This window comes from Drosophila yakuba, chromosome 2L, assembly GCF_016746365.2.
Source record: "Drosophila yakuba strain Tai18E2 chromosome 2L, Prin_Dyak_Tai18E2_2.1, whole genome shotgun sequence".
In the NCBI taxonomy this organism is placed as follows: Eukaryota; Metazoa; Arthropoda; class Insecta; order Diptera; family Drosophilidae; genus Drosophila; species Drosophila yakuba.
Window position 1 is genome coordinate 11,282,048 of NC_052527.2, and position 287,655 is coordinate 11,569,702.

Genomic DNA, 287,655 nt, shown 5'->3' on the forward strand with positions numbered 1-287,655 from the left:
GTGCCGCTGGCTGTGTCCATGTCCATTGTAACTGCGATTTCGGGACGCCGCCGCCGCAGACGAGGAGGTGGAGGGGCCCAGGTATAGTTCGCCGGCGGCTACTGTCAGTGCGGAAACACTGGACGCTGGCGAGGCTGTGCGGGGATGGGGGCCAATGGCCACAGGAGCCGCCGTAGCGGCGCTCAGACTTTTTGGCAGTGGCGGCAGACCCGTCAAGTGCGGCTGGGCATCGTTGCTGCTGTTCTCCATCATTTGATAAAGCTTACTATGTCTCTACGGTTTCTTCTTACTGCTGATCCTCACGGGTATTTAGTAACTAGAGCTATAACACGGGCTTAATGCACGTTGAACTTCCAGCTCTGGCGGCACATGGGACACTGTTTGTTCAACGGTTGCAGGTTCAGCCACTTAACGATGCAGTGCATGTGGAAGCAATGGGAGCAGACACCCCACACCAGCGGGCAGTCGTCACCGGGCAGAGCGCACTCCGGGCAGGTGCTCTCGAAGGACATGCGACAGATACCGCAGTTCTCGTCATTCGCTATCCAACGCCAAGTTGCAACTCCCGTCCATGACTTGATTGTCACTTTCATTTTGCGCACATTTGTCTCACACTGCAATTGTCTGGTTTGTACCCGCTATGCGTTGCATGGAATACGAGTGCTCTGGCTAATGAAGCGGATGTTTTTCGACCGTTTCCGAATGTTTTTTGCAAAATATTGCCTTTTTTCTTTAGTTAGGCTGCTGAAAATAGGTCGATAGGTCCGGATATCGATGGCCCGATTGGTCGTAGTGATGCGCGTAGTGTACACTGAGTTAAGCTGTCGGTCAAGCAGTGCCACTTGGGATGGCCAATTGTGCTAAACGATATATTTTTTATATATAGTTTATTTTGGTATGGAGTTGTTTAATAAATAGGAAATTTGCATATTTTTTTTTTTTTTTGAGTATTGTAACAATGTACATTTGATGTGCATTTAGTGCTATTTATTCATTTTAAAGTCGCTTTGGGGCAGTTACAAGCAGTTAATAGAAATATCGATATTATATACAAATCTATCTGACTGTGAAGTGTTATCGGTCCTTGGCGGAAAGTATTCAAACTCTATGCTGTGCGGAAAGAAATCATCGATAAAGTACAATTTAAAATTAATTAATGTGGTTAATTAAATATATTATTTTCAATATCAAGGCCACGTTCTCGGAGCCGCAGGGCCATCAATTACAATTTTCGACAATGACGGGTCGGAGCACAGGTCAGATCTATAATCAGCAATGCGAACGGCGGCGAATCGTGTGTCTGAAACAACTTCCGAAAGCTTATGCTCATGCTCCATCGGATTTTGATTTGATGGGGCTCTGGGGTTGCCTTGTGTTGTTTCTGTTGTTGTTGTTGTTGTTGTTGTTGCTGTGGCTGTCGGGGGCCGGTGGAGTTGTTGTCTCCGGTTTATTCGCAGTCAGTCAGCCGACGATTGTTGAACCCGACAGACGTGCGCGCACTACATATGTAGCCAGTCAGCTCGATCGGCGAGCTTACCCGTTTTTCCCACTGTGTTTTTTTTCGACAATTTCGCGTGCAAAGCGTTGATCACTGCCAAAAATTGCTTTGTCTTCCTGCCCCCCATGTGTGACGCAGTCTTCAACAAAGGTTCTGTGGAACTGCAAACGGGATAAGCAAACCGAAACCCTTGTGAGTGAAAAGAAAGTGCCTACGAAAAGGAGTTGATTAAAAGTTGAATACTAATTGAAAAGGAGCCGCCGCCTGCAAAGTGAACGATCCGTGTGAGTGTGAGAGTGGAATTAAATCAAAACACAATAAGTGAAGTACAACAACACGGCGTTGTTTAAGAACCTGTAATTGAAAACGCACTTGAATACACCCATACAGGCAAGAATAATATGTACAAAAAATAAGCCCAATAATGCGCCATACAACACGTTGTTGACCCTGAGCCAGAGCCTCGTGATTTTCCAAGAACAAGTAGAACCCCATACCCCCCCTTCAATTCCCCCTGCCCATAGATGATGGCAATTAGTTAGCATAAGAATTTATGTTGCAGTTTATTGCACTCTTTCTGCCTCCCGTTTCTGGAAAAAACCGTTTGCGCCTTGCAGGGAGCTGAGATTCTGCCACTTAACTTGGTCTTGGTCTTGGTGTTCCGGTTTTTGGTCACGCCCGGGTTTTTCTCGAATTCTGCGAATCCACTTACGTGCATCCCATAAGGCATCTCCATAAAAAACATGGTGTGCTCATCAGTTTTCATTGCAAATGCAATGCGACAATTCAGTTCGATATTTGCGATTTATTTCGCTTTGATTTGTCTTGCCTTGTCATGTGTCTCGTCCATAAAATGTTGCTAATAAACAAACAATTATAAAATGCCGATTTTTACCTCTTCAGCGCCTTAGATACGAGTCCAAATAAACAATTTACAACCATACAAAGCTTTGAAGCTGTGAATTTGTTTATGACTCATTGAATTATGGCTCTTGGTACGCGCACATTTAATCCTTAAATAGATTGATTCGTACTTCAGCAAAATAAGTGACTAATAACATCAAAAGATTTATACATTATATATTAAAAACTTCACATATTAATTTGTCTGCTAACTAAACGAGAACACTTATTTGAAATACTACATGCGTTTAGGAACTACCAAGTATATACAATGGCCACAACCGCTTCTGATTATCATGCCTTTCGACACAATTTTGATTGATTGTATATATCCCAGCGATTAGTTTTTTGGCCGCTAGCATTCCCAAACTCTTCCTTTCGTCATGTCATATCTAATCAATAATCGTAGACAACCGAAAAAGTGCTGCTATCGTGTTAAAGCCATACGCTTCAAATCAAAGTTACTTAGTCAACCGCCTTTTGAAATCGAGCGTTGCATTTGCAGTGCAAACTGTGTGGTGAGGAGAACTTGCATTATCGTCAGACGAAATAGCTACTATAATGTATATGGTCATGAACAATCAAGTGATTACTGATAAAAAATTGAAGCTTGAGGACTGACAAACAAAATACTTGGCAAGCAGATTTGGCCGAGATAAGTGCCCATACACATACATATACTCGAAATGTATTTTAAGGAAGAATCTTGGCGGAGGGACGTGTGCTGAGTGAATGATTCAAGTAAAAATTACTTATGAGACACCTGTGACTCACTCGCCTGAGATACAAAATCGCGGAACTGAAAAGATCACAATGAAACGACGGGGTTTGCCTACATAAATTGCATTCATTCATAAAAATATACAATAAAATACAATACAATTCTAGCCGCATTTAGAAGGGGAATGTAATGTCATGGGATTTCGTATTCTGGAGAACCGATTCATATTCGCGTAAAGTATTTCCCGTTTACGCTGGAATTACTTTTATATTCAGGGTCTTTTTTCTCCCGTCAATTAATGGGCAAACAATTTAGAGAACCTTTGCTGTTAATCGGAGCTTTATCTCTGTGAAAAAGAATACAAATTCCATTTTGTTTTAGTGTATTAATTGATTACGGTAAGAGTTGTGGAGCAACAAGGTGAAATGTATTTCTCAATGGGAAATTGATGGCATTATCTTAAAATCGTTCTGGTTTCCATGTCTGAAAAGTATTTAGAAGAGTAAAGGTGTATGAACATACACTTCCGAGTTCGACTGATTTAATATCCTTAAATTATCTCTTATTCTGTCATATTAAATAATGATTTTTATGAAGCTGACTTATTTTTATACATTTAATTCCGGTTTCATTCAGTAAATAAAGCTGTGGTCGGAATAACTTCAATACTTCCCTTCTTAAATTATCTGGTAGCTTAATGCAAAGTATATTTCAATTTCACGTTGTTGTTCGTTCAGTAAAAGGTATAAATGCCAACGAAATGGTTATAAAGGCAGAAAGTTGAGCCGACAGACACGAATCGAAAATATTTGTGAGCTCCATTACGCTTGAGTTTGAGTTACTAATTTATAAGATCAACAGAGACTACTGCGCGTGCTCCAAAAACTTAAATATATAGAAAAAACATTCGAGAATCGATCTGCAGTTGCGAAAACGACTGGGTGCGGAAACTTTTCAGTTGCCAAGTGAAACTCGACGGCAGTGCAGTAAATGCAGCTCCAACTCGATCGCAATACAAGTCAGGCTCTGATGTCGCATTTCTGTTGTCTGATGTCTGATGCCTGTCAAAGCCTAAAAACTGAAACGAGGCCAATGCACGCCACTTGTCGTCTGAGGGGTTTTTAGTTTACCATGAACCGATTGAGGCACTACATATGTACATATATATATATATATATATTTATATTCAAGCTGCAAGTCGGGCTGCGGTTAATGACACCTGGATTCGATCTTTCTGGGCAGTTATAGAGTCTGATGCCGAGATGCCCGATGCGTGTGAACGATTTCATTTGACGGGCTATTGTAATTTACACTTTGCATTTAATCCAAAAGTCAATAGCAACAGCAAAAAGGCATCTGTTGATTTTCGGAGACGGAAAAGCGTTGTAAATCACATTGAGATATTAATATTCGAAGTGATAATAAAAGTTGTTATTATGGAACTCCGCTTTACACCTTTCTTGGCTGGGAAAGTTTTCAACACTCTTTAAACTTTAAAACTTGTTAGGGAATTGCAAATGTTTATTTTTTTACAGTCATTGATACCCTTATAAGTTATAATACCTACATATATGTATGTACATACATACATATGTGCATTCTTAGCCTCGCAAATATCTCAAACAATGCCAAGCTCAATTAAATGAAGTGGGAGCTCGATTTGAATTTCTACTTAGCAAACTAACGATAGAAATGGAATAATGAATAATATAATAGATCATGTTGATTAAAATACACGTTTCTCTCCGGTAATGCAAAAAATAAAAAATAGTAATAATAAACCAACGTTTTTTACGCTTTTGAACTTTTCGGTGATTTTCCAGTGGGAGATTCTAGATAATGTTCATTTCGTCGTTTATTATATTGTATATGGGCATGTACATATATATTTTTTACTGCCACAGAACTCGTTTTGTCGTAAAATGTTTTAATGATTAAAGAGAGGGGCTGAAGTTGTGAGAGGATGTCCGACAGGCGTATAAAAAGTTAATTAAGTAAAGTGCATTAGATGCTAAATGCAACTTACTAATCAATTTTTCAAATTGAAACCGCTTAGCTAAAGACTTGCTCCTTCAAAAGTGCAATCAAAGCCCAGAAATAATTTTGCTTGCTAATCCGACTCGTGGAAATGGGTTATGCATATGAATTTCAGTTTCGTTTTTATTAAAATGTTGTTTGAAAGAATTCAGCGCATTGCATGCATCGCTCGAGTGACTCGTGAAATTGTACATTGTAGTTCGATTGTTATTGTTCGCAGTTCGCAGTTTTGGTGCTGAATTTGTTTTGCACTCTGTGCGGAAGTTATTCGCTCGCAAATTTTTACCTGTGTCATGCGATTTTTTCTCTCAAATTACCAAAACAATTCAGTTTCGACCCAGTTCAAAGGTCAGGGTAAAAAAATAAAGAACGAAAAATCCACATCCAAATGCTGTTTGCTTTGTCGGGTTTACTTAACGAGATATGAATCGCAAACTTTTCACAGCCCATTAAAAATACAAGAGACAACTTAAATGATTTTTGCTGAATGCTTTTTAATTGTTTACCCCAATTAATGACTCGGAAAAGGGTTGCTATATGGCAAATCGAAGCTGACTAAGTGGCTAAGCTTTTGTACACAAATTATGATTTTTACACTTAGCTTCAGCAAAAGTTGTTTGACTCGTTTCAAGGTAATGCAAATTTATGTCAAAATAATTTATAATTACAATTTAGGTTTTATTTATAGAGATTTTAAATAGGCACACTTTATGCAAAACCTATTTGTGTACATATTTATTGAAAAATTGTAGAAGTGGGTTGTAAAAAATCAAAATTTTTGATATTCAAAGACTGAATTTAATGCAATGGCAATGGTTATATACACTATATAATACACTATATATTATATAGAATTTCACTTGTTTCTGAACCATAAGCTTACCAAAGTCCAATATTTCTCAAACGCCCCTCGTGGTGTATTGTATAACGCCTTTCGAGTTGGCATGAGTTTCACGCACAAAACGTGTAGACATCAACAAATTGCATTACACGGCTTAAAGTAACAGTGGCAACGGAAAGGTAGCAACTAAATGACTGCTATTCATTTCAGCGCCGCTGATTGACATTCAATTACCAAATAGCCCCGCCCCCTTTCCCCTTTCTCGTCATCGCAGGAACTTTAATGAGTGTTGAGCGCTTTTCCACTCAACTGTCGCCGAATGCTTCGAATACTATGAATATAGCTACGGCTTTATCAAAAGACAATCAATTGATCGATTGTCGCAGCTGGGTCTCACATGATTCGCTGTGGTCTGTGAACTCTGGAGAAGCTTACTTGTTTTTTCTTTCGGTGTTAAACATATCTTTACAACCAACAAACAATTGTCTTGGTTCTTGACACCTTAAAGTCAAGTGAAATCGGGTAGTTACCTTATCTGCACTCAGAGATTAGCTTCTTAGAATGAACTTGGAGATAAACCAAAAAATGGGATCTAAACAACCAAAATTTGTCAAGTAGGTGCAATGAAAGTAGCTATCGACAATGTAACTGCAATTTGAAGCTATAAAATATTATAAAACAATTCTCAGTTCAGTTTGTTGAACTTTGTTTCGGAGTTGCCGTTATCAACTCGTTTAAATTCAATTAGCAATCTTTCGATAAGAGCTTACAAAACTGAATTAGTAATCTATTGATATGACTTTACAAAACTGAATTTGCAATCTATTGATAAGATTGTAGACAACAGAAAACGCCGATAACATGGAGGTGAAGTTACACAGCTAAACTGGGTGAAAAAGCAGTACAAGAGATTTTCCGTCAGCCTAAAAGTATGCTTATTGGGGAACGATGGGTGGATCCGCGCCTCCCACCGCCCAACGCAATGCCTCCCCCCTGGGCGCCCACCCACCTGTGCAGAGAATGTGGCCTCAATTTGCAGAAACGCTTATCGTTCAAAGCGTTAAGTAAACTCAGGCAGGCAAACACGAGTACATGTGTAGCGAGGTTATCTTCGTGTTGGCGCGGTGCAAGTTTAAAAAGTTTCAATTACTCCACCAACACCGACACCAACACACGCCCACACACACACATGCAAGCACACACGCGGACAGAAGTGCAAGGCTTGAGCAGGTGTCACAATACAGCAACAGGTTACAGTGGGACGAGACTAGGTCATAGTGAACACAATTAGTCCACGCTTGTATTTCACTCATTCATTTAACTTCACGGATGTTGTATTTTTTATTTTTGTTGCTTTTTAACTGTTGAATCCAAATATTAAAAAGTCAAATTTTGTATGCTTTTATATATAAATATTATAGAAGTAAACACTGTGTACAACCTGCGCATTAAGCTACTTGAATGTCTGCGAAATAATGACAACGAAATTGAAACTGAACGGCACAGAATGCGATAACGCATGGTCATAAATTTAAAATATTCTTGCACATTCAATCTGATAATGTTGGGGACGCGCCTCGCCACCTGACCCACGGTGCAAAAAGAGAGCAAAAGAGAGAGTTGGCGATGTTCAGTCGGGAGAGAAGAAGAGCGCCAAAAAATTATCATAGTTAAAAATTGTCGCAAAATCATCACTCTCTGGCAGTAATCTATCATGCGCGATCGATCAATGGGGCTCCAAAACTGCTTCTGCCCACCACCCCCTCCCGCGGCTCCACTTCCACAGAGAGAGTTTATAAAGTGGGTGAAGCAGAGAGAGAGAGAGAGCCTTCTCCAGTAGCTCCTCTCACATCCACTCACTTTTATCACACACACGTACACTCAACAAAATAACAGCCACTAACAAAATATTCTCAGTAAAAAATTAATTATTCCGATACAATATATTACTTAACGAATAACAAAGTGAGAAATATTACAATAAATTAGGCATGGTTGGGAATGTACTACATTTGGTTCTGGTTCTACATGGTATACGTGTCGTATGAGCAATATTTTGGTGAAACGAGACTATTGCACTTCGCCTCAATTCAGATAAATAAATACCAATTTCCTAATAGCATAGACCAAAATATATATTTTTATGTATGTATTTTCAAGAATATATTTTTATTCAAAAACAAACTTTTCGGTATATACAAAATATACTGCAAATCCAAAACTAATTTTTTGAAACTTAGTAGACTGTTTCCCTCAGTGTAGAATGGAGAGCGGGTGGAGAGCGCCATCAGAGCGCGATTTGGGTTTGGGGCCACTTCATGTGCCGATAAAAGCTGTCTCCACACGCTCACCGTTCGCCACTGAAAAAAAATTTCTGGAACGAGTCACACGCACCGCACGTTCCTCCGCGGAGCAACAATAACAACAATAACAACATAACTCGTCGTCGTCGCACAAATCTGAATTTAATTTATTATTCCCAAACAGCAATCATAAATTAATCAAAGCATTACGTTACAACACAAAAAACGATTTTCGGACTCGGATTCTCTTCACTTTTTTTTCCGAGCGGAGAGTAAAAACAAAAAAAAAAGTCAAGAAAGCAAGAGGAAGAGGAAGAGCAGGAGGGAGCCAACAACAAAATGTGCCGCTGCTGTCAAAAGTGAGTAAACGCTATGAATTTCCCCCAATCCTCCCCACCTCTCGCTTGACCAACTTGCTCCGCATTCGAGCCAACAATTCACTTGGCTAACACATTCCGAATCGTTTTATTTTCGCATTTTCATTTGTAGCTGCTGGGAAGATTTCTACTGGAATTGCTTCGAGGAGCGTTTCTGCTACGACGAATCCATCGGTGAGTTTTTCAGCTACTTTGATTGTGGCAGTTGACGGATACGCGCTGGTCGCGATTACCTGAACTGAACTGCCACTCAGATACAGATACAGATACAGATACACACTCTCTTCGCGCGCAACACACACACACACACACGAGAAACTAATAAGATCTTGAAACGCACAATGCTACGGCGATTTTGCGCGAATTCGCGCGATTTAACGTGTTTGGCATTTGGAATCGAGTACGAGTACGTAAAAGGAAAAAAAACATTGGCAGATAAATCAGTTTTATGGCAGTTTTGGCCAAACTTGCATATATAGAGGGTGTCTTCAAAAGTTTCGCTTTAGTAAGCTGCGCAGAGTTTTGTTTACATAAATATATTAACATACATATGCGGAATGGGAAGAAATACTTTGTTATTTAACAAGAAAAAAATTAAAAATAATATTGTTACCAAATTAAATTTTAACGCGTGAATGGTAGAGTTTGGTTTATAATTTCGATCAAATTCGGTTTCCGTAGAAGACTCACTTTCTGTTTGGAAATGAAATTTAAGAGGAGAGGACTGGGAAGTTTCTAGAACAAATTTGTTTATAACATGATTTGTTTATATCACTTACTAATTTCGCCACCTCCTTGTCCCTTAGCCAACTACAATCCCGAGGAGGACGAGGACTACCTGGCATCCAGAAAGAATGGCCAGATTATTGGACGCATACAGCCGACATCGGCGGATAATAATAATTCGCTGACGGTGCCCCAGCCGATTTGCGATCAGCCGCAAATGAGGCAGGGCAACTCGAGCCTGGGCCTGAGCCTAATGAGGTACTAATTGATAGATCAAATCCCGCTCCAGAGATCGCATTTCGCACTTTGTTTGGAAGGCTGGCGGTTAGCGAGTAATTGGCATGCTCGTGTTCGCTTACTGTTGGCAATAACAATTGGCATATGTATATATAATCAATGTCTACTTTCTTTTGTGGCCCTTTTAGCGCCAAGATCCACGAGGAGGACTATCGCCGCGAGACGCAGATCAATGTGCCCAACTTGGGGCCAGAGATACTGGCGGTGTTTGCCAACTCGCAGATCTTCCAGGACCATCAGCCCACCAAGCTGAACCGGATCAGCACCAAGACCTATCTGGCCGGGATCCATTCGCCGAATCGCGAGATGCCGACAACACCGCGTCTCAGTGATCAGGATCGTTTGCTGCGGCGACTGGAAGGTAATGATGGCCCCAGTGGTGCACACACCCCACTTTTGGGTGGTGCTGGTAATGGTAAAAGCAGCGGCAAGAGCACCCGCAGCAGCAGCATCGTCTCCAGCGGTGTGCCCAAGGTCAAGTTCTATCTGAACTGAGACCCGATGACATTTATGGCATCGATGGGCTTTGGGGTTCAATGGGTACTAGCAGTATTTGTGCCAAAGATTGAGCAACTCTCGCAATGCGGATATAATCGATGGGAGAGTGATCAATATCGCCAAAATGTGACTTAATATTATTAACTAATTAGCTGTAAGTGTTGCCAATATCGCATACGACGAGTATACCACAACGCCAAGAAATATTTGAAAGAGACAGCAAGGCCCAGTGTGGCTGGCATTTAGTATTATCTATACTCATAAGTAGGCTAACTTAAGTTAACTTAAACGTTTACCATTTAAGTCTTAATTGTTGGACCTTGTAATTGTTTAGTCCTAAGTGACAAATAGCAAACAGTATGATTTTCATAAAGTTTTTAAACAAAAATTTCGCTTGGGTTTCACTTTTACGCTCCACATCTTAAATATCGGTGTTACACATTCTGAAATGTTTTAGCCAATTTAATTGACTGACTTTATATTTAGAGAAAAGTTCGGTTGAATACATCATCTTGCCTTTAAATCGTGTTTTCCATCATTTCAGCTAATTATTTTGTGCACTTTGAACAATTGCTTTGTTCGTCAAGTTGGCATTACTCAACAGCTTTTACTAATTGCTTGGGACTGGGATCGCTTAGTCAAACATATTCACATTCAAAGCGTTCAGCTTGTAGAGAGATTTCTCAGAAGTGGTTAAAACAATTTCACTGAGAAACTTCGAAATCAATCCTTAAAAAAATCTGAGCTTCTAATCAAATTCAAAACAAAAAGGGAAACTAAAAAACGTAGAAATAATATTTAAACGAGTTTTCATGACAATGTAAAAAGCATATGTCATATTTGCCCAAACAATTATTATAATTTGACAGTCAAAATTTTTCCGCAGGCATGACTCACAATCCATTAACTCCATTTAGCTTCAAAAATATTCATTCATTCATTCGAGCCTCCAACAAGGAAAAGGGGAGAGGAACAAATCTGGATCTGAAGCCAGATTTAATTAACAATTTTATTTCTCAGTGACGCAGACAGCACCTTAAAGTGCCGGTTTCATCTGGAGATAAGAGCAGAAAAATATCTTGCTGTACGTCACACATTTGATATCATATTTGGGAAGAGAGATAAAAGCATAGCCAATTGGAGATGATTTAATGGACTATTAGGCCTGCCAATGATTTATCGCAATATTCGCAAATTGGTTAATCACTGCGCCCAACTTATTCCACCAAGCCCATCATTGCACCATTCCATCAGCAAAACGAAGCGAACCCAATTAGTCAAATTTCGATTTTCTTATCGAGACCATAAAAGTGTGTTAACAGCAAATAAACACACAGGCAATATGAATATTTTCGCCCATTTATGTATATTGTCCAAAATACTCGTTTGGGTATATTTTTTATAGATAAGAGACTCGAGGTGGTAATCAGTTTTTGCATGCTAACGATCGATTCCTCAGCTTTTCCTCAGCTGATAAAAGTAAAGGTGCACAGAAACCGTCAAGTTTGTAGATGTGTGGTGCTTGTCATTTCAGTCTAAAGAAACTCATTTATAAACTCCGACAAAAGTTGATTATTTATATGTATCATCGTTTCTGGTATAGTTTAATTAAAAAAGAAGCAACCACTCAACATGGGTACCTCTATAGAAAATAAACTCAACGTTAATATTTTGTATACTTAATGGCTTAGATTTGTATTTACCTCAATACATTAATGATCGTCTCCATTTCAAAGAGAGTAGGCATAAATATTTAAACAACAGGTGCTGTATGTATCAATATTTAACAAATCGCGTTTAATTATTTATATGTTCGGATAATCTCAGGTTTCATTTCGCAATTTAGCAAAACATTAACAACGATCAATACGAAATTGAACAATAAACAATTAATACCCCAGTTTCGCAGAATTGTCATGCATGTTTAATGCCCTGGACTATTTTATTTATACTTGTAAATTATATTGTTATACGTGTGTATGATATCTTAACTACATTCACGTAGTCATCACGTTCTGTGGCCTATGTGGAATGACTTTTCCGATTCGCCAGTCGAGGGCTCCTGTACATTTATAGCCGTTTTGCTTTAGGTATTTCCCCATCTACATCATATAATTTCGTCAGCACCTTTTACCCTATAAAGCTGACGTTCATTGTCGGGGGCTAGACGATAATTAAATCGTTAATAATTAAATACGTCATCTTGTATCGCTTAACTCATTTCGCTTTCTCGAAATAGGATCTAATTAGTTTCCGATTAAGAATTATTAAAGACTAATTTAAACTAATATGTAGGTATCTCCTTTGCTACATAAGATAATTAGTTTAATCTTTACTTGCAGCTAAATTTCGTACTTTTAATTTATTTTCACAAATAAATAAGAAAGCTGAATTTAATAAGTTGGTATTTGACAATGGCATGCCTTCAAAGCGCATTCTAGTTATCCAAATAAGAAAAATTGTTTGCATTGCAAATATTGACTGAATCAGAATGATTACTACATTCAATACTGATAAGAAAATCGTGCGACTTTATTCATTTGATGCTTGCATGTATCCGTTAAGTTGATATATTTTCTGTGAAAAAGACCTTTAAAGTCAACTTAAATGCACACATTTTGAAAGTACAGTTAAGTTAAAAAATGGCAAGTAAGAAAAAAAACGTAGTTATTCTATAATTGTAACATTCTAGTGATTTCCGACTCTAAAACTTCCATTTTAGCCATAGTCGAGGGCTGCTTATTATCTGCAAATATCTTTCCTATCTGCCATGAACTCAACCCTTATCTTGTTTGCCAACCTTTTATGCGTCTTACTTGTCATCTACTTTTCCAACTCTTCCCGCCAACTTGATGTTACTGAGGTCTTACAAAGTTAATATTGTCATTTCCGAGAGTTGGCTAATTTGGGTACATTAAAATCACAACTATATCTCTAAATTATAAGGTTTTAGTTACTTTAGTTAACACCTTTTAAGATGAGTATGCCTTCTCTTTGCAGGAGATGCCACTGATGCGAGAACAGGATCGGCTGAGAAGCGAATCACCTTCACATTGGCTCCCAGCTCCGCCGAATGCTCGCCCTCGGGTAGCCAAACGACCCTTACTCCCAAAAAATTCGAGGCCATTGCCGAGGAGGAGAAGGAGGATGACAAGGCCGATGATGATGAGGAGGAGGAGGAGGTCATGGAGGAGGTGGTGCTGCGACCTCGCCTCATCGACCGGCATCCCCATCTGCTGTCCAATCCCAGTGGCCTGACCACCACGCCCAAACGGATCCTGCGATCCGCCAAGAGCGTTCCACACATGCATGTCCGCTCGTCGGCCAGTGAGACGGATATATTCTCCATAAGCGGTACGATGACCGGAAGCAGCCAGATCAGCATGACGCCGGAGGTACCATCGATCTCGTTCAGTAATCTGCCGAAGAACTACGAGGACACTCCCACCATCGAGAAGTACAGGGTGTCGCAGAGTCTGTATTCCATTCAGACGGCAAATGCTGCACGGGCCACGCAAGATGATTACTCCATGCCGCGCTACTTCCGTCGATCTGCCATGCTATTGACCCAGAGCTCTGAGGTCCTGCCCGGCGCCAGTTCACTGGCCTCCATGTCGCCATCGATCGCCTCGTCCTCTGCCTCGCCCGGTTCCTCCAAGGATGAGCTGCGTCGCCCAGAGAAGGAGAAAAGCAAACGACTCCAGATGTTGCGCGGAAATCTACCGCCCTTACTTATCCATTCCGTGTCCTTCAAAAGAAATCGCGACGAGGGCAAGCAGGTTGACTAATCGCCCTCCAGATATATATATATATATATATATACATTTATATAATTGTTAACCACTTTGTCCATGTTTTTAATGTCTAAAATGTATTAGCCGTTAGTACCTGCTTATGCGATTTCTGTATTATCTTCTAAGCAATGACCTTGTCCAAACAATTCTTCAGTATTCGGATGTACTTCAATTTGAGTTAATGATTGATATTACAAAATAAATTGTATTTTATCCAAAAAAAAAAAACAATAACAGATTTAAAATAAATACACTTATAAAAATATTTGTATTTAGCTATTTATTTATTTAGTATTTATGATTATATTGAAAATATAATATAATTATAAAAAAGTAATCTACATCTCTCCCCGACGGGGAATTGAACCCCGGTCTCCCGCGTGACAGGCGGGGATACTAACCACTATACTATCGAGGATGTTGAACAACAAGTGTCAAACTCACTTTTTGGGCTTACGCAGTATGAATGATTGTTTCAATTTCGATCGTTTCACATTTTTACAGTGAAGGCAGAGTGCTATGTCTACATGGTTGTCTGACAAAGCACAAACAACATCCTCGATAGTATAGTGGTTAGTATCCCCGCCTGTCACGCGGGAGACCGGGGTTCAATTCCCCGTCGGGGAGAGACGTAAATAATTTTTACGTTTTTTTTATATTATTTATATACAAATGCCATTTATTATTTATTTGTACTCAATAAACAAAAACTTTAACTATCTTTTACAAATTTGTACTGCCATTTTCGTAATATGTAATAAATTACAAGTTTTAGAAAAACAGTTCTATATAATGCTACACCATATAAGGATAATAAATCTTGGTAAAACAATACTAATATAAAACAATACTAATATTACTCATTACGAATAAATAATTTTTTTTACGGGGTAACTGAAGCCCGAACAAATTCAGGTTAGCACCCAGCATGGCAGCGCTGGTTGTAGAAAATCCCACTGGCAACGCTAGTCGTCCACCAGTTTTCAGTCCTATTGGTGTGTGTTTGTACAACAAAACATTCTGGTTGTTTTATTTGTAAGGTGCTTTTTTAAAAACATACTAAATAAATAAAAAAGTTACCTATATTTTATTTAAGTTGTGAATAAAATAAATATAAACAAAAGCTTGTGCAAGTGAATTAGTTAAATTGTAAATTATAAATAAAGCAATACATATAAATGGCCGGCAAAACAGAGAGCGCGACTTTTAAGAGATAGAGAGAGAGCCAAATAGGAAAAGATTAGAGTTGCCAGGTTCCAGTTAGGTACCAAACTGAAAACCGGTACACCTCTGATGTTATGTTTTAAAATATTATATGGCTTACAGCAAAGCCTTTAAATTATTTGTCAAGCTTTGAAACTATCATTTTTCTGAAATCATAAGTGTTAATTTTTTATTTTATTTTTATTATTTTTTTGTGCACGTGCCCCCAGTTTGTTGCTATTAAAAATTCGTACACAAACGCCCTTGACACGCGCAGTCGCACCCGCCCACTGAGAGGGGAACGATGGAACTTTTATAAACACTATTTTTGTTTTAAGTAAAATGCTATCAAGAAACTATGTATTTTCATTAGTATTTCACTTTTAAAATATTTATGATTTCCATAAATAAATAACATCATTATTTTAAGCACTGCGAGAGAGAACTAAAACTTTTGGTTGCCGATTTTTGTGAGGGGGAGTTTAGGTTTATGAGGCAAAAGAAAGTGAGAGGAGAGAGTTTATTGGAGAGAGCCATTCATTTAGAAAATTCTCTTAAGCTTTGTTCGCAATAAAGGACACAAAAACCACGATTTTTGTTTTTATACATTATAGTTCAGCAATATTAAACGAAATAATGTCTACTTGGAATTTTAAATCATATGTTCTTAAAAATTTTTTAAAACTCTTTGTTGTATATTTAGGTCAATTTAATAATTTCCTAATTGTGTGTGTTTTTTTAATTTATATATTTGTTTGTTGACCAGCTGTTAAGAGAAGAGCAGAGTGAGAACAAAAGAGAGTGGACATGTTTGACGTCGAACCAAAAAAGTGACCGTTCGCGACATCGCAGTGACCGCTAGAAAACGCACTAACGCGCGCAAATGCACTAGCGCCAGAGAAAGTGCCATCTCTCTTTCGTGCCAGTTCTCTTTTCATTCGAAAATTTAACGCCCGCGCTGCTGCAGCGCGTTGCTCCGGTTGGAAAATATCTGAAAACAGCATTAATAAATAAACAAAAATATTGGATAAATCGCCGGAAAAACGCAGCAAAAAACGAAATTTGGTTTCTTGTAAAAATATTGTTTTTCAAGATATTTTCTTGTTTATTTCCGTAAATTCGACGAGGATATATCTCAATCTTTCGCGTTGATAAACAAATTCCAGCACCGCAACCTTTGTGTAGGGGGCAATTGTGAAAAGTGATTTGTCCATTGTGTACATTAATTAATAAATTGGTAATTGCTCAATTGAGAAACATGTGCAATCGAGTGCTAGTGTGAGTGCGTGTGTGCAACAATAATAAAGCCGAAAATTGCCCAATTGCAATTGGCAATCGCAATAAAAATTGAAATATTATGGCACATTAGAAAAAGAAAATTACGAAAACTGTGTTTCCCCCAAAGTTTAGGCCGCAACGCAGCAAATCCAAAAAAAATACAATTTCGGCAATTTTTCCCCATATTTTTCATTGATTTTTCGCCTGGCGCGCACCCATCCTGTGGGAGGGAGCGAGAGGGCGACAGAGTTGGAAGGAGAGCCAGGCTTTTGTATTCTGTTTTGTGTACGTTTTGGCAATGGAACAGTACTGGCACTCTCTCGCTCTCTCTAACCCACCCTTCCTGGCTGGATTATCCTTTTTATATTTTGTTTATTTCTCTATTTTCCTGGCCACGTTTTGTGCCCACCATTCGTTTCGCTGCATTTCATTCTCGCGGCGTTTCAAATTGGCCACATACCGACTCAGAGAGAGTGCGAGAGAGAGAGCAGCTCTCTCTTATTTCTCTTCCCCACACACACCCACCCCCCGCATAATGTTTTTCGGCTCTGCTTTGTGCCCCCCATTCGCATCTCTCTGCAGTCGTTGTCCTTTGTCCGCAGCGCGTTGCCAACCGACAAAAAAAAAACTAAAGTGCTGTTGTCATAATAAGAAATTAATCTGGGAAAATAGCAGAAGTTGTAAATTCCATGGGATTTTAAAAAGGTTTTTTATTAATTAAAAGGGTTTGGATTGATATTTCTCAACGCCCTTTTATTAGTTAAAAAGATTACAAAATTTTTAAAAATACTGATTTCAATTCAAAATTGTTAACATAATATGTTGTTCTGTGCCAGAAATTAATGTTCAGGATTAGCTCCGCCTGCGGCCATAACTTTGGATTAAGAAACTGAAATCTAATCCAGTTTTTCTGCTCCCATCCCCACAGTATTTAAGCCAGAAACAAAGTGAATAAGGCAAAATTGAATAAAGCAAACGAAGAAACCAAGGAAATATGCTCAGAAAACGCATTCATAGCCTACTTATTGCATGAAGAACCGGTACCGTTAACGGATAATCGCCGTCGCGTTAATTCGACCGTATCGCCTCGCCCCCCCTTCGCCGTTTCGCCCGTTCATATAGCAGATATAACCGTTATCGCGCCCGTGCATCTGCGCCTGCATCTGTGTGCGTGAGTCCTTGTATCCTCTGTACATATGTACAATATTTGTCGTCGTCGTCGTCGTGCATCGTTGTTGTTGTTCTTGCTGTTATCCTATTATTCATCGTCGTCCGCTGGCATTAATCTGCGTATAAAGTAAATATAACAAATTTGTGTTCTTCGGTGTTGTCTCGTGTAAGTGTCTATAATTTGTTTAAGTACGACAAGCGATCGGTGCGAATCAAAAAATTCCAATTCACCAGTCGTCGTCGTCAGTGTGTGCAAATCGATAATCGAGCTCTCAGAACAACCACAACAACAACAAAAACCCAATCAATCGATCAATGTCAGCAAACAAACGATAAACAGGACTCGCTGGGACTAATCAATTGCGTAATCTTCCGAATATTTTGGATCCCAACGTGCAAGGAGTTTCAACTTTTGAACAAAAATCCATTCTATTGGACAGTTCTTGGAAAGGTAAGCTCGAAAGGAAATATCCTAATAGTTAAGGAAACCCAAGTGCCTCATGTTCCTTAATCAATTAAGATTTTTCTCAGTGTGTGAATGTGTTTTTTATAAATGTAAAAAAAGACAACTTTAAAGTTTAAATGTTTTCATACTGAAAACAAATATATGCTAATGATTTTCAATTGAAGGAAATTAAGTGTCAATTAAGACGAATCGTTTAATTTTCCGGAAAATCAGAAACTATTTAAACAACATACATTGGCATGTTAGAAATTCCATCAACACTGGTCTCGTTATCTCCAGCTCCCAAAAATCTAGTTTTGTCCATGGGATAAGTGAATGCACATCGGTCGTGCCGGGGAATATCTATATTTAGCGCACGTATTGTCCTTTGGCCACGTTCTAGGATAAGGAAGGACATACCTTGGTAGGGGTCAACAAAAGTCGTTTTCGATATTTGCGTACGCCGCACACACGACTGCATGAGTGCCAAGGGTGTGGATTTGAGTATGGGACGAGACTCATTAGGACGAACAGAAAATGGTTGAAATGCACTTTTGCAGACAGACTCAGATACATTCGGACACTACACACAGCAGGAGATATCGGAGCTCAGACAGAGATACAAAACGGAGCGATTTCCATTTGAAATGTAAACAAAGCACACTGATACCCGCACAGTGGAGCAGATGATTGGGCAGACGGCGAAACAAAGGCGAACCGAACACTTAAGATACGGCTACAGTAGAAACCACACAAAAGGGACAAACTGGTAAACTGGTAAAGTGGTGATTTGAAAATGCTGATAAGAATGTGGTAGCTATTTAGGGAAATCTTAAGGATACCAGTTTCAACAAGTTCTTAGGTTGTGTTCAAATAAAACCTTAAAATTATTGGTATTTTAAGTTATGTTATTTAAGAGCTTGTTCTTGTTATTGGTTTCGATAAATTGAAATTATAAAAAACGGAATTATTTTATATGGAGTATCTTTTATGTGCTCAATCCCTTAAGCGTCTACTCATTGACACGCAAGCAGAAAAAACAGAACAACGTGTTTTCGCCTCGGAATCTGATTTAGTTCTGCTCCACACCCGCATTTATGTCTGCATTAGTTAACCGATTTTCCAGCTGTAATCTGTGCTTTTCCTATCCGTGATTCCCTCTTCTTTACTCTCGTTGTGCCATACATTTTCGATTGAAGAAATGGTCTTCGACATCGCTTTTGATAGCTTTAATCTTTTAATCGCTTGCATATTTAGAAATTTAACAGACAGCCATCTACGCTAATCCGCCGAGATTACCCTAATGGGATTTTGTTTCTCCAGTTGTGTTTCCCCATAATCTTTCATTTTTGTAAATGGTCACTTCTTGAAATGTTATTCCAAGTTCTTATGGTAATTTGATGCCCTCTCTTTTGGTAAACGACATATCTGTATCTGATAAGAGCCGAGATACAATTGATGATGATGCTTTGTTGAATTTGTAGTTTAGGCACGGTTTTCCTTATTACATTTTTCACGCATTAATTAATTAAATATTTTTTAATACATTTGATTTGCTTCCCATTGTGCAGTGGCTGGTGAGCTTAGTCTGTGGTTAAGATGACTGTGGACTTTTGGCTTTTAACCTCCTTCGCGACTCCAAGACCCATTTCACATTCTTCCAGCCAAGTATCTAATCTATGTATCTAAGTATAACCAAAGAAGCCCGTATGTTTTGTATTATGTTACACAAATATTTAAGCTGCCTTAAGTAGATACAACGAAACGCGTTCAAGATACACAAATATGTGTAGAAAGAAAGACCCAAGGAAAAGCGCAACAACAACAGCGCCTCGGAAGGAAAAGTTACATTTCAGTTAAATGTGCGGGTGCTGAGCGCAGTGGGTGGTGGAAATCCCCCATCTCCACAACAAACCAAACTAGAAAAGCCAAAGTCGTGCAGTAAGTTATCACTACCAAAGAAATTGAATGAGCAGACCAACATATAGATGGATTAACAGGCAAATTCAAACTGAGTTGGCACGCAAAAGTGCTAAGGAAATAGCCAGAAACACAGATAATTATATACTTTGTGGCGAAAAGTAAACAAATTTACAAAAATTAAATACTTTAGTTTTGCAATTAGAAACATAACTATATGATTATTATGAAGCAATTCAAAATTAAACCTAATTTGTTTGTTTATTGAAGTATATATTTAAGTGGACTGCATATTTATTCAACTGCTGATCATTTTTTGGGTAACTTAAATGTAAATGAAAATAGACGTCAACCAAATAATCATCACTGACTGAACTCGGTTTCTGTTCGTCTAGCTAACTGGTTCTCAGTTGGTTGTTTTGGTAGCACTTGGACTGTTTTTCTTCTTTTGCCATGCTTGCTATTTGTATAAGTTGTCTACTGATGCTATGCTGTTGTCTACCGATACAATTTTTCCTCGTTTTGTTATCCATTGATACGCATATCGTTTGCCATTTGTCATTTGCTATTTGCCCTCAACTTCGAAGCGATTCAATTCAATTTCTACGATTTCATCTCGACCAGACTGCAAGTTGGCAATAAGAGCAAAAAAAATGTAGCGTCGCATCCATGAGATACTTTTTCTAGACATTCCAACCAGCAATGCTCCCCATGCTTATGCTAATAAATTTCAATAAATTCATGAATTATTTTACGGCCTAAATCTCGCTCGTTGGTTCTATGCATTTGTATCTGTATCTGGTGATGTTTTTCCTATTTTGTTGCCTCCGTAATCTGACTAATACGCAATGCAGCTGGAGTTGCTTTTACCAGAATTTATAGCCAACAACCCAGAAAGGGATAAATAAGGAAAAAAAAACTGAATTCGTTTCGTTTTTCCAGATCTGCGCTGTGGGCGTTTTGTACTAATCAAGATACACGAGTCTAAAATGTTATTTTAACTCTTTTTCTCTCCATGCCCTACAATCCACTCGTTTCTTCTATTTTTTCCAATTTGGCTGGAATCATGATTTATTCTCCATTGGCAAGAAAACAGCATACAGTTCTTAATAAAATGTGCAAGCGGATTGGTGGCAATATTTATCGACATGATTTAATTATGAAAACCAAGAATGTAAGATAATATTGCAAAGAAAATAAATTACTTACATTAATTACAAATGCAATCAATATCGGCACAATATCAATGCTTGTTATTTACCAAACGAAGAAAATTCGGTAAAGAATTTCGTCATTTATTTGATTATAATCATTTTTCTTTGTCAGCCCTGCAAAAATGAAATGTGGGTAACAAAAAAGTCGAAGAATTTTTGGGCAAACAGGAAAGCAAAGTAAACACTTATAAATAAAAGGACAGAGAAAAACAAATAGCGAAGCCAAGGTAAGAAAATAAAATATTCCTCGGCTGGCGTGTTGACCAAATTAAGACCGCAAGTGGCTGGCTGGCTGGCCAAAATGATTGATTTACTGACGGTATCATTGACACTCAATTCGAGCTGCTATCTCGGCCACACCTACCGTAGATTTGGGTAAAATCGGCAGATGGCAGGGACAAATGGATTTCGCTTAATTAAATCCAAAAAAATAGAAAAACACAAAGTTAATCTATTGATTTTCGCCGTAAAACAACATGAAAGTCATGTTTATTGATAACAAATTGTATACTTTGTGTAAGTTTCACTTTATATAAACGTAATCTCGGCAAACATGAATGGCAACTTGTGTGTTCTAATATAGCATATGCAATGTAATACTTTGCCCGCATAAAAAATTATTGGGTGCACAAATTGGAATTTGTTAGGGGGACAATAAAATCGCAATTAAAATTTCCACTTAATCTAAAATCACTGGCACAATACAAAAACCCATGAATATATAATTAATTTATTAATTAAAATATAATTAAAGCTTTTGCTTTAAAGAACCTCTGCCTTGGCCCTAATCCCCCCCTTCTCCCCTCTCCAGCGACACTTTTCAATGGCCATTCGCGTGTGAAAAGTTAATTGCAAAAAAAAAAGTAAACAACAAAAGCGGCTATAGTTCTTTTTATGGCACACTTTTTAATGAACCTATTGAATTATATCAGTATGCTTCCGTTCAAAAATGTTTTAATAACATTCTTTGTTTATGACTTTATGGCAAACATTTTTGCTGTTAAATAAAAAAGCTTGAGGGCCATGTTTACTACCAAATAAAAGCATTATTGTTGCTGGCACTAAAATATTTATATTATATGTTATGTGTTTGCAAATGCACTAGTTTTTAGGTAAATCAAAAACAAATGGTAAAATAGCTGGTACACAATTCTAAAAATATATATGTCCATTGAATTGCTAATTAAGCTGAATAACTCTCACAATACTAAATTAATTTGACAAATTACCTCGGTGTACAGAAAAAGAGTTACATTCACACTAAAAACCACATCAAGTCGAAATTTAAATTTGTTTATGGGTTTGGTTAATTTAATTTTCCTCTTTGGATAAATGCATGTTCGAATGTTATGTCATTAAATATTTATTTACTTTTACAAGGACTGAACGATAAACGAAAACTTGTGTGCTGTAATGACATTGTATCAATTGTATATATTTATTATTAATAATACTATTTGTATTTGCTTACAACATGCTCTTAAACACGCCTAAAAATTTTGATTAAGGTGCAAATAGTGTTGTTAGTCTGATTACTATTTACTTTTGACTCACAAACTACAGGGAAATCAAAAAAAATATATACTCTCTTCAAATTTTTTTATTTGAACGTTCATGGAAAGTTTAACGTGAACAATTTAGTTATTATCATGAAAATGGCAAATACGTATAAATTTTGAATGAGAAGAAAAACGATAATTGTGGAAAAAAGAGTTTCGAGTGAAAAGCAGTTAATAATTTGAATGGCTGAAGTGGGTGGCGTTGGGTGAACCTGGGAAAACTGCTATAAAAAGGCTCAAAATAAATAAACGCAAATGCACAAACACAAGCAGACATACAGAAATTCGCGATAAAACCATAAAAACCAGCAAAAACACAAATTTCCAGCAATTAAAAATTCAATGTTTGCCATTTTTTCCAGCATTCATTTATTTGTACATGCAACACGCATAGAGATACATGCATACATACATATGTATATATGTATATATGGATGCCTATTTTTTGGGATTTCTCCTACATTTGCATACAATTTTAATGGCATTTGTTTTATACTTGGTTATTATTTTTAGTCAGCGATTTTCCCTCCGCTTTATTGATATTATAAATTATGGTTTGCGCGAATTATGAAAAATCCTTCTACCCATTTTTTTTCAACATTTCTCGCTCGGTTTATGCAGCGTTGAATTTTATTTTTACGATGATACTAGCAGCTATCCTGCTGTTTATAATGTTTTTAATCTCAGCTAATAACTGAAATATGATAGTGTTTTTTGTTATTTGCTACGCGGTTGGTTTGAAATAGAAGGAACAGCTTTTTATGAAACTTAAAAATACACTTTATTTAACTATATAAATATAAAAGTTGTATAATTTAAACCCTAAAAAGAATTTCCAGCCAACATTTTTTCGTCTATAAAAACCTATTAAACCAGAACTTGGTACTTAAAATTAAATTTCAAGTTCGAAATAACAAAATGTTCAAATGAGCAAAGCAAATATTATATGTTGTAGAGCCCTTGGCGAACGGGAAACGAGAGGATGAAGGATTCATTCGCCATTTGGCACAAGCATCATTAACAACAAACCTTTTACCAAAAAAAGGGGTCTAACCCTCTAAAATAATATATTTCGGTAATGCATACGCGCATTTGCATTCCAAATTGGAGAATCAACCCCCGAAAAAATGGAAAGTCTGGTTTGGGTTCACTCCGGTTAAAGTGCACTCAACGCCGAAAGTTGCGACAGCTGCAAATTGAACTTTTTGGTATCGTTGCATGGAATTCTTATTCAACAATTTTTTTTTTGCCGTTCTGCCCGAGGCAACGCCACCGCATTTAACCCATGAGCGTTCGTTGCGCTTAGTAATTTGAGCGTAATTGGGTTAAGGCTGAAGAGAAAAGCGCCAAGATGGAAAATTGTGTGCATAATACAATGTGGGGGGCGAGGAAGTTCGGCTTCATTTGGTCTATTTCATCTCAATTAAAATTGAAATTCAAATTTAAATTGAAAATGTAAATTCTCCTCTTTCTCCCTCTGCCAAGCGGCAAGCTATCCTTTTGGCCTTCCAGCTTGCGAAATCCAGCTGGTCCAGCAAGGCGTTGTGGTAGTTTGGTAGTTTTTCCTTCTTGGCTCATCCAAGGGAAGCACAATTTGTTGAGCAAAAGTTATAAAATTAACACTTAAATGCTTCCAGATGTTGGTGCTCCCAACTCTTCGAAACTCTGGGTGTGTGTGTGTGTGTGTGTGGCATGAATGGGCTGATGGATCTGGATGTGACACATGTTGTGCCAATGTACGAACCATTAGGGTTACCAAATGTTGCCTAGGCGAAATCTAATAACAATAAATTGAGCTCGGCCAATTTGGCAGGCCAGCACGTGTGTTAAGTTCTCAACCGTTGCCTTTTATTTAATCGAAGTTTTGCAATCTGATATGCCAATCAAAGTTGTTTAAAACAAATGTATTTGATTGATTTAATAATAAAAAAAGAGTTGTTGATCTGTTTAAAACATAATCACTCAATTAAAATGAAAATTTATGCAAAGTTCTATCTTCATTTTAAGGCCTAAACTTGTGCAAACTCAGTTTAATCCCTACGAAAAGAAAAATAAAAGCCGCTCAGCTGAAAACTTTTTGCTATCCTTGTTAAAAATATCGATAACCCACGTAATTCTTTATCGTTCGATATTGAAAAGTCATAAAAGTGCCTTCTTTGTGAGAAAAAAGTATTAAATAACTTAACAAATTGTACACAAAGTCCCACAACATTTTTTGGGCTAGCTACTTAAGGACAAAAAAAAAAGAAAAACAAAAAAAAACCAGCTGCATTGAAAGGTAGGGGTGGAAAATCGGAAAAGCAGAGACGAAGCCAAAGGAAAAGACGACAAGTCTCGGCGAGTGGGAAACTTTTCTTTTAAAAAGTTACGTACACTGGATGACACTTCTGCTGGTGGTGACGAGGGGGGAGGAGAAGGGGGCGGTGGGCAGTGGAAGTCTTGGCCAGATGTTGCCAGGAAAACATTAAAAGTGCAACGCCGGCGAAAACTTATTTACTTTTTCACATTTCGCAGCACTTGACTGCCCCGCCTGCTTGGACGATGGATGCGGGATGCGGCTTTTCAAGTTGGAGTCCAAAAAAAAACCCCACCCTACCCCTTCAATGCGTTCTACGTTGTCTCATTTTGAAAGAACGCTACACAGAAAGAAATAAGCTTAGTTTTCAATAGTCTCACATGTCCTCGTAAGGGTTTCCTCGAGTTTTGTTTATCCACAATCCCTTTTTTGTGTTTTATCTTGGCGGAAATCAAAGAGATGCATTATCAAATATTCCCCCTTTCTCTCAGTGCAGCCTGGGAATGATTCTGATAGCGGGCGGTGGCTGCTTGACAAGTTTGAAATTTCAATTAAATTCATTTGAACTGCGGCCGGACTTCTTGGGTTCGGTCTCTGGTAATGAGCAGGCCAGACCAGCGTAATGGCATCTTAGCTGATGGAGCCAACTGATTGCAATGCGTGAGTGCCAGTTGTTGTCAAAGTTCTGTTGTTAGGTTTGCGGGTCGAAAGGTAAAGCAGGGCGCCGAAAACCAATTGTCCACAGTGGAGCAAAAGTGCAAACCATTCGAGCACTAAAACAGTCATAGGCAGCCATTATCTATCAAGCTTAATACGAATATTATACATTTAAAACCAAACTTACTGTCTATAACTAAACTGGATTTTTTATGTTGCTTGCACATATGAGAGATAGTAAAGTTTTGGTGACAGTTTGCTATAGTTGAACCCACTGTTTCCGCAAGTCCGACCAAACCATTCGAGGCTTAAAGCCATTGGACAGTGGAGATGAGGTCAACGGCGTTGACAACCCCACTGGCGACTGGAGGTTTCTGTCCAAAGGGGATGTGGGAATGAATGAATGGATGGGGACATCCCCGCCCAAATTGCGGGGGTGATGCCGCATACCACGATGGTGGTCCAATGGTCAAGTGCAGTTCGGTGTTGTTGCATTTCTCTGGCGAGGATCGCCGACCAGAGCGTGGGCCAAGCGAAATGGTGCCGTTGTCGTCGTCGTTGTCGACCAAACGGAAAATGTCTTCATCTTCATCAATCAAAGCCCTGGCATCTGACACTCAAGTCACTCATGCAGTCACTCAGCTCAATTCAATTCCCAGAGACAATGCTGCCCCGCCCCCTTATTTCAGTGGGTTGTCGTCTTGTTGCTAAATTTCAATTACAAGTGCAACAACTAAGTGCATCAAGTCAACTTTCCTGCCACATAAATGAACTTTCCGCAGCAACCATCATTCAAAGTGTTTCCATTCATTTTGTGTTTCGTTGACATCTAGAAAGTTAACGAAAAGTGCGATGGGAGTTCGAGATACAAAACGTACGAGTACAAGTATGCTAGCATGTTTGTAAGTTACTATGTTTTTAAAACAGATAAAAACTAAATATCTATAACTTGAATAGGAGCTTAGGCAATAAACTATATAGCTTGTTTATTACTTGGATCTTTGTAAAGATTGGCAAATAAGTATAGTTTCCTATCATACACGTTTGCATCTTTTTTGTTTGTCCCATTCATCGGAGATAACTTTATGTTTTCCCCCATAGTTTTCAACCCCAGATTCGCCGGCATTTGCCTCTGTCAGCAGCTGATATGGTGCGGTTGGAGCCACACCCCCACTTTGGACGCTCTCGTCTCCTGCTGTTTCAGCTCAGCTTGGGGTCTGCAATATACTAAATATACAACATAGTGTATGCATATTGGGTCGTGTGTGCGACCACCAGCCGCATTTCCGCTGAGATACTGAGATATTCCCTCCATTATCTTCCCCCTGACAGTTGGCTGTCATTTGGCTCTGGGTTGGAGTTTCGGGTTTTGGGTTCTCGAGCGGCTGCTTAATTATTACAGCATAAATTATCGGGGTCTTGAGATGTGCTGCCAGCGGAGCGCCGAGTATGATTCACTCACTTAATGTAACCCAAAGTCTCGATTTGCATACTAAGAGGCTTTTGTCGTTGGTCAAATCCCCACGAACACCGCCCCACTCCCACACTTAACCCATCGTCGCAGTGCCTTAACCCGCGACTGGTGCAGATAACACTCGCGTACACACGAACAAGAACACATAATTCCCGGCTTTGTGTTTGGCCGGAATTTATTGAAATTGATTTCGTTCGGCTCTTTTCTTTATCGACACCGAGTCTCTGGGACATTACATTCGATCATTTGGGCAGGCGGCATTCGATTCCGGTTTTTATTCTTCCCCTTTTTTTCCTTGTGATTTATTGATTTCTTCCCAATGTTGTTGGCGTAACACTAATGGCTGTAGGTTGAGTTAGGTTCAGGAGATATACAATGGCATTTAAAAAGTACAGTGGTTAACAAAAACATGTTTATAACTATCTAAGAAAAATCAGAAGCAGCTTAAATTTGGATTCTGGGCCAAAATGTGCCATCGTTTGAAGGAAATTCAATTAGGGTTTGCATAAATGAGAGCTCGACCAATTTCGTTTCCCTCAATCGAAACCCATATTATGGTTCTCAGTTAGCGAGGGGCCACTGTGTTTGCGATTGGCTTTGGTTAGGTGGGTTCGATTCACTTCGGTTTCGATGGGGTGTCGGCTTTCATTTTGATGGTTTGATGAGTGAGTTAGACACATTCGCCTCGTCCTGAGGGTGTCCCTCTTGTGTTTTTCAGTTTTTCAGTCAGTCAGGATGAGTTTGCCGTGGGAATTCGTAATTTCGTATGCAAGATGTGTGCGACAAGAGGCGAGGCTTTGTGATGGATTTTTCGCTTCTTTCTTTCGTTTTTCCTTTTTTTTTGCGCTCACCCCATATCCTAAGTAAATATGATGGGTAATTTCTTTTTAAAGGTTCTGCGTGGGCCATTAGGGGAATTGCAATATCACTGATGTTTAGGCCGCCAGTCGCAAAATGAAATTAAATTGAAAATGCTTTCTTTTTGTTCCTCCTTTTATTGCGTATTCCCACGAGTTGAGCTTTATTTAATTTGGCCTTATACTTTTGTTCTCTCGTTACAGGTAATAATTTTGGGCTCACCAGAAAGTGGCTATTCATAAAAAAAGGATTCAGGCAAACTTGGTTTACGCTATTGTTATAACTGATTGCTTCTCGAAATTGGGACGATTAAAATAAACTTTTATTGGTATTTATTCCTACACTATGCAAATATTTTTCGATTACTCTTGGAAGTGCCAAAAAAAAAAAAATTATTACTTTCTGTGACAACAAATTTACGGCAAATTCCTGGTGGATTCCCATCTTATTTGGCTTGCTAAGGTTTACTTTTCAATTATTTAGTGAATGACACATGATTTTGTGAGACTCAAACTTGCGTTGCCTGCCTGTCTGCCAAAAGTCAGTATCTTTGATTGGGCCAAAATAAGAAAAAAGAAATGGAAACAAGGACGAGAACTTGTGAGCTATTTGAGAAGATGCAAGGAAAAGTCAAGCATTCAAGAAATGACAACAGAAATGTTGCACCCCTACCCTGCATCAAATACTGCCGCCCTTATTTCGTAGTCAGATTTTTGCAAAAATAACAGCAAACAGAATTCCCATGGCACGCGCTGGCGACACTTTCGAGGGGCAAACATTTTTGCAGGGTGCTGGGCGTGTGTGTTTGTGGGTGGTGGGTGGTTGGGTGGTGGGGAAAAGCCAAGGGCACGCGCTTCTTGCATGTTGTGAATTTTCCTTTTTTGTTTGCTACAAAATGCGGCGGGGAAAGCGGGAAACGTGAGAAAAGCGAGGACACCGACTTGCCCACAAGGAGGGGTAGTAAAAGCGTACAGCGTTATACAAACATTACATAAAAATATTAAATTTATGATGCAATAAAAAAAACGGTGTTAACAGCAGGGAATAGAGAGAGAGCGGGAGAGGGGGCGGGAAAAGCGTGGGCGTGGCATGCGTGTGTGCGTGCCTGGAGCGCCTTGAAAATCGACCAACCCGGTGGGAAAATAGAAAAGGAATTAATAACCAAACACAAGGAAAGTGGCAACTCCTTGTGGTAGTCGTGCAATAAAAAGTTATGCAACTTTCATTTATTCACAAACTAAAACCTTATTTAAATAGTTTCAAATGACACTGCTAACACATACCTAGTTCTTTGTAGACCACTTTTATAACGTATATATTCCAAAAGGGAGAAACTAATAAATTCTTTGCGAATAAGAGTTGCACATTAGATATCTGCTGGAAAATGTTGATTGTGCTGTCTTTTAGAAACTCGATGGAGAACGCTGTATATATTTTTTACGGTTTATAATTTTGACCCACGAACGCCGCTATTCTTTTCCTAATGAGATCATCCTAACAATTTATACTCGACACTCACACATGAAGTCAAGCGCACCGAACTGGCCAACTGAACCGGGCCAACCGGTTTCTGTAAAAACGGTTATGACAGCGACCAACGCCAAACAACCCCCTCCTGGAAATGATCCTTAGAGCGGAAAATGAAAAAGGAAAACTTCTATCGATGTCAACTGTGTGCAAAGCCCTCGAGTCAAACGAGATTAAAGGGATGCTGCATGGCCGAGAAAGGGGCGATGTTGCTGTGGGGAGGCAATCGGCGGTGTCACGTACCTCAAACCTTTTGGGTTTTATTTATTTTGCACTCATCTTCTATTTTGCCGTCTGTCGGCTTACTTTGACTTTTGACAGCCCGCCGCCCCAATGAAAAAAGTTGTGGAAATTCATGTTGCTGCTGTTCGTTCGCTTCGAGTTTTCGTGCGCCGAAAGGATCAGACAGGACAGGACGTACGGGAATATCACTCAAAATGTGCGCACGTGCCAGCCTTCAAAGCGAATGTCCTTTCGCTGGGCAGCAAAAGAGTTATCGCTGTTTGTATATTGCTTCTTATCGAGGTCAGCAGGATCTTGAATATGGAATCAATTTAACGTTGTCCGCCAAGTTGCTTAAACATTAGATAAAAATTAATGAATGTTCTCTCTTGTTCTTTTAAAGCTAGTAGTGTACTGCAGCAAATGTTTTTGAAATCACCTTGAAACTAAATCCCCCCTTAACAATGGCACCCCTTTCACTCATCGCACTTGGCAAATGGGGTGCAGACTATCAGCATGCATTCACCATCCATCAATTTGCATTTTCCTCATCGCCAGGGTGGTTCGTTCCTTCACGGATTGCCAATTTGCATTCCGTATGATGAAGGGAACTACAACTATTATGCAATCTCATGTTGGTCGCTGGATGGAGATGTGTGGTTTTTGGTTTTGGGGTTGAAAGTTAGTAAATAATCCCAAACAAGCGACGACTGGCAGCGCCAACAATAATAATTCTCATTCGAAATCTCGTAAATCAATTTTTTTTTTCTTCTACATTCTAATTATGTGATTAAGTGATTTATGAGTTTTTGACCAAGTTGAAATGGGGGGTGTGGTGGCGCCACCTCATATTCGTCCTCGTTGGCGAATTTCATTGACCCTGCTCAACATTTTTGCTCCTGCTCGTTTTTATTATTTGTTTGTTGCTGTTTTGAACTCTTCAAGAGCGAATATAAAAATTTATGGCCGCACTAAACCGAAAAAAAGGAGAGGTACAAAATGTGTCCGTGACATTTATGATGTGCCACATTGTGTACCTCAACCTCTTCTAGTTACCTTTCATATATTTTTTACTGATTCTTTATCCTCATCAAAAAGTATTAAATAAATTTTTTACTTTTTGAATATTCTGTGGCTTACTTAAATTTTGTTTGTTTGCTTTTCTAAGCGCAATTTTTTTAAGTCAGCATTCTTTACTTTCTCTCTTTGCTCTTCAAATTATGAATTTTATTGCCCCTAATTGATGACCTCCCATTGATAACCACAAAGTGTTTCCGCAATATGCTACTTCTCCACCAAATTGATTGAGCAGATCGTAAATACATTTAGTACGTTTCCTGAATTTTCAAGTACTGCCACCTCCATTCTCACACGGCCTTTTCAATGCTCCTTCGTTCAGGTTAAGTACTCCACTAATTTGTGACAAACATCGAAATGATGTACATAAGTTCACATCGCCGCTTCTCCTCCAAAAGTTGATTTTGGTTCTGGGAATTTCATTAATATTTTATGACTCGCTCTTTTAGTGCTCTCGTTTGTCTCGTGGTTTTATTTGATAAGGTCGACCTAACCATACAAATGGGGATGATTGATTGTGCTTTTCTGGTTTTGTTAATGGTTAACTTTTCATCGCTTTGTAAATGTCAACTTTGTTTAATGGGAGGGTTCTAAAATCGTTTTTTAGTCACGTTTTGTTTGAAGAGATCTTTTCTTATGCATGGAAATTTAACTGTATTTTGTGGAACTGGAGTCATTTGCATTACAGTTGAAAAAATCACAAATATTGCTTTGATTGTCTTAAGTTTTATAAATCTGTATATCAATATCAACGACTTTTGGGGGATTACCAGTCAGTCTAAGCTTCATTATTTATGAGAGAGTTTAAGCCCAGAGTAAACATGCGGCCAAAAAGGCCAAGTCGAAAGGTCCATCAGTGGCATTGGGCATACGCAAAATTTCAGGGGATTATCAAATGCAAAAGAGCTGAGAGTGCGCTGCCCCTTCTTGTGGCCCATAAATCATGGAATCAAAGTGCCACATTTTTGACTGAGTTTCTGGGACGGGGTATGCGTTAAGCCCTTTGGCCGAGGTCTAACACGTACTAAATGCTTGTCAACAGAAATCCGGAGATGGGGGAATCCGGACGGAACGGGCAACGTGTGACAGTGCGCAGACGTGACGTGGAAAGTATTTATGGGAAAATATTTGTTCACAAATTTCTTACTGATTGTATTGGATAGACGACGGGCAACGAACGGAAATGGAAATGTGAATTGATTTTCCAGCGATGAATAAATATGAGTACATTTTCCAATGTCAATGTTATTACAGATTTCGTACAGAATACGGCGGGAACTTAAGTGTTTTAAATAATTTCACATTGGAATTTCACAACAGACCTCTGGTTCCATGGACATTTTCAAAACTTGTTTCCTTTTGTCAAGGTATTTGTGCAATTCATTCTATCAATTCTACGAATTTATGCAACTAAACTCCACTTGTCCACTCAAAATGAAGGACTTTTGCTTAACTATACTTTCGCTTTACATCGCGTTCGTTCCATCATCAAATTACAAATTGGTTTTCATGCAGTTTTGCATAAAATGCCAAGGACTCTGGCGGCGTGAAACTTTCGCCCTCTGGAAAATTGCTAGCTGAGAGCATCAATTTGCATGTTTGCAAAGTGTGAGCTGCAAAAACGAAATTAATAATGAATCGACTAGAGGAATCAGCATCAAACTTATCCATAACAAGCGGGAAAACAAACAAGCAAGTACATCGGAGTGCAAAATGCATACTACAACGAAAATTCGGCTGCACAAAGTGTTGCCAAAAATGGGAAATGGAAACTGGGAGGAAAGGACGCTCCAAGTTGCGAAAACTTGAGCAACCACAAAAGAATGAAATTCAAGTTGCTGGGGCAACATTAACTGAGCGCCAACAATGAGAGCTGGCAACAAGAAAAGTACAACAATAAATAGCATTATGCTAATCCAGGCCAAACAGAATGCGGCAAAAGTAAGGAAAGCTTTTTGGACTAGTCTCCCTGCCATCCTTAGCCTCCTCCACCCAGAATCAGAAAAAAAAACGAAAAGGAAAAGGAGAAGGAAGCATTAGCTCCTGTCGGAACTCGGGCAGCAGCTGGCAGAGAGACTGAAGAACGGGACTCTCGGAGTCCGGAATCCGTATAATAATTACGAGGGAAAACAGCGTCAGCAGCACCCGTCCCAACTAGCTAACTAGTATTTACTAAAAAATAAGTCACAACAACCACAGCCCAGCCGCACAAGTTTTCACGCAAGCCTCACAAGCAAAGACGAAAAAAAAAATTCCGAGAACGTGTCATGGCATAAGAAATAAGAATTAAATCCCCTCGAAGCACTGAGCACCAGCTTTTTCCGCAGGACAATAAACTCCCAGCTTCCAAATGAGCTTTGAATTCTGCAGAGCAGATAAATTAGCAGATGAGATTGGGATCCTGATAAGATAATGCTAATAGACACGACTTGCAGGAGCAAACTTACCAATGAGTTGAAAGGGTGGCTGAACTTGGTTGTAATTAGGAAAATGCCAAAGAACTATAAAATGCGTTTGTGTTAAATTCGATGAAAATCAACTAGAACGCATATAAAAAGGACCTAAACATATTTAAACATCGATTTGTCATTAAAAAGCTCATAAATCAATTGAGTTTAAAGAAGAGTGGTTGACCATTTTATTATTTATAGAACTTATTTATAAATGCTTCAAATTTCAGGAGATTTGTGTAAGTGCTTCTATATCATTTCAAAATGCATTTTAAATTTTCAAAACCCTAAATTTATATCACTTAGATTTTGATCCCATTATTCACAGTTAGGCTCGAGGCTGAACGAAGACAAGTTTGTACACCCCACATGCGAGCAACATGTTAAATTGTCATAAGCCTTAAAAATTCCATTATGATTATTTACTCTAGTGCCGAAACACACACACCCATGGAAGATGAACATAAAACACGAAACACAAACAAAGACACATGGACCAAGATAAGGATACAAAGTTTTCTAAGCGAATAAATCTGTTTGTCTTGGTGCCAGGACACAAACACGCAACACACACACACATATAGACACACTCACACACGTGGAATCTGGTAAAAATTGTAAAATATTTTCAAACAGATACAGACATAAGCAAGGCTAATAAATGAGAACTTTTGCGCGACAACAAGGGCAAATCCCATTTTTACAAGGATTTGAAGGAGCTCAGGAGGCACTGCAGGCCAAAAAAGGAGGAAAATACAACAAATCGCTGCAGGATATGCAGACAAGACAAACAAGTCACGAGCCGAAACCAAAGGGAAAAAAGCGATAAAGCACAACTGAAAATGAAGAAAAACTCGTCGGGCCGCACAAGATTTGCAACATAAATATTTTCCATGGCAGACAAACGATATAAAAAACACATTCACACAACACACACACACAAATGGAAAACAAAACGCGAATTGCGGCATTTATTTGTATATTAAGAGCTGATTTTTTGCTCCCAACTCTTGTGTTCGCAATGGCGGCGCGGCCATTTTGCAAAAGGCTGCAACAAAATGGCGGCCGCAAAAAACAAATTGCATCGCCTGATGAGTGTTAAGTGAGTGGGTGGTGTGAGTTGAGTGGGTGGTGTGTGTTGAGTGGGTGTTGGGTGAGTGTGTGTGCAAACTGATGCCGCTACCGCTTTATATGCTTGACAATTGCGGGGGAAACCCATGACACACTGACGAGCTAAAGGATGCACCATTTTTCGTAAAATTTAAAAAAAAAATGTTTCTTTAAGGAACCATTTTTCTCATTTCTATGGATAGGTCTAAAAATATTAGCTGAATGTGCAAGTTTTAATATTTATATAATTGTAAGCTAAAAAATGCTTTTACAAAAGTGTAGTTCTTGCTAAGCAAATGGTTTCATTTAATTAAAATAACCAAATTTTAATACTATCTATAAAATATTAAAAAAATATTAACATTTAAATAGTTAACTTCAGCCAGTGTATTTTTTTTATCACCATGGCACAAAAGCCAACTTCGCTTGGATTTATTATTGTTTTTATTTTTTGAGCAGACATTATTTTTGAGTAATATGCGCCATGCATCAGGCTCAGACGCAGGATCTGGACTATTCAGTTTTTCTTACTGCCAGCCATTCGCTATATTTGTTGTTTAAACAAACACACTCTCCAGCACACTCACCCGCACACAATCTGACACACACACACATTTGACATATTCGTGCTGTCTGCAGAGATTCGAGGCATTTAATTTTTGGTAGCCATTTACAGACCCCAGTGCCCTAAGTCCTTGCACAACGGAAAATTCAGTTTTTCAGTTTTCCGTGCGGCGACTACAGTGCAAAATGCAGTTAAAAAGGCCGCCAAAACCCGGCCAACCCCCAGCCAGTGGGCGTGGCACTGCCTCATTTTCCGTTAGCCAGTTCTTGTGGGTTGCCCTCTGCATGAAAAATAATTGTATATGCCCGGCAAAACGTCTCTCTTTTGATGGTTTTCCCCAAAAATGTTTTATGTTTGCACTTTGTAAGCGGGTTACGAGTTGAAATAGTAGATGGCTTCCAAATGCTTAGCTCTAAATTATTCCTAAACATTGAAACTTGTGTGTTGGAAATGCTGCAATTGCAGCTTAATGGTAAACACAGTTAGGTTTTGAGTTATGAAAATGGTTGGGGCAAGTGTGCTATTATATTTTGTGCGAGTTGAAATCATATCAGCATAGTTAAATGTTTTTAATTGGATAAATGTTTTCAACTTGGAGTTGCATTAGTATTTGAAATTTGTGTGTTTTCAAACCATTTGAAAATATTCAACTATTTTGTATTATATTTTGTGCTTTGTAAATATTATATTTCATTTCCTGTTCCCTCGCACTGTAAGCAGTTAATACCTTGACAAGCTCATATGTCCTTTTTGTGTGCCCCTCAAACAGCCAATCGACTGCTCTCGATAGTTTATGGCTTACTGTTCAGTGACAGCGTTTTTAGTTAAATTTTGCGTGAACACTTACAGGCACTTGGCAAACACATGGCCACTTATACTGCCCTCAAACATATTCACATCCCAACCGGCAAGTGTGTCTGTCTGCTTTTTATCCAAACTAACAATCGGCAGAGTGTTCACAGCTACAACAGCAAAACAGCACAGGAGCTGCAAAGTGGATACTCCACTCGCATGTATGTGTGTGCATATCCTGCTGCCCTTTCACCTCCAGCTCGTTTTGGGTCATTCTGGTAATGGGTGCGTTGGACACTGCAGGGTATATGAAGTTCCGGTTGGAATAATGTAGTTCTGCTCCAGCGTTTAATTTAAGTTCTATATTCTACATACAGGCAACCATATATTGTGAATACATAAGACATTCTTTTGTTTCATATACCTTTTCACTTTAAAACCTAAGTATTTATTACATTTTATTTATAATATATAAATGATTTTATACGCCTGTAAAAATGTCATGTTATGCAAAAACATGGTTCTTATTTCTCTTTTTTAATGTTTTGAAAAGACCGTCAGTATTTGTTAATTAAATTATCTAACTGTAGTTTTCACAGCACTGACTCTTTATTGCCCATATAAACTAAGTCTTTAAACAAGTTTTCAGTTAAATTAGCGGGTATTTTGCAGTCTTCTTCGTGCATTCTCGTTCACTTTTGGTTGGCACCTCGGCGCTGCGTTGACGTCATAATTAGAACGAAGCCGACACAGATGCACATGACTTGGAAAAACAAATTGCACTGCACTCTGGCCACCCAGCCACCCAACCCACTAACCACCCAACCAACCAGCCACACCCACCTCAAAGTTCACCTGGGGCAGATTTATGACACCGAGTAACCCCATTCCGCCTTCATTCGGCGCACCTTGTCAACCCCTTCGTGTTCTAGATTTGTACATTTTCGTGCCACATTTTAATTTCTCTGCATTTCTCCTCTACTTGGGGGCTGGGTGGGTGGTTTTGATGGGTGGTGGGAGTCCGGGGGATGTGCTGAAAAACTCATTAACTGCGCACGCTACTTGGCACCTTTTCTCTTCTCACCCACTCTTTGCTCGCTTTCTTCATCCGCCTTTTGCCCATTTTACCCATTACTCGCTGCCTTTCAAATTCTTTTCGCCTCGCCTCGCCTTGTTCTTGCTTTCTTCATTTATTTTATTTTTATGTTTTTTTTTATATTTCTTGTATTATTTTGTTTTCCACTTCTTATAGTTTTCCATTTGTGGGCTAAGGTCGCTAAAATTATCTGCATGGGGCGGGGGAAAAAAAAAACAATTTCTGCGACTTCCCATAAGAGGGCGTGGTCATGTGCGTGTGTGTGTGTGGTATTTGTTTGCGCGGGTGTGCACACACACGATTGCACAATAAGCCCATTTAAGCGCAGAGGGTAAACGAGACCTACATTAAATCGAGCACAAAATGTATGCATGCGAAATTGAAAAAAATGCTAAAACAAGGGTTGGAAGACAATATATATTGGGTTCGATTATTCAAAAAGTGTCTTCTCGAGCCAAAGCATATGGTTACGCAGAAAGCTTTAAAATTGCACATACGACCAGTGTGCCGAGTATTCATTGTTTTTAAACCAAACTAATACCTTACGATTTTTTCTCTCGTTACAGAAATGACTGAACTTTCATCCCTCAATCCATTTGTTCGCCTATGAAACCCAGAGACAATTTAAGCCCTGTTATGAAAAGTTGTTGAACAAAAAATGAAACAATATATATTTTGAAATAATTTAAAATCAATTTAAAGTAAAAAGTAAATTCAGCTGCAATAACTTTGAAACACGCACAACCAAGCCAAACAAACAGAAAATCAAATCCATTTAACTGCAATATAGTTAAAGGCAAGGCACACACAGAAAATCAACAATAATAGATGTTGCAAATTTAATCAATCCAACTGAAATTTAACTAAATTTTATGCAAAATAGAAATGTTAAATTCACACAACACAAACCACAATAACAACAGCGGCAGCGGCAGCAACAACAACTATAACAAAGGCCACAAAATGCATTTGAAGGGTGCAACGGCAAAAGCCACAATAATGAAACATAAGTTAAGCAAATTTTACGGATACGGTTGGATGCAAGTCTTCCTACTACTTACAGTCCTCGTGATTGGTAATCAAAGTGCCTGGCAGGAGAATATACGACCAAAACTCTACGTGGAATTAGGTGAGTTTAGTTCTAAGGAAGTCATAAAAGTATTCTGGTATTTATTTTACACAAAACATAATTGAATGGTGAAAGTTAGACATCAATTTATAGAATGTCCACAGCAAGGTTTAAATTTTGTGTGCTAAAAGTTTCTTTAATTTAGTCCAATCGTGGTTACAATATTTGTTTATTTATATAACATTTTATATGTTCAAGAAGTACATACAATTTGCATATTTATTGGAACTTTTCCACTCCCATAATCAAATTTATATGTCATATTTCAATGTCAGTCAAAGAGTAAACATCTCAAGAGAATTTCCAATGTCACTGTGCAGAGTCACAGTCATTGTAACCAAATTAAGACAAAAGCAAATGCCAATTTGAATTATGACCAATAAAAGATGCAGAGTCGGAGTTGGAATGTAAGGCAACGAAACGAAAAAGCAACGAATCGAAGTCAGCTGCCAAAAAACTTTAATGACAACATTTTTATGAGCTACAAAATGTAATTTGACTGCCAGACTTTCATGCGATGGCAATGACAGGAAGCCGGAAGATAGTTGCAGATATTTCGTTAAAGTCTGACAACCAAAAAACTCGTCCTAACTCCCAACTCATCAGGAAACCTTTTTGCCATCCTTCGAAAGTATCTACTTTTGGCAGGTGAAGAAGTTTGCTCAAGAAATGAAGCAATAACTTGGACAAAGCGTGTGTGCGAGCAGGAGACATAGAGCTACTAATGCACACACTTTTTGAGATATATCCAGACATCCACACGTTTTGCTATCTTAACTATAAATAACAAAAATTCCTGGAAGACATTATTTGCATAAAAGTGGCGAAGCTTTCAGTGCTGAAATGAGTGGGGATGGGGATAGTCGGGTGGTGCTGGGCTGATGTGTAGTGGATGGAAGAGGATGGATAGAGGATGGTGTGGATGGTGTGGATGGTTTGGAATGGCTCGGATGGGTTGGTTGGTTAGCTGTTGCCAGCAGCTATTTCTGGTGTCCTGTGAATGTCCTCAATGTGCGACATCATCATCCTGCTCATCATCGTTGCCGTCATGATCGTCGTCAGGAGTTACGTTGCATATGCAAATTTTGTTCCTTACCCACTTCTTTTTTTTCTTTTTTTTTTTTTTGGCCAAAAAGTTGGGCGACTTCTTCATCGTGCTCACGTAGGTTGGAGACAGATATATGGTACATATACCAATATACATAGTATGTATATGCATGTATATTTATACGGCGTTCTATGTACATAGTTCTGCTTATATATGTATTTCTGCACCGCTTTTTGTTTGTGCAAGATGAAGCAGAAAAGTTGCCGGCAGCAGATGGAGAAAAAGTCGAGGCGATGCTGGAGTTTTTGGCGCAGAAGAACTAAATTCTAAAAATATCTTGTGCACGCTTCAGAAATTACGTTATTAAATGTGCATTTGGCACACTCTGAAATGGGAACAGGAGAGGGCAAAAACCAGACTGCCAATGAAAATGTTGCATTCTTGAAGACAATTTCAGCAGCCAAGATATGGAGTCGCATCGTTCTACTAGGTTTCGCTAAAGATTCCTTTCCCTGTATACCCGGAAGTTGTTCAACCGAATGGGTTTTGGAAATGCTTCTTACCTATGAATTTGAATTGGAAATCACATTTGGGAAAATTCGTAAAGTAGAATAGCTAAAAGTACATTTCTGGATCAGGAAATGAGTTTGGTTGCAGAAATTGAAGATTGTAATGAAAAGGTTTCTCAATATGCTTTTAGGAAACATAATAGATAAAGTTATTAACCGATTGCATATACTTGTATTGGTATTTTGCAATACTTTAAGTATTGAGTAAAATCTTCTTACGAACGCCAGACAATTTGCCATTTCTACATGCTCAATATCTCATTAGGAAAGTCTTCTCTCTGCGCCAACTGCTGTTGCCAACTGGAATGAACATTTTTTGTTATTAGTTTAGCTGTAAAATCAACTCAAGGATAATCTGTGAAGCGAACCTGTTCGGTCGGTCGGTCCCCTTCGACCATTCCCACTCGCGCAGTGCTAAACCAATTACTTAGCTCTGGTCCCCTTCATTTCGCACTGTCAGGGGACATTGCACGTGTTAAAGTTCATTTAAAATCCATCAGGGAGCAGGAGAGTGGGCACGGAAAGGCGTCATTTCCAGTGGGTGGCTGGGTGACAATTTATTCTTCTTCTTTACGCTGTTTGGGGCACTCGTGCATAACAGGAAAATAGGGTTAATGGGGAAATTATGAATGCGCCCAAGGAGGCGCAGGCCAAATGAGCAAGGCTGTTTGGGTGAATGTGTGAGTGGGGCCATGCATTCATATGCCATTGTTGGTCAAAAGAGCGAAAAAGAAAGTGGATACACTTTCTGCCTAGCGTACCGACTATCAAGTACCTGGTACCCAAAATGCTTTTACAGCTTACGACTATCATTCTTAATCAGTAAATGTTACATATGTGTTATAATACCAAAACAAGTACTGTTCGTTTTTACTATTCACCTCGAGAGTATACCCGCATTTACTGGGTATAATAAAAAGCAAACACCCCTTCTTTTCCGGCACTTGCTCTTGCCATTGCTGTTTCTCCACCATTGGACCACTTGGACCATAAAATATTACAACCCTGCGTGGCCAGAGTTGCATTTGACAGCCGCAAGTGGTTGTCATTAGGAGCTGCGACAAAACGGTCATTTAAATGCACTCTTCTTCTTCTGGCTCCTTCCACAACTTGTACGCCAAAGTGGGCGCAACATTTGTGGTAAAATTACGTATATCAAGTGGGCGGCAAGGGGAGCCAGCTAATGCTGATCGTTTTGGGGCACTATCGCGTCGCATTCTTCCCAGTGCAAGTGCGAACCCCTCATTCTTTCTTCGCTAAATTTTGTGGACACTTTGCAAAATGTTTCTTTTGCTTATATTTTGGTACGTGCGAAGATTTCATGATTGCCACAAAGCCAATTTCTAGAAAAGAGGATAAAACGAACAATATAAATTGCATGCAAATGAACCATCTTGGTAAATAAGAAACGATTTTTCTATTCCTTGTATAAATTTGATATCTGAACATTCACTATTTAAGGCACTAATATTTTCCGATGTCAAAGCTGTAAAATAATTTTCGAGAAGGTGTCATAATTTAATTAGTGTTTCTCCATCTGACTGTGGCTGTTAAATTGATATTTTCCGCTCAATTGAACCTGTGGAAGTTTAAGACATCCAGATGCTGACCAAAGTTGCCATCATTGACTTTAAATGACACGAACTTCCGTTGGCAGCCAATTAGGCGAGCGAAAACTGCATTACTCAGGTTCCGCACTGAGAAAAAAAAGGCACCCACTAGTGCCACATATTTGGTAAAATTCGTGTTCGACCTAAAAACAAAAACAGTAGAACAAAGAATGTAAACTGCTTAATTTTGTTTAATATTTGATTAACGTTGAAACTTTGTTTTCATTTATTTCCGAACTTGACTATTAAAGTCATAGCAAAGGAGCATAAATATAACGTCACACGAATAAAAGTCATAATTTAATCATTTCCGTGTAGAGACAGGCTCCCCAGAACCTTAACTTCCTGTTTGAAGTCTCCGTTTGGCAGCGGGTGTCTGCGGCCTTTGCTCGAAGTCGAAGTCGCCGTCGTCGTCGCCGTCGCCCAAAAATAGTTCTGTAGTTCTGTTCTGTTCTTCTGGCCGTCATTAAAACTGTCTGCAACGTGTCAGAACAGCAAACATAACTGTTAATTGCCATTTGTGCGCGAAGTCGGAATTCCGTGCCGAAACCCAACCCCCCCTCTTCATTTTCCGGTTTCCCTTGGCTCTGCCGGCACTTCGGTCTCATTTTCATATTTCGCCGCATGCGCCTCATTACAATTTAATTCACAATGTAATTGCAAGCGTTGAGTGGGATGCGGAATGGTAATGAAATGGGCGTTATGTGTGCATGTCTGTGTATGAGTATAGAAATGAGGATTTTTGTGGAGGGAGGAAGTGGGAGGAAGGCAACTAAGCAGGGGGATTGCAACCACCGACTTGGCGAAAAGTTTTCTTGCAGTTTTGCGCCACTTGACACGCGCCTCGCATAATTTCCACACGTCTTATGTATGCAGTCTTCCACAATTCTCAACCCGGCACTTTCATTTCCTTGCCATATGCATTTTTGGCAGTCGTCGAATGTCGAAAAGGGCGGAAATGCGACAACTACAAAAAGGCCACCCATTTGCCCAACTTCGTTTGGATTTTCTGTCTGGCTTTGTTTCCTCTCCACTTGTCCATATTTACATCCATTTATCCATACATTTAAATTGATGATAGACAAAAAGATAGAAGACAAAAAAAAAATTCAAAAACGTGACGATGTTATCAAAGTTATCATCACAGAAAAATCAAGTCGGATGGGCTTTTTAATTTTCTATCAATTCAAAATAAAAAAAATTAATATTTAATTTTAAGTCTGTATAGCAAAAAAGAAAATGTTAGTCATAAAATATTTCGTTACTTAAAAGGAAAGTTTTAAAGATATTCTGTGCTTAAAGTTTATATTCCTGCTCATCAGTTTGTGATATAAATTTCTCTCATTTGACTATGCTACCATTTAAATTGAGCACATTTCGGTCATGTAATTTGAATTGGGAATTACAAATCACTGGCTTGTGCTTTAAACACAAAGAGCAAAAAATAAAAAAAATAAAATAGAAATGTGAGGAAAAACGAAGCGGAAGAGCAAATCCGAAAGGCACACCCAATCAATTATATAGACAGCAATTTTACAGCCCCCACCGGGCAGTGTCGTTCCATCCTTTACCATAACCTATACCATATCCAAACCCGCCCCATGAATTCGTGTCCAGCCTCCCAATGCTGCACTTGCTCGTGCTTGTGTGTCTGTGCAATTGGAACATTTCATGGATTAAACGTTTTCTTAATTGAGTGCCTCATTTTCCGGTTAGGAAGTTTTTCATGCCGAGAAAATAAATTACACACATGAGTGCAATTTGGTAGCGGCAGTCGCTCCAGGACGCAGGATGCAGTCGCCAGGAACGAGCCTTAACGGTCTTAACCCGTCCCATCTTTATTCCTGCCGGCCTGAACTGAACAATCACCTCATAATGGCGTTAATCAAAAAGTTGCCGTGGCAACACTGTTGATGCAGCAAGTTGCACTCGAACGATTGAACGTTTAATGGCGTAACTTATAGATACACATTAAAAAAGAATGTAATGCTAGTGCCGGTTTTTGTCCTTAAAATATATAGGTGACTTTTTATGAAATTTATTCATTTTAGGCTCTGGCTAAAAGTACACTTTAAAATTATTTTTCATCTAAAACCATTATAAAAGTCTAAAAATCAATTTTTTTTGGCCCATGCATTGGTATATTGAATCCTGTAGATCTTGTTTGTATCAGTGCACGAATGTGAGAGGTTCAATGGCTTGCTCTTGGTCACCAGGGAAATTAGTAATACGACAAGTGCAGCAGCATTACCACCCCGCCCCCTTTTGCCATTTACCCCACTTTAACCGTTCACCGCCCCCTTTTCCACTGCATCTGTGGACAAATGAGCTCGATGGCGGTGCCGACGTTGTCGTCGCCATTCCCTTCACCATTTTTACACATTTTTCTTATTCCCTTTGTTCTTCTGGTTGTCCTAGCTTTTTGTCTCTATAAATTTGCCACTGATCGTCCTGGTCCTGCCATGGACATCGTGCGTCGTGTGTCCTTTTCTGGCTCGTCCTGGCACTTGGCCAGTAATTGAAATGGCGTAACGACTAAAAATTGAAGCGAATTCCGCTCACAACTCTAATGAAAAAGTTAAAGAGTCTTAGCTCCGGTATACGACACACATTCGAGGTGGTCTAAAATGAGAAAAAAGTGTGGCTGACTGTAGAAAAGTTAGTGAAAAGTTAATATTGATAAATTGATTAAAAGTTTAATAATTCAACTTTTTAGACAAGACCAAAGAGCAGTAAGGGAAAAATGGTAGCGATTGGAATCAGCAAACTTAAAGTTATTCAAGCAAGGCATGAAACGGGGAAAAAATTATATATTAATTGCAAAAGCTAATTTAATACTTGGTCTTGATTAATGCTGTTTTCACATTTACTTTTAGCCACTTGACTGTAGCGTGTGTATTGATTTTTATTTGAGAGATTATATCCGAATCTGAATTACCTTTTTACTCTCTAGTAACGGGTTTAAAAAAGTAAAATAGTCATACACGGATTAAATTAAAAAGTTTTTATTTAAGTACTCCAATCAGAATAAATAGGAAGTTTGTTGATGCGCTGTTGGCCAATATATTCATCTGCTGTAACGTTGCAATACCATCACCACCTATGCCGTCGATGATGACATCGTCGGTACTTATAGTAGTAGCTAGATAACGACATTTTTTTTATCAATGACATAACAAATTAATAAAAAATTTTTGTCGGCAACACTAACCTATTGTCCTTTATCAGAATGATGCAGTTGTAGCAATCTCCATTGATAATGACGTCGGGTTCGGGTGCCAGTGGATTTGCTAAGTAAAGACATTTTGTTATTAAGGACATAATAAATTGAAAAATATAATTTTTTGTGGGCAACGCATACCTATGGACAGAGCCAAAAGGCCGAGCAGGAAGGCAACCAAAAGGAATTTCATCTTCGAAGTAGCTAGACTAGATTTGCAAACTGAACTGATGCTATTTTCCGTCTGACCCAGTATATATGCTCTGACGTCAATCCGATGCGAGCATCTGTTATCAGGGCTTTTGCTTTTTCGGATCAGAATTTTTTATTTAGTTGTGGTATTGCCCAATGCTAAATGTGAAATTCCAAACTTTTCGGATTTTTGTCTACTTAATTTTAATATAAAATTATGTCACTTTATTTGAACTTACCGAAAACAACTAAAAAAAAAACCAGAGAGAATGCTATAGGGAAGATCCCCGACTATCAGATACGTGTTACTTAACTATTAGAAGCGCGAACAAAAAATTTTCATATTTTTCAGGCATATTGATACAAATAGGATAATCGTGAATTAAATGAACAAGATTTTCTAATGTTTCAAAAGTGTGGGCGTGCCAAAAAGTTGTTTGGCAAATCGATAAATATTCAAGACTACTAATAAATAGAAAAAAATATCAACATATTTTTCAAAACTGTTGGCGTGGCAGCCTGGGCTGATTATGGGCGTAGCAATCAAACGGACAGACGGACATGGCCATATCAACTTCCCTCAACTATTTATTTATCAACTATTTACGGTCTGTGCTTTTTAGATCTCCACTATCGTTATGCGGTTTTGTACTCTTGAGTATCTGAGCGATAAGAACTAGCCCTAGCACTCATAACAATCTTGACCCTAGCCCTGACGGTTCTAATAGCTGTGCCTTGTAGCTTCTATTGAGCTTTTATCGCCGCACGCTCAAGTGCCGAAATAGCTCAGTTGGGAGAGCGTTAGACTGAAGATCTAAAGGTCCCCGGTTCAATCCCGGGTTTCGGCAAGCCGATTTCTTTTTTGTGTTATTTTTTTAATTCTTTTACTTTAAGTAAATTCAGTATTTTCATTATCTATTGTAATGCGGAACCATTTTGTAATTTCTCGCCGTATTTCCCTTCATGAACTTTCGACATTCTTTGGTGTCTCTATGGAGGACACATCCGTACTGTGAGTGTGCTCATTACAGAATGAAGTCGCGCCGCGTCAAGGATTAAGGATGAAGGCTGGCTGGCTGATGAATTCCGACAACAATCTCGCCCACTGCGCACAAATCACAATGCGAACGAACTTTTGCCAAAACTTTTACCCCAAACAAATGCAGAAAATGCCGAGGCCCCGCCATGCGAAAGTGGGAGCACAAAAATCAGCATGACAATTATAATGATAATGAGGGGGTTTTCGGGTCTGCGGGCGGGATCGGCGGTGGAGCCTTGATGAAAATGTCATTAAATGATGGCCAGGAATGCGCCCAACTACTACTACCAACTACATTCAGCCAAGTTGCCAACGTCATCAGTGCCATCTTCTGTCTCTGTTCAACGCCTTATAGTCGCTTTATCCTTGTTGTAGTTGGCAGCTACATTGAATGCAATTAAAAAAGTTTAACTTGGCTCCCATCGTTTTTATACGTGTATGGTACGCTTTCTCCCCGCTCGCTGTGCTCTAATTAATTTAATTAACAGGAAAATGAGTTGCTCAACAGTTGGCAACACGGTAAGTGAAAGATTTTAGCATGTGCAAGTGCAGCTTATCCGACATTTAGGTGTCGAATCTGGCAATGAGAAACGAATATGGTTCGGCTACTTAAAAATTTATATTTTTCAATAGAATGGGGTTACTTAACCTACTATTGATCTAGTTTTATTGTAATTTTTATCATTGCTTTCCACTGCAACATGGCCAATAGGTAATTATAAAATCAACTAAAATTAATTGTTTTGCCTGGGAAGCAAAAAGTTTTGGACCCTTGTGATTGCCCAGATCCTAATTACCTATTTGGGCTTTCGCAGTAAAATAATAAACACTTTTTCCGAAAGTAAGTTGTTATTTTTTATTTTTTGCCTCCTGAATTATGCGCCATAAAACATAAATCAAACTTTTGTCTTGGCCATAAACTTTTTCAAGTTGAGGCCACGCTGTCGCGGCCGTTTTTGTTTTGCTTTCTGTAGTCGTTGGCCTGTCAGCAGCAGAGTCGCAAAGTTTTTATATGTTTTTTTATTTTAGTTTGTAAAAGAAGTAATCGTTTAGCCCGCATGGGGACGCCTGTCGTCGTTCGTGTCACTCTCCCAGTTTTCTTCACCTTGCCCACTTTTCCCGCCACGCTAATGATCCTCGCCACTGGCGCCCACGTAACAACCTCAACTTTAGCCAGCACCGTATGCCTATTTCCCTAGGACTTTCCTCTTTCACAGCTGGATTGCAAAGTGCTCACGTGACGTCCATTTGGCTGCATTCGGTCTGGAGATGCAAAACTTACGATAGCCAATAACAAATCGCTGTTTTCTTATTGATGACTTGCTTGGTTGGCTGGGCTCTTTGTCATCAGATGTGCGATGATGTCTGCGAGGTGTATATGTGTTGAAGCCTTTAAAAACTTAGGGTTAGGATTGGTGCCCAATCGTCAAAAACCCTATAACCCCTTTCTATAATCGTCTCCTAAGAAATCTGTTCATAATTGAAACATCTGTTTTGTACTGCACATCATCCATCATTCCCAAAGACGTTATTAAACCACTTCGGTCAACCCTTAAGGCTTCCATTATAACTCATTACACGGGTCTCATACGCTTATGAGCAATTGTGCGACCAACCCTCGTTGCGATGACGTCTTCGGGAGGACCATCCAATCCCATTTCCTTATACGCATCATCATCGCCGGCGACAGGAGTTGACATCCCACGCAGCCGCTGTACAATTTGTTGTCATCAGGCGGGCTACCGCTAGAGGAAACCCCCTTCGCCATCGAGTGTCAAACCCAGCCGATCCCGGCCTAAAACAAATGCCTTCCGTCGTGCCAGCTTTCGATTTGCACTAGAAAAAACTAGAATTTCTTAAATATTTGGTATAAGAGCCAGGAAAGCAAGCAATATGTGGTTTGTAAAAGAGAGAAACCCACAGAATTCCATACTCATCATTTGGAAATGTTATGAATAAACAAATCCACTCTTTATCTATATAAACTTTGATTGTATTTTAGGTAAAGCTCGCCTTTTCTCGCAGTGTCTTTCAGCAACCACCTTCCGCCGTCTTAACTAGAGTAAATCCGCTGTAGACTTTTTCTTGTGCGGCTCTGTACGTTTCCTTTTGGCGAGATTTATCGCATTTTATACATCATTGTCACACCAAGGAGTCGGCCTGAGAGATTGGGGCTGGGTCCCAGTGTTTTTTTTTTTGCTCGATTTTTCTGCGGTGACAACGTGCAACCGCGTCAACGCAATTTGCCGCCATGTCGGGGATCGAAGTTTAGCCTAGGGAGTCTGTGGGGGAAATCTTTTCGTGACGCCTTTCGGCCTTCGTGATGAATTATTGAGACGCATGTCGTTGTGACAATCGGCAAATCAGCCAGGAATCCACCGCAAGTGTGTGCCCCACAATCAGTGTTTCGTATTTGCCTGCTGTATCTGTATCTGTATCTCATGTCTGTATCTGTATCTTTAGGCATTTGTCCCCTTTCTTGACTGATGATTTGTTGCGGCAACATCCGCTGTGTAGTTGGTTAAGTATCTGTCTTTCTGCATCTCAAGGTTTGGATTTAGAGGTCATTTGCGAGTTTTAAACTAAGCTCCTTAAGTGTTTATCAATCAAATGTTCGAAGCACTTGAGCAATTTTCTTTACAATTAAACTAATTGGTAGTATTAATGATAGAAAGGAGTGGAATAACAATCGCAGAAATTGATTTAGTGTACTTTCGGTTTGTTTAACTTCGGATTTAATAATTACATAATTTAAGATATTTTCATTTAATTTGTATAAAATTGTTTAATCTTTTTCCATTACATGATCAATGAACCATTTTGTGGGCAGTATTGTTTGTAAACATGTGTCCTTGGAGCGTATTTACATTCAGCCCACTCAAATTTATAGCTCAATTTAAGCAGGGTACAATCTCTGAATAAAAACTGCAGTAATATGAAGCAGCAAAGAGTTTGCTTTTTTCATAGTTTACAGCTCGTTAGCTCTTTATAGTTGGCTGATTCTCGCCTTATATATTTTATAGTCGGACAGCGAGGCAGAAACTGCTGACAGCTTTTCACTTTTCACCGCGGTCAAGGCTGTCGTTTCAGATGCTTGAGCTGTCATCATTTGCAGCGGAGTCCTTTGTGGTTCACCTCCGATTCTTCTGCCTGGCAACCATGGCATCTGCGGCAAATGCTCGGCCGCTCCTTGCAGTTAACGTAATGGCATTCGGCCACTTTGAAGCTCCACCAATGCACCGTGGATCGAAAGTGGTCTTAATTGTTAAAAAGTAGATGTATCTAACAAACTTAACTCAAATTTCAAAATAAAAGAGTTTTAACGAGACATATTGGCAAGATTCATTTAATTGATTCGAATAAGATTATTTTCTTAAGATAGTTGCTGTTCCATTGAATCTATAGCTTTATGTCCAAGCCACAGTTCGTTTTTTAAGAGGTACCTCAAAACATAGGGTATCTAAACGCCTTCTACCTTATATCGCAGCAACTCTTTTGGCTGCTCCGTGTTTGGGTTATGTCTTTCCTCGCCTGTCGCTCCGTGTTTCTGCAGCTTATGGTGCGGTAGGCTGGACAAAAACATTTTAGAATTTTAAATGTGCCGCCTTCTGCCTTTTATGGCAAAGCCCACAATCGTCGTCAGCGGGAACAGGAACGGGAACGGGAAAGTAAACGGAAGCAGCAGCAGCTGCCAAACTGCCCGACCGCAGGCCCAAAAGATGGGAACGGGAGCCAGCCTGGTCGGAACGCACTCCAAAATATATATTTTCCAGTGCCTCTGCTTTCGGTCTGTTAACATGCACATGACATTTGTCTTTAGACGTTAATCTCATTAAATAAGCAATGTGGCGCAGACCAGGCGCCCTCTTACAATTACACCAGCCTCTTCCACTTGCCACTTCCCACTGTAGCTCCACCACTTCACTCCACATGTGCATTGTGAATTGTGAGCTGTTTCGGCTGGACCGTGGTTCAAATGTTAATTATTCTTTAGTTTAAGCTGAATGCATAACGTATAGTAAAAGTATTATTTCACATCACTGCATCTTTTATGAATGTTTAACATTATTACTTTATTAATTAAACAAAGAAAATAAATACCTCTGAAATGCATCATTCATTATTCCTAAAATACATATATGAAGCTTGCAATATGAAATGCATTATTATTAAAGATTTATAGCTATTACGTTGCTTCAATGTCCGCGCATCTTTGCACCACTGTGCCGTGTGATTTGCAAGCCCGACTATTTGGTTCTGTTTGCCCGTCCGCCTGACAGTTTCTGCTCGGACCGCTTTTAATGCAAATGCAGGGCCAAATGGGCATTAGGACCGGCCCAAACCGAAGCTGGCCGCAAAGTAAGCTGCCGGAGGAGGAGAATGGACGAGGAGTTGAGCTGCACTGGGAGCCAGCGGGTGGAGTTAAATGCCGTAGATACTCTGCATACTATGAGATACAATGTGCATCTTTTATGAGATGGCAACGACACTGCACCGACTGTGTGCCTATGGGCCTGGAGTTTTGGGGTTCTCAGTTTGCATTAGGCTCGCTTTGTGTCTGGGCAAATGTTTCGCCATCGATTAGTTTGGTTGCCGAATGGCCAAAAGCCGCACATTGCCAGAGTATCGAGCATTGGTGGGGTAAGAGCTTAGAACAGCAGATCCCAATATTGAAATCTTTTTGGGGCCTCGCATTTGCATTTTGTGGGCTGACGACTGTCGACTGTGGAATGGTAATTGGTAATTCTATAAAGGCGCAGTTTAATTGATGAATTACAGCTGCACTCCGGCATCGCTGAAAACCAAATGGTTTGAATGCATCATTGCCATGCCCATTGTATGGCTATGTGTTCGTATATATGGATCTTTTGCGGTCTGGTCGCTCTGCTGGCAAATTTCGTGTGTTCGTGTCCACAAAAGATAATTCACACAGCTGACGAGGCAATCAGACGTGTGTGCATCTGAATCATCACATTATCATATTACGTTTTCCATTCGTACCGCCACATTGTGCAGATACATCTTAAGTACAAGATTTGCAGTTGTGAAACTCTGATTCTGAAAGCAAATGCATCCTGACTGTCCTGGGAGAACACTAGGCATTGTTAGATTGCATACCAAATTATGCTTAAATAAAATTATTAATGACAAGTCTAAGGCAATCGGAAATAGGTACCTTAACTAGATTGCTGTAGATAGTCTGTGTATTTCCTATAACTTACATTCTGCTATGCTTTGCACATTTTACAATTAGTTGCTTATTAGAATTAATAGGAGAATTAAAACTACTATGCATATTCCTTCGCTTAGACAAAGGACATTTTTGACGAACTCAATTTTCAGATGACCTTAATTAGTAGGAACAACTTTACTTGGGAATTCTGAAGCTTGCTCGGATTCAGTGAGTCCAGTTTTGCAATTTGAAAGTTTTATAATTTCAACTTGAATCTGTCGAGTGCAAAATCTTAATTCTGGAGCTGTTTGGGCGGGGGGCTTAATCTTGATGGGGTCACTTGAAGCTGCCAACGGATGCGCAACTAAATCGTCCATGTCATCGCACACAGATACACACACACACACTCACAACCCCACACACACACACTGTAAGCCGGGGAAAGTTTTCCCTGACCCCTTGCAAAGCAACTCAGACACCCAGCATTTCCCTTCGACCCCTGCACTCTCATTCACATTCGCATTCACATTGCATTTTGCTATCCGTCTACACTGTTGACTTATTTGCTTTGAGATAAACGCCAAGTTGATTTATACAACCCACCGACAATTCATTCAGCCATTTGCACCACTCACCCACCCAGTCATTCAGTCACTCACTCACTCGCTCACTCACTCACTCATTCATTCATTCATTCATTCGCTCATGCAGACATGCAGTCAAGCGTACGAAATTCTTGTTTGTTTGTTTCTTTATTCATTGGACAAGCGGGCTACTTCCTTGCCGGGAACTTGGACACGGGCTAGTCGAGCTAGCAAACAATAAGTGAGGAGCGGTCAGGCCAGGATTGGTAATCGGGCATCTGGTGGCCGGGGGTCGGAGTGTGGCAGGATCTCGAATGGCTCTACGTAGCCACTTGGCTGGCCACGTCACTCGACAATCAATCCCCATCGAGGCGGCGTCGGAAATGGTTTTCACTCGCATTTGCATTTCAATATTCAGCGATTGCAGCTGCAACTTTAGACTGGCTTTGGTGCCCAGAAACGGAAAATATGAGAGATCTGATAATCAATATTTTATTTTCAATAGAAAATCCTTAATTTATAAAGAAGGTTTTAACCCCATTTTGGAGAGTATTAATAATGCAATTGTTTAAGTTTAGATGAATGTAATCTGAAAGTAAATGTGAATCTTTTCGCAAAGTTTTCCGTAAACGCTGCTTTCCACCCGGACATTTATGTGGACCTAAACCTAAACCATAGAGACTAACAACCCTGCTGAAGCCCCGCTGTTGGCCATGTATATTTAGGCCTTTATGTGAGGGCGGCTGAATAATGGCGGCTTGTATGCTTAGCGGCAATTAATCAGCGGAACTGTCCGCACCCAAACATGCGTGAATACCCACCGCCCACCATAAAACCCGTGCTCCGTGTCAGAAAGAGATGGATGGATGGATATGAAAGAGAAAGGGAGTGTGGCGGGCCACCCAGAGAATGTTTTGCTGTAATTAACTTAGATAAACAAAGACGCCAAGGGGACATTCGCCTGCAAGTGCGACTATGTCCTTCAAGGACCACCAACACTGCCATCCCGAAACGAAAGGGAGGGAAGATGTGCCAGAGAGAGAAAAAGAGAGTGAGTGAGAGAGAGGAGGGCAAGAAAAGTTGAAGAAGCAGTGTGGCATGGCCTAGAAGTCGACAGACTTCCGTTCTCGTCTATATCTATGTATATACTTGAACATTTGCCGGCAGTTGAGAAAAATGATTGCTCCAATAAATCATAATTAGCCATGTAAACATTTAGCAGATGCAAGTGTGTGTTTAGGTTGAAGACAAAGCGATGCCATAAATCGTACATTGAGTCCAGTTTCTGGGAATAAAAACTCGCTTCTATGCTACTTACTTTCTACAATTGCCTGACATCGCCAGCCATGAAACTTGTACAAATTTATTGCCGCTAAAAATTAGTACGCAAGTCTGCATTTGAATTGTGTTCGATAAATCACACGCTAAGCATTTCATTTACATTATTGAGTTGCATAAATCTGCAACAGATTTTTGCTCACTTATGGGTCTACAAATAATTGAATCTAAATCTAAACATCTTAAGATAGATTTTAATGAGCAAAACGTTTGGAAATATGAGAACAGAATGAAGTGATATACATATAATCTTCAGCCATTTACCTGTTTAATTGCTTGTTTAAATCGATAATTTGGCTTAGTCATGATATCAAGAATAAAAGCCCACTTATCCTGTGGCCATTGGGTCATCTGGTCATCATCAGAAGTTTATAGCCCCGCACATTGACCGCTCGTAAATTTCATAGAATTAATTACTGCATCTGTTGGCTGTTGTCGCTGGCATTGTTCTTGTTGTTCTTGTTATTATTATTATTGCTATTATTGTTATTATTGTTTAACAGGCATTTGTTGTGTGTTTGTGTTTGTGGGGCCCTTTTAATTTCTGCGCCAGCTTAATGATCCATGAATTGCTGGATCGTGGGCGTTTCCAATTCCAAAGGGTCGAGGTCACAATTGCTCATGCTGCATGTCATTCCCGCTCTGCGGTTCATTGACTGATGTGGCCGTGTCTGCTGGATGTTAACAATTGATTTCTTACCTCTTTGCCGAACTCGTTGAGAAAAGGGCAACGTATGTATACTCGTAATTACTGCTGACATCTGTGAGTACCTGACCTGTCTGTGCTCTGGTAAATGATTCAGTTTACGAGTTCCCTGGGCATCTTTAATTGGTTGCTCGTGAGTGGGAGATCTATTTAATTTTTCTGGGATAGGGATTGATTTAAAAGGTTTTTTATCTCACTTGGATTATTTGGATCTCGAAATGGAGGCACTTCTTGCTTAAAGGGGTTAAGTACTTAGCACTTTAACGGGTTCAGTTGAAGCTAATACGTGATTGATTTTATAGTTTCACGTGCCTTATATTAGTTACCTTGGAAGAACTTAAGATTTCTGTACTCTCATTAGTATATATACCTATTAAGCTACTGATAAAATTGCTAATATATGTTCCTTTTCTATCGTTTCAGGTATGTACACCAAACACAGCGGACCAAAGAAGTTAAAAGTAGTAGGTAGTAGTGGTCTCTTTTGTACTTCATATATACTTTCCACTTTCAACTGAAGGACTTTTTTAAATGACCCTTACATTTGGAAGTTTACCTTTTGAGTTGTGCCCCCTCTGGTTTTATTGCAACAGCTTAGCAAATTTAAGTTTGGTGGGATTTCTGATGGCAGCGTGAAAGCTTAACCTTGCCAACCCAGCCACCCGGGGATTAATTTTCTCCCATTTTTTGCTAAGCGTCTGAATGTTGTCGCCATTTGCGTTGAATGCCACGGCAGCAGCAACAATGGCAACAACCGCGCTGGGTAATAGAGTCGGTTAGTTGCCACCCTGCCTCCCATATACTCGTATACATATATATGTATACAAACCTATATATTTATCGAAGGACAGCGGGGAGGGGGCTGCCCACCAAATTGGCTCCAGGCTGAGTGGGGTGAATTAAGTCTTTTCAGGGAGTAGTCAGCACACAACAATGGAATGTCGTGCTATCTCCCTGCTGCACAATGTTAGAGTTGCACTTAACTTCAGACACAGGAAAGCCGAGCTGCACAATAAGCACAAGGACAACCGAAGAGTAGCTAAGCAGGATGCTGAATGCTGAATGGTCACCCTCTCCACTTCATTCCACTGCACTCCACTCCACTGCATTCAACCAAACCCCTCACCCCACACACTTTTTTTTGCTCAGAGTCTGTGGGTGTGTGGGCGTCCTGACAAAAACAAAAGTCACATGAAAGTTGCATGAAATTGCTGCAGCTTGGCTGTTGCTGCCGGCAAAGTCAAGTGCCGGGCGATTTTTCTTACACAATAATACACTTTTCCCATTTCGCTGACAGGGCTCCACTTTAATATCCTCTAGCTAAATGCTCGCAAGGTATGATAATTGTAGTGCAAATGCAACGCAATTTAACATCTAAAAGTTTTGCATTGGGAAAGTTCTGCAAAAATAAAATATATCCTTTGAGAAAAGCTATGATAACAGATCAGTAATAATATAAACATTTATAGTACCATATGATAGGTCATCAAAAAGTCGAGTACTAAGCACACACGAACTTTCATTTCATCTGTAACTCCACTCAGCTGAAGCATTTCTTGCACATGCAGCCCGTGACGTCACTTAGCTCAGACATCTGTGATAATGATAAAATTAGATTATAGATGCTTTCCATTTTTCACACCCAACTCGCAGCAGCAGTTCTCCCCATTGCCAGAGTTTCAATTTATAGCTGCCTCCCATGTGGGAATTCCATGCGGGTGTTGTGCTGGAAAATAATTACCATCAAAGTTTTATATTACACATATTTATTACGAGGAGAATAGAGGAGCTTGAACGTTGAGTGCTGGAACCATATCCATACGATATGGATACACACAGCAGTCAAGTGGAATGAAGCAAAAAGGTTCAACGGAAAATGACAGTTTTCTTAAGCTCATTTGTTGGCAACAACTGCCACTGACTTTTGTGCGAAAAAGATACGGATAAAAATGTATCTCTATTTGTTAACCCAATCGAATGCAACAGTTGCAGCTCAACACACATGTGGCGATTATAAAAGAAGTCTCGTCTTTGCGCCTCCCTTTCAGTTGCTCTGCACCAATTTCAATTGAGAAGTCGAAGAAAATTATTTCTATATTTGTCTTTGCCCGTTTGTCTGTGCTGAATTCGACACAGTTTCGTTAAGTAATTGAATTCAATTGTATCTTCAGTAACCATCATCGACTTCTGCTCGAGTTTAAATGAAATGCCAAATGTCGATTGAACTCTGCTGCTGCTAAATTGAAATCGAAATCGATACTCTTGATGGGAAAATGGAATAAGTTGGAATAACACGAAGAATATGTAGAGACAGCTTCTTGTATTAATTGGAGTGAAAACGTATTTCAAGTTGTACTAAAATGTAAGAAAACAAAAGTCTCGTATAATAGGACTTGTTTAAACTTTATATCTATCACTATTCTAAATGGTAAATTATTTTTTCAAAAAGTATCTTTTTGTGTCATAAAAAAGACCACAACACTCTATGTAATAATGACAACAAAAACCGCAAAGTGCAATATAAATTTGTTGAATTGTAATCCGTTTGTAAATGCCATTAAACATCCATTCTGATAATAAATAATCCATTTAAATTATATTGATACTCATGGCTCTTAATCGGAATTCCATGTGTTTGAATTTTGCCTGCCAAAGTAATTATTTCCATAACGTTTGACCAGCCATTTATAATAAAACAAATTGACTGAAGAGATTCGCTTAAATTTGAAATTATTTCAATCAAAATCTTCAACACTTCTACTCCGCTGCCCGCAACCACTGGCAACAAAATGTATTTTCACAACAATTATTTTCCCATTATGGTGATTTTACCTCCTGACCGACGCTCCAAAAATTAACGTGAAAACAAAGACCAAAAAATTAAACATGCCAAACCATCAAATTAGTGTTAGCCGCAAAGGATTTTCAAAACTATTCAAACACAGTCCACCCTTTCGCCCCTCAAACAAAAAAAAAAATCCAAAATAGAAGAGAAAAACTACAAGTGGGAAAATGGGAAAACCCTGAAAAACGAGAACATGCCATAGAAAAGACTAATTACACTCCACTAAAAACTTTAACGAATGGGCGCCGGTAATCTTGACGAGAGTACGAGATTCTGGCCCGGGGATTTGGAATTCGGGATCCGGGATTTGGGAGGTGGTCCCAACTCGACCCGGCAACCGCAGTGCTATAAACGAAGAAATATTTGAGTGTAAACACAGCTTGCATTCAGTGTGCAAAGTGTTTTCAGGGGCGTTGCATGCCACACACACGCAACAGCCGCATCCCCCAGATACATTTGTATCTTTTCAGCTCCGCTAGCCGGGGCGAGGCGCATCCATGCCACACCGAAATGTAAATGTCTGTCTGGTGAATCTTGCGTTGGTCTGAGGCGCCACCGCCTGCAAATGCATTTGAGTTGAACGTGTAGAAAGTAAGCTGCAGTTGCTGGTGACAAAATCGCGCCTCGCTACGTGATCTGGCTTGGCTATAGCTACACCATGCCTCTTAAACTTGCCGCCGATAATATATACATACACATGTATGGTCGTGGACTGACAGGAAGAACTATTTGTCACGACATTCCTTCGGCGACAGGATTAAGTTCTCCCCAACCCAGCAGCCGCCTTTGTCCCGACTTTTGTTGCAGATATTCCCCAGACGGAGTGGAAAAATGCTGGCAATAAAAGTGCCAAAACGGGCGAGCTGCTCAGCTCAATGCACCTGCTTGGAAATCCTTGTAAAATAGCTCTGCCACAAACAAAGCGGCCAATTAGTGAGATATTTTATTTGAAATGAATAACATCTCAACTAAAATTTCTTACACTTCATAAGTCTAAAGTTGCAAATCCAATATTACGTATCCAATAGTTTTATTTATAAATAGGAAATTAAAGATCAATTCTATTTATAAAAGTCGCTGCAACAACCTGCGTTTATCTTAGACACGAAACGGCGAGGCTAAAAAATGTGAACCAAAAGAAATAGGTACTGTGATACAAATAAAAATGTTGAGAATGTTTCTAAAACTACGGTCAAATAAAAAACCAATAATTGGTTTAAAAACCCAAAGCTTGCCCACATAAATATGTATAATTACTGCATCTCATAATAATAGTATTCAAAGGAAATGAGTGCTGTATTTCTTAAGGAAGACAAATAAATGGAAAAAATAAAAACAACTTCTGTACGAAATCGGAGTGTGCCGTTCTAATATGTAGAACACGCCCCTTTAGTGCCACGCCCACTGTCCTCGGGGCTAGCTCAATGGAAAAGAACTGAAGTAAGAGAAATGGAAACATGTGTCTACTTTCGCATCGGCGCCAAAAGGAAACTTCACACAAGTGAGGCAAGCCAGCATGCATTAAAAATCCACGCTTCCGGCAAAAGTTTACCCCCCAAAAGGCAACAACCAACATGCATGTCCAACTCCAACCCCCCCCCCCAAAAAAAAAAAACAAAAAAATAAAAAAACACCCCACCATGCAGGGTTTCGATAAAAAGATACACAGCACACATAAATAAGGGAAGAGCCAAATCTGGGGAATGGCAAATGCATTTGGAGTGTTTGCGGCAAATGCCAAAATGAAATACTTATTACTTAGTAACAAAAGGAAAGCACAACTGCTGCCATCTATGGTCTCGACTACATGGTACTCTGTATTAAGTTGATGTTTTTTTTTACATGAACAATCATATATATTGATAAAATACACTTCGTTAAGAGATACTTAAAAAAATAGCTTCCAAATTTGTTGAAAGCTTTACAAATACTGTATAATGCGAGGTATAAATGATCACATGCGTTTAGCGTACATATATACCCTTCGAAGCCCAGTTTAATAGGTGCACAAACAAAAAGGGAAGGAAGTTTTATTTTATTTTGCTGAGTTGCATTTTTGTTTAGCCAGAGGATGGAGCACATAGCGATATGTATATATCATGACCGATTTAGCAGAGCGAAGTTGTCCCTTTTTTCTGCATTTTTTTTGTTGTTAAAAAATTTAATATTGCTGCAGGGCATTTTTCATGTTCGGTTGGATGTGACAGCGATGGCTGCAGGGCTTTTGGCGGTGTTTTGTAATCCGCTTTCACAATAATGACAGAACCAATTGAAAAAAACTCATTTTAAAACCTGTGCATTGCCGAAATTCCGCCACATTTGTTTGATGCAAATCTATCCATCCGAATCTATGCATGAATGGATGGATGATTTGGCGGCTTTCCTGTAAGCACAGCTTTCATTCAATCCAGTTGAAAACTTTTAAAGCAGCCCAAACTTTTCACTCCGATTCGCCCACAGTCTCAGTCAGATCCTGATCCCTTTGGTTTGCTGGGCAGTGAGTTCGCCTGAAACAATAAATCTTGTGCAGCGAATCAATAAAACTTGCTAATTTTCCGCTCCAATTAGCTGAGTATATACTACGTTCTCAACAAATCTCGGCAAATGACGAGGGATAAAGGAAATAAGTTTGCACAATGGCGAAACAACTTCGAGAGCAGCAGAAAATAGCACAACTGGAAATAAGGATTCTAGTCGTTTTTTCCCATTTTATCCGTTTTTCTTTTCGTGCGAGCTAAGTAAGGTTCTGTTTTCAACTCTACAAAAACAAACTGAACAATGAAGGAGACGTCTTACTGCTAAATATTTAAAACATGTATGTTTTTAATGACCAATTCTAGTTTTGCTTCAAATAGAAATACAGCTAGCATATGAAAATAAATTCTATTATGTGAATAGATAGGAAATGTAGGCTTTTCTCTTGAAAATTCCCTACTGGAATGTGGAATATCTAACGTTTTGCTTTATAATTTACCAAATCAAATGAAACTATCATATAAACATAGCATTTGCAGTGCCCCGAAATAGCAACTTATAAACAAGATAGCAAATTTAATTTAAAGATCAATCGGAATTCTGTTGAACGAGTGAAACAATATTTATCCAAGCAGATATCGCCCGTTTGTTGCAGCACTGCAACCATTTGGTGGCACACCACCACCACCAGAAATAGCTGCAACTTTATGGCTGATTTGTAGCATGCAGCAGGCATAATTCAATGTTCTATGGCTGGATGAGGCATGGAGTCGTGATGGCGGGCAGGAGACAAAAGCCTTCATAGCTGGGATATTCCAACACCTTCGACAATGTCGCTGTCAATGGAGGGCGTCGGGTGTCGGGGATCGGGAGTTGCGAGCTGTGTATGGGGGGCGTGGCAGGGCAGGCGCCGCTTGCTTGCCACCGCCTGCTTGCAACTGCAATCTGTCTGGCCTGCCAATCTGCCCCTGCCGCCATTCGGTCCTCAGGTCTGCCAACCCTCTTTCTGCAAGGATTCAGCACATGGGGATTATCAGGGGGCAAGGAGTCAAACCAGTGCCACATCTCTTCCTTCTCTCCTCCACAAATGCAACAGCAATCGGTTGCACCTTTGAAGCGTGTCTGTGTTGTGTTGCACCACCAACAGCGTCAACAAAAACAAATTTGCATAGTCAGCTGCATTGCAATTAGAGATGGTAAGCGAATAAAATGCCTAAGCGATATATTTAACAAACTCATTACTGGACAGATTACCCCAATATAAGCACATAAAACGTTGAAAGCAATAGTATTTTTTAAATTCGAAAAAATATCGTTAAATCGGAAAATTATTTATTTCAAGATCACAGTGCCGTCGTTAACACTCTGCGCGATACAAATGAATATGCATTGCTTTTCTATATTTGTAAGCAGATGATCTGCCCTCCCCGAATGTTTCACTGTTGCATTTGGGTGTTTATTTATTTTTCTTTTGCCTTTGCTCTTGGCAACACTGCAATTTGTTTTGCATACCACCGTGCCACCAGATTTTTCACTTCCATCAACCGTTTGCCACCCCGTGTGGCACTCCCCGTTTCGCTTTGACTGTGAAAAGTTCCTTCAACTTCACCTTGTGTTGCATTTGCGTTTTGTCATTGCCATTATAATTGATAGCAATATAATTTTGTGCTGTCGCTGTAGCTGTCGCAGTCTATCTCGTTCTGGATTTGCATCTGTATCTGTATCTGTCTCTGTCTACCTTCTGGATTTTATGTAAATTTTTCGTGCAAATTGCTTTTAATGCATTTTGAATGCAATTTGTGTTTTGTATGCTGGAACCGGAGTGGTGCACACAAAAACTCGTAATTGAAACTGAAAGATTTTAATTTAATTTGAGTTTCTGTTTCTCTTATCGCCGTCTGACTCTGTTATTGTGTTTGCCTTTCGAGGGGCGGATGAGGGTTCCGTTTTCCGTTTGCCGTTTGCCGTACTCTGTATTCTGTATTCTGTATTCCGTATTTTGTATTCCTGAATTCCGGATTGCCAGCTCCCAACTTGGAGTTCTGTGTATTTTTAGCACTCTGTTTGCCGGCATCATCCAGAAATCCATGCGGGATGCTACTTCCTTCTGCCTGTCTGCATCTGCATCTGGTTGCCTGCATTTGGATGGAGCTTTCGTTGAATTGATTTAGATAAAATCACCGTGTGTCTGGGTCGTGTGTGTTATACATTTTTGTTGATTGCGTAACGCCCTGGCGAATGCAACTTCATTATGCCGCCCAAAATGCACCACCGATTGGCGGGCATGTGAATGAATGGTTCGCCGGTGTGCCGCCGGCTCATCATTGGATACATTGAGGTGTTCTGTGGCTTGGCCTCCGTCTCCTCCCCGAAGACTTGAGGTTGACATCAAACGAGCATGTAAGTGTGCTGCGCCTGGGATCGAGATTTATGGCATGCACTCACTCCATGAGGCATATAAATCTCAATCTGGCACCGTAAATTGGGTGGCTTGGGGGCGACGAGGTGGTTGGCGATAAGACTTTAATGAGATTTGGGCGGCTTTATTCCGTCTAGGAATCAAGTAATTAGGAGGTATTGTTATTAATTTCTGTGTTATGATACCAGAAACCATACACTAAATAGCTTTCACCATTATTAATGATTATTATTTGCATTACTCAGCTTTAAGGAATTTATATATCAAGTCAACATTAAAAATACTTTTTTCTATTAAACTTTAACTTTTAAGTAATTTTGTTAAACGCTTCTTATGATGTGAAACATAAAATGTAATTTTTTAGCAAAATAAAAAGCAATCAAATTATATCCTTCCTGCTTTTGTTTCCATCTAAAATAGAACATTGTGAAAATCCTTGAAGAATTTCTGTTAATGTAATTATTATAAACTTTCTAAGCCGCCTAACCTAGCAGTAATTATGTTGATTTTTTGAGTGAAATCAGAAACTTTTACTAGCCAATCCAGGGAATTTTTGTTGAATGGCTACCGAATAGTGGGCAGCAGAGGTTGCAAGGACCCCACACAAAAGGATATTCCATTAAGCCATGAATGTGATTTTTTAATCCCGCCCTTTCAAACACACATAAGAGTTGACATTTGGGCAGCCAAAAGCGACCTTTTATAACCTTCAAATGAACAGGCAGTTTTAGGGCCATATTCCTCAGCCAAATAACAATTTAATTATGAACATACTCAGCCCTCCACATCCACCTTCAAAAACCACTCTTATTTTGGATCCCTCTCCAGAACTCAAGGACAAATTATAGCCATAAAGCTTGTGTGGCCAGGGGACTGCAGAGCCTTTTCGCCTGTGGGATAAGCCGAGAGCTCATTAATGTCACATTCATGGCAACTCCGGAAAGAGCATAAAATGAGCAAAAATTCTATCAGAGTATCCCCTGAGCTGGGACGAAACTCCATTTAAATTGAGTGCACACAACAATTTGTTGGGTCTAAGTGTGTATATGTGTGTGTGTGCGTTTAAGCCAGTTTGTGGGCCTGTAAGGCAATTAACGTGGGACTCCACACCCAAAGTGCTGCAGTAAAATAATCAAAATTAGCCAAAAAAGCCACCATCGTTTTGGGTATTCTGGGCTGCAATTAATTTTCGGGCAATATCTTTGCTTCTCGCCCATTACCGTACTAAACGATTATTTTTATTTAATAGTGTGGTGCGTTTATTAGTGGGTGGTAAACGAATTCAGTTCACAAGCTTTGGTTTATATATACACCGAAATTAAATTGCATTCCCTTAAAAGTACTTATTACTTATACATATATAAATATTACTAGTGCCTTTAAAAATATATATTTAGTTCTTTAACCATATAGTTTTAAGTGAAAGGCAATCGATTGTAATTAAACGTCATATTCAGCGAAACGAATTCATTTTTGTTTGGTGCTTAGCAAGTTTGTAGGTGTGTGCACTCAATATAATGCTAGATTTCCTGCTAAAAGCTCTAAGCTGCCTTTGAAGTCTGGTCATTGCGGGCTACGTGTTCCTCTGGATGAATTTATGTTTACCAGTCGCACTAATTAAATTTAATATGCATATTGCCAAGGCATTTGAAGTGGCCAGACACGGGCTCTAATTTCAAAGGGGAAAGAGAAAGAGACGACTAGATGGCGAGTGAAAGAGACGGAGAGAGAGTAAGGGCCATGGCTTGCGGTTGGTATGCCAGTATATGGGTAATAAATTTGATTAGTAGGATTTACGGGCTGGGCCAACGTTCAAATGCCGCTTGGTGCAGTAAATTTTATGCTAAGCAGCAAAAAAGGAGGGTTGCGATGTGGTTTTCCCGAGTTTTCCCTGCTCCTGTTTGTTTTGTCGTTTTTGGTGTTTTGTCTTTAACGTTCAACGAGTTGTTACAATAACACTTTGATAGCATACTCTGGGTGGTCTTCTCATACACTTGGCGATATGCAATGAGGAGTTCTACGTAAGCAAAAATCCATAAGCACAAATACAAACCTCCTTTGAGTCGGCCACCATCCACTTTACACTGGCTGCCAAAAAGTATGCAACACATAAGCGAACCCATCATTAACGTCATTATCGGGCCATGGAGTTCCACGGAAACCAGAAGAAAAATCACCAAAATGATGCCAAGGCCCAGGGACCGAGATTATGCGATAAAGCACACCGACAACCCTCACACCCTCACACACACACACACACTCCATTGGCAGTGAAGTTGAGATGGCCAAGCTATATCCCCCGATTCCGAACATCCTTCCCACTTCGCAGACCTGCGCCTTTCTGCGGCTTTCAGCCACACAGCATGCTGCCATTTTGCTGGCTGTCGAAAACTCAAAATGAAATGCAGTCAACGCCCTAACTTCTGACACTCCCACAACCGCACAGCGCACTGAGAAAAAATAGCAAAACATTATGTAATATAATCAGAGCAAAGACAAAGGTTAGCAAAGTTGAGCAGCTTTCAGTTTTTACGATCGGAAAGGATTGAATTTATTATACATTTTTTATTTTTATATAAAATAATATAGGAATACATATCAACTAAATTGACTGTATTTCTACAAGAACTTAAGTAACGCATTATTGGGTTTATAAAACAAGCCACATTTTTAGTAGTCACAAAGAAAAATTCGTAAAAATGTTCATTTCCATCAGTGCACGTCGGCTCGTCAGTTAAATTATGCGCATTGGGCTTCTTTGGGTACTGAAATTATTTCGCTCTCTAGCTCATGTTGGTTGATGATGATTCCCCCATCATCAGGACTTCCTTTGTGAGTCTGTTTGTGAGAAAAGTGAAAAGAAATTTTTGTGTGCTTGCCAAAAGACCAAAAACGAGCGCCAAAAAATGCATTTTGATTATTGGCGCTGCTGGGACATAAATCTGCATCTGCAATTGCAGAGTGAATCAATTTTAACTGCATGCAAAACTCGAAAAGTTAAAGAGGACAAAATGTTAAAATTTCTATTCTATTCCAATATCTATATCTACTTAATATCTTTCACTAATACATTACTCTTTCTATTTTCGCTTAAAATGCCTGTTTTGAATGGCCCAAATTATCTGAACATTATCGAATTACAATTTTCGATAATGTCCAAATTAAAACCAATAAGATTATCGTGGGCGTAGAGTTTTTAATGAGAATATTATATTCATCATTATCAATTTTCAAAATGTATTAAATAATGTGTAGCAAAAGGTAAACGACAACTTTTATGAGCGCCATATTTTCAGCGCTGGGAAAATGCTAATAAATCAATGCAAATGCCAAAAGCGGACATCAATGGCAGTAAAAATAGGTGTTCTCAGTCGCGCATTAACATAGCAGTTATGTGCATATTAAGTGAACATTATGTTCCTTAATCCAGACAATAAAGGGCTCAACAATGCGCCAACAGCAAATAAATGAATTTATGCAACAACTTTACAACAAATCAATTAACTGCATTACCAGCCCGCGTTTTAAACCAAATCAGCCAACCATTTGGGCCTTGCATATAAATGCGGTAATGCCAAACGGTTTCAGGCAATAATGAAATGAGATGTTAATGCCAAACGACATGTGTTCGATTAAGTGTGTATACTCATACACGGAATTGGGTCAGAGAGATTAAATCAAAACCTGAAGAGATTAGTAAGTGAGTTTTTATTTCAGTGGTCCAATTAGAATTAGGAGAAAGTTGGTGGATCCGGTGTTGACGAATATATATATGTGCCGACTTCCACCCAGTCGAGTGAATCGTGTAATAAGATGCTTTCATGATTTCCGATTCTTGTTTCAGAGGGACTCCGATAAGTAGCTAAATAAATAACATTATGTTATTAAAGACATAATAAATTGAAAAATACAATTTTTTGTGGCCAACACATACCCCTGGTCAGGGCCAAAAGGCCGAGCAGGAAGGTAACCAAAAGGAATTTCATCTTCGAAGTAGCTAGAACAGAAGTGCAAACTAAACTGATGCTATTGTCCGTCTGATCCATTATTTATGCTGTGCCGTTAATTTGAGGCGATAATCTGTTATCAGCGTTTTTGTTTTTGCGAATTTTTAATTTTACGTGTGCTCTATTACCCTGCGATGATTAAAATTTCCAACTTCTCCGCCCTATGGCTACCCAATTTCAGCAACCCAGTATTTATATAGAAATTCGCGTTTTGATATGAATATACGTTACTTTATTTGCTTTTGTAAAAACAATTGTTACAAACCGAAACAAGCAAACAAATAAAAAAGGAAGAACACCTAATATAATCTAATCATCTTTACTGCTTTGCAAACTTTTGATGAATAGAATAAATAAATAACTAAATTACCCTTTGAAAGGGTAAAAATCTTTTCAAATATTTTGTTTCTTTTCGTTTTTATTTAAAGCATTTTTTCCATTCGTCTTCGTTATCACTCAAAAATAATTACAGCAACATATGAACTTGTTTTTATAGCATTTTCTGTATGATTAAATTAAAGTTACCCTTTGAAAGGGTAAAAATCTTTTCGCATATTTTGTTTCTTTTAAGCTAAATCGTTTTTATTTAAAGCATTTTTTCCATTCATCTTCGTTATCACTCAAAAATAATTACAGCAACATATGAACTTGTTTTTATAGCATTTTCTGTATGATTAAATTAAAGTTGAGACAGACACATTTTACGTTGTCTGTATTTTCAAATTTATTTGTATATAAAATATATTTCAATCAAAAAATATGATTAGTTCGGGATTCCAAATGTATTTTAAGAAATGTTTTCTGTATAGTAGGTCCTCGTGTTTTCGTGTTTAACATTTTTTATCTCCATCGAAAAGTGCGGGCTAGAAAAAGCGATAAAATTGAAACTACGATTAGCACATCAAAAATGTATTATTTTTTCTAATTTTAAAGTATAAATTGAAATCATCAATTTGTTTCATATTACAATTTAAGAATCACTAGTAATCGGATTTAAGCTTTAACGATTTTAAAGTATTATAGGTACCATTCTTGAGGTTCACCCTCCGGTTCCAAAACGATTAATAAAAGAAAAAAGAAAAGTAATTTTAAGAAGTTAACTGTGAAGACCTTCATGTTGAACTCCTTTGACTGCTGGACACTTTTGAACTGAGCACAATTTGAGTTGGATATGCAATATATGCCATTCGATAAGAACCATTTATTGCTACATAAATTCCCCTGAGAATCTACACTTCATCTACTTCTTATCAACTGACGGCAGACGGAAACACTGGGTTACAGAACCTATTGACAATATTTTTCCCTTGCTTTAAGCTGTGAGTCTGTGAGTCATACACTATTTTTATCGTAATTTATTGAAGTCCCTAAAGATCAACAGGAGTTCTTGAAAATAACTGAAATTGCGGGAAATTCCATTATAGTATTCGTAGTAATCCAAGATTCACACTTGACTCACACTTTATTCATATTTAAACATTTTCGAAATCTTTAAGTTTAAATTCTCCCATTGCTCTCAAAAAATATATTGATGAAAAAGATGTTCATATTTAATAACATTTTCAATTGAATATTTTGTAGGATTTCTGCTTATATTTTCACATCTTAGCTTGTTCCCAATATAATTTTTATTTCTATCTTAATGCAGCTATGCAAAATTTCTGACAATCAATCGGCGAAAATGCAAAGCTCTGGCCAAATTAATGCAAAAAGAACTTAAATTGCATTACCAACATCGAAATCAACTATGGAATATTATTTGCCATCTATACACAACGTTTTTCCATTTTTTCTTAAGCTCAGTTTCAGTTTAAGCTCAGAGAAACTCGCAAAGCACGGCGAAAAGTGCAAACTGCATTTTCGTTGAATATTCTTATTTTCATTCTTTCGGTTCAAGTGCTAGGGTTATTGCTCTTTATTTTTTGTTCTGTAATGCACATCAGTTTAAAGAATACTGATTTTCGATATTTAAACAGTTTATATGAAGAAAAAAATAATATCGGATTTTTTAATAATACAACCTGTTATTAACAGTAATAAATTAGTATTGTATCCAAAATATTACATTCTTCTTGTGCTAAAACTACAATAAAAACCAATAAAGCATTCGTTTTAGGCAGCTTAATTAGCAAATGAATTTAGTTATTGCTCGGACGTCTTTCTCAGATGACTTTAGAGTCCATTAGCACTAGTCTATGAATTTAAGTTTGACAGGCTTAAAGTTTGCGATTTAAAAATGCGACCAAAAATGATAAATGCATCCATCAAATTGATGGAGCCATCTGAAACGTTTCTTAGAATTTATGTGCGTGCATATAGGCATTTGTGTGCGAGTATATGGGAAACGCTGCCAGAGCTGTTTAATCAAATTACGAACGGGGCAGCCCCAGACAATAAAGTTAATTAATTTACTGTGCATGGACTTGGTCTTGGTTGTCGTTCGGCTCTGGCAGGAGCTTTGACAGATGCACTGGATGAGGTCCTGTCAGGATTCCGGAGACGAGGTGGGCTGGCAGTAAATTAAATTTAATGGAAACTGTTTGACGGCCACTCCGACAAAGTGCAGTTAATAATTTTGGGCACAGCCTTTACGAGAGATTGTTTAAATGCCACGCCATCTGCTTAAGGACATGCCGAGCATGCAAATCACGAACGAAATTCGATTATAAAATATTAATCTATTCATTTGTATTCCGCCCACCCAATGGAAGGCAGTCGGTGCCTGTGTCATCTATAAATCAAAGCCAAAACTGTTAATGTACAATTGTGATAAGGGGCCAAGCTCAAACATTCGTTCGACACTTCACATTCACATTCACATTCACATTCACATTGTTTGAGTAATCAAAGGCCATTCTCTAGTGTCGATTTTCGTGCCGCAATTTATGCTAATTTAGTTATAACCTTTCTTGAACCCAGAATCCTTACACATACATATGCACAGTAAAAAGAACTCCATCCATTAGTGGGTTACTAACGATACCCGGCCTCCATTTTGTGTAATAACGGCAAATCAATGTCCTGACATGTGAAAAATGGCTGCCAAAACGGGGTTCCTTTTGTTGTATGTCTATTATAATATTGGCGTATTATTTTATGCATGCAACTGTGTCCATGGGGCACACACTCACACCCATGCAATCACACACACACAAGCACAAACTCCTTGTGATTGTGTCTGCATTTTCGTAATCAAGCTCATGATAAATCGTTTGCGCAAAATTTATTGAGTTTTTGCATGACACCACCAAAACGACAGCAGCTGCAGCCTGGAACACAAAATCCATAATAAGAGTGATGCCATACAAGTGCTCTTTGGGTGTCTATCTGCATTTATCTATTTTATTTGCTACATTTTTGGCCACCACGCACCACGAGCTTTCTAGCAATGATTTTTCAATACTGAGTATTGAGAAAACTTAATAATACCGATTTTTTGTACTCTCTTGATTTGCAGAAAACGTTTAGTTTCCTTTTCGAGAATGCAAATCCGAGAAAATTTAACCCGTCTGTCAATTTACTGAGAACAAAAGATAAAAATCAATTTACGACTCTATTTTATACAATCGAATGTAAATTGCAAAATTGAATATTCTTAGCCCATGTTCTGCATCAATATGTGTGCGTAAATTGTTTTTACTATTTTTCGGAATTTCTCGACTTGCGTGCAACGAATCGAATGGTGGCCAATTCTTATCATGTTTGTCCAGCTGCTGCATCAAATGCTTTCTACAAAAAATGAGCCGAAAATGTCTTTGTGAAAATTTCTCATGGAATTTCATACATATAAAACGAAATTTACATGTATTCCCACCCCAGCAGGCGAAGGAAATAGGCAAGGACATACATACATATGTATCCCTGCAGCCTGCACTTGCATATTTTATTCAGTCGCCTACCAAAATGATTGATGACCAAAAAGATTCCATTTGAGTTGCCTTATTTTTACCATATTCACAAATAGGCAATCAAGTATTTAGGTTGTGTGATCATCTTTCACATTTTTATGACTCGTAGCCATTAAATAGTATTACGCAACTCAACACATTTATTTTATGAATTATTTTTTAAACGTGCAAATTTATGCTAAAGTGATTGAAATGTGTGCATATTTTTTAAATGGGTTTCTCCTGTGGAGTTTAATAAACTAAAATCGGTACCCCAATTCTGTTTTTCATGTTCGTGTCATAACTATATGTTATGTGATGTTTGCACCATTTTCAGTTTTTATTACTATTACGCATTATTCAACAAAAATAGCATCAATACAGTAAAGCAATTTCCAACCAACAGAAGGGAACAGACTTGCAGTAAATTAGGCGGTAGTCATTACGGATAAGTTTCGCACTATGATGCACTCAAAAACTATCATATAAAACACCCGAAACAAATGGCAGATGGGCACTAGAGTGGTAGCATAGAGTTGTCACTCGTCTTTGGAACATGTCGTCAATAAGGGTAAAATTATGAGTGACTACCCTTGACTTACTTGGGTGTTAGTCAGTTGCTTGGCTCTTGTGTAGTCAAAAATCATTTGTGAAATATGGCACAGAAAATGCGAATGACAAATGTGCCGAGTGAAGTGGCCTGTTCTGTCCGTCGTTTCTGGTCCTGTGGTCAATGTGCAGTGCATGGGCCCGAATGAAAACTATTAGCCTGACATGCTGTGCGGCCTGTGCGGGAAAATGGGGAAAACGGGGAAAGCAACATCATTGTGCAGTTGTTAGGTGACTCACAGCCGGAGAAGCGTCAGTAACCAGAGAATTCCGTGTCCAGTTTCCAGTGTCCAACTGATGGCAGAAAATAAGTTTTTGGCTTTGCACTCGAATAAACCGCAACCCCTGGCCAGGGGTCAGTAGCTGATGCGAGTGCACACTGTAAAAAATACACAAAAAAAATTATAATAATTATAAAATAATAATAATAATAAAATAACAAAAAAAATAAATTCCTAATCGCATTTATAAGATCTAACCAGTTCCAATTAGCTTTAAAAACGTTATATAAGACATTATTGGGCCACTGGTGGAAAAAAATGAGTTTAAAGTAACCTTATTTTATTATCAAGAAAGTGAATAAGAAGCTTAATTTTTCTAAGAAATGATTAGATTTAATATAACCTATTTCTTGCTGTGCATCCGACTATGCAACTAGCCGGCTTTGTCTGTTCGCCATGTTCATGTCGCTAATGTCGCGCTTCAACCGAACATCGGCCACAACAGCCGTTGAAAAAACTACAAAGTTTGGTTGCAAATTATTTTTGAAAAAAATAAGGGTTGTCACTGAAATGTTCCCTGGTTTTTTGCCACCTAATCAGTTTTGGATTCTTAAAGGCTTAGCATACTTTCGGGGGCGATTGAAATGGGCTGCGATGGAAAACTGCCAGACAAATGGGCAATAAATTTGAATTAAGTGCTGATTTTTATTTGCTGCTGATTTACCATGGCTAATGTTATTGCTGTGGCCATAACCTTTTTATGACTTTCACTTGATGTGCAGTTACATAAGCGTTCTTGCGACTTTTGATCCGATTAACCATTATGTTTATTTACCGCCTGCTGTGGCAATGAAAACTACAATGACGATGCAAGAATGCTTGTAACTCAAAACTATTGTTTAGACTTACGCAACACATAGGAGCAACTTAAACCATTTCAAATTCTCTGATTGCGCGTCATCACAATTCCATTTTTATGTTTATTTGTATGGCTACACAAAATATAAAGTCACATCAGATGAAAAGCATGGCACGAAATCCAACCAAAACGGCGACAAAAAATATCAAAAAAATAACCCGAATGCAGACCCAAAAAAGGGGAAAATAAAAAATATTTGTTGGCCTTATTAAAATTCCATGCAAATTCGTTTATGGTGACTACTGTGGGCGTAATCCCCACCCCCTTTTCACTGTGATGTGATGTGTGTGTGTGTGTGTGTGTGTGTGTGTGTTTTGTGGCAACAATTGTTTCGACTGTGCAGCCAAAGAATGGAGGAAAATAAGTGAAAACCTAACGAAAAGTTATTTCATATGCGCCAGACAAAACAGTCGAGCAACAAACCCACCAAAAAAAAAAGGACCAGTCGTGCCAAGGACTTTTTCGAAGGCAGGACATAGGTGGAGAGGCAGGCGATTGTATGGGGCTGGCTACACTTTAAGAAACGTGTACTGAAATTGATAAGAAATAGTTTCAAATTATTATTGTTAGTTTTTAATCGCAATTACATTGTCTATTTCTTAATTAAATCGTTTTTAAGTCGAATAAAATCTGATTTGTACCCGTCGTACTTTTGAATATTAATCTTATTTCTCTCAGTGCAGGGGGTGGCTTACGGCAACGTTTGTGTGTGTGGAAGCGCGCGTGTTAAGCATATTTAGTTCATTTATTTCAAATTAGATTCTTTTTCGGAGCGACAACAAAGGAATTGCCACCAAGGCTGGGTGCTTGCAAGGTGGCGGTGGGTGGTGGGTGGTTGGGTGGTTGGGTGGTGAGGAGGCAAAATCCTTGCCAAGGACGAGTGTCAGCATTGATAAGAATGACAACTGCCACCGGTCGCTGCTCATTTGGGGGATTTTGCATACATTTTCAAATTATTCAGCATTTATTTTTCCTCTTTTCTGCACATTTGTTAAGAATTCCATTACGTATACGTATATATATGCATGATATAATTTTTCCATTTGCTGATTAAAGTGGCCATAACAGGGCTGTTTTCACTGTACTTGTTGATGTGTGTGTGTGTTGCTGTGTGGCTGTGTTTGTGGTTTGGGTTTAAAAAGGGTTCAAATAACAATAACTGAAAGTGCGTTTAAATTTTGTGAATTGTGAATTGTTTGATGTGCGCTTGGGTTACCCGCTTTCCTTTTTTTCTTTTTCGGCTTGTTTGGCCATGTTTGAATGGTTCATCAAGTTAGTTGTCTCTGGATGTGGGCGTGGTCCATGAGCTTGGACTGGAATAAATAAATTATTTAAAGCGCTTAGTTGAGCTGGGAACTGGTCAAATGGGCTGCAGAACCTTTCAGGGTTGTTTGCTTTTTGAATAAGCAAAAACCACCGATATAATTTTCCTGCATTGCAAAAATTTGAAAATAATGTTTAATATATTAGTTTTTAAAGGAATGTAAACCGACATGTGGCGAAGAATTCTACAATTAAATTTTGTATAAGCCGCATTTGGGATTTAATTTTTTCAACGTTGTAATTCGATTCGACTGCAATAACCTGAGTACCTGCAACATTGTTGTGGCATGCAGGATGTGTAGTATGCGGGCATTTCTCTAGAGGTTTGAATATTGCTTTTCGCCATGGTTTTTACCAACCTATATTTCTCTTGGTCGTTCTTTTTTTTTTTTGCTGTACTTGGCTGTGTTTTCTTTTATTTTTTCATCATTGTTGGCTGGGCACCGATGGGAGAACTCTGCAGTGCGCTTTGTTTCCAGCAAAATGAGCAGCGGCAGCATGTGTTGTGCATGCTAAATTGTTTTCTTTTTTGTTGCCAGCATTTTTTTAAGAATTCACTTCTTTTTTATATTTTGGCCATCTCCCTGTGCTGGCTACTTGACTTTTGTTGCTGGAGCTATGGGCATTTTGTTTTCTATTTTTTTTTTTTATTCGCCGCTCTGTTTGACCTTTTATGAAATCAGCCAAAAGTCGTTGAACGCTGCTAGCATTTTTTTTGTTCGCCCGGCTTTTTGGGTCTGAGGCAGCTGTCAAATATTAGTTCTTGTTAGTGGAAGGACGAGCAGGAGGACCAGGACGACGGGATGGGCTGTGTGTACATGTTGTGACCAACATTGTTGGTCAACACACTCAAAAGGGGAAGGTGGTTGGGATGGCTTTGCCCACTGCCACTTGTTATAATTGTGTTTGCGTTTTTCAGTCGTTTTTCGCATCTTTTTATTTCCTTTGTTGCATCATTGCTTCGTGCCCCGTGCCACGCTGCTCAAGCCCCCTCACATTCAGCTTGTTCGCAATGTCATAAAATTTTTGCTTGTTCAGCAACATTCTTCTTTTGCTTACTCAACTGGTCTTTGGTCTCGCCTTCCCTGGTTCGACCCCTGCCCCTGCCCAGATCCTGATGCGATTCTATATCTTCCTGGGACATCCTCTTTGGTATTCAGCTTTTTGTGGTACTTACATTGCCCGGTTCACTTTGCCGGATTGAACAGGACATAAAAATTACGGACGACGGAAGCGAACTGATTGGGCTGGGGTCAGAAAGAAATTATAAAAAGGTGTGGTCTAGAAATATGTACGGGCATGCATTATACAAACGCAGTTCTCGGTGTGATAGACCTAACAATAAATCAATAATTCCATTATTCAACGTGATATAATCACAACTGACATCCGTATCGAATTCTTAATCCCATTAAAGGGCAACATATGGTCAAAAAGGAGTCATTTTGATTTAGCAACCCTTTCGGTTTTACTCAAGTAAGCCATGGCAATGATTTACCACCTTGATCTTTGTTTGGCAGCCCCCGTCGGACCATTAAATAAATTAAAAATGAGCAACAGAAGGGAGAAATTGGCTAGCCACATTTATTTGAGTATGCTTTGAAATTCGAGCTGTGGCAGGACACATTTGACTTTCACCTTGGGCTGGGCGCCGAGTTCAAGGCAAGAACATGAAAAGGCCACAGAAAAGTCGGGTGGATACAAAAAAAAAAAAAACGAACGAACTCAGTCAGACACTGGGACTCGATGGATGCAAATCTCGATGGGTATAGCCTGCACCTGCATCTACACACAAGTTTAGTGTTTCATTTCAGATGCCCATTCAACGGGCGATTCGCTTGGACTGGGCGGTAGAAGGAAAAAGTCCAGTTGGGGTTACGCCCTCGGCAATCCATCAAGTTGGCCTGCTGCTGTGGCCAGTACCCAGGACCCAATACCCAAAAGCCAACCGATGGCCAACCCCTGAATGCATTAGCCATAACTCTCATTATGTGGCATCCGATCCGGACCCGGGTCATAGCTCCAAAGTCTAGCGACCCATTCAATCACGCTATAGCGCCCCCAAAATTTCCACCGCTCCCAGCGGCCGACAAATGGCGAAAACGTAGCCAGATTTTCAATGCGGAAAACACTCTTGAAATGCCGCAATCAACCGCATTTTCGGCGTGGATTTAGAGATGTGATTTTCCAAGTGAGTCAGGGCTTTTTTTCTTTTAAGCAAGACGGAGCGTTCCTGGACATTCGCATATACTTGCTTACCAGTTTGATCAGCTTGTATTTTAATTAAATATTAGAACAATTATTTACAGGAATAGGGAATGCTTCTGAGTACCAGCACACCACCATTAGATTTATTGAAATTTACGATAACTTTTTGTAGTTATGAACTAAGCCTAGGTCTTGGCACTATTCCATTAGCATATACTGGAATTAGCTCTGATTTCTTTTCACCCGCCCAGTGGCCAAATTATTCGGACTGCTAAGTGAACAGGGACTGGGAATAGAGCTTCTAGTGGGAAGCTACTGTCCGATTGCCCGATTATGCTGTTGCATTCCGTGATGAATGCGAATGCGAATGGGAAGGCCGGCCACCTGGTTTCAACTCGCACTGAAAGTTCAACTCCAACTTGCGCTGTGACTCCCAGTTGGCCATCGGATTGGAGTCGGATTAATTTGCCAGTGATAGTGCTCGGGCTTCCATTGCACTTGCTTGGATTTCCATTTTTTATTTTTTTTCATCCTGTTTTTGGTGGCGAAACTTTTTTGCAGCTGTGCAAATTTGTGCAGCATCGTCATAGAAAAGTTAAAATGGAATAAAGTAGCGGGAAGTGAACAGGAGTGTGCATCACTGAGTCCTGTGTGTTCTGTATACTGTCGTGTGTCGGGCTAATCAAGTTTTGCAACATTTGCGCACAAAAAATGCTTTCTACCATACAGATTTTTATCAGCCACTTTTGTGCAGGGCCAAAGTGGGTTAACAATATGTAATATAGTTAAAATTGCTGCTGCTAAGTGCCGAGATAATTGGGTTTTGTAATGAATGCCCTAAGCCATTTATTAGTGAAATCAGTTCACCAACAAAGCCAGATTAATTCGACCAAAGGGGAACAATACCTAAACATAGCTACGGATAATGGATTTTGTTCCTATTTCATTTGGCATTAAATATGCATTAAGGCATAATTGCATTACGTTCTTATGAGTGCAAGTGCCTTGCATGGGGAGACAGCTTTCGATAGTCGTAGATTGCGCCTCCCAGGTAAATACGTTTAAAATTTACATTAAATTTGGTTCGTAGATGTATTTGATATTTTATTAAATTTGAAGTTGTGCTTGCTATTGGCAAAATGCGTATTTTGCTAAGCTCTTCAGATTTTATCTGTCCCGTTCTCGGTCACTTTATAAATGTATGTGAGCATTATATTTTATTGGTTAAAGTTGGCTAACGATTTATATTGGATATTTTGAATGTTTCAGCTTAGCATACAAATAAATAACCAGCACAACAACCCACACACACACACCCTTGCAGACAAGACATCTTCTTTAGTACCGAGTCCTGCTTTATCCCTCGTCCTTCGTCCTTTCCTCTCATTCTTATTCTGCTGCTGCTTCACCCAACATCATTTATATTCAACTTGTTTTCGAAGCGTCTGAGTAACTTTGTGAAAAAGAGTATTGGAGACTTTTACACTTGAAAAGAAAAGCTATAATAATGCCAGATATGAGATAGCTCCGCCGTCTCTTTAAATTTTCCACTTTTACTTTAGCAAGTATAACTATAGCAATAATAGCATATTTATGCAATTATCTTATAACTGATTTTTGATTGCATCTTGTGTTCCACTTGTCTAACGTATTATTTTTGAAAATGTACAAATTAAGATATTTATTTTCTCATTCACTGTGCACATGTGTGGCAGCCATTTTTGCGTGTTTTTACAGCATTATGTGGTGGGTTACTCACTGCTGAGTGGTGCACGATGGTGGGTGGTACTCGGTGGTGGATGGTGGGTGGTGCTGTTAAGGATGGGCATGTGGTTGGGTGGGGCTGGGCTGTCTGGATTGCACGCTTCAGTTGAACGCACAAGCAAATGTTGTTGCTCAATCGAAAGTATCAAATTGCCCACAATAACACTTAAATCCCGAGCTTCTATAAGTTGAAGTCAACAGCTGGTGGATTCGTGGGGGCATGGGGATGAATTGGAGCCAAGGAAATGAGTAGACCAAATAAAAATGTTCAGCTCAACGAGAAACTGTCAACTTGGACTTCGGCTTGGGCTAATCGAAGGAAAATATTTGAAATAAACTTGAGATTTTATGATGGTTATCTAAGAAGTGCCATTGTAGCACACAAGCACACATTACCACAAGTCAATCAAATAGTTTCATATATTTATTTTAAATGTTATTACCCTTCGTATTTCATTGCAAAACAAACGTGGCTGTATTCTAATAGTGTTCGGCTATTTGAAAACTAGATAAATATATATTTTAAAATTGCTTCCTATCGTAACATTTTTACTGTTCATTCAATGTGTTGTAGCCTAAAGCGAATCAATACATTTAAATTAAAACCCCAGTGATTGCAACTTTGTTCAGCATTGGACATCTCAATCGCCTCAACTTCTGCCAGCAATAAGTGTCATAAACTTTTATACGACATATTTCATTTTTAATTCTTTTTCCTTGGCGTTTCCTTGGCCGAATCTTGGCAAGCACCGGAGCCAACTTATTCAATCGCAAATTTTTGTCAGCAAGGGGGAAAAGGTTAGCAGAGACATAGTCTGAGTTGGGTCAAAGGTCGTGCGCCAGAAGGAAGTGGTAAGAAACTTTGTTGGCTGGTTGGCCGGGAATGCCAAGAATTCGATGGACGGGCGACTGGAAAACGAAAAGAATGTTGGAGAAACACAGCGAGCAACTGTTGTGCAATCGTGTCAAATATTAAAACATGAATTACATATTAAACGAGCACAGAGACTAAGCGGAATACCGATTGAAATCGCCGCCAGCTTAGACAGCATGGGAGTCCTGCCAGAGTCGTAGTGTAAACATGAGCACAATAAGTTCAAAAATATAGACAATATTTTGCTATTCGCTGGCGCATCCAGCATCCTCTGTACTATGCCATAAAACATCGCGAAATCGGTAAAACAAAAAAGATCGAGAAGCACAGCGAGAATCAAGCAGCCAAAGGGCAAAAGATAAGCGACTTTTTGGGTAGGAGTTTTTCCTCATCTAATGGCCAAAAACGCAGACAGGAAAATCCCCACATCGCCAGCTGCTGGAAAAACAATAACAAAGATATAAATAACAGTTGCATCGGAAGAGTAGCAGTGAAAGACGAGACATCGAATCGTGATTTGCTTGGGGAGCACAAAGTGCTTCAATATTTGATATTCGATGTGCTTTAATAACATTTACATGATGCAAAGTCGAACAGTCAAAAGTCAATTGTTTATGCAAGATGAACCATCAATTTAAGGGGCACCTCTCACTTTAAGTTATGGATTAAAAACATTTATTACTACATTACCTTATAGAAGGATAATTAAGTTTTGTCAGGTGTTCTGGGGGCAATTGAATTTGCAAACAAGGCTAATAAATTTAGAAGAAATCAACAAACTCTACACGCAAGAATCACCAATCTTTGTCAATTCCTTAAAATATTGTGAGTGACAGCAAAAGTTCATCTCCTGATTGCGAATCTGTGGCATTCTGGTAGTATCCTTGCGGCCTGTGCATCCGGCTAACGAGCAGTCGAGTCCTTTCTGTCTGCATGCCTGTCCAGGGTCAACATTAATATTTGAGCAACGTACGCTGCCTGCGATTCGCCATTCTCGACTATAGTTTTTTTTCGACTTTGTGTGTGTGTTTATCTGTTCAACTCGTCCAGCTGCCTCCGCTATATATCTTTTATATACATATATATATCTATACACTATAGTACTGCTGCTGTTGTTGATTATTCAAGGATCAGAGCAGAGCGGCACAAACAAAGCACATGGCAGCAGTCAGCGGAGCAACTTCTGCACTCAGCGTATAAATTTCGCCGGCTGCAAACGAACTCAGCAAAATCAGCAAAAATTTCTGGGTGTAAAAACACATTTCGGACCGGGTACGGTACGCTCGCAAAGGGTAGGGCGTGGCACAAAATATGCGGCGTACGTGTTAAGTGGCAAACGTTTTTCAACCAAAATCCCAGTAAACTGAAGCCAGAGCTCAAGCCAAAAACCCAGCCGAAGCAAGCCAAAAACCCGGGTCCGTCAGTCAAGTCAAGTCACGAGGTTTTTGCCACGCATTTGTAAACTTTATAAATCAGTTCGTGTCGAAGCTAAAGTTGGGCTAAGGATGCAGTTTGTGGGGTGTTTTTTTCTTTCTTCAGCCAGCCAAACAGCCAGCCAGCCAGCGATGCGTTGCGAAAATATTTCACGTTATTTTTGTAAATTGCATACTTTGCGGCGCTCTCCACGTTGATTTGACAGACGGGATCCGTCTTCTGAGCTCGAAGTTTCCCGCTTTCCATGTATATGACTGTAGGGTGGAGTGGGTCTTCGTTATCCATATATTCTAATTGCAGCAAATTCAAATAAAGGTCCATATTATTGAACTATTATTATTGTTTCTGTACCTATTCAATATTACGTATACGATATCCATACGATGTTTGCATCTTAACAACTCAATAGATTAAATATAATAAAATAATAAACAATTAATAGTTCTCAAAATAACATTCTAATTCGGTTTATCTGCTCTTTGTTCCCATTGCAGGTTCGTAAAATCAACAATTCTTGACCCAATCTGATAAGTTGGCCGGAAATTCACTATGTGGTTAAATTGAGTAAGAAATTAAATGGTATAAGTGCCCATTTTGCAGATAGCTACGTGAATGTAATTTGTGGGCTAAACAGAAATTGCATGGCTACAACATTAATTAATGGCCATTAATGTGGCGAATGAATCGAGAGCTCCGGCTGTTGAACAGGCGACACAAAGGATATCAGGGAGCTGGGCGTACGGGGCGTGTCCATTTCTGCCTTAATAAGCAATTTTTAAAATGCAATTACTCGAGCATTGTACACACTCGAGTGAAGCGATTGTGAAATGAATTTTTATTGAAAATGCGCATGCAAACTCATTACGTATACGAGGCGTTGGACAAACAAGCTCCAGCACAAGCCCTTATATACATATACACTCTGTCATTCACACACACACACACACTACCACTCTGGGAAACCGCACACGCACACCACCAGGCGCCAATCAATGCCGAGTTACACATATGAGTTTAATAACTTTGCCGCTGCCGAGAATGGTCGATCCTAAGTCGACAACTTGGTCATTAGGGGCCGGGGCCGAAATGTTAATCACAATACCACAAAACGTTATAATGTTTGGAGGATGCGGTTCTTCGACGCCACTCCCTCCCCTTCTACACCCCCCCCCCCCCCCCCCCCCCCCCCCCTCCCCTTCCACTCGAGCAACAATAACAATTATTTTGACCAAGCGCACACAGATACTAAATATGTACACTGAGAAAGACGAGGAGCAGCGTTCATCAGGAAGTTATGCCTGCTTTTGTAAGGGGTTTCTTAATCAAATGCCTTCAAATGAATTAGATTATACGAAATTAGCAACATGTGTCATAGGAGTTCTTTATTTTTGCGCAGTGTACTAGTGTGTATGTCTCATTGGAATTGTGAACCGCAATTTGGCTGCCTGACTCGTCGAGAGCTGCTAACTAGTTGAAAATGCAAACGCAAACCATAAACCGACGACGAACTGAGACAGAGCGCCGTGGGCCAGTGCTCTGTCCCAGTCCCACCTTTGTGGCGCCACCCGTTTTGCTGCCTCCCCACTATTGAGGCAACAACATAATCAAAGTCTCCCCCAAACCCAAACCCAAACCACCCACCCAAAACCCCAAGTTGGATGATGGGCCTTGGCCCCAAAGCGGTAAACGGAGCAGCGCTTAGTTCGATCACAAACACAACACACATGGGATGAGCGGTGGGGTGGTGGGTGGCGTTGGCTTGCGAACCATAATTGTTGGCAAACTTACCATTTCCTGTGCCGGCTACACTGCGAGAAAGTTTCACTCAGGCAGAAACTTTGATTAGTTCAATCAATTGAGCAACTGAGCTGGAAATAATGCGCAAGAAATCGGTTTACCAAATTAGCCAACCGAGCATTGGAAATGGAATCGAGGTGAGATCTCTACCTCAGCTATTGATATGAGTTATTGATTTGCTAACATTTGAATTGCTTAAGAAATTAAAATATATTAAGTTTAAAAGTCCATAAAAAAAAAACCATGCCATATTCTTGTTAAGTGTCATAAATCAGCTTAAAGGGGTTGCTAAAGTTGTCCAAATAATTCATTAATCTTTTTTCATCCTTTACACCTGACGGAATACAATAACTTTTCATTAGTGTATGAGACTTTTGTTAGTTTCTCATATCACTATAAAGAAAATGCCTACAAAATTCTTGTAACCCTAAGAAAAAATCAAGAAGCATACTAGTATACTTCGTTATTGGTAAATCATTGAAATTGGTGAAGCACTGAAATTTTAAGGTCATTCAAATAGGCAGAAAAATTCGTAGGTTGCGTTTTTAGATACGTAGTATTTACGTTGCTCTCACCGACAAATCTGAAATCAGAAATTATTTCGTGGATTTTTTCGACTTTCATTGTGTATCACGTGCGATTAGAAGAGGCTGTGTGTGTGTCATCGGCAGGGGCAGCCATCAAATCGATCGATACGTATTACAATACCAGCGACAGCTGGGGATGGACCTGTGGTGCTGATGGTGCTGCTGATGGCGGTGGTGGTGGTGGTGGTAGTGGTGGATGCGGTGATGGCGGTGGTGCGGTGGCTTGGCCCCAGATCCCTTAACCTAACTACCCCGTATGGCGAGGTCCTTTGTGCTGGCTTTGCTTCCACTTCAATCATAACTGTGTTCAATTGTTGTTTTTATTACCACATTTTCCTTCACCTTTCCGGGCGAGAAACAAAAGCTGCGAGAGCGGTAGCAAATTGGTTGGCTCCACTTCCTCCTGCTGTCGTTATCCTTTGGAGTATATGTATTTTTTGTTCGCTGCTTTTTTGTTTTTTGTGTTATGGCTGTGCTTCTTTTACGGTTTCAGTCGAGCAACCTTTACATGGTGCTTATCTTGCGGCCTGTGTCTGTTTCCTACCCCGATTACTGCCCCTCGTCCTTGCCACGATTTTCCGCATGAACAGCGGCCATGTGTGTGTGTGCGGCTGTACGCGTGTGCTTGTGTGTGTGCGAGGACTTTCTGCCCACAGTTTGCAACAATTGCGCATAATATAAATTAATAATGCAACAATTGCATTTTGTTATGCTTCCATCTCCACGCTGTTGTGCCACTGCTGATTTCATTAAATATTTTTGTTGCCCCACCCACTCGTGCTTATCGTGCCAGAAGAGAACAGGATGTCAAGAAGAACACTGATAAAAATAATAGTAAAATAAATAATATATAAACATACGTATCGATAGAACTTAAATTCATTATATTGTAAGTTTTTAAATTTTTATTTCATTATTTTATTGTTTAATTTCCTTTATAAATATTTTCTTAAGTACAACTTTCAAAGGATCCTCTTCCTTAGAACTTCAGTTTGGAAGACATTTATCTTGCAAGGAACCGGAATACAACCTTAAAGCTTTTTAATTTGAAATTTGTTATGTGTTTTTTATTCAGTGTAGGTGCTTTTCATTGCTGTTGTCCCTCTCACTTTTATGAGCCTGCTGTAGACGTGGGCATAACCATTAAGTGTGATCTGCAGGACCTGCCGCATTGAATGCATTTGGCATACCAACCAACTCCTGGCTCCTTTACGACCCCGTTAAGGTCGAAACGAGTTTTCCTTTTCTTTTGCCCGGCTTCTTTTTGTATTGTTTGTTCTATCAAATGTCGAACAAGATACGTGTTGGGCTTTTTAATGACAGTGGGTAGCGAGCTGGTGGCTGTGGCAATCGTGATTTGCTGTCAGACATAACTAATTACGAGAGTGGAGTGATTACTGTAGTTTGCGACTTGCGAACTACAACTAATGCAGCCATACTGTTTCATATGAGTCATTAACAAATTTATGTTTGCTGCGTGAGCTTAAGTTTGAACCATAACTCAGATACACAAAAAACGGCTAATAGGAAGTCATCCCAATCCTCAATGCAGAGAGTTCGCTGACATATTTAGCAATCGATGGGGATTACTGCTAAATTCCTCTTTGCACTTAAGTTAATTTCCAACTCTACTATTTCAATTAGCATTTCGCTTTAATTAGAAGCAAGTTATCCCCGGGCTGAATATCGATTCCGGCCCATCAAAATGCCACTGACTGAGCAGAAACTGCAATGTCCACGCCATCGAGGGCTCATTATCACAAAATATCAATATTAATTAGTGTGTATTACGTGACAACTTTCGCCCTGTCCTGGACTCCAAACTAACTTGGCCACCAGTTCAGGGAGATCCCGGGGAAAGCTGGTCATAATTGTTTTCCGACCTCACCATGGGAATGGACTGGAGGCCGGGGAATCGGAAAATCAGGCAACTCGTCCTCAATGGATGGTTGGATGGATGGATGGATTAACAAAGCGATTGGCAACGACATTAACATTTTCATCAGGCCTCAGGCTCAATTTCAGTAACAGTACTCCATCCCCAACGAGTTGACGTCGTAATCCATCATCGATGCCATTTAGTGGGGGCGGTGGAGCTTTGAATTTTTATGATTATTATGTATTTGTGCGTTGCGAGGCTCTGCCGGGAGGTAGAACCTGCACTGGATGGCTTACTATCAGCGATTCCGCTGACTTAACCATTTATCGCAACTCATGGCGCACGTTTCTCATTAGTCTGGCTTCCCCAAGCCCCAAGCTCCGCCGCCGACACACATCCGGCTCTATTGTTGTCCGCGTTCATGAACAGTGGATATTACTGGTGAAAAGGGTTAAATTCTGGCAGCGGACCTCTATATGACTATGCTGTATGCTTTTGGATTGCTAAAATAAAAATGCGTGGTAAAGTTAAGCACGCTCCAAGTTATTGATTTCTGATCTAGAACGCATAATACGAAATCAAGTTAAATTTGATCCTATTCTTAAATGTAGTCACTTATTGAAACACGTAACCACGAATCAGAAATCTTATTAATATCTATAAAAGTTAGATTATATTATATTGAAATATTTAAAATCCTCAAACTGAAAAAAGGTTTTATAAAACCGCTCAAAATCTGCAAAGTAGTTGCTTTTTAAAAGTTTTCAATCTTGATTTATGTGATATACATATGTACATCCTTGAAAATCATTAGTTATGCCACCTTGTACCCATTGTGTTTGCGTTCCATTCGGCGGCGGGTGGCAAAGTGGCGATAATGATGACTGACTTTTACAAAGACAACTCCTTCCATTCCATTTGCCTCCCGCCGGCGGACTGTGAACACGTTTAATCTGCTTGCCACAGATTTCTATCACTGTCATGGCCGTTTGTTGTAGCCAGTGCGCCCTGTTAATGTCGCCGGCATTCGAGCAAAGCCTGGCTGCTTGTCACAGTCTGCTATTGTCAGCGAACATCGATACCGCCGGCTGTGGCTTCGTCCTGCGAAGGAAAACGGAGCTGTTTTTATTTTGTATTTTCCGCTCCTATCCCGGCTCCTTTGGGTTAACATCGGCGCCAGTGTCGGATCTGCGCCCGTACTCGCCTCTTTTTTTAATGATACACAATTAGTGGGATGATAAATGGTCTGTCAAATGCAGCATCATCAGGAAGGAGTCGAGTTAAAGCCAGTCAACCCTGGTCATCCTGTACACTACTGCAAAAATTGCAATTTTAATTTTAAAATCTTTAGATGTACCAAAATAATACACTAAATAGTGAGGGATTTCTCCTAACTAATTATTCTAGTATCACCTACAAGACTTCAAAGTTAAGATAGCATTAAAATGTATTAAACAATTTTGAGGCTTAGAACATTAAGGGCATAGCTTTTATTTGACTAAAATATAATTCGAGATTTTCTCAGTGTAATTTCCCTTCTCGATAACAGTACTGAAGATGCCCTGCGCCTTTGTTGTAGTTTTCCCATTGATATTAGTAGCTCTCTTTGTAGCGCCAAGTGAAACGTATCGGACAGATAGAAAATAAAAAGAATAACAAAAAAGATATATATATATATACATATTTGTTGAAAAGGAAGAATAAAATAAAGTTGGCAAGGAAAGGAAAATAAACTAATGATGCCAGCGCCCAGATATTGGATATTAATTGGTACAAATAACAAGATGCGCTGCCTGCACTCTGCGTCTTTGGCAACCCATGGAGCCGGGAAACCCCCGAGCGAGGGAAGCGACAGAATCAATTAAAACGACTGAAATAAATTGTACACACAAAGTACGACTAAGCAGTGGGCAAACTGACTGCCGGATGGATGTAGTAGATATAGCAGATATAGCAGGAACTAATTCTGATTAGTGTCGTCGCAGTCCTGGCAGCTGCAACCCCAATGAATTAGGGGGTGGAAATCAGCCTGATATCTTGATTAAATACGAGTATATATATTCATTTATCAGCATGACTAGCATGTATTAAAACGTACTATGAACTGGTTGGAAGTACTTAATTACGTCATAGAAGTTTAATAAATTGGATATATGTATACCTAATGAAGCTTTCCTTTCTAACTTATTTTTACAATGATCTACTATGTTGTCCTTGGGAATAAAAAATATTTTATTTAGGCTCCAATCCTCTTACGTAGCTCTCAACAAGCTCTCGACAGTACTACTTGTATAATTGATAATCAAAGGACGAGCTGCTCCAATGGACTGCTTCAATAATCCCCCATCCTGAAATGCAAATGCTATGGCTTTCAAAACTGGAAATTATCGTTAGCAAATCAGGTTGCCACAACGTATCGGATAACGTGCCACGTTGAGTGTTTGCCCTGTGATTCGATTTCACTGCTGACGACATCAAAGTCGCCGTCCTAACGTAATTTGCATGGACCATGACTATCCGAGAGGCATTTCTTGTTGGCTGGCATTCGTGTATCGTGCAACTAAACGCACCCGCATTGTTATCGGATTGCAAATGATGTGGGTGGGATGGGTTGCTGGATGTTGAATGGTGGATGGTGGATAGGTTGGGGTCGCATAATTTGGGTTGCATGTAACTTTCCATCGAACTTGACTGGGTGTTGCAATAACTGTCTACCCCAGGGGTCGTTTAACGTTTGGATTTTTCATTATTAGTTTCTGTGGTTTCATTCGCTAAATTCGGTAAATTTAATCGTAACCACATTGATATGCGGCGTTGTTCGGAAACTCTATACCTTGAGGGCATATAAGTTGACTTACATAATAGCTGTACTCAATCTTTTGACAATGTGTAATTTAAGCTGCAACTATCCTTGAAACTAACGCCTTGATGATAGCAAGACAGTAAAACTGCACCGCAAGGAACAATTATGGCTTAATTTATATAATTATAATTTATGAGTTCTACATGTGCAGATACAAATCAACACTTTTATGACACGATTAGCATACAAACTGGTAACCGCAGCTGTAGGTATAATTTGAAGATAAATTAAGCTTTAATCATTACAATTTATGAGCTTAAATATAAACCAACAGATTTATAGAACAAACAGTCAATCTTTTGAATAGTACCTAATCTTTTCTTTAGTTTTCAGAACTCATTAGCTTAGCTACAAACTAGCCCATTTATGGAGTAAGCCCGCAGACAGTTTCGCCTGTAAAGTGTTTACTATCGAATAGCTAGATTTACCCTACATCCCTTTGGTAATATTTCTCTTAAATTTCCCGAGATGGTATTCTATCGCGTGAAGGACCGCAAGTAGCTGCCATACTGATTGCCTGAATGTAGCGTGAGCTTCACACGCATAAACCTCTTCGCAGTCACCTGTAGACGGGCGATGCCACTCGAGCACGGTTACTTAACATTTACCGCCGCCTTGTTTTCCGGGGTTTTCCAGGGTTTTCCGGGGGATGAAAGGAACCGCAGAAGACGGCAGAATGGCAACAGCGAATGCTGGCTATGTTGGTTGTTATAAGGAAAGCCCCCCAGTCTCGTCCTTTACTGCGCCAGAATGCGAAAACTCACTCAAAATAAATGCGCAATTAATTTTCATGGTAAAACTCGACGGGAACTTGGACCAAAGGTTGAACTGAGAGGTGGTGAGAGTTCAGTGGGTGGGTTGGGGGGTGGTGGAGAAATTGTTGTTTCCTACTACAACTTTTACCATTGAGGGCAAAAAATAATAATAACAAGCTGCTTGGCTCCGGCGAAAAGTCCACAAAACTTTGCTTAGAATGGAGAATGGAGGCAACAGAAAAAATGAAATCAAGTAATGAAAGGCAGCCAAGTAAACAGTTGCCGGAACATCGAAAAAATATTCTTTTCAATAAAAACAAGCGTGTGAAATATTTATACTTTTTCACCAGTTGTTCAACCGTACGCACAAATTTTTGCAACTAAAATAAGCATTTCAAATGGAGAAATAGTTGTCAAAGTGGCATTGGTTTGTATAACCACATAGTTTGTTTTAAAAGTATGAAATGTTAAAGTGTTTAATGCATATACAAAAAATTGTCAAAAAACTTTTTTGTTCCTTAAAACAGGAACAGATATTGAGCTTTATATATATAAAAAAATTTTAAATTATTTTAAACGATGCTGAAAAAACAGCTTTGATTTTGTGCTGTGTGAACACTTATTAATTTATATTTCACGCAGAGCTCTGCTGAGTGAATTTCAAAATGGAAATCAAAATATTCGGTGGCCACAAATGAGCAAAGTTTTCTTTCACAGCTTTCGCGTACTTTTTTTTACTTTTTGTGTTCTGTTTGTCCCTATTTTTGTTGTTTCCTCAACTTTGGAGCAAAGCTGCAGAATTTATTGCTTTTGAAATGCGGTTGCGCATAAATGTGCAGCAAGCAAAACATTAACAATAGAAGAATCTCTTACAACTGCGTTTTCGATGGACGCGAACTCAAATGAAATGAAAAATCCTCACATAATTGCAAACGCGTGAGATACTTGCCAAATGGCGAAATTATGAAAATGAAATGGAAAAACCATTTCGCAGCCTCTTCTGGGCGGTTGGGAAAATCTCTGGGGTCCCATGCTTTTCCCCTTATTTTGTGTTAATTTTTTTTTTAATATTCCGTTCAGGTTTTTTCGCCTCGAAGGCATTTTGGCGCCTCGTCTTTGGGCTTGGCCAACTATTGCTTTGATGCCTTGCCAGCTTGGGTACTAACTTTTTCTAATAAAATTCTTAAGCTATTTTAACTCTGTTCAGTTGCAAACATATTACGTTTTAGTACATTTTATATGAATAAATAGCTTTAAATGTTATAGCTAATGGCACACACTGAAAGAAGCTTAACTATTAAATGCATCAAGAACATAATCCCACCCTGAACTAATCGATACTCGTGCGCAGAGAGCGAAAAGGACTTTAATTCCACATCAAACATGCATTGTTTGACGGTAGGCCCAGCATAAAGCAGAAAGTGCATGAATATTTCATTCGGCAACTGCCCGCCTCGATTGCAGCCCACATAATTGAGTGCTCTTTTATTTAACATGCAAAATTAATGACCGGGGTCTGCATGAATGCAATAAAACTATTAATCAATAAGCGCTCATATGCCCATTCACACACAGTCTGAAGTGGCGGATAAAAAATTTGAGAGTATGAGCATAAAACTTTTGCCCACTTTATAAATTTAATGGAGTTTGCCAAAGCAGCACAGCAATTATATTTTCCAACTTTTTTCCCAACAGCAGTTTTAGTAGCTGCATGAGTAATAATTTTTTTTGCTGTGAGTTGTATACTCTTGTATATCAGGCATAGCCATTATAACAAATTCCGCTTAAGAGCTAGTTCTGGTAATTTTCATAATAAATTGGGATTTGTAACAGATATGTTTAAGTACTTGTAACGAAGTAAACAAATTTTTTTTATTCTACAATAGTTTGAAAAACCATTTTGGTGTTTATAGTTGAATATTTTTCATGAAAATATTTTTGCGCATTTATTTTGAACCTGAAATCTGAATGCCAACTAACCTTTGCATAATATAATCTTCATTCTTTAAAAAACTACATATTTAGTATACTAACTAACCACGCTTACTACTGTAAACTAAAAACCGGTTGGTTTCAGCCGACTCTATACATGTATTTTTTTATTTCCCCCAGTTTTTTAGCCAGTCGTGAGTGGCTTTAGTTGGCCAAAGATTCTAGAGAAAGTCCGCAGCTGGAAGCGGCTGTAGAAAAAATATATATGACTGGTAGGGGGTGAAAGTACAATAGCGCAAAGTTTCAAGTGGACTCGCATGTTCTGGCAGGGGTGGCGTCGGAGGGGGGTCGTCCGGCGGATGTCATTGGTAAAGGGAATGGAGTAGGTATAGGGATAGGGATAGGGATAGGGAGAATGTTGGTCGTTGGCATCTGTTCAGCGTTGTGGCACATATTCCACTTTTGTCTTTTATTGCGTGTTGCTGGTCCCTGCAGCTTGTAGCTCAGCTCGGCTCCCCCGGTTGAAAGCCCACCAGCCAGCAGCTTGTATTTCATTGTTTTAAAACAATGTTTCCCCATTTGGCTGCGCTGCTGACTTTGATTTGCCATCCCTCTCGCACGCCCCTTTATTGCAGCCGGTTCATCTTTTGCCCTTATGCCCACTGTGCGATGTGTGCTTTAAGGCTTTAAAGCTTTCCTATATGTAAGTTATTTACGTTGTGTGTATACCTTGAAAACGATCGGAGTAATCTAATTAGATTAAAGCTCTTAAAATCACCTAGTTATGGCTATCGGTTATAAGTTTACTATCAGACAAGAGGCAAACAACATCCTCGATAGTATAGTGGTTAGTATCCCCGCCTGTCACGCGGGAGACCGGGGTTCAATTCCCCGTCGGGGAGATGGATGAAACCTTTTTTATCTATTTTATTTTTTTTAATTATGTATATAAACAAATTAATATTAAGCAACAAATCAATAGCAAATGTAGCATTTATGTCTTTTGAATGCGTATTTTAATGATTTTGAAAACACATCTGAAACGTATACTTTCGGTGATTGACGGCGGTCCTACTTCTCTCATTAATTGTTTGAGAATGTTGCGGCTGGGTGTTGAAAGCAATAACAATAAATTGCTTGCGAAAAAATAACGTTTTTGTCTACTCCTCCGGGACTTCAGCCACTTCTACAAAAGCAGGCAACAAACAAATTAAGGTGAAACTAATAAATTTTCAACACTTAACAAAATGCAAACACAAACCGAAACCTCCAACTTCAGCATCGTTTGTTGTTGGCTGGTCACGCCCCCTCCATCCACCCGCCCACCGTCCACGCAAAAGGAACTTGAAAATGTCTGGGAGGGTTTGGCTGGCCCTTTTGGTTGTTTCCTGTTTGCTGGAGCACATGGCGAACCTTAACAAAGTTTCTCCTCAAAATTAAGTTGCCTTCCTGGCTGCTATGCGAATTCAATAAATTTGCCCCAGGACATGTGGGTGTGCGACTGTGTGTGTGTATGTGTGTAAGAGTGTTTTTGTTTGGGACAGGCAAAGCGAATTCGAGAAAAGCAGCAACAACAGAAACAAAACAGGATGAAGGGCAGCTAGTGGAAAAAGTTTGCACAGATCCTGTAATATGAAGACCGCAGAACGGATGTTGAAGGCAACATTTCCCATCAGAGACGTAAGCAGGATATTATCAAGGGGCTCACCAGTTTTAATGTATGCTGTTTAATTATTGTCTTGCTACCAGTACGGTTTTTAAAATTTGAATTATTATTTCTTCAACACATAATATTTTTAGAAATTGATATATGGATTCCATTTGATGCAAACAATGAATACCCTGCAGTGCCGCCCTCCTTATATATATTTTGCGCAATTTTCAGCATATATACGCCCTGCACCTGCGGCTAAAGTTTGGGAAAAAATAATAATAACACGAAATTGGTGAAAAATTGCTAGCGAAAGGGTAAAGGAATCTGGGTTACAAACATTTTCGAATCGTATTCTCGTTCTGTGTGAGCATTTTTTTTTGTGCCCGCTTGGGTTTTTCTCAAAGGGAATTTATGCCAACGCGAATATTTCCATTGATTTTAGTTCTCTTTATTGCCATTTTACCATTCGCAATATATAGGAACCCCATCGGTATTTGCATCTTTTAAACGTTGTTTTGTTTCTTTGGTTGCAACCCCTTGTCACGAGCAAATAAATTGCCGGCTTGCTGGAAAGCAATCGGAAAAAAGGCAAAAACCAGTTTTCTGGGCGAGGGAAGGGGGTGGTGGTGGGAAAACCCAGCTCGGGAAAACCAGCTGCAACGGAAGCGAGCGAGCAGCGAACCAAAATGGCAATATGCACAAAGGGGCAGGACCAGAATTCCATTCAGCTCCCAATTCCGAGCACCATTCGATTATTCATTTTAGCCGACAGTCGCCAGGCAACTGTCCAACACAGTTGCAATTGCAAAACACGATGTGCATTACTCAAATGGAGCTCTAATGGCTGCTCCAATTGAAAACTAATCAGTGAATTGAGTAAATTGACAAAAAAAGAGGGAAGCGCAAATGGAAATCACCGGTCCAAATGTGTGCTATTAAAAATGTATATCAATACAAACTAATGAAAGTACTGTCAAAGCTCAATTGGAAAATAAGTTTAATTAGGCGGGTCTAGAAGATGTCAATGGGAATTAGGTTTATAGATAAAAGCATAGGCCAATTTACTTTAAATTAATAATAATTAATCTTCATCCAATCTTTCATACTAACCGAGTACTCATGTGCTCTTAAGCATATTCGTAACCTATGAACTAACAAAATCTTTACATTTTGTATCTTTTCAGGTGTGTATCGTATAATTTATGAACTTACTTAAATTGATGAGGACTTCAACATTAACAAGTATCTAGTGGCGCCCCCTTAGTATACAACTACCTTTGCTTTTCATTTAAATAACTGCACTCCATTAGCATTTCTGAAAACTTTAAGTTTTTCAATTCATCAGTTGCCAAGGTGAAAATTCCAAGGCAAAATTATTACCTTTGAGAGCTCCCGAACCCGCCTTGTCGAATAGCAAACAAAAAAAAAGAAAAGAAAAGGAAAACCGAACCCGAGAGACGACTTTAGCGTTTTACATTTTCCCCTGTTTTCCTCTTTCATTTTGACAAGCATTTTTCCGGCTCGCCCTTATCATTGTCTTTGCACTTCTTCTGAGCCTGTGGCGCTTTTATCTTTACTTTCAGTTTACTTTATATCTTTTGTACTCTTTATGTCTTTTGTATCTCTGGTACGTGTGCTGTACGTATTCAGCTGCGTAAAATTATCAAAGCTCCGGCCTCTTTTCGCCGATTTCAAAGCAAGCGCTTTTCCACGGAACCATCCATTCGGCACTTAAGACTTTCAGCTTCATCGGCTTTCCGTTTAAATAAATAAAACGCTGCGGAAGAAGTTTATCCCGACAAAGTGCTGAGCGGGCTGAAAACTCCTTGCAAGGACCTCGAAAAGCCACAAGTAGTCGAAGCAATCTAAAAGCGTGTATGTATATACCCTTATCATAAAATCATGCACTATGGCAATGATGACATTGACGAGTTGAGTTCTGAAAGCGTTTCCTAGGACTTAACTCAGACCCCTTTGGTTTCTCTGTTATTAAATCCTTCAACCGAAATCTAATGAATAGATAAATAAATCCACAGGAGTTCAGAATTGAGAAGAACAATCATGTGCGATGGTATCCATTGCTTATTCATGTTTTATCAATGGAAATACATCATTTAATAAAATCAACAAAGTCAATAAACTACGATTAGCTAATTTTTAAATTTCTATTAATTCAGTTGAAACAATGATGTAGTGTATACTTGTATTAAAGTTTCTTGCACAAGATAAACCAATTAAAGAGATTTTTGTTAGTTTTTGAGATAATATCGAAACATTATGTCACTCATATTAATCGACTTGACAGTCCGCAAAGAAGGACATATGGCTTTTTCTGGAAATCTGAAATCTCAAAGACACCAGAAAGGCAGGTTGTGGCAATCGGTGGCATATCCACAATCCGAGGCAGATGCATCGATGCAAATTGGTGGGCGGTTCCGTCGGCAGAGCTGCAAAGTTAAGTCCTCGTCCGCGGACGTTTGTGTATGTGATCCGGATAGTTGCCAACGCTCGATTGAGCACGAGCTCCCCTCAGAGATGCGAAGTACCTAAAGGTATTCTAACTAGGCTTTAAAGTACACAAGGTACCTTTAAATTAAATACCTAGGCACGTTCCTTAAGCAAGATATCTCAATTATTGAGGAAAGAAATGGGACACTTTCCTAAAGTAAATGGGAATTCCTAACCAAATATGACAAGATAAACACAATGATTAGATGAACATTATGCATACAACTATTTGTGTATGTTATCTAATTTATTACCGAATGATATTTCCCTAAAGTTTGATACTCTTTGTGGGTCAATTAAAGAAATGGTACCTTGGTGTGGTCATCACTGCAGTTGGCACTTTATGTTGGAGTGCGCGTGCCACGTGAACCACAAAAGCCCGGCAAAGCTGATTCCGCCCGGTGGCAGCGTCCGTTTTATGGGTCATTGGATCATCAGCAGCAGCATTGCAGCAGTAGGGGTGTGTGCACTCGGAGAAAGGGGGACTAGATACTCGAGACTGGAGACTGGAGGTGGCCTCGCTCTGTGTCCGTGTCCGTATCCGGATAGGGATACGTACTGATGAAAAGCGCAAAGCGAGCGCATAACCTACATGCTGCTGTCACACGGCACGGAGATGGCTCAGCGACGTCGAGAGATGAGCCGGGCAGATGTCCTCCGAACGACAGGCAAACGGCATCATTAAAAAGGAGCAAAGTGCCCATCCCCGTCGTCGCCATCATCAGCTTCATCATCATCCGAGCGGAGCACCAGTTGGCGATTCCACCGAGGATGGGTCATGTATTGTCATGTGGCAATACACATCAACTTCAGCACGTGCTTGCGCCTTGGGCACTGGAAGAAAATTAAAAGCCATGCTACCCAACGTCGTTAAACAGTTGAGACTTGTCCGTAAAAATCCCAATTCTCTGAGTCTTACCGAAATACTAGTTAGATTATAATTTAAGTTTTACGAAATAGGTCACTTCAACTAGGATTTTTTTTATTCTCCAACATGAATCAATAACTAAATTATTAAAATATTATGTTTAAAAACAATGGGTAATAGGCTTTTGCCCATAATAAAGTTGGCCCCTTTATGGTTTTAAGTTCGTTTTAGTATGATTACCAGCTCGTACGACTTGCACGTGTCGTATCACTGTGAAAGCCGCACGGTTTTCGAGAAATTTTCCTCCTGTATAAAATGCATCGCACACATGTTTGTATCATCTGCTCTCCGCTCGTCCTGACATTTTGGATTTCGTGCCGAGCATTTCTTAGGCGGCGCCTACTATCCTCTCTGCCGTGGCATTAAGTGCAGCCGATTTATGGGGCAACTGCAAGTCATTGTTTGATTGTGTGCGTGCCCCAGTCACTCCTGATCAATTACACCCGCCGACATTTGTTTGAAGGCTCGGGCCCCAGGATCCTTGAGTCCTTGGAGCCAAACAGCCAGGCTTTTAAAACGGGTCGTGCCCATATTTGTGTGCAAGCGGCATATCATTGTCACTGTAATAAGTGACGCGTGTACTTAGTGCATACACCTGAGTCCCGAGATCCCGCCTATGCTGGCAAAGTAGCCGTTTCCTAGCCAAGAATAGAAATTCCTAATCTATAAACCGAACTACCATTTAGTATTAGTTATACAAATGAAATGCGTTACTTGTTCATTGTTAGTTAGTCACTTTATTTGAATGAAAGGAAATATTTCCGTGAATAATTAGTTGATAATATACTTTAGCTTTTTTTACAACTCAGCTACTTTTGCTGTAGCAGATATACCAACACTGACACTGTGTCAGCTTGTGATTCATTCTCGTGTGCCCCAGTTGTAAATGGATGTGGGTACGCTGTACTCCGTACGCAGAGTAGGGAAAGCTGCTCCTGACTGAATGGCACCCAGGTACATGCCCCCATCTCGTGTTTGTTTAGGCACATGTAAAGCACATCTTATCTGAGTCATGTCGCTGTGAGATGCTCCCTAATGACGATGGAGTGTGTATCTCAAAAGTAGAGTATTCTTAATTTCGAATATTTCAAATTTAAAAGCGAAAGTTCGAAAGATAAATGTAAATTTTTATGTAAGTGCTGTAAGAACCCATATATAATTATGTAGTCATACGAATATGGTACTTTAAACGAAAATATTTCAACGTAAAAACGTTGCCATGTTGCTGCCCTTACTTAACATCATTTCTTCGCATTTAATCAAACATATTTATTCCGCTGAAAGTCTCACATGGTGTCGCCTCGCACTTGGTTGCGTACATATGTCTGGCGGAATTCTTTGGTTTCCTTTGCGGAAACACCTGGTAATTTGTTGCGACATTTTGTTGTCATTAAGCAACCCAACTGTGGACCATCTGATGTTCCAACACGCCGACATGCCGCGCAAGACGTCAACAGGAAAATGCATACTTTTGCTGTGAGTGCACAACGGATATTGGGAAGCAGGGCGCGATGTGCGTAAATAAATGCAATATAATACAATAATAATTAAAGCGGCATGCAATACGATGCAGAGGTCTTACAGGTGCAGGTCCTTCTCGGATCCTGTAGCGCATGTGCCTGGCGTTAATTGCTGCATAAATGACATGGAGTTCATATCCTGTCACAGTTCGCGGCAACCGCAGGTCGCTGGAAGGACCTCGATGCCCGCAGCTCGGCTCTTTTGGACTAAATGAATTTACCAGCCTTTACGGCATTTTCCTTAACGTCTCCCGATTAATTTCATTTCGTTCGAAACCCGCTTGTCCGCAGCGAAAAGTAAGAAACATCTTAATTTATTGATTTTACTCAATTTTAAGTAACGCACTTGCTCATTGAAGCTCCGTTAAGATACTGCAAAAGGGTCATAGTTCCAGAATGCATTTATCCATTTTAGGAACAAATTTGCAGTATCTTTGCATACTACCACAAAAATGTTGGGATAATCACAAATATCTCTGTTTTTCTTCTGTGTAAATATGAAATGAATTTCCCCTGCAGCTAACTGAATTCCGTAACATTTACTTAATTCTATTTACGCGCTTTGATTTTTTAATATAGTTTTTTCGTTTATAAATTGTTGATGAATTCGAATGTAATTGGCGTACGTTTTCCATTATTAATGACGCTTTCAATTCATCAAAAAAATGCAGTTTCAAAACTATTTATTTTGCATATGTTTACCTTTCGTTACATGCTAACTAAATTTGATTTGGTCAAAATTTTATGCTTTAAAATGCATAACAAAAACTTCTGATGTGAAACAAATATTCACTACTAATTAGCGATTGTTTAAACGTTTATTTTTTTGGCTGTTACCTAAAACAAGCTAATTGAGGTGACTACTAGGAAATCAATCAATTGGTAACCCGATATGTATGTCAATTCCATCTACACTTAATGGCCTAATAAGCCTATCAGTGTACAAATTTAACAAATTAAATGCAAATTTGTTCCTGGTAATTCCACTTATCAATCGCATTTACACCTGGAACTTCGAAAATCCCTATTAAATTACGACGATTCGCCGCAAAAGGGCGTAACTCCATCAAGTTGCAGACTTCAGCAAAAACGAAATTGACAACTTTGGCAATGAAGCAGTGGTGGCAAGGCAAAACAAAGCAAATCAACAATTGCCATTGAGCTAAGAGAGGGATGTCATGGAATGGAGCCACTGGTCCCATAAGCTGGAATTCGAAGGAGATATGTCCTGTTCCAGGGTCAGCTCGCGGCATTCATTTCAGATTTCGTTGCGAGGTCCTTCAGAAGAATAAAGTCCAGGATCCCCTGAATTTTGGACGCTTTGCCGCTTGCCGTTTGCTCTTTCCTCCCATGCCGTTTCTGCCTCCGATTCGGTTTCGGATTCCGATTCGGATCCAGATTCTGTCTGGTCCGGTCTGGCCATTTGATGTGTCCTCTGTCGACCGTTGGCGTTCATTTCAATTAAATGCAAATCTCAACGAGGGATTTTTCCTTCTCCACACTTTTTTTTTCCTTTTTTTTCGGCCGCCGTGTTATTGTTGCCTTTTCCCGGGGTGTGTGGAATCGTTTCCAAAGTCGGGGAATGCTTTTCACGCGTCGCTGCATTTTGTTTTCCGGCAAGCCAAGCCGCTTTTCTCCTTCTACCCTTGAACAGCGAACTTTATTTCTTTTTTTTTTTGGCTTTCATATAATTTTTATGAGAGGTGTCAGGAATAAATTTGCTTCGTTTCCTTGAGGTAAGGACCTTATTTCTTCCAAGAGAACTAGCGTTGTTCGTTTTTTCGTGAAAACTTAACAGCATCTTTAAATTTTAGCAATTCTCGTAAAGAAATTGTAAAATTTCGAATTAAATCCATAAAATAATAAAATTATCTTTTATCTATTTTACTGCCTGATGTTAATACCTATGCTGTAACTGAAATAATAGGAATTATTTACAAATATTACATAAGATTTATTGTTTTGCAGTAAAAACTGTATCAATTATAAAGCCAAAGGAAAAGCATTTAAAGTGAGAGTCATTAAATTATTTCAAGTTGTTCAGTGAACCTGATTTAACAACTGGTTAATTCCAGAAACGAACGTTTTTTCGCATGATCTGTTCATAATCATCTTAGGAGTCCAGAAGACCTCCGCCTTGCATATTTTCCTACCGGAAGCCTTCATTATTGACAGACTGCCGTTGCCTTTCTACGGAACGCCTTTTCTCTTATTTCTCTTGGCAGCACTAAGAGCAACATTTGACTTGCATTTACGAAGAGGTTTTTGCATTTTTAATGCTGCATTGTTGTCTGCCCTTCCGCTCGCCCATTTGCAAGCGAATGTGAATTGCGAATCTGAAATATTTTTGCAAGGAATGAGGCCTTGGCAAGTGGTCATCATACCTGTAAGCGGACGCCATTTTGTTTGCGCGCGCCATCTTGGGGAAATATTTACCGCTGTAACCGGGACTGCTAACCTGTTCAGGAATTCCGCGAGTGCAAATGAAAAATTCATTAAGAACATATTTAATAATCAACGTATTTTTTCGATTTTTTTGGTTTTTTTTTTTGGTTTTTGGTTGTGCGATTTGTTTGTGTGTGTGCAAGAGGTGGCGAGCAAATGCCGCAGGATCGAAAAGTTGACCATTAAGTTGGCTGGTCCTTGCACAGTCACGTTCGCAAGTCAATGTCAAACACGAAGGACTCTTGCACTTCACATCGCTAGATGTGCCGTACGTCAGAAATTTTATTTTATTTTCCGTTGAATTTGCATAATTTCGAGCAGTCGAGCAGTCAGCGCCCGGTCCAGTTGATTAAAGTGATAGACTCTGACACGGGGTTCCCTTTTCTCTCCTTTGCTTTTTTGCTGTCTGGCCTTTGCGAATGTCCTTTGTTCAAATATACATATTATGCGAGTGTGCTCATGGGGAAACAGGAATTGGACTGGGACCGCTTCGCTTTCAGTGTATTTTTTTTTTTTTTTTGGGTTTTTCTTTCCTTTTTTTAGCTTGCAGTTTGCTTTTTGCAAAGTCAAGGTAAATATTAGATTTTTGGTTGCGGAATTTCTCGCTCTTTTCCGCTTCCATTTTTCCCTCTATGCAGATGAACGTGTGTGTGTGTGTGTGCCGGGCGGTATTGTGTGCAGATGTAGGTAAGGCAAATATTAGCTTACAATTTTGGGCTTACAAAGTTTTTGGCCAGGTCGACAAAAGGCCCGCGGTGGCATTAAACAAAAGTTGGACTTGTAGCACAAAAAGCGCTTCGGGGGACAGCAGGCTGAGTAATGAGATGGGCTGGCACGGGCCTTTTGTGAGTGAGGAAAAGCTGCAGGGACAACAAATGAGAATCATTATCATACAAATGAGAATGGTTGCGAGCAATGGCTGAGGTCTTGAAAATTGCCCTCCAAACGAACTGAGTAAGGAAAGAAACGCCGTTTTGGCTTTAAAGTCATAAGTAGTATTTTTAGGATCTAAAATAATTATACAGTTTGAAATGAAGTCCAAAATGAAAGTATGCGGATAAGTTAAATCCATAGCTACACAATTTAAGCAAGAAAGCAATTTTCAATTAAATGAATGAATCACTATATTTCCGATTAATTTTATCCATTAGTTTCCTTACCGGTTTATTGAAGCTTTTCCTTCTTTACACGTCATAGCATCCTGACTTGTTTGTCTATCCTTTTACCTCAAGCATTTCTCAGGTTTTTTGTCTGCAATAATTATTTTTCCATTCGTTATTTTCATTTTCCCCGACTTTCTGAAGCTTTTGTCTTTTTTCCCTCTCCTTCGGCTACTATTTGTTGCCTTTGTTGCTTTTAATTACAAGGCAAAATTAAAAAAATGTCGCTTCATTTGAAGGACTCTGTTGCGGAACCAGGTTTTAACTTTTTCCATAGTTGGCACAGATCCCCTGCCAGATCCCCACCTCCTTACCACTCCCTGAAATAAGGACACCCCCACACAGTTGTGCACATGTCCCGCGTGTCACGTTAAATGTCAAGCAAACAAAAGGCTCTTCTGTCTCGTGTATAAAAGCGTTCATGCTACCCATTAATTTTAGCATTCGTTTTTTGCCATTCTTGCCGTTTGTTTTTTATTCTCACCCGTTGAAATGAAAAGTGGACGAGCATGAAAAGAGTCCAAATGCGCTTTCAATAACCAGGTGGCATTCACCAGTCCTTTTCCAGGCACCCATTTCCGCGTTGAAAAGGACGTTGGGTGCAAAAAACGAGAAAAAAACAACTTTTTTGCTCTTTTGAGGTTGACCGAACATTTGCAGTTAAAAGTTAAAAGCTCACTGGAAAGGCAAAAAAGTTTGGGAAAATAAGAAAAATTATTTTTAGCTTTTGCAACATCATTGATCCAATGCTGGCTAGGGGTGAAATTAACACTAAATGCGCGATAAAAAGATAAAACCACGGGGATTCAAATGGTTTTCATAAGAATGTTATATATAGGAGTTTAAGGTACATAATTCAATTCATAACTCCCATGCTGATATGCATTTTTTAAACTTAAACATAATAGTTCTTGTTAATAGTCAGACCACAAATAGCGTTTTTTATTTCGCGGAAGAAACTATATAAATTATTGAAACTTCAGAGTTTACCTCGCAGTTTAATCCCCGTGGCAACCGTTTGTATTTTTATCGGCCAGACAGATGGATGAACTGGTTGCAGTTTGTGGCAAGTGGCAAGGCAACAAAGGTTTTCCGCACCGGCTGCATAAAGTAGATGCAAATAACCAAAGTAAATAAACGACAAAAATTGTACTTGCAGCTGCTGATTATGTTGCTGTTGCTAAACGGGCCATTCTAAGTGCAGCTGCCCTTTTTTGTATATCACCGAGGGAAAGTTGCCATCAGGATGCCCAGCGTTCCTGCCCCATGCCGCATTCCCCATTTCCTTTTTACCAACTACAGCTGCGCGGGTTCCCTGTGCAGCGCCATGTGGCTGAATATTCCACTGCTTTTTACGTTGCTGCCAGATAATCCGCTTGCGTTTTTTCCATTCTTCTCAACTGCCTTTTGTCGCCTTTAACGCCGCCTAATTGCCTAATTAGGCATTTGCTGGCCGAACCAAAACCATCCGGCCATCTCATCTGTCAGCCAGCCAACCCAGCCGGTTTCTATCCACTCCACTCCCCTGGAGTGCCTGGTGCAATTTATTTATAATCCTCTTTTCTTTCCGGCTTCCAGGTCCCGAAGATGTACTGAAGTTTGTGGGAAACGAAAGTGTTGTGGATCACTTCAAGCTCGTTACCAAGGATGGCAACAGTCTGCTCATCGGTGCCAGGTAAGAGACCATTTATCCCCTAACTTTACAAATATTATATTTTCTGATGGGTTTTAAAATGGACATGTAGCTTAATGGAGTTTAGACCCAACGCCAACAAATCTAACTCATCATTTAGCTTCAACTTCAGAATCAGTATAAATCGACATGTTGGCACTTTGACAAACAACTTTTGGCAATTATCAACCTAAAATAAAATGTGAGCCTAATCCTCATTGACCTAGCTGGTATTAAACTGTGATAAAAAACCATTCGGTTCAATTATTTATGAGGGGCACCCCCAATTATGTTCACTTTGGCTGCGTTACATTGTCAATTCCCCCAAAGTCGGCGGCAGGAATTTAGTTGAAGTGAAGGAGAGAATCTCTGAAAATTGGAAAGAAAAAGGGCAAGTGGAAAGTACACATAAAGCGAACTTCAATTTATTTTCTGCAGACATTGTATTTAATTTAAGTAGAAGATACTAGCATGTTCACTTCCCCATATACATACGTATGTACCAACAAACATGACAAACTTTCTCGGAGCCGAAAATGGGTAGAACGTATGTATGTATGGGGTTTTCGGGGGCATGAAGTCTACTCTTGGCAACTTTGATTTTGCAACGCTGGCAAGAGAAACAGAAACGAAAACCAGTGCAAAAGGAAGCGGAAACTTTTGCAGCAGGTGCCCCAAAGATATGAGGAACTGTGCTAAAGTTTCCAGTACTTCCTTTTCGAGATATAACCCCAGTAGACTTAAAGGGTTGCCAAGGTTTCTTTTTCGAAAGTGCGGGGTACGGTGGATTGTGTCGTTGTCAGAGACCACAAAATATGTTTGCTGCAAATGTGGGGTTTATTATATTTTGCCTAGACAATGCCAGCATATGAGCACTTAAACACACCCACATTAGCACTCACACATGGACAACGCACTGACATACATATTAAAATGTTGCATACTTTTTGGGGCCCAACGAGACTTAATAAACTTGCTTCACTCCGTGTCTTCGTGTGTTTGGGTGTATGTGTGTGATTGTGAATGTGGCGTCGTGTAAACTTTTGTAGTCGAAGAATGCTTGCAGCTTGTAATGAACGGACCAAATTCCTTCGTCAAATGGAACAAAAAGAAAATGACTGGACAGCGCTTCAACTTTAAATAGTTGGTGGTCATTCAATGCACACAGAATTAAATAGGAAGAATGCAGTTCTAATTTAACAACATAGTGTTCCATGTTTGCTTGGAATAAGTTTGCATACATAATACAGTAGAATCCGGCTATAGCGACTTTCAAGGGGCCGACGCTTTTACGCCGTTATACCCGAAAGACGCACTTACAGAAAGGTGGAAAATCATGTTTTTTTTTTGTTTTATGATTGCCATGTTCGTAATATGTTTTAACATAAAACAAATTCATTTTTTAATCAAACAAAAAATTTAATCAATTTAATTTAATAACATGTCTTTTTCATAGGAAATAGACAGAAAAACTAGAAATATGGCAAAAACGCCGATTAAAAATATCAAATTTAAAAAAAAAATTGTTTTTTTTTATTTTTTTAAATTTTCTTATCAAAAATGCGAAAATTTGTAAAAATTTTTTTTTCAAAAATCGAAAAAGTATGGATAGACATAGTTAGCTATGTTTATTAGCAGCTGTGCGGCCATTTTTGGCCAAGTTATGGCGAAAACGGCGATTGAAAATATGTATATGTAAATTTACTGCGAAATGCAGTTTAGCTAATAACAAACTTTTAAATGCTGACGTTTAAATATAAATGCAAAATTTTTTTTAATCACCTTCTAATTAAATTTGAAATGTTATTCGCTTAAATAATTGCTATAAATAAAGTTGAAAAGCACTTTCTGCGTCGTTTTGCTGCAGAGTAATTTACAATGTGAAGATAATGAGGCAATAAAATGCAAAACCATAACCAAAGCAGGAAAATTAAGGGAAACCCCTACTCACATACTACATATACTCGCATACACACAAACATATGTACACACATATGTATATGTATGCGCTACGGTTTTCTCCTGCTTTCTTTATTTATTTTTTTTTTGTATTTTCGCACGCATGAACAAATTTGTATGCCGGCAATGTCGTATCCAGAGTTGCCACTTACGTGATTAATGGATTTTTAACAAGTTGCACACTCGCATTGCGAAAGGGAATTCACACACGCACATATCCACTTATCAGACCCCAAAAGAGTCAAAGTAACCAAAGGAAAACCTCTTCTGCGACTGTCGGCGAAAACCAAAAAGCACCACGTGTGTTTGAGTGTGTGCGTGGGTTTGGGTTTCCCAGTGTGCATGTATTTGTGGCGGTATGCAGTGTGTGTGTATGCTAGGGTGGACCAACTAAACAAGGATGACAGGCGGAAATGCGAATGTGACACGCGTTTTGCATGTGAAACGTCATGAACAATGTTAACAAAAAAAATGAAAGAGTGTAAAGGGAAAGTTCTGCTAGGGAACCATACACACACAAACACACACACCCACAAGGCACCTTTTCCACGGCATATAGTAGCTAGACGCTTACATTTCCTGTGGCAAGCAGGTACTACGATAGGAGCTTAAACCGGCACATGATGTCAACCATGCCAAAGGCGTTTTATTTACCTTATATTAATCGATAAAATTAATAACAATACCAAAACTAATATTTTGTGTACTGAAATTCCTATCTGAGGCTAGCAATATGGTTATCCCTATCATATCAATACAATCAGTTCAAATAGTGATTACACAACGTTGCGACGCAATACGCTTTATAGTATAAAGTTAGATAAGAATTTCCTTCGTTTCTCATTTTATTTTTATTGGGTATGTAAGGCCCCTTTGGAACTGTACACTTATTACGCTAACTACCTTAGTCATTCCCATTTCTGTTGGTATCTCTTACGACACTTATGCAAATAAGCTAGAAGTGGTTGTCTAAACCAGGACATCTCCTCTGCTATGCGCGTTGCGAAAACTCGGCGGTAAATACCCGTAAAGCTTTTCCACCGCTGCTAGATTTTCTCGCTGCGATCTATAAATATTCCACGGCAATGCGCTCGACATGAAAATTGGGTTAACACATTAAGATGGGAAAAATGTGCCAACGTTTTCCCTGCTGTCATTGCCACATTCCATGCCATGGCATCCCATACCATCCGTTCCCATTTCCATGCCGTTCCGCCCGCGCGCTTCCGTTCCATTCCATGGCGTTCCGTGCATGTCAGGTTGGCAGGCAATCGAATGAATCGCGACAAAGGCGGAAATAAAATTGCTAAGCGAACAAAGGAAAATCCATTTCATTGCCCAACGGGCCTAGCTTCATATCCCCTCTCTCTCTGTCTCCTTTCTGTCTGTCTCTGTCTCTCACGTTTTGAATTCGAGTGTGTTCTATATGGCAGCCTATCTCTCGGCTTTTAACGTCTTTTTCAACGCAATTGTCTACCAAGCACAGTGGTGTACTAAAGTTTGAATACAAGATTAAGCCAACAAGTCAACAATAAGAACACTATATCACTAATTCAGCTTTTTGAGTGATAGAAGTTGAATCCATTTAATTGATTATATTGGTTTTTCACACTTGAAAGATGGAACTTTTCAGCTTTAGCTCCACTGTTCGCTTGCAATCGCGTATCCAATTTTTGTATGCAATTTTCCTTTTGTCGGCAGCTCTGAAAATTCCTTTGCTCACAAACACGCACACAATCTCACGGCGTTGTCCATCTTTTATTTCATTTTGTTCTTATCCTGCGCATTTGTGTGTGTCGAGTTGAGTCCTTTGTGCAACCGCACAACAATCATTTCGGCACCGCAAATTCATTTCCGTTTGCGCTCGTTTTTGCCCACATCAGCGTGTATGTGTGAATGCGGCTTGCATCCGCTAATTTCTGACGATTTAAGTCCATTTCTGCGTGGGCAAACCCATCAGAAGTTAGGATTGAAATGTAATCGTCCCGTTGAATGGATTGAAGGATTTCGAATTGAATTTTCGGGCCATTTTACAGGCTTAGAAGCTACGGGAAAGTGCACGCATTGTTTTCAATGCGCCATTGTTAATAGACCAGTCAGTGCCTTCAGTTTACAAAATAGGTTTGTCTAAAGGCTATTTCATTTGGGGCAATGGCCATTGTTCAGAAGGCCTTTGTACAGAACAGGATTGGTTTCATTAATTCATTGACTTGTCTTAATAGAATAATTTGCTTGATTCGTGATTTGGGAATGTGGGTTAAATAGTCCAAATTATAGGGAATTTAATTCCATTATCAAGAATATGCCATTCTGAATACCAATCCATTTTTCTTTTTCGCCCACTGTACTTAGCTCCTTAAACGAAATATTCTTATGACGCAGTCAGCTCTTATTTGGCAATTTGTAAAACGGACATCTGGGAGTCAAGCCTTGACAGTCTGACCAAGAGTCATCAAATTGAAAGTGATTCGAAATGCAGTTAATATTTTATGTGGCTTTGCCAAGAATGTCCAATTTTGGCTACGAAATGGAGTTTAATCATGCTTATGAGACCACAATGATGAAATGCAATTCGCTTTGCCATGTTTGCCTGTGGCCAGAAACAATCGCTCCGCACCGGACTTTGCCAAAGGGCAAAAGTCAAATGCCACCACCTGGTTAACGGGACTGATTGGTTCTGGTGGGTGAAGGGGTGAATGGGTGGTGCAACTACAACGATATCAAGTTGTGGGTCAGCTCAGCTCGGGCAATTCACATTTGGGTTTTTGGCATTTGACAGTTTCGACATTTTCTGCCTCCATTGAGTGAATGGCACGGTATAACGTGGCTCAGTTTGGAGTTTGGTTGTTTGATTTGGTTTGGACTGGTTGGGCTGGGCTTGTTGCACACATGAGAAAAAGCTTTGGTCAATAACATGGAAATGTACGCCGATTCAAGTCATACACTACAAAAAAAAAAGCTTTGAACCTATACTTTTATCCAAAATATGCAGAACACATTAGGTGCCTAAGTATGCAATTACAGATATAAAGGCATTTTAAGGCGGCAGGCTCAGTGAATAAACGATTTGAAATGCTAATTTTACTGCCAGTGTACAGAAGCAGCACCCAATGTCCTGAACCCTGAGTTGGCTTAGTCAGCATCATGGCATGATGTGGAATGAAGTTGAAGTCGAAGCCATACCATATCCCTGGCAGAGTCAAAAAGTCAATGAAAAATGACAAAGGCTCAGCTCGCAATGGTGATGGATGTGAGTGAAGAAGGGGTTACCCCCATTTTCTCTCTTGGACTTCAATATATTCTTTTTTTTTTTTTTTGCATTCGACTGCCATTTCAAACACACGCACACTAAGACAGCCAGCGCATGCAAATGGCGGCGACACACATAAATTCCACCCAAACCAAAAGCAAAGCGAAGCAAACCAAAAAAGGCTTGAAAGCGAAGAAACATGAGATGTTCGCCTGATTTGCTTAGCTATTCAGAAAAGCCATTTACCGTTATGTCAACCCCCATATGCCACGCCCACAGAGGGGTGATCCAGTGCATTGCATCGAAATCGGAATCGGAATCAGCATCCGCATCTGAATCAGAATCAGAATCGGCATCAACGCATCAATGCATCAATGCATTCCGGAAGTCGAGTGTTCTTTTCTCTGATTGCCCTCGGGCATTCCTTTGGGGCGCTGATGACGTGTGACATTGAACGTTGCTGGCATTTTTCATGATGAATTCAGTCCTGCAATTGGCCATTCAAAGGAAATTTATGGAGATAAGCAATTGATTTACGGCAAAGCAGAGCTTAGTAGTGCTTATCAAAGGGACCTGCGGCCCTACAAAGTATTTTAAATAGGTTTACACAAAGAACATGAATCCTTCTTTTACCAAAAATATATTGTTTATGTTTAATTGCATTTACTTACACGTTGTATGCCTCACACATAAACCAAGTTAAAGGCAAACTTTCTTTGGCTCTAAATATCTCTATTAAAATATTGGGATTTTTATAATAAATTTAAAGTAAATTGTAAACAACATGAAAATAACCATTTGTACATGTAAATGTCTTGAATAGCTTGAAATACTTGGTATAAATGTACATATACACAAAATATTCAACATAAAGTCTTAAAACTCTTGAGATATTTCCTCGAAGGTGATGATTGAAGTCGAGTGTCAGGAGAATTTACATTATTCAAGTGAATAGCCAATTTTGTACGACATTGATTTTCTGCTGGGACACAGAACAAATCATTTTTCTCGGAATGCCTGACTTTTTAATTTACATAATTCCAAAAAAAAAAGTACGTGTCACCTTGAAATTGTATATTCGAGAATAAGAAAATACCAAGAAATCAAGCTCCACAATCGAATCAATCATTCAAGCGCTATTAAATGAAGAAGGGAGGGTGTTGCGTATGCCTAACCAAGGTCGTCCAACATGGCGTATGAGTAATTTACGGCTTCCCTTCACGTATTTTTCCTTTGAGTCTAGACATATTACATTTGTTTGGAATTGTTGTCTTACTCTGTTTATACCCGATACCTTTTGTGGGTCAAACCACAAAAACGCCGACTGAAATGATGGCTACACCAGTTTTCGTCACTCGTCTTGCCTTTGCAGAGGTGGCTTCAATCTATTTTATGACTGTTACCTTCTATTTGTGCCCTCTTCTCAGAAGTTTGGCGATGTTTTCTCGACCACAATGCTGTTATTTATGTGCATGTGGCTTTTGTTTCATGAGGAGGGTTCTGCCGTCGTGTTTTATTTTCCAACTGGTTGTCCTTGTGGCTTTTGCTTTTCCGATGGCTGACAACGCGGCGGATGCTTGATTTGCTTGCTGGTTTTCGGTTTGGTTAACGACTGGCGAATAATGAGCGAGTTTTAAATGAATTTAAATTTGTTTTTGGCAAGTAAATTATACATGTTTCGTGTTTGTCTGGTGTTTTGTAATTTATTTAACATATCCGGAATTTTAAACGGTAGCTGATTTCTTTTACTCGCTAAATATATTTTAATTTGGAAATTATTTGCTGTATAAATAACTGGTGGGTTTAAAGTTTAGATTTATATGCATGTAGCTGCAAATCATTTCATGTTCAAACGATATTTGGCACACGTCTGTGTAAACCACGAATTATTTTGGGGCTTAATGGCATTGCCACAAACCGCAGGAATTTCAAACCCATGGTCTGCCATCAAATGGTTGCCACGCAAAGTGTTGTTTTGCCTGATTTGCCTAGTTATCGTTACCAGACAAGCTCGTAAATTTGCTTCCTGCATTTATCCCTTTATTATAATTGTTCTCGTGCATGTTGTGTTTCGTTTAGATTGGGTGTACTTGTTCAGAAGGTTCATGCCGATTTATTGTTCGATTTTTAGTTTAAATACAATTATCTAGTTTATCTATCTATAAGTTCAACTTTTCAAATTTTTAAATTTTAAGCATGTTTCCGCTTGAGCCTTACATATGCTCGCCAAAATTCGTTGGGATTGTGCTTGCCTCATTATCGCCAGCGTTTCATCCCAGTAAAATGTAAACTGTAAACGTTTTCCTAGAGCAACTCGCCACATATTCCCCTTTATATTTGCCAACTGCGCTTAAGCTGCATAATAATAAACTGCAAAGCAGCGGCAACAACGAGAATTGCTAAATGTGCAACTGCAACAAGGATGGCAAGAGGAACAACAACATGGCCAGGATAATACGAGCCAAAGCAGTGGAAATCCTGGCGTAATCGTTGCGTTCACTGCTCGCTGGCAACAACAACTGGAACCACTACAACAACTGCAACACTAACACACTATGCCGTGTGGAAAATATTTATGAGCTCGGTTTTCACGCCAAATGCGTTCTTTAAAATGCTCCACTCCACACACACACACACACAGGGAACACGCACACATACATGGCTGCTTTGCCATTTCCCTTTGCTTTTACCTCGCTTTGGCATTTTCCGCGACATTTTCACAAGCGCTTGCATTGCTTGTTGCACTCTGCAGCTGTGTGTGTGTGCATGTGAGCCTATGTGTGTTAAGCAATGCTCTAAAGTGTTTATGTGTTTGTAACGTTGCAAGCCGACAAGCGACTGCAACAACAGCAATCTGCCACAAAGGCAACACCAGCAGTTTAAACACCCTTTGACCCATTTTTAGATTGCCCACTGTTACTACGACTATTAAACAAGTATTTTGTGAGAGCATAACATTTAAAACTAATTAATAGAACAAATTATACGAATTAATACAACTTTTTATTAAAATTCAGTATCAAAGTTAATTACAAAATGCACACCGTTAGATATTTTATTTCTATCCTGAACTGAAATCAAACACTCTTTTTAATAGCTTACAGCTTTTTGGTGACATATTTCCCGTTCTTAAGCAGCGTATTCAGCGTTTGCCTTCAGTAGAACTCCCAGCGCGAATCCTTTAACCTATCACCAACATTCGAGTCCTGCCACCTGCCCTTCCAGTTTTCCAGCCCGGGTCCAACCCATTATGGCGACTGTCCCCTTTATATGCTAATTTGGTTCGGCGCATTTTATGTGTACATATGTACCGCCGCATACATATATCCCATAGTCGTGTAGTACGTCCTGCGACAAGGAGGCGCTGACTGGCGAGGGGTTGGGGGAAGGGAAAGGGGAGGAATGCAGCTGCAGCAACTTTGCTGATTTTGCTGGCATCCTGCGATGTAGCTGATGGTGCATATTCACGTCGTTTGAAGTTGCCTTTTGCCGTTGTCATAATTAAAACGCGCTGCATAATTGCCAAACAAAGGTTGTGTCCTGTTCTGGGAAAAGTCCTGCTCACAATACGACCGAAGTTGGTCATTCGTTTGCCTCGGTTTTAGTGATTTTACCTCAATATTTGAACTCCAACTTCACAGCTCCAAAACTTAAAATTATCCCCATTTGGCAAATGCAAAATATCAAACACAGCACGCAAACTAAGCACTGATTATATAGCACAACTGTGCACAATTTGCTAAATAAGCTATACATATATATTCATATTGATTCATGTTTTGTGCTTTTCTCAGAAAGATATTAATTTATTTCGAAAATACCCCTATGGTAAACCTATCCCATATTTGCTGCAACTGAATTCGTTTTTTAACCAAAAGCTTTGCCCAATTTAGCCATCTGTATGCAAGCCCACTGCTCCCAAGCAAATAATATCTGCGTATCTACATATGTATTTATTTAACATTTTACGCTCCTTTTGCTGCACTCATACCGAAGCGCAAAAAAATGGGGGCAAAATTTGAAAAGTTTCGATAAGGTTATGCTGGTTTTTCGGGGCATTTTTGGGTGGTGTGATGGCTGATTCCGTATTTGGTAGTCATAAAGTGTTCGACCGAAGTGCACCCACAGCAAGGTGGACTAACAAAACCCACACACTCATACTATCACACACACACGCACACTCGCACTCACACTCACACGTAGTTGTGGTTTCAATAATCAATGAGTTGATTTTATGAAATTTTACCCCCTACACCTCGAATTCCAGGATGTGACACGCCCATCCTTGCACACCACTTCATTTTGTGGGTCGCACTTGGACACATGAACATGCACCGCATGTGTGTGTGTGAGTGTGTGTGCAATTTTATTAACGAGAATTTTGGAATTTCTGCACAAATATCACATTCAAGCCGACAGAAGGGGCGAAAGGTTAAAAGGAAAAAACAAAACATAGACCAGAGGCTTTTTGTGGTCCTGGTCACAGGCTGCGTGTTGATTGCTCGGCGCCCAAAAAGGCCAAATGAATTTTAATTAATTTTTTAATTAATTCCCCGAAACCGCCAGCTGCCCGCTGCCCCCTGCCCCTTCTACTACTCAACCGATAGAAATGATAAAACGAGAACCGCACACATTCTATCTGCGGCAAAGTTTGCCCCTTTTATTGTTGACCACAACTTGCGTTGGACCTTTTCTTACGCCATATCTATTCTTTGTCTTTTGCAGAAATACGGTTTTTAATTTAAGCATACACGATCTCGTCGAGCAGCAGCGATTGGTCTGGACCTCGCCGGAGGATGATACCAAAATGTGTCTCGTCAAGGGCAAGGATGAGGTAAGTGAAAAATATAGATTTTATTTATAATTTTGACTTAAATTTGTACATCCATCAAATCAAAGTGCAGACTTTTCTGCTTCTGTGTTAGCGGGTGAACAAGATTTTTAACTTTGCAAACCTTTTAACGGACTTGAAATAGATTTTAGCACTTGCAGTTAATTAATCGTGGACACCTGAAATAACATTTTCGTGCTTTCGCATCAGTTCATTTGCAGCTTTTTTCGTGCTGTTCGTTAACTTTGCAGCACTTTGGCCAAATGGCCTTGCAATTTCCATTTCCATTCCTATTTCCATTTCGATTTCAACTTTGGCTGTTGCTTCCGTTGTCATAGAAATGCAAAAACAAGGCAATAAAGTGTTTCTCAGTCCTACTCGCCATCTATCTTAACTTTTTTCGCGCTAAAAACATGAAATACTAAGAAGAAGAAGTTCGCCGCCATACAAGAAGAAATTGATTTATGCAAACTTTTTCTGTTGTTGCTTCGTACTTGTGTTTTTCTTCTTTGTGGCTAAGAAATCAAGGAAATTTATTGGAAACTCTTCGCCACTGCAGTTGACCTATTAAGAAAATGCCAGTTAAGCACTGGCAACGGGGTATATTGAGTCCAGAGGGAAAGGGGCAAATCAAAGCCCCAGAGCAAACTTTTGCCTAATGGAAATGGCAAATATTTTGGCTTTCAAATTGTCTTTGTTGCTGGCTTTTTGTTTCGCCTTCCGTTTCCGGTCAACTAAGCCAAATACTGCGTCGCACTCACTCTAGTGGAACACTGCATTGTAGTTGTCTTAAATTATTTAAATAGTATAAAAGCTTTTTCATATTACATTATTGATGCTGATTATTGATTTATAATGATATTTGTATAAGCTTTCTATAAATATACCATGTTTCTTGTACAATTGCCAAATTGGAAAGAAGATTGTAATGAATATATATTTCTTAAGTATAAAAACAGCACGTAAACCGCACTTTGGAGTTGTTTTCAAGTCTCCACTGTGTTTTCTTCGCCATTTCTGTGCATGCCCAAGTGCACTTCAAGTTTGGCTTTTTGCTCACGTAATTAGTCAACACTTGTTGGCCGCCCGTGCCGGCAATTGCAGGGCCAACTAAAATAGCAGAGGCAACAAAAATACGGCAAGCCAGCGCATTAGCAGGTGTAATTTGTTGAACTCAATTTGCTTGCCGGCTCCACCTGAGTGGGGTCACTTTATATGTCTGTGCCCGGGTGGGTCGCGTTATTTATGGCATTAAAGGGTGGCAGGTTGGTGGCAAAGTTTCTTAGGACTGCTGGCCATGGCGTGCTGCGATGCCATTTGGTAGAAAAGGTTTTTACCTTCGAAAATAAATTGCATTTGTTTGGCTGGCCAAAAGAAATGAGAATAAAAGAAAAGAAAAGTTCAAAATTTACAATTTTAATTAACCGACATTTGGCCACTAATTCGGATGCGAAAATATCAAGTTAATCAAGCTGATAATCGGCCAAAAGCCTGCAATCTTCTTAATGCGGAATGCGGTTAAGGCGGTCCAATGTATATAACCTTTCTACTCACACTATGAAAAAGTAGCCAAGTAATATAACTTATATTATAGTTCCCCTTACAAGTTCGGTCTATGTAGCTGCAAATTGTTAAATAATTCAATTTTTTCACATTAAATTCCATAAAGTGTATAGCAGTGGTACATTGCCGCCATCCACATTGCTGATTTATAAAATATTCAAAAGTGGTCAGCATTGTAAAGCTGACCCCTCACGTTGGTCAAATACAAATATTTTTTATTTAATCAGCTGGGGGTGTTAATCATAAGTACACCAAATAAATCAAAGAGAAAAATGTTTTTGAAATGCTTCGAAGCGAGTAATGATTTTAAAAATGAGTAATTAAAGCCAATTATGTTAAATCAAAGTGGGAATGCCATAAACAATTATGAAGTCATTTTCAATATTAATGCACGAACCGCAATACAACGAGAAATTATGCAGTAATTTTCAATTTAAGAGTAGTTGTGGAACACCGTACGGTTGTTATCCTTATTAAGTTGAACTACGACCTTAATGATCGAACAGGCCATAGAGCATCCCATCCACGTTCTCCTTTGGCCTTCTCCGGTTTCCCATCCGACATCCACCATCCAACATTCGATTTGGTTTGCAAATGGGTTTTCCCTCAATCTGCCCTGCCCAGAAACACAATTCTGAGTCTGAAAGTGGGATTGCAGTCGCCCATTGTTCTATTGGAAAATGCTGTTGCATTCATGCGGGGCTTACCAACACGTTGGCCTTCTTTGTCTGCAAAAGAGGTCCTGGCCAAAGTGTTCTGAATACCTTTTGGTACATCCGCTCAGCATACAGCTCTATTAAGCAACTTGTTCTGGTTTCCATTCAAAGCATCATTACCAGACGATTTTCAAGCTAATTAGGCATTCTACCCTCTGCTAAATCTACTAATTTGTATTAGATTTAATGAAATAGCTACACAAAAATGTAAAAGATAAAACATAACTTGACAACCAAGTCAGAAAAAAGAGCAACTTTTACGGAGGAAAAAGTTTCATTGTTCATTTATGTTCGTTGTCAATGGAATGAAAAGTTGGAACAGAAAAAACAGGAAAATATTTTGACGGCTACCAAAACGCTCGAGGGCAGAGAAAAATTTCATAAATGATGCCAGAACACGACAAAATTAGCCCTAAAAATCATGTCACTTCATAATTTTTAAAAGCTTCAGTTGACTGACAGGACTTAGACAGCCAGAAGCTACTCCTTGATTTCCCACAACCGCGAATTTATTATCCTAATTAAAATGGTTGCCAAATCAAAAAAGAAACATATAGTCATGTTTGAGGGAGGCTGACCGACAATTTATGTGCAAAAACTATAATTAAGAACAATTTATTAACCAGCAGCGCACACCCAGTGGCAACCGCAAAATTTCGAAAGCATATTAATAAATATCCCAGTTAATTGCATTCTAAACATTGTCGTCTATGTCTGCAATGCGTGTTAATTACAAGCGAAATAAAGGAAACTACGACTTCACAACCAACATTACCCTGTACTTCAGATTATTGTTTTGTTAAATGATTTAAATTTATGCTCCAGTAACCAGGCCAAAACATGTTAATTACGTTACGAACAATAAACTAAATTAAATGGAAAACGAACTTTGTGCGAACACAAGATAGCAAATGCTGAGGAAAAGCTGGTATGGGCATAAATTGAAAAGTTGAGAATTTCTTAGGCATCTGCAATCAACTTATTCAAGGACATTTAAATTAATTAGGACACTTAAAGATAATTAGCTATATCATTTAACGTAAGTGCCATACTTGCTAGTGCACACTTTATGACCCTTTAATTGGATTCCAAATTAATGAAAATATTTAATAATCGCATGGCAATACTTTGTCAGATTGGTAGAGCAAAATAGCTGGCGGTAATGCAACTTAAAACTGGCCTCATTATTAAGGGGCAAACCAAATATTTAAATATTGCAGCGCACACAGGAAATGCAAGAGACACATAAAAGGTATACAGTGGAATCAGCTGCCAGGGAGTACGAGTATTTCAAATGATTTGTCATGTCAGAGTGCAAACACTTCCGGCTGTAATGGTGGCACAGTGGGAAAGGGAGGAGCGGGTGTAGTAGTGGCGCCGGAAATGTCAGGCAACAATTTTCCACTACTATGGGAAAAGTTTGCTCCTACTCTCTGGTGCTAAATGGGAGCAAGTTGCGCATTTGCCTTTTAATATTTATTGAGTTGCAGGTGCACCGCCCCGGCAACATTCATTGTTTGCTTTCGAAGTGCTTTTGCAACGCATCAAATATTACAATTTGCGAAACATTTATGCAAAATAGGTTGGAAGTGGAAATGCGGCGCATATATATATAAGTTCCCACTGTGACCTCTTTAACTATTTGGGGTCTACATATTATATCGCATAATGGTTGTTTATTTATGCTATTTACCTAGCTAATAACTAACCAACTGGTTGAACTTTTCTAAATAATGTCATTGGAGTTTCAATGACTTGGAGAAGCCTTTAAATTTGAAATTTTACCTATTTAAATTCCTCAACTTTAACGTTTCCAGGAGGCCTGCCAGAACTACATCCGCATCATGGTGGTGCCATCGCCGGGTCGCCTCTTCGTTTGCGGCACCAACTCGTTCCGGCCCATGTGCAACACGTATATCATTAGTGACAGCAACTACACGCTGGAGGCCACGAAGAACGGACAGGCGGTGTGCCCCTACGACCCCCGTCACAACTCCACCTCTGTGCTGGCCGGTGAGTACACCATTTACCATTGTATTACGGGCTACGATAATTAACAAATAAATCGAAGAACAATAAGGAATACATTCGCATAGCAAAAGGGTTGCCAAAACTGCACAGTGACAACACTGCGTATACGTAATTTTCCGGATTTTATAAAAATCATTTGCCAATACCCCTTAAAGATCCAATGCATTTATTTAAATGAAATCACTTTGAGGTCAGGGAAAGAATTACAAAAACACGGTCATATCAACCATTTTCAACGAATTCAGTTGCTAAGACTTTTTCTTCCTTCTGGTTTATTCTTGGTTTTTTCCCGCTTTGTTATGCCACTCGAATAATTTATTGTTCGCAGGCATTTTGTATGCGAATTGTCCATTTGGTTCCGGCTGTTATCGCCATTCGCAATAAGAGAGAAAAAAACCAGGAATGTGACTGTGAGTAGACTCATTGCATTGCCCCCATCGTTCAGGCATATAAATCGGTTAAAAATTGTCATTCATCATGCGATGCATGCGCTACCGCACTTCTTTTTTCAGGTTTGACTTCGTGAACGGAGCCGCATGATAAATTTGTAGTATTATTGTTCGGCTACCGAATGGCAGACAACTGCGAATTATGTGCGAAATATATTTCTCCGCCCACCAAAACTGATAAAAGATTTCGAAATTACCTACATACTCGATATTTGATTGAAATTTATGGCCCCACCAGGTGTGTTAAGTGGGTCGAACGTTTTCCTGAAAAGAAACTCGTTAAAAATATTATATATAAATTGACAGGGTTTAATATCCATATGATTTGGATTTCCTTCCACTTATGAATGTCAAAATACTTATTATTAAACCTGACTTTATGTCCACTCCAACTGTCTTCAATTGAGTATTTCAATTTGAAAGTAGTGGAGAGTAAAATAAAGTTACATTTCTCCTTGTGACACCGAATGCGCGTTGCATATAGAATGAACTTTTATTTCCGCCACTCGTGCAACCCAGAAACTCAGCCAATAAACAAGCGTATTTGGCGACTGCAACGATGGGGGAGAAAATATTTTGCAGCCCCCCATTGCATTTACCACCCACGTTCTAGCGCCTGCAAAGTCATAGTTTTGATAATATTTCCACTTGGCACCCATAAATCGACATTCTTTGCCGCCATGTTGTGAAGTTTTCGTGCAGTGATTTGTTTGCATTTCATTGTCTGCAGCCAGCGAAAACTTTGCCAAGAGCAAGGAAGAGTGGGTCGCTCATAGATAATATCGATAAACGTTTATAACAAACTTGAAAGTGTGTGTGTTTCTCCCTATGTGTTTGTGTGTGTGTCGGTGTGTGATGGGTTTTGTTGGTCCATCGGCATGAGAGGGCACCGAGTGTTGCCACAACTTCCGCCGGATGCAGCTGCCTTTCCCATGTGTGTGTGCTTCTTGCCTCCACACTCACTAACACTCACACACACACACAAGTGTGTTGGCAACTTGCCCACTTTTCCGCGCTCGTGACCCCCGTGCGCCCCCCTCAACACCGCGCCAATGTGGGTCATAAGAGTTTATCATCAACAAGCTGCCACATCCTGGCCAAAAAAGAAGCAGCCAAACCTGAAGCTGTTGTCAGCCGCCATTTTCTTTATTGCTTGCAGCCATTTATGCGCCCATTACTTTCCACACTGCCGCCGGGTATATCGACTTGCCACGCAGATTGAGTGCAGAAGCTCTGCACATTGAGATCACACCGATTTTAGCACTCACCCATAAGCTGATCTTAAATCGAAGTACAAATTACTTTCGGTTACAATAAGCCAAAGCTAAGAATGCACTACTGGGTACTAACAAGCCTAATCCGCTTTGCTTTTGCTCTTCTTTTTTTTTGGGTTTTTCCCTTGGCCTGCCCCCACTTTGTTCTTATTCCACTTTGATTTCCCTTCATGGTGCTAATATTAAATCGAAATTTATACATATAACCCCCGCGTCTTCAGTCATTTGCTTGGCTGGCTGTCAGTTTTGCAGTTTTGCTCGCCTTGCCAGGATTTAAGGATATGCGAGGCGGATTGGGGAACGGTTAGCCGGGCCATGTTGTTTAGATTACAAATTGCCCGGACAGAGGCAGGCCATAAAAAAAGCCCCAGTCCCATCATGGTGGTGCACTAAATAACAACAACAATGCCAGCGAGTCTAGAAAAGTTCCGATTCAGAAAGGCTGCAAAAAAAAAAAATATATAAAGAAAAAAAAACAACAAGGACGAGCGAAAAAAGTCGCCGAAAAACCAGAACAAGCTGAAAAATGTTATCAATTCAGGTTTTATTCGTGACAGGGCGTTGGTGTCATGGGCTGACGTGGGCGTGGTCGGTAACTGGCACAAAAGTTTTAACCCCCACCCCGCCGCCCATGACCATTTTATAGCCCCCTCTTGGCACCCCTCTTGTCCCTCAGTTGGCCACAGTTTTCTAACGCTTTGCGCAAAAAGTTCGTGGACACATTTTTGTGCCAATTTCGTTGTAAAAATATTGTTGTAACCATGATGAAGTTTTCAATTGCTTTTTCCACCAATATACGACCCACCCAGCTCAGTTCAGTTCAGTTCAGTTCAGTTCAGTCCAGTCCAACCGCCTTATCCTGTTCGCTTTCCTGGTGTTTCAATATGGCGGAAGGAATCTATTTTTGTTCGATTTAAAAAGTGCATGCGAAATAAATTTCATTCGCTGACAGTGTCACCCATCGAAATCGGCCAGCGAATACAAAACTTTGCCAATAAAAAATTAAGCACACCAAAAAGAGGAGGAAACAGAAACAGAAAAGCAAAAAGTTCTTATTTTGTCGAACCGGAGAAAATGGACAGAGGAAACACGTATTAGCCGGCTTTGTCGTTTAATTTGTTAAATGTTTTCATTTGGCATTAAGGTTAGAGCGGAAATGGTTGAGCAGTAGAGAGTTTCAATAGGTCTGGGTCAACATAGTTTCCATTAACAAGAACATATTTTTTATTATGATTACTAATTGATTTATGAAGCTAGGTTTCAAAGCAAGCTAAATTTTTAACATAAGATTTAAAATCTTACATTCTTAGCAAGTATTCCACTTTTAGGGGTCCTAAAAATCAGTTAAAATCTGTTTATTTTTAAATACCTTAAAACTCATTGGACCTTTCTATGACTGAGCCCTTTAGGCTTTGATATTTTACAAAATAATGTTGTGTTAACTGTCCCGCTTTGCGGCAGTTCGGTGCTCTGAATATTAAACGCCCTATCACGCTGATTTCAACCCCTATTTTGACCTTTTGTGGCACTCGAAAATATGGCTTAAATGTCTTACCAATTCGCACACGCCTCAGGAAACAATGCGAAGAATAGTAATAAATAATTTATAACTGCGCATTTGCCACATTAATCACGAGCCAACGCTGCTGTGCTGCCGGCCAAAAAGAAGAAAGTGGAGCGAGTTGGCCAAATGGCCAACAGCGGCCAAATCCCTTTCCGGCAAAGTTTGTCCCGTTCCCCAAAAGCCGACGCATATTAATTTCGGCACACTCCCCATTCAGACCTCCCCTCACCTTCGCATCCTTCGATGTCCTTCGAATTTTCCCTCTGCACGTCCGTGGATTCTCAGGCACAGCGAAGCGTACAAATTGCCATCACTTGCGTTCAATTTTAGACTTTTCCAAGCAAATGCACAAACGCGATTAAAATGCTGACGAATGTTGGTGAAAAGGGGCGTCAGGGGCAAGGAGGGGCTGGTCGGACATTGGCGCCGCCGAAAAATGTCAAGGACTCGGCAGGACATGGCGTATACGGTGACCTGTGAACCGGGAACACCATTGCCAAACCGTTCCCAGCTGCATTTGCATATCGCACAAACCGCTTCAATTTCACACCACGTTGGCACTTTTCGTCCTTTGCGCCGCTTTAAAGTCCACCCTCTCTGCGATTCAATTTCTGATTCTGTATAATTTATTTCCGCATTTTAAGCACACCTAGGGGAACGTCATTCAGAGATGTGTAAGTTTCAACCAATTCAACTTCTGGCATCGAGAACCTTTTAAGAACCTTTAAAATATGTGATATAAAAGAGCTGAGATTCTAAGCAATATTTTGTGGAGAAAACGGGAATTGCTTGAATTAACTAATTTATTTATTTAACAATTAAGGACCATTCTCTCGCATCATTTGCTTCTTAGGGTTATTTCTACGGATGTTTCGGGTCGTTGGGACCGAGAGCCAGAGCTCGTTAAAAAGTGAAGGAGGACTAATTTATTTTAGCCAACTTAAATTGGCTTAGGCGAATGACCAGAAGAAAACAAATGGCGCGTTATCTGGAAACCAAAGCCGGCTAAAAGGATGGCCCTGGTCAAAGTGCGGGTGCAATGCAAGATGAGAACAACAACTATGCTGGGCAAAAAAAAACAAGGCCAGCGACAGCAACAACTGTCAGTTTCATTAAAAACAATGAAATCTGCTAAGAGCCAAAAGTTTAAATGACCGTCTAACAACTGCAAAGGATAAAAAGGACACCAGCACTCACACACACACACACACACACACACACACATATCTAAGAGGGCACTCGAAAAGCTCTTGAAAAAAAGCTAGGCAAAAACGTCTGCAGCAAAATATGTACTCGAAAACAAAGTCCAAACAATAAACCAAATGGCGGAAGAGCAGAGAGAAAACGTTTGCAAAATAAGCTATACAAAGACCCCAAACAAGCGCAGCTTGTGACCCTTTTCAGCGGACAATGTGCGGACTTTTCTTGCTTCCTTTTTCCTATTTATGTCCAAGATAAAAACAATCATTACAAGAAACAATTAGCTGCCAAAAATGAGGCCAGCAGGACAGCCCATCTTTTCTTGGTTTAAAATCACTGGCTCTTTGAAATTTGGGGGAAAAAAAAGTTAGCTCAAAAGTTTCTATCTCATTTTTACATTTTAATTGATAAAAATTATATAGTACGGCTATATGAACTTCTTAAATAGTTTGGCACTTTGACACGGGTAAAAACTATGCACGAGATACAATTTTGTCTCTGCAAATGAGAAACAATTTCCCTTCCCTTTAATTTCCGTGAGGTGGGCTTCCTTTTTGAACTGCCAATTCGAAAGCAACTCATTCGAAATCCTGTGATTTGCTTTAAAGAAATTAGTATAATACAACATAGTGGCAACGTCTTTGCTTAAGCTTAAGTCCATTGCAATACAAACACACATAAAGGATGTTTCTTAAGTTGCCATTTGCAATTGCGGCCAAATCTCAGTTAGCCATTTTCATTTGCACAATAGAAACGCACTGAAGTGCCCTCGAAAATCAATGACAAGAAGCCACAGCAGCCAAGCTTATGTTTGGAAACATTTTCTTCAGACCACTTCTTGAGCACCCACTTTGGGGTAAAGACTGGAAAGACATTAACTTTTAATTCGATCGTTTATAAGCACAATGCAAAATCCCCCAGCAGATGCAGATGCATCTGCAAATGCAAATCTGGCCAAAGGGAGACCAAAAGCTGATAATTGCGGTGCGCCAATAAAAAGCGAATTAAGCTAATTGCCAAATTTTCAAAATCCCCCAAAAACATTTGGAATTGGAAAGCACCAGCGCCAGAACAAAGATGGCCCAAACCAAACCAGCAAAAAGCCCAAAAGAGTAATGAAAGTGGAGCAAAATGCGAAACTGCTACAGAGGAGCGCACATGTTGCCAAAACTTTTCAGCCATTATTCCACTATTCCACCCTCGTTATTTCCCGACGTCTGCATTTCTATAAGAGTACAAGTGAAGTGTAATTACAGCCAAAAATTGATAACACACAAAAATGGCAAAGAGAATGTGTTCCCTCGGCACTCAGCCAGTGCAATTAAAGTACTAAAGATCCTCTTGAAAGTAGGTCAGGCGTATAGTGTAATTAACCCAATTGATGCGGCAGAAAGTCTCATCCAAAATACCAAATTTCGAACGAAAATCGATCTGCTTTACAAGCGCCACTAAGCTTAAACCCAGATTACTTGGCTTGAAACTAATTAGACAACGTAAATGATAAGACTTAACAATGCAATACACACGGCATGTTTTTTCCACTTGATTATTCAGTATAAATAAATCACACATTGCTTAGATATCATCTAATGTAGCTTGAACATTATCCAATGCCACGCTATGTTTCCGCTAATTTCCATAAAATGAAGCAATTTAACGGATTGAAACACAGCAGACAATTGTACTTCAAGAGTCCACCTAGAAATGCATTGATATGCATAATGCAAGTTTGCACGGTTGAGGGTAATTACTCCTAAGTGGACTATTTAACTAAGGGCCTTACACTCGACATTTGCAGGCATGGATAAACGTAATTCAAGGTATTTAACAAGGGCCAAAAGCAATGTTTTTATGCTTAGACCCTGAAAAATGGCAATTATAAGTGTGTTTGAGCGCGACTGTGTGTGTTGGATATCAAATATTTAAAACACAACGTACCGGTAATAAAGCTTTCCCCCGTTTTCCAGCTCGATTCCCGCCGGTGCTCTCGTTATTTCGACCCTCTATCCCTGTACGTCCTGTCATTGAAAATGAGTGTAATTTATGTATTAGCGTGTGCCCCAGTGTGTGTGTGTGTGTGTGTGTTGCCGGCCGCATAATAAAACATGCAAAAATATGCAAATTGCCGCAGTCAACGCGATGAACTTTCATTACGCCTTGTTCCCGTCGCTCTAAAGAGCATTTTCCGCTTTCCTCGACTAGCCCAGAAAATCGATTAAATCACTTAAAGAGTTTATCGAACTTTATGCCACAGTCAGAAGGCAGCGTTTGAAGAACGCTTCAAGCCGAGCAAGACTTTATGAGAAGCGCATAGAGAGGCGCCGTGTGCGAAAGGGATGGCGCAGAGACATGGCCGATGTGCATAATTTTTGCACGCTAGATTGTCATTTAAAATGAGTTAAGCCCGGCCAATTGCTGCAATGCGGAAAACTTCCTCAAAGCCTTCAGTCTGAGTCGGATTTTGAGTCCAAGTCCTTGTCGGTTGGTTGGTTGGTTGGTTGGTTGGACGTGGGTCGTCAGGTAACTGGCGTTATAATGAGCAAACAATAAAAGCAAACGTCGCTGTACGAAACAATGACGATAACGAGAAAGAGAAAGACAGCGTGCAAAAAGAAAGGGATGGGGCAAAGAACACACACAAACAAAAACCAATTAGATGCAGCGAGGACAGCGAAGGCCAAAGGTGGCAGCTGCAACTTTTCGTGTCCTGTCGATGTTGCGACAGGTCGACCGTTCGCTGTGGCGATTGAGGGGAACTGGGGAGGGGGGCACGTCCTTTTCGCATTGTGCAACTTGTTAGCGAAGGCCAAAGAAAGCAGCTCGAGTTCAACAAAAAAGTATCCTAAATACAACTACGACAATGACGACCATCTATCGCTATGCTAATTGCATTCTCATTGTTAATTACGAGCATTTAAGCAAAAGTTTTCTTTTTCCTAGCATTGCCAGCTTTTGAACACAAAACTTGGCATGGTTTTTTTGGGGTTTTAAACTCTTTTGTTAGCATTAAAAGTTTACATTTAAAAAGATTTTACAAATTCAAGCAGTAAAGTAACATTTTATTTAGCTGCTTGAGATCTCTTTTTTAAGATATTCAGCATAGGCTTTACGATTTTGATTTAAGATTCCCTGTCCATTGACTTCACTTGGGAGATGGTTTTTATTGGCCGTTAGCCCCACCTGTACCCCCAATGCTGCCTTTGACAACCCCTCTTTTGCTTCCTGCCCTTCCCACCTGCCTTTAAAAGGACTTTTCGGGACTTCCCCCACTTTTACTTTTCACTCACAGCGTGACTTTTACAGCCTCTTAATTTAAGCATTCGCCTGTCGAAGACTCAGAGGGTTTCTTTCGACGAGGGCCAATAGGAGCAGTATTTGGCGGGTTGGGAGGCAAAAATTAATTTGTTGCAGACGACGCTTTTAATGTGGCATTGTGTTAAATTAATGTGCCACTCGCTTGTTCCTCGTTCGATGCCTCTTAACATTTTCCTGCTCACGTTCCTGTCACGTAATTCCCGTTTTCCATTCCGCCCTTCAGTGTACCTGCCACGCCCACGTGCCGCCTTGTAAATTTGATAGATTACTGAGAGACCACAATAGACGAAAAGCCAAAAACACGACCCAAAATCATGGAATTCTATTGAGTTGCTTGCTACCCATCGCTCATTTACCCATTCTTCAGAAGTCATAAACATGAAATTTCGCCTACAGGCTTTGCATCAATCAAAACTAACTGAGATACCGATAGAAATTTACGAGACTAATAATAAAATAAAAAAGATTCAAAATTGTGTGCGTGGCAGATTTGGGCGGTTTATGGGCGTTAGAGTGGGCGTGGCAACATGGGTCAACACGGAATTGGGTCAGAGAGATTAAATCAAAAGGGGTAGAGATTAGTAAGTGAGCTTTTATTAAAATAGGTCAAAGAACCACATAATCAACTGATAAAGAATTGTTTTGAGCTTAGGGCGGGACCCGCTAAAATTATGTAAGAAATAATAAATTAAAAAATTAAATTTTTTGTGGGCAATACTAACCTCTTGTTAGAGCCGCTATAGTCACTGCAGGCAATGCAATCTCCTCCATTGATAATGATATCGGGAATAGCTAAATAAAGACATTTTGTTATCAAGGACATAATAAATTGAAAAATACAATTGTTTGTGGGCAATACTTACCTCTGCACAGAGCCAAAAGGCCGAACCAGAAGGAATTTCATCTTCGAAGTAGTTGGAACAGAAGTACTAACTAAACTGATACTGTTGTCCGTCTGATCCAGAATTTATGCTCTGCCGACAATACGATGGGATCATCTGTTATCAGGTTTTTTGTTTTTGCGGATCCGAAGTTTTAGTTTTTAATGTGCCCTACGCTAATGGTAATATTCCCAACTTATCAGTTCTATTTCCCAATTTGAGCAACCAAGTATTAATTTGCAATTCGTATATTCATATAAAATAATAACGTCACTTTGTTTATTATTATTATTATTGAGAAATTAGGCCTAATTAAAATTATGCGGAATTTTGGATTAGCTATAGCAGCTGAGGGCCTTAAGCTAGACTTCACTTTATTTATTTATTATCAAATAATCATTAACCGAAAACAACTAATAAAAAAACACCAGAAGAAATTTTCGATTTTTTTCTGGCATATTGATAGAAATAGGGAAAAACGAGAACTTTATATGGTCGGAAACGCTTCCTTCTGCCTCTTACATACTTTTCAAGGGATCTAGTATACCCTTCTACTCTACAAATAAGGGGTATACATATATACATATATTAAAATATACATATACGAGTATATACACTTGACGATTGTTTTGCCGAGTTGTCTGGATGGAAGTGCTGAGATTTCGATGCCGAGACAGCAAAGCCATTTCCGGCCAGACAAAAAGCTGAAGCTCGGAATTTCCGTTTCTATTGTTCGCGCCTGATTCTGTTTTTCCATATTTATTTCACTGGCTGTCTTTATTTTATTGCTGCCGGAGCTCGAAAAGGACAAAGTCAAAGTCTCTGACAAGCGCGAGCCAATTCGCTGCACAAACAAAAATCAAAACGAAAACGACAGCGACAAAATGAAAACACAAAATAAAAATAAAAACAAGAAAATCTCATTTATCTTCTCAATGTGGCCGCAGGCGCATTCAATGCCATCCAAGAAGACATGTCAAACTTCTCCCCTCAATGTTGTCGTTGTCGTTTAGCTTAATGGAATTTGTCGCTAGCATTTAGTCCGCCAACAGGGCGTATGTGTGTTGGCTTGTGCCCGATGTACAGCAATTGGCAAATACTTTATAATGTCCGAGATGAATTTGCTTTAATGCATAATAGATGGATGCAGTACTAGTACAATTTAATTGAAAAAGTACATTTTGTAAGTTTTTTACTTGTGTGCAGGTAATAGAATTACACGTAATTGACATTTATCTGTGACATTTTAATGCCAGAAACGCCTGTTTCTTGGCCCACTTTTAAAGCACTTAAAGTATTCGAATTTACTAAACCAGCGTTTCCATATATCCCTGCTCTCCTTGCAGACAACGAACTGTATTCCGGTACCGTGGCGGATTTCAGTGGCAGCGATCCGATTATCTACAGAGAGCCCCTGCAGACCGAGCAGTACGATAGCCTAAGTCTCAACGGTAAGTTCGTGGACGCGATTGTAGCCACTTGTGGTAATTGAAAATGTCATGGACCCTGTCAGGATGGCGCTTCCGTTTTGTAAGCGCAGTGCGAGTCCTGGATACGCAGACCCCCCCTATCCCCCTATCCCCCTATCTCCCTGCCGCCTGCGCCCATGATTGTCCATGGTGTCCTGTCGAATGTCAGTTAGCGATGGCCCGCGATTGCCTTTTGCATATTTCAAGGGCCTTGGCCATGTTCAGCTTCCATTAACTGAATCTGAATCCGAACCGACATGGCACGTTCGACTGTCATTTACCACCGAAGATGTGCGACAGACTTCATAATTCATATTAAATTGCCCGTATCGGAAACTATTACTTTACTTAACGGTTCTAAAGTGCTTCACTGAAAATAAACCCGATTTTTAACTAAGCATTTATTGAATGCATGGGTATTTGCTTTTAAGGTAAAAGTCAAGTCATAGACAACTATTATTTACACTTTGTCAGTTCGGAAACTAATGAATTTTAATTCAGCTATTAAACCCAAATACGTCGTTTATTCAGAAACTTTGCATGGGAATGAATCCATAAAACCAATATTACCGACTGACGCAACATATTACCCGCCATATACATCATAAATTCATGGAAATTGACAACATCTGAACACTGACAGCTATAAAATTGTTTACAATCTCGAAAACTATAAATGAATTTGATGACCGAACTTTTTGCCATTTCTCGTCTCGCAGCCCCCAACTTTGTGAGCTCATTTACGCAGGGGGACTTTGTCTATTTCTTCTTTCGGGAAACCGCTGTGGAGTTCATCAACTGTGGCAAGGTGAGTACACGTGCAACATCCTATCGATGAGTTTTCCAATCGATTTGGGGCATTTGGAGCACTTGGAGCATCAGCAAATGCAATCAAACGCGGCGAAGACACAATCAAAGTTGGACAGAGAACAACTGCTGATGCTCGGATTATTTATGCTTTGCAGATTGTCGCATTTGTTGGTGCGCCTCACTTCATCCAGACATTTGCTGGCCCCAAGCTGAGCAAAATTAATATCTTATCATTTCATGCGATGCTCTTGATGCTCTTTTCAGGCGATTTATTCGCGCGTTGCCCGCGTCTGCAAATGGGACAAAGGTGGCCCGCATCGATTCCGCAACCGCTGGACATCCTTCCTCAAGTCCCGCCTCAACTGCTCCATTCCCGGCGATTATCCTTTCTACTTTAACGAAATCCGTAAGTGTGCGGCTTTAAGTGCATGAATGAATGAATTGAATTTAGCTTTTAGCTGTGTAATTGAACAAGTGTGTCTGACGTTTGTTATTGAAATTGACAGCGTCGCTCATCCAACTAAAATGAGTTTTCACAGTATTAATTAGTAAATTGCCGTTTGGCAATAGCATTTGCAATTGCATTTTGCTGTTACCCAGATTTTACTAAATAAAATGTTTTGTGAACAACGTAAATTATGTTCCTAATTGAAAGCAAACAGTTAAATTGCTGAAAATATGTTAAATAATACATCAATCCTCGTTGAATTTCGCACCAAATTCTACATCTATGAAACATTTGACGGCAAATTAAAATATTTCATTTATTTGCCACATTTAGAATCTGCCAGCAATCTGGTGGAGGGACAGTACGGCTCGATGAGCTCGAAACTGATCTACGGAGTCTTCAACACGCCGAGCAACTCGATTCCCGGCTCAGCGGTTTGTGCCTTTGCCCTCCAGGTGAGTTTCCCTGCCATCGAATTGTTTCTTGAAATGGAAAATTTAATTTTGCTCCCTCAGGACATTGCCGATACGTTTGAGGGTCAGTTCAAGGAGCAGACGGGCATCAACTCCAACTGGCTGCCAGTTAACAACGCCAAGGTAAGAGCTTAAGAGCCCCCCAATCCTTGAGCGTGAAAATCGGAAATCGCAAATCGCAAATCCCGAATTTCTTGTGACCGCACTCCGGCACATCTGTTGCCTGGCAAATTTATGACTTATGGCCGGCTTGCCATAAAAATGTATTCTTCGCTTGGCACAAATTCTGCATTTGCATTTTCGAATGCTATTGCCAATTTCCAGCAGATGACTGCACATGTCGCCATCGATTTGGGGCTTGCCTTCATGCGCCATAAGGACTTGGCACTGCAAAGCAGTAACTAAAGAATCGTCTTATTGGACATACCAGTATTTATCCCTCTATTCAAGTCTTAAATCTATAGTTGGTGACAAAATTTGAAATTCTTATGCTTCACTGATTACTATTAATATGTGTTTTATATCCTCCTTTTTTTAGGTGCCCGATCCTCGACCCGGTTCCTGTCACAACGACTCGAGAGCGCTTCCGGATCCCACACTGAACTTCATCAAAACACACTCGCTAATGGACGAGAATGTGCCGGCATTTTTCAGTCAACCGATTTTGGTCCGGACGAGCACAATGTGAGTAAATGCATGGCGACATACGTATACATATATAGTATGCACGTGGTCCTTATTTCGTTGCTACGTCACTTCCGTTTCCGGTGCGAGAGATATGACAGAACTGCAAAGGGTAGTAAATAAATCCGTACACTACCAACCAATTGGCCAACTTCGGCTGGTTTCGTGCTTGTTGCTGATTCAAAAACACACGACGCACATATCACATATACTTGTGGCAACTCTTAAACTATTGCCGCATTCATGAGTAGTATCATGCTTGGCTCTGTCGTCGCACACAAAATGCACAAACTTACTGGCTTTCAACAAGCATATCCTGCCATAGATTTGCCATCGCACGGGTTTATTCCCTCCATGTTGCAGCATCTGTTTCAGTTTATGGAAATTCGATAAGGTGTTAGTCAGCGCAAATAACCGTAAACCGTAGCAACCTGAACTGCAAACGGAAAAGGAATGAAAACGACTGGGTTGTTGCAATAAATTATTTGCCAGGCCGGAGGGTGGAATTTAAAAATTCAATTTGGTAACTTTTCCATGTAATTGAGCCACAATTATGGCGAATGCGCCGAGATGTGTGCTGGCAAAGTGGTGAAACTTTAAAGAGGGCTAAATCATAGGCGAGCCACTGAGCACCACTTGCGACTGGGAGTTACTGCTGCACAGTGGGGCAAATATAGCACTATTTGCTCAAATTATATGAAATATAAATAGACACATTTACTCGCACTTTAGGCATGGTTTGTTTAGTCCATCCTACAAATTTCTAATCGGAATTCACAGATTACTCGATTTAGTAGAAAAGCTCATTGCCAAAATGATTCTAGAGCACCACTGTGGCCAAATGGTGGCTCAGGTGGTGGGGCAGCTGCAGTTGCCTTTGCGATAGTTTGAAGCAAACGAAGCGAGCCAGCCAGAAGGAAATGCATGGATGCGCTGAGGAGGCAACCCGTAACGAAAATATGTATGCACAACTGAATAAATTAGAATGAAATATGGAACACGTAGCAACAACGCAGTCTGCGGACCTGCTCCTGCATCCGCATTGGCATCCCATCCACATCCGCATCCGCATCCCCTGAACATTTTCTGTGCCACATGAGCACACCACAACAAATGTACGTGGAGTGGGTGAAGTGGGTGGAGTGGGTGGAGTGGGTGGAGTGGGTGGTGTCGGTGGAGTGGGGTGTGGTGGTGGGTAATGTGGGGAGGCCACTTTCTGCAACTGACTCACTGCATTTTGGGCGACTGGAGCAGCGGATGCTTCGCCCGAGGACGCGGGCGTGGATCGGAATTTAATCAAGACCCCGGGACACTCAATTGAAAGCCATAAAAATGCGCAAAACTTACTTCAGCATTTTTTTTTCTCATTTTGTGGCTCAGCTGCTCTCACATGGCAGAACGTCAACTTTTTGACTTAATCCTGATTTAAATCCCACTGCCTTAAACTGAGATTTGCTATTTGAAGACATGATTAGGCGTCATCTTGAGTCCATAAATCAATTTATTAACTGGGTCATAGATGTATCCTTCTTATTGAGGGCAAGTCAATATATAATCATCGCAAGGATGCGTTCAAATGCAGATTTATAACGCAAGGGATGTGTGTTTAATACAATTTATTAGCAATAGTCATAAGAGGTGCTGCAAAACATTCGGGACACATTAAAAAACATAGTTTTTCAAGTTTTTAAATACTTTAAGCCACATTCAGCATTTCGCCTTTCTGTCACCAGTAATCGTAAGATTACTTTTAATTCCCTACGGCTCTTGGCCGCTTAGTCTTTGAGCCAGGTCAAGCTTGTTGTGAAAATTCATTTATCATGTTTTCCAATTCGGCACAAACAATGCGCATAAATTATTCTCCAGTTGAAACCAGGGCGAAATGCCGCAAAGCGAGGGCGTCGTCAATGCGATAGGCTGGATAATGTGGGGGATTTATTGAACGCAAATGACAAAATCAAATCAAAAATTCTACAGAATTTATGGCATTTGGCCAAAACATAAATTTATTATAATTCCGTTCGTTTTGGCCATCCCATTTCCGCTCCCCGAGTGCCAGCTGCCTGTGCGAAAAGGCGGGGGGCGTAGTCGAAATAAATCTGGAAAAAAGGCAAATAATTTGCATAGTGGTATGGAGTGGAGGCAGGAGGAGTTCCGAAAGTTTACAGCAAGTTGAAAGCCGTACTCATGAAATGTCGACAAAAGTTGAATGTACCAGCTCGGGCTCCGTTACAAATTGTTTCCTGACGCAGACCGGAAGCATCCCATATTCAACCGATTGCAGACAGCCAGCTGGCTGACCATATCCCGTGTGCATCTTCCTGGCCCAAGATATCGCATTGTGCTTAACGTGTTCTTATCGCTTTCGCTGCCAGGTTACCAACGGGGTGGCGACTTGGTTCAAGTCCAAGTGGGAGGTGGACAAATGACGACCAACTTCCCGCCCATTGTATACCGCCCATTTGTCTGGCAAGTTGGCTGTCATCGTCGCCCTTTGAACTGATCGGAGCGATACAAAAAGTTGGCAACATTTTTGCAAGTTTCAATTGCCAGAACTTTGTACTTTGACCCCGAGCAGGACGTGTTCTTGGGTCCTGTGCTAGCGATTTTTCTCTCTCGTCCTACTCACATATTTGTTTTGCATACGCTGAAGTTTCATGAAGTCCGTCAGCTTTAAAATTTCAAACCAAAAATTAACAAAATCTAGTTAGTCCAAATGGTTAAGTAAATGTTGCAGAGCTCAACAATGAAGTTTCCTTTACAAATAGAGATAGAAATATTATGATGAAAACCCAAAACTCCAAATTCCGCAAAATATATTAGATTAGTATCAAAGAGCTTACAGCCAAATGCTTTGACAAACAATTTTCATTTTAAATTCCAGCCTTAAATTGTTTGAAATGAAAACTTTGTTCGATGCATTTTTTGTTGCACCATTGTTGAGCAATTTGGAAATTGTTGCTCCACACAGACCGGAGTACCGAAAACAAGATTAGTTAATTAACAATAAAAAAGCAGAGCAATGGAGCACAGTTCCCAGTTCTCAGCTCCCAGATCCCAGCTCCCATTTGGTGGCCCATTTCAGCTGCCGGGCATTTGCATTTAAATCGAGGCAGCAGGCATGACAGCAACAATGGACATGGACCTGGCCACAAATGTTGCAACAACGCGGACTTTGGGGGCAGACGGGCGTCGTTTTTGCGGTGAAATCAGTGGGAAGTTTTCGTTTTTATTTCATCTACTTGTGTTGTTGTTTGGAATATGTTTTTTTCCATAAAAGCACAAACAGTTTGTTGCTGTTGCAGCAGCATTCGTTGCCGTCCGTATGTATCTTGTATTGTCAGTCATGTTGCAGTGGTAGTTGTTTGTTCAAGTCCTCGACTAACCAGTCCTGCCAGACAAACAGCCAAACAGCCAACAACCCAGCCACAGACTTTTCCTTCAACATTCCGACAGCGAGCGCCATTTTGGCATCCGTCCATTATTAATGGACATCTAACCGAAATGACAGACGTACGTCCATTGTCAGGAGAACTGGCGAAACACAATGTCGCAAAATAAAGAAAACATGGATTGACATTCATTCCACCATTTGGATGCTGACCGCCAGAGTCGTTGATAAAAGAGGTATTAGATACAAATGAAATGGAATGGGAAAAGTAATTAAGAAGCAGTATAAATTTGGGCGACATTTAATATATATGTACATTTCTCCCTATTCATTTCGTGTCTTCTTCTTTGACAGATACCGCTTCACTCAAATCGCCGTAGATGCACAGATCAAAACTCCTGGCGGCAAGACATATGATGTTATATTTGTGGGCACAGGTGTGTATTGCCTATCAAATTATATTATACGTTTTGGACATTTGTAAAATCATATTAATATATTTAATATTGCAACAGATCATGGCAAGATTATCAAGTCAGTGAATGCCGAATCAGCTGACTCCGCAGAAAAAGTCACCTCCGTTGTCATCGAGGAGATCGATGTCCTGACCAAGAGTGAGCCCATTCGCAATCTGGAGATAGTCAGAACCATGCAGTACGGTGAGTAGTGCTTTTTGTCAAAAAGAACTTTGTTAGCAAGTGGCATTAAAACCTTTTTTTTCCGATCCGCAGATCAACCCAAAGATGGCAGCTACGACGATGGCAAATTAATCATTGTGACGGACAGCCAGGTGGTAGCCATACAATTGCATCGTTGTCACAATGACAAAATCACCAGCTGCAGGTGAGTGCACTCCTTTCACTCCCTCCCTCTATCAACGAACTCCAGACAATGGCATTTTTATTATCATGTAACAATTTGCGTGACTCTCGCTTGTCGCTTGTCAGACACTTGACAGCCTCAATATGCAGTGAATTCATGGAGATTACACTTGACTTTTACGCACTTGTAAATTTTGTCAAACAGACATAATGCTCAATATATTAATATAATGCTCAATATATAATATTTAATAAGAAAACTAAGAGATGCCATCTAAATCATAAATCAAATATTTCAAGTTAGATCACCAAATGTTAATCCTTCACTTGTACATATCTCCTTGTCGATTTTTTCTGAGTGCACGTATTTATCCACAATTCATCGTCTGTTCGCAGTGAGTGCGTCGCATTGCAGGATCCCTACTGCGCCTGGGACAAAATTGCCGGCAAGTGCCGTTCGCACGGCGCTCCCCGATGGCTGGAGGAGAACTACTTCTACCAGAATGTGGCCACTGGCCAGCATGCGGCCTGTCCCTCAGGTGAGTGCCGAGTTCTACGGCCAAGTTCTACGTTCCTAACTGGCCAAGAGTGTCGAGATTAACGACATTCTGGTCCTGCAGGCAAAATCAATTCGAAGGATGCCAACGCCGGGGAGCAGAAGGGCTTCCGCAACGACATGGACTTATTGGATTCGCGGCGCCAGAGCAAGGATCAGGAAATCATCGACAATATTGATAAGAACTTTGAAGGTGATTTACCTAAACGCATTTCCAGCATATTCTTCCATCATATTTATTTTGCATTTGTTCGTTTTGTATTATGCACGTACCCGCTTGCCACTTTGCCCCTGTCACTTCCCCTGCGACCTTCGACCTTTGCTTGTTGTCTTCTCCTTGTTGTGTTGTCTACCTCGCAAATCATATTTTCATTTTGTCGGGATTCCCCGGACTCCGACTGCCGGCTTGTTGGCACTTTATGCCATTCAAGTGCCGTGAACTTGCATTTTCAATTTATCTAAAGCGAATTTGTTTTTATGAGATTCAATTTATTTGTAAGCGCTGAATATTGGTGGAATACACCGGCTTTGGCTGTAATTCATAAGACAAGGATCATTTTTGATTTACTAAACTAAGTTGTTTAAGGAAGCACATTATAGCAATACTAATCAAAAGTAACATAATTCATTTAAACAAGTATTATTAAACGATAAACTTACTAATCTTAAATGCTTTTGAATTCATACTCAATATTTTGCCTGCCTTCGCTTCATTTAATATCTTGTATATATTTCATAATAAGCTACTTACCAAGATTTCAATTCAATTTATTTATATTTTTTTTAAACTAATAACGAAGTCTTTTTCAAGTTAATCTCTCGTTGTTGTACAAGATTACTAACTGTTCTTGTTCATATTTTTTCTTGTTTCTTTCATTATGATTTCTGAACCATTACCGTGCAATTACCTTATACCGTGCGTTCTAAATTCGATGTTTGGATGTTTATTGATGTCGTTGCAATAATGGACCAACCTCCATAAAACCCGATACCCACACTGAAACAACAAACCAAATCAATAAAATCGTTGCATATTTGTTGTGATTTGGAATGTTTGTTGAATGTTTTGCCTAATGCACACACTGTATCGATGCGAAACCAACTGAATCCCCGAACCTCCACTAACCGAAGGTCCCCAAATCTCTGCAGATATAATCAACGCCCAGTACACGGTGGAGACCCTCGTGATGGCCGTACTGGCCGGTTCGATCTTCTCGCTGCTGGTCGGCTTCTTTACAGGCTACTTCTGCGGTCGCCGTTGCCACAAGGACGAGGACGACAATCTGCCGTATCCGGATACGGAGTACGAGTACTTCGAGCAGCGCCAGAATGTCAATAGGTGCGTATAGGCTAACTCGTAGTTAGTAGGTTCTTTAATGCTCGCAGCAAACGGGCGCTAAAAAGTAGGCAATGGTTTTGTGAACTAGGTGTTCCACCTTCTAGGGTCGTGAGCTTCAACTCCGTTGTATTTGTACCAGTTAGTAACCGTGCTTTCATCCACACAGCTTCCCCTCGTCCTGCCGCATCCAGCAGGAGCCCAAGCTGCTGCCCCAGGTGGAGGAGGTGACATATGCGGAGCCGGTGCTCCTGCCCCAGCCGCCGCCGCCCAACAAGATGCACTCGCCCAAGAACACGCTGCGCAAGCCCCCGATGCACCAGATGCACCAGGGACCCAACTCGGAGACCCTCTTCCAGTTCCAGCCCGACGGCTACAACACCCAGCAGTCGTATCGCGGTCGCGACAACTTCGGCACACTGCGTTCCCACCAGGTGATGGTAAGTAGTCAGTACTATATACCTCTATATCCGATTTGTAACATCGATTACCATTCGCAGGGCGATAATTACAGGCGCGGCGATGGCTTTTCCACCACCCGCAGCGTCAAGAAGGTGAGTTGAGCCAGCACTTATAGCGATCAGCGATCTGGGAGAGCAGAGCGATTTGTTTTTTATTTTCCGACTATCGTATCGTATCTACAACTAATCTCTAACCGTATCCATTGCGCTCTTTTCGATGTTGTTCGACATTTATTGACATTAGTTAACTAACTTGCTCGCCCATCGAGAGTCCTTGTGCTGCGCTTGTATTTGATTGAACTCTCCTCACACAATCGTCGATTGGTGTATTTCTTAGCCTCACCTTTACTATCTGTGTGTGTTCTTGTGTTCGAGTGTGTGCGATGTGTGTGTTAACAAGTTCATATAAAGCACCAAGTCGCATCAATGTCATATATCATTACAAAATCAAATCATATTGCTAACATTGTAGTTAATGTTGTTGTGATCTTATTCTTTGCTTACTCGTAACCTCTGCACGCTTATCTATGATTTAAACACTTGTAATCACTATTTTAACTAATATAAGAACATTTTTTGGGGCTGTGTGGCATATTATCAGCGTCTAAAATGAACAATAAACTCTGTTTCACTGATATTTCAACGAATTCTTCATAATTTAACCCGGCTTTTCATCACTCATGATCAACAGCATGTTAATTTACCATCTTCATTCCGTAATCATAGCTTTAATTTTCGGGTTCTGTCCCAAGGCTGGAAATACACCAATCGCTCAGATAAATGGGATTGGATATCTGCAGGGCTTTCTTAGTACTTAGTACCCCTATTTCTATCTAAGCATTTGTACAGCTACATACATTCTTACTACTCACTCTTAAATCAGCTCAATGAGAAACTCTTTCTATCGATACTAACTTTTGCATTCTAAGAACAACACAAGAAGACAAAAAAAAAAAACAAACTGAAACCGAAACCGAAAAAACAAAAATCTATCTCTATCTTTTCTCTATTCTTCTTCCCCTTTTTACATTAGGTTTACCTTTGAGACGGGAGTGGGGCGGCTGAAACCAGTCAGGGACTAATTACCCAAAATATGGTAAATACTTATTTATAACTAAAGCCATTTTAGTTTATTTATTTCACTTAATTTTGATTTATTTTGATTTCGTTCTGTCCTTTATGGTTTCACGTTTCTTTGGCGGGCTTTCGTTTGCTGTAATTATTAATCTGGAAAATATTTTGCTCAAAAGCTGCAATACGGAAGCTCTCTTCGCAACGAGCTAAACCGAAATTCCGTAGGCAAAAAGTAATTTTCAAAATCTCCCCGATTTCGCTCTCACTTTGCATAATTCAATTTTCAAATTTTGAGCACCATTGCAAATTTTTGTTTTCATTTTCTTTAGATATTTAGGCACTGTTGCAGAAGCTTTGCTGTTTGCTGTTTGCTATCTCCTACTCTCTTCACTCGACCTTACTTTTTGTTCCACATCACACATTTTCGAATGGCTAAAAAGGTTATCGATCAATCATGCTGCTCTATAGCTCAATAGCTCAATAGCTCAATCGTTCAATCAGGCCAGTCCAGCCCAGTCAGCCATCCCGCGCCCAACTCGCTTCGCAAATCGCCAGCGCTTCCTTCAACCTCTGTTTGACCCCTGCGTGATTGACAGTATGTATGTGTGGGTGTGTGTGTGTTGTCTGGTTGGATACGGCGTCATCCGATGTACCCACATTCCAGCACCGAAATTCCCACCAAGCCTAAACCCCCCTGAACCCCACTTAACCTCTTGAACTCTTCTGCATGGGCGCCAAATTCCCAATTCAATAAACCCAATTGATTACACGAAAGTACTTCACAGATACTTGAAACAATAGGAAGTGCGTGTGTGCATCTTAGATTACATTTGATTTTTAAGATACCAATATAACGTATAACCCGATAATAATAAACCTACTACCCCACCATGATACATGAACTTTTTTGCTTTTGTTTCTATATATGGTATATGCTAAACATTTGATTTCTTTTATTGCTTGCCCACTAAAATCTTCAGATCCGATATTAATTGGAAGTTATTGCATTAACCCACCAGAAATCCGAAATAAAACGGTACACAAATAGTTCAATTTTAACCAGATCTTTATTTCGGCTCATAGAGCCACACGTTTTGAAATACAAATTGAAATTGGCTTTGCCTTGCAACATTTGAGAGCAAAAACTGATTGCGAACTGATTGCGTTTTTACTTAGATTCAAGTAAATTAGCAAATTATATTTTCTTGCGTTTGATTACCTTCAACAATGACATATGTAACTTTTCCAAAAACAATTTATTTTGACTATAAAAGCTGAGAAATTGATAACACTCCAACCCCATAGGCTGTAAACAACACAAACACACGTAACAGAAGTCTTGGTCGCGCAAGAAGACAGCCGCCCCGTCATGGCATTGGTAAGTCCAAAATCCTGAGTTGCATTAAGTTAGAGTTACTACTTGACTGGCCCACAGAACCCAAAGACACCGACACAGACACCCATTTTGAAAGTACTATTCCATACATCTGTTGCCAGGCCCTTCTTTCCAACTATATGGAGACCTTATAAATCTCATCGATCAGACAGATCTGTGGTTCGAGACCCGAATGGGTTGGACAGTTCTCTGAAATCGAATTCTTTTGTTTAAACTACATATTTCTGAGAGTAGAACCACACGTTGTTTCATAATTTATGTGCTGTATTCTTTATCCCTTCCATAACTTGATATATATTATTTAATACGTGTACCAGTAGTTAAACGATGTGTGTGTGTGCGAGTGTTTATGTGCATGTTGCAGCAGATTCAGATTCAGTGTTGCATCCAAATATTCATTCCACAGCCCCTTCGTATGTGTCTCTTTATCCCAAGCATCGATGCAACATGCACCCAAGCACCCATGCCAAGTCGATATATAGCAACTAATCCGTGTGCTTTCCGTGTGCTCTTGCAGTAACTCAACACCGCTCGAATAGCCCCCAGCAGCAGCAGCAGCAGTCACAGCAGCCGCACTCCAGTTCCGGCTCCTCGCCCGTAATGTCCAACAGCAGCAGCAGTCCGGCTCCGCCCTCCAGTAGTCCCAGTCCGCAGGAGAGCCCCAAGAACTGCAGCTACATCTACCGTGATTGATTGATATGCAATACCAAATCGATGCCACTCATCCAGGCCCAGCCCCAGTCCCAGTCCACGCACGCCCAGCCATACGTCCAGCCACACCCACACCCGCTACCGCCCCCCGGTCCGACCACGCCCCCAGCCCAGCCACGCTCCAGAAGTCCAGTGATCAGCAGGACGTACGCCAAGTCCATGCCAGTGACGCCAGTACAACCGCAATCGCCGCTGGCTGAGACGCCCTCCTATGAGCTCTACGAACGCCACTCCGATGCCGCCACCTACCAGTTCGAGGATGAGGATGATGAGGATGAGCACGACCAGGAGGACACCTCATCGCTGGCCATGATCACACCGCCGCCGCCCTACGACATTCCGCACCTGGTGGCATCGCCACCGCTGCCGCCGCCACGTAGATTTCGCTTTGGCAACCGGGAGCTGTTCAGCATGAGTCCAGCCGGAGGCGGAGCCACGCCCACCGCCTCGACAGCCAACCGCGGCAGCAGCGCCATAACGCCCACCAAGCTGAGCGCGGCGGCAGCGGCCATGTTTGCCGCACCCCAAATGGCCACCCAACTCAACCGAAAGTGGGCACATCTGCAGAGGCGACGGCGCAGGCGCAACAGCAGCTCCGGCGACTCCAAGGAGCTGGACAAACTGGTCCTGCAATCGGTCGACTGGGATGAGAACGAGATGTACTAGATCGCAAACCAATCATGAAATGAGATGGCAGAAACACTTTGATTCAGAATTTGTTCACCTTTGTTTGCATACTTAAATGGGATATCGATTGTAAAAACGTGTTCGTAAACAAGGCAGATATTCTTTGTGTTAAGGCATTAGACAATTACATTGTGAAGTAATTATTTCTTATGTAAAGAAGCCGTAAAGAAGTTTTCTGCTACCTCAATTAGTACACACAACTCATTTCCAACGTGGCTCTGAAACAAAGAAAAAACCCCTCCCTTCCCTAAACTTAATATAGCAATCGAAAAAATCATTCATCAGCGATAGAAACTGGATGGGGACTTACTTACACACAAAAAGCCAGAGAAGTTATACACGAAGTTTATAGTTATATAGCCTTTATACATACTCCCCGATCTGCTAAGTATACACAAGCATAACATAACATACGTATATATGACTCTATATATATACCAATAGATTTCATAGACGATTCACAAGGATCGGCTACGCTAAATTAGAGCTGCAAAATGATATTGTTAATTACGATTAGAGCAAAAAAACAACAGATGTAAATATTAATCCTAAAGATGGGAAGGACGTAACATACTGTAAGCAAACCTTATTCGAATAGAGTATACACAAGATATACAAGATTTTTTGCATTTAACCCAGAGAAATTTAAAATAGATAAAATTAGAAAGTCATAACAAATGGTTAAGAACAAAGAGAAAACAAAACAAAACAAAACGAAACGCTTATTACTGATTTATACAAATGAAATAAGTTACCGAAACAGTAGGAGGGCAAACAAATTAGTCTTAAGCCGTCAGAAATCTGGGAAACATAAGGGGATTGCATTCGGGATTCATTCCGAACTGGAACTGGTACTGCCAAACGCGATGCAGCGCTCCCAACGAAATCGAATCCATCGAGTGCACTTTCCATTGTCAATTTCATTTGCAGAGCCTCAAGCTATAGTATACTTCTTTAGATTTCAGACTCCAAACTCCAGACTTCAGAGTTCAGAGTTCCGACTCCTGCGCTTCAGTCTGCTATAGGAACGTGTAAATTATGTACAGGACTATACGCATTATTCAACCGATCTGTACAGTGCGATCTGCAGTATGTGCGATATGTGCCATAATTGGGTATGTGCCCACTTTGAGTTTAGTTGTTATTGTTTGCATTGATTCAGAATAGTTCTTTACCGAGAACACAACTCGCTATCTTTGTATATACTCGAATAAATATACATATATGCATGAAGAGGGATACACAAATTTCATGTGAAGTGATCGATCAAAATTTAGTGAAAGCATTCAAACTGAACTTTAGCCTAGCCACATAGGGTTTGTAATATAGACTGGACAGAGGGCAGAACGAAACTTTTGAAAATATTTTCACTAGGGGCATTGCTAATGTTGTTCTCATATTAAAGTATATTAGAAATAGGATAAGCTAATTGATACTCAATATTTTGTATGAGAAACATTCAAATCATCCGATCAAACTTGGAAATTGCGTTGCAAAACGAGTAAAAAAGCGTAGAAATATCTAAATCAAAGCAAATGTATAAACAACAAAACCCATAAAAAAGCAGTAGACTTATAAATTAAACCCACACAGAAACGTAAGCGTATATATTGATTAATATATACTTTATGCAGTTGCAATTTAATGCTTTTTATATGCAATTTTACTTTTTGACAAAATGTATACAACCGAAGAAAAATCATCAACATCAACAGCGGGAAACGAAAATGCATAGAAACCAAGTAAAATCATTACGATAACATTTAGACAGCCAAAGACACGAGTGATTTTAAAATTTGTTTTTTAAAGTTATTTGTGCTAATTTTTAATTAGTTTTATTTGTACATAAATATTATTTAAAGCAATTTAAACCGCTAAAAAAATTATGTAACACTAGTGTTACTGTTTCTAAATATTTAGTTATTTAATTACACTCTTCATTATTGTCCGCTTTTTCTTTAAAGTAATAGTGTCAAGTACTTTGAAAGCAATAAAAACCCTTGAAAAAAGATATGAAAAATATAAATGAGATTCAGACACATAGAGTAGCTGCCGATGGTAAAACTTAGGAATACACTAGAGTTTTGAACTAATTCTAGATCTACATCAACTACTTATACAATTGCATACAAGTAAAAAAGTATTAATTGAATCAGATCATTAACTTTTATACACTTTACCATTTACATACGAGTATATACAAGCAAACTGATTGCCGATTACCGATTATTCAATATACAAGGCAAATTTAACATGTAATTGTAATTTGAAGCCAGGCTGCAATTGAAAGGTTTTACAGTAAATCATGCCTACACACATAAACCAGCAACAACAGTAACAAGATCAGAGAATCCGTAAATATATACTTATACATAATATAGATGAACCATATACATACACTTATTAGATACTTTAGAAGAGAGATTCTCTAGAAATGCTTTTAAATTAAAAAATCCTCAAAAAATAACAAAAAAAAGAAAAGTAATAAACAAGAAAGATAACTGATTTAAGCAAAGTATTTTATTAAAAACACTCAGTAAGGACATGGCAAATTCAAGCGCAAAAACACAAAACAAAAATAAAAAAACATATATATAAATTTCTTAAAACTTTCAGCGCAAGGCAAGCATTTGTGAAATAAGCCAACTCAGACACTTTTTTAGAACATCAGAAATTGGAGTTGACGATGATGATGATGATCACTAGACGTCGTTGAAGATACTTTAAAGATAATTATAAGCTAAACGAAAACGATTTTTAACTTTCTCCGAATAAGACAAAAACAATTATTACCAACAAATGGTAGAAGCGCATTCATATTTGCTAATTAGCAACTTATTAAACTATAAAGAACAAGCAACATTTAAAAGCTAGAGCAGAAAGCAGCAACCCACACAAAAATGAGAAACCAAATAAAAATGAAATTGAAAACATGAAAACATGAATCCATGACACCACACACCCAAGTTTTCATTTTCCATTAAAAACGATATATATTCAAGTGCTTCTTACATAAAATAAATATAAATATAAATATATATAAAACAAAAAAATATATTAATGATTACTTGATAGATATTATTACGAGCAGGCATTACATTATAAATACCTACTAAATAGTTTAAGGCATTTACCACAAACTTGATTATTATGAACTGTACTATTATGTTTTGTGAAATCGAGCGAACTATTACAGATACAGAAAATCAGATTACTGAGCGGATTTAGAGTAAGTGTAATAACTCTGTACAATATCCGGTTCCGTTTGGTTTTTTAATCTCTAAGTAGCCAGCTCTCTATGCAAATAGAATAAAGACGAACACACACTGACACGTAATCGATGCATTTTACTTACTTGAAGGCCATTAATACAGCAAAGTAAAGCGAGTTCTTGAATTCAATTTATATAATTATGTTAAGATTTTATAACGCAACAAGCCTAACGTATGCATTACCCATATGAATACTATTATGCGAATCTTTGTAAATACATCACCAAACAAATAAATACTCCCTCATTCAAGCGAAAACAAGTTTAGACCCGGAAACTCAATCGAAGTGAACACACGAAACATTTGATTTCCTTCCCCACACCCACACCCACATCCACAAACCAAATCCACACACAATCCTAAAGAGTTGCTTATCGGTTAGGTATTATCGATTAGGTAGCATACGAGCCACGAGTATGTTATCCATTCTTTAGCGATTACAAATACGTAAGGATAAATTTAAATTGTTGAAAATGTAGCGCAAGAACGTAATGAGTAATGAGTAACAAACTAAATGAAAGCCCCAAAGCGAATAACAAATATTTAACCAAATAAGTTACGAACGTTAGACACAAAACGGTACTTCCAAGCAACTATAGAGCTAACAGCAAGCCATTTAAATGAAAGAACTCAAATGCGAACTAAACTGTATGAATTGAATTCCCGTCCCGATAACGGTTCAAATACACTGATAGGGTGCACCGAAAGAAACCCCAGATCTTCTCAAGCCAATCCGAAGATCGGTAACGGTTCGTGCGAAAAGGTGGCCCTATCTTCTAATTCCTCCATAGAAATCTCCTCTACACAACTCCCATTAGGAATTCGTCAAGTTTTGGATTCAGAAACTAACACACAACACTTAATTATTCATGAATGCGGTATGTGCAGTATCATAAATAAGAACGGCACCGCAAATCGAGAACCTACAGCATGAAGAAGCTATATAAAACAACAACATGAACAACAAAAAATTGTTAGTAAAAAGACTGAGCTACAAAATATACAAGAAAAACACAAAAGAAACACAAGCTAGAAACAAATCAGTGAATAACTTTGATTCAGTGACAAATTAATTAATGTGCATTTTTGGATAAACGATTTTTGACAAACGGAAGCCAGCAATTCGTTACAATTTTCAGTCTCATCAGTCGTAAATTTGTTAAGAAGTTCCTAACACAAAACGCAGGCAAATCGATTCTGATATTAAATCCAATCCATGTCAAGCCAGGTTCAATTGTGCACCTACCTAGAAGGAACTTCTGCATTTACTATTTACTTCTCAGTGCACGAGGGTTTGTTGAAATCGTAGGGAAGCTGCTAAAGAAAATACGTAATTTGACACTTTGATACTTTTAAGTTTGAATTTGGATTTGAATTAAGAGGCTTCTTGTTTACTTTGGGCCACTGCCACAGCATAATCGAGATTAAAATACCTAGAATGAATATATATAAACACGTATATACATATATAGACTCAAGTATATATGCATACACTTGCTTTTAGCTTTCCTAGAACTCTGATTTCCATACTTGAACGTACAGTAAGCTGCGAGACATAAGAGATAGTCGGTCTCAGACACGAAATAATCAAACTGAAGCTGATAAAAACGACACGAGCTCAAAGATTTGGTCCGAGACACAATTAATTCCACACAAACCAAACGGATCGGAATACATTCTGAAGCAAGCCACACAAAAGTTGAACATGCATGGCGAAAAAAGAAAGAAATCGATTAATGAAAACCGCATATTATTAATGATTATTATATTGTATTATTATAACTGAAATATTTAGATGAAATGACGATTCTTAATTATAACACATTATTATAGATACATACTGAACAAGCCGAAGCAAAAGAAGAAATTGAAATGAAACTTAAAAAAAAGAAAACAAACACGGAGGGAATGGAATCTAAAATGATTAATAAAAATGAAAATATAGAGAATATTATATTATGAACTCCACAGTGCGTTTTAATCATATTGCATTTTAGATTTTGCAACGAAGGGACTGTAAATGCAGGCAAGTATTCAGAAATACCAACGAAGTAGTCAAAAGTCTGACTTATAAAAAAGTTGTATCCTAGTTATATTTTATACAGAAGGAGTAAGCACCTGGACTTAGTCCAGTGCATTCTGCAACGGCTTGGGTTTAATGCCCATGCTGGATAAAAGTTTACGTACATAAAATTGCCAAGGAATGGGACTGAAGAAGTAACTGGAAAGAAAGCGATTTTCTTGAATTGGCGACAAAGACCGGATGGCTGGACCGCTGAAGACCGCGTGGAGATTGATACTGAAGGGTGAACCACATTTGCAAAAGACAGCTTTTATGATTATACAATTTAAAATACCACAAATAAGCATTAGATGAATTCAAAGATAATAGTAACAGAGCTATTAGGAATAAACATTTATTTTTAAATAAAATTTTAACAACGCATTAAATGAAGAAAGATTGTGTTCTTCGGTCAGATTGCTATTTTAACCATTTGTTTCATAATCAGTGTGGGTCCCACGACGGTTTCATCAAGTTGTATATACATATAAATATGGGTTGAACTTAATTTAAGATGGCGAAACACACTTCAACAACAAGAGAAGCTTGACCCACAGATAATCCTCTATCGGCCGCCAACCGGATGAGATTAAGTCAGACAGACCCAGAAAAGCTATACTTGCACATAAATGCTCAACCAAGATTGAAAAAGTGTTTGCTTGGTAATTATAATCGTTTGTATAGTATATAACATTAACATTTAATAATTTCTTTTGAGACAAATAATCTCAGTAGTTTTTTTAATTACTTCTTTGGGGTCTTGTCAACTACGAGATTCAACTCCGCTGCTGCACTAAGATGAGTAAAACACTTATATCGAGGGTGGGTCAAAAACATCCAACATAATCTTTGTTATTTCATGGATTTTTTTTTAATTAATCCTTTGAACAAGTAGCTAGAGTAAACATGCAACCAAGCGGTGTGAAAACCATAAAGTTCTATACCTTTCGTAAGCTTTCGTACTCATTGTTCTAGTGTGGTATCAAGGCAACCTCGCAGATCGGCGCCAAGGCTGTTTCGACTACTGATAGAGCTGTGAGCTTTACAGGCCGTCGAATCCGATTCGGAAATCAGTTCTCTTTAAAACGCGACGGAGTGAGCAACATGAAGACGTTGCTCCTAGTGCTGGCCCTTTGTGGCGTCCAAATCCATGCCCTCTCAGTGCGTGCACGGCGCGACCGTACCATCGACTATAACGACGACTACGACGAAGATACCAGAAAGGATTGGCAGCCCGAGCCCCTGAAGCCAGCTCCCTGGTCAGAGCCACGATATGCACAGCCCCCGGAAACCGTGGTCCAAGTGCCCGAAATCGGAGAGATCTTGGGAATTGGTGGATATAAGACCATTGCCAATCGCCCGGTGAATGCCTTCTTGGGCATACGGTATGGCACGGTTGGAGGCGGCTTGGCACGCTTCCAGGCGGCCCAACCGATTGGATACCAGGGACGGGTTAACGCCACCGTCCAGAGTCCAAATTGTGCGCAGTTCCCAGAGCTCGATCGCCTGAGGGTGTCTGAGTCCCGGGGAGAAAACGTGGACGACTGCCTTACCTTGGACATCTACGCACCCGAAGGCGCCAATCAGCTGCCCGTGTTGGTCTTTGTGCACGGAGAAATGCTGTTCGACGGCGGCTCCGTGGAGGCCCAGCCAGACTATGTCCTGGAGAAGGATGTGCTGTTGGTCTCCATTAACTACCGACTGGCGCCCTTCGGCTTCCTAAGTGCTCTAACCGACGAGCTGCCCGGAAACGTCGCCCTTTCCGATCTGCACTTGGCCCTGGAGTGGCTGCAACGCAATCTGGTACACTTCGGTGGCAATGCGGGACAGGTGACCCTAGTGGGTCAGGCCGGTGGTGCCACGTTGGCTCATGCCTTGAGCCTCAGCGGTCGTGCGGGCAATCTCTTCCAGCAGCTGATCCTGCAGTCGGGCACCGCCTTGAATCCGTACCTGATTGACAACCAGCCACTTGACACCTTGAGTACCTTCGCCCGCCTGGCCCGCTGCCCACCACCACCCATAAACCCACTTCCACAAGGATTTAAGCCCCTCTACGAGTGTCTCGGCCGACTGCCCACCTCCCAGCTGGTGGCGGCCATCGAGCAGCTGCTCCTCCAAAACGAGCCACTCGGCCTCACCCAACTGGGCGGCTTCAAGCTGGTGATCGGCGACCCTCTGGGCTTCCTGCCCAGTCACCCAGCCTCACTGGTCACCAACGGCAGCCTTGCGCTGCCCATGATTGTCGGGGCCACCAAGGATGCCAGCGCCTTCATCCTGTCGCGTGAGTACTAACATCTGTTACTCTCATTGAATTGAGTTCAAGTTGCCAACATGTGCAGTAATGAGTCTAAAACACAACATCAATGCTGTGCTTCATAATGGAGTCTAGCTAATCTAATTCGGAAGGAGGCGATTGAGAGGCACTTTTGCTGATAAGGTGCTGTTCTCGAGGTCAAACTGATTAGGTCTAGTTTCAAATGACTAGTAAATTATATTTTAATTATTGGGTTTTTTCGAAAATAATCCAGGGTAAGCAGATAGCCTTTTGACATAAGCATAATTGCTTTAAGATGTATTTTTTTTTTGAGGGTGTTAATTATCTATTTTTTAACGTATTATTTTGTGGAATAAATTGCTAATAAAAGTTGTTCCCTCCTATATCCAGGAATCTATGACCAGATCGCTCGCCTGCAATCCCGCAATGTGAGTGACTACATCGACGTTGTCCTGCGCCACACAGCGCCGCCAAGTGAGCACCGCCTTTGGAAGCAGTGGGCACTGCGCGAGATCTTCACTCCGATTCAGGAACACACGGCTAGTGTGCAAACAGTGGCCTCTGGTCTGCTCGAGCTAAGCAACTACATCCTGTATCGTGCCCCCGTGATTAACTCCATTCGTCAGTCGTACCGCTCCACCCCGGCCTACTTGTACACCTTCGACTATCGCGGAGAGCACCATCGGTTCGGACACCTGTCCAACCCTCTTCCCTTTGGAATAGATGCCTCGCTCAGCGATGACAGCGTGTATTTGTTCCCCTATCCACCGGAGGCCAGTCGCCTGAATCCCTCGGACAGGTCGGTGTCCCGTGCCCTGGTCGCCATGTGGACGAACTTTGCTACTACTGGCGTGCCCAATCCCAATTTTGGTGTATGGCCGCAGGCTACCTCTGAGTACGGGCCCTTCCTACGATTCACAAATAATCAGCAGAGTCCGATTGAGCTAGATCCGAACTTTGGCGAGGGAATTTACCTGCCAAATCATAACTGGGTAAGCTATAAGCCAACCACTATCGTTTCACCGCCGATTACCACCACGACCACCACCACAACAACAACTACCAGGCGTCCATACGCCTACAACCCGTATGCCAATTGGCAAAACAGGCCTGCCCAACAGAATCCGAATTGGCATCCTGCGGATCCGGAATACGTCAGAGCACAGGAAGCTCGTCAGCAAGAGTTCATCCGCGAAAGGGAGCAACGTAGGCGAGAGCAGCAGCAGCGAGAGCAACAGCGTCGCCCCCAGCAGGAGTCACGTGAGCAGCAAGAGGTACGACTACGCCAGCAGCGAGAACAAGAAGAACGAATTCGTCAGCAGCGAGAGGAAGAAGAAAGATTACGTCAGCAGCGAGAGCAAGAAGATCGAATTCGTCAGCAACGGGAACGAGACCAGTATGAACGCGAGCAGCAAGAGCGAGAGCAACGAGAGCGAGAAGAGCGACAACGGGAGGAGCAAGAACGTGAGCAACAAGAGCGAGAGCAACCTGGTTATCCGGAAGATGACCAGCAGCCAGATAATAGTCCGGATGATGGTCGGCTACCATATCCCTCATACGAACACTATGGTACTGAAGAAAATGGAAATCTTCCCGATTCCGATCCCAATCCCAACTATAGCGAGGAAGACCGCGAGCAACAACTGCAAGAGCAACTGCGTCGCGAGCAGCAGGAACAGCAAGAACGAGAATATCAATTGCAACGAGAGCGTGAGCAGCGAGAGCGTGAGCAGCGAGAGCGTGAGCAGCAAGAACATGGACTGCCGGAACTTGGCCCTGAAGAATACCCTAGCTACGAGGAATATATTAAAGCCCTACAGGAGAAAAATGCGGAAAGAGATCGAGTCTATGCCGAGGAGCAAGAGCGGGAGAGACAGCAGCAAGATACATTGCTTCAAGAAAATCAACAGCAACCTCAAGAAAGTTTGCCAGAGGAACCGCCAACCCACCCCGTCTACGAGGCATACGATCCGGAGCGCAGCTATATTGAGGAGCAGGAGCGCGAGCAACAGCGAAGGGATCAGGTTGAGCAGGAAAGAAATCAACAGCCTGGCGAGAACCAAGGAGAAGACTATGAGAGATCTCCTGATGAGGAAGAGGCAGCAGAACAGGATGCTCTCAAAGTGGAGGATTTCCCCAGCTATGAGGCTTACCTGGAGGCCGCAATCAAGCTCCGCGAGGAGCAGGAGGAACAAGAAAAATTGGAGGAGGAACGTTATAGGGCCCAACAGGAGGAGGAGGACCGCATCCACGCAGAGAGGGAACGCAATTCTCACAACTAAGGAAATAGATCAATGGTTCATACGGTAATCATGTAAAACCACCTTTCATTATAATCCCTATACACAACTCAAATCAAAATGTTTACCGCGCTCTGATATCTATAGAAATACATCGAAAGCTAATGTTTTTGAATAAATGCATTTTCGAATTACTGCTTACATCATAACTTTTGGTTTTATAAATCTAATATCTCTATCTAATATGGGTCAAAAACGTATCTTGTTGCGATTTGGCCGCTTAACTAGGCTCTTGCGTCCGCCGAGCTTCGGATTCGGCAACCTTCTGGCATTCGATTTGGCCAGCTGCTTCCGACGTTTATTCTGAGCCCGCTTTCGGCTGCGGCTTCGCAAATAGTAAACCTCGCGGATTAGACTTTTGCCCTTCTCCTCGTCGCTCAGCGTGGCGGAGAACTCGGTAAAGTAGTTACCCCCGATGGTCATCGTCTCGTCGATCCTCATGTATGGCCCGTAGAGTGTGGTCATCGGCGGCCAGTAGCCGCCTCGAGCGGATCCCAACGGATGGCCACTGATTACAAAGTTGGTCCAAAGGTCCACCATCCGGCGGGCCATTGACTGATCCGGGCGACTGAGACGAGTCACGTGCTCGGGGTAGGGGAACAGGTAGAGGGCCTCGTCGGTGAGCGAAACGCCCGCCCTGAAGGGGCTCTGCATGTTGGTCTCCTCGTCCATTTCCTTGTAGCGATTAAACTCGCCCGCATAATCGAACGAGTAGAGAAAGGTGTTGGCAGGATTGTGCTTGTTGTTCATGTTCAGGGCCAGCAGGACAGGAAGCTTGTGGTTCAGAGTGCCAGCAACCTAATAATTACATTTTATAAATTAGTTCATCACTTGTAGTTCTGCTCGTTCTGATTTAGAAAAGAGTTTGTTTGAAAAAAGTAACTCACATCGATAAGCCTGGGGATCAGTGTGTCGAAGGTGCCGTTTTCCAGCAGATGACGGTTGAAGAAATCGTGGGTCACAAAGCTGGTGAGGAGCATCGTCTTGTCGGTGCCCACCGTTTGACGGATCACGTGGTCGATGTAGTTGTAAGTGTTGTATTCGTCATCCGGTATTTTTCTCTCGAAGTCATTGTCCACGATCTCGTTGAGCACTCGAGATCCCGCATTTTTGGGACACCCGCCCATTGCCGGATAAGAAAAGTTGGACTCCAGCATCAGGTCGTACGGATGCTTGGGCAGAACACCACTAGGTCCGCCGATGGTGAACTGTATGCCGCCGGTGTGCCCAATGCCGAGCTCTGATTTTTCCAGCTAATAAGTGGGTAAATGAAATAGATTTTTTATCATTATTTTTTACATCGATATTTCGGCTTTCTCCGCTTACCGCATGATCCATGAAGGCAGTGAGCAACTCCAATGCCGTAAGCTCCATTAGGCAATTGTTTAAATCCCGCACCGTTACCATTTTGCAGTCGGCCTTACTGGCGATTTCCTGAGCCTGCTTTCGCGGATCCTCCTCGAGGAAAATGGGCATAATGGCCGATCCCGACTGATATATCACCTGGTGGAACAGTCCGCGCTGCACAATTGGCGAAAGCGTGAGCAGGTGCGCAATTGCAGCGCCGCCCACCTGTCCAGCTACTGTGACCCGCGATGGGTCACCGCCGAAGTATTTGATAAAGTGCTTGATGAACTGCAAGGCCAGGAAAATATCCAGGAAGCCGGCGTTTCCAGGAATCTCATCTGTCTTCGTAGAAAGAAATCCGAAGGGTCCAAGGCGGTACTGGGGTGTGACCAGCACCACATCCTTCTCGAGCAGATAGTCCGGCGGAGCCTCCGAGTTGCTGCCCTCGTACAAATACTCGCCGTGAATGTAAACGAGAACGGGGAGTTGTGAGGTCACATTCGGAGTGGTGATGGTCATGGTCAGACAGTCCTCTACGTCAAAGACGTCATCCAACCTCCGGAGCGAGTCCATTGACACCACCGACGGGCAGCCAATCTTCTCCGCAGTGGCATCCATCACGTCCTCCCACGGTTCAATCGGTCGAGGGGCCTATAAAAAGCATAATCATATGAGAACTTACGGAGCATACATCCACTGGTTTAGAAGAAAAATACATAATATAAATAATATTCTTTATTTTTATTAGTAAAGGCATCACTTATCACTTAAGCATCATTTTGTTGAATTTAATTAATAAGAATTTTATTAATTAATAATGCAATACTGAGTATTGTATTCATTTTATCTATTTACAATTGATTAATTAGGTTTTTATTTAGAAAATGTTTGCTTATGACTCATAGCCAGCGTTTATTTGGGAAGTAATGTAATAACATTTGTGTTTTGATAAGATCAGCAAACTAAGAGTTCCGAAGGTAAATATTTGTGATTGTACCAAAGTACACCAAGTCCTCGATAGTATAGTGGTTAGTATCCCCGCCTGTCACGCGGGAGACCGGGGTTCAATTCCCCGTCGGGGAGATGCGAGTGAATCGTATTTATTTGTTTTTCCTCTTTTTGTTTTGCTTATTTATTGCTTCTAAAAACATTTACATAATTTTGAAAGTTTTAAAATGCTAAAGGCCTGACGCTCAATAAAATCAAACATTTCTATTTGGAATTTTTGGCAAAGTTTTTCTGCGTCAACCTCATTTTGCATACCGACGATTTGAATTTTTTGCATAATGTATATGGCTTAATCACTTTTATTCTGCTGACACACTTTTAAGCTTCTGCTAGAATCACTAACCGCTTTTTCATTCAATTATGTGATTTAATACTTTTTTTTTATTTAACATATTTTCTTAACACTCCAATTCATAGATTACAATTAATATGCACTTGTGTACCTTAAACCGATGCAGTCCTGTCGGAGGTTCGGCATATCTGACATCAACGAACTGCAACACTTCGCGTTTCGTCCAGGCAGTTTCGAAAATCTTTCCCTGGATGCTACCCAAACTGGGCAGCTCCACAACAGTGTCTTTCTCCTCGTCGTATTGCCTGCCACGAACCCTGGACTCCACCACGGATTGGAGTACCAGGAGCAGGGAAACTATTTGCCACCACAAGAGCTGCATTGTTGAGGATTTCGCGAACCGAACCAACACTCTCTTCGAGGAACCGATCGCAACTGATCTGTGGCCATCGGGGACCAATAGATTTTAGTCCGCTGTGACCCGAAGTTTCACCCCACTTCTGACCGAAATAGCCAAATGAAGAGTTTGCAAACGGAAACTGGCTAAAACGAAACGCGAAATAAACTGCAAATGATGCGGCGTCCCCGAGGCTCGAGCCACTAATTTATGCTAATAGATACACAGAAAATAAATATATAATTGCTTATAAACTTCTAGCAAAATTATCTTAGATACAAAAATTTTTTAAATATATTCCCGCTTTGTTTCACGAAAACTACGAAAACCGAGTTTATAGCTCACAATTTCTTTTGGATTTTTTCTCCAAGTGCAAGAACAGATTTCGCTCCGGTTTTAGCTGCTTAGGTGCTCGGTTGATCATCATAAGAAAAAGGGAAACCTTTCAGAGCAGCCGCTGGCTTGAACTTCTGATTTGCCCGATAGTCAGTCATTAGTCGCTCATATCGATGCGAGTATTTGCCGGCAAACATGGGACATCGTCCATTAACTTGGTTTGTCTTTCTCACGACGATGAAAGTGCGGGTAGCGCCAGTCGAAATTGATTTCTTGAGAGATGCGGGAACTGATTTAAATTTTAGATTTTACAAAATTGTTTCCAGAAATTCTCTTCGCTACTGGTATTCACAGTACGAGGTATTAGTATTAATCATCATCATCGCGAGCTATGGGAGAAAGCCTCATGATGGTTTGGTGCCAAAAAAAGATCTACGACTCCTAACTAATCGCACGAGATAATTCCACAATTTGGCTGCATTTAACTATAGACGAACTTGGGAAACCCCACTGTATAAGGAAGCTAGAAAGCGAAGACGTAAAATATTTCTCTTTATTATTGTGTTTTCGAGAGCTCAATGTCAAGGGAATTGGAACCTCTCAACGTATTTCCAATATTATCATACCCGTTTCTTCTTAGAGTAAAAGGGTATACTAGACTCGTTGAAAAGTATGTAACAGGCAGAAGGAAGCGTTTCCGACCATATAAAGTATATATATTCAATGGGATCTCAGAAACTATTAAAGCCAGAAAGTTGAGACTAAGCATGCTGACTTCAGAGACATAAACGCAGCGCAAATTTGTTGATCCATGTAAAATTAAAATTTATTTAAACAATCTTCTTGGCCTTACTTAAATAAGAGAGAACTCTTAAGTTTAGATTTTCGAGCATTTAACAAAAGTAATTTTATTGCAGTTATATTTGCATTGACAGAGCATGAATCTGATACTATATAGTTTAGATTTTATAGATAAACGGAAAAAAAGTATAATATATTTTTCATAACATATAATGTGTATTTTGTTCTTATACCTCTGTTTCTGCATCAGAACGACTTCTCTTCGAATGCAGGTCATGTGGCATTGAATACATCAGCTTGTTCCAGAAGTTTGAATGATTTCTCTCCAGATAGGTGTTCAACACCATGTACGCCTTCAACTCGCTGTCTAGATCCTCGAAGTTTTCTACATCGGGATAAAGGACAACGATCAGGCGTTTGCACCGATCCTTCGAGGTTGCATGTAGCGCCAGTCGGAACTCGAGGCGACCCCAGGTGGACTGGAGGAAGTTCTTCGTCATCAGGATGATAATGCGCCTTGAGCCCTGGACAGATTGGTTAATGCAATCGGGAATGCACTCGCCCACCAACCAATCTCGCAAGTAAAAACATAGCCTAAACTTGTGCTTGCCGTTCTCCAGGCGATCCACGAACTCCTCGACAAGCTCCTCGTCCTTGTGGGTGAATGCTAGGAAGGCATCGTATTTCTTTTCCTCGTCGAGTTCCCGGCGGGCGACCAAACTGAGACATACTTCGTGTTCGTAGAACCAGATCAATATGGGTCGCCTGAAGCAGATAAAGACGTTAAGGAACAACCCAAGGATCAGCAGAGAGACGGCTAGGGAGGTGAAGTAGATGAGGACCGAGGGGCATATATCAGCCAGTTCGATCTCAATCAACGATCGTCCAGTACCACTGCATTGAACGGCAGAAGCGTTTGCAATGTTCTTCGCATGCGCCTTCACGAATACCAGGAAGTCCTTCTCTTCGCAACTGCAAGTCCACGGATTCCCAAAAAGTGATAGTTTCATCTGGGATGAATTCATTCTTTTCTGCAGGAATCTCCGTACTCGATCGTCTAGAGCCGTGAAGTTATTGTGACTGATGTCCAGGTGTATAAGTTTCTCTGGTAGGTGATCAATAGCGGAAAGTCTGTTGTGGGCCAAATAAAGTCGTGTCACGTTTGAGTATCCTGGTAGCAAGCTGGATGGCCATTTCTCGAGATTATTTCTTTTAAAGATGAGAGTTGTTTGTCCAAGTGACAGTGTGGGTAATGGTGGTATTTCGCGAAGGTCCTTTCCACTGCAGTCGATCCTCAGTGTGAGCGATTTGGACTTGCAGGTGGCAACGCAGCAAAAGCAGTCTATAGGACACTTATCCTGAGTTATGTTAACGCGGCGCAGGACAGTTTCGTATTCCATCGGCTCGTGCTTCCTGAGATAAGATAGGAAGGTCTTTTTGCTGCAATTACATTCCCATGGGTTGCCAGAAAGTTCTATCTTGGTGATGTTCTCCCGATTTTCAAGGAAGGCTACCACATCATCATCCAGATACTTTAATCGATTATTGCGTACGTCTAGGTAAGTTATGTTTTCTGTGAGCAGATAAAGTCGAAGTTCACTTAACAGGTTTTGGGACATGTGCAATTTCTGCAATATATATTTCGGATAAGTGAGTTTACTTATTTCATTTGCATCAAGATATAATGTAGTGTTGTACGGAATCGAGCGGGGTAGCCTTGGATAAAAGTCAAGAGTTGAATTCCGACAATTTATAATTAATTCACTCGTTTGCCGTTCAATACAACATGAGCATCTGTAAGGACAGCGTGCGTCGAGATGGTGGAGAATAATTTGATCGTACTCCGCCGAAAAGTGCGAAATGACTTGATTTAATAGTTCCATTGTCTTTAAGTATTTATGCGAACTGTCAAAGGCCCTTATCATTTCATCTTCATTTGCTTCTAGATATCTATCTATATAATCTATATTTTTAACAAAAGACTTTCTCAAGAATGAAGCATTAATTTTAACTTGCGCGTATTTCATTAAATCGTCAAATTCGGATGTTTTTATCCGTAACAATTTTGCTTTATGCCAAAAGAAATCTTGTAAGTAGTATTCATCGCAGTAGATGATCCATTTGTTGCCAAACTGATTGAAAGTCTTAACACTGTGTAGATACTCAACAACCTGTGGGCTTAGGGTAGTAATATTATTATGACTGATGTCCAGAGAATAAAGACTTTCAGGCAGTTGGCTCACACTTAGACTTGTTAGTTGGTTGTATGACACGTCCAAGGATTGTATGTTTTTATAGCCTTCCAATGAGTTGTAGGGCAGTTCAGCCAACTGGTTGTCCGAAAAGTCCAGAAGGGAATGACCTTTTTTCGGAACCGGTAGCGATGGAATAGTTGTGCGATTTGTCCACGAACAATTAATTTTAAAACGTGAGTTGACTCGATCATATTTGCAAATGCACTTTAAGGGGCATGCAACCTTATTAATTCCAAATGTAAATTGACAGTAGCTTTCGCTTGGTTCACATATAAAAGCGGTAAGATTTTCGAAGGACTTATATCGGTTAACTTCTATGGTTTCAAGATTCGTGAATTTGTCAAAGATTTTCAAGTCCACCACATTCTCTACATTCATAATGCAATATTTTAATGATTCCTGAAGTGTAGAAGATCTGAAATGCAGGCACACATTAATATAAGAAAAGCAACACATATTTTTACTTACCTAAAAAACGAAAGATCTTCTAAAGCAACATTATCGAAATTAAGCCGACTTAAGCTTGTTAAATTTTCAAATGCTTTAGCCGTCAAACCATTTACATTTAATCTAGTAAATTCGACGGTGCTCATGTTATATTTGCCTTGAAAAACATTTTCTTCCATTGTTAGCGTCGGTTTTTTAAAACTTTTTCGATTATAAATTTGGATTTTCTTGGTGTTGTTCATGGTCTTCCGAATGTAATTGTTTATAACCATGGAATTATGTGGACTGTCATTTTCATATTTAAAAGTTAAATTTTGCGGCCCATTTGCGTAATGAACATCCGCCTCAGCTATCAGCAAGGATGGAAGGAAAATATCGTAGTAATGCATTTTTCGAATGCCAAGTAGGCCAAGATAATGTGCGCCAGGTCTTATTCTCATATCGCCTGCACTTTGAATTCCATCCACAAAAAGTGCATCAATTTTGTAATCAGTTTCATTACATATTTTGTAAATATTCCAACGGTAAAACACTGGGCTTGTCCAATTTATTTTTAGATTAGAGAAACCATTTAGAGTAGACAAACTCATTTGATAATCTTCAGTGATTACAATATTATCAGCTATTGAGCATGATCGGCTTTCGCCAAATGCACCAAAATAATTTTCGCAGTAGTCCTCTCTAATTCTTCTCAACGGCTTGATACAGTGAATTCTAGAATGTTGAATGAAAATAAGAATAAACAGAAATATTATTTGACTCGACATTGTACGATGTTGGCCGGGCCGAACTTCAAAATGAACTAAATTGACTGCAATATCCTTTGCCTTTGATTACCAAAAGGCAAATTAATAAATCTACTGGGAGCAATAGCAAATTAGTTTTGAAATTAGAGGCTCACCCAAGAGTGATAAAATAATTATTTAATAAATGGGAAAAAAGCGCAGTGTTACGAATTTTAGCTGTGTTCCGACTCCCTGTTGGACAATAAAAATTAAACAGCCCAAATCTGCCACTTTTGAAAGAGTAACTCGTGGTGTCGGGTGCGGGGTCTGTGGTGCGGGGTGCCGTGCAAGTGTGTTTCCAAATGTGGCCACGCCTACAAGCAGCCCAATTTTTAATTTTATTGTTTCCGCAACTTCAACGGATATATCATAAAATGTGAAAATTTCTCTGTAGCACTTCCACTAGCTGAGTAACGGGTATCTAATAGTCGAGTTCCCCGACTACAGCATTATCTCTTGTCAATTTAGGTTTTGTTGCAGAGCATATCGTTAATATAAAACTCAGTGTAAGCAAATTATTTGTATTCAAATCCGAATTTCTTAAAAGAAAAGCATCACTGTTTTGACTAATTAACGCTTGAAATGAACTCGTATGTTAATCAAAGCAAGCCGAAGATTTTTTCCCATCATGACCTGCCAATTCTGATACGAAACTAGCAAATTAAATAGACCATAGAAGAAATTAGTTGTCACACTCAATTAAGTCTTTATTATGTTTCCTAATGAATTCAAATTTGAATTCAGCTTCAAGCCAGACTTTTGTTCACCTGGCCTTTGAATAAGCAAAAGATGATTTATGAGGCCAATGAAGAAAGCAAGTTCTGAACTATGTTTTGAGCACTTTTTTTAATCAAAGCAGATTCGCCGCGCTTAAGCGCTCTTGCACAGTTATTTAGAATTTTACGTTGACCTAACAATATATAAGTTAATCTATTCAGTTTTTGTAGTCCCAAAAATATTCATTACACAATTTTTTAATGAATTGAACATCAAAGTTTTTTCTTTTCTTTTGGTCTCACAATATGTTTATTAGTGAAGTTTATGTAATAAATAGATAAAGGGATAAATTACGTGAATAGGTTGGGGAACTCTCTACTGCTTCTGGACGCGCGTCGACTTCCTGGCGATGAAGACCCAGTTCTGACCACCAGCCTCACTGGCTGCCCTCTGCCCCTCCGCATCGTCCTGATCCTGTTCATCCTCCTCGTTGGCATCGTTCAAGTTATCCAGCCGGCTGGCCGCCAAAAGGGCTGCCTCCAGATCGTAGTACTCCTCGTTGACCAGGTTATAGCCGTGCTTCGCCTCCTCCACGGCGATGCGGTACTCGTCCAGGTAATTGTCCCCGAAACTGACAGTGCGATCGATCTTCATGTAGGGTCCCGTCTCGTCGCTCATCGCTGGCCAGGTGGGCAATCCGGGTGCTTGGGGCACTCCCGTCGTGGCAAAGGACGTCCAAAGGGCCACCATGCGCCGAGCCACCTTGAGGTCGCGGTTCGAGTTGAGGGCCAGGAATCGCGGCCACGGGAACAGGTACAGGTTGTCGTCGGTCAAGGAGACACCCATGTCGAAGGGCACGAAGTTGGCCTCCTCCTCACCTGTGGCATAGCGATTCTGCTCGCCCTCGTAGTCAAAGCTGTAGAGGTAAGTGCTGTTGGGCAGCTTCTTTGCGTTGGCCTGCAGGACCAGCAGTACTGGATTCTTCAGAGAAATAGTGCTGCAGAGCTGGATAAACAATGGTTTTGAACAATAAATCATTATAGAAAAGTTACTATACTCACATCGATGAGACCTGGAGTCAGACGCTTGAAGGTGCCATTCTTAACATCAGCCTGTGTGAATATCTCCTCGTCGGAGAACTCCTTCCACGATCCACTGGGATCGGCTCCATTAGCCTGTTCGATAATGGTGTCGATGTACTGCCTTCCGCTCAATTTGTCGTCCAAAATGGTCTCATTGAAGATATCCGCAAAGATGTCTGTTGTGTAAAGAATATTAAAACATACATACATAATACCCTTGGAAAAATGTCTTTTTAATAACCTCGCAGCATGAAGGTGCCTCCGTGCTTGACGCTGCCGCCCATCGTGGGATAGGCCTGGAACTTCTCGGCCGCCAGCAGACGACCTGGGTGCTCCGGCAGAATGCCAGATGGTCCGCCGATTACCAGCTGCACACCGCCATAGGCGCCGCCGGACAAGGAGGGCTGATTTTCGCCGTGGACGCTGAAGGCGGCCAGTAGCATGGTGGCGTTCACCCGGCTCAGACACTTGTTCAGCTGATCCAGCTTAGTGGACTGCTTGCATCCCGCTATGCGGGCGATGGCCTTGGTGGCGCCCAGGGGAGCATCCGTGATGAAGGCGGGCGACAGCGCCGTGCCGGACTGATAGATGACGCGATGAAAGAGGCCGGCCGGCACCGCAGGACTCAGGGTGAGCACGTTGACCAATGCTGCACCGCCCACTTGGCCGAAGAGCGTAACGCGCTGGGGATCGCCGCCGAAGGATGCGATGTGCTTCTGCACCCACTTGAGCGCCAGTATGATGTCGGTGACCGCCGCATTGCCGGGCATCTCGTCCGTCAGCGTGGACAGAAAGCCAAAGGGTCCCAGGCGATAGCGCACGGACACCAAGACTACATCCTGCTCCAACAAATAGCCGGGAGCTGCCTCCACAGAGTCGCCATCGTAGAAGAAATCGCCATGGATGTACACCATCACCGGCAGGGACTTGCCCTCCATCTGCAATGAAAGCAGGATTTAATTGATCACTATATTCTAAGCTTAAACTTGCAAGAAAGGGTCTTCTTAGCCCCCACAATTGAGTATTTTCTTTCCATATTAACATTAAGTGTTGGCAATTTACTCACCGCCTTGGTGTTCACTGTAAGGCGCAGACAGTCCTCCACATCGAAGCCGTCCTCCTCCAGCTTGGCGAACACGATCAGATCCTGAATGGATGGACAGCCGGCGTGGGGTCGATGGGCGGGAAGGACGCCCTTCCAAGATGGTGCCGGCTCAGCTGGCTGTAGATGCAACAAAAATATTGTTAATTATTCCTTGCATATATTCATACATTTCTTGTTACACCATTTTGTTCTAAATTGATTTGGAAAATTTACTTTGTACACATTTCCTTTCCGCTTTTTGGCAAGCGCCGTTCACCGTCCTCGATAGTATAGTGGTTAGTATCCCCGCCTGTCACGCGGGAGACCGGGGTTCAATTCCCCGTCGGGGAGAATGCGAAGACATTTATTTTTGAAATTTATTTTTTTATTTTCTAACCACAATTATTAATTATTTGCATTAACATTAACCTTTCTAGGAAAGTTTTTTTGTTGCTTTAGTGATTTAGAAAAAAAAAATAATTCAACGCAGAACATCTGTTAAGCTAAAAATATAATAATATAAATCTAATTTAATTTAACGTAAATAGAACCAAAATTAAAAATAAAATTAAAAAAAAAAAATGTTTTCACATTCTCCCCGACGGGGAATTGAACCCCGGTCTCCCGCGTGACAGGCGGGGATACTAACCACTATACTATCGAGGACGGTGGACGACCTTAGTCAAATAATAAACAACCATTAAGTGGTTGAATTGGCCAACGGTTAGGTATGAGAAAGTAGTAAGCTATGTATGTCGACATCTTGCGATAATAATACTAATAACTCACCATGAATCGCTCTGCTTTGCCGTAGGGAATGTCCAGGAACTGCATTATCTTCTTTCCCGTCCAATCGGTGGTGAGAGTTCGTCCACGGAGCTTGCCCAAATCAGGAACCGTTGTGGTGAACACCTTTGGCTCTTTAACATTCTGCACCTGTTGCTTGTTGGGCTTCTGTTTCTGGGCTTTTTGGGGCTTTGGACGCTTATTTTTCTGGATACCCAAGTTTTGATTTAACGGTCTGGGCTTTTGCTGCTTCTGCCTGTTGGAGTTCTTCTCCGCCAGGCCTTGTGCAACAAAAACGGCCAAAAGGACGATTGCCAGAAGCAGTACAACTCCACTAAGCCGCGCCATTGTATTAATTTGATCCGCTGCTGTGGCTAGATGGAAGCGAACTGTTGGCCAACTGAGATCTCTGCCCACCAAGAAGACTTTCTCGGCATGTTCGAGTGACACTTGACCGGGCACGGATTCTATTTCGATTGAAATGGGGTCAAGTCAGCACTCTTCGATCCAATCTTCCTCTTAACTTCATGGCCACTTTTCGCGTTCCAATCGTTGAATATTCATTGACGCCTAATCTGAATTCATACTTTGGCGATGTATTGCCGAAAGGCGAGTCCGCGATCTAAATGGGATTATGCTCGTTGGCATGAAAGTAAAATAGAGTTAGGAGCAACCTGTTCTACGATTGACCCCTAAGGCATTTTCTCCCACTGAAGTAAATCTGTATACGATGAGAAATTGCATTATGCTAAGTTCTTTTCACTAAAAAACTATAGGGTTGTTTTGTTAAGGGCCAAAAAGCTGTATCCTAAAAGGCCTTGTACAACGAATTGCCTATTTTCAAAAACAAATATATGAATCACAAACTTTCTTTTAACATCTGTTTATTTTTGCTGACAATTGCATACAGCTCGGCTATATCTAATACAACTTTTTCGATTGTACGAGTAAATATATTCTCATACAGCTTCAACAGACTTAAGTAGACTTTATGGATTGATTTCAACTGGTAGAGAGATCCATAGATACAAAATATCTCAAGTGACACAGTGTTCTGCAGCTATTATTAGTCCACATTTGACAGTCTACTAAAGATTTGTACATAAGCATGCATGTTGCGTTCGAATTCGAGTTGGCAGACTCCTTGGTTTATGCACATTACAATTGTTAATCTTTATTAATAAGTTACTGTGATAAACGTAAAATTAGGTTAAAATGCATTAGGCTACAACTAGTTCATAAACGCGCAAACAATTGCATTGAAATGCAGAAGTACTCTAAAGCGAAGTATGTATATATGTATGTTGGGTACAGAACATCTTGAAGAACATCCAGAAGAATTCGTGAGGGGATGCGAGAACACCTGGTCGAGCAGCAGAACGGCAGGTGACTCACAGTTGCCTAAATGTAGTACAGGCGCACAACCGATTTGGTGATGAGTGTCTCGTTGTCGTAGAAACTGGTTTGGATAGTCACATTGCCGTTCAAGACCTTGGCGGGCATCATCTGGGATTCGGGTGCCGCCTCGATTGTCGACTGCCAGGTGTTGGTGGTGTTGGCACCCACGAATCCCATCTCGAAGAACCACTCCTCCATGATGCGGCCCTTGAAGAGCACCTTCTGGTCAAGGCGAAAGTTCTCCATCGACTCGATGGTGCTGAAGTTGATCTCCCGGGAAACAGCCCGCATGTCCAGTATCTTGACCGGCACCCGCGCCTCGTGCTCCTGGTCCGGTGCCGAGAAGTCTTTGTTCTCCTGCCAGATTATCTTTCCACTGTCGGCATCCCGCAGAATCATGTAGTTGATCTGGAATCCCTTCTGGATCCTGTCCCCGGCGCTCTGGTCGTCGGATCCCATCGCTGCCCGTGGAGGTTGCAAGTCGGTCAATCGGGTGCACTACCAGGTGGGAGCGCCTACGCGTTTACGTATACTTTCGGGCAGAAAATCAATTATGTTTATTTTTAATTCTAATGCCCATCCAGCTGATTGGCTGAGAACTAGTTCAATGAATGCGATAACCGAGATGGAATTAGTTCAATCTGATTTGAGTGTAATATATATGACGCCCTGGGAGAACTAGTTCTTGGTAGCACTTGCAATAAAATTTCACTAGCCATTTACTAATTTTTAATAACGTTAATGGTAATGGAATTCACCCTAATAAATGCAATTCCTTCCCTAAGCCAGAATGTTAAGTCGAAATGTTAAAGTTCATGTTAACGGTATGTTAATGGGGGACAATCTGGAACTGGAACTGGTTCCGGGGACAAACAGCTGGCTTGCACTACCATCGCTAATTCGCATAAAGTATAAAAACATTCCTAGAAAAAACAGAAATAGTAATAGTTAGAAATGATTATATATGGCGTCTACATAGTTAGTAAATCGGGTGGCCTTATATTCAACCTGGACAACAATGTGCCGCGCATCGAGCATGAAAAGACCTTCACATACCCACTGGATTTGGTGCTGGACTACGATTCCAAGAAGGTGTCGGTGTCGTTCAACAGAAAGGATGGAATAAATGGTGGGTGTGTCTGGGAGTTCTAGAAATATGTATATCCCGCTCACTATATGCTTACAAACAGTTGGCCATGTCCTGGTGGCGGTCAACGGTATGCCTGTGAATGGAGTCACCCTGGATGATGGACGCGATGTGAGGACAACGCTGGAGGCGCCGGAGAACTATCCCATTAACCTGAAGTTCAGCCGTCCAAAGATGACCACCAACGAGAAAATCTTCCTGGCCAGCATGTTCTACCCGCTGTTCGCCATCGCCAGCCAACTGAGCCCCGAGCCCAAGAGTTCCGGCATCGAGCTGCTGGAGGCGGACACCTTTACGCTGCACTGCTTCCAAACGCTGACCGGGATCAAGTTCATTATAATCTCGGAAACGGGTCTCAATGGCGTCGATCTGCTGCTGCGAAAGGTGTACGAGCTGTACTCGGACTACGTTCTCAAGAACCCCTTCTACTCCCTGGAGATGCCCATCCGATGCGAGCTCTTCGACAACAAGCTCCAAGAGCTCCTCGCCCAGGTCGAGAAAACGGGCATTAGCAATATCGATAAATAAACGTTAGTTAGACTTTTTAAATTGTTAATTATTTGTCTTCTGCAAGGATCAGTTCAATGTGGGAACTAGAATATATTCTTCTGCAGTTTATTTGTTCGAAGTTAAGTTTGTGAGTTCCAGTTTCTGAGCTGTTTCAAATATTGGTATAACTTATTGGAAAAGCATTATTAGTAGGAAATTCAGTTTTAGTATCAATAGTTGTTGCTGAAAATTGGAAAATATTCGTATTTTCATTAAAACACATATTACTAGTAAAAATGCCAGAGTTAAACGATTTACATTCATATTCTCCACTGTTTATTTTGTTTTTGTTTTTATTCATTCAGCCATCTTAGAAATAGTTTGTATATTATACATATTCATATAAAAATAGTTCTTTGTTTAAAACTAAATATATATTACACTTTCAGCGCATAATCTAGACAACACCCTAACCTAAAACAATATATTGCATGGCCTATATGAATGTTTTGTGATCCACGCACAAGTATAAGATAACCAAATAACCAACAAACTCAGTACATGCTAAATGGTGTATATATAGTATAATTGTATATAATAAACTTCTTGAGCAAAATATGACTCCAAAAATAGATTGCAACTGCGTTGAACATTTAAAAATTAAGCAACAATTTCCAAAATACCTACTTAGGGACTAATAAAAAGTATCAAAATGGTTCAAGGCATAACAATTAAGTAAGTTCTTCAATTCAATTTCATCTCCATATAGCACTTGGTGGGGAGTACAGCAAGAGAGGGCCTGTATGTGTGTGTGGTTTGTGTGCTTAAAGGGTGTACTATTGCAAACTGCATATTGCACCGTTCGTTATTCTTCTAGTAACCAGTCTCTGGCTCCTGTTTAAGTGTCATGCGACAGGGCTCTGAAATAGTACACAAAATGTGTTATTCCTCTTAAATACAGGAATTTGTTTTATTTTTCCTACTCACCCATTCCATAACCAGCGGGTGCGGTTAGCAGCTCAGGAACCCGGATCTTCAGTGGAGTCCGTCGCAACAGCTCCTCGGCGCTGCTGCCCTCGCTCCGATTGTACTCGTTGAGCGTAATGTCGGCAGGATTGCGCAGACCCAATCCGCCACCCCCGCCGGATACTTCCGCCGGCGAGGCGACCGCTCTTTGGTAGGGATGCATCCTCTGGGGACTGTGCTGCGTTGGCAGCGGTCCGGACCGACTGCCATTGTAGTGCTTGACAGGCATGTCCAAGTAGGAGCTCTCCTGTTGTTGCTGGTGCGTCGCATGTTGTTGATGCTGATGTTGTGACTTGGGGCTATTGAGCGGAGGAGAGATCGCGGCTGGAGCAACGGATGCGGGTGCAGAGGTGGAGGACGAGACGGCGGCTGCGGCTGCCGCTGCAGTGCTGGCCGCGTAGGCCCGGAAGGAATCATCCCCACTGTTCGCCTCGATAAGAGCCTGGATGTGCTGCACCTCTAGGTCTAAACTATGCGTGCCAGGACCACCAGACGCGGCCAGCGAGTCCAGAGAGGAGTTAACCTGACTACCGCCCTCCATGTTGCCTGTGTGGGTAGGACTCTGGTAGTCATTTGACTGATTGGGCGGCGATAGCGGCAAAGGATTGTCGGCCAACTCTCCTTTTAACATAAGCAAAAACATGAAGTCAATTAATTGTTCCAAACATATACTTAAAATATTTAAGAACTAACCTCCCAGCAACATCTCCTGCAGCAATGAATCAATGTGGGCCACTCCGAAGATCTTGGCAAACTGGATCTGCTCGATCATCTGCCAGGTAATAGACTGCAGAACCGGCAGGATAAGCAGGATCTCGCCAAAGCGACCGCGCGACTCGTATTGCCGATCCGATATGTAGTCCTCGAGATTATTGAGTATCTGATGCCGAAGCGATTTGATGCGATGCGGTTCATTTAGACCCTTGGCGTCTAAAGTAATTTGAAGAACAGATTATTAAAAGATCACTTTTGTAACTATGTCGAATAACCTACTAGGATCAAAGAAGACTAGGGCCTTGATGCAAGCGAATTCCGTATCATCGATGCCCACATCCTTCATAACCGTCACCAGTTCATCGATAATGCGGGCGCCGATCCGCGAGATGTCCAAATTTGGTGACACAAGAGGATCTGCAGCGAAAATTGTTTCAAAGATTATAAAACTTTCATATATAGGTTTCAAAGTATCACAAACATTACCTGGACAGTGTCTAGTGATCACACAGTTGTTGCTCAGCAGGAGAACATCCTTCAAGTGCATCGATCGACGCGATAGGCCGAGGAGCAGATGCTCACCAGCATGGGCGCGTAGCAGGGCCACCTGATCATCCAGCTGCAGTTCGTTGAAGGCCGGAATCTGTTTGGCCCACTCCACCAGGGTCAGCAGCTGCTGCTTCATCGACTCGCAGACATCGTTGATGCTGGCGAACTGCTTGTTGGAGAGGTCCTCGTTTATGTTTGTCTCCATGGCAGCGCCTGCTTTCGACTGGCGCGACTCATTCTCCGCCTTGACCAAGGAGATCACAGACAGCCCGTTGCCCGGATCCGGGTCGTCATTGGAAGTCCGTCGGCAACTGATTCGATCCCGCTCATTCTGCACCGCCTCCTTCTTCATGCCCGCCTTGAAGCACTTCCTCAGGCGGCAGTAGCGGCACTGGTTCCGCTTGTCCTTGTCCACAACGCAGTTGCGCGAAAACCTGCCAAGAGAAGTTGAATTTAAGTACGCGTATAGATAGTCGTATATATTGTTATTTTATTTTATGGTGATTTAAGTAAAGCTAGCATTTTTGCAATACTAAAGTTAATATCTCATTTAAAGTAATGGCCACATAAACGGCTATATATAACATTATTTACGTTCTTGTCAGTATATTATTGCAGTTTAACATCGATAAGTCGGCGTTAGTGATGTTTATTGCAAAATGCATAGCTCAATTCATTTTACAAATGATTTCTAACTGACTTTTTCGAATAATGGGCAATTTGTCATTAGAAAAATCTAAATCTCCCTGACGTTTTTATACATCATATATGTATGCGTACCTGCAGGTGTACTGATGGTTTTTCCGGACACTCCTCCTAAAGAATCCTTTGCAGCCGTCGCAGCTGGAGGCCCCGTAGTGTTTCCCCGTCGCCCGATCTCCACAAATGGCGCAGACCGTCGGTGATTGCTGTTGTTGCTGCTGCTGCAATTGCTGCTGGCTGCTGCTGGCCCCACTTCCGCTCAGGTTGTTGTTGGGCGAGAACATGCTGTTGTTGTTGTTGCTGCCACTGCCGACACTTCCGCCTCCTGCGCTGCCCGCATTCCCGTTTCCGTTTCCGTTGCAGAGCGCAAAGTTCTCGCTGCTCTGGTTGCTACTGTTGCTTAACCCCAGCCCACCGCCATTGGGGCTGAGGGCGTGGCCAATCGGACTGTGGGGCTGCGAGGCAGCCGGGTAGCCAGAGGCCAGGGCATCCGCGTGCATTAGGTGGCTCTCCGATTCTGCAAAAAAAAGGAGTAAAATTGTAATCAGTAAGATGATCAAAATGATTTATGATTTATCAAAAGCTGTATGAAGAAAGATTTTATAGCTAAATACATATTGCAGTATAGTATATACGTTGGAAATTCATTTTCTTACCAAATGGCAAGTTAAACTAGTTCAAGTTTTTAAAAATGGAATATATTCTAAGCTTTATTCAAATGTAAATCAATTCGCTGTAAAAGTGTCCCGTCATGCTGAACTCCACAGTTTTGTATCCGCGGGGCTGGGCGCATGCACAGTTTTAGAAGTTGGTACTGCCTACGCAAATTCCTCGCTACGGTTTTGCAGTCACTGGATATGACATTTTTAATCCACTGGCAAACTTTGCAATCAAAGAGCAATTAAAAGCATACACAGTCAGAAATTTCGCACAGTACGAAAGAAAATTCGGTTTAATAGACAAGGAATTTCACTTATGTATCATATTTAAATGATTTATTGTATTATTATATTATAATTTATTTACTACATGAGTCGATATTCAATAATATATTCATTTTATTTTTTATACTTTAGACCTTAAAGATTTTAGCAATATTTATAAGTTTGCTCGTTGTTCTTTTAGCTCGACCGCAGCTGTACTACGTACGATACACGGGGGTCATTAAGTTGTGATTTTTTAAAAACTATCGAAAAATCGCGCAATAGCAACCAACAGAAATTGCACAAATAACACCAATAATAGCAACAATAAAAACAAAAACAACTGACCGTCACTGGATGCAGTTCGGCTGGCGCTGCTGTCGCGCCTGCGTCGACGTCGCCCCGCCCCCACATCCTCTGCCGCAGCCACCGCTGCTACCACTGCCACCCGCCCGCCGCCCACTTTGCCACGCAACAGAATGTTGCCAACGGCGACGCGATCGCGACTAGAAATCTTAACTCTACCGGACTTGCGCACCATTTTAATGCAACTGATTAATGAAAAAACACACGACTCGAAATTTTTCAGTCGCGTATCGTATGTTGTGTCTTGGCACCTCTCCTGCTCTCTCTGCGCCGCCGCACAGTGGTCTGATTTCAGAATATTCTACGTAAAAATATATCTCTCTTTGAAGACAATATGAATATAAATATTTATTTAAAAGAACGAAATAATTCTGAATTTTAAACATTTATATCTTTACAATCTTATATATATAATATATTTTAATATATATGTATATATTATTACCGATTACATGACTTTTTGACCACCTTACTACGCATTTTAAAATTTCTAAATTTACTTTTGAAAGCTCGAGTTCCCACCATGCGTTTTGAGTGTGTGCGTTAATCGACGCTTAAATCAATTCAACTGTGTTTGCATATCTCGACCCCTCTCTCTCGTTCCCGGAGAGAGAGAGCGAGGCCCCAAAACCAGACTTGGGGCTCTCACCAATACAGAGGCACGCAGCCGCAGAGATAGAAATTCATTTAATGGACAGAAGGAGAGGCAAAAGCAACAACAACAACAGCAACAACAACCATAACGACAACGAGATCGGCCAAACGAATAAACAAATAAATAAATAAAATGTGTAGAAAAAAAGCCGGCTTTAATTTGGTCAGACTTATGAGGGATTGTTTGCGTGTGTGAGAAAATCATTTGGGGAGACGGAGAAACTAGAAATACTAGTAAAAAGGAGAAGAGGAATAGACGGAAAATAGTAGTTACTTTTAATAAACAACAATACAAGTGATCATACAGTGGATGGCAATCACAACTAATACTTGTATATTAAAAATACAAATTAAAATCCTTCTAATAAAAAAAAAACATTAGCATGTTCATTTGCCTACGTATAAATCTTAAATCTTAAATGCATATATTAGATTTTACCTACTTTAAAGCAGAATATTATTTCACTTTTTATCTTTAGATGTAACAAAAAAACCTTTGAAAACATTCTGCCTTCGCATAAAATATTCTTTTAATTAACATTTAAATAGCTCTATAAATACTGTGATTATCTCGAAACGATCGCAGTGGGTGGTCCCCAGAGATTTTCCACTATTTGTCTTATTAGTTTTCATATACCGGGAATTCTCTGAGAGTTTCATGATTGCACTCCAAACAGCAAATTAGCCCGTTTGTTTACACATTCTCAGACAGTTAATCACGGCACCCCGACAATTCCGAGCGCCATCCGATATTATATTGTACACCTAAAGTCTATATCCTCACCGCTTGAAAATTCAACGCGAAATAAGAGCAAGTTGCTTCCAAGACAAGTATAAGTAAAAAACACAGCTGCCAAAAAGTTCTTATCTCTCTGTTTATGGGTGTGCGGTGTGCATTTGTTGTTGTTTTATTACACTTAATATTGTTGTTTTACCAGCTCGAGAGAAACAAGCAAACATACACTGAAACGGCCACGGATAAAAAGGTAAATAAAAAACCATAATACTCGTTTGCTAACATTTCGCGCATAAAACTTTCTCGCCCCACACTCGCCGTCCCTTTCGCCCACCGGCGCCATCTCGCTCGCACACTCCACGGGTGGGGGAAACAGGCCCCGGTGTAAGTTTTATATTTTTAGCCAACTCATCGTTAGAGTTCACTTTTTTCGACCGCGTCATCGTTAGCATTGCAAAAAATGTTGATGCCCCACAGTGAAGTGGGCAAAGCGTAATCTGAGATTAGAAAATATCGGATTCTTGATTCGCCAAATATTATGATTTGGAGGCTTTCCGATGGTACAAGTATTCCGCAAATAGTTTATGATGTGTTGTTAAACCCGAAAGAGCCGAAAACAGCAATCAAAACTATATGTACATTTCACGTTTCCCGATAAGAAGCCACAAACAAACAAGTGTAGCCACCTGAGAATCGTATATAAAAGCAAAGCAGCATTTTTATCAATTAATACTCTAATGCGTTTGCTTAAAATTTATTTAATTAATATGCCGAACACAATACTCGTAACAGAGAGACGACGAGCCCCCAAAAAGTATAAATAAATAGATCTGGAGAGCGCGCTTCCCAAATAAGAGAATAAAGTATTCGCGGCACGACGATAATTTTTGTATTGACTCTTCTGTCTCTCAGCATTGTATTATTGTGTATTATTTATTTATTTTCTTTAATGTAATAATAGAGATTGGTAGAATATGTGCTAAAATATATCACTATTGCAATATTTATTTAGTTTGTTGTTTGAATATTTTCGCCTAAAATGTTACGCAGGCATGTGTCCATTGTATATATCATATATATTCATATTCAAATGATTCGACTGCCAAACACACAAGTTGGCTGGGAACTTTGTTCGAACTACGCAAAATTTTAATTTATTTTTGGCCACAATCTTGTTGTTTACCAAGCAAATATATAGGTTCTTTTTCAAAAAAATATCTTTATATAAGCTTGGGCGATGGAAGTAAAAATATACTTAAAACTTGCAACCACTTTTATGAAACGCCTGTTTGTTAATTGAATTTAATTCCTTTTTTATTAAACAAGGCATTGACAGACGTGTTCACATTTATTTCCGGAGGCGTTTGTATGAATAAGAACCTTTGCATTGCATTAGTCAGCCATTAGTCAGAAGAACAATGAAATTTGATAACAGCCAAACAGTTTATGAGATTGTGAATTGTAAATGGAGTATAAATATTCAATGTGCCGGCAACGCATAAACTCAGTGGAACAACCAAGCAACCGATTTTGATCTTTATAAACTTTTATTATTGAATTTCATGGTTCCTACAAGACAGAGAGCCACATGAAAGGGCTTTATCTAAAATGGTTAGGCTGTTTTTGTAAATTACAGCTCTGGTTTTTAAGATGGTATAAACTAATGGCCACCATTTATATGACGAAATTGTAGGCTCGACTTGATTGGGATTATATAAATACTGAGGTAAAAATAGTTATGATAATAGCTCGTTATTTTTCTAAAATGATTTGGGCTGTGCTCGCTTTAGGGAAGCTAAAGTCAGAAATCAGAAAAATCTTGATCACGCTCACACGCACAGATACACAGATTATTGAATATATGCGATAGAGGAGGGCAATTTAGCAAAGACCTTAATTATTGTTTTGTTTCAGCGGCGGCAATGCGAACGACTACCATTAGCCCACATAAATGTGTAATTTTGAAACCCCATCTAACCCCATCTGGGCGCACACACATTTATAGCCCCCAATCGAGCACTATACATATAGACATATGTACATACATATGTACATATTGAATATATACACTCTTATCGGCGTCGCAGCTCCGCGGCAGAGACTCAATAACGTGCCTAATGGCAGCGAGGCTTCCAACGGCCGCTGATAGCACACACGGCGTATGATCAATTTAAAATCGGCGAGCGAAATGAAAACACTGCAAATCGAAATTGGAAACCGATTCCGAATCCGAATACGAATACAAAACAATAGCTGCACACAACACACGGTATCCACATGCGACAAGAGCAATTATCAGAAATTGAAAATAAATCGAGGGCAGGGGGAGAAAAATTAAAAATGAATCAGCGAGATATCAGTGGGGCTCTTGTGATATTCCTAGTCTAAAATGGGTATGCTTGCATGCGCTGTAAATGAAAACGTGTTTCAAAAGAAATTCAATTTAAATGCAACGACAAAGCAAAACACTATTTTCATGTTTTTACGTAATATATGTGATATATGATATGATATATTGATAAATAATATGCTTGCACATCTCTTTGGGCACGTGAGAAGTCAGTAAGATGATTTAATACAAATAATTAAAAATAATACATTTTTTCATCAACAGAAACCCTGAATGGCAGCACCTTCTCAGTTGTCTCATTATTTCGAACCAAGGACTGCTTTTAGGTTGGATCGTTTAAATTTAAATGGCATGTCAGAGATCAAAGCCAATAAATATGCGTAAGACGGACGCCGCAAAGCACTGTCTAATTGCCAGGTAGAAATCTCGCTTGGGAAGCAAATCTCGCTACATACATACATACATACATATATAATATTATCAGCAACCTGCGCAGCTGCATGCACCCACCCACGATGTGAGCTCATGACAACGCCCCGAAATGATGCAACTTTGAAGGTTGTCTGTTCCGTCCCTTTGGTGCAGTGTGACTATAATCAACGGGGCAAGATTTTAGTAGCACTCGTAGTTCACTGGTGGAATTTTCTTTAGCTACTACTGTTATTTGAGCTAATGATTTTGACCCAACAAAGGAAAGGTTATGTTTAATATTCGCAAAGTGCATTTAAATCCCGTGTTATACAAGCAACATACCATAGATATTGGACGGGCATTACCAGAAAGCCGAAAACCCAACTTGAGCATTGCATCACGTTGGGGAAAACAGGGGGAAAATTTAGAGTTTGGATGGAGCAAACACTTGGGGGTGGAAATATCTGTGAAATCACCGAAAGTTGAGCTCATCTCCAGGAATCTACGTGGTGATCTTTATAGGATTCCATTCGCACCCAATTGTGAACTTTGGAGACGATTCCTTTGCCCTTAGCTGGAGATTATCTACCCACGAATGTTTACCCTGGACATTAGAAATATTCAACTTGTCATTATTTGTGAGAAAACTATGAAGTCTGTTGACAATTCCACACTGCGACAAATTTTGTAAGACTATCATTTACGAATAATAGGTGTTTGCTTTGCCATTCATTTTTGTTTATTGGTTTTTAAGTGGATTATGTGAAATTGGAAAACCCTTATGCGGTTGCGAAATAGTTTGGTCATTGGTTGGTTTTCCCTGGCAAATATGGGTAGTGTCAACACTTTGTGCCTTTTCCAGCTAACCGAATGCGATCATTGGCTTAAGTTGGGCTAGGTTAGGTTGTTTATTTAGAAGGCAAAGAGAATCATTAATGATCGCATTCTGTCCACTTTTGAGATTTCCCCTCGTTGGTCTGATCCAATTAAAAGCGACGGCGTCTCGTAAGATTCAACTTTTTATTGGCATTATCATTATTTTTATGACTAATAATTGCGCTCATATTGTCTATAATTAAAATGCTAAAAACGTCTCAATTAAATTGTTATTAACAAAAAGCCAAAGCGGCAAGCAGCAGGCAGCACTCGGACCAATCAAATGACAAGCCGACAGCTAAAACTATTGTATCCGAGTATTTGTATCTCTAGAGATACTGATGCTGAAAGTAAAACTTCTCGCCTGGTACTTAGAATCGAGTCAAGTGTAATTTCCATTAACTATGTTTGCTATGGTCGCCGTGTCCGTCTGGCCTCTTAATTGGGCGCTAACGTGTTTCAGATACATTTGTATCTCCAAACAGCAAATAGCCGAGCGCAATTAAAGCAATCCTCGCCTTGAACCGCGTATCATGACATTTAGAACTTGACTGCGCCAAGCACTCGTTTAGCTCACCCAAAGCCTGGCTTTGAATTACTCGTCTTGGAATTAATTTTCTAAATCTTTTCTATTCTCTGCTCATCCACTACGGATATTCGCCCTTTTGAGATGCAAACTGCACCAGAGCTTAGGCGTTCTGTTATAATACTAATTAGCATATAAACAAACTGTATTTTCTATTATTTTTGTGAAAATCTAACTGCAAGTCACGGTGAGTAGAGCAGTGACTGAAAGCGTGTGAAAGCAGTGATTAAAAATCCCCAAAATAACCTTTTTATTACCACTTCAGCAAATGGGATGTATACGATATTCCAACATTGCAGCTGGTCACCATGATTCAACACAAATTAAGTTTATCCTAACCTATCCTCTTTCTATTTCTCTGCCGTTAATTAGGGTAAAACTCAACATGTTGCGAAAAATCACGTTTCGCCATCACAGTGATCATTACTCTTTCTAGTTTTCTAGTACATAAGGATAAAAGCACTTTCATAAAATATAAAAAAACATTAAGAATTGTATAAGCTACTTTAACTTGCATGGATACAATACTTTGCCTGATTCTTTGGTTTAATCTTAAAAGTACTTTTTTAAATACGTACACACAAAACTTATTGAGGATTAGGTGTTTTCCTGAAGTGAGCAGGTTTTAGGCAAGCAAACTTTCGATTTTTTACTTATCTGGAATTCGTTTTTGGTGTTTAAAGTGTCCCAAGTGCTAGGGACAGTCAATCAGACTTGATTTCCAAGCGTTTTAAAAAAATAACCAACGATAACAGCGAACTTCTGTAGATGTAAATCTCGAGTGGCCTTTTCTTATACATAGCGATATGCATATAGTACGGCAAGTATTTCCGGTTAATTGACTGCCATCCGAGAACTAGTGATTAGTTCAATAAGGTAGCTGAATAATTGCAAGAAATTAAGTACAAATCGAACACGTAGTTGTAGTTAAAGTTGATTTTCTTATGACTGCGGAGGGGTTGCCAAGTGCTCACCGCCCTTGATGACTTAGGATCGAGGGGTCTACTTATATCAGTAATAAATGTATCAATAATGTGAATATTTTCAAACTAACCGAATGGCAAATGATAATTAACCCAGCCAGTCGTGTGCAAAAACGCATAGGAACGAATTTTTATTCGGCTGACTGATTTTAGATTTTTTCTATCTTTAGCCTGATAATCACATCATATTTTATTCTCCCGCAGTCGCGCGCACCAACAGTGAAGTAAACAAAAACATATATTTTAAGTTAAGTTAAGGCATCCATTATAATTGTATAATACTGTTTTAAATAAAGCAAACAAAAGACAGAATTGGCAGAATTTAATGTCCGAATATTTGACCACCATTGATGGCAAATTATAGTTAGTATGAGGGAAAAACAGCTACGCTCAGCTAAACAGCATTTAAATATCATTTAATTTATGTTCATTTCATTTTAAGAATCAGCTTTGAGTATTATCAACGCAACTTGGCCAATTGTATTTGCCGTTGGCTGTTTGTGGCTTTCTCTGTTTCTTGGCTCTTGATGAAATCTTATCGCCTTGGATGCACACGGGCAGAGAATCATAATCGCTGATAAGCCTTGCAATAAAGTTGGTTGTTTTTATGGTTCAGCTATGTGTGATAATGGGCCCTGTGGGCCACGATTAATCCCCTACCCCCAGTGAATGGCTTGCAAACGATGGTATCAGTAATCTGCGGCCAGATATAGTCAGAGATAAAACCCATATCGTGAGTGGGGCAACGAATTACAGTGCAATTGTTTGTTTAGCCCCACAAATCGCGAATCGATGAACACATAATGAGGAGAGATCTACATGAATTGTATCGCCTGATTTTGGCTTTGAATTATTTGCGATGTTGTCATGGACGCAATTAAGTGTATCTTATCAGAGGCGTTAGGCTGTGGGAACGAAACACATTGCGGCGATGGTCAGTCTAGACCTTTAGATACCCATCGAACTAAGCTGTAACCTTAAATTTCAGTGTATAATCTTTCTTTCCCTTTTCTTTTCTTTTCTTTTCTTTTATCTTCTTTTCTAGATCCCATTTATTCCCGACAAGCTTGTTATCATGTTGGCTTTTACAAAAGGCTTTCACATCATGACTCGATTAAATTTGAGATTGCGAGGGGTTTCCTGCAGATTCCTTTTTTAACAAGAATGTAGCTTATTGCAAAAACTAGGCATTTCTAATTACCCCACTAACAAGGCCTTACCCCCATTGGTTTAAGATTACTCCTAATCACTGCTTAATCTATAAAGTATTTCGTGTCAGCATAAGAATTATTTATTGGAATTAAGAAATCTGAAGTAGGCTGCTAATTTACTTAATAGTTATTTTCACTTCTACTTAACATTTAAAATATATGCTTTAGGATCCTTTTGCTGGCTAATCGTGTCTTTAACAAGTTAATAATAGTTGGCGCGCTTGCTTTTCATACTTCCCACTCACCCATTATATGCAGAAGATTTTCTTCCAGAAGAAATGCATCGTCGTAGCTTGAGTTAGTCAGATTCTCCGTTTTCATGTTTAGCAAACTGGGCAACATTGAGGCGTACATTTAGATTGCTTTAATCTCTGGCTGATAGTTGGCGTATTGAAATGATGTGTATATATAAAACCGATCCGGTTGGTAGCAATGAAGTCTACAAAGTGTGGGAGACGCGTCCCTAGTTCCTGGTACGCAGTTAATGAAGATCGTAGACGAGGGTAAATATTTGAAAATCCTTCACACTCTTGGGCAAATTGAGTTTTTCACAAACGATTGCTGCTTTTGTCGCTGCTACCGACTTTGTTGTTATTGTTGGTGAACATTTTTTTATAATTCTCTCGGTTTTCTGTTTTTTTTATGTTTTGTTGCCGATTGTTTTTTTTTTCAAGCCAGCTAAGGTGAGGGGCCAGAGACACACTTAAGTAAAGTTAAATATTTGCACAAATTAAAACCGAAAATAGCTGAAGCGATGAAAGTAAGGAGCGAGGGAAAACGCCGCACTGCTCAGAAAAACCGAAGCGAACCGAACCGTCGGCAATTGGTTCGATACGATATATATATATGTATATATCTATATATCTATTTACATGCGGGCCGCTTAAATAAATAAATATAAATTGGCCGGCGGGTAGAATTGTTTAAAAATATCACAGTTAATTTCGCGAATCCTTTTCCGATGCCGCACAGGTGCTCGTGCAAAATGTTTCGTGTTGAAAGTTGGGTTGTTCAAGCCGGCTTGTGTTGTGTCTTGTGTGTTGTGTTGTGTATTGTTGGTAGAAAGGTAAAAGGGTGTGAGCCTGCGGCGCCTGTATTATTACCGCCTAGTGCAAAACACTGACTAAACCTCAAATAATGTTCTCAACACGTACTAACTGTCTTAATATTATTTGTTGTAGATATAGAAGCCGACGGCCCCGACGAAGCGACTACGAAAGCTCTGGATCGCTCGGCTGGCTCGAAGCTGACCGACCCCAGCGATCGCACAGAAACTTTAATAAATATAATTCTGGCTATTCTGACTAGACTGTTGTTGTTGTTGTTCTTGTTGTTGCTGGTGCCGTTGTTGTTGCTAGCACCGTGATTAATAATATTGCAGCGCCGCACTCGTCTTGGCAAAATTGTTAACACTTCAGCTCAGCTCGGCTCGGTTCGTATCGGATCGTATCGTATCGGATCGTTCGTATTGCTCGGATCGTCTTGGATCGGCTTGGATCGTCTTGGATCGGCTTGGATCGCTTTCGATCGCCCCGAATCGGGGGCATGCGCATAAGATCGACGCGCTAGTACCGCCGGTCTTATCAGACTAGATTAAGCGGATTTTACTCACACGAACGCACAGAGCTGCGTATATAATTCAAATTGTTTAATGGCACATATAATAAAACCATATCTCTGTGTATTTGTTTTCGGTGCTATGTGTGCTTTCGAGCTTTCATTAAATAAATAGTGTTTATTGCTTATTTTTTTTACAGTTTAGGAGATTACCAAAAGTTGGGCACCCCGAAAAAAGTCGAGAGTTCCTCTCGAGATACTTGAAAGAAACACCTTTGAATAAGTTAGTTAATACTAACACTCTAAAAATTTGTGAAAGATATCTTAATCTCTTTTGAAGTTTAAATCAAATAATTTCTAAATGTTAACTGAATCTATCACTAAAAATAAATTTATTTGAATATTGTTATATGTATAAGATACATTCTCATATAGTTTTTTGAGAGGAATTTAAAATTGAACAATTTTTAAAAAGATCATTCCTATGTTAACCTGTAAAAGTGACGTAGGGATATGTATAAAACCCGACTTTTACGGGTTGCATCTAAAGATTTCGCTGTTTCCTAATCTGATAATATGGTTATGTTCTGCAAACACTCTTAGGTTGCTTGAACAACTTAAGAGCTTTCTGGCCTAGGAGAAATGTGTTTCTCTATTATTCTATTTGTAGATCACTTCACTTTCAGCTCGGCAAACAGGCAGTCTGGTATCGCCGTAGTTTCTTATCACAGCCGGAGCTGCAGCCTCGTCGCCTCAGACAGCGACGGAAAGAGATAGAGATACAGATATATTATATAGTGAGGCATTATAGTAGGTCGTTGTTATGATTGCATCGTCTTGGCTGAGACGCTTAGTAAGCGCCTTAGTCTAAGCCGTCCAAGGCACCCACTTCTCTGCCGCTTATCGTTGAAATGCTGAGAAATCAGTCGGAAAATTCCGATTTGCCAGAGATACACTGGGATAGTGGAACACCGATGACGGGTGTCTCTTCAAATGATTTGTTTGGCTTTTCGGTTTCTTGGGCCGCAGCGCCGAGTGCTGATTGATACTTCTGATTCAATTGAATATAATTCGATGTCATTCAACACCATGCACACCACCACACCATGCACAATCGCAGTCAGCTGGTCGACGCCAGCCGTACTTTATACGCCGGAATTTCTGTGACGAAACGAAGCTCCACGCCAGCCCCAGTTGCCCACTCACGGTGCACTTTGGATTCGAATGAGGAATCCATTCCGAATGCCGCCCGTTTGGCGTCATCATCGGACATCACACATAAACGTTGGGCTTGCGGAAACTTGATACGATTATGATTCGGCAATTCTGGTGGCAACAAAGGGGTTGAGTTGGCTAATTGCTGTTTCAATTGAATGTAAATGGATGTGATATACACAAGAGATCCAAGCCAATAGTGTTAATAATTATACTTCTGGTTATGCCCTATTTAACTTTGGCTACATTTATTTCCATATGTAAGATTTATTCTCACCAAGAGAACCCACTCTGTTGTTCTCTTTCTGCGGCATTGATGCAAAACATCATCTGGATGATCCCTCGAATGGGGAAAACGGGGTTGAGCGATTGCATTAAGTGCAATTACAAAATATGTTTACCAGCACCCATCTGTAATCTGTGTGACTGAGTGGGTGTGGGTAGCCCGGGAGAACGGGCGATCAGGACATGACGCATATGTTTTGGTTTGAATGCACCGACCAGCTTACTCGATCCAATCCAATCCAATCCGATCTGAGTAGTGAATCACGGACGCACAAAACAAGTGTTGTCCCCACATCGTAAGTCGTGGATCGCGGAGACGAATTCGAAGTTGCTATCCGAACTCCGGCAGTTGCTATCTGAGAGATTCGTTTCCGGGGGTGTGGTGGTGATGAAAATAATGCATGTAGCGAGAGAAAAACGGCAGTAAGAGTGGAAAACAACGGGCACAGAGATAGAATTGAAATAAAATGCATGTCATGTTCGTGCTGATGGCTGTCGCTTTTCCCGGCCACATGTGGCGACCCTTGCTGGCGTGCAATTTCCAGGGAATTATGAAAATTAGCCAAGCCGAAGGCAGGCTGCCATTTCGTTTCTTTGCTCGATCTTCAGCTGGTGGCACGTTAAGTGAGTTTTGTGCGAGACTTATTATTTTATTTGCATACATTTTTATAGAGACAACACACCGAAGAACGAGCCATGGGACACACATGTGATTTGCATGTGCGGTTCGTCATCGCCTTCATGACGATCACCATCATCATCATCATCATCATCGCGATCACTCGCCGTCGCCTGACAGGCACATACTGCACATACTTACATATGTACATATGAATGAATGCAATGATGACGATCGCAATAATGACGATTGTGGTAGGTTTTCATAATGTTTGACTGCAATTTACTATTTACACTTCATTTAGCGGCGACAACTTTAAGTGAAATGTGTCCACATGGGCTGAGTGGTTTGCTCGCTTTCCCGTATATCTGTGAGATACTCGCCGCGGCGATTCTCCTGCGTGAAACAATAAGATATAATAGGCATCGCAATTGAATAAAGCTGCCCGCAGCTCCAACTAATTGGAGAATTAGCTCAAGTGTGAGGATAGTCCGGCCAAGTGGGTTGTGTAAGGAGTGAGCCTCGAGAATGGGTTCACTGAGGACTACTACTACTAAAAGCAGATGATACTCGACTCGGAGAGCTTTTCCCCAATCGCCACTAAGTAATGCGACTTTAGTCTGAAAAGAATTATTAACTGCCGCGGTCAGCAGTTCATGTTTAATTGAAAGAAGTAGTCGGTTATTACTATGCATCGAAAAAAATGCAAGGTGCATAAAACACAACACTGATTGAAGTTATGTTATGCAGTGTATCTTAAGTATAATAACCAATTGTTTTTACACTTTTGCATTGACCACCATCACATTTTATATATGAAACTGGCTTATCTGGCGGTCACTCTCAGTTTTTATTATCCCATACATGTACGTATATATGCCAGACGATTGCAAAACGCCTCTAGACCTCAAGCAAAGTGACATATTTGTTTACTTTATATCGCAAGTGACGCAAGGTACTTCTTGAATTATCTACCATGGAAATTAATGAATGTTCCAAGCGGATATCATATAAGATATCCGACCTAAGTGGGTTACTTTGTTAGTTCGTCTGCCAATGCCAATGCGACTATTCCATCTTAGATAGCGGAAAACAGTATTTTTAATTATGCCGCTTGACCCAAAACCAAAAGAACCATAACAGAAATAAAAAGCCTCAATGGATCGCAGAACGCCGAGGATTTGCGAAGGCGAATACAAATCAAGGGAGTTCGCGTCTGGGCGATAACCTCCATATCATATCAGCCGGGTGGAGAGTCGCTCCTCGCTTTATATGGTATATATATATATGTGGTATATATATGTAAGGATGAAGGCACGGGCCTGTGACCCTCTGCCATGCATAATACGGGGCAATTACAGGAGGCATAAACACCGCGGGTAAGGTAAAAACCAGAAAGTAAATGCACATCGACTAAGGTGACACAAGCCCCTTAAAAAAGGTTGAGCTAAAGCTAAAGCTATAGACAGACAGTCGGGCTGATCGTCTCCATAAATATTCAACAACTTGGAGACGTTGCTGGCTGCTTGTAAGCTGGGCATATATGTATGTACATACATATAAGCCACAGTATTTAGTCGCACCGTGTGTTTGCCATTGCGCATACTTAACCCTTTGGGGTTAAGTTAAACATTACGATTACGTTTCACATCGCTTAAATTTGTGCGCGTTTCCTTTGTTTTTCACAGCCCCATTTGCTCGCATACTGGATACTAGATACTGGATTTCTCGGTACACCGTTTCAATTGTAACTTTAATGCCATCATCAGCGGTTGCAACAGCCTGCACAGTGCCAGCAAATTTTCCTAATCAATAAACAAATTATAAACATTTATAATGATTGCAGGCTTATCGTTTGAACAGCGTTCTTATCAAGGCCATGGCGCTCTATTTTTAATGCCACAGGTCTATCGGAATCGGACACGATTTTGCCACCACACGTGGCACGTGTTCATCGTCTTGTCGTGTTTTTTTTACCTTACTTTATAAATTATCGTTAATTTTATAAGCAATAATACTAACCACAAGCAATGTATGAAACTACTTTAAAGTCGCATTATCAAGACATAAAATATTATATTGAGTTGACTTTTGTGTGACATAGATTATATTTGTTTGATTTAGAGACAACTTTATATCAGATATCATAGTTGCACACTTACCAGGATCGTGCAGCTCCTGTTCCATTTTCTCCACCTTTTTCACCTTCATCAGCTGCTGGCCATCCGTGACACTCAGATCCTGCGGATGCTTCATCGTATACTGGTTAGCTTTTATTTACAAGTCGGTCGTAGAGATCCAATCACATAGTCATAAAGCAATGCCCGGCAACTGTAAGTGGAAAAGGCAATCGATAAGCTGTCGTATATCAATCTACTACTGGCTAAAACACACAGAAGGCTAGACGAACACATTAAATTTTTAATGATGGCCCGCTAATCGAAGGAAGTATCGCCTGTAAATCTACGAAAACTGTATATACAATATATGGGGTATTTGTCGTTTGTGCACACAATGTAGGTGTCAACTCGAGTGGCCGACAAGCAAACGCTTCACATTACATGGCCCCCATCGGATATTTTTGGTTGGGGAGGAGTCATTTGCTTTACGATCCCATATCAGCAATATGCCAACCACACCTGTACTGGGAATAGCGCTTATGGGCATTTTTATAAAGCAAAACTTTGTACACTCCCCCTTGGAATATCACAACTGTCCGAAAGCTAACACGTAACACCTCAAAAAATACCCGAAATCATAATCTTCAATGCTTTATTGACTAGCAGATAACAAACACTCATTCCCGCAAAAAAGGTAAAAGTGAGAATAGTAAAAAAAAAAGGAGAGAATTCACTGTTTGCCGATAGCGCCGAAACAGAATTTCTGATTATCGGGCGTTTATTGTTTCTCCTGCCCATTTACCATTTACCATTATGCGAATTTGTTTTTCTCCGCTGACTTTTTGCGATTTTCGCTCGAGTGCCAGAAAGGCCGATAAGCTCCATGGGCTCTACGGGTTCTATCGCACTAGGTCTCCCTGTATCTCCCTTTAATTTCTCACTCTTATCGCTTATCGTGGGGCTGCTGACGCAGACCCCCTCGTCTGCATTGTCAATTCGTGACCTTTGAACCCCTGAAACTGTTGTGAATCGCTGGATAGGGGCCAAAAAAGTCACAAACAAAACGGATTAATAATCTTCTAAATTTCCGGGAAAAGGCTTATATACTTTGTATACCTTAAGACTCCGCATTTATAAAGTAATGCAGTCTTAGTGTAGGTCAATTTTAATCGCAAATGTAGTTATACTTTACACTTTAAAAATGTATCGCATCTGGTTTCCTTAGAATTAGACTTCACTTTAAGATCACACAACTGACGACCAGAATCACACACAACGCTCCCGTTTGCAGTTCAAATCGATTGTGTGAAATATTTTATTCGAAAACCCCATTTTTGGAAATTTTAAGACCATAGACAAAATTGAAAAATGTGTTCACGCGATGCGGCGTCCAATCAATTGATCGACTACAAGAACAATGACTCCGAGGTGCAGAGGGAGATCACGACATCCAGTGGAATTCCAGTTGGCGTCAAGGATGCCATACAGACGGTGGGACCGAGGGGTCCTGCCTTGCTGCAGGATTTTCAGTTCCTCGACGAGATGATGCACTTCGACACGGAGCGGATTCCCGAAAGGGTGGCCTACGCCAAGGGAGCCGGGGCCTTTGGGTACTTCGAGTGCACCCATGACATTTCCAAATTCTGTGCGGCCGCCATATTCGATAAGGTTAGAAAACGAACGGCCATCGCTATGAGATTCTCGGTGGCCAGTGGAGAGGAGGGTTCTGCGGACACGGTACGTGAACAGCGTGGATTCGCCGTCAAATTCTACACCGACGACGGCATCTGGGACATTGTGGGCTGCAACATGCCCGTGCATTATGTGCGGGATCCCATGTTGTTTCCCAGCCTGGTCCATGCCCAAAAGCGCAATCCGCAGACCCACCTCAAGGATCCGGACATGTTCTGGGACTTCATGACCCTGCGTCCGGAAACCCTTCATGCCCTGCTCATGTACTTTAGCGATCGTGGAACTCCAGATGGCTATCGCCACCTGCACGGATACGGAGTGCACACCTACCGCATGATCAATGCCAGTGGGGAAACGCAGTACGTTCGGTTCCACTTCAAGACGGACCAGGGCATCAAGAATCTGGACGCCCGACGATGCGAGGAGCTGATGTCCCACGATCCGGACTATGCCATCAGGGATCTGTACAACTCGATCAAGAAGGGCAACTATCCCAGCTGGTCCATGTACATTCAGGTAGGAATCGTATATCTTTGAGAACGCTGTTCTTGATATGCCTTATCGCATAAACACGCTCGTTTAGACTTGTGTATCAACTGATTATCATATTCCAAGAATTTATATATGCTTTGGTATACTAAGGTTTCCTTCATTTGTAACCTGTAGGTGATGCTCAACGAGGAGGCGAAGAAGTGTCGTTTCAATCCGTTCGATGTGACCAAAGTGTGGCCGCAGAAGGACTTCCCCCTGCTGCCGGTTGGCAAGCTCGTCCTCGATCGCAATCCCACCAACTATTTCACGGAGGTGGAGCAGCTGGCCTTCAGTCCTGCCCACATGGTGCCGGGCATCGAGCCATCGCCGGATAAGATGCTCCAGGGTCGCCTCTTCGCCTACGGAGATTCGCAGCGCCATCGCTTAGGCGTGAACTACATGCAGATACCGGTGAATTGTCCGTATCGTGTGAATGTCCGCAACTTCCAGCGCGATGGTGCCATGACGGTGACTGACAATCAGAACGGAGCTCCCAACTACTTTCCCAATTCCTTCTGCGGACCGAAGGAAAGTCCACGGGCTTTGGGCCTGCAGACTTGTTGTCCTTTGAGCGGCGATGTCTATCGATTTATGAGCGGCGACACCGAGGATAACTTCAGCCAGGTCACCGACTTTTGGACCTACACCCTGGACAACTGCGGCCGGAAGCGGCTGGTTCGCAACTTGTCCGAGCATCTGACCGAAGCCAGCCAGTTCCTCCAGGAGCGGGCAGTGAAACTGTTTACCATGGTGCACTCCGATTTCGGGAGACTGATGACGGAGGCCCTCAACACGGCGAGGATTTCCAAGTTCTAGGATATTTTGCAGACACTTGAGTGGAAGAACTTGGCGCACTTTCAAAAATTATTGTTACACAAATTTGTTTTCGGATCTGGTCTAACTTTCGAAATGTTTCCTAACTGAATAGTAAATGAGAAGTTTAAATGATAAAGTGCGAGATTATCATACTCTTTATACACTCTAACCTTGCTGTGAACGTGTGCTACTGAATTTTGAGGCATTTATGTACATTTTTGTTGGTGGCATTAAATATTTGGCTATACATTAATATAGTCAATGTATTTCCGCGTCATTTACTTAGCATACTTTCAGGAGTTAACCTTGAGTACTGGCTCGTCGTAATGATCGTCGCTAATCTGGTTACCCAACGGATCTGCTGGCTGTGATTATCCAACCCGGATGATAATGCCCTCTCGGAGACCTCTCCCCATCACAGCCCATCACAACCCATCGAGATCTGTCATTAGCTAGTCGCTCTGTTTGCATGCTGCACACGTGTCTGGGCGTTCTGCGCTTGGTTGAATTCGCCGGAGTACAGTGCGGTTCGTCATTAAAGGGCTTCATTTGAGTTTTGCATTTATGTATTTACCCTCAAAATGTGCAGTTGGTCATTAAATTACTATTTTACACATTAGTAATTATTTTTAAGACTGTAAACTGTTTGCTTTAAGATCGTAAATTTTATTATCTTCTACTAACTTTGTCTAGAAGACAAATATAAGGGCTATTAAAGCTAAGCCGTTTACACACTTTTTAAAATGCTTATTTTGTTATGTTTATAATGTAAGCTTGTAATAACTGATTTAGAAACCTACATACAATATTAAACTTCGTATATTAAATACAAGCCACCCAATGAACTTGTTTATATTTTTCCAGTTAATTTGTGAGATTATCCACTTGATGTGTCAACACTTCCCTTCGCATAAGCGCCCACCATCATTACGATTTTGTAACGCACTGTATGTTAAACCGAAAAGCTTGTCCAACTCAAACGCTCAGCAAATAGTCGTAGCAAATGTTGGCAACTAGTTGAGCTAAGCGACTTTAAGGCAGTAACTAAGAACTTAATAAACTTACTTAAAGCTCAATGGCCAGACGATGTTCTAACTATCTTTGTTGTTTCTGTTACTTCAGCTGCAAGGCTTTTATCAGCGACTGCTGCCGCTGTTGTTTTTGTTGTTGCTCTTTCGAGTTGTTATTGTTGAGTTGACTGCATGAATGAAAGCGAATAGGGAGAAAAAAGGCAGACACACACTTGTTGATTTCTTTATGCGATTTTGTGGCTCGTTATATTTAACGTTTCTCCGTATTATTTGGTTACGTATTTTGCTATTTTTGTTTTCTTTTTGGCACCGCGACACGCTTCTCCGTTTTTTTGGGAGAGATTTCGTTGTTTGGCTTTTGATTTTTTACTATTATTGCACTTGTTGCCGCCGCTGTGAAATTCATCTCGGGCGTTTATTTTAATGAGTGACTTTTTGCAGGGCAGTTGTATAACTGGCCACTGCATATATTCATTTATATCAATCAAAGCGGAATATACAGCTTATAAACATTGTCTTTGTTTTTGCCTTTTGCAGTTGTTTCTTCCAACGTCACTGGAATTCAACTACGGCTTCTGCGTTCCGTTACAAAGCGCTCACTTATCACTCTCTCTTTCCCTCTATCTCTCTCTAGCCACCCACTCTCTGCGCTCTCTGCCACACACACGCACACTAGAACATTGCTGTTACGTAGTTGTTTTTGCCAAACAAATATTCCGTTCACTTTATAAGTTTAATATGCATTAATTGCATAAATGTGGCGTTTCTTGCAGTGGGGAGGCGGCGGGGAATATGCTCGACTTGCAAACTGCAGTTGATTGAACCCGCGCTCTCACGCACACACTCGCACACCCACGTTTAAATTGGAGGAGAAGAGAACCCGGCGCACCGATTGACGACTGGCGACTGAAATCAAAATCAAAGTCGCCAAATCGAACGAAAGATACTAAATAGAAATGGAAATGTTACCATCAACGCACAGCACACAACCGTTGCGAAAAGCGGAAAACACGTGAGCAAAACAAGACGCGATAATATCACATTTTGTTGCTAATATTCTGTTTGTCAGAGTTCAAAACGGAGCCACGCGAAAATAGCAACAAAGCAATTTGCGGAGAGTAAAAGTGCAGTTGCTGTAGTGTGGGTGTGTGCGTGTGACTTCTATCACGTCAATTTTCAGCGATCGCGATGGAGGGCTGCCAATCTATGTGAAAAGCATGCGATCTGGTAACACTGCGTATAGCTTGCCAAGCTTTTTTGACACTTCGCAAAGCTATTGACTGCGCGCGCATTTCAAATTCAACATTCTGCTATAAAATATAAGAGACATGTTAAAAAATTACTTATTGATGTTACTCTAAAATACAATATGGTAAATCCCGCCATATCCCGCCACGTCCTCCCAAATATCCAGGCATGTTTCGCCATGTATGTTAGAAAAATTGGTTTATTGAGATATTTTTTGCCAGCTAACTGGTACAGTGGGTCACTATGGGTATACATATACATGATGGGGCTTTTATATAGATATTATTTTAGATCTGAATGCTCACTATGATTAAAAAATATTTATTTTTTAGTTGGTGTTCCATTGTACATATATGCACAACGAATTGTACACGTTCGAATATTTACATTTAATTTAGCACATGTACCACGTGTATGTTGTTAAATAAATAATAAATAAGCATAAAGCAAATAGCTTATAGCTATTATAGAGAGAGGGGAGCTGAATGCATGACTTTCTCCATAAGGTTATGAAATGCGCTCTCTGGGCGACGACATTTTAGTGGTTTTACACTCGTTGTATCTTCTATATAATATTACGTATAGCGTTAACTAGGTAGAAGAGTGTTCTCCGAATACGATCAGACACCATTTAAGTTAGTTAAGAGGGGGTTAAGAGTAGAACGTAAATTGCACTAGGCCTTAGACTTAGACATAAGCTTAAATTGTCACGTGCTGGAACTTAAATACAGGTACGATTTAGCAGCGGTCGCGGTTGTTATACGCCTTCACCTTGGCCACGGTGCACTCGAGGGCTGCCCTAATGTCGCTGAACACGGGCACACCCTGCCTTTTGGCCAAGTCGATCAGGTACGACCGTCCGCGATTATAGTCCTTGATGGCCGCCACAGTCAGCTGGAAGGAGTAACACAGTGCTTGGTTAATATAAGTCAAAACGAAATCAACTACAGCCACAATGTAAAGCAGCCTTTAAAATGTCTTGTTGTATTCGACAAGAACTCACCTTCTCGCCACCGAGGACACAGTCTTCCGGCAGCATTTGAACCGCCAGCACCACGTTGTACATGAGGCCAATGCAGTGGGCGGCCAGGGTCATGGGTGCCAGGGAACGGGTCTCGTTAGTGATGACGAACAGCAGCACTCGACTGGAGTCGAGCAGCGATGGGTTGAACAGGCTCTGACGAACGGCGACCGGCGGTAGGGACCAGCTGAGTGACTCCTCGGCCACTGTCAGCTCCTCCTGCTCCTCCAGCTGCAGCTGGTTGCCCCTGCACTTTCTGCGAGTGCGCACAAAGGAACGCTGCTGCTGCTGCTGTTCCTGCGGGGGCACTGTTTGTTGCTGAGCCTGATCCTGGTTCTGTTCCTGGTTTAGAATCATTTGCTGGATGCTTTCGTGCAGCGCAGGGGTGTGGAAACTGACACTCTTGGACTGCAGGTAGGGTACGGCCAGTTCCTGACGCCACTTGGTGCGGAGCACACAACTTCCGCCCAGATAGACATCCCGCAGATCCAAGCCACCAGCGCAGCAGAGTACATCGCCGGCACTGGCTATGGAGCTGCTGCTGGAGAAGACCGAGTCGTTGGAATCACTCTCCTCCTCCTCGGCATGCACAACAGTTGATGCAGCCACCGTATTGGGCTTGGTCTCAATGGTTTTGGTGGTGATTATTTCCGTTGTCTCGATGGACTCCACGTTTAGCAGGATCTGTGGTCGTGGGCTTTTACCCAAACTGCTCGTGGGCTGGGGCGACGAAGTTCCACTGTCCCGGCTGCGGCTGAGCTGCTCGAAGAGACTCTGTCGCTCCAGATCATGTCCGATACCACTGCTACTGTTCGACGGAACACTGGCGTTGCTCGACGTGCGCGAAATATTCTTGCTGGCCGAGTAGTAAATGTCCACATCAGGAGCTAAGTAAAAAATTAAATATCAATAAAGCTTGTTAAACTAAAGTTCTGAAGTTTAGTGCATACCATTGGTGAAGTAAACTTGCGGTGGCGGCACATTGGTGCCCTTAATGGGCGAAATGCACCCACTCTCGTGGATCTCCTGCTGCAGGACGGACAGATACGCCGAGATCACACAGAACAGATCAAAGTCGATGAGCTCCTGGCTGGGCAGGATGGGCTGGCTGCAGTTGCCGCCATCGCCATCGGCATCCGCATCCGAATCATCGGCGACAGCTCGTGGACTGTGCGTTTGGAGCAATTTCAGCGATTCGCGTTGGTTGATAATAATCTTGTTTAGATTGTCTAAATTAACTAAACTCTGAGCATAGCCTAGGAATAAGAGAGCACGTTTGCATTGTTCCACAGTGAGCAGATCGTTTTGCGGATTAACACGATCAAAGGCGCCGCGAACGGTACTAGAAAATTACAAATAAATAAGTTAGTTCTTCATGAATTAATTGTACTTTGTGTAACTTACTCTAAAATAGAAGATATTTTGGACGGTGGATCCCTGATGCCAGACAGGATATCCTTAGTGCGCTGCAGACCGAGAGGTATGTTATCCAATACGGGCAGACCGCGACGGGAGACCAGCTCCTTAAGTATCAACTGATTGCGATTCAGATCGAGGTATTCTCTAAAAGATAAACACACGTTTAAACTTAATGCTTCAGAAAAGATTTGCAGACGGATGACACTTACTGCTGTGAAATAGGCTCATTGAGGATCTTCTGATTTGGTTTGTACGGATGCAAAACCAACACCAGCTGCTTGCAGTTTTGACCCGCTATGTGTGCCGCCTCGATGGCACCAGCAGATGCGCGTGTTTCCGAATCCATAACGAAGAATAATACACGGGCCTTTTCCTTAGCTCGATGCTCGAGCTCGATGAGATCGGGCGTCCAATCGGATACTTGCTGTTGGCAAACGACAGTCACACAATAAGTTTGGCTTCACAAGAGATGTTCCTTTTCTCAGGCATACTTACAGGATTGTAGAACGAAATGCCCAGCTCCTTGAGGGCTGGTATGGCAACGTCGGCTCGCCAGGTGGTTGGATTACAGGAACCGCCCAGGAACACCTCCACGGGCTCATTGGTGGCGTTCTTCTTCTTTTTGGTATCGTCCACACTGCTAAAGGACTTGGTACTCCTCAGTTCGGTACCATGGTTATCCGGCTTCTTGGCGCTGTACGCAGGTGACGAGTTGTTGGCCGCAGGCGACTGCAAATGCTGCTTGGAGGAGCTGGCAGGATCATCTTGTTCCGGGAGAAGCAGTCCCGTGGACAGAGACTGATAGTCGCAGTACGATGGCTGATTCGAAATCGTTGATGCTCTGCGGAGACGAAAATCAATGATTTGTTTTATTAAAATCTTGTTTGGTTACCAAATATGTGACCTTACCTGAAACGTTTCAGATCCGCGGCTAAAACACAAAACTGGCCAAAGGTCAGCCCATTTGCCTGTCCACTTCCTCCCTTGCGGGCCACTTTCTTGGCAGTCTGCAGCATTTCGCTAACTGTTTGAAAATAGATTAGTTAAATGCGTATACTTAATATTTTAATAATGGAGCACTCACTCTGCTTTTGGCTAGGATGGAAGCTTAGCTCGTGGAAGAGTTCCTGTGTCCGCTCGTCGGGCACCACATTGCATCTGGCCTTCGCTCGCCATGCATTCAGAACTTCTCTGTAAGAACAAAAGAGGGAAATCATCAGTGGGGAGCCATCAATTGGTATCTTTGTTGGAGATTTATAAATAACCCGCCCTGAGGTAAGCATTAATTGAACGATCTATGGCCTTATTACACAATTTACTGATTTATTGGTCTCCCATAAGATTTGGGTAGCATATTGCGGTAGATTTTATATAATTATACGAGCACTAACATCCGTTTTAGGAAATAAAATGATATTCATATCTGTGCTCATAGGTAAACAAAGTGATTGAACCTATAGTACTGACAAAGAGAGTCTTGATGACTCAGAATTGCATAAGGAATTTAATTGATCACGTCGTTGCTTTAACACGAAATTAGTGAGTTAATCAGACGATTAGCTTATTATGAGTTTGTTTACACTAAAAATAAATCATACAATTGCTTTACAATCCCGCAAGGCACTACTGTTTTACATCGGTTAACTCGCAAAATGACCAAATAAATCAACTGGGAAATTACTTCAACGAGTTGCCTCCTTATATAGATGGATTACGGCAATGAACCCGCCCAAGGACACAAGAGCCGAATAAATTCAGAGCTTAAAGTCGTATATATATCGAATAAATCAGTATAAATCGGTATTGTACGCCAGTCACGTTTCCCGGGGCCGACACATGTTTTCAAGCCACCAATTTGAGTCATGTAAGCGCGAAAATGGAAAAGCGAAATACAAACAACGCCAAAATAGTATGTATATGGAAATATTACGAGATTTGTGTGGCAGCTTCGTCGGCTGCTCCTTCAGTGTCTTCCGTGTTTTGGCAAGAAAACACTGTCATCGTCGTCAGAAGCAGCAAAAATATCATTAACAATTGCATCATTCGGGCAATGGAAATTCAAATATCGCGTATACGTAGCGTATGCCAGCCACAATGGAAGAAAAACAGATTGGAACGGGATGGCAAGTAGCTAAATGGGTAGTATTTATCGCATATAGCTGAACAATACTTTGCGGCGCAGTTACTTGATTTCCATTTTATTTCGAAACTGTTTTCGCCTTTTTTCTTTCGTATTTATTTCACTTGGTTCGAGCTTGACATGGAAATCGCAAATATAATTCATCCACAAATTCGCTTATATTTCTTAATATATCTTTTGCGTTGTTGACAATTTGCACAGCACAAAACCAACAATTAAATGTTGTAATATATTGCGTAAAAGGGTTTGAAATAATTTTTATTCCATTCGCGGCTTTATTCCGCATACGATTGAGAATCACGACTGAACTCAAAAACGATCTTTGTTAATATATTCCATTCAGTGTCAAGAAATATTTCATTTAATTGCTGGCTTATCATTTATAGAGAGCTATTTTGTGCAATGACGTCAAGTAAAGTGACAAATAGAAGGCGGAAAAACAATTAAAAAATTATACAAAATGTCAACAAAAAGTAAGCGGATGGTAAATATTAAAAACATTATAAAAAATTCACTTTTACAATTATTTGTAGATAATTAGCATTTATTTCGTAGGTTAACTCAGTAAAGCTCAGAATTGAAAAGGGCCTAACTTTGTGATACCCTCATTCCTTTCCTTTTCAAATACTATTACATATGCAAGTAATTACCATTTAAAAAAGTGGTTTATCTGCAAAATATTTTTGGGATATCATATATAATATCACCTTATATTTACAAACAAATTTACCCAATATTTTCCTAATCGGCCAACACGCGTCGGCCAAAACGGAATGGAAAAGGGAATGAAAAATCAAGAATGAGGAGCAACATTTTCGGTTTTATAGCTCAACAAACTTGTCTTTTAACTGTTTGGGCAGCTACCCACTCAAACAAACTTAAGCCATGCAACAAAGGGGCCAAGAAAATCCAACAGCAAAGTGGCAAAAGTAAATCCCCACACCAGGCGATTATGTCAGAGAAAGACAGTGTTTTAGAAGGGAAGGGAAAGCTGATGCAAATAATCAGCAGTTTTGTCAGCCAATTTAGCTATTTAAATGATAAAATGAAATGCAGTTTGACTAACAGACAGCCCTAATAGTAGTGGTAATAAACTATGAAATAAACACTGTGCTATCGTTATAAATGTTTAATTTAAACCAGTGTGGGAGTTAAGTCTAGATGACCGCTAAGTGGAGACTATCATTCCTTCAATGTTGTATGATTTCTGATATACTCCAAGTCTGTGCTCCCAATTTCTGGCTACGCAGACAAGTTGGCTGTGAAACAACTCAAGACCAAGTGCAGGCGGCGGTCAAACTTGTCTAGATGCCAATTACATGACTGCATCAACATCAAGCGACTAGGCACGCCCACAGCCGCACATCATTCACTAAATTTGGCCTGGCCTCTCTTTGAGTTTGATTTGGTTCTGGTTCTGGCCTTCTATTTTTGGCCAGCTTCTGCCTCTGTTTGCCTCGTCGCTTTCGTGTGGGTGAAGTTGCGCCATATATGTTAGGTTTACTTTTTTGGAATTTTTATGGCAAACAGACGCAACAGACGCAGCAGCCGCAGAATTTATGCTTTGTTTACCACAAACACGGCACAACCAGAGAGATCGCATCCAAAAAGAGGAGGAGCAACGGCCCCCAGTCGATGCTCAAATTTGGCTGTCGAAACATTTCCGGGATGAGGAAAAGGAGGAAGTGCAGCAGCGATGCAATTAGTGGATTTTCAATTTTGGTCATAAACGTATAAGCAGCTGCAGTATCATAATGTTCAGTTTATATTCAGATGATATATTTCCTGTAATGAAGGAACTTTGTGGGGGAGAGACTGTATAAATAGTACACAAGTACGTATGCAGATGTATTTATATAGATCTTCATTTTACAAGGAAACGCATTACTTTTTACATACACTGTTATATTTCAGATGAATTACCACCATATATAGCATACTATGCAAATGTATACATAATGGGTACTTTCCATTCCCTGCTCCAAAAATCAAACAGGTCACACGCATGAATCACAAGCGGCTCCCATGATGAAATTGTGGAACCAGATGGATTCTTAGAACCCGACATGATGAGCTACTAAAACTGCGACGAAATTTAGTGGTAAACAAGTTTTGTGTTTTGACCAGCCGAGTGGAAAAACAAAGACTTAACAGGGAACATAATAAGGTAAGCAAAAATGCCGGAGTGATTGGCGCATAGCCAACAGGCTACCGGAAATACTTGGCGACCCATTAAAAGGTGGGCAGATAAGGCCAAGGTAGTGAGCCAAGGTCCTTTCCCTTCTTTGTATCTTTATCTCACATTTACTCTAGCCCTACGTGCTTGAGATAACGCTATACCATTTACAAATGACTCAAGACAAGGCAATCTATAACAGACCTATCTCTCGGTAGCCAGCAGAATTGGCTTATAATGAAATCCTAGTATGTGTATCACTTAGTAATAGGCATTAGCCCATCAAATGCGAAGATAAAAGCGGAGTATCTGTGATTCATCCGATAGGGCACACAATCATTGCTGATTACAATTTTATCTGTTTTATTATCTTGTGTATGAAAGTATGTCGAAATCAATATTTGTTTCATGAAGCTTATCTAATATCATTCTCTCTTCTCATTAAGGGCTTATGAATGGCATTTGGTGCAAGTTGTATTTTTCATTAAGAAAGCTAGGTCTTTGAGGGGAATTAGATTAGTTGAACAATTTCATTGAGAAAGAGGACTAAAATACTCTAAAGCGACTTTATCCAGTCAGCTTACGAGCTATTTCCGCTGCCTTTGTCAATGGATAAACCGCACGAACGTATCTATGGATCAATGTATTCAGCAGATGAGCATTTCCGCAAATGATAAATGGACTTTTCCAAACAAATCGCATGCAACACTTTTGGCCAGGGGCCAAGCTGCATGACGCTGCGGTCAATGTACAAATGTACGAGCTTACAGTTAACAGATACCCATTGAGAAATGCATTTGTGGAAATGATTTCATTGACCCACGCTCCACGTCGCCTGCCTTGCAAATGAGTAATAAACAATTTCCGAATACAATTGAACAAAGTGACAAAATGTACATTGAACTCGGCGCGTGAGAAAAGAAAGGAAGATTAAGATTAAGTGTAAAGTGTTGCTAGTCGCATCATCAGCAGGAAAACACAATAGTAAACATGCTTTTTGCATTTGACAGTTTGTAAACTCGGCGGGGAAGAGGTGCTATGGTGTTATGGTGTTATTATGAATAAGCCAAAAGCAACAGCGAGCTTTAGATTGACTAAAAGTACATATATTTGCATTTAACAGCTTGTAAATCAAGCGCAAAATATTTGCTCACAAGTTTATAGAACACATGTCAACCACACGCGGATTAATCAGCACTCATCTATGCGAAGATGTGGGCAACTCTCGAAGAGAGGTGTGTTTCGCACTACACTCAAAGAAAATGTAAATGAGTAATGATATTTGTGCTCTATCAACAAATAAGATTTTTTTTTACTGGGTTTAACGTTTTGATATTAAGATTCAAGGGTACATATTTCTTTGCCGATTAGAAGAAGGAATGTGAAAAAGAAAAAGTGTACCAAGGGTCGCATTTCCTTAACTATCCACTTTTACTGCATTTGAGGCAACCCAATTGAAGCAAAAAAATTTTTTTATGAGCTTATCACAACAATCAATCAATTAGCAGGGGAAAAAAAGATTTTATGGCGAGCACTATACAGAGCTAACTTAGAAAAAACTTGTTGCTCAATTTAAAATGTGTTCTAAGAACTTGTATTACTAATTTTATGTATGTAAAGAGGTTAAGTTCTTAAGACATGCATACAATTTGTATTCTAACTTAAATATTAATTTAAGGAACTTGTTTTCTTCAAGTGTATGTTTGCACAAGACTTGTGGCGCCCTCACCAAAACACACACACTCATGTGCCCGCAACGGCTCTCTGTTGGTAACAGGTAGAGCGAGATAGAGAGTGAGAGAACGCGAGAGAGGGGGAGGGGGGAGTGGGGGCTAGTGCAGCTTGCTCAGCGACGACTCGTTTCAATACAAACACACCGACCCACCAACACAGCAGCGCAACTCGCCCGGCAATAATCGATGATGAGGTCATAACTAATAATAAAAATGACGCTTACTCACCAGAGCAAGAAGCCAAACAAAGAGCGCCTCTCAGCAAAGAGAGCCGCGCCAGCGAAAAGAGGGGCGAACAGCTGTTTTTGGTGGGCCGGCCAACAGCAGCAAAGCCAAGCAATCTTGCCAATACATATCTGCTCTTTTAAATAAACGCTATCCGTTCTGTTATCTGCTGTCTGCTATCCGCTATCTACTTTATCAATGAAACTGTCTGGCGTCATCGCAGAGCTCTTTGAACTTTCTGCAGATGTTCCGGTGTTTATCTAAATCCGTGTTTCCCTGTATTTATCGCTAATGATATTGCAATACTGCACAGCGACCCCAAGTCAATAAATCAACACACCAAACCCTCTAATGGGTCAAGAAAATGGGATTCCTAATGGAGTGCGGAATTTTATCGTCTCTGCATACAAATGCATGTTAATAATTTCACTCTACAATACATTCTAGCATTTAAACACTTAATTGTGTTTAACAGGAAAGTGTAAATTTTTTGGGTCTAAATAAATGTTTACATTTAATTATGTAAAAAATCTTTGTGCGAAATTAGTTTTTATCTTAGGCATAACCTTAGTGAGTACAGTGAACTTTAAAAATATAATCATTTGCACAATAAGTAAGTTTGGTAAATAACATTTGGCATTGCTGATATGTGAGCAGAGTTCACTAGCCTTGATAAGTTTAACCCCATGCCAAGCGATTCTGTATCTTTCTGGGAATAAGTGAGAACCAAATCGGATATTTACATTGGTGGAAAAAAACAGCCGCATTGCTTGAAAATCAAAAAACAAATTTCTCAATTCTTAGAGCAGAATTTCAGAATTAGGAATTTCTGCTGCATCCTATCTTCTCCGTAAATTAATGACTCGAATCAAAATTCTTCTTAAAATTAAGTGTATGTACTAAATGTTGGTCCAAAGTGTCTGGTTTGTCTTAAGCTTATCATCTAGTAGAGAATCTGTTTTTTGCATGTTTTAAGCCATGCTAATTAGCCGCCTGCTTTGGCCATTTTGGCCAATTTAAAAGGAACCCTACCTCAAGAGGTGTTCATGTCCGATTAATCGGTGGTTTGTTTATTTATGAAGCGCCGCTTTTGACGCTTTTTTGCCGCCGCTTTGGCCTGCTTCGTCCAGTGGCTATTTATAGAGCCTAGGCAATAATCATGGCCAGAATTTCCGCAACAACAATGGGCCAGGCCGAAACTTTCACAAAGCAGTTAGGCCATCGCCTGCTGAAGAAGATATAGCGTCATCGTTTTAGTCTGGGAATCGGTTTAGTTGGCGGCTCATATCTTGATTGCAGAGTCGTTGTCCTATAACCTTTTATTTTCGCTTTATTCTCTGTTCTTTACTTAATACTTCTTTTTTTTTTGCAGAGGTGGTGCTCGTCTGCGGTTTGTGACATCAACGTTTATTTCTGAAGCTCCACACTTAAGCATTTGTGTTGTGTATTTATTTATTTCTTTGGCCCTCTCGCCATGTTTGCATTTATTTATTATTCATTGGATTGTACGAGTATACCAAATTTGTAGAGCGCCATGATATCACTAGCGGGTAATTTGTTTACCTTCGCGAACACTTGGCCACTTGGCTGCTCGGCCAGAAATTCCATCCAGCTGGAGGCCAGACAAAAAACGAATTGGCCTGTATTGGCTTAACTGTCTGATTTCCAATCTTTTTGGGTTTCTTCTCTCTGAAGTGTACAATGTGATTTGCCCTATCGCACTGCCATCTAATCTAATCTAACAGCTAGAGTTCTAGTCCAATACAATTTCCAATCGCCGACCAGCCCAACGAGGAGTCGTTGGGAACAGTCGATCTATGTGTGCTGAAATCGATTTGGATTGGCGTGCGAACACGATTCGATCATGCTCCGGAAAAAGAATATGCGCGCCCAGCATTGGGGGAAAATGTAGAGCGTGACTTTCCCTGGGAAATCGAAGCGAGTCAACTGCTTGCCCAATGGGTGGATTACATGCTCTTCCTTGGGAATTGCGATTAAGTCGGTCACTAGTGCCAAATTCAAAGTTTGTGAATGTAGCATAGGGAACAAAACGATTCATAAAAAATTTAAAATTTTAAATATGGAAAAGGTACGTTTACAATTACAATTCGTTACGTTACAATTCACTCAAATCAAATCATATATGTTAAAGTTTCTGAATGTTTGAATATGGAAAAGTTAAGTTTGTAGAGTTGCTATTACTTAAATCAAAATATACATGCTGAATAATTTTAAGAAATGTTTTATTTTAACTCCTATTGAGTTCAGCTTGGTAATTAAAGAAGTTAAAGAAATAATAAAAAATTTAATGATTTGATTTTTATTGTAAAACAAGAGAGAACGCTATAGTCGAGTTCCCCGACTATCTGATACCCGTTACTCAGCTAGTGAAAGTGCGAAGGACAGTTTTTGGCGGTTTGTGGGCGTTAGAGTGGGCGTGGCCAAAAGTTTTTTGGCAAATAGATAGAAATTTACAAGACTAATACAAAAATGAAAAAATATCAAAACATTTTTCAAAAGTGTGGGCGTGGCAGCTTTGGGCGGTTTGTGGGCGTTAGAGTGGGCGTGGCCAAAAGTTTTTTAGCAAATAGATAGAAATTTACAAGACTAATACAAATATGAAAAAATATCGAAACATTTTTCAAAAGTGTGGGCGTGGCAGCTTTGGGCGGTTTGTGGGCGTTAGAGTGGGCGTGGCAAAAAGTTTTTTTGCAAATCGATAGAAATTTACAAGAACAATACAAAAATGAAAAAATATTAAAACATTTTTCAAAAATGTGGGCGTGGCAGTTTTGGGCGGTTTGTGGGCGTTAGAGTGGGCGTGGCAACCTGAATCGACAAACTTGCGCTGCGTCTATGTCCCTGGAGTCTGTATACTTGATCTCAACTTTCTAGCTTTTGTAGTTCCTGAGATCTCGACGTTCATACGGACAGACGGACAGACGGACAGACGGACAGACGGACGGACAGACGGACATGGCCAAATCGACTCGGCTATTGATCCTGATCAAGAATATATATACTTTATATGGTCGGAAACGCTTCCTTCTGCCTGTTACATACTTTTCAACGAATCTAGTATACCCTTTTACTCTACGAGTAACGGGTATAAATATAAAAATCTGTACTTGCAATTTACAAAAAAAATGTACAAATATTTTAATTATTATTTAAAATCTAAATAGTTCAAAATAAATTATAAGTTTACCAAATTAGATGTAGTTCAACTTTAAAATTCCGGAACCGCGAAGTGTATTGTTTCAAGTATACAATTTTTTTTCAGTTTTTTTTTCTAAAGTGTCATAAGGATATTGAATATATTTAAACTAAAATCCTTAGGCGAGGCGAGTTCGAAACCGAGATGCAGACAAACACGACTGCTCATTAGACGAGCAGACGGGCAACTGATTTGCTTTTGCTCGCGTGCAATGCTTCTTTCTGCCGCTTTTCATTCGGTTTTCAGTTAAGCTTTTCAAATGTCTCCATCCGGACAAAGTAGTAATATAAAAATAAAAAGAAACAGAAACAGCTAAACTGGGTGCTCGATGAAATTCCGATTATGAGAAAAGTGCCCAGCCGAGCTCACGAACTTTTGATGTCATGAAGAAACAAAAGTCGCAGTGGATTACCAGTATTATTAATAGGAATTACAACGCGAACCAGGGGCGTCGACTTGGAAGGGGGTCAACGACTGAAAACCAGAGGGCTCACATTTATTTAATATTGTGTTAAATTACTAATTAAGCGTGCCACTCAAGCGGAAAGGGGCAGAGTGCTACGGAAGGCTGATGATGATGGTGATGTCATGAATTATCGTTTTCTGATTGAAAGTGGGGAGATAGTGAACCCGACACTCGACGACCATCGTCGGCCTAGAACAAAAGGCCTACGTACTGTCACCTTGTCAGTTTGCCAATCTGTCAGTGCCCCAATCCGCCGGTTATACAGTCATTCAGCCAGTTCGTCAGTTAGTCAGTCAGCCAGTCAGTCGGTCAATCAAACGTCCACATGCTGCGCTAAATGAAGTTGTCATCGACACATTTGGCCGCTATCGTTCTACTCCCACTTGGGAAACACACAGTGCGTATGAGGTCAACATTTCAAAAATAAATAGGTTACATATTCCGCACTTCGGGCGCCTAACAAAGAAGCAAAAGCGCAGATCGAAGCGATCGATAGCACAAACCCACAAACCCATACAAATAATTGGTTAAATAATAATAAAGGTTAGTGAGGCATCGATCGATTCGACATCTGGCTTCCTGTAATAGGTGAATGAAAAATGCAAAAAGCGGAGAAATGTGAGTCAGTTCGCTGCTGGCAATTGTTTGTAAGACCTATGGAATCTGTGGGTGGAGCTGATCATTCCTGGCCATTTATAAGATATAGGACACGTAGTGAAGTCATGGTGAAATTTATGGGAAATTATGATTTATATTTAGCAATTGCTACAATTTATAATATATACTGACACGAATTAGTAATTTTAGGCAATATTCTTATAATAATCAAAATAACTTTGTCCCAAAAGGACACTTTTTCATTCATTCATCGAATATTTTGAAGAACTTAGATATATACAATAAATATATCTACATAATCCTATCTGCACCATCATCGTGAGATGCTTAATTTGTGGTGAAACACAATGAGATGTCACACAAAATTTAACCCAAACATAAAATCATATTCCAAAAGATATATATATACATATATATATATCTTATTTTTTAAGCTCTCACATGATTTAATAGCATTTCTTTATATACGAGTGTTGCTATTAAAATGCGGTGTTCTTTATTTTTTTTTAATTCGTGTTGTTTCTATTTTGGCTGTTGATTTGTTTGCTTTGCAAATTATGAAGTAGCCTCAGTTATGGCCCTCAAAAATTCACACTTTCTTTTGACTTTGGATGATGCATATTATTTTTAGAACACGCTCGCGTAAACAAAACGACGGCTAAATAGGCATTCGTAAACAATGCGAAAAAGAGAACATTTTTAAAGCGCTTTTTAGTTTGAACATTTTAATAGCCAGAGGCATGGCACTGAGTGTAGCCAAAACTCTGCTCGTTTTGACCATGAAAATAGACCAAGTGCAAGTGAGTGAGATGTGGCCAAGATCACCGCAAGTAGATCGTGCACGAAAGAGTATGAAGCGCACACATCAATGTTTGGTTAATAAAAGCAAACGAATTTCAACTTCACAAATAAAGCAAACATTTCTCAAACAGTAGCCGCTTATTTGCCCAATTTTTGATACAATATTGCTTATCAAACATATAAAACATTCTCCATTTGCTGCATCAGCCCAAATTTCTGGTGGTGACCACATCATCACCAACTTGGGCATTGATTTGTTTGGAAATACGTCGATGGTGTCATCGATCGATTGGATCATCTCTAATTCGACCTTATCAGCACAGCGTATCAGTGAAATCAGACCCTTAAAATGTTCTTTAGGGATACTGTACTGTATCTACGAGTATATGTATGGTTTTATCAACTCGCGCCAAATAAATGCCGAAACTCTTTTTAGAGGTGACAACATCACTTGATTGGCTCATCCATCGCAATCACAATTGCGACTTTATCGGCTGACATTATCGGCCAATCAAGTGGGGATATACGTGGCTGTCGAACTCCCTGATTCTGGTAACAGTTTGGCCCTTTATGGCGGCACATCGATATAAACTAGTTCTATTCTTGGTCGCTGATTGCAGTGAAGTGCAATCTGCACTCTGCGCACTCGTTTGCTGGTATTTTTAAACGATTAGCTCAGAGTGCGCCATACGATATTTATGTTTGCTGCTGGATGGATGCAAATACTATTTACAGCACTATTTACCCGGCTCTCTGCAGTCTTTCAATTAATTGTTTACGGCACGTTTCTCAATTATGTCGACGGAATAATTAATGCGCGCATTTGCTTAGCCTATTAATGCATTTCCCAGCACATTTATTACTACTTATTTGCCAACGTGCCGCAGTTCCGCAAACGAGAATTGTGTGAGAATTGGGTGGGCGAGTAGTTTTCCTAATTGACTTCTCTCGATTTCCAACGTCGGGTTTATCTACCTGAAGTCCACTGCAATTTGTACGGGCTTTTGATAAATGAATAGCCGCAAAACGAGTTGCATTCGTTTGAAATATACGTTGTGTGTTTTCACACTGCGAAAGATGATAGTCCATAATGTAAATATGAAATATCACGAATAATACTGTATATAATATTTATATCTACCTATTAGTTTACTACCACAGGTAAATTTCTGTGAAACTTGTTTGGGAAATCTGAGTAAACAAAGCCATTAATTCAAGAGAATCCCTTCGCTTCAGTTTTACCCATCTGAATGAGTTTTTAAGCGTTCCGGTTGAAGGGATCCACCAGTTAAAACACATCTAAAAATACAAATAGTATCATTCTACACAACAACTCTTCTGCATTTCAGATAATCAACTTAATGAATATCTTCCAACTGCAATTGGCGAATACCTAGAATTTCTATTAGTCAACCGAATGAATCGCATTCGCCAATTACGATTTAAGTGAATTAACCGTGATTGCTACTTGGCTATATACTCGCAGTATGCATTGCGATATTGCATTATACCATAATCAAGTTAAAAATAAAGCATAATACTGCCGGACGGCAAAATGAGAGGGCAAATTAATATATGTATGTATTGTATATACATATATAAGAAGAACTCAAATTGATAAATGCACTTCACGTCAAGAGGAATAACAAAACAATAAAAGCAAGACAAATAATGCTACTAGAATAATTGACAAAGGAATGCGGCATTTTGCTGAATTAAAGTGCCTTTGATAAACTCATCTTCATGGCGACTTTTGCCCGGTCAATGCTTGATTTATGCTTGCATCAATAAAAATTAAATTAAGGCGAAATAAAAACAAAGCCAAAAGCATCCAGCTCTCTTAATTAAACTTTTTTATTTGTACCATTTATTTTCTAGACCACATAACGTCTTCAATGAACGCGGCGGTCCGTGATTTATGGGTTGAAATTAGTTGACGCCTTTTCATCAACTCATAGAGTTGGGGCAAAAAGTAAGCAAGCTTCCAGTGCAATACTCTGCAAATCGCAGACACGTGTGGATTTACAAATTGAGTGTGTCACGAAGAAGGTCAGTCGACAATAGATCATGGCTAAAATTAAATTTCAGCCATAACATCATCGACCACGAAGGCGGTGGGAAGCAGGAGAGCGATAGCCATCTAGCCAGATACAGATACAGATACTCGATGAATCGAACTTTGTTCATACCCCGCAGCTAACTTGATGAACTCGGGCGTGGTTTCGCAAATAAAAAATAATTTTTATATTTCCGCTGCTTTTTAATATCACAGAATATATTTTCCTTATCCCAAAAACACAGCTTATTAAGAGGTATATAATATTCGGCAGCCGAAGATGTTTATTAAGCTTGGATTTGATAATTATCCAGTGTGAAAACGCATAACCCACTCACCAAATTAAACAAACTTGTGAGTTTTAAGGTGATAATGATGCTATTAAGAGATAGCCGGTTTATATCGAATGAGTTGCACATTATAAATATATACTAATTACTGCAGGGAATCACATATTCGATGTTAGCCAACGCAAAGTGAGTTCCTTTGCTGGAGGCAATGTGCCCAATAAATACGTTATAAAAGTGACAATTTGTAGCCTTATTTATGACTTTATTATATGCAAATTGAGACAAATGTCCAATCTACAGCGTGTACTCGATACCAGCAATCGCAATCGCACTCGATACTCGACTCGATATTGGCCAGATCGTGTTTACAACGCGCTTTGGCATTTGAATGCTTTGTTATTATTTTGAATTTCAATTTCAATTCCAATTGACAAAGAGAGCAAAAAGAAAGAAAAAACACCAAGCAAAACTGCAATACACGCGCTTCTGTCTATGGAGGCGACGAAAATAAATAAATAAATACAAGTACGAGTATGAAAACATCACACAAAGATCAAGTTCAATGAATTTTCACACAGTGACAAAAATATATGGATTGGTGGGTCGATTATCGGGGAGCGGTGGTAATTTCGGTTAATTGAATATTTTCGTTCTGTTTTTGAGCGCGCGCAAAATAAATATATATGAATAAACGTATATGAGTTTTAAAATAACGATGACAAAATCTCCCAAGAACAAGCGCACCAAACGGAACATACCGCGGTTCCCACCGCCTCAAATGGGGGCGTGGCAGGTCGTGACGCCCAGCAGATAAATCTATGCGAACAGCGTATCGAACTGATCGGATAATGCACAACGAACGGATAATGATAGTCCGCTAATAAAGTGAATAACCCTAAAAATGTCAAGCAACTCGGGTGCATATCGTGGTTAATGAACGGTGCGTTTCGTCACTACGTGAAATGCCTTGGGAGGATATTGAACCGTTCTAAAACCACGATGATGATGATGATGCTAGCATAGGTTTCCTGTTTTATGTGCGGTTTGCATCACCTGGAAACCCATCAATTCATCGAAGAACCCATAAATATTTATGCGAATGCCCATTCACATCTGGATTGCTTTTTAGGCGACCTTGGTGTGGTGCAAATGGCTTGACCTCCCCATTGATCAGCCATCGATTGGAATGATGAATGGCCAACTCTGAAGTAAACTTTTATTTATATCCTTGACTGCAAATTCTTGTACTATCCAAATGTTTACTCCTTCTATTTCTTCTTTTTAATGAATTGATATAAAAGTGTTTAGTGTTCGTGCTCGAAATTAAAAAAGGCAAATAATACATTTACACTTTTAAATCAACATAAAATCAATAAACGTTTAAGCAAAACCTTAAGTAATGTTTCTATGAATTTTTTCTGATTAAAAAACGTGCATGCTTTGTTGTTAGTAGATTAGAGATACCCGAAAACCAAACTTAGGGAAAACAAACTGAAAAACGTACCCAAAAAACATTTGCGTTATCTGCGCGGGCGTCTGGCAGACATTGTGGACATTGAGGGTGCGTGGGCGGGCGTATAGCATTCCGGCGGGGGTGAGGGGCGGCGGCAGTACCGCCTCGTGCAGAATCGCCGACGTCGAGTTGCTCCGTAAGGTGGTGTATGCCCTGTAATGCGAACTGGCCGAGGATCGCAGCTCCACGGACGTGGTGGTCGTACTGCTGGTCTCCTCCTCCACGTCGATGTCATCCTCCTCCTCCAACTTGTGGTTATTATGCGATGATAGCACCGCCGATTCCTTGGCCGATTCCAATTCCTTATCCATCATGATTGGGTGTTGTCGACACAACGGCTGTGGTGTTGCTGGTGGCATTGTGATGGTAGAGGTGGCGTTTGATTTGGAGCCCGATTGCTTGGCGGAGCGCAATTTGATAATGTTCTGGCCACTCAGTTTCTTGGCCCGCTTAATGTTGATGTTGTTGTTGTTGTTGTTGCTCTGGTTGTTGTTGCTGGCGTTGGCGTTGCTTATGTTGCTGTTGTTGCTCGAATTTGTAGTTGGATTGCTGGCATAACGATGTTGCAAGCGCATTTTGCCTGCCCAGATAACTTCTGTTTTCAGTTCTTCAATTTCGATTTTCGTCCGATTTGTTGCATTTGTTTGTCAGTTTTTTTGCGGCATATTTCTTGGCCATTAGCATAACTTGTCCATTCTGCGATCCCGAGTCGCCGGCAACAACATTTCACGACGCTGATGATGCGACGCCGCTTTCACTTTCAACTGAAGAATTTATGTGAAAATAAACAATGTTCAAAAACTCATATAGAAGGCAACAAAAAGGCAAACAATAAATATAATTCAAATGCAGCGAAGAGGATTTCGCTGTGAGTCTGTGTGTGTGTGTGCGAGTATGTTTATATCGATATTTGTCTGGCGAAAATAAATCAAGAAATTTTATTTCCCACTTTTTAATGTTGTTTAGCTGTTAGCTACGCACTTGGTTGTTGATTTTTGTTTGGTTATTGTGTGTGGGTGCTCTTTGGGCAAATATTTATGCATAAATATACATCTTAAGGCATTACGTCTTGCACAAATTAAATTAATTTTTTTTTGGCGGCGAGTGAAGGAGTGTGTGTGCGTGTGTCTGTGTGTGTATACGCGTTTGTTTTTATAAATTTAGAAATGATTTTATATGGCGCGCACACAGGCGCGCTTTTATATGCGATCGGAACGGAAGTCGACTGAATAATATTCGCAAATATCAGGAGAGCTCGAAAATGAGACTCGCACACGCGCACACATAGGCGACGGCTCACCAACACACATGCAACGCGACCGACGAGGCGTATACGCAACGTTGTTAACGCGTCGAATGAACGCAAGCGAATGAGTCGCAGCACTCAGAGAAGCCAGCACAAGTACCTCGCACATCGATCGCCGCGGCGCAGAGAGCACATGGCACAGAGAATTTGAGAATTCGATGGATTCGAAAGAGAAAGAGACGCTCTCTCTTTCTTCGCCGCCCAGCAGCACCCGTCTGTCTATTCAAAGCAAAATCAAAACATTCAATCAAAAGGCGAACCATTCAACCAATGCCGCCAACTGAGTAGGAAGACGCCACCAAACTCAAATTCACATTGCGCGTGGGCAACTCTCGATTGTTTAGCAATTTTCGTTGACCAGGCCAAAAACTAATTCACACCGCTCGAAAAATGAAGCCTCAAACTCGATTGCAAACCAAATAAACAAGAGTAATATGGGTTTAATTCATTAAAAGTTTAAATTCCCACCTACGGCTTATAAGGAAAATCTTTTAAATCTTAATGAAAATCTTTACAATTTGTGTACCTATCTTTTGTACTGAAAAGGTAGAAGAAACCTAAAACTTTATTTAAGTGCTTTCAAGCTACTTAAAAAGAAATCCAAATAAATTGTAATTTTTAATATACCAATGCGTTAAAGTGTAAAAATTAAAATTTACAGAAATTAGAATACTCTATAAACTATATATTCGAATATATTTTTTCGCTTTTACCCATTTTATTACTAATCAGATTAACAGATCTTAGATTTAAGTCATAATTTTCACATTGATACCATTGTTTTTGGCATTGCTACTTTCTCTTTTCAGCTTTCTTTAGTTTTTGCAATCAAATGGAAACTCAAACGAAAGTCAACATAATCCAAAGTGCGCATAAAAACTATGTTACCAGGTGCAGAATCTTAAATAAAATAATATTTAGAAGCTGAAGTAAGAAGCGAGATAAGCTTACAAAACTCCATTTATTTAAATTGACTAATCAACTGAAGGGCCTCATTATTAGCGGGTGGTTGGCTTGCAAAACCATAGATTTTTGAAACGGACTGTGCATTTACATTTCTCTGGATCGAAGTGACTTAGTCACCTGGGTCCAAATCGATTTGCTCCCAATTACTAATTACCGCGCTTACTCATGTCCGAAAAATGCGAGTATAGATTGTAGTTGACCGAGAATCAGGTGACTGACTAACAATTGGGACTCCCTTCGTCATTAACTGGGCTTTCTTTCTGTGGATCCACCACCTTCATGTTGGCTAAAAATAGGGATACCAGGTAGTGCTATTTCAGGAGCGTTTCCCTTTTCCAATTCGTGGGTGAGTGTCAACAGCTGTTGTGGGCGGACTGTAGACTATTTACCAAATAGGTGGCCAAATACTATACTATAACAAAAAAAAACTCACCTATGCAAATAGCGAAAATGCGAATAGAAATCTGGCTATATCTGCCAGGCCGAAAATTTATTGATGCCGCTCGAAATGGGATTAGGCGCGCGTGTAGGTGAACGAAATATCCACAAAAAACCTATATATCTGTGTTAAAAAAAATCGGTTTCGAAAAAAAAGAGGGCGTTGTACAAATTATAATGTATGTCAGGGTTTGCTCTTGGCACTTGTTTCGCCTGCCTCGTATGCCGCGTATGCGAAAGTTCAAAAGATTTTTGCGCACATGTCCAAGACGTTTGTGCTTTGGCTCTTTGTTTTAGGTTTCTGTTTAGGTTTTTTTTTATAATTTTATTTTATTGTTTTTGTTTTTCGTTTATTATTTGCCCTGCTTGTTGTTTTGGCCAAAAATACTCAATTTTGCACGGCACCAGCGGCGGAGATGCTGTCATAGACGCGCCTTTTATGAGCATTTCGCGATGATGCCATGCGACTGTGGGTTAGGTTATCTGCGGTTGTATGATGGCCATAAATCCATCTAAGCCTTATTAATTGCTGGCCACGGGTTGAGAACAAGGTGAAAACATTTTAATTGCGGTTCCGGATAATCGCCGATTACAATTTTTCAACGCACTAACAGTGGCAGCCATTATTTTCGGTATTTAATTGGAGGAGATAAAATGGGATAACATATTGTTGACGATTTTATACTTGACACACAAAATAAACCAGATACAGATAACTAAGAGATTCTTAGTTGTGATTGCAATTATTTTCTTATCAGCTGTAGTTTGCAAAAAATCTCACTGCATAATTACAATATAGTTAGCAAAAATCCAATGTTTGCTTTTGAATTACTAGCCATTTTAGAACAATCAGATAAGATAACAAACTGCAAAACAATAATAAATTTGTACTTCAAATTAAAAAACCCTTTTTTTAACAGCTGTATTGTAAATTTGATATTAAAATGTTGATATAAAATATTGTGGTATGTAATACATGGAAAGTGATTAAAAATATTCAAAAACATCCATAGACTGCGGAATATTTTCGGCACAAATCATGTAGCCTAAATGGAAATAATTGCCGTAAACAATGTGTTCGATTAGTCAGTCAATTGCTGTCCCACTTTTCCGACAGTTTTCCCATCCTCCAACCAAAGAAAATCTAGAACTCACCTCACCCACAAATTTTTTGATTGGCAAGCGATTGTCGGTTGATTGACAAATGGTTTAGATGTGTGCGAGGAGAGCAGCACCTTTCAATGACATAGCTCCCGACTACTGCATACCCTAGAAACTAGGAGATATTATTGCCATCAGATTACTTCGGGACAGTTTTATTACTTCCAGATGAAGCACATTTGCACAGTCTTTCTTGCTCCTAAAGATTATTATATACAGATAGTTCACTGACACTGATACCTTTGAGAGCATCTAACCTTCGGCTTGAGTTTGAGGAACTCTTATTCATGTTTCTGCCAGCTGATAAGCGGCTGTCGATTGTTTTTTAGGCGCTAACATACGGACAACAATTCAATCAAGTATCCATCACAAACACACGCATTGCGAGCCGTGCCCAGATAAGCAAATGGTTGGATAACAAAGGCCTACAGATAATACCAATCGCAAACACAGGGTAGCATTCGGGCTTGTATGTGTATGTATGCGTGATATTTACTATAGAGTCGAAAAAAAAAGTTTATCGCACGCAAACAAAAACGACCTTCAGTTATGATGCCCCTTTGTATTTACCTAGCCATATTAATGTCGCGTCGGTTTCTTATTGCCAATTTGCCATTTATAAGTACATAAACATACTATATACTTTCGAAACCATACAAGTTTCCGTTCTTCTCTTCCTGGTTGTTTTATGTGCAGCTGATGCATAATTGTAAATATTTTGGTATACTGTTTTATTTTCCCCTGGCACGCTTATTCATTTTCATTGCTCGGTCGACACTGGCGTTTAAATCTTTAAATCAAACAGAGCACAAAGGCGTTTTCCTACGCTCTCAAGACTTTAGCTCTCCTTTCGGTCAGCAAAGTACACCGCATATGGAGTGCCCTACAAAATCTGAGTACTAATTAAATGTTTATTCCAGTGAAACAGACTGATAAAAGGCCAAACAATTAATCTTAATACGCAGAAGTACCGTTCAAGATTGTGTAAAATTCCGAAAATTGTATAGGGTGCTACAAAAATCAGAAGGTTGCAAAAAATGTAAATTTAAAATCAAAGATTGTTTTTATCTATATATTTAGGTTGTAGTAGTTTAAATTTAAGTTTACTTAGCTACTTAGAACTTTCTATTTAATAAAAAAAACCTAATGAAAACAAATTATTTGTATGTGTATTTATTGTATATATGTTTATATTAAAAGCCAAATCCTAGAATTTTAAAATGTACTTTAACTGCTTAGATAATTTATTTACCAAAAAAGCTATCACGAATGCAAATAGACCTGTGCTGCAGTTACAGCTTCTTGGTAATCGCTTTCTGGTTCGTAAAACAACAATAATATTTATTTTATAATATTTATATTATTTAACAAGCAGTGCATGGTTATTTGGCTGGCAATGTTTACTAATTTGCGTGCTGTTTTCATTGCTAAATATTTATCAACATGTTACATCTTTGTGCACTTTTGTTTCCGGCTTTGTGGCAATTGAGTGCATAAACTTAATTACTGTCAAAATGTCACAACAGCAAGGCAATTGGATGATCGAGTGAAATACTACTACTTAGTCTAAGAAATCGTAGGATACACTATAATAATTATTTTAATTTTACATACATGAGTACGGAAAATAAAGTTATAAAGTTTATAATTTTTATTTATTCCATTGTTTTTTTACAGCTGATAGTTTCCAAAGAGTTATAATTAAGATTTGAAATGAAATGTCTTTAAAAATTAAGCTTTTTTACATTTTCTACTTTAAACTTGAAACTTTGTGCTTACTCTATTTATTTAATAATGAAGTGAAGTTGGCCTGGGAAAATTACCTACACATAGGCAAAGTATAAAAAACGATTTTTGTGAAAATAGACTAAGTTTTTTAACTCGCACACAAAAGCACGGAAATTGGCGAATGAAACGAATTCAACTAACGGACAAAAAAGCTTAGGTCATTGACCAAAAAAAGAAATAACATTGCGAAGAGAGAGAAAGGGAGCTAAGCCCTCTCTTACTTTCTCTCTTTATAGTTCGAGCACGTTTTCCAAGTAAAATTCAACGACGCCACTTTTACCTGCGTATGCATGTGTGTGCATAGGTGAGTGGGGAGCTCTCACACACACACACACACTTGCACAGAACAAAACCATTCTGTTATTTTCCTTGTTTGCAAAAGCAACAAAACCAAATTGTTGTTATTGTACTGCTACCAAGAGGCGCGCTTACGTCATTCATAATATTAAAACCCAAAGAAAGAGAGAGAGAGAGAGTCCAGAACAACAACAATAAGAGCACGAAAGCAATCTAGCACATGTTGTTTTTGTTGTGATTGAAATTACCTGAGGAATAATTTAACCATTTTGTGCATGTTGCGCTCTCTTCTCAACTGTTTTGTTTAATCAATTTTCACGGCAGCTCCATTGTTTTCAGACCACACTCCCACACTCTCTTTTGCGTGGAGCCGATTCACTTGGCACGTTTAAGAAAAAAGTATTACACCCTTTGTTTTATTACTTGGCAAACATTTGGTTCACTGATGTCACATTTTAAACAATTGGTTTTTTGTATTTGCACTAAGAAACGGTTGGGTTCTCTTTAGATTTCTAGTTTCAACTCTGGTGTGACCAGATAGTGCAACGCCTAAAACACTTAAAACGTAAGTCTAGCAACTTGGTAACACTAATGCTTGTACAGCATGTTAACATGAGTCACAATTATGAGTGAATTTTGCATTCCGTTAAATATTTTGAAGCTTATTAAATAAGTACATTGTATGATTGATAAGTTTCGAAAGACTATAATAATCACACGGACAATAAGCATGCCCAGTTTTTGTACAAACTTTTTGAGTTGAAAAAAAAAATGGCTTAATTTATTTTAAGGGTGTTAGAACTTTCATTTCCAGCAGTTTATATTATTTTTCCCAAATCATTAAAATATTAATTTGTTCAGAAAAAAGCTAAATTGGCAGCAGCGTATAACAGTTTTTCAAATGATAAGGATGTTTGGCGTTGCCATACTAATTTCTGGGGATTACACGCCTTGCCATCGCAAATGTAATAAACATTGGGTGTTGCCAACCCGAGATGTAAGGACGTGTATCTCTACATCTAATCGATGTCGATGGTTCATGTCACGGATGTCGAAATGTAAATTAAGTTAATTTTTACACATTTTTTGTGTTAACAGGTACCTTTGAAAAACATAAAATTCTGTTAAGCGACAGAACACTTATAACATAAATAAATTGTATTTATTTTACAAACTTTTAACGATCGGAAGAGAAAATATATAAAACATTTTAAAGTTTAAAATTAAAATGACCAAGTGGTAACTAGAATTAAGATTTAAGTCATATTTGTGAAATTCCTGAAGGCTTGTAACTATCAGTACCTCTGCTGAATTATGAATTATGAAGATATTTGAAAGACACTCAAGCGATTTGACTGCAAGTGTCGCAGTAATGGATGGATGCAGAAGTGTGTGCTTTTTAATTGGCAATTTCCTAATGGCGAAAGGCGTTTTGCAGCTGCTTTAAGTGCCACCTTTGCGTATTGTTTTGGCGTAATTTAAATTACCTGTTTGAGTAATGCACAGTCTCAGCCACTTGCTGCAACAATAATAACGCGACTCTCAACTCATTATGCATTGTTTATTGCCACTCAAAGTAGCATTTGCATCCTCTTTCCACCTTTTTCTGAGCACTGCAGCATTGCTCTTAATGCACGTGCAACAATGGGGAAACTCCACGCCCACTTTTCTCCTTTTCCACACACACACACACACTCATTCTTGTGCGCTGATATTTCGCTTTTTTCCCAGAAGCAGTCGGAAAAACAGCAGCGTTTTTCTTTACGTTCTCTTGTAAACAAATATCCATTAATATAGAATTTACATAAATTTATTTTTAGAGCAATTTATTTCTAGCAAAGCTTATTGCACAAACATGTCTGCACACTACTTAGAATTTATAAATTATATAAACTCGTAATTGTTTGAATGATGGAAAGTCCTCTGCAATTGCACAATTGGTAACAAAAATAGCTTATATGTATTTCATTTGCTACCTCTTCTCCGGTTCAATTTCCTGGAAATTGGGATTTTCCCTGCAGCTTTTCCTCTCACCCGTAGGATCCGTGGGTCCTGGATGGCAAGTCGAGTCGGGCACTTCATCATGCACATTAAGATACAAGTTCTGCTCGCACTGACGAGGTGGTATCTTAACTTAATTTAACCCACTAGGGGCCAGCGGGGCGTGGCGGGGGTTCCGTGTGTGCCGCTAATGGGCTTAATAAAAAATGCAACATTTTGATTTAATTTAATTGAAATTCACGCCACTCGAGCAACTCCATTAGGCAGAAACGTGTCCGCCGTCAAGGATGCAGATGATGGCAGCGTCGAGGAAATCAAATTACCCAGCGGCAGTGGCAGTGGCTCTAGTGTGGATGGCCAGCGGGGGTGTGGTGGGGTGCTGGCATGCCGCAGGGGGCGGGACTAGGGGCGTGGCAGTTGCCATGGCTTGTAGCAACTCGAATAAATATTGTCAAAACACTTGTCAAATGGCTAAACAATGGGACTGGGACGTGGTCAGGGCAAAAAGGGCGATACCAATTGATACTACACTGAAAACTATAGTGTTGTAGAAATTCGTTTTGTGCCAAATTGCTGAATAAATACTAAACTATGGCTAGGTTTTTATCTATTACTTAAGCAGACATCTCTGCAGTTCATATGAAATTATAGAGGTTAGCAAAAGCTATATTTCATTAAAATATCTCTTCTGTTTAAAGTAATTTCTTAGATTCAAATTGAATAAATGGGCTTTAAGCATGTTACATTTATTTAAAATAACTTGGTTATAGATTTCTTTGAGTGTAGAGCTTGCGTGGGTAAAAAGTGAAACTGGAACTGTGCGCAAATCAATTTGATTCGATTTAAATTTAAAAGCATCTGCACACAGGCATTCATCACCTCCATCACTTGGACAATACCACCCAATGTTCAGTGCCCAGTGCGGACTACCCAGTATCCAGTATGCAGTACCCAGTGTAGAGTACCCAGTAGTACCCAGTTCCTTCGTCAGCATCAGCCCTATCCATTTGCCATCCTCAGCGATCTTGAGAGTGATTTTCATGTCGGGGTCACGTGCCGCAGACGCGTGCCACTGACATAAGTTTCCAGTTCTAGACTCACAGCTCTCCTCCGAGTTCGAGGAAAACGGGAAAACGGGAAAACAGGGGACTTGGAATTAAGTCGCGCCACAACCACAAGGCAAAAAAAAAATGAAAAAGGTCGACACTTTTCAGTGGGTGTTCTCGGTCGGTCGGGCGGTGTGATTCGATTTGATTTAGTTAAGTTATCAGTTGAATTGTATTAGCCGAAAGGATTTACTTTTTTCTTAATTCTGCGCGTGTGTGTTTGCTGATTAAAATGTATTTATGTAGTGCAGTGTAGTACAAGCTGGAAACGCTTTAATCTGCAAAGTGTGGCGCTGACATGGTTAAATAATCAATATAATTCTATATTTTTAACAGTAAGAGCTTCTCAAAGAGCTAGAATTATTCTATTAGTTTGGGATTGCATATGCATCCTAGCTTTTTTCGATCTCTATGGATTCCTATACTTAGTAAGTTTTGATGGCCGCACTTTGTTAATAACTTCCCATTTCCTTGTTACCAATTGTGCCTCCATTACTCTTAGCCACTTGAACCGCAGCACTTCAGCACATTCCACGGCTAACTTAAGCGATTTGTCCAATCGAAGGTGACAGCTACACAGTGGCCAAGAACATCCTGTTCCCCTGTTCACCTGTTCATCCGTTCATGTGTTCATCCTGTTCCTGTGTTCACCTGGGGAGCCCCGTCGCTCTCGAAGTTCGCCAAAGTTTGGATCAAATCAGCCGTGGAGGTGTCAGTGTACAAAGGACGCGTTCTGACACGCGTCTGACGTTTATTGGTGCCCTCCAGCTGCAGCGAAAAGTTTTCCCCAGAAGAAAGCCTTTCAAGGAAAAGCCACATGTGGAAATTGTAGACGACAAGCAGACACAACACAAGACACAAAAATACACAAAAATACACAAGAATGCTTGCTCAACTGGGTCGCACCGAAGATGCAAGCACTGTTTGGAAATCAAGAACTAACACTTATATTTAAAAAAATAAATATAAATTGGAAAATATTAAAATATTTATAGATATACATATACATGTTGAAACTCACTGTATTTGTATCTTTATATGTAAATGGTGGGTAAGTATCTAACACTTGTAATTGCATTCAGATAACTTTTAAGAAATGATGGATCCTAACATAAGTTACCCATTCAAGATATAATCTAGTTCATTTTGTAATAATTTGAGCTCAAGTGAAGGGCATTGAAAATGCCTAGAGTGTTTCAACTTTTTTGGTCGCGATTTGTATTTTTGTGTAAACATTTTCGTGTCAATATTGCAAAAGTAAACATGGACCGAGGCCAGAGTGGGGGAGGTCCTCTTAAGTGCTGCCCTTTAGGCAGCTGGCAAGTGGGTTTAAAATTTCCCATGTCCATTTCGTGGCATTCGCCTCGCTTGGCGTCAACTTGTCCCAGCATTTTGGCTTGGCTTTCTTCTCACCAAATATTTGAAGTGTTTCGGATTTCAGGACAAAAAAAATAAAGAAACAGAAAATTAAAACACACTTTTTCAGCTTTCTTTAAAGTGTTTTTTAGTCGCCATCCCCTACGCCAAAAACACAAAACTACCCCCTCATTTCCAGCAAGGAATCTCCTTTTGGGACACCGAGTGTTGCCAACTCACTCAATGATTTCTGGTTTGCAGCAATTTTTATTTTCTACTTTTGCCCCGTTGAGGGTTTCTGTTTCAAGTCGACTGGGAGGTGGGCGGTGGGTGGTGAGGGGGCGGCAAGGACTGCGAGGCGTGGCACACTCGAGTGCGTGCTTGAAAATACAAAAATTTCACTGCATTTCGCGTTATTAACACGTAGGTGCCAAGAACCCTCGCGAGTTCGGGTTAGCAGTGGATTCGGGACTATGGTGCGGGTTAAGGGTGGGCCCTTGCACTAAAAAAATCGGAAATTTATATGAAAAAAAAATTTTGAAAATATATTCAATCCTTTTCAGAGACTACAAGTTGCGCTTCTTATACAAAAGCTGTTTTAACACCACTTTAATACATACATTGCGGTTTTAAAACCTCATATGTTTATATCATGTCATACGATCAAAATAGTTCATAAACATATTCATAAGTATACACGTTTATAGAATTTTTAATAATTTTCTAGTTATCGTAAGTTTAGAGTATCTGCCCCATTTACAGTGAGGCACCTAAAATATTTCATTCATAGCTTGCCAAGCTGGTAGATTTATTTTAAATGTACTGCAAATTATTGTAGGACATTCTTCCTCGTTTCTTCCTAAATAAATAAATAAAACGTAGAAACGTTTTCAGTGTGGCTGGTCGGCTGACACCGTGTAATAAGGAGTTTTCATGGCCTCTTGAACGCTCACGCTTACCAAGCGAGGACATTTTAATTGAGAGTGTTGCGAGGAAGGACGACGCCGCTGATGTCGATGATGGCGGCGCGGTACTTGGCCAGCTGCCGCTCCTTCTTCCGCTCCTTCCGCTTCTCTGGAGCGCCTCAAGTGCGGTCCGACGTCCTCGTCCTCATCCTCATCCTCAACCAACGTCCTCATTCTCATCCGACGTCCTCGGCACTCGGCGCCATTCCGCCTTGGATTTTGTGGGGTCTGCCTTTCTGCTCAGGTGTTGATGGATGAAAATTCTGAGGGCAACTGCTGAGTGGCGGACACTTGGACGACAAACCGGCGCATTCAGAGTTAGCCATGAATAAGATCCTGGAAGTTAACCGTAGTTTACCAACCCAAACCCAACCTAACTGCGGGAATTAATTCCCTTGTCTACAGCTGAAGTTAACTGAAGTCTTCGCATTCAGCTATTTTATAATTGTACTATTCTACGATTACCTTATGTCAACCGCATCACAGAGACATGACTTGGCTTTAAGATGCAAAATATTCCATCTTTCATTTTAAGTTAGTCCTATGTAACTCAGGAGTATTTCAGAAGATTTAGTTAAAGCAACGGGGAAATGATTGTCCATTTAAATAATATTAATGACAACTTTACAGCTCCTTTTGCACTCCTGATTGGGTTAATAATTATGCCTAAATAGTGTGAGAAAACAAACACAACGCGAACAAGCAGACCTAGAGTAATTTATAAGTAATTTCCATTTTGGGACCGGCACCAAGAGGAAAGACATCATTAATTTGCCCTCTGGGGAAATCGGGGTGTGGTGGGGGGGAGAGCGACAATTGCCAAAAATATTTACAGGCAAAACAGAAGCTGGCCCAACAACAATCAGCCACCCCAAACCCACCCACCCATCCTTCCTGTCAACTGCCACCCACTCCCACCCACTTTAAGTTGGTTCCCAGCGGAGCAAAAGAAGTCGAAATGAAATCAGCAGAAAATTCAATGAGCAGCAAGGAGTGGCATGAGTTCCCGAATCGGGTTGTGCTGCACTGCAAATAAAACCCTTTAATAACCTTTAAAAGTTCAGGATAGATCTGTGTGCTTTTTGTATTCAATATTAGTTTTATAAATAAATTATTATTATTGGTTAACTAGAAATTATGAATATGTTAGGAACTACTTAGAGCATATTTATTGCAATATTTATTACTATCTGTATGCAATCTGCACAAAGAACTATAAAACAATTTGAATTAAAGCAAATATATTTAAATACATTTTTGTATAATATTATAATCCTATTTCTGTGAGGTGATGATATGTCTAGGTATGATAGGATATTTATTTAATTTGCTATGATATTTATTTGATACGCTATGATATTATATTTATATGATTTGCTATGATATTTATATGATGTCCTATGATATTTATATAATGTGCTATGATATTTATATGATATGCTATGATATTTATTTGATACGCTATGATATTTATATGATTTGCTATGATATTTATATAATGTGCTATGATATTTCTTGGTTGTAATCCTTTATCATAAATATTAAATATATGAAAATACTCATATTTTCGCTGTGCATTGTGCGCTTGGAGTTTCCCAGTGATATCAGGCAGTGAGACGCCCTGTCGTCGGTGGATGATGGCTGCAATTGATGGCTGGCAAGCAACCGCTGCCCCGCCCCCAAAACTCCGACCCGCCGCCGCCGCCCACATCGTTTGGCTAGCGAAGGGGTTGTGATGCCAGGACCTTCCTATGCGTGTGTGTGTGTGTGTGGGAGTGTGCGTATCAGCTGCTTAAGCCAGAATGTCGGGGGAGTTTGGTTAGGCAGTAGAGCCACCAAAGAACGGGGGACGGGGGAGTGCCGTGCAAATGCCAGAAAAATATTATGTGACATGATAAATATTGCACACAGGGGGATTTTTCGAGGCTATAAACGAGGATACAGCCGTTGTTGTTGTCAGCATCATAGCCGAAATAATATGACAGATTCATTCATGGACCAGATGAGGAGGGCGATAAGCTGTTGCTGTGGTTTCGCATCTTCTGCCTGCTGCGGTGCCACTGGGTGTTACTTGTGGCTGTATTCTTGTGGTCTATGCAAATTGGAAGGGTTTGATATGTGCTTTTGGTATGCCTACCTCGGTGGGCTTCAAAAATATACATTTCATTTTATGCACTATATACAAAGTGGGTTTTTATTTGAAAGATGCACTAAAACCTTTAAAACAATCAAATAAATATAAATCAGTTCATAGACGAAAGCAATTTGTCTTACTAATCACATCATTATCTTTATAAACACCTACGTGCTCATAACTTTTAAAAAGCAAGGCAGAGAAGCGCAAAAAATATAGAACAAAGAAAAAATCATAGTTCATAAATTGAAACTGTGAAAATGGGATGTTTAAAGAGGCGTCGGGTGATTAATGGGGGATCCCCTTCAGGAAGCCACTTCGCATTGCCATTCCAATAACCTTTGGCCATGTCTGCGGGTCCTGGCCTCCCGACTCGGAAATGCCCAAAAAAAACCAAAAAATAAGCAAAAAAAAAGGAACGAGAAACCAAACAAACAAAATTGGAGGACGCAGGACTGCGAACGGCGTGGGTGTGTGTGTGTGTGTGAGGGAATCCTTTTGTTCTTATTGGAGCACGCGCTGCCAAATGCCAATACAAATGGCGCAAAAAAGGACGCGCGGCTGGAGCGGCGGCAGAAAAAGTTACTCAGGGTTGCAACCACTTTGAAGTGTTGCTGTTTGCTCAGCTCCCTGTTGGCGGGGCTTTCGTCCTTAAACATGCGCACTAAACGCTAATAGTTTGCCCTTCGCCCCCCCCAGAAAAAGAGAAAAAAAAACCACCCCAGACAAATGGAGCTGCTCCATTTTGTTGCGGACATCGGGGCGGCTTTAAGAATATTCAAGCTTCGAATGTCCGGCCAACTGGCTCGTAAAATATTTCGAAATTGCATTCATTAATGCCCCGGCTCACTGATTCGGGATTCGGGAGCTGTTGTTTACTTCCTGTGCCCGCAAGATTGATTCACAGCGTGACCAAAGGTCCTGCAGCAAAATTATTCACGCATCTCCCTCCTGGACATGCAAGCGGCCGGGAATCCTGAAAAAGGACGAAAAAAATGGACACGTGCGCTCCCTGATTTTTTACGACTACTTGGCTTTCGGGCTGGAGCAGGGGGAGGGGGAGTGGTGGAGAGAGCTGTTTACGAGGGTGTTGTACACGATTTAATATCATTGACCCGTGGAGCAGTCGACGAGCTTCATCGACCTGAAGTCCTGCAAAAGGGAAGCATTGATTAGCCAGCACTTTATGATCCTTTGATCATGTAAACATACTAAAGCAGCGTTCTGTTTTTATTCTATTTAAACAAAAATACTATTATAATATTAATTAATTATTTTTGTATTATATTTGTCCTTCTTAAGTATACATATATACTTTGTTCGCACTAAAAAAATCTTCATGTTAAATCCTTTAACTTTTTGGCCCACACTTACAAGAAAGAAGAAAAAACAAATAACAACCCAAAAAATTGCATTCCATAAAAAGCAAGCCGAAAACTGGGCGTTTCCGGAACCCGCAATAACTGTCGAATATCAATGTGCCCACAAGAAAAAAAAAAAACAAACAAGAAATGCCATAAATAAATACATTTATGTAGGACAATAAAAATAAAATCCAATAAAAACTGCCTTTCCTGTGGGTCGCCCCTAAACAGCCCAACTCAAGGAATTCAACCTATGAACAAAAAGGATGTGAATACCAATATAAAGATTTCCATGCAATAGAATAGGTGTACGACCCGCATACTCAAATGGAGGTCAAGTTCAGTGATAGATTGAATGCATTTAATTAGATCAGATTTATGCATAAGTTTTGGGGAGGAATAAAATGATATTTGCCTTTATTTTGCCCGCATTTGCCCTCGAAATGCAGCGGTCTTAAATAATTTTGATTTTAATTGTATAATTATTAGCTTGCAGTTAGATTTAAGAAGGCAAATGACACATTACCTCAGTGACCCTAGTTTTGTAAATTCAAGACACCCCTACCAAGAAGAAGTCCATTTGCTGATTTGTTTGCCCCAGACTAATGATGTTGGCTGGAAATTCGTAATCAATGGGGGTTGGACTCGTATATGCCAACAATAAATTTAATTATCGTTAATCTTCGATAATTTGCCATGAGAAAATGCTCAGTTGGTTATGGATCGTTTCCATTGATTATTTATGCGTTTTGCCCCTCAGTTGATGGAATTTCAGATAAATTGTCGCATCAGCGTAAAGTAATACCTATACTTTTCTATATAAATCTAATGAAACGCCATAAAATCAGCGAAGTATATTTCTTATTAATGGGTAAATTAAAATATGCACCTGACTGAATGAATGAATTCTTTAAAATCCCGGTTTGCAGACAATGGATTTATTGTCAAACGAAATGCGGACATATGACGACAAAATCAAAACAGTTCAATTAATCATACGGCTCACAGAAGATCGCAGATAAGTCAGCTCGCATTACGATGAATAATCAGCTTTAAGCCAGATTATTTGGCCTAGGTTAGGGTGGCTAGGTTTTCGATTAAAACACACTACCCAGCCCAGCAGTCGATACGATAAGCTACACGTATTTACATACACTCAGATCCAGACGCACCGTACATCAAAGCGAGAAAAGCAACCGGGGAAACTTGACATTTTGCACTTGGTCAAGCAGAGAGCGATGGGAAATCGGGGAATTGGGGGAAATGGGGGAAATTGTGGCAGGCGGACATCTGAAGGGGTTTGTGCAACTTATGGCGACATCGATAGGACAAATAGCAAAAAACGAAGAGAAACCCCTAAACCTAAACCCCTAAAAAGCGGGAAAGGCGGACTCAACCACTCGACAAGCTGTTGGCACACATAGAATGTGCTGAAAGCCCAAAGACACTCGAAAGTATGCTACAGTTGCCGGGAAATGTCTTCACACACACACACACACACACAGACAGTACACACATACAGAAGCACACTTTAGGACTCGTTCCCAATCCCATTCTTTAGTCCAATCCAAAATCCACGGCCCCCATTCCCAAAAGTTGCCTGTCATTTATCTTCGCCGCTTTTTTTATTTGGTTTGCTGCCGGGCTCTAACGAGAAATGTCGAGCAGCCCAAAGTTTGTTGCCTCGCTTTTTTTTATTTTATCTTTTACAATTAGAAGCGTTGTCCCTGCGTTTTTCGTGTATTTACAGTGTGAGAAAAGTTGTGATACCTACAAGTATTTGTTGTAAACATATATTAAAGATGAGAGAATACTCATGAATGAGCACAGTGCACGAAATCATAAACCTATTTTCGATAAATTGAAATAAATTTTGACAGTGTTTTTTTTGAGATATATTCTTGTTTTTTTCGGCCGTATTTTTTTCGACCCTTGGTCAGATAAATGCATTTTTGGCTGCTTTCCCCCCGCTCAGTTAGCCTGTGATTAAGGAAGGAAATTGTTTTGGACAACGCACAAAACAAATAACGCTCTTGGGGTCGTTCTGATTTTGGAGGAGGATGCTTTTTTTTTATTTCGTTCTTATCGCGCAAGTAGCATCATTTAACTGCTGTCTGTGGTTGGTTTTCCTTTTTTTACTTGTATTATTTGGTTTCGTGTTTTTCTGGGTTCTCAATTGCCGGGCATTGCAATTTGTCGTGATGAATGTTAGCAATAATTGGTCTAGGTAATATCGTGTAATGTATATTTATTGATTTTGAAGGGTTTTGAATATGGGTGGTGCTAGCACAGAACTTTATCTGTTTTTGAGTATACTTATGGATCTCTTATTTCAATATGTTTATTTGTGTTGTTATCATTTTCCATGACAAACCTTAGAAACCCTTCCATAACTACAACCTATACTTCTCTATACTGTCTGTTCCTGTGACCCTGTAAACAAAGGTATATCAGACAATGCAATCAGTTCGCCTAAAACCACTAATTGGCATATGGATTTGTGGTCTGCTTGTCACACCGATGTAAACAGGTTGCCGCAGTAACTGCCGCTGAACTGATGTGCGATCTTAGCTTTCGAGTTGGGGTGGCCGCATGCTTTTCATTTGGGTGGATGAAGCTGTGAGGTACGCAGACCCCAGCCCAGATAATTACATAATCAGGAACGCTAAAAAAATGGTCATTGTCAGTCTGGCGGGGCAAACGGGTGAAGTGACATTTTGTGGTTAAGCAATTTCGTCCTTTTCGCTGAGGGTTTCAGAGCGAGTTTTCTGCGCCTGGCAACGAACGCACAATTTATAATTGTCAAGGGAATGTCCGACGAACGAACGCGGGAGGAGGGAGGGGGGCAGTGCTGATTTATGGAATTTAATAAATTTCCACAGATTTTAATCGCTTGTAATTATACGTAAGGAAGCACGCCAGCAACAACAGCAAAGAGGGAAAAATGATTTTGTACAAATTTCAATTAAAATTAAGAACGAAAGCGACGACAGGTGAAGTCCTCCCTTATTTGATTGGTTTTCCACAGCTTTCGATTCGTGTGTGTTTCAATGTGGTCATTTTCAATTCAATTCCCCAGCCAAACATTTGCTCTTATTTTTATTTCATTATGCTGCACAAATATGTGTGTGCAGTTGAGGAGATAAAACATGAGTATTTTTAAAATATTTAAAATTGGATTAATTGATATCCCTTTTAGAACATAACATAAAGAACATAGTTGAAAAGTTAAAAGTATACATTTTTGGAGCTAGCTTGTCATAACAGTTTGAATTTGCATAGGTAGCTGTTATTTTGACGGCGACTGTAAGCGTGCGTTTTTCCAGGACTCCCTGGTAGTTGTTGTTGTATAGTATTATAGAGACTCTCATATCCTTACCATTGGCAGTCGCAGATTGATTTTCCCCCTCACTCCGCCCATCAGCGATCTGTGCTTTTTGTACGTGTATTTCCTTGGCGACATACTGGCCCACCCACAGGACTCGAGTTTTTATCCAACTTCAAAGGACTTTCGGCCGCTGCTGAGCCTCAAGTGTCCTTGCAGTATGTCCTGCGCCGGCTTATGCGACATTTTTATTTTTTTATTTTTTTTTCTCATTTGTGTAGCGCTTCTCGGGCTTCGGCTCTCTGATTTCATTTTTTGTTTTCTTCTCCAATGGAGGATTGAGGCTGAGTGGGCCTCAAATTGATGGCCCAAAAACGATGAGGAATAAGTCCTCAGGAGGTGTGGCAGAGTCGGCACTTTTGCGGCTGCCACATATTAGATTTGGTCGGTGGGGCTGCCAAATTGGAAAGTACGATTGAATTGAGCAGTTCTTATGGGGAAAATGTACATTTGGGCTGAACGAAACAGGAATTTTAATGCATTTAATTACTGAAAGTAATTAAGTCAGCGCACTTTTGCGTATCCAAAGGCATTTTATTTGATTCAATGTTTATTTAGATAATAACTAACTGCAAGTTTTATTTACAACCATCCCAGTGGCTTCGAGCTTCATCTCAAATGCTAGTAAAGTAAAGTTACTGGAATTTTAGTAATATTTAGTATAAGTACCAAATTATTAGTACCAAATTTCTGCATTGAAGCTGTTGGGTTTCCATTGGCTGTCTATCGAAAGTGCTATCAAATCGCACAATGGCGGAGAATGAGAACGTGAATGGCATTGGGCTGGGCAAGTTTATTGGGTGTACACTGCTCACCTTTGGCATCTGTCTGCTGGGCGCCATTCCGCAGTGGATGATCTTGTGTCTGTTTGCCAACGATGCCGTGATGTACACCATTGGGTGCTTCTTCGTTGCCTTCGTGCTGCTGGTGTGCATCCATTTGATTGAGCCGCTGAAGTACTGGAGGCCCTGCAACTATATCGCCCTCATCATTTTCTACGAACTACTGACACTCGGCTCTGCAAGTTTCCTCATGAAGTGGTATCTACTTTATTCCATTGCGGTGATAGCTGCGGCTCTTATATGCGTTGGAATTACGCTGCTCATTTGTCTTTTCTTAATTTGCATCGGATTTTATATGAACCCCGTCAAGCTGGCCGTCGTGGGAGGAATGCTATTCGTTCTGACATTCTGCATTGAAATTATGAATGTGCTGCTGTCGTGGTGGTATTGGCAGGATGTGGCTGTTGGTATCTTTTTTGTCGGTATAGCCTTTTTGGTCATCTCCCACGTGCTGATCACGTACAACAGCTTCCAGCTCCTGGTCAGAGATGACTCCGTGCTGGTGGCCATTGTGCTCTATATCGCCTACATACTCTTCATCATCGCCTGCCGCCTTTCCGCCATCTATATCACGGTTAACGCCGAACAATTAACCACAACGACCGATTCAGACGATGATGATTAAGATTATTCTGCAGCGTAAAGCGGTGTGAGGTGTATTCATTTTCCACAAATGTACATTCTCTGTGTTCAATTAGATCTTGGGTTATTTTTTAAATAACGAGTGTTTGAATATCTCATACACAAAAGCTTTTCAGACAATACTAACTAGGAAGCGTTTGTGGGTTATTCCTTATCGATAAGCATGACGTGTTGGCATTCGTTTTAAAATCGATCTTGAAACTGCATGATTCATCTTCAGATCACAAGCTGATGAGGCTATAGCCTCAATCACGTTCCTGCTGCAATGCGAATACGTGACTCGAGAACTGATCTTCAACTGAAATCTTAGATAAAAAAACAATACTTGCAATACAGCAATGTTTTTCCTTGTTTTGGTCCTCCAATGACTACGAATGATTTATTTAGTTAATAAGCATTAAGCAGTAAGAAAATGAATACCTTTACACTTAACTCTTTGATAATCCGAAATCAATTAAAAGTCCCATTAAATTGTTGAACATGAAGCAGCTCTTCGTGTGTTAAAAAAAACCGAAAATTATGGAATCATGGTCACAACGGTCAGCCATAAATTAAACTAGAATAGTATTTGCCCCATTCGAATGTCCGGGGCAAAGTTGCGGCGTGGGAGCGAGACGGACGATGGGGTGGACCAAAAAATAAAGGGGGCGGGGCGGGGCGATATTGAGGAAGAGATGCCGGCAATTGAAATTGTCGTCATTTCTGTTGTTATTGCTCGGTTTTTCTGGCTCGCAGCGGATGCAATTCCTACAAAATGATAATTTATGATAATGATGCTTCCGTTCTGGGTAGCACAAAACTGGACATTCGATGGCGCAGGACAAGAGGACAACAGGACAGCAGGACATTGGATTGTGTGCGCCGTGCTGCACATAAAAATCATCGAGTGAGATATGGCGAAAAATTTGCCAGTTTCATTCATTTTACGGGTCGGGCCTCGCATATTTATTGATAATTTCCGTGAATTTTGCAGCAGTCAAGCGAAAGCGGAAGTTATGCCATTTGCTGCACGCCCAACTCTCCCCCTCCCCCACGCTCCCCCTCCCCACTGCAAAAGGACAATAAATGTGTAGTTGTCGTCCCGGCAATGGGCGTACGCCGCCGTGGGCGTGGCAGTGGGTTAGAGTGACTGCCCAAAATCAAAGTGCCTATCGATTGCGTTGATTTGCCTTGTTTATTGTCTCGACTAAGGCGACAGATCCCCCCTATAAGAGCCCCCCCCGCCCCCTTGGCATCCAATTGTTTTGACTGCCCCTGAGTATTTATGGGTTACGCTCGAACAACAATGACGGTGGGCTGGCTAGTCCATTGTCTGCGATTATCAATAAGCATTAGCCAAACAATAGGATGCTCAGTGTCAGTGGTTCCTAGTGGAAGCCCCTTGCCCGCCCACTTGGTTGAGCATTCTAATGACCTTGAAAATTAGTTCCTGCATAAATCTCCCACAACCACACCCACTCCTCCACTCCTCTACTGCTCCACTGCCAGCCACACACTGCTGCCCATAATAAGTTCTTAATTATTGTTTATTATTTATCGCCGATTGCATATTAATAGCCGGCGTTGTGACAAAAATTCCATTTTAATTTGCAATTTTGCAATTACAAACATATGGCTGGTCGGGCCGAGGCACCGACAATATGCTCGAAATCAGCTCATGGCTGATGCACTGCATCCGCTTTTGGTCAACGGCAGGAAGATCCATTAAGGCCATATGAAAATCAGCGGAGCGTGGCGCATAAAATAATGAGATGAATATTGTTTACGAGCACTTTTATTAAAACTTTGTGTATTTAAAAAAGAAATTCAATTAGTAAAACAGAATTATTTAAGGTTTTTAGTTTCCGAAAGCGCGGTATTCCTTTGCTTCTTTACAGTCAAAATACATTAATACCTTTGCTTTAAGCTTGTGGTATGTATATCATAAATGACAACAATTCTTATAAGCGCCATTGGTTTACTTTTATCGGCAGACGAGAACCAACTTTTGGCAACCAAAAGAAACTAACTGCATTGAGCCAAGCTGCTCATTTGCAAGAGTTTAAAGTGCACTTGCCAGTTGCATATGAATATGAAAATAGTTTTCCTTATCTGCCACGAGACTGCTCCCGATTCTGGCTGCGACTTCTCCCAAATACGGCGGCAAATGGAGCCAAAAGTTATGGAGCTGCCGAAGGCACCCACTTCCTCGATTTCAGTTCGCAGAACTTTCGCTGGGATAATGCGAATCGCACAGAGAGCAAAGTGTTTGGCATAAAGTTATGCGCGCCAGCCAAACAACAATAAAATAATATAATTTTTTTGTTTGCCAACTCTCAATTGGGTTGGTTGGCACATGGAGTCGGCGGTGGGAATACCCCGCCATTATTTGTATTTTTGGTATATTTTTTTTTTTCGGCACTTCGCGACTGGTTCGTCGCTGGGCCATAAACTTTTCAAGGAATATCGCGTTCGGCTCGCTAAAAAGCAAAAAGCTGCGAGCTGCGCGAGAGACACACAAAGGCTACAAAACTTATAACGAGAAAACTTTGCCACTTGGCAAATGCGCGATAAAGAAACAAACGGAACAGAACCCAGCAAAATGGAGCCGGGCTCCAAGGAGAGCTGAGCTGAGATGAGATGAGCAGCCGAACTAGGAGCGAAGATGATGCCGTCGAGCTGATACCAATGGCCGTGCTAACTTGGCCAGAAGCGAGATGGCAGCACCTTATCCTGGCTGCTTGCGAACGATGAGTTTTCCAACTATAAGGTGCCATGTTTTCAGACCAATCATACTATACTATAGATAAAGGCATACTATAGATTACAGATGGTACTCAGTGCAATATTCGCTTAATGTTATATGATATCCTAAAAATTAGAGTCTAAGGAGATTTCATTTTAAACTCAATGAGTTCAATGAGTGTGGAAAGTTCAGATGATTTCGCTTTGATCTGCTTATGAAATAAATAATAAATGGTACATTTTCATCAGCACTTAGTAACTATTCTGATATACCCGACTTCAAGAGCATATGGCAGGGTATTCCGCATCAGCGATTGGATAAAAACTTGCTCAGCCTCAACCCGTGGAGCCGCTGGCTGGGCTGGCTAAATATAAAACTTCGACAGAAGCTGAGTTTTTCGCTGACAATGGAAAAGCGGAGGGAAAACTCAGGGAAAACTCAAGAAAACTCATTCGCGCGTTTTAACTTAACTAACTAGCAGAGTGAGCCGCGTAAGCGCACAAGGAAAAACTGGCAAAAATTATTATTTACGCACGGATGGTGTCATCTAATTATGAATTCATTTTCGTTTTCTATGCCGACGTGGGCACCGCACCCACAACAACTGCCTTTCTTCGGACCATTCCTTTGGTCCTTTAGTCCTGTGGCCAGGTCTCAGAAATTAACGAAATGCGACCGCATTTGGACAATGCACCTGCAGTGCTGGGAAAACAGCTTCCCGATCGCCATTCTTCCCATTTGGCGGTGGGCTGCTTTTAATGCCATATTTTGCATGCAAGTTTTTTTTTTGCACGCCGCCATGATAAAAAGTTTGCTGCACGCAGCATTTTCAGCATTTGGAGCATTTTGCATTCTGCATTCTGGATTTTTGCGCCCAAGTTGCATTTTTCAGCGCAGACTTGGGGGACTCGACCAAAAGAAAATTTCATGCTCTTTGAAAACTTGTTAAAGTATGATAACCACAATGCAGGCCACACCCGCGCCATTTTTCCGCCCTCCACCATCAGCATGCGTTTTCCGCAGGAAAATTCCAAGCCAAAGAATCGCCGCAAATAATAATAAGCAAGTTGGATTCCAGAGCACGGGACTCGTTAACTCGCCTCCCAAAGTTAAGAAATGCATAAAATTTGTTAACAAGCCAAAAAAAATAAAATAAAATAAAAAGGCGGGAAAGCATAATGCCTTGTTCATACTTATTCGAGGGTGGCCAGCACCTACAACAAGGCAGCCATTTTCTTAGCGGAAGTAGTTAACAAGCGCGAAATTTCCTTTCTGATACCCTTGCCAAAAGGAAAAGTCCTCACTAAAAGTCCACTCTAATTAAAGCAAAGTTTTTTCTGTACAATCTATCAAACATTTGTTATACCAAAGCATGTTCCATTATATATATTAGTAAGTGTATTTTGATTTTCAAAATAACTGATTTCTTTTCTGCTTTACAAAAGAATTATTGTTTGGTAGATAAAACTTGTTTTTGGGGCAAATCATAATATTACAACTGAGTGGTGTATATTCTCAAAAAGAGTACTCATAGCTTGTAGTTTGCATACCAATTTTTTGAAATTTTCCTAAATTGAAAAAGTGCTTATAAACGTTGGCATTTGTAGTGAATGTAGTGAATAGTGAATCAGGCCTTCTGTTGAATTAAACAATTTCAGTCAAAGTTCCACTAATGAGATCCCGAAGAAACCAAACGCATTAAGGTCTTTCGTTTAGTAAATGCCAGACGGCAAATGCAATTAGAGAAACCACTTTTATGTGGGCCAAAAGTGGTGTAGGTATGGATATTAATTCTCTTATGACACAATAAAATATGAATATTTATTATCGCTGTGCTCAGCTGAACGTAAAGCAATAAAATAAATATTTTTAAATTGCATTTCAATTGGTTTTGCGTTTTTTTTCTGTTTTTGTTGCCTTCCCTTCTTTAATGGCAGCTCGCATATTTTGCGGTTTCAGTGTTTTCCTGCCACTTATTTGACCGCTAATTACATTTTAATGTAAATTAATGAATCTGCGCACTTAACTCTGCCCTCCTCCATCAACCCGCCGCCCCAACTTTCGGACTTTGAGGTTGGGCCTGTCAACTTGTCTGGCCGCCATCCTCCAAAGATAAATTTTGACTCATTGGCTGCCATGGAACCACAACAGGAATTCGGCTCATTAGCCGGTCGTGTCGAAAGCCTGAAACTCGATATTTTTGTCAGTTTCTCTTCTTGGCCCGAGCGTTTTGATAAATGATTGAAATAAATGATGCTGGCTTTTTGGTACTGCCAAATTAAGTGGAATTCCACAGCTAAGCCAAGTTTTTTTGGCATGTGGTTGCAAATGTCAATCGGAGTAAGTTTGTCAAACATAAAACGTGTTTTTTACAGGGCTTAAATACTTGATAAAGTCGCTTACTGCTGAACTGCGAGGATATTCCAAGTAGCTAGCTTCATTTAAAAGATAGGGAGTTTGGTATATGTAAGATATGTGGGATATTCATGGAAGATAGATGGACGTTCCTTACTATTTTACCAGAATGATTGCCGGAACCTTTTCTTGTGCTAAGGGATCTGAAAATTAGCCAAATGTGTTCCCACTCCCTGAGTGCCCGAGCACCTGAGCACTTCCAGCTCTTTAAACATCGCACCCACTCAGCTAATTTTGCAACACATTTTGATAAGCCGGCAGGATCTTTCCTTCCCCATTTTGTTTTGCATATTAAAAATATTGTTTGCTCCTGCTTCCCCCATCAAATATGTATGTATGCATTATATGTATGTGTTTGCATTTTTTTATGTTGCCATTATGAAAATGCGACGCCTGTTTTGTGATTTTCCTCACATGTGTGAAATTGCATGTAGGTGCGAGAGCATTGAGGGGAAAAGCTGCCTGCAGGTGGATGGGTGAGATGCATTAGAGACATGATAATTAAACGCGGCATGTGCTCATCATCATCGCCATCAGCGGCTCATTATCATCAACATTTTTTCGCGATTATAATAAGCCGTTCGTGCAGTTGTCGGGTTTTTTTTTCATGCCGCCTTCCCAGCGCCAATTAGGGAAATTGTGTGCTATTTCCAATTTGAATATTTCAGCTCATCCCGCGCTTCTGGTTGGCTTCTGCCGCTTGGCTTAAGTGCCTGGCAAGGAAGCAGCCAGCCCCAGCCAACCAGGATGTAAAAATATCCGAAAAGATGCCAGACAATGAGCGTCTACAATGGTGAATACTCTTTGTAAGACTTGGAACTATGTGGCTACAATCGTGTTTTTAAGACAAGATAAACAGATTTTTAGATTGTCTTTTAGTTATTTCTAACAATTTATAGAAGAAAATATATTAAGCCACAGAGAAGTAAGATAGAAGAAAATCTGCGATTTACTTGAAGTTTTTAACTTTCGCGATTGGTTTTCCTTGTGTGCGTGGACTGGTTAGGGTGTTGTCCATTAGCCAAAATGGAGTAGACTATTTTTGATTTAATGAGCCGTGTTCTAATGGTTTTCTATGTTTCCTTTGCTGTGATTAAACACTCACCACCGCAAAATACAGGTTTTTTTGAGTTACCTCAAGATATTCTTTTGTTCAACAGCAAAAACATGATGCCGCTACAAGGAAGTTTCAGCTGAAGTATTTTTTGCCTTCAAGAGGCAAACATATCTCTTAGATAAATAACGCATAATTCTTTCTACGCAAATGTGTTCTACCTTTTAATAAAGTAAAGTTAAGAGTGGGGCATGCTTTGAGCTGTTTTTAATTCAGGCGAAAATATGGAAACCCTGAAAACCCTCAAAATCATCAGTAAACCCAAAAATGCCAAACTCGAATCAAAATCTCTGACCGATTGCAGGGGTGCAAACTGAAAGTGTGGCCCAAAAAAAAAAAAGACCAAGTTAAATAAAATAAACAAACAAATGCCTCATTACATGCGAAATTAAATTTAAATGTTTGCTTAATGCGATTCCAGAGTTGCCCGTGGTGCCCGTAGTCCCAACACCCAACTCCGGGCTACCGGGTTCACAATATTTCCGGAATGGGGGCGGAAAAGGTATACGGAACTAAACAAACCCAAGCACCAGGACCATCAAATTTAATTTCATTTTGAAGCCCTGGGCTAACCAAGGATGATGAGGACGATGACGATGACGATGACGAGGACGATGGTGATGGTGACGGGTCGCCGACGCATGCTTAGAAAAATATTTCTGGTATTTTTACCCCTCAGCTTTTCCCCATTTTGGTTATTTTTCCTTTTTTTTCGGGTTCCTTACCGAGTGGAGAAATTAGAATTTTTGCGTGTGTCTGCGGTCGCCGCATTTGGACGCCGACGGATGCCGCCATCGCCTGCGGCCGCATATCCTGACACCACGCCCCCCGGAAAGCGCCCAGAATTTAATATATTTATACAGGGAATGTGAGCAGATGCGGAGGATATCTACGGATTTTTGAAAACCTTCCAGATAATCGAAGAAAAACGATTAGATCTTAAAATATTGCCAGAAAGGAGCATACTCTCCATATGTGTATTTATATTTTTGTATATTTATCGACTGAAACCTCACTATAAAATTAATATTACAAGAAGACCCATATGTTTTAAATATCATGAATCTGTAAAAAGTACCTTCAAAATGCTTAAAAAAAGTTAGAAAGTGAAAACGGTTGAATAGAATCACTGTGCATACTGTGAGCTATATCATATGTTCAGTTAAAGGGTAAAGAGCGCTTAATGAGTAACTGCTAGTCGAATATGCAGCTCATTACGAGCAAATAAGGCCAGAATCTGGCGGAGACAAAGTCATAATAATTTCAATATTTTGTTTGTCGTTGATGTGGCTGTCAGCGGCAAACTGTCAGCACAAGGCGTTTATTTGACAGCCGCTGGGGATTAGAGGATGGGTGAAACTCTGTTGGCCAATGGGGCGGATGGATAGATTGTCGGTGGCGTTGGTTTTTGGGCGGCACGCTCAATTAAAATATATAATTTTTGCGCAAAAAACGACGGCAGTAAAATGGGCGAAACAACGGGAGTCGGGTAGATCCTGGTTGGGATCTGCATCCCATTGCATTCACATGCCCATAAATTAAAAACTTAATAACGAGCGGTGCGCAGCAGCCGCGCCGAAACCAGGACATGCCCAATACGTGTGTCCTGCTCCTGGCGACATCCGCAGTCACGTCACCAATTCCCTCTCCGCCCCCCTTCGCCCCTCCCTCTGCCAGTCCTGCGGACGATGGGATGCGGCTGCGGCAGCAATAAATCGCTAACAGCAAATAAATCAACGCGCATAAATTCCAATGTTCGGCGAGGATGCCTGCCCCGACTTTATTTACGACATTGCGACAAAGACAGAGTTACAGCAAAATGCGCCCCGTACCCTCGGCGCCTGTGCCCCTCTACCCCCCACCCTCCACATGGCCACCGCCCGTCCGTGCCCCTGACTCCGTCCCTGACCCCCGCCGCTGACCCCCTTGCATTGAGCGGTACGAGGTCAAGTCGATGGGACAGAGGCACCAAGCCCACGACAGGGAAACTCCTTGAGAAACTCCTGCTGGCTATGCCGTTCACGCTTCTCAAAAATCATTTCCAAAGTCTTGCTTTTTTCCATTCAAAGTCAGTTTAAAGGATCCTTTCTATAAGATTCTTTTGTTGGTTCAGAACCTTTTCAAATACGTTCCGATTTCTAACTAGTCTAAATATTACTAAACAGTAACGGAAACATTATCAGTAATAGTATTCATTTCAAGTGGTTTTATTGATAGATTCTTATAAAAGTCACACTCGTTTTGTGCCACATTATCCTTAATTAGTTGGCATGGCCATTTGAGAAAGAAGTAACTCAACCATTTTTGAAAAACTGTTTGGACCAAGCGAATCGCATGCTGCAAGTGGCAAAGCCAATGAACATGAAAAAGGTTGACCTCAGTGTCGTGGCAATATGTGCTGGAAAAATGTCATCCAGCGCTGTCCGTGGTTAACCGAAGAGGAGTTGCTTGCCAAGGGTTAAAAGGGTTAACCCACGACTGAAACAAAAAGCAGCGATGGAAGGAAAACCAACGAAAATGGTAGTTGGCAGGACAGAGGACGACGGCGGCAAGGACGAGTATATTTGGCGCATTTAAACAAAAGGATGCCGTGTGCTAGGCAAATAGACAAAGGACATGTCCGGACACATGCGAGGCGCCAAATCAAGCAGTGATTTATGGCCCAGCCAAAGGATTGCCAAGGAGCTGGAATAGGAACTCACTGAACACGGAACCGGAGAAAAAGTGCACACAACTAGCATTAGCACCCTTGTAAATGTGTAAAACCGCCAGGGACACGGGGACACCAACAAATCATAAAAATCCGAGCGGCATAAAAAAATAGAATCCCATCCTGGACGGAACGAATAACCAGCACCCATTAGTTGCGCCACTCGGGCCGTTCGGCACAAGAAACCTCTGGCGAGGCGATAATTTATTTATTTCGGATTATTTATTGCACATACATCATAATTCCTCGAGACTCGCTGGCAAATATATTTTATTCCTTAAGCACTCCCGACCCCGTCTCCCAAGATGCAAGAATTATAACTTTCAACAATGAAGGATGCGCCATAAATTAAAAATTCCAAACTTAAAAACGCAACAATAAATACACGACTCTCGTGGGGAGAGGGGAACGAACGAACGAGGATTCCTGGCAATCGCCAGGAACAGGACATGCAGTTGATTTATTTCTCCTCTATGGAAAATCACAGAGGAGCGCAATTTTCCACCCCGCATCCCGCATCTCGCAAAGCCGGGAGATGTTTCAAAGAAACGGAAGTATTTATTTCATAATCGTTATGATGTAATGAAGAAAGCGTCGACGTTTTCGAAGGATTTGGCGGGATTGCAGACATGGATCATGTGCATTTTTCGAAAGTAAAGCATTTAAAATTTAATTTTTCAGCATTGCATATACATATATAGCGTATTGGCTTTAAATACCTAATAACATTCCCCTTAAAGTTCCAATCATATTTTCCATTTTATAGCCTATGTACTTGGGTATCTTGGGATGCAGCGCACAGTGTGAATGATTCAAGGAACTGCGCAGAATTGAAAGGACGAGTACGAATAAACCGAAACACATCCTCCACATCCAAAATACGTGGCGCATATTAAATTCTTATAAAATCGGCACTCACCAAGGGATGCTCGTCCTGGGGGAGGCGCCGCGGGGGAAGGGCGCGAGTTGGGATATGGATAGACTAGGGTGCTATTGTCAAGAGTTGGAAGGATTTCATGGAAGCATGGAACCCTCTGCCTCAACCACTACCTCTATCCCGCTGCGATATTAAAAACTTGTTGCTAATAAAAAGATTCGGATATGGTTGTCGATGTGGCATTTTCATAATGCCTCCGATGATCATCACTGGGTGCAGTGGCAGATGATGCCGTTGATGATGACATCAATGACATTTGTTGCGGTTCAATAAATTCGCAAGCGCTCGGAAACACGCCATATACTCAGCGCTGGCACTGAGAGAAATGCATTGAAAGTGTTTTAATTTGGACTACTAATTTGGAAATCAATGCAAAAACTATAATATATACTTATAATTTGTTTAGTTTTACTTCAGTGAATTGTAGCTTTATAGAAATCTCAAAATGTAACAGAATTCTAAACTTCATTTGCAATACAAGACTAGCTTGAACGAGCGCTACTTGGTAGCCATCTATCGGATTATCTATCCACTTACACAGAAGTTTCTTTCAGTGATCGTGCTCGTATGTGCAGAGCGCGTACCCGGCTTTATAGACCCTAAGTAGGCTTGAGGCTCACTGCGCATTTAATTGTTGCAGAAACGCAGATGAGGAGGGGAACATATCGAGCGGACAAGTTAAGCGTCGTAGTGGCAATTGTCAAACCGAAACGCTTCGCCATTCATCGGCAGCGGGTGTTGTTTAGCTGTCGGATAATCCGATGCATGTTTCCGTTGATTAAAGTGACATACATAGGGACACACAGGGCCACAATTTGCCGCTGGGGCCATTGGTCCCATGGATTTTCCCGTGGGGGGACGACCGACACCCGTCGATTGTCTATAAGCCGGCTGCAGTTCCCTGTATTTGAAGTGCCAAAAAGCACACTTTGGATGCTATTTTTTTGTTGTGGCGCCGTTTGTGCTCGTATTATTGAGTTGTCGAGTGAGCGCTTTGGCAAGGATTTATGCTCGATGGCGATGATATTTGTTTAGCCGCTTAGTTTACCATTTGTCCATTGTTTTTCATTTTCCCGATTCTCGTTCCCTTTGAACCCGGCTTAAACACACAGTTTTCGCCAAAAGTATTACGTAAAAAACTGTGGGACAGTTTAAGGTTTACGAATAGATTATAAGTTTTTTTTGTTAGGCACACCGAAAATAAATTAAAGAAATGTGAAATAATATTTATTAAATGAAATATTTTATATATTCGTTTACCTAGCATTCCACTTCAAGCTGATTTATTGCAAACCTAGTGCTTCAAGTAATTAAATGGTATTTACATTTGGTTAAGTTATAAAATGATTTCTCAAACAGAAAATCATATTGCTACAAGGTTGTAAATGCTACAAAGCATTTAATCGATTTAAAGATGTATATTTAAAAAACTGATGGAAACCAATCTAAATAAGATACTAATAAAGATTTCTAAAAACTGCAGTAGTAATCACTCCACTTGAGTAAGCAGTTATTACGTTAAACCTGCGATGTCAAAGTCATTAACAACAAAACAACAGAAATGTAAACCAGCAGGAAAACCCGGCCATACTGGGCATTGTGCTAATAATTTTCGGTGCTTATATGGTGATTTTCTTTTTTGTTTTGTCGGCTTCAGCACTCAGCCTCACATGGGAATAAGCGGCTGAGTCTTGGATTTGAACACCCAACTTATTACGTTCCCCAACGCCGAAATTACTTAATCAAAGTTGGATTATCTGCCCAGCTCAGCGAGTAAACAGCGGCAAGTTGGTAAGTGGGTGAGTGGGTGATGATGGGTGGCTTCTTGCATGGGTTCCATTTGAATTAGAAGCGCCAACTCGACCGGAAGTCGGCAGAGCAGAGTTTGACTGCCAGCATGGGGTACTTGGCACACATATGCCAGGCCACACTGTGGCAAGTCCGGTACACAGAAAGAAATGCTCAGTAAAAGATTACGGGTTAACTTGATTATATAAGCTAAAGGCCACAAGCAGAAGAACTAAGAGAAAAGCACAATGAGTTGTATAAATAAAATCATTTTATAAGAGCTTTCTATAGGTGTATTATGTGTAGGAACTATTAATAATAGTAATTTCACTCTGTGATTACTCGGAATTTTTCTTGCATTTTTGTTGATATTTTGGCTCTGTGTGCCTTTCTTACAGGAAAAAGGCTGCAGCTGGAACTAAATTAAATTCCGTGTCTAATGCTCGCCATGGATTAGTACCAAACAACGCCTCAACTTGCCACGCCTCATCGCCTCATCGCCTCATCGGCTAAGACGGGCAATATTAAATAATTTTTCCCATCTCCCAGGACTCAGGACGCAGGACTCGGTACACACACATATGGCATGAATTCAGGAGCTCATTGTTTTGCATCGCAGCCAAGTGAAATGGAGTAGAGCCGAGGGTGTAGCTGTGTAAAGCTGTGGGTATCTGGGTATCTGTATCTATGTGTGTGAGCATGAGCCGGCTGTCCCAACCAGGAGACGAAAGATTAAAGTCTCCCGTGGCGAACTTAATAATAAAAGCCCAGGACCACAGTGCTCCTGTCCGCCTGCAATGCGAGTGTGGTGTTGGCACAAAAGTATTTAGTGGGCAGGGGCCAAATCCAAGGGGTATTGGGCGCAAATCTTTTTTCGAGTGCCAGACATTAGCAGCATTAGACCAACAACAACAACAACAACAAGCTATCGCATACAGATATCACTTCTACTTGTATATACATACATTTGTATATATATATATACATTTATATAGAGATATATGAAGCAGGCATTGCACAACACCGAAAACCCGCAGGCGAAATGCAAAATGGGGGGAAGAGTGGAAGCCACGGGTTCACCAAATAACCAAAGGACTTATGCCGACTCAGGCCGGGATTTGAGGTGTTTTCAGTGGGAGTGGGGCTCATGGGTGGTTGGAAGCCAATGCAGTAAATGTATCTGCATTGTAAGCGGCAAATATGAAAATCCTGCGCAGCGGCTGATACTGATAATCTCCATTCGACATAGCCAACTTGTAATTATCATTGCGGTTTGTCTATTTGGGCAAGATTACAACCGAAATATGAAAGCGTTATTAATATCAATAATAGCCATTTTCGTTTTGGTACTTTCAAATACTTTAAAGCATTTACTTTTCCTATATTTAGGAGGCCGCTTACTCCTTTTTAATGATAAAAGTACGGATTTGCAGGGGCTTTAAGGTCACACTGAACTCCGAGTCATCCTGAGACCTATCAGCTGCCAAGGGCTTATGCAAACTGGTGAAGTACTCCGGACTTGAGGGAACAGGACCAGAACCATCATGGTGGAACTTCAGGCGCTTCATATCGCTTAGCGGAAGGTTGCCGTCCAGGGTCGTTTCACGAATCTCCAGTCCACCAAGGTCATCGAAAATTTGCCGAATACTGAAGCTAACCACATGGCCCTCAGTCTGATCCAAAAAGTTCTCGAAACGCAGCAGAATTTCGTCCTTGGAATAGGGCTCCAGGGTAAGCAGATGAACCGACTGTGGCAAGTCATTGAAATCGGACAACGACTTGGTTACATCACTTTGGATGTTACTAGATTTGCTGAAGAACTTCCAGAAGGGCAGATGAATCTCTTTCTCTGCCACGCGTTCGGATGCAGTGGCTCCATCTTCGACAGAGTTGAGGTACAGAAACAGTTTGCCACGGGCAATCAGTCCTTTTCCGAACTGTTGCTCATTGATGGCTTCGGCAGCTCCTGATCCGTCGGCGAAAATGTGACGACGATGCAGCATCATCTCCAAACGTCCGTCCTCCAAGCTGGCGCCTCCCTGAGAACGGTCATTGAGCAGGACCATTCGCTTGCTAGCATCCTGCAGAGCCATCCTGGATGTGACTGGATAGTAGTTTCCGCTCACAGGCTGCTCACTCAAATCGGGACTAAAGTCCTCCCGCTTGTCCTTTTCCCTCCTCATCATTTCACGACCATTGGAGTCGGTGTAGAAGACTCCACCGGAGGCGATTCCACTTTTGAAGATGGTCACGATCTCCTTGCCCAGCTCATCGTCAATGGGAACAGGACCCACTAGCCACTCGAACTCCACTCGGTTGACTCCCTCGTAGATGCGGATCACCTGCGAGATCCACTCGTTCACATGCTGGTGGACTTCCTTGACGGATTCGCCCTCGTACACAGTGAAATCAAAAGCATCTTCCAGGAGTTCCAAGTCTGAATCCTGGCGGAATATGTAGTGACAAGATCGGGCAGTCTTGTACATTCCAAAAGTCTGTCCAATATCTTCAGAAACTCCATTCATTTCAACGGTCTTCAAGCGTCCTGTGTTATTGTCAATCACCAGTTTTATAAGCTAGTATGGAAAATAAATATTTAGGGATGAGTACTTTTGTAACCTTTGTTGTTCATACTGTAAAACTCACCGAGTTTTGCACAACTGTCTCTTGATCATCGAGGGGCTCTAGGTCGGTTTTCAAGGAGTGAACCTTCTTGAAACGTTTAGGAACATTCAAGTTTGATTCTTTCTCATTGATGAACTGTTTAGTTTGAGTGGTCAGAGTGTTATCAGTTGCTGTAGTTTTATCAACCTTTTTGATAAAGTACGTAGCGATCTTATTAACGGATGCCTTGAAAACCAGCTCATGCTGAGTGTCGTTGTTGCGGAATTCCAGTGCCAAGACTTCCCAGGGCACTGGGACCAACTCAGAAGCCACCACTGCACCCTTCTCGTCGGTAACCTGGTAGTTTTCCTCCTTGACAGGCACTCGCACATACTGCACAGACGTGTGAGCCAATGGGTTGTACAGGGTAACCATGAAGTCATCGGCATTTTCCTTGGTAAAGGCGCACTCGCTTATATTCAATTTGAGACAGCTTTCGAACTCTCCACTTGGCTGATTGGTAAGCACTCGAAGGGCATCGCGAGCTGTGTTGGCGCCTCCCAAAATGGCATCATATAGGAGGCGATCGTAGTCATTGGACACTTCCTGTTTCTCGGTGCCCGTGATGGCATCGTGGTGCTGCATAACAGCCATGATCTGCCGCAGATAGTCCAAGTCTCTGGTCTGTTCTTCGCCTGAAAGATCGGCAAGGACACTCAGCTGCTTGGCCACTTGGAGAATGTGGTTGCCATCACGCTCAAATCGCTTCTGGGTGGGGCGAGAGGTGAAGAATCCTGTCCAGAAGCTCTTTGCCTCGTGAGAATGGGGCAGGAAGTCCTGTGTCTTGCTGGGCCAGCTTTGGAGGCTCTTGTGCAGCGAGTTCAGATAGCATCCAGCAGTTGAATAGAAGATATTGTACTTGGAGCCACTGGCCTGGCGCTCATTGACATATCTAAGGATAATCTATTACAAAACTGTACTAACTTGTTAGATATATCAAACCTACTTGATCAGCTTGTCCATGTTCTTGTAGTTCATGTAGGCATTTTCGTATTGAAAGTCATCGCCCATGGGCACCATTATGTGAGTAGAGCGATAATATCCAGCCAAGTTGGAAGCATAGTTGAGGAAATCGTCCACCCGCGACTTGACATTGTTGTCGTAGCTCTTGCCATCAATTATGGGATCATCTTGGCAGAGGGAGTCGAAGCAAAAGCCAGGAGGAGCAGAGTAGTGATTGTAGAGCATGCCCGTGAAGAAGTCCATTTCCTCCAGGGTCTCGCTGGCATCCCAGACCATTTCAAGGCCCAGGTTATCCACTCGCTTGTTCTTGTCATTCTGATCCATGCGTGCAAAGAACTGGCCATCGAAGGCCATTTGGGCAAACATCGATGCCTGCTCCCTGGAGTGGCCAAAGGCATCGATCTGCCAGCCGACGCGGGGGCGACCACAAACTCCAAAGTTGTCATTCAAGAACCTTGTAAATATGGGTTTCCGATTATATGGTAAAGAACTTTGTATGCACTATGTTCTTACTTTAAGCCAACGGCAAACTGGTCGATCACACTCTGGTAGTTCACGGCAGCCTCATCGTTCATGCTCCAGGCGCCACCGGTGAATTCCAGACGACCCTCGTTCACCAGAGTCCTGACCAGCTGCTTCTTGGCTTCCGATTGATCCTCCCACCATTTGGCAAAGAAACCCGTCTCCACCTGGATGAAGCGGCGACGTGAGTCTTTGCTCAGCTCGGCAACAACGGTATCGAATATATATTGCACTCCAGCATGTTGAATGTTGTGCTTATTGCCATAATAGTACTGATCGACCGTTTTCAGCCAACCCAAGTCGTCATGGGAGTGGGGCACCAAGTGAATATTGATCATATTGGACTTTGTGTCGGGACATGACTGTATAAACCAACTCATTAATACCTATGCTTTAAAGGACTCTTGTTTTGCTCACCTCGTAACCACACACAGCCTCTGATGGCGTGACATGAGAGGCGATCAAGGCCAAGAAAATGGCCAAGATATTTACAGAACCCATTTTGCAGAGTTCCCTAACCAACGACTACAAACCAAGAACTGGCTTTACTGGCTTTAAAAGTTTCCACATTTATAAACTTCTCAAGGGGGGGTTATCTGATAAGTAATCACCACTTCAGAATATTTTGAATTTTAAGTAGTTTAAAGAGCTAATTAACTAAAAACCAACCGCTAGTAAAAAGTCTCAAAGGGTAAGTACCCTGCGTTTTATTTGCGCCCCATGCAGAGCTCGTGTTTCCGACATAATCACACTGTACTTGTTACTTGTTGGCCTTTCTTCGATTTGGCATGAATTGCAGCTCTTATCACTCAATAACTTAAATGGATTTTAATTGGTAATAACCCACTTGAAGATAACTAAAGGTTTATGATTGCGCGCCCCATGCAGGTCTAAGATTATAGTCAATGGAGCTCTAATCTACAGAAAAGGGAAAGCAACACATGCAGAAGTAGCCGATAATGATAATGAGCCCACAAAGATATGAACCAAGTAATTTTATTTTTAATCATTTATTTCTTATACTTTTCTTACACCGTTTTAATAATAAATGTGCGAATTTGCATGGGATATAGAGTTACAGCAAACAGTGAGGCCTCGTCCGATTCGACAGCCTCAAGTGGCTTGTGCTGAGCCGTAGAATATTCCACGGATGCCGGCTTGTTTCCGGATTCTTGGGCATGGAACTTAAATCGCTTCATGTCGCTCAGAGGCATGTTTCCATCCAAGGTGGTTTCCCTGATCGCCGAGCCCCCAAGACTATCGAATATGTCTCGTATGTTGAAGCTAGTCACCCTTCCTTCATATTTATCCAAGAAATGCTCAAAGCGGATCAAAATTTCATTCTCGGTGAAGAACTCCAAGGTGAGTAGGTGAACCGACTGGGGAAGATCATTAAAGTCGAGTGGGGATTTTGCTGGAGCCGCTTGGACTCCACCTGCCTGGCTAAAGAACTTCCAAAAGGGCAGGAAGAGCTCTTTCTCCGTCTTGCGTTCCGTCACAGTATCTCCATCAGTCGCGGAATCCAGAATGAGGTAAAGTTTTCCTCGGGCAATCAGACCTTTGCCATACTGCGTCTCATTCAGGGCTTCGCCCACGCCACCGCCGTCGTTGAAGAGATGACGCCGATGGAGCAGCATCTCCAGAGCACCATCCTCCAAACTGGCTCCTCCCTGGGAGCGATCATTCAGGAGGACCAATCGCTTGGTATCGTCCTGAAGGGCAATTCTCGAAGTGACTGGATAGAAGTTGCCACTCACAGGCTGACGGCTTAAGTCGGAGACGAAGTCCTCGCGTTTGTTCTTCTCACGTTTCATCAGCTCACGACCATTGGAATCGGTATAGAAAACTCCGTTCGAAGAAATCTCACTCTTAAAGTTTGTGACAAACTCACTACCTTCTTTGTCATCGATGGGAATGGGTCCCACCAGCCACTCGAACTCCACTCTGTTTACGCCCTCGTAGATGCGGATCACTTGCGAGATCCAATCGTTCACATGCTGGTGCACTTCCTTGACCAAACTTCCCTCATAGACTGTGAACTCAAAGTCATTTTCAAAAACTTGAATATCCCCACTTTGGCGGAAAGTGTAGGCGCAAGAAGTGTTGCTCTTGTAAACGCCAAAGTTCTGGACTATTTTCTCAGACACACCGTTCATTTCGACCGACTTCAATCGTCCTGTTTGGTTGTCAATCACCAGTTTAACGAGCTGTGGGTTATAAATCTAAATTATAACACATTTTTGTTATTAGATAATGAAAGGCACTTACCGAGTTTTCTACTACAGTCTCTGAACTTTCATCTTCTCTGGGATCAATCTTCTTTATAGAAGGTTTGGCCTCCGAGCTCTCTACCTTTTTTATATGGTAACTGGCTATTTTATTTGCCGTGGCCTTGAACACCAACTCGTGCTGGGTATCATTGGGTCTGTACTCCAATGCCAAAACTTGCCACGGCACTGGTACCACCTCCGATGGAACTGTTCTGCCCTTCTCGTCAGTGACTTGATAGCTCTCCTCCTTAACAGGAATGCGAACATACTGAGTGGAGCTATGGGTAAGTGGATTATACAAAGTCACCAACACGTCGTCAGCACCATCCTTGGTAAAAGCACACTCGCTGATGTTCAACCTCAGGCAACTCTCGAACTCTCCATTCGGCATATTGGCCAGAATCCGCAATGCATCCCGGGCATTGTTAGATGCTCCAACAATGGCTTCGTACATCATTCGATCGTAGTCATCGGAGACAGCCTGCTTCTCCGTGCCCGTGATGGCATCATGATGCTGCATCACTCCCATCACCTGGCGCAGATAATCCAAGTTTTCGTTGTGCTGTTCGGTTGTAAGATTTGCGAGTACAGAAAGCTGCTTGGCAACCTGCAACATGTGATTACCATCCCGCTCGAATCTTTTCTGAGTGGGTCGGGAAGTGAAAAATCCAGTCCAGAAGCTATTCTTCTCGTGAGCATATGGGAAAAAGTCCTGGGTCTTGTTTGGCCAGGATTCCAGGCTCTGGTGTAGGGAGTTCAGATAGCAGCTTGGAGTGGAGTAAAAGATATTATAGTTGGATCCAGATGCCTGACGTTCGTTGATGTACCTAGAGGGTAGGAAAATAAGAAACTATACACCTTAAACTTAGTTACACCTACTTGATCAGCTTGTCCATATTCTTGTAGTTGACCTTTGCGTCCTCGTACTGGAAGTCCCCGCCCATGGGAACCATGATGTGATTAGTGATATAGACCTCTGACACATTCTTTGCATAACTGATGAAGTCATCTACCCTCTGTTTCACGTTGTTTTCTTCGCTGTCGCCATCAATGATAGGCTCATCAGTGCAAAGTATGTCGAAACAAAAGCCTGGAGTGTCCGAGTAGAAGTTGTACAACATGCCGCTGAAGAGACTGACGCCGCTCATCGATTCACTGGCATCCCAGATCATCTCCATGGTTAAGTTATTCATACGCGTATCCTTGTCATTATGATCCATTCGTGAAAAGAACTGACCATCGTAGCCCATGTGGGCGAAAATGGCTGCCTGCTCGCGGGAATGTCCAAAAGTATCGATCTGCCAGCCAACTCGAGGACGACCACAGGCGCCAAAGGTCTCGTCTAAGAACCTACGAACATAAGGTTAATAAAATACTGAAGGAGGTATGATTTTCGTATTAACCCACTTCAATCCCACAGTGAACTGATCAATGACACCCTGGTAGTTGACATCTGCCTCGTCGTTCATACTCCAAGCTCCGCCGGTGAACTCGAAACGCCCCTCGTTGACCAGCTTGGTGACCACCTTTTTCATGGTCTCCGACTGGACGTCCCACCACTTGGCAAAGAAGGCCGTCTCCACCTGAATAAAGCGACGCTCGGAGTCCTGGAGGAGCTGAGACACCACAGTATCCAATATATATTGCACACCGGCATGGTGAATTTTGTTATTGTAACCGTAGTAAGACTGATCAACTGTTTTTAGCCAACCCACATCGTTGTGGGAGTGGGGAACCAAATGGATGTTGACCATGTTCGCTTTTGTTGCGGGACATGACTGCAAAATAAGTTGACAGTGTTATCATATCATAAGAACTAACAAATATATCTTACCTCATAGCCACAAACTGCTTTGGATGGATCTACGTAGACCATCAATAAGATGGACAGGAGTAAAATGCGACCAAAATAAGTCATCTTGTCTTTGCGAAGTACTGAATTTCAATTAAGCCAAAACTGCTCCTTTATAGGGCGCCCCGTTTCCAAGTGTGCAGTGATAAGAAAGTACATGATGGTCACTAAGATAAGCTAACCTAATTAGCAATTAGGAGTCATTAAATACTTGAAACTTCATGAATAGTGTTTTTTTTAGAACGACCACCCACCACGTGGCGATAACAATTTATCAACCACTTCAAAAGGTTGAAGCTCCTGTAATGCACTTGCAGCCTAATTGATAAATTAGCGTACTAGTGTTACTAGTATTCCCTAGACTTCTTCTTAGTTAAATGAAAGAAATGTATTAAATCGAGCCTGCTTGCACTCAGTGGGAAAGATACTTGAATTCACCTGTCATAGGTAACTCAAATTCTTTAAGGTAGTTAGTACCAAAAACTAATTATTGCTTATTAATTTCTCTAATTAAATCACCTGGTAATACTCCCCACTAATCTAACATTAAAAGGACTCAAAGCAAAGTGAGTTGAATACGGGCCAGTTCTTAGACTTTTGTAAAGTACTTCAATATTCATATGACTCGCAATATTCACCATTAAGATATATTTTCGAAGAACAACATTGTATTTTATTTAGACATCATTTTATTTATTTGTTTCATTTTCATTGAAATACAGTTATATTATTAATGTTTAATGATGAATGTGCGAATCTGCATTGGATACAAGGTGACAGCAAACTCTGCGGCATCCTGGGTCTGATTGGCGGAAAGCGGCTTGTGGGACGAGGTGTAGTACTCAGGTTCTGATCCCCTAACTCCGGAACCCTCAGCGTGGAACTTGAATTGTTTCATGTCACTCAATGGCAGGTTGCCATCCAAGGTGGTTTCGCGGATTTCGACACCGTTCAGATAGTCAAAGATGGGGCGAATGTTGAAGCTGACCACTTTGCCTTCGATGTGATCCTTGAAGTTCTCCACACGCAGCAGAATCTCATCGTCGTTGAAGGGCTCCAGGGTGAGCAGATGCACCGACTTGGGGAAGTCGTCAAAGCTGGGAACCGACTTGGCAGCAGCGGTGGTGCTTCCACTGTTCTTGCTGAAGAACTTCCAAAGGGGCAGGTGGAACTCCTTTTCGGCTTCGCGCTCCGCGGCAGTGGATTCATCGGCGGCGTTCAGGATAAGGAACACCTTACCACGGGCAATCAGGGGCTGGCCGTACTTCTCCTCGTTCAGGGCCTCTCCCACTCCGTAGCCATCATCACGGACGAGTCGGCGGTGCAACATGAGTTCGATTTGACCATCCTTCATGCTAGAACCTCCCTGAGCACGATCGTTAAGGATCGCAAGGCGCTTCTTGCTGTCCTGCAGAGCAATGCGGGATGTGATGGGATAGTAGTTTCCGGAAGTAGGCTGGACAGCAAGCTCAGGGGTGAAGTCCTCTCGTTGGTTCTTTTCGCGCCTAATCAGCTCGCGTCCATTGGAATCAGTATAGAACACGCCTTCGGAGGCAATTTCACTGCTGAAGATAGTAACTACTTCCGTGCCAAAGTCCTCTTCAACTGGAATGGGGCCGACAAGCCACTCGAATTCCACGTAGGGTTTGTCCTCGCTGATACGGATGACCTGGGAAATGTAGTCGCTGAAGCGCTGGTGAACTTCTTTGACTAAAGCTCCCTCGTAAACGGTGAACTCGACACCGTCTTCCTGGATGACGAAGTCTCCTTGGTTGTACTGACGGAACACATAGGCACCGGAGTCATAGGTCCTATACAGACCATAGCTCTGCTCAATGTTCTCGGATACTCCGTTCATTTCAACCCTCTTCAATAGCCCAGTTTTGTTGTCGAGCACCAACTTGATCAGCTAATGGATTTGAAATAGTTTGGTAAAAGAGTTTCCCGTATTAAACAGCTTGTCACTTACCGAGGTCTGCACAGTAGTCTCTCCGTCATCGTAGGTCTCAGCATTCGTCTTGGGTTGAGAAATAATCCTAACGGCTGTCGAACTCTCCTTACTATCAACCTTCTTAATGTAGTAGCTGGCGATTTTGTCAACGGTTGCCTTGAAGACCAACTCGTGCTGAGTGTCCTGGTCACGGAACTCCAGAGCCAGCACCTCCGTGGGCACTGGAAGCAATTCGGAGGCCACCACACGGCCCTTGTCATCGGTCACCTGGTAGTTCTCGTTCTTCACAGGCACGCGCACATATTGCTTGGTGGTGTGGGCCAATGGGTTGTACACGGTCACCACCACGTTGTCGGCACCGTCCTTGGTGAAGGCACACTGGCTGATGTTCAACTGCAGGCAACTCTCGAACTCTCCGTTGGGCAGATTGGTCAGCTTGCGGAGACCATCGCGGGCAGTGTTAACTCCTCCGAGGATGGCGTCGTACAGAATGCGATCGTAGTCATCGGACACATGCTGCTTCTCGGTGCCAGTGATGGCGTCGTGGTGCTGCATCACACCCATGATCTCGCGAAGGTACTCCAGGTCCTCCTTCTGTTCCGCACTCGAGAGCTCGGCGAAGGCGCTGAGCTGCTTGGCCACCTGCAGGATATGGTTGCCATCACGCTCGAAGCGCTTCTGGGTGGGTCGGGAGGTGTAATAGCCAGTCCAAAAGCTGTTGGTATCACTGCCGTAGGGGAAGAAATCCAGAGTTTTGTTCGGGTAGGACTGCACACTCTTGTGCACGGAGTTCAAGTAGCACGTGGGTGTTGAGTAGATGATGTTGTACTTCGAGCCACTGGATTGACGTTCGTTGACGTACCTAACATAGAAAGTAAAAGATTTAGAAAACACAGAATTTAGAGTAACCAGAAACTGTCCCTACTTGATCAGTTTGTCCATGTTCTTGTAGTTCACCTCGGCATCTTCGTACTGGAAGTCACCGCCCATTGGAATCATAATGTGGTTGGTGCGGAACTTTGCGGCTACTTCGGCGGCGTAGGCGATGAAACCATCCACCCTCGACTTGACATTGTTGTCGTAACTATCGCTGTCAATGATTGGATCGTCGCTGCAGTGAACATCAAAGCAGAAACCGGGAGTGTCCCAGTAGAAGGTGTACAGGAGTCCAGTGAAGAGCTTGACTTGGCTCATCGACTCACTGGCATCCCAAATCATCTCAAGAGCCAGGTCGTTCATTCGTCTACCTTTGTCGTTGTGATCCATGCGGGAAAAGAACTCGCCATCGAATCCCATCTGGGCGTAGATTGAGGCTTGTTCACGGGAGTGACCAAAGGGATCTATTTGCCATCCAACACGAGGGCGACCACAAACTCCAAAAGTGTCATCCAGGAACCTATTATGGAAATTATACCTTTGCAATTTTCTGTTTCCAACGACGTTTCAGCGCCACAACTTACTTCAATCCAACTGTGAACTGGTCGATCACACTCTGGTAGTTCACGGCAGCCTCATCGTTCATGCTCCAGGCTCCGTTGATGAACTGAAGGCGACCCTCGTCCACCAGCTTCTTCACGATTGCCCGCATGGTCTCCGACTGCTCGTCCCACCATTTGGAGAAAAAGGACGTCTCCACCTGGATGAACCGACGATCGGGATTCTTGATCAGCTCGGAGATGACGGTGTCGATGATGTACTGCACTCCAGCGTGCTGAATGTTGTTCCTGTGTCCATAGTAGTACTGATCGACGGTCTTCAGCCAGCCCACATCGTCGTGGGAGTGGGGCACCAAGTGTATGTTGACCATGTTCGACTTGGTTTCATGGCATGACTAAAAAACAATAATGCGCTTGTTAGCTTAGTTAATTCGGCTAATACTATTCTTTTCCTCACCTCATAGCCACAAACAGCTTGGGCTGACTTAGCTTGAAGGGCCAAGAAGGCAACGCAAAGGACGATGCCCAACAACTTCATGGTGGGATTCCTTGATCTTCCAAATCGATGTAACCGATGGTTCCAGGTGAGAACCACAACTGAATTCTTAGCATTTGAGAACTGGCCCATTTATATCAGAGATTTTTGATAAGCAATCGGTACTTGAGTGCATTATCGGATTACGTATACTCAGGCGCACTTAAAATTCAGTTAAGTGTATTTTAATCATAATGGGTTAATAATGTCCGCGCTTCGATCAATGGTTGAACTTTTAAACAAATGAACGCTATTACTACTACTGGTCATTATTGAACTTTTATCTTAATAGGCCTCCATAAAAGATTGCTTCTGTTTTGACAGAGTTGCAGTCCTTATCTGCTGATTAGTCAAATCAATTTGTAGTTGTCGATTGCATCCAAACACCATTTATGGGTTTGTACTGGAAATTATCAGAAGGCAACATGCTCTATAGCAACACGTTTGCTACTTTTATTCGGAAATTTGAAAGCCCCACGCAAAGTGTAAGTGATGAGATACAGTGAAGTACCAAGGCTAACGATAAAATAATCCAAAGCCCACAAGCCACTCATGGTGACCTGAATTTACCTTAGCAGCAAAACACTTATGTGATATCGATTCTTGTTTTCAAGTTCATAGTAATGATGGGCAAAAGTCGAAGCACAGAAATATTTAATAGTTAAGGATCCAAAATACTTCATCTGATTTATTCTATCTCTATCCGAATAAAGGCTAAATAGGCTTTACATTAAATGTTCATATATATTAGACGTTAAGCTGTTCTGCCTTCACAAATCATAATGACATGAAAAATGCGATTCCGCACTTTATTAAATATACATTTCAGTTTACAAATGTTTTGACATATATTTTATAAGTATCAAATAACGGTATTGGATAAGTGATCGAAACGGAATTCATATTTTTAATTATAGTGAGGAATCTATAGAACAAAACTTTTAATACAAAACTGATTGAAAAAAATAGACACAAGGGATAATTTAATTGTTTGGGAAGTTTTATTTTGGCTTTAAAACTAAAGCCTCTTAAAATTAATGTTTTTAATAACCCTCAATGTTAATAAATACTTAAATATTTAAGGATTTAAAATACTTCAACCGATCTATCTTATCTCGTATACCATATAAACTATATATAGGCTTTGCATTTAATTGTTTATATATTAGACGTAAAGCGGTTTTAAAATCATAATGACATGGAAAATGCCCAAAAACTAGATTCCAAACTCTATAAAATTGTATCAAATAAACCTTTTTTTGTTCGAAACGGAATTCACGTTTCGAATAATACGAATCTATAAAACACCACTTTAATACTAATCTGAATGTACATATCTATGATTACACGAGTGTAATGGGTTTTAGTCCAATAATTAGACACAACGGATAAATGGTTTGATTTGCAAGTTTTATTTGGCATTAAAATAAGGTTTTGTATTATTATTGTTTTAAATAACCCCCAATTGGGGGATTGTGTATGTTGAGCACCCAACATATCATTTCCCAGTACAGAAAGCAAGCGATGAAGCCAAGCGTTTCAGCTAAAAAATTTCCTAAAAGATGTAACATTAATTGGTAATAAAGTAACCCATTTTAACCCTTAATGCTATAAATTACTTAACAGGAGAGGTTTTATATTTTTGACGTTGAATTTATTTATTAAATTATTTACATTTCATGAAATACTGCATTGAGAACTTTGGTTTACTGCGTCTTGATAATGAACGTGCGGATCTGCATTGGGTGCAAGGTGACGCTGAACTCGGAGGCCTCCTGAGACTGCTCAGCGGCCAGAGGCTTGTGGGCAGAGGTGAAGTACTCGACAGCATCCGGCTTGTGTCCTGAGCTGTCGTGGTGGAACTTGAAGCGCTTCATCTCACTCAATGGCAGGTTGCCGTCCAAGGTGGTTTCGCGGATTTCGACACCGTTCAGATAGTCAAAGATGGGGCGAATGTTGAAGCTAACCACTTTGCCCTCGGTTTGATCCAAGAAGTTCTCCACACGCAGCAGAACCTCATCGTCGTTGAAGGGCTCCAGGGTGAGCAGATGCACCGACTTGGGGAAGTCGTCAAAGCTGGGAACCGACTTGGCAATAGAGTTGGTGCTTCCAGTGTTCTTGCTGAAGAATTTCCAGAAGGGCAGGTGGATCTCCTTTTCGGCTTCGCGTTCCGCGGCAGTGGACTCATCGCTGGGGCTGAGAATCAGGTACACCTTACCACGGGCAATCATGCCCTGGCCGTACTTCTCCTCGTTCAGGGCCTCTCCCACTCCGTAGCCATCATCACGGACGAGACGACGGTGCAGCATAAGCTCCAACTGGCCGTCGAGCATACTGGCTCCTCCCTGAGCACGATCGTTCAGAAGGGCAATACGCTTCTTGCTGTCCTGCAGGGCAATGCGGGATGTGACTGGGTAGTAGTTGGCTGCAGTTGGCTGCCTGTCCAGACCGGGGGTGAAGGTCTCACGCAGATCCTTCACACGCTTGATCATTTCACGGCCATTGGAGTCGGTGTAGGAAACGCCGTCGGAGGCAATGGTACTGTTGAAGATGATAACCACTTCCCTGCCGAACTCTTCTTCCTGCTCAATGGGTCCAACCTGCCACTCGAACTCCACAAGGTTCTTGCCCTCGTAGATGCGGATAACTTGGGAGACATACTCGCTGAACTGCTGGTGTACTTCCTTGACCAATGCTCCATCGTAAACGGTGAACTCCACACCTTCGTACTGGACAATGAAGTCAGCCTGGTGGTATTGACGGAAGACGTATGCGCCGGAGTCATAGGTCCTGTAGACACCATAGCTCTGGTCAATGTTCTCGGATACTCCGTTCATTTCGACAGTCTTAAGAAGACCAGTTTTGTTATCGATCACGAGTTTGACTTGCTATTAAAGGAAGAAATCACAATGTTACTTAAGTTACAAAATGAGCCTAAAACCAATAACGTACCGAAGTCTGCACCACAGTCTCTCCCTCATCGTCGTCAAAGGTCTCAGTAGCATTCTTCAGCGAGTGAACCTTCTTGAAACGCTTAGGCACTTCCAGCGTGGATTCCTCAGCCTTGATGGACCTCTTCGATTGAGTGTGCGCAACGACGTTCTTTGTCTCCTGGCTAGCGATCTTCTTGATGTAGAAGTTAGCGATCTTATCAACGGAAGCCTTGAAGACCAGCTCATGCTGGGTATCATTGTTGCGGAACTCCAGGGCCAGAACCTGCCAGGCAACTGGAACCACTTCGGAGGCCACCACGCGTCCCTTCTCATCGGTCACCTCGTAGTTCTCGTTCTTCACAGGCACACGCACATACTGGGTGGAAGTGTGAGCCAATGGATTGTACAGGGTCACCACCACGTTGTCGGCACCGTCCTTGGTAAAGGCACACTGGCTGATGTTCAACTGCAGGCAACTCTCGAACTCTCCGTTGGGCAGATTGGTCAGCTTGCGGAGACCATCGCGGGCAGTGTTAACTCCTCCGAGGATGGCGTCGTACAGAATGCGATCGTAGTCATCGGACACATGCTGCTTCTCGGTTCCAGTGATGGCGTCGTGGTGCTGCATCACACCCATGATCTCGCGAAGGTACTCCAGGTCCTCCTTCTGCTGCTCGGTGTTCAGTTCGGCGAAGACACTGAGCTGCTTGGCCACCTGCAGGATGTGGTTGCCATCGCGCTCGAAGCGCTTCTGGGTGGGACGCGAGGTGAAGTATCCGGTCCAGTAGCTGTTGTCGTCGCTGCCGTAGGGGAAGAAGTCCTGGGTCTTGTTGGGCCAGGTCTGGAGACCTTCATGGACCGAGTTCAGGTAGCAAGCGGGAGTGGAGTAAAACAGGTTGAAGGTGGAGCCCTCGGCCTGACGCTCATTGACGTACCTAGGTGGAGTCAAAAGGATGAGTATTGGTAAGCAATTAGTGGGATTCTCGGCACTCACTTGATGAGCTTGTCCATGTTCTTGAAGTTGACCTGGGCATCTTCGTACTGGAAGTCATCACCCATGGGGATCATGATGTGGTTGGAGCGGTAGTGCTTGGCCACCTCGGTCACGTAGCTAAGGAAGTCATCCACGCGGGACTTGACGTTGTTGTCGTAGCTCTTGGTGTCAATGATCGGATCGTCACCGCAGTGGACATCGAAGCAGTAGCCGGGGGGAGCGGAGTAGTGACGGTACAACAGACCAGTGAAGATTTCATCGTTGCTCAGCGAATCACTGGCATCCCAGATCATTTCCATGCCCAAGTTGTCGATACGGTCGTTCTTGTCGCGGTGATCCATGCGGGCAAAGAACTCTCCATCAAAGCCCATCTGAGCGAAGATCGAAGCCTGCTCACGGGAGTGACCGAAGGGATCGATCTGCCAACCAATGCGGGGACGGGCACAGGAACCGAAGGTGTCGTCCAAGAATCTGGTATATACCAATTGCCATTAGATTCCTGCCTCTGTACCTTGTCTTTCCCAACACTTACTTCAATCCCAGGGTGAACTGATCGATGACACTCTGGTAGTTGACAGCGGCCTCATCGTTCATGCTCCATGCTCCACCGGTGAATTCCAGACGACCCTCGTTGACCAGTTTCTTCACGACCTGCTTCGCGGTCTCCGACTGCTCCGACCACCATTTGGAGAAGAAGGAGGTCTCCACCTGGATGAAGCGACGGGAGGGATCCTTGATCAGCTCAGCGATCACGGTGTCGATGATGTACTGGACACCAGCGTGCTGGATGTTGCTCCTGTGGCCATAGAAGTACTGATCGACGGTCTTCAGCCAGCCCACATCGTCGTGGGAATGGGGCACCATGTGTATGTTGATCATGTTCGTCTTGGTTTTGGGGCATGCCTGAAAAGCATTATACCTTTAGTTAAACTGTAGTATTTGGTGGTTCTAAACAAATTCGGTTTGATGATTGCCAACTTGAACATTCAACTTATTGTTCATTAAACACAAATATTGGTGTTTTTAGCTTTAGGGATGGAAATAAACCGTAGAAGTCAGAAACTTTTCCTTATTGATTTTGATTAAACACTTTCACGGTATTCACATCCTTGTGAAATTTCACATATTATTTCTGTGGCACTCTGGCATTCACTTCTCACCTCGTATCCACAAGCCTCCTCAGATGGCCTCACACTGAGGGCCAAAAGGGCGACGAAGAGCACAATGCCACACAGATACTTCATGGCGACGACTTTTCAATTTCTTTTCGAACTGACCGCGAATACAGTTTCGATTCGAGAACAGAACTGACTTTCTCAAGAAATTGGCGCTGCTTTTATAGGAGGGCCCCACACGGTTTTAGCCTGATAAGCAAATACTTTAGACCCTCAAGAGGCTTGTGCTCAGGCTTAGGGCCAATAAAACGGTTTAACGATAACCAAAAGCTTAGGTAAAACCTGATACTCTAACTACGAAGTTCAAGTTCAGTGTATTCGCGATCGCCAGCGAATGCGTATCTTAATTGGTATCTTAATTGGTTCTAATCGCTGCCATGCGATTAGTAAAATGAGTTCCCATTGACGATTACGCGATGGTACTTCTTCTACAATGTTTATGAATTTGTACCAAGCAGTAGTGCCGGCAATTACTTCACGCTGACCAGGAAATTCAGACCCCAAACGAGGCGTCAATACTTGGGGGGCTAAAGGTCTATTTTCGTTCTTTTATAATAGCCCTTCAGGGAGCCAAGAACCATGAGTACCTGATTACCGTAAGGAGTGTTTTGAATATTGGGGCCACAGGCAAATGATTTGAATTTGTTATCAGAAACACCCAATCACTAATCGCAATCAATTAAGAGTTTTGTTTTTGATTAAAAAACGCACACAGTGGACAATTAAAAATTATGCCATTTTTGTTTGAAAGCACGCTTTAAAACACAGTTATATGCCAAATACTATAAGCTGCTTTGGCTACTTTTATCCATTAGGTCGCAAGACATTCGATAAAGCACTGAAAAATTGCTACATGGACATTGTATGATAGGCCGAGGGCAAAGACTTGATTTAGTTCGATTCCGAAAAGGGACAGTATCTTCTTGAAGAGAATACTCGAGATCGCAATGATCACCGGCATAAGACGCTTCCAACTCAACCAGGGTATTGACTTTCTTTTGGGCCGAAAGATGATCACAGCCGGCCTCTCGTTATCAGCGATCCGCGGAATGACGTGATGTCCATCGCCAGCAGCCGATAGGTCAATGCTCGGTTCTTGGGGCAAGGGCACCACTTCGAAGTCCGTGGTCTCTTCTAGGGGCTGCCATTGTGAGAGGGGCATTACTTCCACATTTGGTTCGTCGTGTTGTTGACGAACTTCTTGTGGGCTTAGAAAATCTGTGATGTAGGTCCAGTGCAGGGGAAGTTCAGCTGGTATGCCAATCATATACAGATAGGGATCTCCCAGGTCCACAAGTTCGTCCATTATCTTGACTTGATTCGCTTCTCACTAACAATTTTTATTTCTCAAATACACCCAAAACGAGAAGTGAGGGGAAAAGAATATATGTTTTATTTAATAACTTAATATAAGTGGAAAATATTTGAATATGAGCTTTATAGTTCGTTGATCAAGCCAAATCAAATGCACTAATGAAAGCGCTGGATGAACGCAACGCGAAAAGATTTATTCAACTTTTAATGAGTCTGCTGCCCATATAAAGACATATTTTTTAATGAAGCAAAAACGGCAATTATGCAGCACATTCGTATTTATGCACATATCCCTTATCCCTTTTTGCAGCCAACACTATTGCGAATGGTGATGATTGCATAAAATCGCTTAAATGCAAAACTCATTAAAATAATTGCAAAATGCAGAAGTATAACAAACACATGGAAGTCGACGTCCCAGACCGCCAGCGAACAACACTGAGTACAGTAAACACACACAGCGAATGGCACACACTCATTAAACCAACCATAAATAATTAACAAAACAATTTATTTTCAAGGATATAACCGGGTTGGGGCTTGGGGTTGTGGTTGGGGGTGTACGTGGACCCAGTCTCAGTCTATAATTGCGTCGCATTATCCCTTCAGCCAGTGAGAATGCACTGCCTGCACTCGCGTATGCAAACTTCAAAGCTCATTTATGTGGCCGCTTGTCTGCGCCGATGCCAAGATGAAAAGCCAAAAAGTACATGGGAAATATATGGGCAAAAAAAACATGCAAACAAACAGCGTCTAAAAGTCAACAAACCATGGGGCCCAGGGCTGACTGTCGCTGGCTACTGATGTGCGATATCTGAAAACACTTAAGCAGTCCACACACACATGCCACACACACATGCCACATGCCACATGACGCATACGACGAGTGTGCGGGTGTAGTTTGCGAGTCATTAAAAGCAAATAACCTCAAAGCAAAGAGCTGAAGCGGCAGCTTCGGTCTCTGGACCACTTGAGTTCCCATAAACGCTGGCTAGCTGGCTGGCAAAAAGAAATGCTGCCTCTCCTCACGGCCATGTCCAGTTGGGGTTCACTGGATAAACACCGCATCAGCCCAGTTGTCCGCAAACACTTTTGTAATTAATTGCGCATGGCCAGCGCAAATGTCAGGACCTCAGTGTTCCTCAGTGTTCCGGCCGTAGATCTCCGCCTTAGATCCACTCAAAAGTCATCCAATGCGTTGGTCAAAGGTGGTTCCGGATGCCAAGCAACATTTCAGGGATGAATTACGGCGCTTTTCGAGCGGTAAACGGATGCGGAAAAGATTAATGGGCTTATGATTTTTCTTAGATTTTGTTCTGGCTTATATATTTAGTCCAAAACACTTAAACGTTAGACGCTGTATTACTTATATTGATTATAATTCTTAAGTTGCCAGATATTCAGTCGAGAAAGCAATGAATTAATGAACTCAAATGTTGTTTTGTTCTTTTCCATGGGGCTGGCTGTTGCCTTGCTCCTAACGAGTTTAGCATAATTAATTGCCTTGTCGAAATGTGTGCAAATGGAGCACGCTGCAGTGCCGCAGGTCCTGGCCAAGGATCTGCACACCTCCTTACTTCGTTCTTGGCTGGGACCACCTATCCCCTCAACTCCGCTCCACTTTGGCACTGCAGTAAAATATTGTTTCGTTCCGCTCGAGTATTGCATAATGCAGCACCATGAATTAAAGGCCTCCTTTGGCATCTGAACTCGCTCGTCCTTGCGAGCATCTCCTTGTCACTGGGGTGTTCTCATTAGCACGACTCGAGTGGATTCGGCCCTGGGGGAACTATTTAGCACACAACAGCGGCAGCACAAACAGCAAACGGCAAACGGGGAGAAAATATCAGAATGAAGGCATTCGAGTGTTGCAGCAACAATTGCCAGACGAACTTTGTCGATGCCACAGTACTGGAGCTAATTCTGAATTTACAGCGCTAGAAAAAAGTATTTTTCAAGGACTTGTCAGTGTAATTTCTAATAGGAAAATAAAAAAGATGTATATAATATGTATTACGAATGCTCATCTTGTTTGATTCAGAATGAGATATATTTGAACAAACTTATTTAATTTCATGAACTTACTCCCCGCACAGCCCTTCAAAGCGTCAATCAGCAGGGGCGTAGGGCAAAGGGGCTACGGATTTGCCTTGAGATGAGTAATTAAAAACATTTTTCACTTTGCCTCTCTCCTGCTCTGCTGCTTATGTTCTAGTTTGTTTCTGAGACACGCGCTTCTCACAAGTCAGTTCTGCGCTTTCAAGGGAAGTCATCTGCCTTTCAAGTTATGAGGCATGAGTTGCAGATGAGCTTGGTTTGGGGCATGTCAGGTCACAGATCTGCTACTTTGGTTCTTACTTCTTGTATCCACATAACAAATTCAATCCTATGAGCCTGTATTTGAATTTTTGGAACCAACTAATCACTTACGTTTTTTTGTTGCCAGCTGAAAAACATTATCTGCATTATTGGGTTTGCCTTATCAAATAGGTAAACAAACCGCAAGCACTTCAATTTGTCAACAATTTATGGCTTCGCTTTGCCGATTGATTATCCTAATGGCACACTTAACCAGAATTATAATGTAATTAAAGATTTCGCCCTTGTAAGCCAACTGATTAGCAGGCGGAAACGCGTGAAATTCTGACATAAAAATCACTTGAATTTGAAAATGAAGCTTAAAATAATCAGTGGTATTTATAGGGAAAGATGATAAGACTATTACTCAATAATAATTGCATTTAACTGAGACTTTCACTTAAAATGCGATGACATCTTTGTAATATGCTGATTAGTAGCTAATTGAATTTTCCGTTGTTGCAACATGCAACTTGCCTTGCAAGTAGCGCATTCCTCAACTACTTAAGCCTAATCTAAACAATTGCCATTTTCCTTGGCTGCGCCCGCAAAGTGTTGGCCTCAAGTGCAGTTGGTTCTGTTGCAGCAACGAGTTTCGTTTTCCTGCTGCTCCTAATGTCGTTTTTATATTTCTCTCGTTTTTTCTGTCACCTGTTTCAACACTTGAAATGTGACGGCAGCCGCCAAACAACCTAATTAGTATGCAAAACACATTAAGTGGCAGCCAACTACGTTGCCGCAGTACTCAGTACTCAGTACTCATGGCAAAAAAAAAACAGAAAACAGACCGAGAAAAGCTAGAAAAAGCGGACGCGGAGTGGGTGGTGCTGTAGGATCACCCCGTCGGTGGCAGGCCATTGTTTTCGCAACCTACAAAACATTTCAAATGGAAATTTTGCTCCCACCGGGAGCGCCGGGCTGATGCGGCGATATTGACAACCTTCACCTTCATTGATGCCCATAATTAGTGCAGCACACAACCAACACACACAACAACAACAAGAACAACATAAATCGGCAGCGGGGGGAATTTATCCGCCAGGGAGCTGTTTATTAATCATACGCCACGTTGACGCCGACTCAACGAGCCATCATCGTCATCGGGGAGTCCTTGGCTGCTGGTGTGTGCTAATTAAGCCTTCGATTAATTTACGCCTTTTGGCCTCAGAACGTCAGTGTGAAAACAAAGAAAATTAAAAGCCCGCCGCTCGAACTTCAAAAGCCGGAAACGGAGCGAGCCTCTAACCTCGGCTCCCTCGGATTCCAGATACTCGTACTCGTGCTGCATCCTGGACCCCGGATTGCCGGATTGCCGGATTGCCTGGGATCCGGGTGTCTGCCTGTGCCCGAAAGGCAGTCCGGAATATGCGTTAATGATGCCATCGAGCCGTCAGAGTGGATGACACTGTCTCCGGGCTTAGTGGCTCCGTCCGTCCGCCCATCATCATCACGCTTTTCGGCGTGGGCGTGGTCGTGCTCTTGGTCCCTTTGCCAGCGAAACATCAAAGCGTTGAAGCTTGGGAATTGTTGACACACCGGATGAGCGGAGCTCCATGCCGAGATCTTTCTGGGGTGTATCATTTCATTTTCCCCACCTCGGCCTTTCTCCTTTCTCCCTTTTTTTTTTGTTTCTGTTAATACTCTGACTGCTGCGCTTACTGATAAGCTTTGGGATTTTATTATGACGATTTTTTTGTGGCCATTTTTTCCCGTCAGTCTGCATTATTTTCCTTTATTTTTGGTTATTTTTGCCTGTGAGGCAAAATTCACTGCTAGGTACAGTGAAATTGTCACATTTTAGGGAGACTTTGGGTTTGAGGGCTATTTATAGGTTCCTGATTTGGGTAATTTAGTGCTGAATGGGTTTGCTAAAAATAAAGCAAATGCCTTTGGGAAATTCTGTTTGGCAATGATTTTACAGATTTTTTATTACCTGTGCAATTTCTGTTAGCTTGTTTTGAATAATAAAAACAATTTAAATTTTAGGAAATATGATGGGATGTGTATTTGTTTTTGATTTCCTGAACTAGGTAGAAGGTACTAAGAAATATTTGCGGCTAGGACCTGCCACATTCATACATCCGAAAGTTTCCCAAACACAACCGAGAACCACAAACGTCTTAGCCTACCTGACGCATATTGCCGCCGAATCTAAATCCAAATCAAATCGAAATCAAAGCAGCCATCAGGCTGCTCATTGCGGCTAAATGTTCCAGCTGAAATAGAAATCCAGCCAAAGTCCACACAAAGGACCACATCTGTGGGTTGCTTGCTGGCTTGATGGGTGGCTGGTTGTGTGTGGGTGTGGGTGTGTGTGCTTTGAATTTGCGGAAATGAATTGGTATTTAATTAATAGTTTTACCCTGATTAATCTACCCCTTGCGCATCCGCCCCCATCATCATCGCAATCATCACCACTGCCATCGAGAGCATTGCGTAAGCCGCAAACCAGCGATCCCGCCCCCTTGGCCAACGCCACCCTCTCCAGTTGGCAAGTTCTTATAGTTCGCACAGCAATGCCGCATGTTGACCTAATGAAGTTGCCGTATAATTGTTGCTCAGACCTTCAGTCCCTTTCCCCACACTACCACACCCCCCGACCTCCGAAAGGAAATCAAATTGAAATTAACGTACCATCGACAGGCGGCTCCGGCGGATTGAGGGGTGCAGTTTTTGGAAAAGGGAGTCGGGCTCATCAGGGGCTTCATAAGCCCAGACTCCGTTTCCATTCCAATTCCGATTCCTGTTCCTGCTGCCGCTTCTGCGGCCTGTTGTTGTTAATTTGATTGGATTCTGATGATGGGGCGGAGCAGTTGCAACGCCCACGCACACGTTTCCACATTCGAGTTCCCATTCGCATTCGGATTGGGATACGAGCTCGGTCGGTTGGTCGGTCTATTACTTTAGTGCTTTAGTGTCCTGGCTTTGATTTTTCGCCGGATTCTCGTCTCGATCCGATGGGAGAAGGACACAACCCCTGCAAACTGCGAACGGCGAACTGCGACCTGGGAGCTGCTGTGCCTGTTTTGATTGTGTAATGCAATCACGTCGTTGTTTTGCTTCACTTTTTTCCCCTTACACTTTTGGTACACTGGAAAAAAGAAAAGGCGATTGTAACCCCTTTCATAATGGGTCATTTTTTGAGTAATTGTTGATGGTATTATATGGTGCAGAATCTCCCCAAAAAATTAGCGAAATGTTTAAACCAAATCTTTATAACAAAATATTCAGAAGGTACCTTAAATCGTTCTATTTAGTTAGTCATGCAATGTGGAAGTTTAAAAGAGTACAATTCTAAGAGTACTCGCATCTCGCAGTGCATTCATGGGCTTAGGTAAGGTAAGTTAAGTAGGAGGGTCTCTGAATTTTAATTTTCGACAGCATTTCGAGCTGCGCACGAACAATGTGCGTAATCATACGTGATGATGCGATGTGCCCCAGTCCAGGAGCTAGTCCTCATGCCAGGACGCTCCTTGCGGATCGTAAGTATAAGGCGGTGACAGGGAGTCTTCATTGTTGATGCCTCTATGGGAAGACATTGATGTGCCTGGCACTTCATGAAATTAATAAGTTGATATACTTGCGACTTCTGCTCGGCTGATTGTTCAATCTGCGGAAAGTGGAGGGGGAATGGAAATGGAGGCGTGCCCCACAACATGTGTACTTGAACTTGCCGCAAGGGTGACTGACTGCTGCCGCTGCTTCATTAGTTAATAGTAATCAATGCAAAAGTTTTATGTTTTGTCCTTTTTATATTCCATTTGCCGGGCATTACCCCCCAAAAAATATGCATAAATGGAATGCAAGTTCACGGGACAACCCTCTGGGTTCTCCCCCTCTGCGTTCTGGCGCGTTTCCTGCCGGCACACGCCGCTGCCGAAGCTTGAGCCTTCAGGATTCAGGACTCCAGGACTCAGAGCTCAGAACTCAGACCCAGCCTTCAGCCAGGATGCTGCTGTCTGCCGCTGCGCTGTGACATGCCACGCATTTAAACGTCACCGGAAGTCCTTTTGTTCTTGTGCCTCAACGATGACGTTCCCGCCGAAGTCTAACTGACTGACAGGCGATGCCAGGAGGTCCTCCTCCTGCCCCACACAAAACCCCCTGCCCAGCTCGTTGGGCGCTCAACTGCCAGCAGAGTTCAAGTGTAAATGCGAAATTTATATTTCAAATAAAGTAAATGTACAGCTGAGCGTGAAAAAAGATTTGTACAGAACTTAAGCACAGACTTTACACGATGAGGAATATTTCACGATAAGGTGTTGATTAAAGTATGCGAGTATGTGTAAAAATAAGATTTATCTAAGAAAATAAAAATACGTTTTCTGGAGACTGTAATATAATCGACTACAAAAATACTTGAATTCTTGAAGCAAAAAATGTTATAAATTGTCATTTTACAAGGGCTAGAGCTCGCACTTTAATAAATGTATTTTCCTATTCGCAGACTTTTGTGTTTTACATTTTTACTGGGTTTTTCCTTTGGGAAAATCCCCATCCTGTCAGTTTTCCAATTGATTTTTGAGGTTTGGCTAGTCCTAAAAATCCAGTAAAAATCAATCAAATTGCTCACATGCATTTCTCACATTACGATCGGGCCAAAGTGAATGATTGCGCATTATGTTAGGACCTATACCCATACACCTTAAACAACATGACATTGGCATTATTTATTGTTTAGCCCCTTGCTGCCTGTGTGGGTGCAAAATGGGCAGACTGAGGGGTAGGATAAGAAAAAACGAGCCAGAAGGAAATGTCCCTGAATGGCGGCTGTCAGTGACACAATTCGATGTCAGGAATAATGCGTCATTCGTCATTTGGCATTGTTCAACAAGCCAGGCACCGAGTCCTTGCTTCCAATCGAACATATTTCATGTGAATCGCCCCCGAGTACCTGAACCTGAAACTCAAAACTGAAACTGGGCCCAAAAGTCAAGCGTTGTTTGTTATTATGGCCAGTAATCCGCACTTTCAACTTCACCTTTCTGTATTACTTGCAATTCTTTCTATTCCGTAATATATTGTAAAATTTCTAATGAATTGCCACTATGTTGGTTCATTCATAAAAAAGAGAATCACTGTGAATCGTACCCCTGGGTTGCCTTTTGCTTTGATTTCACCTAATGGTTTTTCTTGAGTGCATACGAATTTTATACCCTCATTTGTATCTAACTCTGGGAAAGGGTTTCAAATAAACTGAAAGATATGTAAGGCAAAAGTTATCAATAATAACTTTCCTAAATGTAGAAGTTTAAGAAAAATAATATCGAAAATGATAATAAAAATGAATATTTTTCCTCTTTCCGGTTTCCACAGAAAATGTTCCCATCCAATTCCCAGAAAAAAGTATCTCCTACAGAAAAATGCTAGAAAAAATGCAAATATAAATGTATAGCAGAACAACAATTACCACAAAAGTTGGCGGTTTACACCGACCCACAAACAACAAACACAGAAAACAGAGGGAAAGCCCCTAAAGCCGTCACAAAGACTTTTGTTGGTGTTGGCCAAGTGGAAAACATTTGCCAGCCTATTCCGCACTCTGCTCTGGGCCATTAGACCAGCAAATTGTTGGTAAAACAAGCGCAAACACCTTGTGAAGTTTATCCTGAAGGAAATGTATTGGGAAAAGTTTATATAGCGACGCCACATCGATTAGTTGTCTATAATTTTTCCGTTCACTGAATCGCAAAGTTCGAATTGAATGGTGAAAATGAAATGGGAAAATGTAGTCAAGTATTATACAAAAATTGCTCACCTATTGCTGCAAGCTTAATATTTTTATTAAGATAATCACGATGGGAAAGTAACCCTAAAAACAAGCTTCAAAGTCCTATATGCCAGTAGTATTATAAAAAAAATATTTTATTTTAGAAACTTGTCTCTTGGAGGCTTACATATCTGTTGGATACTTTCAGATAGCCTGTCTGCTTTATCCGGCAGAAGTCAGCTTTGAACCTGAACTAACTTCCCGACTTTGTGCCGTCGAGGAGCTGAGACTCACTTGACTCTAAGCCTCCTATTCTGGCCCCGAAACTCAGCCGGCCCATAGAAATCCGGTCTCCGGAGTGACGAGTGGCCTGGAGTGCTCCGAGGGTCTGGGCCCGATACTTTGTTTAAGATTTTTTTGCAACCCCCAGCCAAGAGCAACGCCCATGCAGCACCACAGAGGGTAGTAGCACCGCCACCACCAACAGCACCACCTCCCCCAAGTGGAGTCTATGTGCAGACAGACATCGGATTGCTTCCAATTCGTCGCGCAGTCGGCGGTGCAAAGTATTTGCCAAAGCCATCATGAGTGCTGGGGATTAGTTCGCCCCATCCTCCGCCACTTTGGCCATCCAGCCATCCAACCATCCAACCATCCAGGCAGCCACTTCACTCCAGGGATAGGATAGCGGATAGCTGGCCTGGCTCAGAATGGGATATTTTTCCTCCTTTATTTTTTCGCACAACCTTGGGAAAGCGGCTTTAAAGATGCGCCTTGGGGAAAAAGGCGCAAAAAATTAGTTAATACCGGAAGTCATCGCACTGTTTCGTGCATCCGCCTCAAGTCTGATTTGGGTTCTCATTCCCCTATAGCTTTGTGCAGAGATTCTGCGCAGTCGAGTGGAAATTTTATGAAACTGTTGCCTGTCTGTCTGCGGTTTGGCCAACGATCTACGAGTGAGGCTCTGGTGGTGGTGCTGAAGTCATAATTTATAATTTATTGGGCTGTGCATATTTATGTGCGTTTTATGGGTGCTAATTAGCTTGGCCTGAGACCCGGACTCCTGGGAGGTGGGAGTTTTCATATTCACGCTCTGCGACTGACAGTGAAATACGGACCTAGAAATGAAGGAGATTTGTGTACATTTTGAAGGTCAGATACGTTTGCCCCTGTTTGAATTTATTGAACTCAGATGAAGTATTTCATAATTTTTTTTTACATTTTGCATATAATAATATAAAAGAACCAAGTCCATTTCCATGTCTTCAATTTGCGTGACTAAAATCACAATTCTAATAAGAGGTTTGTACCACATTGAAGTGGCCCTCTACCAAAACCTGGTCCCATTGAAGACACGGCTTTAAACCTAATTCGAAACGAAAACAGAAAATCAAAGGAGCGCCCAATATTCATAAAGTGCCCACGAAGACATCTTGAAATTAATGCGCCGGTCAGGGGAACGAAATTGGAGCAGGAACTGTGGCCAAGCGGAGCGAGGAGCACTTTCCAATTTTCATTAAAATAACAGAGTCCTGCCAGTCCTCAATTCTCGGTCCCCAAACCCATGGAACCCATGGAACCCATGGCCAGCATGGCGATTGGATAGCCACCCCCACAGCAGAGTACTTTTTAGGGCGCATGAGATGGGGGATGCAGATGTGGGGGTCGTCTACGTGATTGCTGGGCGATGGATGTCTGCCCTCGCCCCACAGTGCCAGCGATCTCGGGTCCTTCGTTCCATTCGTTAGTTCAACGCACACCCGGGAGTATGATGAAATTAAATTGGGGAAACTTTGCTGCCAGTCGTCGTCTGTCGTTCGCTGGTCCCTCTGCTGCTGCTTCTGCTCCTGCTGCAGATGATGATGATGACGATGGCGATGGCGATGGCGATGACGATGATGGCTGCCATCGCCAGAGCAGCTACATCCACAACCCGGCTGTGAGTCTGGTGTCCTTCTGTTTTTGGGCTGCTTTCAGTGCTCGTCCTGCTCCGGCTGCCATATTTTATATGTACACAAACATGCACGTATATACATATATATGGATATGTATTTTGTGCGTTATTCTGGTCCTGAAACATTTTCACTGCAAACGAAAGCGAATGTAGATTTTTTCAACGTCTCCCTCTGATATGTTTAAAAATTTAAACTTGTCGCTGTGGACTCCCCAGTTTCTTGTTTGGTTGTTTTAAGCTTTTTACCTGGCCCCACTTCGCTGCAGCTGCCTCTTGTTGGGAAAATTTAATCAGTTGCCAAAGTTTTGCAATTTTAATTAAATTCTCCAAATTGGTTTTGACTGCTCTGCGCTAAAGTTTTTCATTTTCATTGTCGCCCGTTCGTTCAGCTCGGTTTTTCTTGCCGCTTTTCATCCTCCATGCCATCCATCCCCCAACCCGCCCCCTTTTGGCCCTCTGTCATCGGTTCTGGTTTAGAGGTTATCCAAATTGGCAACTTTGTAGGTAGACGAGCAAAGTTTTAATTGTTTAAGAAATGCAACCAGAAGTGCACACGCAAAATAATAATTGCACCGAAAAATTGTTGAGTATAGGGAAAATTTCTTTATTGTATAAATATATGTTCAAATTATAAAGGATCAATTTTAAGCATATAATATACAACAATTACTTAAACCTAGATATTCTCTTTCTAAGAATTCCAAATCTATGAAAATATTTCAAAAGGTATTTCGTTTTTTTGTATGCTTATTAAAGGTTTTGTATAATGAATACATATAAAAAGTGATTTGAGGCAACTTTTTTTGTACCAATTAATGTTTCCAGTGTACGCCATCCACAATTCCGTGGAGTGCAAAGAAATGATTTAAAAAAGTTTTTGCTCATTTAATGTCGCCATTTTTGCTGGGTATATAGGGACATAAACTATCGTCGCCTGCAATGGATGCCCCTCCCCCAATTTTCTTCGCCCCTCCCATCGCTGATGGAAAACAAAAACAAGAAGAAGCAGCAGAAACAGCAGCAGAAGATGAAGTAGATGGGATCCAACACAAAAACGCCATTTAGCGCACAGGAAACAGTTTTAAAAGCGCGACAGGCGACGATGGCGATGGCGACGTCGCGTCGCTGCGAAAACCCAGGAAAACCCACGGAAAATGGAGGGTTTTTTGTGGCGGAGGCGGGGGCTTGGGTCGTTACTGGCCAACGCAATTGCGTTTAATTGCAAACAACAACAAAAATGGAAAATATAATGCGAAATAGTAAAGAAATGAAGCAGCGTCTGGTAGACAAATTACGAGTGGACCCTCGCACACCCAAATATACAAAGTGAAAAACTTATGTTTTTGCTGTCTTTGTTTTGGCAAATTACCAAATGGATGCTACCTCTTCACAAACTGTTTGAATTTCTACCTTTTTACGCGGCCCAATGCACAAAATAGATCGAAATCAAAGCGGATCGGTCCATCCTAATTGCGTGCCATCAAATGAGTTGGTTGATTCAGTGATGACAGCATCTGTAAAAATATGCGATAGTTATAGACCAAGTTTTCAAAAAAGGTGTTTCTGAAATAAAGCCACGTAAATTCCTTAGCCATAAATTATATTAATCTTAGTCTTAAGTTCGATTCTTTCTATATTGATTATTTGCGTTAGCGAATATGTTTTTTGAAACAAGAATAAGTATGATTTCAGTCCATAAGGCGTCGATTAGGCTAGGTCCTTTTGGCAGGACATTCACGATCCCGATCGCCCATCGAATCACGCATCAGTAGCACATCCGATTGGAATATGTTAAATCAATCGCACGGGGATGGCATTGCATATGGACGTTTTTCTTATCAACTGTGGTCTATCGCTGGGATGGTTTCCAAGGACATGGCCTCTGAAAAAGGGGGAGTGGGTCAGCGCTACGGAAGCGCGAAGATTAGTTGATTGCATCAATATGCTAGCCGTCCGATTCGATTCACCCTCACGTTTCGTCGTTTCGTAACTCGGCCGTGGGCTTTATCTCATCGTTCATGCGAATCCGAAATTAAATTATCTCCCAAACTGCCAACAGACGTCGAATTGGAGGACAACCCTTGTTTCAAAAGTCCTTTCGCCTCCCGCCACTCTGCAGCTTTTATTCCAATCAGATTGTTTCCGTGGCTGCCCTCTCGTCCTTCGTCTCACTGGCTCGCTGTGTGTATGGCTGTGTGTGGGTGTGTGTGTGTGTGTGACGGTGTGTGTGCCTCAAATAGGCTTTTTACTTTGTCGCTGAGCTGCGCCTTGCAGATTGAATTCGAATTAATGCCTTTGACCCGCCCCGCAGCAACCTCATTACCATCACCCCCTCGTCCGGAATTACAGCGGCAACATCATCATCATCATCAGCAGCAGCAGCAGCAACATCATCCTCGTTCCACACGGCTCGATTTGGTCCGGGTCCTCGGCATTATCCCCATCCTTCTGTCTCACTCCTTGCGGCGCGTGTTCGTACGCCTGATTAACATATGTCAACAGTATTATATAAAGTGGTATTTTGGGCCTCATTTCGGGGGAATTGGAATTGGAACTCGGATTTGGCACTGCGTTTGGGCTTCAGTCTCAGATTCGGATTCAGATCCGGTACCGTATTCGGACCTGGGTCTGCTCAAAGGCGGCACATGTTGCTCACGAAATTCAATTATGGCAGCACTTGCTTATTTTGGTAAGAAATTAACTTGTAGATTAAAGGAAGGAAAGCCTTTCCTATGGGGGCGAAAGAGTTACTCACAAATCTGGTGACTTAATGGAATTTTCACTTTAGCTGTTGGCATAGTGGTTGAATGGGAAACTGGGTTAATAACTAGCGTTGGTTGGGAAGTACTTGGAATTAAAAAAAGGTCGTGACAACATGCATTCTATTATTTACTATTACTTTTATATTTAAGGAGTAGCATATGCGAATTTATTTAACACAACACTTTTAGTTGCTATTTTGCAACTATTTCAGTTGTTTAGACCTACTTACAGAACACAAACACTTCAACAGATTCAAAGGTTTTTAAAATGGTTATGTGAGAAACATGAGAAACAATAATAGCAACGGCTCACAAACAGCATGCATGTTTATTGAACTTGAAGATTTGCACATAAATAACCCTTTTCAAAACAACCAACTACTGGTTTCAGTTCTCAATACTGATTTCAATAGCACCCGAATCGCTTGAACTTTAACTTGAAACTTGCTCACTGAAACTTTGATGCAAAAAGATGGAAAAGGAATTTATGGTCGCAACATCGATACACACTCCCTGCGGAATAAAGGATTGCACTTGAAATTGCTATCATCCTTTGGCCGGCGGTCAACCACCAATAAACCCGCCCAGTCCCCTCGAAATGCAAATGAACAGCCGCCATCATCGCCTCGATCCACCAACCCAGCAACCCACTCGAATGGGATTCATCACGGAAAAATAAGGGAAGCAGCAATAACTCGTCTTTTACGGGTCCAAGGAGTGGGGGTGTCCGCTGCAATAAATCAGGGCTCCAATAATTGAGTGGCGCACGGCGGCTTGTAGTGGGTGGTGGCTTCGGTGGCTTTGGTGGTGCTGGTGGTGCTGGTGATTCCACGGTGGGTGGTGGTGGTGCTGGTGGTTCTATGGTGGACTGGGGCGCATGCAAAGGGCCAACAAGTGTGGTGGAGCTGGGGTATCGCGTCTGCCCGGTCGTCTGGTCAGCGCGGCCAGACACTCGACTTGGTTCAATGAGTTGCCCGCTGGCGGCTGGTTTCGAGATTTTTCGGCTTTAACCCGTTTCAGACGGCGGTGCTTTTAATTAGGCTCGTAATTTGCGAAATATTTCCACGTGATGTTCAAGTGGACTGGCTGGCAAAAGGCTGCCAATCCATGCCTAAATGCGAGTTAAACCATCAATGCACTCAGCAAAAAAGTAGGCACACAATGCATCACAGCTTAGAAATAATTATTAAAAGGAATATACTTAAATATCCAAATTTGACATCTTTCAAAAGAAAGTTTTTTAAATTTTTAAATAGAATCAACATTGTATTTTATGGATTCTAAGAAATCATTAGATCCTAGAGTTTTGATTTATAGCTGCTTGGATTCTCTATCTATTTTCATTTGCCATTTATGCTGAATATCTAGATTGAAAAGTAGTTTTTGTTCCAAGTGTGGCCACACCGGAATCGTTCACCCACATTTCCCTCGTGAAGAAACAATGATGGGTAATAGAAGCTAGTCCTTATTATGAGTGCTACACCCGTGTGCACTCGAGAGCCAGGCAAAGGGTTCATCACCATCATCATCATCATCCTCATCATAGTCGTCGTCCTCGTTCTCGTCCTCGTGATCAACAACAACGTTGTGGTATTTTCTTCGCTGACGAGTTTTGTCTCAGGACTAAGGACATGGAGAACCAACTGGGGCAGTCATTCCAGCAATCCTTCAGCCAGCCGCACTTGAAATATTTGTGGTTGTTGTTTGATTGAAGCAGCTCAAGCCGTTTGCAACGGAAGTGTGTTTGATTAAACGCAAAAGGACGAAACAGGAGTGGCGGGAGATGGATCGCAAGTGGCTCAGCAATAGAATGGTGGGAACGGGAAAAAAAAACGGGGGAACAGGTTAAAAGGGTCCCGAGGACCTCTTCTTGGGGAACAGTGCTTTAAATTGCAGGTATACTATGCTGAGATACGAATCAAATTGAGTGGGGTAGTAAATTGAAATGGATAGAACAGAGGGGTAGATATATAAGCAAGTGCAAGGAGTACGTGCCGCATGGAGAGTGTGTGCCACATTGTTGCCACCTAATCCGTTTATCTAACTTCGTACACCGTTGGACTTGATACCCCGAAAACTAGCTGAGCGTCCAAAATCCCCAGCCCGAGTTGCACCAGTTTCTCCTGTTCGCCGGACCAGGAGCGAAATGGAAACGGGGCGCTGGGATGTGGGCGGGATTCACTTGAAAATTTGAAGTCCATTCGACCGTATAGTCAAGCCCACACTCTGCCTGGCGGTTTCAGTGCGACTTAGTCGGGATCCAGTGCTCGGAGTCGACATCCAGTCGACATCCATTAGCAATCGCAGTCATACAGACTTCCGCATCATACTTTCGACTTCCGCATACTTAATACTCCACTCTCTGTGGCACTCTCCACTCAAAATGGCGGATTTGGATCCGTGTTGGCCATGCGCGAGCTTCGACCTTCCGACTCCAACTCGGTTTTGGGCCAAAAGTTTGCCCGTCGCCTGGGAGTTTCTATTTCTGTGCTCTCGATTCCATGCGATCTGAATGAACCGATGCGAATTGCTTTGTTGCAAGTACTTTGGGGACCGGGTGGCCTTCGCCAGCCACTTGCAACATTTCTGCGGAGTTTTGATTGCTTTTATTGGGGGGTTTCACTTTTTATGCCGATTTGGAGGGCGAGTGAAACAAAAAGTTGATAACAAACAATGAAAAAGCTATAAATATTGCTGTCGTGGCCAATACCTTAATGTGGTAGTTCAGGCATTAAATTCCAAACTAAAACCGTATCTAAATCATTCTTACTTTTACTATAAAAATAAATAAATTCACGGTAATATGCAAATTCCAATGCATCGTAATATTAATAAGGGACTTTACAGTTATTGATATTAAAGGCAGTTCATCCTAACAACTTGCTAAACTTATATATTTTCTCACAAACATATACTGAAACAAATCGTTAGAATTCAGTTCTCAAAACACAAATAAACTTTAATTAAAAACAAGAGAGAACGCTATAGTCGAGTTCCCCGACTATCTGATACCCGTTACTCAGCTAGTGTAAGTGCGAAGGACAGTTTTTGGCGGTTTGTGGGCGTTAGAGTGGGCGTGGCCAAAAGTTTTTTGGCAAATAGATAGAAATTTACAAGACTAATACAAAAATGAAAAAATATCAAAACATTTTTCAAAAGTGTGGGCGTGGCAGCTTTGGGCGGTTTGTGGGCGTTAGAGTGGGCGTGGCAAAAAGTTTTTTGGCAAATCGATAGAAATTTTCAAGACCAATACAAAAATGAAGAAATATTAAAACATTTTTCAAAAGTGTGGGCGTGACAGTTTTGGGCGGTTTGTGGGCGTTAGAGTGGGCGTGGCAGCATGATTCGACAAACTTGCGCTGCGTCTATGTCCCTGGAGTCTGTTTACTTAATCTCAACTTTCTAGCTTTTGTAGTTCCTGAGATCTCGACGTTCATACGGACAGACGGACAGACGGACAGACGGACAGACGGACAGACGGACGGACAGACGGACATGGCCAAATCGACTCGGCTATTGATCCTGATCAAGAATATATATACTTTATATGGTCGGAAACGCTTCCTTCTGCCTGTTACATACTTTTCAACGAATCTAGTATACCCTTTTACTCTACGAGTAACGGGTATAACAACTCACAACGTATCTTATTTGCTACGGATAAAATGAGTTTCTTATCTGTATCCCGAAAAAAAGGTCAAGTTTAAACGACAAATTTGTTTGTAAAGAACCCAAAACCGGAGAAACAAATAAATAAACAAACCGAATGCGGCAACCGAATTTTAGCCGCAAGAAATCAGCGACAAAATATGACAAATTCGGGCCCGTGAACAAACAGGAAACTCAGCGCCAAGAGCTGTGGAACAAAACGCTCCTTGAGATCCTTGGATTCTGGGTTCTGGGTTCTGGATCCTTGGATCCTCCGCCCTCCCCGGAAACTTACTGTCTCTCGGTGTGTGTTCAAATGCAAATCCTCGGCAAACCTGTAAAACTTTTTTCAAGTTATGTACCGCTGTCGTGTACCACCCTCAACTTTTGCTACCTTGGCTGCCATAAATCACGGCACTCCGCCACCCCGGAGATCCCAAGACCCGAGTTTTGTAGGCTGGTGTGCTACGTATTCACCGATTCTTTTCGCTTTGTTTTGTTGAGGACAGCACATCCTGAATTTACCTTCGTTCCAACTTCTGTCTCTGTCGCGCGACTCGTCCTTGTATCTGTGTATTTATTACTTAAAAAAATTGTAAGAAAAATAAATAATCAAATATCTCTAGGTTTTAATACAATGCATTAGGGATTCGATTTAATAGAATGACATGTACGTGTGATAATAAATATAGCAGTTGCATTATGAGGTTTCTAAAAATATATTTTTAATGTAAACAAACATTTGAAATATATATTTTCAAAATATTATTCAATTATTAATTTTTTGAAAAATTTAACCTTTTTTGAAATTGATTGTTTTTAGTTTCCAGGACGATTTCTTTCGAGTGTGTATCATGGACTGCGGCACTCCTTGGCCTTTTCTCCTCCGGTGTTTGTTTCGAGAAGCGTCGCAAAAACATAAATCCGAACGCCAAGACAAATTTCGCAGATCCGCCGTTGGTTCTCCATCCAACCCCCTCCCCCTTCCCGCTCCCCTCTACGAGATGAGGGGGGGGGTAAACTTTCGCTCCAAGTTTTCTCTTTGCACGCCGTGATTTATGCCTGGCACGCTATTGGACTAGGGGTGTCCTGGGCGAAAAGTTTTTTGGGGCTGCGCGAAAAATTATTTGCCCCGGCAAAGTAGTCCTTCCCTTATCCTCACCGCCCCGCCCCCCCTCCGCCAACGACTTTAATGCCACCCGTTGTTCTAAGCCATTTGCGTGGATTGCCTGCAATTTGCTGCCCAGATTTCCCAAGATGTTCCCATTTGCAGTGGAGTGGTGGGTGGCATTTTCCCTTCGGTGTAGTCGTGTGTCTGTTTCAAAATTATGTTTGTGCAAAAGATTTGCCGGAGTCATATGGCCGTGTGAGTGAGCCAGCGTCCATGTAAGACGGTCTCTCATCTTTTTCGGCATTCCCGACTCCGGCCGGAAGAGCTTTCTTGGCTCTCGGGATTTTATATGTCCGCCGTAGTCTGGTGCTGGTTCTGGTCCCGCTGTGCAGACTACGAAAATTGCGTTTAAATTAATTGCAAATGGCGCATGATTAAGGGGAAGTAATAAATGGCTAATTGTTCATGATTTAATGATTTCGGTCTTGCAGTTTACTTCATCTTTCACAGCTAATCGAGGTCTTCACTGAGCAGGCTTATTTGTGGGGGAAAAATAGTGGAGTGATACTACTTGGACCGAACAAAGGCGCATTGAAGGGCGATGCAGCTTTCAAGAAGGTTTTATGGTTTGTGAAAATAATGTAATAGCTGACTTTCATATTTGCTACGTTTTAAATGTATTGCAAAGACTAAGAAGGCATTCTGTTCGTTCTGGAAGATTTTAAAGAGTGTCCGTAGCAATTTTTCCGATTTATAATAAAGGTATTAAAAATGTCTTTAAGATATATAATAAAAAGTCCACAGGACTTTTGTCTGCCTTTGGTAGCCATTATATCGCTAGGGGTTCGCAGCTCTTGAGAATCTCTTATGTTTCCCCTTCAATCTCGGCAGAACTTTACGATTCCTGCTGTAATGACAAATGTAACCCTACTTAAAATAATTACTTCGCCTTAATTGCGCTGTCAGTTGGTGTCTACTTAGGGAAATATTATCCCGCATCGCTCGGGGACATATAAATATATAAATATTGTGTGAAAGGGTGTGAACGAAGCTATGTGGCTATAGAGTATAGTATACATCTACCCCAGGACCAGGACTCGGGAAATCTCAGATGAGTGTGCTCAGCATATGTCAATTAAGCTATAATTCCGTTCGGCATGCTGAGCCTCAACGAGTTGCCGACTGACTGTCAATCAAGCTATTTCGCCTCCGTTGCCTTACTGACTTCCTTAAAGTCGCAGGCTACTGGCAACTGGCTTTAAGATGCAACAACCACATCGAGTTGTCAACAAACAACCCTTGGATCTCGAAATCCGGAACCCAGAACCCAGAACACAGAACCCGGAACAACTGGATGGGTTGGGAGGTGGAGAGCTTGCCTTGCCTCACAATTATCAGCGATAATTATGCCATATTTTTACTCGAACGGATCCGCTGATGATGGGAACGAGCACAACGAGCCCAGGGAAATTCACAGTGCCATTCCCCAAAACCCGATTCATGGCCCTCATTTCCCAAATGCCTAATTTTCCCATGCAGCATGCATGATGTGTGATTGATTGGAAAGCAGTTTTCAGATTGCAGTAATAGGGTCCTAGGGTATGCAAAATATATCAGGTGTTATATTTCTTGTAAATATGCATACGTATGTTACATGATTAAATTTAATTGTCAATATGGCAAGACTTCAATTTAATGTAAGATGTCAAACACTTAAAATAACACACTAGTACTCATAAAGAAGATAATAGAAATTTGTATGTGTTTGAATATGGTCAATATACCAGCAGTACAAGATTTCTACACAAATTGAATATATTTTTTAATGTAAAATAACAATACCATAGTTAATATTCGGGTGCAGGCAGCGTTTGCATTGCATTCTTGTTTTAATTAGTCTCAAATCGAAGCGGGCTTGTTAATTGGCCTGAATGTCAGACGTGGCTTTAATTCCCCGTTAGTTCCCAATGGTTTCAACGGCTCCTTTTAATGCTCCATTCGCTTGGTCCTTCATGCCGGCGCGCCAATTTGCGTCCTGGGTCTCAGCCAACTCAATGGCGTGTTAAGTCAGTCAATAGGCGCCGCCGCCAATCAGTGCTCTAGCTACCAAGGAGCCATGATGGTTCTGACACTGCGAGAAAAAAAGTCGCCCAGGGAAGTGTTGTATTTAGCAGGGGTGGGGCTGTTGATCTCTGCCTTTAATGCAAATTGAAATTCCCTCCACAGAAGCATAAGATAAATTAGAAAATATGACATCAACGATGTTTTGGTTCAAAATTGCTTATGGTACACTGATAAAATATGCATTAACTGAATTTCCCAGCTAATTATAGGAGATATTGATTTAGCCTTAAATTAACTTATTCTGCTAATTGCGTTAAATGACGAGTTTAAAAAGGTATCACTTTGTATATCTATACTATTTGTAGTTTCCTTCAATTGATATATAGAAAGGTAGGGAAATCTTTTCAAGTGTATCCTCCACACTCACGCACACCAAGAGAGACAGAATCCCTCCCACGCACACACACACACACAGCGGAGATGGGAGATTGGAGAAGGGAGATGGCAACCCTGGCGCGCGTTCTTAATAGAAAAGCGCTTTTCAATTATGTTAGCCAACTCCTTTTTGCCAAGAGTTTCTGGCTGCTTTCACCAGGCAGTCCTTCCCTTACTCCCCCTGGCCCCCCTGCTCCTCCTGCTGGTCGGGCATGTTGTGTACCTTTTAATTTACTATTTTTGCTCCTTCCTTGGCCAGGTACTGAGCTCCGGTCTCCGGACTCCGGACTGCGTTCCCTCTAGGTCCGTAGTTATAGTCGGGCAGCATCCTGCTGTTAGTATCCAATTAAAATCGAAAATTAAATGTCAGAAAAGCAGTCCAGCTCCTGTGAGATGGGCCTGACCTGCTCTCGGTACCGAACCTGTGTTCCTGTGGCCTGTCTTTTTTGCGCTTTTGGAGAGCGGTACGGGGGCTGAGAGGCTGGGCGGTCCAGAATGGTGGGTCTAAGGCGCTTACTTATTGAATATTTGCAGCACATTTCGGCCCGAGGGCAGGAAAACCTAATTGCCTTGACCGTAAGCAAACACGCTGGCCCTCAGTCGACTCAGCAACTGAGCAACTCAAAAATGCATGAAGCCGCACAACAAATAGACAAACATAATCAAAAGTACGACAGGGAGCAGTGAGTACCAGCCACTTGAAAATTACGCCCAATTTGACATGCGCCTAAAGTAAACAATCCGGGCTCGGCAAAAATCCGTGTATAAATTCCGTGAATAATTGATGTCAGCCAGAGTGTGTGTGTGCGTGTGTGTGTGTGCTGGGACGCAATGCAAACTTAGTCATTAATGGCCCCGGGGTCCTTAATATATGTATTACCACCGCCCACTCGAATGTATACATTGTATACTTAGCACAGCCTCCACTCCATCCCACCTCCCAACACGGCGTATACTTATCGTTTTCCCCATCCTCGTACTTGACGTGTGTCGCAATATTTTCTTTGTGCATTTTAAATGCTTTGTTTGCTTTGGTTTATTGGACGGTTCCGTCAAGTGGCGGAAGAATTGGCTTTTTTTCGGTGGAAAGGGTTCTGCTCAGATTTTATTAATGCTCGAAAGTCTGAGAGGGTATAACCTGCGTTGGGGCTATCAATACCTACTCCTTAATGGCTTTAGTTGAACAGCAACATGTTTACTCAATTATTTTATTTGCGATGACAAGTGCTGTTCTTTAAACCATCAAACTTATCTAAAGCAATGAGTTGTTTGTGACGGTAAGCCAATAATTTTCTCCTTCCATTTTTGGTTGAAGTTTTAATGATACTTCTGCTTAAAAATTGCCAATAAAAAAGCACTAATAGTATCATTAAAAGAATCAATATTGAATTACCATATATATGAAACTTTGCTCCCAGCGATAAATATGTAATTTCGCTTTAAGGATATCCTTCGCGCCCTCCTCTTACAAGGAATTATGAAATGTTCCGCTCATTATGCAAGGGGGGGAGGGGGAGGGGGAGGCTGTGGGCAGCGCAGCCCATAAACTAATGTAACTAATGCCAGCGATGATCAACAAATTATACAGGGGAATTATTCAAGCATTAATGCGAAAGCTGCCAAAGCCGAGATGGATGACTTGGATGGACGAGGATGGCAGAAGGACACAAGGTTCGCCTGGATGGATGGACGAGTATTTCGGTTCGGTTCGGTTTGGTTCGGCTGGATGGGTTGTCAGTCGGTGGGCCAGCTCATATGAAATTTTAATGCCTGGGAATACTTTAATATGGCACTGGGACTTCCACCTCCACTACATCGGTTGTTTTTTTATCCGAGCATTTTTAATAACACAGTGGCACGCAGATGGTTGGCAGACAGAATCGCATGACACCAAATGATAAACAAGAAATGTAAAAAAAAAGGAGATTTATTACGCAGGCGGTGGCAAGGTTCGTGAGATGCTGATGATGGACCATAAACAAAAAATGCAAAGCAAGGCACAAAAAGTATATAAACATATATATATACACATGTATATTATGTGCACCCGGACAACCCGAGAACTAAGTACTGCGTGCCACAAAAGCCATCAATCATTTTGAGCGAAAGGGGCAAGCGGTAGACATGGCAGTGGGTTCTGGAACCCAGGAGCTTGGGAACCTTGGATCCTTGGAGCCAGGGGGGTCCAGGGAAACAAACAGAAACAGCATCAGGGGTTTTAGGGAATTAAAATAATCAGCCAACGTCATCGGAATGGAGCAAGTCCTGCCATGCGGCTCATGATTATTAAATATGGCAAAAAATGGGCTACAGCGTCGACGTTGTCGAGTTAATCGATTTATTATGCTAACCAGGCGATGCAGCTAAGTCCGGAGTGGAAAACCCAGGAAAGAATGTCCACCTAGCAAATGAAGCGTGAGGCTGTCGCAGATTGAGAGTCGCCTCTTATTATATTTGTTTGGTTTTTAAGCCAATTTCTTACATTACTTTATTGATCTAAGTGTACCAACTAATGAAGCGATGTCAAGGGTATTTCTGTTTATGTTCCTGGCGGCCAACGTAGAACACCATTTTTGGAATAAAATTCTTTTTTACATGCTGGGACGAATTTACATTTTGGGTTAATTAAAAGCACGCAGAAGTGAAAAATCCCATCACTTAAAATTCAACTCATTGGCCAGGGGCAACACCATTAAGCGACAGCCGACACCCGGAACCGTCCGCAGACAACTGTGATGGCTCCGGGCGGTGATTTCGGATGTGAGATGACTAGGACGAGGACGAGGATGAGGATTGCTACTGCTATTCCGATGTGGCCGTGAAGGACTCGCAGCATGGGGCAGCGTGGCAGGACACGTGCCGCTAACTTGGCCAAGCGTGTGCAGCATCAGAAACCAGGAGAAGACGATGGATGGATGGATGGATTTTTAGCTGGATGATGATGATGATGGCGACGAAGGACGCCCAAGGCGGTGTGTGTGTGTGCGTGTGGTGTGGTGTTGTGGTCAGCCAATCGACCGCCCCGCCCACTGCGGCCACGCCCCCCAAGGGCAGGTTTCCCAGGACATTATCGCCCAACAGGGCCGCCTGCGCAATAACTTTTGACATTAATGACCAGGGCGAGGCATCGGCATCCTTATAAATTGCCATTTGTATCTTTCACTCTGCATTCGGTTTTGACAAGCTACAAATTCGTATCTGTGTTCTGTCCTCTGCTGATGTGTTTATCTAAACTTTGCGCTAGAATGCTCGTCAGAATCGTCGTCGCTCGTCGGTCGTCGGCACTTCTACGTCAACTGCTCCATCGCTTCATCGCTTCATCTTCATCATCAGACTTTGGCATCATGGGCTCAACTTCGTTGTACTTCCCCCAGGACTCAAATATTGTCTGCTATTAATAATAACATTCATGTCTCTCTCTCGCTTCACTGGGCTTTAGTTCCGGTTTAATGTTAATGCAAATTTCAAACTTCTGCTTGTCAACGATTAAATGATTAGGAGTTGGGGGACTTGTGAGCGAAGTCTCTCTGGGTCAGTGGACTTTATATACATGGATAAATATGACACGACATTAAAGTTTATTAAACAACTTTGGTAATAGAAAACTGACGCTAATTTAAGTTGCTACAAATGTTGATAATATCTGAAAAAAGTAATAACATAAAAAAACATCTTATTTAAATTGGATTAAAATAAATACAATTTCAATTAAATTTATCAATTTCCCATTTTATATATTATCAAATCAAATCTAATTTTTTTGATCTTCTTAAAATTAACTGAAATTTAAATAGAACGGAACACAGATACATTTTAGAACATAGCAAAACGGGAATGCCCAGAATGAATGAAGTATCCTTTCCTATCACTTTTTTATTGGTGCATACACTCATCAGCATACACTACACTCCTTGTTCCCAAGCTAGCATTTTCCTAGAGCGGATAGAAAAACTTGAAATTTAATTTGCTGCTGACACCGATTTTCAGAAGCAGCTTTTCCGCAACTTGACATGTTCCTAATTGATTTTTTTGGCAATTTAATTTGGCAAAGCAGCCTTTGCAACCTGTCCAGGTGGGGCGCGTGGACTTGTGGGCGTGGCCGATGAGGGCGCCGGAAGATGCAAGGGGCAGCAAAATCCTTTTCATCACATGCTCCTTGGTTGGCCGCTGCCAAAAAGAAAAACCCCCGAAAATGGAGATGGGGCGGAACTTGCCAGCTTTCAACCTTTTCATCACCATTTTCCTCTCGTTTTTTATGCGCCACATGTGCCAACAGCATTCATAAAGCAAACACACACCCCAGCCACACATCCTTATACATATATATAAATATATGTATATATTATATATGAACAACCCTGCAATCCACTCGACCATTGGGAGCTGCATTGGTTATGGGGAATTTTTGATTGACATCGGGTTCCAGCCCAGCATGAAGGTAAGCTCGACGCGTTAACCACACCATCTCAATCTGGGCAGGAACCTGAAGCCGCAGCTGGAACACAAGCCCGATCCAGAGCAGAAGTAGGAGCAGGAACAGGACCCTCAGTCGGATATCTGCCCCCTTTTCCTTGTGCCCCCTGGGGTGGCAGTGATGCAATATTGACAGGTTAGCACACACTCGCACACTCGCATGTACATCCTGGTGGAGGACTAGGGAATGAGTACTTCCATGTGACCACGCCGTAGGAGCCTTTTAGATGCGCACAGTGGGCTGACTGCATATGAAGATCATGTACATATATATTCGAAGATACTGAGAATATTTTTCAATTAAGTCATAAAATAAGATAGAATCCAAAGGGAATAAGAACCCTTGAGTTAAAATGCAACTTTAAGCGGATATGTGAAAGATATCTTCTATATAAAACAAAACTTTTAAATTTAAACAATATAATAACTAGCTGATTTTTAATCAGTTGATTGGGAAGCATCTTTAAAAGGTGGAAGCCTTTAATTAGAATTCTCGAAAGCTACATTCCTAACTTTTCTGCGATTTCGGTGACACGGTGGCTGGCTGCTTCTTTTGCTCCGACATTTTGTGAAGCATAAATGAAAAAGTTTTTCGGTTAGCACTCAGCGCGAACCCAATTTTCTTTTTGCCTGGCCGAAAATACGTGTATGTTTTTCCTTAGCTACCTTGCCATCGCCCCCGCCGGATCCTTAACCCTCAAGGCCCCGCTCTCCGCTATTATCCTTAAGCCCCCTACCCTCTCCTCAGGATACACACACACACACACACCAGCACACACTCACGCACACAAATCTGGTGGCTGTGTTTGCTTTTGAAGCAGCGCAAATTAGTTTTTTCACTTTGGTCGCGCTCGTTCGCGTTCTTCCCTCCTACCCTGGACTTTTTATTTATTTTATTTCTGGTTGTTTGTCGTTGTTGGCCTTTGTATGGCCCGTTGCCTTGCTTTTAACGTTAAATGACGAAATAGCTTTACGGTTCATTGATGCACGTAGCAAGTCCCCCCTTTTTTTTGGGACCACCCTCCTCCATTTGGGCCAGCAAGTCACACGCCCAATTAGTAGACCAAGTTTTAGTCTGTAGCGCTAAGCTTCATTGAATTTCCACTTTGTATTTGCATTGGCCATTTGTTTGGGCCCCTCCTTACCCCCAAAAATCCCATCTAGATGTCAGTTCTTTTTTTTTTGAGCGAGAAACGTGCACTTTTCGGCTACAGTTTTTTCCCTCCTTACTTTTCTCGTTTTTTTTTTTTTGGCGTGTGTGTGTGGTTCTTTGTATAATAGCCAAAGCTATTTGCCGAGGCCAATGAAAGCCGTTAAGTTTAGTTGGAATTTTTGAAGCGTTGATTTATTCAATAAACCCAAGTGCCAGAAGCGCGCGAAGTGGCAGAAGAAGCCCTCCGATGCACTGCATTTTATTTGGCCAGTTTGAGCGGCGTGCATCCTGTATGTGAAGTGTTGTCAGTCGAGATTGGCCAGGGAAATTTGTGGACTGAAAGGAAACCACTTCAAGTTGAATCGCTCTTAAAGCTAGCGACTCTTGAATACAAGTATTTGAGTTGTAGCTACGTAAAATCAAGTCTATTGGTTTTTATAAATAAAATAATGTTTGAAAGGTTTTAAAAAGGTCTGCCTTAACTAATATCTAAGGCATATGAACTCATATTGAAATGCTGTATTAATAAGGATCCGCCCTTGAGCAAGGCCGAAGTTCCAACCCCAAGAACTTGAGGTCCATTTGTTAATCACCTAAGTGTCTATAAAGCGAGCACGATTTATGATCAGAACATGAAACTACTTAGGAATCCATTACCAGTGACTGACCGCATTAAATGCGTGAAGTGTGGCGAAATGCGCATATATATCCGAGAACATAATTGAACACTTGCACGCAATTCCATATTTTACGATTCGAAGACACTATCCCCTTGCTGAAGGCCATCAACCTGGCCAAATGCTGCTTGGCCAGCAATTTATGGCTGATTAAAAGCAACGGATGGCACGCAAAGTTCCACCTCGCAACGACCCATATATGTATGCAATGAATTATGCCGAGGTCCCTAAAACAACTGCAAACGAATCGGGGAATGTCAAAGGGCAGCAAAATAGAGCTGGAAACTTTTGCTGTTTGAAATATTCGGGGTCGGGCCCTAGCCATTGAGCTTAATGCCAGTTTGTCTGCAGCTCCTGTTTGTATATGCTTTCTACTTCCTGTTTGCCTTGCAAAAGTAAAGTAAATTGCTCTGGACATGCCAGCTTCCTGGTGAAATCATTTTCAGATTGCGCCAGCCAGGCAGCGCACAAAAAGAGAATCCAAAACCAAATTCAAATTCAAATCCAAATCCGAAATGGAAAATGGGAAGCTGCATGTGCACATATCTGAGTCGGTAATCTGGACCTGGAGCTCTCAGTCTGCATAGCAATGTGACATTTGCATGCGCCCCAAAGTATGCAATGCCAGTTGGATATACTTAAAGTGTCTTTGCTCAAGCAAAAAAAAAAAAACAGTACAGGACATTCAGGAGCTCCGAGTAGAGAGTACAGAGTACAGAGTGCCGAGTATCCACTCGGCCATCCTTGGTTGTTTTTCGGTTACGCTTCGCTTTTAATTTTCACCTGGGAGTTAACTAAACATGTGAGTTTATTTGATGTGCTCCGGCCCTTTCAACTCGCCAAGAGGAAGAGGATGTCATGTGCCGGAGTGCAAACAAAGTACCAGCTTCTTCCTCATGGTTACAAAAAAAGGAAAACTGCAAATTTGCAAAGCCCGAAAAATATTTGAATCATGTTTGATGTTACTCAGTTACCGATGTGAGTTGTTAAAGGAAGTTAACAAGAGCAGATGAACACAATGGTAGGTCGAAAAACTTGGGCAAAACGAATTATTCTTAAAGTAACTAAATACTCAGCCCCATGAAAACCTCCTGAAGAAACACCCTATAACGTTTTCAATTAGAATAGTCTTTTATAGATAGATATTTTCGATGGCTCTGGCAAGCTTCCCCTAAATATTACAAAAACTATTCCAACACAAAGCGTATCTAGCCCTATTTAAGTTCACAAGGTCTTGCTTAATGATCATCGAAAACCCATTTTATAATAGCCAAGTTCATTGAACACCTTTCGGTTCCATTTTCATCCATCGGCAGCTGTATACCGTGCTCTCCTTGACCCAATCCCCCTCTGATAAAAAAAAAAAGATGAAAACAACATGAGATGTCTATAAATCAGCGCCAAGACACTGGCATCTTTCCATAAATAATATTGATAATATAAAACCGAATCGAAACTTGAATGAATTGCAACACGTGTTGATGTTTATGTTCTACTTCACCCCGTCCTTGGTTCATTGAGCAAACCCAGCTCACGTCCAAGACAAAAGACTATATGATCGCGAAAGATGTGGATGTGAATGTGGAGACGACGATGACGACGACGACGACAATGCGATCGTGTCCATTGTTAGCTGGGTAGTTCTATCAAAAGGCGACGACTGCTGAATGGAAGTTTTCTCCTTTATACCGTGGCATCTGAAGAGGTTTTCCATAGAAAATTTATGGTATTTATATATTGCGCACGCGGCTCGGGCGCCCAAAAGGTGTTCCCCTCGATCGCGCATAGCCAGCTGCCTGTAGTTTGCGGATTCCTGGTTCTGGACCCATCGCCCAACTTTCGATTTTCGACTGCTTAACACACGCCACAAAGGGTGGGTTGATCTTCGAGTGTGTGTTTCATCGGTCTCAATGAAAAATGCTGACATATGTGCCCGCGAGTTTGGGGTTAATAGAGCACCGAAAACGGGTGATTGCGTGGCCAGGTATGGCCCCAAAAAATAGGTACAGTTGTGCTCGAAGCATGCATATATTTAGTGTACTTATATTTAAAATCATATAAATATGCAAGAAGGGGATATATTTTTATGTTTTACTCTTTATCAGTTTTCATTTGCATAAGCCTCCGATTAAAAACTGTAGCAATGTGGATTTAATCAAGCCAATCCCTCGAGCAGCAGTGCCGACAGCCATCAAGTCAACTCGGCTTACGGTCAGGATCGAATTCAATCCGGTCCCAGATTTCGGCTCAGATCGAAGGACTCAATCCAGGGCCCAGTTTTTCGTTCTAATTCGCCTTAAGCCTTCTGAAACTGCCGCTCCCAATTCCGAAACCCATGTTTGCTACACTGAATCCAGAATGGAACACACATACCGATACCGCTACCGACCGATTCCAGAGTACATGTTTTCCGAAATCTGTATTTCATTTTGGCAAGCAACAAAACCCGACACCGCTCGCTTCGAAGGACCAACCCTCCTGTCAGGACGAGAAATCGGGACCAGGAATCGAGGGCCAGGTGTGCCCGTGCCGGTGCGCAATCAGCTTTGTAGGCGATTTGTGAGGATTAAACTGTGCACTGGGGGCGATCAGTAAGTTGGAATGAGTGAGAGAGAGGATGGTTGGAAAGGGATGGTTGCCTACCTGCGTAACTCAACGATCCTGCGATGCTGCGATCCTTGTAGGAGGATCAATTTGCTGACTAAATACGCACGGAAAGGTGTATCCGTAAAATCTGCCAGATACACACACAACACGCATACGAAGAGGTTTTTGGGGGCAGAGGATAAATGCTTCTCATTTTTTGCGTTTCAATGGGCACTTTGAGTGCGCACCGAAAATCCGAAATTGGAAAATTGAAATGCTGGAAAAGGTATAATAATTTCATGCTTCCTGGTAATTGGCAAACAACAGGATGGCCCAGAGTTGGCAACAGCAAACAAGTTGAGATCCTCACTCTGGCCAGGTGGCTTTGGGTTTTATTTTTTTTTTGGACTCCTTGTGGGGTTGATTTGCCGCCTCGTGTTTATGCAAATTACTGTTCCTTTCACATCTTGGCGAAATAACTGCGCAGTTGTAACGGGTTGAGCCCTGGAGAACTACGATCTTCAATTAAGCCCGAGGTGCCTGTCACAAAGGTTGCTGGTTGCCAGTGCCCCCAACCCATTGGCAAATCCAATCGACAGTGCTCAGCACTTTAGCAGCAATTGCAACACCCAATCGTCGAAAAGTCCACTGCATCCAACACATTACATCGATCATCGTCATTCGCTGTCTGCCATTATGTCTGCCTCAGGTGTTCCAGCCAGCGGTTTCGAGAGGGAGATTCGTTCAGTTACTTGTCATGTTATTGCGCCGTTGGCATTTTTCCATCTCGAGACCCAAACTCCCCTTTTCAATTGCCCTCCTGCCTTCAACTATTGCGCATTTGGCACTGCATCTCAGCACTTTCAGTTGCTTTTGCCGCTGGCGAATGATTTCTGAGATTGACTGAGGATTTCATCGCTGGTTTTCGGCACTCAACGGAATAATGCGAATGGAGAAGTGAAAAAAAGCTCCAATTGGGTTTCATTAAAAATATTGTGATACGGAGAAAAAATTAAATGAAAACAATTAGTTTTCTTCATTACCAACACACAAATGTCTAGAATTTTTCTAAGAATATTTATTTTATTTTCGCTGAGATATGACCTTATTTAGTTAAACCTATAAACACATTTGGTACACCTAAATATCTAAATACAATGAGCAATAGTTGAGATTTGAATCCCAAACGCCACTGTTATCTGTTAATAAAATTTGAGGCAACCTATTATTTTATGCAATTTCCCAAGCTATTCAGGACAAGTGATCTTTATTAGCATTCCCACCGTCACCCGCACCGACAGGATACAAATTTTACGGCTCCTGCACACATTTTCCCACCAATCGAGGAGGGAGGAGGCGGCATTCCCAATAAGTCCCATGCAATTTCCATTGACAATGGCCAGCAGCCGCAGGATATATTCGGCATGAGCAAATACAATAAAAATACCTGTTGGCTGTTGGCTGAATAGAAGGATGGATGCATTTACCTATATCATTATACGGCCATTGTCGGCTGACGGGACAGTCGGGAAAAACGGGGAAAAACGAGAAATCGAGAAAAACGGGAAGCTGCAAGTGCCCTCAACCCGAACGAAAAACAGTTAGCGAAACAATAATGCGAGTCGGTACTTGAGAAAAACCCAATAATAAGAGCAGGGCCAGTGGTAGATGGTGGGTTACTTGGGCCCATTGTCTATTGATTTTTTGCACTTCGAGGGAATTGCACAAGAAATGCAATTCATTTTCACACGACACAGAAAGGTGAACTGTGGCGAAAAAAATTCAAGGAAGGACTTGTTGGTTGGTGGGCGTAATTTATGGCACTTAATGATTATTTGCCTTCCCCTCTGACTTTCGATCGATAAGTGAATTCCAGACTGCCAGTATTTAAATACGGTCCAGCCGAAGAACTTTCACCCAATACCCATTGCACCCATGGCGACTTTGGGTTGGAGTGAAAAATTTATTGTTCAGTCATAAATCTTATGGAGCTGCTCGCTCGCGCGATTTTTACGACCTGTGAGACGAGTAAAATCTCAGATTGGGATAGATGGCAATTGCCTTCGAACTTCGACAACAACGGCGATGACGACGATTGGCGTCGAATTGTCTGGCCTCGCAAGGAATTTAATAAAATGCTATCCGTTTGCTCTCGGAAAGGATTCCGCTACCTTTAACACGACGGAAAAATCGGAGGGCAGCTGGTTGTTCCTGACAAAAGGATTCTGCCTTTGGATCGGCTCATCCTGCGTATCTTGCCAGCGTTTCTTAATTTTTATTGAATCCCGTTTTTATGACATTCCAGTAAGCAGAGTAAATTTCAAATTTTTTTATGTATATACGTGTACGTGTGAGTATGCCCCCATCCTCTTCATTATTTTTTTTTTTTTGTATCTGGGCAGTAAATTAAGCGTAAAATCGTAAAACCAGGCAAGGTGTGAAATTTTATGCCAGCCTTGATTTATGCCAACATCAGAGTTCCTGATGCTACTCCTCGAGCACAGGATTAGCACTGATTTAGTGTTCTCGTTCCCAGGGGGACACTGCATATGGGATTGTAATTAAATTTATATTTTGAACTTTATAGCTTTGCAGCCAGGACCACCGGGCTTTTGTGCGATTTCGGTCAAGGCTAGCGAGCTATTTTTGAATATTATACGCGGATTATCCCGACAGGTTACCAATAAATAAATATAACAGTGAAAAACTCGTTGAGAACAATTTTAATTAAAATAATCTCAATGGCAATTGAAACTCATTTTTGTGAATCTTCATTCAATTTTATCTTTTCCATTTGACTAACTCCAATGTCGATGAAGACAAAAAGCTAAGCAAAAGATCTCGTAATTTTTGACAATACCATCGTCTGCAAAGTTTCTCAATTATACTTATGCCGTGCCTCAAACTCCGAGTGTGGTGACAAATATATGAGCAGACAATTGCCACGTAGTCCTCGGGGGGATAAAAAGTCCTGATGAGGCCCATGGGGCGCCGAGCATCCACTAACTTGTCATCCACTCTTCAGGTATCTGGCCAAGTGCAGGCCCCTTGAGAAAATGTCTAATTGCGGCAACTTAAACTCCAAATAAGCACTTAATTTACCAGGCAAGTGCACCAAGTTTCCACTTACGACCGCCATAAATCACAAAAAATGCCAGCAAAAATATAAGAAAAAAAGCAAACACTGTATGTGCATGGGGCGCCATATTTGCAACAGAAATAGAAGAAGAAACAACGACCCAAGGGAAAGGGCAGTGCATCGGGGGGAATGTAAAGATGGCAGCGTCCAAGGCGAGAGACGACTCATTGCCAAGTCCCAGACCATTCCAAGCCCAGACCCCGACTCAGACTATCCGCCATTGGTGAAGCACAGTGGGCAGATATATGGATGCCTAACTCCTCTTAAAAAAAAAAAATAAAACTATATTTTCCTACCTCAATCACTTATTTCAATATCACAATAATTTAATGATTTGCCTTAAATTTTTAGAATATTGAATAATGTTTTTAGACCACTGTGGTTGCAATGCCGTCTCCGAAACAGACACCGACGACTGCAAATGCGACTGCAAGAGCGGCGTCGGACAAACAATAAGCGACAGTAGCACTGATTACTTGAGCACTGAATAACAACAGTTGCAGTGCCTCCAACCAAGTCCTCTGCCCCAGTCCCCCTTTCCTGAAGAAGCTGCTGCTGACATTCGAGCCACGTTTGGCAGCGTTTTAGCCAGACTGCTGAGTGGTGCTGGGGTGGCGAGTGCGGTTTGGGGCACGGTGCATTGCATGCGCCTTGAGAGTGCAACGCTAGAACTTAAGTAAAATAACTCATGTGCAAAAATAGAATGCGAGTGGCAGGCGTGGGGTTGAATGCGTCTAGCTGCACCCATGTGCCCATGTACCCATGTGCTATGTGCCCTTGCTAGCGCAACTTGCAACTGTCGACTTGCAACCTGCAACGTTCGTTGCACTTGGCGGGGCACAGTTTGAGAGTCACCGCCCGATGCCTGTTTGCACATTTGCTCAGCAAAGTGCTTGGCTTACTTATGACGAGTTGGCCCACTTGATGATGCCATGGGTTAAATCCGAACTGGGGAACTCACTCCCATCCCACCGAGCCCAAAAGCCAAAGTGCTTTTACCTGTTCCTGGGCATGGGATCCCCTCCAGAGTGGCACCAAGTTGGCCCTGCTATCATCCACAGGGTTTTGTTTGTTTGTTTGTTGCTCTGTCGGAGATTGCTTTCAAATTACTTTGAATCAAAAGCAAATGTCTGAGATTTTTGATTGATTTTGTTTTGCTTTGCCTTTTGTGCATCCATTCCCACCTTCTAGAGCTGAACATTATTCTGCCGCTTTGGATGAAATTGCTCGGAAAGTGCGCAAAGTATATTGAAGTAATCGCAGGCTGGGTCGATTGTTCCCAGCTGAACAAGGTGTTTGTTACGATAATGCAAGCTCAAAGGCCAAGTGATGTATTATAAATATGAGAGAGAGTATTATATCTTGATCTGTATTATTTGTTTTGGTATTCAAAATTAACAAGTACCTGGCAAACATTTTATTTTATTTTTTTGATAAAAAATAATTACTATTTTTTCAATAGCTTTCAATGGTACCCCTTATCGAAAATGCGAAAACTTGTCAAAAAAATTGAATTTGAAAATTATAAAAATAGTGATTTTGATAGTTAGCTATGTTTATTGGCAGTACAAAACGGTATTTTTTTTGTCACCTTTTTTGGCCAAGTTATGGTGAAAACCCCGATTTAAAATATCACGTTTTTGGTTAAACATTTTTTTTTATTGTTTTGATAAAAAATACCACTTTCACTAACACATTTTTAGTAGAGCCATCTATTGTCAAAAAACTAACAAATTTATTGAACTAGCGCAGAACAAGTTACATTTTTAGCAAGTCAACAAGAATCGCGATAGGTTTCTGGTAGTTCATAGTTATTTTTAGGCACTGCCAACCATGAAATCGTTGCAAAGTAAACCAATCCCAGTCGAACCAAATTGGCTCCACGCCACTGCTTGTTTTAGCCCCTCCCTGTAATTAGCTGAGCAACTGGGCTTTAATCAAGCAGAAAATTGGAACGCTTCGGTTCTGGCAATTAGAAGTGGTCAAATGCAAAGCACAAATAGTGGCAGCAGCGAAAATGCGAGCAAAATATATGTATATTCCAGCACAAATTGTAGCTCACAAAACACAAAGTTACCGCTCCGAATGGCAAACAAAACGAATGCCGAGCTCAGCGCAAATTTCATCAGCCTGTCGAACTTTTGCCTTTGTTCGAGGTGGATTATTGGTGGTGTCAATTGCCAGTGGCCATTTCAATTCTGTTCTTTTTTCTCCCTTTTTATATTCATTTTTTTTTTGGTAATTTACGCCCTCGTCCTGGGATCCCTGGCATCCCCACCGTCATCAGCTCCACCATTCCCACTTTAACGAGCTCAAGTAATTTCAAGTTTCAAGACTCTGGCCGCCTTTGAATGCAAATGCTGATGATGCACTTCCTTTCAGTCGGATGCCGAAACTGCTGAGAGCGGCAGATTGGAAATGGCTCCTACAAGATGCATATATACCCATACCCATACCCATAGCCATAGCCATACCCATCCATATTGGCTGTGTGGCAGCACGTACATATATATCCGATTTGTATTATTTGTCTTGCAAGTTAATTGAATAAAATGCCAAATGGCGAATGGCGAATGCTGGATTCCAAGTGCGACAATTTCAGCTGCCCTGGCTTTTTATTTTAGAGACATTCCGTTTCATTGACCGACGTGGAGCGACGACAACGACGACAACGACAAATTGTCAGCCATATTAATAACATCCCAGAGGTGGAGCGTGGAGCACAGTCCAGATCCCGGGGCATTGTTCCCTGACCAAGCGGAGCTCTCATTGTCCGCACTTTCAGTTACTTGTAACAGCATTTCAATGGCGACGACAGCGGCTTGCTTA

At 41.0% G+C, this 287,655-nt stretch overlaps 20 protein-coding genes, 2 long non-coding RNA genes and 7 other non-coding genes across 37 annotated transcripts in view; 12 read left to right on the forward strand and 17 right to left on the reverse strand.

Moving 5' to 3' along the window:
- Positions 1-252, reverse strand: part of LOC26536299 (flocculation protein FLO11) — a 2,353-nt gene extending 2,101 nt beyond the window's left edge. The window contains exon 1 of the mRNA XM_015199238.3: positions 1-252. This exon is cut by the window's left edge and continues 2,101 nt beyond it. Within this exon, the coding sequence (XP_015054724.1) occupies positions 1-252 (252 nt within the window).
- LOC6527759 (anaphase-promoting complex subunit 11) lies at positions 186-894 on the reverse strand. The gene has a single exon (XM_039371520.2). It carries the CDS (start codon positions 591-593, stop codon positions 336-338), a length of 258 nt encoding a protein of 85 aa, XP_039227454.1. The 5' UTR covers positions 594-894; the 3' UTR covers positions 186-335.
- Positions 895-1,446: 552 nt separating this feature from the next.
- LOC6527761 lies at positions 1,447-14,228 on the forward strand. The gene is made up of 6 exons (XM_015198309.2): positions 1,447-1,782; positions 8,488-8,662; positions 8,793-8,854; positions 9,487-9,664; positions 9,832-10,064; positions 13,202-14,228. Exons 2-6 carry the CDS (start codon positions 8,643-8,645, stop codon positions 13,987-13,989), a joined length of 1,281 nt encoding a protein of 426 aa, XP_015053795.1. The 5' UTR covers positions 1,447-1,782; positions 8,488-8,642; the 3' UTR covers positions 13,990-14,228.
- Positions 14,229-14,341: 113 nt separating this feature from the next.
- On the reverse strand, positions 14,342-14,413 carry Trnad-guc. The gene has a single exon. It is a non-coding gene; the product is annotated as a tRNA-Asp (tRNA).
- Positions 14,414-14,550: 137 nt separating this feature from the next.
- Trnad-guc lies at positions 14,551-14,622 on the forward strand. The gene has a single exon. It is a non-coding gene; the product is annotated as a tRNA-Asp (tRNA).
- A 1,530-nt stretch (positions 14,623-16,152) lies between these two features.
- Positions 16,153-140,888, forward strand: LOC6527764 (semaphorin-1A). Its single transcript, XM_039371587.2, is given in 22 exon segments — positions 16,153-16,476; positions 17,405-18,097; positions 37,475-38,037; positions 100,108-100,204; positions 110,136-110,244; positions 114,338-114,533; positions 124,581-124,685; positions 125,423-125,511; positions 125,778-125,919; positions 126,295-126,416; positions 126,477-126,557; positions 126,973-127,118; positions 130,864-130,946; positions 131,025-131,168; positions 131,241-131,352; positions 131,727-131,869; positions 131,951-132,079; positions 133,018-133,225; positions 133,392-133,662; positions 133,723-133,776; positions 136,063-136,135; positions 136,671-140,888. Coding segments are annotated over 20 exon segments (3,408 nt in total). The 5' UTR covers positions 16,153-16,476; positions 17,405-18,097; positions 37,475-37,793; the 3' UTR covers positions 137,531-140,888.
- On the reverse strand, positions 44,254-44,834 carry LOC26534651 (bomanin Short 3). Its single transcript, XM_015199048.2, has 3 exons — positions 44,626-44,834; positions 44,476-44,554; positions 44,254-44,406 (listed from the first exon to the last, which is right to left on the reverse strand). The coding sequence occupies exons 1-3, from the start codon at positions 44,675-44,677 to the stop codon at positions 44,358-44,360; spliced, it is 180 nt and encodes a 59-aa protein (XP_015054534.1). The 5' UTR covers positions 44,678-44,834; the 3' UTR covers positions 44,254-44,357.
- On the forward strand, positions 45,452-45,524 carry Trnaf-gaa. Its single transcript has one exon. It is a non-coding gene; the product is annotated as a tRNA-Phe (tRNA).
- Trnad-guc lies at positions 89,145-89,216 on the forward strand. The gene has a single exon. It is a non-coding gene; the product is annotated as a tRNA-Asp (tRNA).
- LOC120320818 lies at positions 122,926-123,601 on the reverse strand. The gene is made up of 3 exons (XR_005560391.1): positions 123,217-123,601; positions 123,076-123,145; positions 122,926-123,016 (listed from the first exon to the last, which is right to left on the reverse strand). It is a non-coding gene; the product is annotated as an uncharacterized LOC120320818 (long non-coding RNA).
- Positions 140,889-143,952: 3,064 nt separating the features above from the next.
- On the forward strand, positions 143,953-147,609 carry LOC6527768 (glutactin). The gene is made up of 2 exons (XM_002088808.4): positions 143,953-145,166; positions 145,551-147,609. Exons 1-2 carry the CDS (start codon positions 143,990-143,992, stop codon positions 147,440-147,442), a joined length of 3,069 nt encoding a protein of 1,022 aa, XP_002088844.1. The 5' UTR covers positions 143,953-143,989; the 3' UTR covers positions 147,443-147,609.
- On the reverse strand, positions 147,593-150,527 carry LOC6527769 (glutactin). Its single transcript, XM_002088809.3, has 4 exons — positions 150,259-150,527; positions 148,787-149,458; positions 148,348-148,713; positions 147,593-148,258 (listed from the first exon to the last, which is right to left on the reverse strand). The coding sequence occupies exons 1-4, from the start codon at positions 150,487-150,489 to the stop codon at positions 147,650-147,652; spliced, it is 1,878 nt and encodes a 625-aa protein (XP_002088845.1). The 5' UTR covers positions 150,490-150,527; the 3' UTR covers positions 147,593-147,649.
- On the forward strand, positions 149,819-149,890 carry Trnad-guc. Its single transcript has one exon. It is a non-coding gene; the product is annotated as a tRNA-Asp (tRNA).
- Positions 150,528-151,861: 1,334 nt separating the features above from the next.
- On the reverse strand, positions 151,862-155,110 carry LOC6527771 (toll-like receptor Tollo). The gene is made up of 2 exons (XM_002088810.3): positions 154,365-155,110; positions 151,862-154,311 (listed from the first exon to the last, which is right to left on the reverse strand). Exons 1-2 carry the CDS (start codon positions 155,108-155,110, stop codon positions 151,869-151,871), a joined length of 3,189 nt encoding a protein of 1,062 aa, XP_002088846.2. The 3' UTR covers positions 151,862-151,868.
- Positions 155,111-156,123: 1,013 nt separating this feature from the next.
- LOC6527772 (glutactin) lies at positions 156,124-159,199 on the reverse strand. Its single transcript, XM_002088811.4, has 5 exons — positions 158,801-159,199; positions 157,994-158,149; positions 157,169-157,865; positions 156,907-157,103; positions 156,124-156,850 (listed from the first exon to the last, which is right to left on the reverse strand). Exons 1-5 carry the CDS (start codon positions 159,143-159,145, stop codon positions 156,221-156,223), a joined length of 2,025 nt encoding a protein of 674 aa, XP_002088847.1. The 5' UTR covers positions 159,146-159,199; the 3' UTR covers positions 156,124-156,220.
- On the forward strand, positions 158,291-158,362 carry Trnad-guc. Its single transcript has one exon. It is a non-coding gene; the product is annotated as a tRNA-Asp (tRNA).
- Trnad-guc lies at positions 158,606-158,677 on the reverse strand. The gene has a single exon. It is a non-coding gene; the product is annotated as a tRNA-Asp (tRNA).
- A 746-nt stretch (positions 159,200-159,945) lies between the features above and the next one.
- On the reverse strand, positions 159,946-160,798 carry LOC6527775 (probable cGMP 3',5'-cyclic phosphodiesterase subunit delta). The gene has a single exon (XM_002088812.4). It carries the CDS (start codon positions 160,652-160,654, stop codon positions 160,199-160,201), a length of 456 nt encoding a protein of 151 aa, XP_002088848.1. The 5' UTR covers positions 160,655-160,798; the 3' UTR covers positions 159,946-160,198.
- Positions 160,799-161,066: 268 nt separating this feature from the next.
- On the forward strand, positions 161,067-161,898 carry LOC6527776 (trafficking protein particle complex subunit 4). Its single transcript, XM_002088813.4, has 2 exons — positions 161,067-161,324; positions 161,386-161,898. Exons 1-2 carry the CDS (start codon positions 161,150-161,152, stop codon positions 161,868-161,870), a joined length of 660 nt encoding a protein of 219 aa, XP_002088849.1. The 5' UTR covers positions 161,067-161,149; the 3' UTR covers positions 161,871-161,898.
- A 238-nt stretch (positions 161,899-162,136) lies between these two features.
- On the reverse strand, positions 162,137-184,732 carry LOC6527777 (transcription factor HNF-4 homolog). 4 transcript variants are annotated; one of them, XM_002088814.4, is made up of 8 exons: positions 183,819-184,732; positions 179,757-179,925; positions 164,901-165,339; positions 164,058-164,554; positions 163,851-163,988; positions 163,551-163,787; positions 162,819-163,478; positions 162,137-162,751 (listed from the first exon to the last, which is right to left on the reverse strand). In XM_002088814.4, the coding sequence occupies exons 2-8, from the start codon at positions 179,848-179,850 to the stop codon at positions 162,705-162,707; spliced, it is 2,112 nt and encodes a 703-aa protein (XP_002088850.1). In that variant the 5' UTR covers positions 179,851-179,925; positions 183,819-184,732; the 3' UTR covers positions 162,137-162,704. The 4 variants fall into 4 exon arrangements, with proteins under 4 accessions (XP_002088850.1, XP_015053012.1, XP_015053011.1 ...); XM_015197526.2 differs by lacking the exons at positions 179,757-179,925; positions 183,819-184,732 and adding an exon at positions 174,164-175,064; XM_015197525.2 differs by lacking the exons at positions 179,757-179,925; positions 183,819-184,732 and adding an exon at positions 166,094-166,301.
- On the forward strand, positions 180,953-182,889 carry LOC6527778 (catalase). The gene is made up of 2 exons (XM_002088815.4): positions 180,953-181,922; positions 182,073-182,889. Exons 1-2 carry the CDS (start codon positions 181,083-181,085, stop codon positions 182,751-182,753), a joined length of 1,521 nt encoding a protein of 506 aa, XP_002088851.1. The 5' UTR covers positions 180,953-181,082; the 3' UTR covers positions 182,754-182,889.
- Positions 184,656-185,126, forward strand: LOC120320813. The gene is made up of 2 exons (XR_005560384.1): positions 184,656-184,796; positions 184,854-185,126. It is a non-coding gene; the product is annotated as an uncharacterized LOC120320813 (long non-coding RNA).
- Positions 185,127-185,213: 87 nt separating this feature from the next.
- LOC6527779 lies at positions 185,214-209,194 on the reverse strand. 5 transcript variants are annotated; one of them, XM_015197522.2, is made up of 10 exons: positions 208,912-209,194; positions 202,699-203,471; positions 188,557-188,663; positions 188,382-188,496; positions 187,968-188,313; positions 187,682-187,896; positions 187,458-187,616; positions 187,004-187,395; positions 186,036-186,940; positions 185,214-185,926 (listed from the first exon to the last, which is right to left on the reverse strand). In XM_015197522.2, the coding sequence occupies exons 2-10, from the start codon at positions 203,280-203,282 to the stop codon at positions 185,771-185,773; spliced, it is 2,979 nt and encodes a 992-aa protein (XP_015053008.1). In that variant the 5' UTR covers positions 203,283-203,471; positions 208,912-209,194; the 3' UTR covers positions 185,214-185,770. The 5 variants fall into 5 exon arrangements, with proteins under 5 accessions (XP_015053008.1, XP_002088852.2, XP_015053009.1 ...); XM_002088816.3 differs by lacking the exon at positions 208,912-209,194 and adding an exon at positions 204,008-204,082; XM_015197523.3 differs by lacking the exon at positions 202,699-203,471 and having other exon boundaries at positions 208,912-209,192.
- Positions 209,195-221,576: 12,382 nt separating this feature from the next.
- On the forward strand, positions 221,577-222,534 carry LOC6527781. The gene has a single exon (XM_002088818.4). It carries the CDS (start codon positions 221,725-221,727, stop codon positions 222,439-222,441), a length of 717 nt encoding a protein of 238 aa, XP_002088854.1. The 5' UTR covers positions 221,577-221,724; the 3' UTR covers positions 222,442-222,534.
- Positions 222,535-235,482: 12,948 nt separating this feature from the next.
- Positions 235,483-238,830, reverse strand: LOC6527782 (lysosomal alpha-mannosidase). Its single transcript, XM_002088819.3, has 5 exons — positions 238,714-238,830; positions 238,288-238,658; positions 237,758-238,228; positions 236,794-237,703; positions 235,483-236,723 (listed from the first exon to the last, which is right to left on the reverse strand). Exons 1-5 carry the CDS (start codon positions 238,795-238,797, stop codon positions 235,545-235,547), a joined length of 3,015 nt encoding a protein of 1,004 aa, XP_002088855.1. The 5' UTR covers positions 238,798-238,830; the 3' UTR covers positions 235,483-235,544.
- A 471-nt stretch (positions 238,831-239,301) lies between these two features.
- Positions 239,302-242,488, reverse strand: LOC6527783 (lysosomal alpha-mannosidase). The gene is made up of 5 exons (XM_002088820.2): positions 242,401-242,488; positions 241,974-242,344; positions 241,446-241,916; positions 240,565-241,393; positions 239,302-240,503 (listed from the first exon to the last, which is right to left on the reverse strand). Exons 1-5 carry the CDS (start codon positions 242,482-242,484, stop codon positions 239,325-239,327), a joined length of 2,934 nt encoding a protein of 977 aa, XP_002088856.1. The 5' UTR covers positions 242,485-242,488; the 3' UTR covers positions 239,302-239,324.
- A 563-nt stretch (positions 242,489-243,051) lies between these two features.
- Positions 243,052-246,414, reverse strand: LOC6527784 (lysosomal alpha-mannosidase). The gene is made up of 5 exons (XM_002088821.4): positions 246,263-246,414; positions 245,830-246,200; positions 245,295-245,765; positions 244,388-245,231; positions 243,052-244,327 (listed from the first exon to the last, which is right to left on the reverse strand). Exons 1-5 carry the CDS (start codon positions 246,341-246,343, stop codon positions 243,149-243,151), a joined length of 2,946 nt encoding a protein of 981 aa, XP_002088857.1. The 5' UTR covers positions 246,344-246,414; the 3' UTR covers positions 243,052-243,148.
- Positions 246,415-247,972: 1,558 nt separating this feature from the next.
- Positions 247,973-258,103, reverse strand: LOC6527785 (lysosomal alpha-mannosidase). 2 transcript variants are annotated; one of them, XM_039370561.1, is made up of 5 exons: positions 257,749-258,103; positions 250,800-251,170; positions 250,268-250,738; positions 249,293-250,208; positions 247,973-249,228 (listed from the first exon to the last, which is right to left on the reverse strand). In XM_039370561.1, the coding sequence occupies exons 1-5, from the start codon at positions 257,749-257,751 to the stop codon at positions 248,047-248,049; spliced, it is 2,943 nt and encodes a 980-aa protein (XP_039226495.1). In that variant the 5' UTR covers positions 257,752-258,103; the 3' UTR covers positions 247,973-248,046. The 2 variants fall into 2 exon arrangements, with proteins under 2 accessions (XP_039226495.1, XP_002088858.1); XM_002088822.3 differs by lacking the exon at positions 257,749-258,103 and adding an exon at positions 251,428-251,586.
- On the reverse strand, positions 252,165-252,840 carry LOC6527786. Its single transcript, XM_002088823.4, has one exon. It carries the CDS (start codon positions 252,746-252,748, stop codon positions 252,254-252,256), a length of 495 nt encoding a protein of 164 aa, XP_002088859.3. The 5' UTR covers positions 252,749-252,840; the 3' UTR covers positions 252,165-252,253.
- Positions 258,104-287,655: the final 29,552 nt, after the last annotated feature.

Bases quoted from the DNA above. Each gene is read 5' to 3' on its own strand.
- LOC6527778 (XM_002088815.4), top strand. From the start codon at position 181,083: ATGTGTTCACGCGATGCGGCGTCCAATCAATTGATCGACTACAAGAAC. The intron at 181,923-182,072 runs GTAGGAATCGTA...TGTAACCTGTAG, and splicing joins GCTGGTCCATGTACATTCAG to GTGATGCTCAACGAGGAGGC.
- LOC6527783 (XM_002088820.2), bottom strand. From the start codon at position 242,484: ATGACTTATTTTGGTCGCATTTTACTCCTGTCCATCTTATTGATGGTC. The intron at 242,345-242,400 runs GTAAGATATATT...CTTATTTTGCAG, and splicing joins AAGCAGTTTGTGGCTATGAG to TCATGTCCCGCAACAAAAGC. The intron at 241,917-241,973 runs GTGGGTTAATAC...TTATGTTCGTAG, and splicing joins CAGTTCACTGTGGGATTGAA to GTTCTTAGACGAGACCTTTG.
- LOC6527782 (XM_002088819.3), bottom strand. From the start codon at position 238,797: ATGGGTTCTGTAAATATCTTGGCCATTTTCTTGGCCTTGATCGCCTCT. The intron at 238,659-238,713 runs GTGAGCAAAACA...TGGTTTATACAG, and splicing joins AGGCTGTGTGTGGTTACGAG to TCATGTCCCGACACAAAGTC. The intron at 237,704-237,757 runs GTAGGTTTGATA...GATTATCCTTAG, and splicing joins AACATGGACAAGCTGATCAA to ATATGTCAATGAGCGCCAGG.
- LOC6527771 (XM_002088810.3), bottom strand. From the start codon at position 155,110: ATGTCGAGTCAAATAATATTTCTGTTTATTCTTATTTTCATTCAACAT. The intron at 154,312-154,364 runs GTAAGTAAAAAT...CCTGCATTTCAG, and splicing joins GAAGATCTTTCGTTTTTTAG to ATCTTCTACACTTCAGGAAT.
- LOC6527775 (XM_002088812.4), bottom strand. From the start codon at position 160,654: ATGGGATCCGACGACCAGAGCGCCGGGGACAGGATCCAGAAGGGATTC.
- LOC6527759 (XM_039371520.2), bottom strand. From the start codon at position 593: ATGAAAGTGACAATCAAGTCATGGACGGGAGTTGCAACTTGGCGTTGG.
- LOC6527784 (XM_002088821.4), bottom strand. From the start codon at position 246,343: ATGAAGTTGTTGGGCATCGTCCTTTGCGTTGCCTTCTTGGCCCTTCAA. The intron at 246,201-246,262 runs GTGAGGAAAAGA...ATTGTTTTTTAG, and splicing joins AAGCTGTTTGTGGCTATGAG to TCATGCCATGAAACCAAGTC. The intron at 244,328-244,387 runs GTAAGTGACAAG...CAAATCCATTAG, and splicing joins AGACTACTGTGCAGACCTCG to CTGATCAAGTTGGTGCTCGA.
- LOC6527777 (XM_015197525.2), bottom strand. From the start codon at position 166,286: ATGGTGCGCAAGTCCGGTAGAGTTAAGATTTCTAGTCGCGATCGCGTC. The intron at 163,989-164,057 runs GTAATGTTTGTG...TTTTCGCTGCAG, and splicing joins GATCACTAGACACTGTCCAG to ATCCTCTTGTGTCACCAAAT. The intron at 162,752-162,818 runs GTGAGTAGGAAA...GTACTATTTCAG, and splicing joins ACCCGCTGGTTATGGAATGG to AGCCCTGTCGCATGACACTT.
- LOC6527761 (XM_015198309.2), top strand. From the start codon at position 8,643: ATGTGCCGCTGCTGTCAAAA. The intron at 8,855-9,486 runs GTGAGTTTTTCA...CTTGTCCCTTAG, and splicing joins CTGCTACGACGAATCCATCG to CCAACTACAATCCCGAGGAG. The intron at 10,065-13,201 runs GTAATGATGGCC...TTCTCTTTGCAG, and splicing joins TTTGCTGCGGCGACTGGAAG to GAGATGCCACTGATGCGAGA.
- LOC6527776 (XM_002088813.4), top strand. From the start codon at position 161,150: ATGATTATATATGGCGTCTACATAGTTAGTAAATCGGGTGGCCTTATA. The intron at 161,325-161,385 runs GTGGGTGTGTCT...GCTTACAAACAG, and splicing joins CAGAAAGGATGGAATAAATG to TTGGCCATGTCCTGGTGGCG.
- LOC6527785 (XM_002088822.3), bottom strand. From the start codon at position 251,511: ATGAAGTATCTGTGTGGCATTGTGCTCTTCGTCGCCCTTTTGGCCCTC. The intron at 250,209-250,267 runs GTGAGTGCCGAG...GACTCCACCTAG, and splicing joins AACATGGACAAGCTCATCAA to GTACGTCAATGAGCGTCAGG. The intron at 249,229-249,292 runs GTACGTTATTGG...TTCCTTTAATAG, and splicing joins AGACTGTGGTGCAGACTTCG to CAAGTCAAACTCGTGATCGA.
- LOC6527772 (XM_002088811.4), bottom strand. From the start codon at position 159,145: ATGGCGCGGCTTAGTGGAGTTGTACTGCTTCTGGCAATCGTCCTTTTG. The intron at 158,150-158,800 runs GTGAGTTATTAG...TTGCATCTACAG, and splicing joins GCAAAGCAGAGCGATTCATG to CCAGCTGAGCCGGCACCATC. The intron at 157,104-157,168 runs GTTATTAAAAAG...TTTACACAACAG, and splicing joins AGGCACCTTCATGCTGCGAG to ACATCTTTGCGGATATCTTC.
- LOC6527769 (XM_002088809.3), bottom strand. From the start codon at position 150,489: ATGCAGCTCTTGTGGTGGCAAATAGTTTCCCTGCTCCTGGTACTCCAA. The intron at 148,714-148,786 runs GTAAGCGGAGAA...CCCACTTATTAG, and splicing joins CTGCCTTCATGGATCATGCG to CTGGAAAAATCAGAGCTCGG. The intron at 148,259-148,347 runs GTGAGTTACTTT...TGTAATTATTAG, and splicing joins TGATCCCCAGGCTTATCGAT to GTTGCTGGCACTCTGAACCA.
- LOC6527786 (XM_002088823.4), bottom strand. From the start codon at position 252,748: ATGGACGAACTTGTGGACCTGGGAGATCCCTATCTGTATATGATTGGC.
- LOC6527768 (XM_002088808.4), top strand. From the start codon at position 143,990: ATGAAGACGTTGCTCCTAGTGCTGGCCCTTTGTGGCGTCCAAATCCAT. The intron at 145,167-145,550 runs GTGAGTACTAAC...TCCTATATCCAG, and splicing joins CAGCGCCTTCATCCTGTCGC to GAATCTATGACCAGATCGCT.
- LOC6527779 (XM_015197522.2), bottom strand. From the start codon at position 203,282: ATGCGCTTGCAACATCGTTATGCCAGCAATCCAACTACAAATTCGAGC. The intron at 187,396-187,457 runs GTAAGTTACACA...GTAATTTTCTAG, and splicing joins AAAATATCTTCTATTTTAGA to TACCGTTCGCGGCGCCTTTG. The intron at 185,927-186,035 runs GTGAGTTCTTGT...TACTCCTTCCAG, and splicing joins GTGTCCTCGGTGGCGAGAAG to CTGACTGTGGCGGCCATCAA.
- LOC26534651 (XM_015199048.2), bottom strand. From the start codon at position 44,677: ATGAAATTCCTTTTGGTTGCCTTCCTGCTCGGCCTTTTGGCTCTGTCC. The intron at 44,555-44,625 runs GTATGCGTTGCC...GTCTTTACTTAG, and splicing joins CCTTTTGGCTCTGTCCATAG to CAAATCCACTGGCACCCGAA. The intron at 44,407-44,475 runs GTTAGTGTTGCC...GTCGTTATCTAG, and splicing joins ATTCTGATAAAGGACAATAG to CTACTACTATAAGTACCGAC.
- LOC6527781 (XM_002088818.4), top strand. From the start codon at position 221,725: ATGGCGGAGAATGAGAACGTGAATGGCATTGGGCTGGGCAAGTTTATT.